The following is a 288,358-nucleotide window of genomic DNA, read 5'->3' as shown; positions in this document are numbered from 1 at the left end:
TAATCAATTAGTTAATTAATATTTGGGAAATTTTCTTATAATTTTGTCCATTATGGGGCATGTAAATTAAGAGCTAGAAGACACAGAGGCCGCTAGTGAATGGCAGTCCTGTATAATTGAATGTTCGCATAACATTTTCAATTTAGTTACGGCTCTAAAATATATATGTCTGTTCAAATGATATATATGTATATGTATATATGTATTTGTGGCTGCGAAGTTGCTAAAGCATGAGGAGAATTATCTATATATATATATATATATAATATACACACACACACATATAATACTTCTTTGGTGGCCAGAGCACATAAAGAATTCATGCCGCATGCAAAGATGGCTTACACTACTTGTCTTCTCTTTTCATTCATTCCTCTTTTTCTTCTAACCGTTTGGGCTACAAATTATACCATCTTTTCATTTCTATATTTAATTCAATTTCACCATTCTTTTTACAGAATTATATAATATTTAATTACTATTAAATCATATTCAAGCATGATCGATTAGGAGTAATAATCTCATAATATATATATATATATATATATATTTCATTTATGAAGTTTGAATCCTTGATCTTAATCACCTGGTCCTTTTTCTCAACCCGATTACCATTGGTGTATTTAATAATTATTGAATGCATTAAATGATTTTTCTAAAAACAATGCAGATCCCATAATTTTATATTTTCAAAAAATTTATATACACAAATCATGTTAAAAATAAAGATAACGTAAAATGTATTTTTTATATTTTTTATATTACGTATATTTTGTTTTCAAAATTTAGAAAATATCTCATAAAAATAAATAAATAAATAAATATACTTCTCTTAAATTTGGTTAAAATTCTGCACAATCCTTTCACTATATTATTTTATACTACCTCCGTTCTAAATTATAAGATATTTTTAGATAAAATTTCACATACCAATAAATCTCATTAAATACACTTAATAACATTATCTTTTTAAAATAAAAATATAAACTTCTAAAATTATCTATCATTTAATATATTAAAAAAAGGATAAAAATTAATTATAGAGAGAGAAATAAAAATATTGAAATTGATGCATTTAATAAAATTTTAATTTATTAAAAGTATCTTATATTTTAAAATGAATTTTTTTAAAAAAAATATTTTATAATTTGAGTTGGAGGAAGTATAATTTTACGAAGAAATAATAGAAAATGCAATTACCTGTTTCCCTACTCATGAGAATTTTGAGAAGGTGAAATGAGATGGTACGCTTTTTATTGCTGACACGAAGAATATCAAGTGGCGGAGGATCTCACGCTTCAAACTCAAGCAAATGATGGTCGACGAAGTGGAGCTTTCCGACCATGACGTGTCACGTGCGTCATGTGACACTTCTCTTCATTTAACCAATCGCTCTTGATGATTAGTTGATTCTCTTCTCTTCACACAAAAATAAATCATCTTCAATAAATTCTTATTAAAAATAACCATGTTATATGCCTAGAAAATTGTAATTCGATTCGGGCTATGGAAAGGGATCTCTTTTTGTCACACAAAAGTTAAAGTCCATGTTTGCCAAAATAATTAAGATATATGATATCTATACTATTATGTATTTTTGCTTTCTATTTATTTTCATTCATAATTAAAAGGGACATTTTTTTACTACATTATATGCATACCAAGGAAAAGTCTCTCGAGCTAATATGTTTTATATTTTTATATTTAAATGTGATAAATAACATATTTTTAAATAAGTCTTTTGAGGGGCGTGTGATAAAATAACAACAATAACAAAAGAGGGAAAAAAACAAAGGAAGAAGAGAAATCAAAATGAAAGAAAAGAAATCAAAATGAAAGAAAATAAAGGTCGGCTAAGCTTACTAAATAAATAAATAAACTAAAAATGAATTCAAGTTGACGTAAATGATAAGAATTTTTAACTTTTTAGGAATTTGAATCTCAAACTCTTTGTATGTAGTAACTTAGTTTGAAAGGGATCTATAATTTGTTTTCACTAGCTAGGAGAGATAATATTTATTGTCATGAGATATATTTTCGACCAGGTTGGCTGCTTATACTAAAAAAAAAAAAAATTGACAAGAAAAGGCATAATAAGAAATAGACAAAATGGAGTGGGGAAAGTGGGGTATGGAGGGGATGGACTCACTGAAGGGTTGGTGCTGGCTTTGATTTGTATATATACGTAGGTAATCCCATTCTTTACTCACCCCTCTTGTGTCTCCCATTTCCACTTCGCCGAGACTTTTCACAGACTCTCTCTCTCTCTCTCTCTCTCTCTCTCTACCATTTTCTTCCTTCAATCCGAGAAACTGAGCTCCAATATTTGATCTGAAAATGGGAAGGCAGCCCTGCTGTGACAAGGTTGGACTGAAGAAAGGCCCTTGGACTGCTGATGAAGACAAGAAGCTGATCAATTTCCTCCTCAACAATGGCCAATGTTGCTGGAGGACTGTCCCTAAGCTCGCAGGTCTCTCTCTCTCTCTCTCTCTCTCTCTCTGTGTGAAACATCTTCGTTTCTGGGTCGATGGTTTTTGTTCCTTCTTCATCACTCACCAACATGTTTGGTGGATTCCTCTGGTTTCTATTTCAGGGCTTTTGAGGTGTGGCAAAAGTTGCAGGCTGAGATGGACTAACTATCTCAGACCAGACCTGAAGAGAGGTCTTCTTTCTGATTATGAAGAAAAAATGGTGATTGATCTCCACGCCCAACTTGGCAACAGGTTCCTTATTCTTCTCTGCTTCTCTGTTTCTGTTCTGTTTTGTTCTGCATTATTGGCTCAAGTTTTGGAATTTTTTGTTGATGTTTCAGATGGTCTAAGATTGCGTCTCATCTTCCTGGAAGAACTGATAATGAGATCAAGAACCATTGGAACACGCACATCAAGAAGAAGCTCAAGAAAATGGGGATTGATCCTGTCACTCACAAGCCTCTCGTCTCTGACCAAGTCCAGAATCCGCCATCGCAGATTAATCAAATACAGATACAGCAGCAACGGCCTCTGGCAGCTAGCCTCAAGATTGATCGGAATCGAGAGCTAAAGAAGGCAGACACATCGTATGAGTCATCGTCGACCTTGACTGAATCGAAAGAGGAGGACAAGATTGAAACTCCACCATGTGACGACATCATGATGAACAGTTTCTGTACTGATGAGGTTCCATTAATCGAACCTGATGAGATTCTCATGCTCTCTGATCCCACCCCTTCATCTTCATCTTCTTCTTCTTCTTCCAATTCTTCTAACTTCCTCGGAAACCTGGACCTCTCAGAATTCGAGTGGGCTTGTAATTACATTGACTACAACAACAACATTGACATGAAAAGCAACGATAGTAGCAACAGTATGGAATTGTGGGATGATGATTTTATGAGCAGTTTGGATTTTCTTCTGAACGATAACGAGGATGTTGACAGAAAGATCACAGATTTTGATTCTGCTCTCAAACAATGTCCGAGCAGGGCCACGGATCAAGAATCTTGGGCATATGGGTTGTTTTGATTGGACTCTTCCTTTTACTCATAATATAGGCTTACTTGTATTGTTTTGTTTGCAAGTTGTTATGAAGAATAAAACGTCGTTACCATAAATCAACAAAAAATTAAAAAAATAAATAAGTTATCAGTCAGTGAGGAGAACTCTGGCTTGAGATTATCCATTTTATGGCAGAAAAATCATATTTGTAAATGATTATGAAAAGAGAATTTAAACTACTATGTAGTGGTTTTTTTTTTATCATGTGTGTACATGCATTCTTATAGTAAAAGTATATATTCCCTTCACAGAAATTGTCATCAAAATATTTATTTTTCTAAAGTTTATTTATATGAGTAAAAGTACAAGTTTATAAACTTCTTTTAAGAAAAAGTTTGGAATCAATTGATAATATTGCATTTGCATATCCTTGTAATGTGTAGAAATACCATGGTTTAACATTAGTAATACAATTTATGAAATAATAGATATCTATATATTTTTAAAAAAATTCTACGTAGCACGATTTTTTGTTCAAATTTTATGTGCCCGCAAGAGCCGCCTGGATATATGATTATTGGATAACATGACCTTATGAAGTTGTAAACGTCATTTGCTTAAAATAACTAGCTGTGTCTAGCTGTTTGGAACAACGCTAATCCAAATAACTCACAGGATTTAATTTGTTAAAATGATTAAAGTTGATTTATGCAATATAATTTTATTTATTTATTTAATTTGCTTATATGACTTTAAACAACTATGGCAGATTTTTTATGACTTTATTCGAATACAGATGAATTAGGAAGATATAAATGCTAATGTATTCATTGATTTTTGTCCGACAGATATGTTCGTCATACATATTTGTCATCAACTACTTGATCTGTTATTATTGTTTTGTTTGGAACAATAAATGAAATTTACTGAAGAGAGCTTGGTTCAACTTCAACTAGTCAAGAAAATTAACTTGAGTCCTAAAACATACGGTCCCACACAGCATAAATCCAGATTAGTCTGGAACATGTGGTAATACTTCTGGAGAATAAGATGATGGAATAAAAATAAATAAATAAAATTTATTAATGCAAATTAGTGTTAATCTAATTAATACAAATTATTGTACAACTTATTAGAGATTTTAAATGGAAATATAAATCCAATTTTTAATTTTAGTAAAGGAAACAAAAATACATGCATTTCTTGGTTCAAATAATCATATTTTTCAATTAAATTAACTTTCTAAACTGTTCATGTATAACTTGCCTGTTGTAAATTTTTTTTAAAGAGTTGAAATTTATTAGTTTTTAATGTTTAAGACATCAATATCTTTATTTTAGATTTTGATGTTTCATTTATAAAAAGTATTTTTAATACTTCAGCATGAACATATAAAGCACTAAAAGTACAAATTCTCATTATCTTACTCGAAATTTATCTTCCGATTTCTTTAAGAAGTTGAGCCCTGTAACTTGTAATTATTTTTTGAAACCAAAACAAATACAAATAGGTTTCTTCTTAAGAAATTTTAAGCTTCTCTCCCATATAAAGCCACGACATATTTGACTAAAAACAATCATGTTAAATAATTAGAATAGATAGAGATGTCTTAACAAATTTGAAAGAGAAATATAATTTAAGTGCCAAAAGCTAATTTTTTATTACGATAGTGATCCAAACACATGTTATTGGCTATTTATTAGTTTGTGAAGCAAGCATATGAAAATTATGCACACATAAGATTCCATGGATTAAATTGTTTGACTAATTTAAATATCAGCCATGACCTAAAAAATTATTTATAGATTCAATCTTCTTGGAAGGAATTAAAAACATAGTACTGCTTTTTTCTTTTTTATTATTCCCATTTCATTTTCCATATAATTAAATTATTCGCACTTGATTGGCCTAAAAATATGATTAATTTTGGCCCGTTAATTCCTGTAAACAAAAAAAAAATTGTTCCCTATCTTGATTTTTAATTTAAACATAAATTTTATATGTTTTTAAATATATATAGTTCAAAAAAAATTAATCATCTCAAAAAATAGTAAGTATAACTAATAAAATAATGTCACATTTTAGTATAAATTTATTTAATTTGTTTTTATAGAAAAATTTATTTATTTTTTATTGATTTTAAATATTTTTATAATTATAAAAATAATTATTAATTCTAAAATTTATAAAAAAAATTCTTAAAATTAAAATAAATTACATGAAATTTTTTAAAGATTTGTTTGAGCAAGACATAAGTCAGTGTTTTCCATAGAGTTCAAGATGAGTTATTACATTGTTTATCACTTATTATTCGTGAATATTGCAAAAATTGGATAAGTATATTGACTAAATAAATTTTTATTTTACTTTTAAATTTTAAAAATTATTTTCTTTTTTTAGTGAGAAGTGAATTTGATTTAAAAAATGTTGCACAAAATAAAGTGAAGGCTAAAATGCATATTTAGTCCTTTAATTTGATATAAAATTTTATTTTAATTTTTTAATTTTATAAAGTTTTTTTTTTCCTTTAACATTGATACCATTAGATTCATGACATAAAAAAACCTTTCATAAAATTTTTAAATATTAATAAAATATTATCAAATATTGATATATTAAATTTATTTTTTAAAAGAACAATAATTAATATAAAAAATAATTATTTAAAATTGATGATGTTAGGATTAAACAGCTGAAAAAATATATTATAAAAGTAAGGGATTAAATTGAATTTTTATATAAAATTAGAAGAATAAATTGAATTTTTATATAAAATGAGAAGATCAAAAAGTAAACTCTAACCTAAAGAGAAATTAAATCTTTCTTTTGACACAAATAAATTACACAAATTATTGCTCAATTACACATAATATTTTTCTGTCATCAAGAAATATTTGTTTATATTTTATATATAAAATATCTATTTGAATGACTAATTAAATGCGTAACTTGGAAATGACTTCAAAGATTGCTTCACCATTTAATTTAAGCCAAAACTTTAAGCTATGAGTAACCGCGACTTGCATGGTCAAACCGTACACTCAAGTTATCATATTAAAAATTAATAATAATTGATTAATAAATAATGATAAAGCCATTTTCACCATATATTAAATTAGAAAAAAAAAAACTAGCATATAGGAGTACAGGCTTAATGATTCGTAAGACAAGAGTTTTTAAATTTTCGGTTTTGCGCATTATCATTTAGGTAAATTTTATACTAGCTTAATTAATTAAAGGAAAAGATAACGTCATTTTAAATTAATTTTCCATGTTTCTACTTATTTTACTAGTTACATGTTGACATGGATGCATGATTGAGCCTAGCTTTTGTCTTCTACTCTCCTAAAATTGTTGCTGTTTACAATTTGTGCGAATTGTATATATTTTAACTAGACCATGTGACTGAGTTGTTTATATTGATTATGTAAATTTCAATAATTCATATCCCCATCACATAACCTAACCAAAAATTAAAAATTAGTAAACAAAGTTATGAAGTTAACGAACTCTTGTAGTCAATAACAAATACTCCCACAGTTCAGTATTACAGGACATTTTTTAAAATATCATATTTAAAATGAAAAAGATAATCATCAATCCCTATAATTTTATCGGATTTTTCTTTTAATCTGTGTAATTTTTTTAAATGTTTTAAGTCTCTATAGTTTTAGCAAAACTGAGTTATTTTTGCTCCTCAAGTCTCATAGTTTTAGTATTTTTAGTTCTTATAAAAACTGAAAATATTGAAAAAACTACAATAGCTAAAAGCAAAATCTGATAAAATTATAAAGACTAATAATTGTGTTCTCTCAATTTAAAAATATTAGATATTTTGGGTCTTTTTAATGTATAATTGATAAGATTTTTCTTAAAATATTCTTAATTGTAGTTGTAATTAATAAGATTTTTTAATTGAGATGTAATATTAAATAAAGGTAAATATGAAAAGAATTGCGAGAATGATAGAGATGTCCCCAATTAATTCAAGCTAGTTCTCAAGCAAACTTTAAATATTTATAGGTTTGACTCTTAATTTTATAATTTTATTATAATAAATTTACAATTTGTGTTTCAAAGTTTAATAGGAAAAATAAATTTGTTTATTGTTCAATCATATTAAAATTTAAAAAATAAGTTATAAATTCATTATAAGAAAACTGCAAAATTGAGAGATAAATTTATAAATTTCTGAAGTTTAACACTTAAAACTTAATTTAAATAATTAATCTTCTTGGGACTTATATATCTATCATTTTTCCAAAAAAAAATTATAATTTTAAACACTATTGACCAATTTATTGAGAGTGTGAATTGGTTAGAAGTGTCTTGTTAAATGTAAGGGTAACAACTAACAAGAAAGGCACTCAATTATTAATGCAAAAGCAAAACAGTACATTGCAAACGATAACATTTGCAGAAAATGAGATGATGATATATTTTTTGTAATTAACAAACAATGCAATGACCGCTTATTTTCACAATTAACTAATTGAGGAAATATTCTTACTGGCTTTTCCAACAAACCATATATAGTTTAAAAGATTAACAATACATAATGAAACAGTAAAATTATTAAATCGCTATGACGAGTATATTTAATAGAAGATGACCAGATGATAGGAACTTAAAAATGTATGGCATTTTCTTTTGAGGTTAAACCATTAGAGAATCTTTAAGATTTAAATATTATGTCATATCTCATTTGTTTTTCACTGTGAGATATTATTTCTGTGATGATGGTCATCATAATAATGAGAATAATAATAGATCATTATAATTGTGAATTTACTTAAGTCGAATTAAAAGAGATTCTGGCCAAAAAAAAAAATTTAAAAAGACGTGTCAAGATAAGATGCCATACATTGTTTCACTTTTTTTTTTTTTGTTTTGCCACAAAAGAAGACATTGGTCCACTTGATTTAAGTTTAAGAAAAACAGTTAAGATATTAATAATCTCGAAGATCCTTTTCAAAAAAATTATAAAAAAAATAATTAGAGAGTTCTTAGGTCCCAGCCATATTTCATATTACGAAGTTGCATGATTTTTTTTTGGGGGGCCTTGTCGAACAATTTTATTAAATTTTGTGATTTGTCATTGACGTCCACTTTAAGTTTATTTGCCAGACTTGAAAAACTTGTAGAGTTTATTAGAAAAATAAAAATAATATGGACCCTAATCTTATGTTTGACTTTTCAACATTTGTGACTTCGTTAAAGCTTAAATTACGACCGGCACTAAAATCAATTAGGCAAATCATTATCACTGATATCTCGGTACGGTTATACTTCCACAATTCAATATTATGATATGTATTTTTAATATAAGATATTTTATTGTTTTAAGGTGCAAAATAAGTTTTTTCAAAAAATACTTTTAATTGAGGGTGTAATTAATAAAAAAATTTAATCGAGACATTTTATTAAATAAAAATAAATATAAAAAGAATATATAATTTTAAAGATAATTAATTTATTTATTAAGAATATAATTCAGTTAAAATGCCTTATAATACTAAAAAAGAATTATATACAAACAATTTATGACACACAGATACAATAAGTAAATCGGATATAATACATATTCAATACATTGATACTTTCATTCTAAATATATATATATATATATATATAGGATACAACACATATAGAAAACATACACATGTGCGTGAGGATAAAATTATTTTGTTTTAACATATCATAGAAGATATTGAAATAAAATAAAAAAATCTATAAACTAATTTATAACTAAAAATTATAGAAATACTTAAAATTAAATAGTAAAAGATATTAGAAAATAAATAAAATTTTTATTTTTAAAAACATAAGAACTTATTTTCTAAGGAATTTTAATCTTCAAATTTTATAAAATCATAAAATGATATTAGAATTAATATAGCATTCTCGAATAAAATTTAATTTTCTTAAAAAAATCTTGAAGTATTAACTCATAATTTAAGAATATCGGATACATATCAAAAATTAAAAAATATTTTTAATTAAAACAATATTTTAATACTTTATGAATATATATAAAAAAGTATTAGCATGTAGATACGTACTGACGCAAATACATTAAGCAATTCGAAGTATGATTACTTCATATATAGCTAATGATCTTTCTTTAGCTTGTGGATAGATGTCGCTTCTGTTAATTTGTTGGAGGTGACGCCAAGCATTAAAGGATTAACAATCTTCTTTGATTTACAAATAAAGTTATTTTTCAAAGGGAGGTTCAAAATTCAAATTCAAAACACTCCGTTAAATATATAAATTAACAACCCCTAAAATAAAATTATGATCAGCATATTTTAAAAAGTAAATATGTATTTTTATATACTGAAAATATAATTATAATTAACTTTCCAATTTCTAGAGTATCAAAACCCATAAACTTAATTCTTATAAGTTGTTAATCTATAACAAATCAATTCCTATATATAATTTTGTTTTTCACTTGAAATAATAGTCATTATAATTTCATAGAAATGCTAAATTGTTCTGATTTAAATTTAAGAAATTAAATAGGTATTTAAGAGATAGTTTAGGGAATAAAATTTATATTTCAATTCCTTAAAAAATAATACTACGGCTTTCTTCCCATTATTGGATTTTAAATTAAAAAATAGATTTAATGTTGTATAAATCATGAAAGGGGTTTTCATAACTCATAATTAAGCCTTCTTGGCTTGATATATCAGATCAACTCATCTCAAGTTATAAGATAATCCATGGCTTTGTAAGTTTAAACAGGAGAGTAATTTCAACAAGGCATTAAGCCAAGGTGACACTTGAATTGATTCTAAGAATATACTAGGATATTACTACCTTTTATCTAAACTAATTCAAACTCTAACTGTGTAGAATTATTATTACTAACACTTGTCCCATGAGTATTTTAGAGATATTTTTAATAAATTTATTTAACACAGTTGCATATTTCAACATTTGGTTTTTAAATCTCAAGATAAATTGATTTAATTTCCTCAACCAATTAACTCAAGCACTTTAGTTACGCTTGACTTGATCCCAATCAACAATTTTATCTGAATTGAATAAATTTGGCATTGAAAACATTATTTCTAATTTTTTTTTGGCACATTGATGAGGTAATTAAAATTATTATAACCAAATTAGTTTAATTGTATTTTCTATTCTACTTTAAAAATATGGAAACCAATTGGGGAAAAAAATCAAAAGCTTGGATCTTAAGAGATTGGATCATTTCAATTGAACATTATGGTTTCTGTCAATTGAGAGATTTAAACCATTTAGATTAACTAACTTGGATGGTTTAAATAGTAATAATTTTTAACTAAAAAAATAAAAAATGTAATAAAAATAATATTTCAATTGTGAATTTAAACATTTATATAATGAAGTAAAAAATGGAAAATAAAATTCGAACAACGTAAATCCAAAACTTTTCGATTTTTCAACCATCGTGAAATCGAGAGGAATCAAATATTGTACAGATTATTATTCTCAGCGCTCTGAGAAATGTTAAAAATATTAATTCTACAGACTATGTTGACAACTAAGAACCCCCCCCCCCCAAAAAAAAATCCCCAAATTCATAACTTTGCGGATTATATAGTTGGAAACCAAATTGATAATTGATCGTCGATCACAGCTAGTTAGAACAAAAGCAATATACACAATCGATCACAACTGGCATGCAAAATATGGACCACAACAAAAAAAAACAATTCAAACACGCGTAAGAAAATATTAATATCAAAATAGTCCTCAGAATTCTTTTTTGGCTTAATATGGTGATAGTGAAATGAGTGCAAAATCATTCGAAGATCATGACTTAGTGCAACTCATTTACATTCTGTTTGAATTGTTCAAATGTTGAGACTCCCAGAAATTGCATGCGTTCACACCCTTTTGTCTCACTTGTTTTTTTTTTCTTTATGTCTTTTCAAATTAATTAATTGCTTCATCTGTATATATGGCCTTCCAAGATGCAACACTTTCAATTCTATTTTCTGATTTTCTCAATCATGTATTGTCATCTTTCATACCTCTCTTGTGGTCTCCCTGAACACTGTATATATTATACATTCCGTGTCTGCTCCACTACTTTCATTTTTAATTCTAATTTTATCTTCTTCTTTTTTTTTTTTTTGCAGATAATTACTCTCTCAAACATGGATGCAAATAAACTTAATGCCATATAGTGATTTTTAATAAAATAACAAACAAATTAACGGCAGCTGGGGTTATTTTCACAAATTTGAAAGTTTTGGAGGGTTTCTCATCTTTAAAGGTCAATTAAGGATATTATTGCAGATGGTTCAAGGAAATATGGTGTATAATTCTTATTACTAAAATAATTTCTTAATTATTTAACTTGAAGCTGAAAACTCACTACATTTAAACTCTCATCAATGCGTGATAACAAAGGATTTGATCAGCAGCTTTTTCTAACGATCAAATAGTTAAAATTTGCACATGTAAAATATTTAACATTACCAATGACTAAATTAAACTCAAGCATCATCTTGGAATATATATTGTTTTATTTCCACAAAGCCGATCAATCTCTCTCTCGATTGACTTTGCTGAGGATTAATATGTAGTTGAGGATCTTGCTCTCATAAGACAGGAATGCCACATGATTTTTCTTCGAAACATTTGGTAAGAGTTCATCATCAAAAGGCCACTCATTAAAATTCATTAAAGTTAACATTTACTCTCACTTTTTTTAAGCTCGCTCATGCTCGATGCAATTCAACCAAGAAGAACCACCTTCTCTTTCAAATTATCAAGAAAATCAAGAATCTTGCCATCAGAAATTGAAAAATCATCTTTAACCAAGTATTTAGATATACGAATAATAAATGTGTGAATTAGCTTGTTTGCCCTACCCAAACTGTTAGTGCTCATTAGGTTGGACACTAGGCAAGGGTCAAGCTCAGCTTGATCATATGCTATTTTTTTAATAATTTTTATTTAATGATATTATTTTTGGTTGAATGTCATCATAAACTATATTATTTTCATAATCTTTTTTTATGTTTGTTACTGTTTTAATTTTTTTAATGAAAAATATCAATTAAGGACTGCTAGAGAAAATTTATATCAGTCAAGAATCATTTATTGTCAAAACTCAAATAAATACTTATTAATTTAAGTTAGTCTTTTATTAATAAGTATCCATTTGGGTTTTAACAATAATTTATTTTAAATTACCAATTGTACATTTGGGCTTGTTTTTCATTCAAGTTTCAATAATAACTGTTCATTGACTTATATAAATTTTCTCTAGTGATCCTTGATTGTTATTTTCCTTTTTTAATCTCTTTCAAAATTTAAATTTTTTTAACTTAATATTATGTAAAAATAATTAGCAATGGTTGACTATATGTAATTTATAAAAATTAACGTTAAGTCTAATATTAATTTTATAAAGAATATATTTTAAATTATAATAATTATATTTTTTCAAACAAAAAAATTATATCTTTTTCAAAAAAATATTTGTAAAAAAAATTCAGGTTTACAAGTCCAAATTTGGCCCGAACACTTAGACATTAGGCTGCTCTGTGTAATATCCTCTTTCTTTAAACCTTGATTAACTCTAAATTTTAATTAATTAAGAGATTGGATTAAGATGAGTAACTTAATTCCAAGTTTACAAATAAATGGAAAATTTTGGAATTTTAGGTTTACACCACTAAAACCATTCCCAATGACCTTTGAAAGGAATAAATCAGAATTCACAAATTATGTAAAAGTATGGGATCATTTCAAACATTAGTGCATTTATTAAAGAATTAAAAAACAAAGTGATTTTACAAAAATTGAGGTGTTCAACGAGTCATAACGTGTTTTTCTTTGTGCCATGCATCGTGGCTTGTGGCACCAAATGTTGCGACACATTGCATGTATCATGACAGCAACTTTCGGCTATCAAATGACAGCTTCTGAGGCAACTTTTGATGCACCTTATTCCTCTATCCGACGTCCGATCAACACAAATTAGATATCTACAAAAAGTTCTTTTCAAGCTCTAATTAGTGGGTTTGGATTCAAAATTAAATTATTATACAATCAAAATTTGGACTTGCACTTTTTCAATCTTTTTCGCAAAACTAAGTGTTCAACTCATTAACCAAATGCCAAAAACCATTGACACCACTTCACATGCAATACACCTAAATTCACTTATGCAATGCACTACATCATATTAAACACTTACAATTCATAATTTCAATATTCAACCCCTTAATTCAAAAACATAAAAATGGGAGTTCAAGCAATTTTTCATCAAATAATTCATAATCATCATACAATATGCCTAACTCTCACTTGCATTAGTATTTTGACCCTATCACAGATATCACATTTCATAAACTCACTTCTTAGAGCCCAAAATACACTTATAACTCACAAAACACATAATGCAAGTAAGAACCAAAATGGATTATTTCTAGTTGACAAATTCAATTATCACTTACACATAAAGACTCAAAAATAAAGAGGCCTACTAAATAGAATTGCGGTCCTAAGCCTCTAGTTTCTTTTCTCTATCTGATCCTCTTAAGCTATTCTCTATAATATTGAAGATAATGGGGTAAGTACAATCACTTAGTAACTAAGGTCCAACTAACTCATACTAATGTATGTTAATTAATTTAAATGCAAGTGAAAATTGAATAAACTAGTTCAAATACGAACATACTCACAACTATAGTTTATTCTTTTCCTTTTTAATAGAATATTCACATATGATAATGATCAATATTAGATCATATAGCATATTTTCAAACTGTTAATCCATATTTCTCAATCATGAATAATATATGCTCAAAGTTTGCAATTCGAATTTAATGGCCTTTGTCAAAATACAAGGCTTTCACTGGTTTATTTCAAAATGATCACAATGTAGCAACCATGTGTCTTTTCTTACTAAATATATGATCATACCTCCCTTATATCCTCTTATTCTTCTGACATGAATCTATGAGTTATAGTATATTGGGATAGTCTATAATTTAGGACTTTTCTAGCCTAAACATTTGTAAGGAGATTACCCGGTTAAGGTATTACCCAACTTACTTGTGAAACACAATTTCTCCTATTTTCTCACACTATAAGATGTCATACTTTCTAAACTAGCTTCCTTATTGAACCAATGGATAGCTAGCTAGATTCAAGTTTCTCATTGAACTAATGAGACAGTCTCTCATTAAACAAGTAGGACAATATGAATATAATCAATTCAGGCAAACTATCAACTCATATAGGTGCCTTACTACATGGATTTAAATTTTTACTCCTCTACCTAGGCAAACTCTCGTCCTTTAAGATCATGCAATGCATAAATATGCACAATTCAAACGTGCATTTACTCAACAATCAAGCGTGCATCATTACATCATTATACTCAATCACATACATGATAATCACATATTAGACACAATCAAATTGTTGAACTCCATTACCAATCTCATTGAACTTTACATTTTCAAATAGTGATTGAACTTTAATGCATAATCATTGTACCCTATCACAATTAACATCATTGAACTCCAAATTAAAAAAATAATTAGACTTCATGTTTTTAAAATCATTGTACCTCACAAATCTACAATTATTGGACTCCAAAATTTCACAATCATTAAACTACATTAGCTAACCACCTTATAGTGGTTTTTTCAAACAATCATATGAAATTTGCATTTTAGTCAATCTCACCCAATTCAATTATCAAATATAAATCAATAAACTAATTAACAAACAAAAGCATAAGATAAAATTTCCTCAGTTGGGAGGTTAGAGGTTTCACCCTTCAAATACTCACGCCCAAAGCTTTTAAGAAGCTTAAATGGTGTCAAATATATTCACTCTACAAGTATTTATAATGCAAATCATCAATATCTACATTTAGGCTAATTTTTATTAATAATTCAACATTTCTTAATGCTCAAGATTCATTCTTGACTCATATAAAAATACCCATAAGATTTCTTAGCTTCCTTTATCCCTAGTTAACATTATTGAGCTCTTTAATGGTTATTAATGGAACCACATTACCCTAACAAAACGTATTTATAGGGAATTTTCATATAGTTAATGCCCCTTAACCACCAATCATTATAACTCCATAACTATCAAATTTCATTAGTTCAATCTAGTCCCATTAACTCTATTTAAGTTAATGGATTCGGTCCATAGCCTATGTGAACTTAAAATTACCATTATCAATTAAACCCTAATTTTTACCATTAAGAGAATGGAAGAAGGAAGAAGAGAAAAGGATTTAGGTATAAGAAGCTTACCTCTAATGTTTATAGGCTTTAAATTACTCCAAATGTTCAGACTCTTCAAGCTCTAGCAGAGCTCTCCAACTATTCTCTTGTATTTCTTTGTTCCTCCTCTCTTTTCTACTTAAGATAGTAGGAAAGTAACTATGTGCCATGGTGGATTCACAATACACCACTACTCATGGCATAAAGAGCATCTTTTTAGGTGTGTTACCACATATGCGCCACGGCTGGCACAGAACCTTCTCTTTCAAAATTTCTTTTTCTTTTCACTCTCGAGTAACTCAATTCTACTTCAGACTCGCGTTTAGGGTTGAAATTGAAACCAAACACACCCGTTAAGCTTCTCTGGCCACACATCTCGCTAATACACTTAATTAATCTAATTCAGTCTGGCCACACATCTCGTTAATATACTTAATTAATCTAATTCAGGCTTAATTAATTCAATTTAAAATTAAAGATGTTACAGTTTGAACTTCACATTGGGTTGGGCACTGGGCAAAGGTGACGCCCAACCCGACTCTGCCCATGTGCAATCTCACTTGTTCATTAGGAATCTAATGATGATTTAGACATTAAGATTTTTTTTTATAATCCACTCTCAAGATCTGAGTTCTGCGTTGACATTATTGGTTTCTCCTTGTACGGTTTTCTATAGCCTTGCGATCATGTGTATAATTGATTCAGTTCATAACACAGGTCATATTTCAAAAACGTAACCTTCACGTTTATATTTGCCAAGAAAAAAATCAAAAAGTTTACAAACTCATTAAATTCGACCAAACAATTATGGCTTTACTTTCCATTGATACCCTTATTTAATGCATTAAACTTTTTTTTTGGGGGCTGAAAGATACTTTCATTACTGTTGAATTAAACTTATTAATTGAAACCACGGGCAAAATAGGGAAAAGAAATACCATCAATATACTAAACATGACTTATATTTTGGATCAAGAATTTTTATTTTGAAAACATGACTTATATTATAGACTAGAGGGAGTGTGTGTACCAATTATCAACATACGTTGCTAATTATCACTGAAATGAAAATTATAGATGCTAATAATAATAATAATAATTCTCATAATTATTTTAACTATACATTATTTTTTAAAAATAGGATGGGAGGTAGTAGTTAGGATATATAGATATATATATATATATAGAATTTAAATTCTCTAAAATTGATATCTATAAATTTATACAAAGTTGCCTTTTAAAAAAAAGAAAGAGAACATTTTTATATTTTACAAAAAAATAAAATAATAAAAAATACAAAAAAAGAGAGAATAGAATTTCACATACATTCATAAATCTTAACTTTGGACAATTTAATTTTATACGTACATACTCTGTGTGAGAGAGAGAGAGAGAGAGAGAGAGAGAGAGAGAGAGAGAGAGACGGTGAAACACGTGGTGGTAGTGAGTGTCGAGTGTGACGAAAGAGTGATGGGCATCGTGCGAATCACTCTCAAATTTCTCAATCCCATCCCCTCCCCTCCCCTCGGAGGAAAAAAGGACGACTCGAATGTTTAAAGCCACAAGTTTACGATTTTGTTCAATCAAAATCCCCCCAAAGTCAATATCTCACTAATCTTCTCTCTCTCCTCCTATTTCCTTCTTCCCATTGCCTTTTATTTATTGTTCTTTTCTATTTTCTTAATTTCTCTATTCATCAAGCAACACACGTTTTAACCATCATAATCATAGTCATTCTCATGGATCTGATCCTTCATGTGATATTTTCTTTGACCTTTTACCAAATCTTCTTGTTTCCTTTATTAACTCCCCATATTTTTTTGGGGCCACATCAGCCATTCAAGGTCGGAATTAAAAATGTAGCAGAGATAAACAAAAAGTTACCCGGCTTTATGTATTTGTTGAAATTTTGGCTGATTTTTCTTTAATTAATTTTGAGGATTTGCATTCCTAAATAATTGTTAGATTTACAAAGCTATGTTATCTTTTACGCCATGAAATCTAAAGCAATTGACATGTTCATATAATTTATACTCTATCCGTTCAAAAATATAAAGAATTTTTAACCGAATCTTATCATTTAGTAAAGTTGTTATTTATTTTTAAATTAATCATATCTTTTTATATTCATACCTATTTAATAAAGTATTTTACCTTAAAATAAATATAAAGTGATTTATTCAATATAGGTACTTTAAAAAAAATGTGAAAAAAGACAATAATGGCATCTTAAAAAATTAAAAATACTTTATATTTTTTAACATCCAACCCTTAAAAAAATATTTTATATTTTTTAATAGAGAGAGTAGTAAATTTTACACATGCACAAGTTAATTCTACCTATTCGTTGTCGCTTTGATAAGCTGAACATTTAAGAATATATTTCATTTGTAAATAAGGTTAAGATTTATTTTTACTTCTGAATTTTTTTTCTAAGAAGTGATGGGCACTCTATACTGACAAATAGGGCAATTTTTCTCTTGAATCATTTTTTCGACAGGTAATCTCATTAGTCACCTGTTAACTTTTTTATTTTTGAAGTGATAGGTAAGACTCTAACTATATTCTTTTGTATTAATTTGTCAATAAATTCTTTTTGATCAAAAGTATTGGATACCCTGAAGTTTTTTTTAAAAGCATTGGACATCCTAATGTCTTATTAAAATAAAATTTAATAAATATTATTGAAATATTAAATATTTTAATATTTAATAATTTAAATATTATTATTTATAAATATTCATCTAAAATTTTTAAATTATTTTTTAAAAATGAACATCTCAAACTATGTTTTTAGAAATTTATCGATTATTTGTAATTTTTTTGTATATTGATTATATTTTTAATACTAATTGCATTTCTTAAAGTTTTTAGGTTTTTTTCTATAATTTTTTTAGTCAACTAATAATCTTCTTTCAAAATATTGCACTATTTAAATTTAATATTCTTTGCACACTATAGTGTTAGAGGTAAAATCAAAAATATGATAGACTAGAACCAACATGCCTACTTGGAAGGTATTGCCTGTCCCATCAATATGCTAAAAAAAGAGATACTTGACAAGAGAATAATGGAAAAATAAGGGAAAAAAATTTCCTCATTAATTTAGAAGTTTATTTTCTTCATTTTTAATATAAAGTTGCAAAATAATTCTATTTGTCATTGTACATAGGCTCTATGCACATGACATGTCAACAAAAAAAGAGGACAAAGTTAATGGTTAAATAATGAGAGGGGTTTGTTGCTCCTTGAAAAAAAAAATAATTCAGAAAAAAGATTGCCTCACTTATTAGTACAAGGTGGCTTGTGTTTTTTTTTTTTTTAAGAAAAGTTTAGGAATAAAAATCAACCTTACCTCTTTGTAAATATGCAGTCATTAATATAAGAAAGATACAAGGGCATTTAATTGTGCAATTTAGATTCATAACTTATAATTATTACACTTAACATATCCAATAATTTTTGAGAAATTCTTACAGGGACTGGTATTCATGATATGCCTAATAAAAATATGCAATGTTAGCACTTAGCACCAATAGAATTTTCCATAATTTTTCCTTCAAGTGTGAGTTCACGACTGAGGATAGTCACACAAGCTTTCATATACTGAAGACGCCACAAACACAAAATCTCTGTTGAAGTTGGACCAAGGTCAACTGTAAATATGAATCTCAAATGGTGTAACACATAAGTTTATGTCAAAATTAAGGTCAAACTGAATTTTTGGTTTCAAACAATTTGAAATTATATATGGGCTTCTGATGTTGTTTTTAATTTTATACAAGTCATGTTGTAACTAGGACTGACGGAAGACAGAAAAATATTCTTATGAAAAATGTAAAGAAAAACATTAACAGTACTGTATTTTTTTTAAATATATGTAAGGGCAAACTAAATGTGGTTACCAATTAAAGAGTTGAAAAGTTAGGGTTCACATTCAAAAACAGTGATTAACGTTACACAGTAATTTGTCGGAGCAAATTCATTGGTGCGCGATCGTCGGCATTAAGTCATGCGTTTGGTACGAGGTAAGAAACTCATTTGTCATTTCTTCAAAAGCAATTATAAGGTGATTCCCGTTCAGATGGTTTTGTCTAACCTATTCGAATACCCCTCGGACTATATATCCATAATTACAAGTCTGACCTTTTTATTGTCACTACTCTATGTTGAACTTTCCCCATATATATATGGATACCCAATGTCATTATTTCATATATAAATATGCACGGCACATATAATAATTTTAAAATTTTTCAACTATTGTAATTATAAATTTATAATCACCGTAAATATTATTTAGCTAATGACCAGAATCATTTTATATGTGCAATTAATACTTTCTTTCACAAGGTTATAGAAACAAGTGGAAGAAATTGTTAGAAATGGGTGACCACGATTTAGAGATGGGACAAAAAATAATGGAAGACACCATGTTTTAACTTAAATTTTAAAACCCAAAGTTGATGAATCTTTCAATTTTTTTAGGCAATCAATTTTATTATATATTTTGATCCTATTTATAAGTTACTTTCAGTATATTTCATCAAAACTAAGTCTGTCTTAAAATTTAATAAATCTCCACCTCTACCCTATAATAAGGACACAAAATATTTTTAATAATTTTTTATAACATTTAATAAGGGCAAAAAGATAAATATGAACAAAAAAAATGTAAAGTGCCTTATAAATAGGACAAAAATAAATTTTCTTTTTTTACCCTATAAATAAGATTAAATGAATATTCATTATTAAATCCACATTTATCTAATATACAAATGGGACTTTATTAGTTAGAAATGGGCAACGGTGGTTTAGAGATGGGAAAAAAAACAAATGGACAAAGAACAATGAAAGACATTACATTTTAAATCAAAACTTCAAGACTCCTAGTTTATGAATCTTTTAATTTTTTTTTTGTTATTCACATGTATCTTCCTATTAAAGACAATCAACTTTATTATTGTATACTCCCTTTATTTTTATATATAAGAGAAAAAAATCATTTCACGCGGTATAAGAAAATCAATTAACTACAATCATTATGTCTGAAAATAAAAAAATGAGACTAAAATATCCTGTGTTAATCAACATAAGTAAGCATTAATTGTTTCTTATTAATGTAAATTATGAGGGATAATTTAAACAATATATAATAAATGTTTATTGAGATGAGTGATTTTGCTTATAAAAAAATAAAAAATAATATTTTTTCTAACAAATAAAATTGGAGGGAGTACTTCCTCTGGTTTTATTTATAAAACATTTACAGTATATTTAACCAGAATGAAAAAAAATCTTAAACCTTTTTAACTCTACTTTAAAATTTAATAAGATTTCACCTCTACCCCTACTAAAGACAAAAAAAATTACTTTTAATAATTTTTTATAACATTTAATAAGAGCAAAAAAAGATAAATATAGAAAAAATATGAAATGCCGTGTAAATATGATCAAATTAATAAGTTTTCTCTCTCTGTCATGTGAATAAGGCTTGAGGAATACTAGTTATTAATTAAGCCTACATTTATCCAATGTACAAATGGAACTTTAAGTCCACCTCCTTCACTTAGACTACAATAATTACTTTAAAAAATTAAAAATTGAAAATTATGGAGACAAAAAAAAAATATATATATATATATAAATATAAAAATTATGAGCAATGCATATTATGTAAAGATTAGGAAAGAGATCAATGATAAGGAAGGGGGAAAAAAAAGACAAAGCTACAAAAGCATTTGAGAAGCCATGTGTCTGCTATCAGTACCACTACTAGTCATGAGTCATTTGACTTTTTATATAATAATGTATCATGTAAAGTTAATAAATTAATATATTAATCTTCATTTTCGGGGATGGCCCTAGCTAGATTTGCGCGTGCGCAGAAACACATATTAAAGTTGACGGGGTTGGGAAAGTTAAGCTAAAATTTTTTATTTTCTTTTACATTTAAGGCCTAAATAATGCAATATAACATAATGGTTCAGAAAAAGCCATTAATAACAGGTTCATTAATTGATGAACCAATCCTTTCCCTCTATATGTGTGTGGGTTTCCGTATAAACAAAGTTAAAATGAGTCAATCAGAAAAGGACCGCATTAAAAAAAAAAATGAAAGAATGACAAAGAGACCTTAAAAAGATTAATTAATTTAAATTAAATTTTAAGTGTTAAATTTTAAAAATTTGTAACTCAATTTCTCAATGTTATAATTGTGTTGTGATGAATTTGTAACTTATTTTTTAAATTTTAACATGATTAAAGAATAAAAAAATTATTTTTTCTATTAAAATTTAGAATACAAGTTGCAATTTCATCACAATAGAGTTGTAAAATTGAGAGATTGAATTGTAAATTTTTAAAATCTAATATTTAAAATTTAACTTAAATTAATTAATCCTTTTAGAATGTCTCTGTCATTCTCCCTAAAATATATGGGTGTAAAGATAACAGTTTAAAGTTGAAAATTCATTATTATCAAATGCTTGGCTCAAAAAGTTGTACTAGCTTAATGAGAATCTCGTTTCAAGCTCAAGTTTTGAGAATGCGCAACATTATTTATTAATGGTAGAATTTCCAATCAAAATGGTCTCATCCTAGCTTGATGATTTGAATTAGTTTAGATTTCATTAAGTCCTCTGAATTTCTTATGAGTTTTAGGATGCTAGATGCTTCACAAAATAAAAATAAAATTGAAAATGGATGAATCAAACTTTATTGGATTTGGTTTGGTAGGGTTTTTGACGGTGCAACTGATGATGATAAAGGAGGCAACAAAGGCACAGGGCAAGTCATCACTGCCAAAAAGGCACAAAAGAAAAGATTGAAATGAAAAATAATAATAATGTACTTGTCTCTAATATTGTGTGGTCTTCCACTGCTTACACACCACATTTCAACAAATAGAAAGCTAAAGAAGCCATGCGCATCTGGTAATTCAAATTGTTTCTTTCTCTCTTTCTTTATTTTCCCAAAAAGCAGAGATATGAGTTTTTTATGAGGGAAAAGTAATGTACCAAAAGAATATAATGAAGAAGTCGGTAGAGATAGCTCAAACATACTTGTCCAAATTAAAGCTTCTGAAACACAGAATGAGATGATGAAGAATCACAGGATAATATTAACTGGCCGGTCACTTCAATTAATTATATATTATCCATGCAACAGAAATTAAAGTTAAAAAGTTTTTTCGAAGAAAATAATTTAAATAATGATATATATTTAGATAAACCCAAACGCGCATGAATTCTATTGGAGGATTTAGTGGAACTTTGGGTCCCACGTGCCACTAAAAATGCCTTCCACTTAACTCACAAAAGGTATTCAAAGTGTTGCTCACCATCAACCTGGCATTTCATTATTATCTCAAAGACTCAATGCTCCAATTATGCTTCTGCTTAGCTTCTTCTGTTTTCTTCACTTCTTTCAGACTTCCAACTTAATATATATACATAACACTATACGTCATTTGTTTCTTATTTTTCTCCTTTCATGTTATTACAGTTGGCATTTTATACCAATCATATGTCTACGCTTGGCCAGTCAATTCGTAATGCTTTCATCATTCCCACAAAAGTTCAAGAAAACTCTACTCCATTGGATCAATGACTTAAGCAACATGCTAGCTTGACGCAATACAAAGGCGGAGGGACAGGCCAAGACTAGTAGAGAAGAACATCATTATTGAATTTAAGAGTTATTAAGACTCAAATCTTATAAAAATTCTTATACTCTATTATAGTTTTTTCATTCAACTTTATTTGATGTGAAGAGTTCAAATCCATTCACGGCCAAACCTAGGTTGCATGTGAATGCTGCCGCTGCTTATGAATACGTGGAGGAATACGGAATGGTTAAAGGAGGGTGATGATGATGTGGGGCCGATACTCCATACCTACACACACAAAAAGAGAGACACACTTTTTCTGTTGTGTATGGTAGTGTTTTTTATAATGGGTATCTCATGATTAATCTGTTACACGATAATACCACTGATATATCTTGATGTGTGTGGGTGTGTGTATTTAAAGGAATAACAACCTTATCTTGTGGAGCCACGTACTCTGGTTTCTCCAATGTTCATGTCTTCCTGAATGTTCCAAAGTGTGAGGTTCTCTGGGGTCCAATATCGATCTCAGAGAGCATTAGAGCATGAAAGAGAAACAGAAAGAGAGAGAGAGAGAGATTAGGGTTTGGGGATCGAGTAGCAACTAGTTGGCAGGAGTGATGAGGTGCAAGAGTATAAGAAATACAAGTGTGAATAAGCATTATATGTATTTAATCAATCACTGCCTGACTTTATTAATTAGGTGTGTAGGCATTGATAGATTTTTTTTTCATGAACATCCAATCCTGATCACTTATGCCAATCCATTCCCAACACATTCAAACTTAAAACTTCTAATTAGGAAGGAATAATTTTTGCTAATTGATCCAATCATTCATTATTGGTATTGATAGAGTCTTTGATATGGTGGAATGGGTATTATAGCATGCGAGCAAAAGGAAGAATCGAAGTGTCAACACATAAGAGAAGAGAGGTTTGAATTGAATGAGTTGGCAGAGAGAGTGAGTGCTTTTCCAATATTGTTTTTATTTATGTTAATTAGGAAAGAAATAAACTAAAAACTAAAAAGCACTTTTATTATTCCAGAACCTTCCACGTTTCTGATGATTCAGCGTCAACCACATCATTGCCTTAGGAAAGTGAACGACTGAATTCAAGCTTTATTCCCATTTGGTCAAATACCAATCAAATCTGGCTGACACCAATTTTGCTGGTGAATAATTTGGAAGTATTTCTTTTTGAGCAAATTTTGGAAGTATTTCTATTGGTATTTTTTAAGGTGTGAAATTGACTTTAATACATTTAATTTCAATATCTCACTCACCTAAATTTATTTATCGCAATTTTTTTGGGGGGCCATTATAGTGTGCTCTTGGGTTTAGAAGCTACAATTTGTATTGTCAGCATTACGAGTATTTTAAGAGTGTGGATCTACGGATGGTATGATATCCACTTCTTGTAGACATGCAGATTTTGCGTTTATCTATATTAGAGTATAATAAAGTGATAGAGTTACTATGGATTGGTTGAAAGAATCAAATTAACTTATCTTGAAATTATGCAACTGAATTAAATAAAAACATTAAAGACATCTTTAGGATACTCGTGAATAGAGCCAGAAAAATAAAAAAGGTGAATTGAGCTATATGAACTTAAGTTTATGAGTTCAGTTATTTTAAAATCGATCATTTTCTAAAATTTGACCTTATCTAAAGGGCTTATAGCTAGGCCCAAAAGCCTTTTTTAATATTATTTTTTGAATTTTTAAAAAATAAAAATTTCAATTATACTATGTCATATTTTTAAAATATAAATTATAATATTAAAAAAATAATAGAAATTCAAATTTTAAAGTATAATTTAAAAATATTTTATTTTTTTAAGGGTAAAACAAAAAGGGGCCTAAATAGGACACCCATGCTTGAGCTTGTTTTGCAACTGAGTTTTGAATCCCACTTTCCCTAAAAAATGTTATTTTTCAAGTATAGACTCTTATAAAAATGAACTCAAATAAGCAGCCCGTCAGGCCCAACCTTCATTCTCAACTTCACTCATGAGGTCATCATTAATAATAATAGTTCTATATAATGATTTGGATAATTTTAGGTCAACAGTGATAATGTTCTTAGAAAAAATCCAAATATTAATGCTAAAAAAACTTGCTAAGAATTTGTAAAAGAATTATTAGATGTGACAATACACCCAAGAAGGGGATGAATTGACTGTTTGAGAATTTTTTGATTCTTTCAAAACTTTTTTAATAAAACTATATGTAAGAAAAAATTTGAATAAATTCAAATTCTAAACTCTAACTGCAAAAATGTTAAAATAATTTTCACAAGCTCAATACGTGTAAAATTAATTTATAAGTGAAAGTTTAGGTAAGAGTATGTAGATATATCAAATTTAATTTTGCACACTAAAGCATAGTATTAACTAAGGTCGCTAAAAATATAAAGAGTTAAGGAAAGAGAGAGTACAAACTATAATTTATCCTAATTCAGCTCCACCACTTGAGCTTACGTCCAATTCCCAAGCAATCAATTGAGATTTCTCCACTATATCATGAGTTTAAGTAGGTGCTTGTCACCTCAGTATAACCACAAGTTGAGTTTGGCATTTGTGAGTCTTTATAGTAACTTACTTTATTAATAATCTTCTTTTTTCAAGAAAACAACCTTTCTTGATTACAAGAGAAATCTTCCCCTCACCTTTACAATGATTTTGAGTATCTAAATCACTCAATTAAAATCTCTTTAAGAGCAATGATGAGTACAATAAAGTTTTAATACTCAAATGATGAAAATATAGATGATATTGGCTCAAGAATAATGATTTTCATATAATGAGAGTAATATGAACATGAATTTTTTAAGTTGATGATTTTTGAATTTAATCACTTATTAAGATAAATTTTGAGTGTTATATTGATAATCCATGGAGTGAAAAAAGTGTTAAAAACATAATATAAATATTTATAGTCATTATACAGTGATTATAGCTATTGGTAACATTTTACATGAGGAATAAAACTCATTCAAGCATGATATGGACATTTCACAGGCATAGGTGATAAATATCACTTGAAACGTGATAAATCATGCTTGAAATGTCATATGGTATTGCACAGGTAACAAATCTCACTTGAAATGTCACATAATATTGCAAAGATGACAAATCATATATGGACAAAAAAGTGATTCACATTTGAATTGGACCATAGAAAGTATTTGGTGAAAAATAAGGCTTTAGAGGTCATTTCGCTCGTGGATAGAAAATGATTCAAGCTTGAATTGAACCATAGAAGCTATTCAGTGAAAAACAAGGCTTCTGAGAGGTGTTTCATGCATGGATGAGAAGTGATTCACACTTGAATTGCACATTGAAGCATTTTGAGAACATTTCACATGCGTGTCCCTCTTTCATTCACGCATGATTTGGAGGGTTCCGTTGCATAGAACTTTATAGGGCTATAACTCTCTTAATACAACTCCAAATCCAACGAATTATATATCGTTGGAAAGCTCTTAAAGTCTAGTTTTTAATAAAATAAGTTTTACCCTTAAATTCAATTTAAATTTTGAGATATAATCAAAAGAGTGAATGAAGGTCAACTCTAAATATAATGCAGAAACGATATCTCAACACTCAATTTCTAAAATTCATATCTTTCTCAATAGAACTTAATTTTGAATAAATAAATTATCATTAAAAAGTTGTTGCAGTCTATTTTTAAATAAAATATATTTTACATTAAAATAATCTGTGTAGTAAGAGATTTGACCAAAAATATAACCAAATGTCAAATTTTTTGCACAATTTACATTTCAAAACTTAAAATTCAAGTGTTTATGACTTTTTTTAACTTAACTCTATTTTGAGTTAATAGAACAACTTTAAAAACTTTATGGAGTTAATAAACAAAATATTTCAAACTTTGTGAGATATATATGATCAAAGATAAAAAAAATATAATTATAAAAAATTATATCTCACTCTTTCTCTTAAGAGGTAAAATGCATATTTTGATTTAAAATATATTGAGCTAATACTTTATATCTAAATCAGTGAGTTTAATATAAAGACTTATAGTCTAATAATATTATGCCTATCAAATCCAAGGCTTTCAAGATACAATCAAGTTTGTATGAATGTCTTCATTCTTCTTATTTTTAGATTATCCTTATCTTTATGTTCGCCCATTTTAAGTGTGGCATGCATGGTAATGATGCCTTTGATTTCTTCCTCTTCATGCTTGCTCTCATTTTTACTTTAGATAACCTTAAATGATATATCATGAACAAAATGATTAATCCAAGTATCAATATATATATAAGTATAGATATGAAGATTATAATACTATGCATGCGAAAAGCTTTATATCCAATATATAAGAGATAATACCTTCAATACTCCTGTATATAGAATTACTTTAAGATAAAGAAAAATATAATAGTGTAAAATAACTTTTATCCACTCAACTCGTTTTTTTCAAATCTCATGTATAATATGAAACAATATAAAGAAAAGCACTTTAAAGCAATTGTTATATAGTTATGGTTAACTATTATATATCTATGAAAACAATTAGGTATAAGTATATTGTTAACTTATTTATATTTATTATTATCAAAACTTAAATTAAATATAATGTCATAAGTCATTATGTCGAATGATAATATGATTGACTTTTTTTCACAAAATATATTAATTAATTACGTTTGATGCAAACCATCATAGTTAAATGGCCAAAAGACAAAAATACTTAGAAGAATTAAAATTAGAAATCATTACATCATACACCAATCATCAAGAACTACATGACACATACTAGTTGGTCTAGCGAAACCCGCAAAGCAGAACCTGGCCCATCTTGTAATCTATTTTAAGATGACAAGCCCATCTTACAATGTGCTCTTTTTTTGGGCTACAGTCCTGCATTGTATTCTCAATGACAACATGCTTTTTCAGATACATACACTTGGGAATAGCCTTATCTATGATAAAGAAAAAAGAATATGCTCCAAGGAGCCCAGAATTAAAGGCCTGTTAGGTCATGGCCTTTACATGCGAACACCTATATCCATGACGCGCCTACTATGATGCCCTTGGACACTATTCAGAACAGGCCCACATGTTTTTATTGCAAAAGCCCTATTACATGCCTTAATGGACTCGGTCCATCATGTCAATCTCAATGAGATGTCCTTTCTACTGAAACTGTCCCCCACGCCTCGCGTAATCCTTTTCAAATCTTCAATGAGATCAAAGAAAAGTCTGTCCTAAATCCTAAGGCTTGGGAATTGGGATGACAAATTACAATCCAGGACCTTGTTAAAAAACACTAATGTGAAGCAAGAACATTCCACTTGTGAAAAGTTGTTTTGACCCAAAAAAGTTGGGAAAAAAAAAAGTAAAAACTAGAGTTTGAATAGTAAATATTGGTAGTTTAAATGATGACAAGATTTTTATATTATATCACCTTTATCTTAAATAATAAGATATTTTTTAAAAAGGTTCAACATCACAAATATAACATATTTTGACAAAAATAAAATTTTATTAATGATATTTTTTTAATATTATCCTTTTCATATGTTCTCTCTTTTTAATATTCTTTTACCAGTATTAAAGTGTTAAATGAAAGATATTTTAAAAATTTTATATATTTGTCTTAAAAAGTAAGATTGTGAAGTACATTTAATGAGTTTTATTTAGATGTATAATTTTATCTAAAAATATTTTATAGTTTAAAATGAATGGAGAATTAACTGTTTAGATATGAATTTGGATTAACATTTGTAATGCAAATTTCTATAAACTATAATTGGCAAACTAAAGTTTGAGCATAGAAAAAATTATCCCTTCAAATCTTAATTCGAATTAGATCACTAACTCCGTGCTCTTCCAAACATGCCCTGAATAGGTTTTGATTATCATTTTATGGCTAGAAAACACACGTTTTCTCATTAAAAAATAAGACATTTTTTATTGAATTATTCTCTTAATGAATTTAGTTAATTATTTTTAAATTCACATAATTTTTTATATTTATTCAGATTTAATAAGATGTCTCATTTAAGGGTAAATAATTGAGTGGTTTACTTGTTAAGAATATTTTTAAAAAAAATTACTCCTTTCGTTCAAAAATGTGATGCATTTTTTAAAAAATTAAATATTAAAAATATAAAATATTTTTTATCTCTCGGGATATAATTATTACTTTTTTTTTTATAAAAGTGTCCCTATTGATAATAACTTTATATTTATTGTAGAGTATTTAACAGGGGTGAATATAAAAAAATAAAATTAATTTAAAAATAGATAATTATTTTATTAATGAGTGAGATTCGATTAAAAATGTTTTATATTTTTAAACATATTAATTAAATATTAAAAAATTATCATAATATCTTTTGCAATATATGACAGGGTAATTTTATTTTGAAACAGTATCATGGAACTCGTACCCGCAAACTGTTTCCTTGTCATAAACGCAGGAGGATCCCGCAGGAGGATCCTTGACTCAGGTCGATTAAAGGACGACAGAACATTGAAATATATATATATCTGTATTTATATCGGTTTGATTCGATTTATAAAATAAATAAAAAAATTTAATTTTATTTATAAAGTATTAATCAATTTTTAATATTTTTCTTTTAATTTTTACTCTTATTAAATATTTTAATTATTAATAATAAAATTTAAAAAAATTTATTAAAAATAAAGGTAAAAATTTATTAAATTTTAATATAAAGTTAATGAAATTTAATTTTTTTAATTTTAATGAAATATATTGAAAGTTATTTATAAATGAGATTAGAAAGAGAGTATATATGTACACATAAGTGATTGAATTTACACGACGTGGGACAGACACTCCATTAAACCGGCTAGTTATGGTTTAAGTTCCTAAATTGTAACGAAGGCCAATGATTTTGGCCAACAAAAAACAAAAAACCAAGGCCAATGATTAGATGGTTGAATCTTATAAAACAGGGAAAGGGTCCCATTACGGTTTAAGCTCACATTACATGTGATATACAGTTACTAAAATAACGGTAAAAAGTGCCATTGTTCCTTACTTCCTCAAATCCAATGGTGTGAGGAAATTAGTATTGTTGTTATCTTAGCAAAATAGAGTAAGAAAATGCCGCTATATATAATAATGTTTTCATCAGAAATTTTTGTAAGCATGTAGAATGGGCTTAAGATATGGCGCGTAAATTTGACCGTTGTTGTTACTACTTGGACCTTTTCGATGCCTTCAAGGATGCTGTTCCTTTTTTTTTTTTTTTTTTTGGGCTGGCCGTAAGGGATATGGGGTGTCCTTCAGGCAATGTTTATTTAGTGGTACAGAAGGAGGGACCCACCTTTTAAATTGTCGTGAAGAATGCCCTATTATGCAGCTCCATGTCACCACACAAAAACAAAACTGTCCTTCTAAAAAGAAACGAAATCGATACTTTAACGGCTAGGTGTGCCCTACTTCTGTGTTACACCAGCCTGTAAACAAATAGGAAAAAATCAAAATCCCCATTAAACCATTTTTAAGAACTGTGAGGAGAGAAGAAAAAAGGGCGTCCCTCAACTCCTTGATTTTCGCTTCTTCTACCTCCAGCCTTACTAGCCTGCTTGGTTACAGTGAAAGAAACCCCATCTACTATATCCGTTCTTGTTTGATTTTTCTGACCACCGTTCCTTCCACGTGTGATCCCATCTCTCTCTCTTATTTATTCTCTCAAAGCTTGAACCCACCTTTGCCTCGGTTCATTTCCTCATTTTTATTCTCTCTCTTTCTCTCAAACATTCCTTTATTTTCTCCAGATTTTTCTTGTGTTTTGTTTTTTAGGGAGGTTTGAATCTATGGCTTTGCATTTGCTTCTGCTGCTTCTTACAGTCCTTGCTGCTGCTGCCGATAACGGTTAGTGATCTTCCTTTTGCTTCTTTACTCTCTCTGTTGAGCTGAGATCCAGGGCTTTTCAGTGTACAAGTTTTGCATTCTGAATCTTCCTCTGTTTAATGCTAAGTTTTTCGCTAAATAACCACCATTTATCTGGTTTCCTTACTGTTAGAACCCTCATTGAGTTTAGGTTATGCTTACTGGGAGTGAATCTTTACACTCTCTCGAGCCTTCCATTTTCAATGTCCAAACCCTACCAAGAAACACTCTTAGTGTTCATAAACCTCAGTCCTGCTGTGCGTGTTTTTGCTGAGTCAGCAATCTGTTAGTGTTAGTGTGTTGGTATGTTTTCTGTGTTTCCATTATCGCCTTGAGCAATCTTAGAGCATCATTCATTAGCTGCTCCTTCTCAGACGCTATTAATTTTATCACTATTATTTAACTTGTGAATGTGAGCTAATATGGAGTAAGCAGATTGCTCAAGCATTTAGTAGTTAGACCTGCTTGAATATGGTCCCCTTTTAGGATTCAGGCTGATTAAATGCTAGAAGGACATTGCTCTTTGTCCTTTCATTCAGTCATTCAATGTATTTCAGGCCCACACCAGATTTTGTGTATCACTTTTATAGCAGCTTACTTTCAGTTGGGAGGCTGTTACTGAGAGAAAAAAAAAAAAAAGCTTCGTTTATTGCTTTCACAGTTTCAGTCTTCAAGAAAATAAGATTTTTTTTTTTTTGGGGAAAAAAATCCAGATTCATATTATAGAAGCGAGTACTCCAAAAGAACTGTGCTTTTGAATTTGAGCTCACGTTTTGGTTTATCAATGAGGACTTAAAAGGCTTGTGACTCATGCTTAATGGCTTTTCACTGTTGTTCCTTGCAGAGCCGTTTATTGGTGTGAACATTGGGACAGATCTCTCAGACATGCCACACCCAACACAAGTTGTAGCACTACTTAAAGCCCAGCAAATCCGACATGTTCGATTGTATGATGCTGATCAAGCTATGCTCATTGCACTTTCCAAGTCAGGCATTGAAGTTGTTGTATCTGTCCCTAATGAAGAGCTGCTGGCAATAGGTCAATCAAACTCCACAGCTGCTAACTGGGTTTCACGCAATGTCGTTGCGCATTACCCGGCCACCAACATCACAACCATTTGTGTTGGCTCTGAGGTTCTGACCACCCTCCCAAATGCAGCCAAAGTCCTTGTCAATGCCATTAAGTACATTCACTCAGCCCTCGTGGCAACAAACCTTGATCGACAAATCAAAGTCTCAACCCCTCTCCCTTCCACCATCATCCTCGATTCATTCCCTCCTTCCCAGGCCTTTTTCAATCGATCCATGAACTCTATTTTGGTCCCATTGCTTGATTTCTTGCAGTCCACGGACTCTTACCTTATGCTTAATGTGTATCCTTACTATGATTACATGAAGTCCAATGGTGTGATTCCATTAGAATACGCACTCTTCAAGCCTCTCCCTTCAAACAAAGAAGCTGTAGACTCCAATACTCTACTTCACTACTCCAATGTCTTTGATGCAGTGGTGGATGCAGCCTACTTTGCCATGTCCTTTTTGAACTACACTAACATTCCCGTGGTGGTAACAGAGTCAGGCTGGCCCTCAAAGGGTGATTCGAATGAGCCTGATGCTACAGTTGACAATGCTAATACTTATAACAGTAATTTGATCAAGCATGTGCTGAACAAAACAGGGACTCCAAAACATCCTGGGATTGCTGTTAGTACATACATCTATGAGCTGTACAATGAGGATACGAAGCCCGGGCCAGTGTCAGAGAAGAACTGGGGATTGTTTGATGCAAATGGGGAACCTATTTATATTTTGCACTTGACAGGATCAGGAGCAGTTTTGGCTAATGATACCACTAATCAAACTTTTTGTATTGCAAAAGAAGGTGCTGACCCTAAGATGGTGCAGGCTGCACTAGATTGGGCTTGTGGACCTGGGAAAGTGGATTGCTCTGACTTGCTTCAGGGACAACCTTGCTATGAACCAGACAACGTGATTGCTCATGCAACTTTTGCTTTTGACGCATACTATACTAAGATGGGGAAGTCTCCTGAGGCATGTGATTTCAATGGAGTGGCTACAGTCTCTACCACAGATCCAAGTAATATCTACCTTCCATGAGATTCTAAATGTTTATAGAATCCTTAACTATACAGAATTTTTGTAGACTAAAACTAATCATGAAAAGATATGTAACATGCGTTACATAGTTAATATATTCTACCTTGTGTTCATTGAATCAACACAAGAGTTTTCCCTAAGTATATTTTAAAATGTGTGCATCCTCCTAGGACCTCCAAATGATATTTTACTCTTTTATTGTTAATACTGCAAATGCCAATGAGTCCATTCTAATGTGTGCAGGTCATGGTTCGTGTATATTTCCAGGAAGGTAAGACAGATTTGAATCTTTTGCTTCATATCATAAGCTTTGTAGTGATCATTGAACTTCGCTTTGGCTGCATATTGCTTGTAAGTGATTGGTTTTTGTTAATATGTGCAGTCTTGGCAAGAATGGCACCTTCTCAAACATAACAGCACCATCAATGAATTCCACAAGTTCAGATTCTTCTGCCAGCAATTTCCGCACCTGTGAACTGAGAATCAGAAGCATTATAATGGTGATAGGATTTTTAGTATGGGGGCTGGTTTTGTAACTTTGGTTAGATGATCAAAACGTCTTTACTTCCTTCAAAATTTTGTGGTAGATGCTGCTACTTTTTCATTTGGTAGCGTTGTTGAAATCGGTCCCCATTTAGTTTTGTACAAAGATGGAAAAACAGCCTAAGGATTTGGATTGAATTAGGCATTATCAATTGAACTATGATATCATAGTTTTTCCAAGCTAGTGGTAAAGGTTTTAAGCAGCCACGCAGAGGTTAGAGATTCATTTCACCAGGAGTTTATTGTTTTTCAATGTAGAATCAAATGATTCCCCCTCCCCCCCAATCTCTTGACTCATCCCTGTTTGCTGAAAGTTAGAATTGAATCTCTCACCTTACAGAAACTCAAATGACTCATAATCAGAGAAGCAACTTTATATGCTGTCATGAAGTTAAACAATACAATTAACATCACTGTTTATGTTTGTGGGTTACAAAACTTGGGGGGCTGGCCCTGGTGCTGCTGAGGGAGCAGATGAAAAAAGGGATGAGAAAAACTTGTCAGCTAGCACAACATTTGCTGCATCTGAAGGATGAAATGCATCCCAAAACACATAATCTCTTCTGTTCCTGCATAACTTGGAGTTTGGCAAGCATAACCCTCCTATGCTTGTGTCCACATTGCAACAAGAAGTATTTGAAACCTTAAAACCTGTGTAACACACGACCAAGCAAGCACATACCTGTCATCATCATCATCATTGCTAGATGTGCTCTATTATATTGATCAAGAAGATATACGAATGCATTACCATATGCACTTGGGTTATTGATCAAATCCAGAACTAAAGGGTACGTGTCTGCAAATGCGAGTTTTGCACTAGGAAGGCGATGGTTGAGAGTGTGGATTAGATTCTGTACTCTGGAGTTGAACTCCATGACCCAATCATTGACTCGCTTCAAGCATTGTCCTCTTCTAGATTTCACCCTCTGAGAAGGAATGCACCCCAGAGGGCCAAGTCCATGGAACACTATTTTTCTTGCTCCGAGCTCATACAGTCTCTGACACGCTCATTTCAATTCCATCAGAAAACCAAATCTTTTAAGACAATAATTAAAGCTGATGTAAATGGCCATGATTCATACCGTTAGTTGTTGATCTAAAGTTGATATCAGAAGCTCAACGAACTCATCGTGGGTGTATTGTTGACCATCAGCGAGAAATGGCTGCAAGAAATTGTTCACGTAGTCATTGCTCCCTGCAAAAACACAACTGAAATAATACATGGTTTGTTCTACAAAATAATGGACGTGTTTACAAATCTATAGAAAGGAAAGGAAGGAAAAGCGAGATTTGAAGTTGAAGAAAGCGTACCGATCCCAATAAAGTACAAGGCTTCATTGCAAAGCTTGTTGGCGGCTTCTTGGCCAACTTTTGCCTTCATGATTTCTTTGCTTTTGTTGAAACAATTGATCTGGTCGTCAAAAGACAGCCTCTGAATCTGAAAGGTTTAAGAGAGAGAGAGAGATTATAGTTTATACTTAATAAGTTATGGCAGCAATAATCTGTGATTAGGGAAGATGATTGATTTGAGTTGGAGCGTACGAAATAAAGGCCAGTATCATTGAGGATGCCAGCTCCTCCAGAAGCAAAGTTAACGCCTTTAAGGAAAGCATCATCATTTGGAGACAATGACAAATAAGGTGGCGGTGATGAGATTCCCAGCTTTTCTGCTGCAAAATTTCATAAAAGTTTGTCATCATCAAAAGCCTCATGTTGAAATATCCCAATAAATGCAGGTGACAATTGATATTTCCATATATATTTTTTTAAAAAAAGAATGACAAATAAAATAGGAGCATAGTTAAAAAAATTACAAAAATTACTCAATGCTCTACATTTTAAGTCAAACATAATTTCAAATAAATGTTTTATATCGTAATTCAAAAGGAGTGTATAGAACTGTAGAAAGTGGCAGGTGGCACTATTGACAAGTCATGGGCTCGGTAAGTACAGGGTGAGTGTATAGTAAATACTAATAATACTTGTGTTGTAAAAAGATTAAAAACACAAGAAGGAGAGAGATTTGGAGAAATGTACAGATGATATCACCAATAGTTCTGCCATTAGTGAATCTCCCAGTAGGTTGGCCTCCAGAATAGTCAATGCCATACCAGGGATAGTTGGACCTCGCCAGAGAATACTGCATATAGTTATTGTTTCCCACCTCTGTCAGTGAATCCCCAAATACATACGTCACTATTTCTGCCATACCCTCTCTTGATGATGACAATATTATTAACGTCAACACACTCAAACTCACTCCTCCACTTTGCATATTCATCTTCATCTTCTTTTGTCCACAGCTTATTCTTCAAATACACCACAAACTCACCCATTTTATAGCAGTAGTCATGTATGCCAAGTCCTCCAAGTATGCTCTTTTTCTAAACCACAAGCATTCTTGAGGAGAAAGCAAAGTGATCTGACCAGGTTTTTGAGCCTGCCATGCTGGTTCTGAAAGTTTTCTTCATTGTGAGTTAAAGTTGCCTGAAGTTTACCTAAGGGGGAAGGCAAGGTGATCTGATCAAGGAAACTAATTACTAGCCCATTGATGATACTGATATGAAATTGCTCAATTTCAAGATTGTTCAACTACCATTTTGTCAACTTGAAATGGAAAATCGAAGTGCCTCAAAGGTAGGTTTGACCCTCCAGAAAGCAATATATTTTATTGATTTAGGCTGCTGCATATTGGGTTTTATTAGGATATACAGTAATTTTCTGCCGCATGTTGAAGACTCCCCCCCCCTTCAGGTGAAACACTTTTGTTTTGTGGAGGCTTTGAAGGTACAGAAAGAAAGCTTCATATTTGGCGAGAAAAAGATCTAAGAAGATTCTATACTATATTTTAATTATACTATGCATAAATAGCTTAATTAACTAGAAAGCATAAATTTTAATTATACTATGCACAAGCATGTCTAAGAACATTTGGTTCAATAGCATAAACCCCCCTCGATACAAGGGGTTGTGGGGATTTGGGCTAGGGGTGTGTGGAGGGGAGGTCGGGAGGCGGGGTTGGTTAGGTGTTATGTGCTGTGTGTTGTGTGGGGGTGCAATGTATGTATGTGAAACCCTCTTTCTTGCGGAGACGGGTTAGATAGGTTAGAAAAAAAATTAGAAAATATAAACAAGTAATACAGATCTAATAATATTATTGGCCCAGTTTGAGACTTAATTTAATTGTTTCTTCAACTGGGTATTCAATAAAATTAGTGAGAGATAGACATAATGATAAATTCACTTGCCACTTGCCAGTGCTCGATTCAGGCACGGATCTGTTGGGGAGGGGGGCATGCAGGGGTGCTTGCCCCCCTTTGAAAACTTTTTTGATAAATTTTCTTCCTTTTTATTTAAAAAAATAAAAAAAATTAATTTTGGCCCCCCAATACATTTGCTACATTCTGAATCCGTCCCAGGCTAGACTTTTTTCTTTTTCTTTTTCTTTGTTTTTTTGGCCAGAAGCCAGTGCTAGGCTTGAGCTTCAAGCATAAAGAATCAGACTAAATCCTATCATAAAATTGAATTAGGTTCTATACAATAAGCGGAGTTAAAGTTATCATGCATTCTCTTTTTATAATTTTCCAATTAGAAACCAATTAGCTAGAAAGAAACATGGGTCGGGCATATTGAATATTTGGTAAATATGTTTTTAAATATGGATAATTTGATTCTATACTTGAAAACTCCTTCATTTTGGTTGTTCGAGGAATTGTGTATCATGTGTTATTGAACGTCTTGTCATTATTCTTATAGAAACATTTTAAATTGTACAGACTTGACTTTCCAAAAAATAAAAATAAAAAAATAAGTCCCATGTAGTTTTACGAAAGATATGTGTGACGCTAGGCCATCAAGACAGTTGCTTTAGGCTTCAAAAAATATTTACTCATACTCTATATAACACATCAGTAGTTTTCCTGTTAAATATTAATGTTAATTATATACTTTTATTAAAAATTAAAAATTTGTTACCTGTTTATATCCTATATAACCGGTTAATTTTGTTTATTAAGCATTAGGCCATTTGAATAATTTATATATGATTTTGCAACAGTTAGAAAAGTAATATAAAAATAAATATATAATACTCCCTCTATTAAAAAATATAAGAAATTTTTTGAGGAGTTGAGTGTTTAAAAATATAAGACATTTTTAATTTTTTGAAATATAATGATTGACTTTTTTTAAAAAGTACCCCTATTAATGAATGATTTTATATTTATTATAGAGTATTTAATAGAGGTAAATATGAAACAATATGGGTAGTTTGAAAGTAGGTAACTGTAAAATTTATTTAAAAATATTTTATATTTTTCAACAACATGATTAATGTATTAGGCTTTTTAAAAAATTTTGCTTTAAGCTCCAAAACTCTTTCACATGGCACTAAGTTGGACCACTCTCGTCTGAACGCTAGGAAACAAGAAGTTTGTGAATAATGAATGAGATAAATGTGTATTTTGCCTCTAGATTATTCTTTTAAAGAGCACTCGACATCATAAACTATTAATCAAAGTAATTTTATTTTTAAAGTAATTATGAAGAATTATTTTTGCCCTTATCGTTAAATTCCCTAATGATCTAATGTTGGAATTTTCATTAACATTTTTTAATGATCAACGTTGAAAATTTGACAACAAGGGTAAAAATGTTTCTACTTAGTTAGTTTAAAAGCAACATTTCTTCAACCAATAATTTAAATTGCTTAATGTTTTTAAAAAAATATATGACAAAAATGCACCCTTACCTCATAATGAATTCCTTGACGAAGAAGAAAGTTGGAGAAAGAGAGGGAATTTTTCTTTCATGGAAACTTCAGAGTTCAGACTGAAGGACCTGGAAAAAGTATGTTCTTTTTATTTTTAATTTGACTTGTTCATCTGCAAAAAATTCATTCTCCTTCAACGTTCAAATGTGTCCATCGCGTGGGCATTGAAATATCACAAGTAATCGCGTGGCGTCTCCATTTACTTCATCGTGAACACCTTCAATTTCATATTTTGCTTCCTTTAAAATTAACGCTTTTTTAAGAAAGACTATCAACCAACAATATAAAAGAATTTAATATCTGATAACAGTTCAAAATCCTTTATCAATATATTCCATTTTAAAAAAGCAAAAAATTTGAATGAATTAAGTCTTAAAATTGATTAGAGCCAACACAATCTTACAACCTAGAGTAGTTATATACATGTATTTAACTATTTAACCAATAAAAATTAAGTTTAATAAAATGGACTAGTTTCTCATAATATGATAAATCAATATTTAAATCTCTACACTTTATTAAAAGATATGCTTACATTTAATATTCAATAATACTCCAAATATAATTATCTCCCACACGGAGATTTAAACCCTAAACTTTATAAGTAACCAAAAAAAAAAAACTATTTATAAATTACCTCTTAGTAAAGCCCACATATCCTTAATGAGATTTAAACATATTTTCTTGTGTCATATGAATTGTGGGCAATCTTTTTATCCATTGGACCAATTTTTTGGGGCTAGACTAAGCCTTCTCAATTCTCATGATAATCCTTCATTAATTAAAATAACAACCTAATTGATTCAACTAAAATTCTTCAAATATTTATTATTTTCCATATAATAGAGCGGACGACTAATCTAAAATTATTTTCAGAGAGAACAAAAAGAAGGAATACTAAAATAATAAAGAGGAGTCATCAATCAAGAAAAGTAATGGTGAATTAAGAAACCAGAAAAGAAGTAGGCTTCATGGAACATATTCTGGTAATAGATAAGGAAATGGTTTAAGTTCGTTTATATACACACACAAAATCAAATGAAACACACATACAAATCAACCTCAAGATCAAGTTTAGAATCTCTTTTTTAAATGATAGAGATGACGTTGTTCTTAGGATAGTTTTATTATTGACCTGGTCTAAATTTCAAGTGTGTTTGGTGTCATGGTTTTGGTTAAAATCACAATTCGGCCAAAATATTTAGGGTGGTTGGATTAAAACTAATGCAATGGCAAACAAGTTGTAAACCTGTTTGATATAAAATAGGAATAAAAATCGTTTTCTAGATGCCAAACACGGCCTAAATAGAGAAGACAATAAGTACAAACAAGTTAAAAATAAAAAAAAAATATTTTATTTTGATTAGCTGGGACAGAGATGGAATAATTGTTTTGATTAGGTGGCGTATCTGTGCTTTATTATAACATAGTGGATCCAGTCCGTCGACATCGCACTAGCTGTATGATTTAGACTTGTCATTCATGTGTATACCCTATTCCATTTAATACGTGCCAACACTATTTAAAAATATATTATATTATCCATGTGTTGGTAATAATGTTTATAAATTTAATATTTTATACTTATTCATAATTAGTTATAGTGTCTATTAGCCATTTACATCATTTATTCAGATTCTTTAATTATTTCATTTTCTCTGTAAAAATGAAATAAAATTATGTCCAAGATGTTCCGCCCAACTTAATTGATTCTAATCGTCTCTTAAAGTTTAAGTTATAATATAAGCATGTTTTACATAATATAAAATTTATAAAAAGTTGTAACTTGTTTTTATAATGCTGCAGCTCATACTTGAAACTTTGTATAAAGATATAACAAAATAAAACTCATAGGAAGCTGAATTATCTATTTCTAAAATATAAATATAAATCATAATTCTTTAACAAATTATAAAGAAAATATGTCGAGGTTCAGTTTGAATAAATAACCTTCACATAGATGATATTCTAAGGTCATGTTTGGTACATTAGAATTGGGTCCAAGAGAAATGGAATTGGAATTGGAATCATGTTTTCACTTATTTGGTATGCATGAATCCAATTCCTTATGGATTTCAATTCAACCAAAATACCTAGAATTTAATTCCATCTTCATCATGATGGAATTGCCACAATTCCATGGAATTGCCACAAGTGCCCCACATACACACTCCATCATGATGGTTGAGTTTTTTATTTTTTTTATAAGGGCATTTTGGTCTTTATCTATTTTAAATACATATATTTATTAATATTATATTCAGATTCCATCTTCATACCAAACATACATTTATAACTCAATTCTATTCTGATTCCAATTCCGATTCCAATTTCAATTTCGATTCCGATTCCATCAAAAACTCTTCCATCATACCAAACGAGGCCTAAATACATTTGCCGTCAAATGTGTCAACTGATGCCCTGAAAGAATTTTTAATATAATTAAATAATAAAAGAGATAGTATTATTTTATTCAATAAAGAGTGGATCAACTTGAATTCAATTCCCTTGTTATAAAAAAAAAACATTAATCATTTAGCCTGTGGTTTATTTAATTTTAACATTTGGTCCCTATATAAATATTTCTAAAATCTATCCGTACACTTTTCAAACTGTAAGAACTACTCCTTATTATTTTATTGTTTTTCTTAATAACACCATTAATTGTTTGCTAGGCAAGGGGGATTGCTTATAGGCAAACATGAGAGTATATATGCTCAAAAGATCGTTAGCAAGATACCCACTCCATCTCATTGTATAAATCATTTTAATAAAAATAAAATTTCATTTATATTTGCTCGAAAAATAAAAGGTGTTTTCTGAAAATTTTTATTTGTATTTTAAAAAATAGTAAAGTATATTTAATAAATTTTATTGAGATACATAATTTTATCAAAAATATCTTATAAACTTAGATGGAGAGAATAACAAAATAACCAGTAGAATAAGCAAACAAATTTAATTTATACATGAATCTTAAACAGTAACTCCATTCCCTTTTCTCCCAATTCTTACAGTTCTCTCTACTTCTTTAGTCACATCACATCGCCCCACATTATTCTTCTCTTGCACCTGCAGTTAGGTTTTTAAGGTTGACTATGAGAGAAATCTATGATTTTTGATTTAGGGACAATCAAGGAATTGTAGATCATTAATTTGATCAAGTGAGTTGAAGTGCCATTGACCCTTACCAATGAAAGAAAATGATGCATATGAAAACCAGGAGAGGTTGAAGCATGCATAACACTACTACATAAACCATGACATTCAATTAGTATTATGAAATCAAAAAAAATAGAGGCCAACATCGAAAATGAAATCCCAAATTAAAAACCTTGTTTGTGCTCCATGTCTCAACATTAAATGACAGACTTGAAAATTATGATTTGGCCAAAAAAATATTTTTACTATGTCGTTCTTTCTTCCCCTACTTGTAAATACAATACATTTGAGTTGTTCATGAAATATAAGCGCAAGGCAACTTGAACAGGTACATGTAATCTTGATAAGTTTAATAAACTGAGACCAAAATGGTTTGAGTTTATATTTGGGTCTATGCACAATTTTGCTCTCTTCTTGTCAATGGGACTCTATTGGCCTTCATACCTCTCAAGTCAACGGAGGAGGAGTTTTGTTTTTCTAAAAAAAAATAATTTAAGGAGAAAAATGCTATATTTATTAATACATGATATTCAATACTCTTCGAAAAAAAGCACACAAGTAAAAATATACTTTAACTTAAAAATAAATATTAGTGACTATTTCAAGTAATGACATTTTTTCTTCTCATATTGACTAGAATGAAATAAGCAATTACAACTTTAACTTTGCAAATTTACACAGGAAAGTTGTAATTATTTATTTCATTCTCATCATTACTAGAAGAAAAATGATCATTTTTTAAAGTAGCCACGAATATTTACAACATTTAAACTTCAATTAATAAAAAATTTGTACAAGAAAAGTTTTAATTGGTCGTTTCATTCTAATTATTGTCAAAAAAATAGTTATTATTTAAATTAAAATAGTCACTAATAATTTTTTATTTTAAACTTAGGGTATTTAAATTATTTCACCAAAAATTATTAAATTATTCCTGTTGTATGATTTTTGCTGAGTTTGCAAAAAAAAAAATTATATCATTTTTTGCTGTGCCTTTTATTTTTTTATTTTTAAAAAAGACACTATTTTAACAAAGCAAAACAATGCTTTTCGAAAAGGGCAGGGATTGATTTGTTATAAAAAATAAATAATAGAAACTGGGTCAAAAATTTTAAAAAGTTATAAAGATTAAATATTGGAAAAATAACACCTAAGGACCATATAAGATATCTAATTACTAAAAAAACTCATAAAATATATAAAATACTTCGGAGCCTCAAATAATGAACATTTACAAATTAATAAAGGTTATTTATAACTAGGCTAAATGACATAGATATGAGATTAAAAATATTTTATATTTTAAAAAAATTAATTTTTTAATCATTTAACTTTCAATTTACTTGTAACTTAATCCTTTAACTATGACTCACTTATAACTTAATTCCTCAATTTTTGAATCACTTATAATTTAGTCCTTTAACTTTTCTTAATTTTTTTTTCATATTAGCTTAGATTTCGCATTAATCAGCAAGAGAAGGATATTTTAAAATAATGTATGAGCATTTTTTTTATCCCTCTTATTTGATAAGAATTTTTTAAAAACAAATTAAAAAATAAAGATTAAATTATAGGTGAATCAAAAGTTGAATGACTGAGTCGTAGCGAGTTATAATTGAGAGATTGAGTGACAGTGAGTCATAATTGAAAAATTGAATTACAAGTGGGTTAAAAGTTCAGGAATTAAAAAACTAATTTTTCCTTATATTTTTTATAAAACTGTTTAATAATTAAATATCTTTTGTGAAATTTAGGTGTAAGTCTTCCTTAAATGTTCAATTTTGACTGAAAAATAAAAACAATGCCTTCAGCTTAAAGACAAGCATGTAAGTGAGCCATCGCATCGTGACATAAACAATCCATCTCTTTCTCCCTCTCTCTCGAGATTTCCATGTGAGCATCCCATATTCCCATGGGGTTAAAAGCATTGAGCTTAGCTGCCAGATAAACACTCTACCACCAGATACGCTGGCTCTGCCTGTCACGCGAATCTAGCTTCCGTTGCTATCGGAGAACTCAAATATTCCCATTTTCTTCGTCCCATCCTGCAAATCTCCATCGCCCACGATCTTAGATTTCGCCAACATGTCTGTAACTTGCGGGGTCGAGTGTGTCTTCATACTTGGCTTTAGTCGCTGGATGTGGAAGCGCTGCACCTATATTGGATCCTACGACAGCGCCACCTGGCCTTCTGCCACCGTCGATGAGTTCGAACCCGTCCCTCGCGCCTGCCGATTGATCCTCGCCATCTACGAGCCTAATCTTCGCAGTCCACATTACGAACCTGCCGGCGGGTTCCGTCTCAACCCCGATTGGATCGTCAAGCGCGTCTCCTACGAGCAGACGGGGGGCCACACGCCGCCTTATCTCATTTACACTGATCACGAACACCGCGAGATTGTGCTGGCCGTTCGGGGACTCAATCTCGCCGTGGAGAGTGATTACAAGATGCTTTTGGACAATCGCTTGGGTATGCAGAAGTTCGATGGTGGCTACGTCCATCACGGTCTGTTGAAATCTGCTTTTTGGCTGCTCAAACAGGAATCGGAGACTTTGAAGCAGTTGTGGATTGACAGTGGGTCCGATTATAAAATGGTATTTGCTGGGCATTCTTTAGGTTCTGGTGTGGTTTCCTTGTTGACAATAATGGTTGTCAATCATAGGGACCAATTTGGAGGGATTCCTAGGAACAAGATTCAATGTTACGCGATAGCACCTGCGAGGTGCATGTCACTGAATTTGGCAGTCAAATATGCGGATGTCATACATTCTATAGTGTTGCAGGTGATCAACTTTCTTGCTTTCTGACTTTTGACTGAACTAGGTGGTTTTTCTGGTTTTCTTTTTCGGTTGTCATTGAGAATTGATTAATTTGATTATCAGTATCCGTTGTCATTGACTTGTGGGTTTAAGATCATTCAAACGGTTTCAACTAAATTACATCCTATGCATGCACTGCACTTTTTATTTTGAACTAATTATGACGGTTTTTAATTATACACTTGTTTTTTTTTTTTTTGACCTACTAATTATACACTTGTTATTAAACTACAGTGATGGTGTTGGTTTACATTACCTTCTTTCCATTACGCAGGATGATTTCTTACCGAGAACCCCAACGCCATTGGAAGATATATTCAAATCAATCTTCTGGTTAGTGTTCTGCTCTCATGTCTTTGTGCTGTTCATTCAACTTGTTAATTAAGTGGATTAAATTACTATTATGGTCTCTTAAACCAGGGCTTGATGGTTTAAACAGCTTGCCCTGCTTATTATTCCTGGTTTGCTTGAGGGACACCTTCGTACCAGAGGGAAGAAAGCTTAGAGATCCCAGAAGACTTTATGCACCTGGACGAATGTACCATATCGTGGAAAGAAAATTTTGCAGGTATTGATTTTGTGACAGCTTCGAAAATAGTAAATTCCCGTATAATTATGAATGTAGTTACATTTTCAAATTGATGCAAACTTGCTAGTCTTTTTTTTTTTTTTTTCGGACCCCACCTCAAGTTTTTTTCTTTAGTTGCCTACGAAATCTATTTACTATGTCTGAAACATTTCTATTTTCAGAAAATTTATAAAAGCCATTTTTTCTAGGTTTTGCTTGGTAAGAAAGTTATTATCTATTTTGTCTTCAAAACCTCTTCCGAAATGATCCCAACACAACCACTTCCCACAAGCCTAGGTGCTTATTTGTCTCGCATGAGAGGTGTGGGGTTTGACTTTGATTGGAGTTGTAATGCCTATTTTGCATAATTGTAATGGAAAACACTTTCTTATATCTGAGTCTCAACTCAACTAGTTCCAATGTTCTAACTGGTGTTTTTTTTTTGGGGGGTCTCTTTAAAGTCTTGGTGGATTTTCACCAGTTAAAGCATTTTCTATGAATTGCATTAAGGAACCCAAACAAATTATAGTGTCTTAGGACGAAAAAAGAAATTCTTCCAATACAATTAGGATTTTAAATATGATGTACCATGTGCATGGCTAAATCTTGTCCTGGACTATGTCTACCAGTACTTCACTGTGTCACTATGAAGTTCCTCATTCCTTGGTGAACACAGATGTGGGAGGTTCCCTCCAGAAGTGAGGACTGCTATTCCAGTTGATGGGAGATTTGAGCATATTGTCTTGTCTTGTAATGCAACGTCAGACCACGGAATTATTTGGATTGAAAGAGAAGCAGAAAAGGCTTTAAATGTAAGAGGAATTAAGATTGAAAATCTATCCACCATTTACTATATGTTATGCTTTTCTCCCGAATCATTATTATAACAACAGAATATGCTGTATCTGGGAGGAAAATCACAATCCCCCCCCACCTTTCAACTGCCTTAATAATTGCTTGAAAGATTTCATACCGTAAGCAAGTTAGAGTTGGACAGTCAGATATGAAAATTTTTTCTTTTCCTTTCAATTAGAAAATCACTCACTATTTTTCACATGTTCATGCTAGAGGGAATCAAACATTAATGAAATTTGTTTCATGACATGCTGGTGATTTTTTGTGTCATACGATTAAAAGCTTTAACAAGTGGGTAGTTAGGTAGTTAGTTATGTTGACAGAATTTCTATCTTTCTTTTTGCTTCTTGGGTGTGAATTGTGATGTAAAATCTAAAACCAAGTGTTTAATTTTGATATTCAATTATGGAAGCCAGTCCCAAAGGTTGGGGCTGGGAGTGCTTCCCAGCCTTACATCCTTGCCATTGATTGTTTTTCCCGTTTCTTAACTCTAAACCTTAAATTCAAACTACTTTTAGGATGCCAATGCCCTAATGGTTCCCAATTAGGGATTTTTACCATCTTGGACTTCTTATAGAAAAATCTTCATATCTGAATCCGCTGATGGTTACTTCGTGACATGATAAGAAATTTATTTGTACATTTTCAGCCTGCCCTTGGTTTCCACATGAATGAAATAATAATCTATGGTGGTCATTTCTTGGGACATTTTTGAGGAAAAAATCCTTCAAACTTGGTTTTCTTGTATTTTCTGTTTTTATTTTTGGCTATCACTAAAACGTTATTATTGAACTTGATTTAGATCAGTTGATCCGCTGCTTACCCATTTTGGTCTTAAGTTAAAAGATAACTGTTTGTAACTAGTTTTGAAAAACTCGAACAGGATCTAAACCATAGTTTCTACAGAGAGGTGGAAGGATGAGGCGAAAAGGAGGTGGGGCTTCAACTTCTAATCCGCTAATTCTTGATTTCTTTCCAAGATCATAGTTATTTCTATGAGTCGAGTTTTCACCAAGTCTCCATTTGCTATTAGCGAGTTCCTCATCTCTTCTGCCCAAAGACTCAGATTTTCTGTTTTTATTTTGTAGAAAATGAAAGAAAGCATGCCAGAAACTGTGACGGCTCCTCCGACGGTACAGAAAATGCAGAGGTTGCAGACAATTGAGAAAGAGCACAAGGATGCTTTGGAAAGAGCTGTTAGCTTAAACGTACCTCATGCAGTGGAAGCTGCAGAGGATGAAGCCTCTGAGAGGAAGGAGGAAGGAGAGGGAGAGCCTTCCAACAATGATGAAAGCAAAAATGATGGCACAAGTGGCAAATCTGAGTCAAGTGCTGGAAGGCTGAATTGGGATGAAGTTGTTGAGAAACTTTTCAATAAAAGTGAGACAGGAGATCTGCGTTTCAAAAGGGATATAAGTACAACAGATTCAAGTGTCCCAAAATGACATTTTTTGTTGTATGAGGTCTTTAGGTTGAATATATTTTTAGTTCGTTATTATTATTCTTGTTATCATCATTGCCTCATTGTACATTTATTTATCATGTTAAAAAGTTAAGTGATACCGTTAGGAGGGATCTAAGGTGTCAAAATGTGTTGTTCCTGAAACTTTTTGAACTTGATGCTCGTGTATGAGCTATGTATTATTCCTTTTTTAAAGAAATGGAAAGCATTTGCATTTAGATTTTCGTTTGCCAGTGTGCATTTAGATCATTTTAAGCATCTCTATTGGTTCAATTCAGTAGTTCTCTTTCGTTACCAGACAGGATGAAGTTCGATGGCCGGTGTCTGACTCATGACACTTGTGTGTTAGGTGTTTAATTTTTATTTGCCAAAATAAAATTTTGATTGGTTAGTGAAAGTGGAACAAATGCTGCAATAGTAAGGATGAATCTAGATTTTGTGCTCTTTTCAGTGATTAGCACGTTGTGTTGAAATAAAGACATTAATTTTCCCTTTTATTTTTGTAGCCCCAATTATTTTTTTATGTGTAAAAATATATTTTTTTGGGGGAAAAAATGACAACTAAGATTTGCATTTACATTCTATTCTCATCAGATTAAAAAACATCATAGATTGAAAATAAAATAAAAGCCGAACTATTCACTTGTAGTTGACATTGATACACACAATATACTCATCTCAAGATAAGCAGTGAATTCAAATACGCCACCAGCGTAGGCCGTTAGTTCACTTGCCAGGTCGCGAATCACAACAGTTTAATTAATTTTAAATTATAGGATTAAGGAGCATTTTTATTTTTATTTTTTACTTATGAGCTATTTTTAAAAAAGTATTCAATATTTTAAACTATTTATTATAACAATTTTACTTACAAATAATTAAAATGTAGCATATTTTTTCCTATCGTTAGATGCCTAAATGTTGGCTACTAAAAATGCTAATTGAAACTTAAGTTTGATTAAAAATGACATTTATCATGTCAAGTAAATCTAAATTATATTTCAATTATTTTGTGAGTAAAATTGCTATTTAATGCAAATGATTTAAAACATTAGATACTAATTGAAAAATAATCTGAAGACAAAAATATATCTTAACATGAATTTACTTAACATAACATGTCGCGTTCAGTCAACATTTTTAGTGGTCTAACGTTAAACATTAAAGACAAACATGCTACATTTTAATTATTTTTAAAAGTAACATTATGACACACAATTTTTCAAGACACTAAATGCCTTTAAAGAATAATGGACAACACACCTTAACCTTAAATTATATGTCTACATCTTTTACCCAAAACGATTCAAAAAAGACTGAATTATTATAATGTCAAGAATATCGAAGTACCATGTAAATGGAATCACAAGTTCACAGCCCAGTTCGATTAGATCAGGATTAGCAGACGCCTAACGCGGCTTCCAAAATCAGATTATCTCGTGCGCGTGCGAGACAACCGTCCCATGATTCCGACCCCAAAAAACTGACTTGCGCATAAACTGATCCAGCTACCAAACAAATTTGCACCCGATAGATTGTAATTCACACAATCAATTCCATGAGTCTAAATCACCAATGGGGCAGCCTCGGAAGGATCTGGAGGTCAATCGAAATCACACCATTTGAAGAGCTTCAATAGCGACCCAATTGGTTTATAGATTAGAGTTAAAATTTACGCCAGCAATTGAGATACAAAGTCAAACAAAAACAGCACCCCAACTCTATCTAATATCTGACAGATTCATTTCGCCTCAAAAGGATTTCAATAGGACCAAAACAGAACGCAAACTAACACACTGGTGTAATGGGTAGCCAGAAAAAAACACTTTTGTACAGTGCTAATAGCAAGCCATGGCTAATATTTATAGTACTGCTGGCTTCAGAATTCATGAGATATGCATGGCCTCAGCATGATAAGTCTCCAGTTCTTTGTCAAGTTCCGCTGCAGATTTCTCAACTGCATCCTTCTTCCCGCGACCCCAGCCCCGACCCCTACCACGTCCACCACCTCGGCCACGCATGCCCATGCCACCAGTCCTTCCACCACCACGACGTCCCCATCTGTGCACAAATATTATTTAAAGAAAAATAAATTCCAAATCCCAAGTATTTGTAAAATAACAATTTATACGATGCTGAGATCCTGCTACATCATATAGACTACAGACAGACCATGAAAATTCTTGGGTAGCACCACAAACGGTGACCACACCACAAGTAACACCAGATCTGTGAACGTACAACATCTTAGCTACTTAGATACTGCCAAGAATTACGAGAACAATTTAGTGGACACCATCCACCTGGTCTAGATTAAATCAATAAACAATCTTACAACAGAAAAAATACAAAACAAATCAAGTTAGTTCAATTATTGAAGTTTGTTTGCTACATAAGAGTATAAAATCATCATGAAGCACGTAAGTGCACAACACTATACAAATTCCTGAAAACAAAGCAGCTCTACACCATTTGGACCTTGCTCAACTCAGGGTGGCAAGGCCATATAGCACAAAGACCCTTTAAATCATTTAATCAATTAGTAACCTTATATAACAAAAGGATGTAAACTGAGAGGTAGAAAGAGAAAATAATTACCCTGACAACACAAATCAATAGTTGAGATTAATGGAAAAAATTTAATAATAAATGACTTTATTGAGCTTTGAAGCTCAAATCATTCAACATTTTTTGGTAAATCAAAAGAAATCTAAGTGGGATCATTAAATTAAATTTATAAAAGGAAAATGATCAATTCTTTAATTAGCTTGAGATAAAAGATCAGATTCATTCATTTGTATGAAAGTATTATTCTCAATAGACATTTTAGTAATGCAAAACATGTATAACAGACATTCCACGTCTACTAACAAACACTTACCCTGGACCACGATTAAACATAGCAGGACCTCCAGTTCTACCTCCAGGTCGACCTCGACCTCCAGGCCTGCAAAACCTCTAACATCAATGAACGTTCTGAAACAAGTTCTATTTCTTATATAGAGAAGTTTAGAGATCAATGTCAGAGACACCATATAAAGTGGAAGGAGAAACATTTTTGGCATTTAGTTTGGACTATTTATTTTATTGCAAGAGAAATACATAAATAACAATGACATACGTCATGACAACTGTCCTCTTCCTCTGCCCATTTATCCCAGACACATTCACCCGAGCTGATATAGGCAATTCTGCATTGGCACCAACAACTTCAATCTTCATGGGCTTTCCATCCAAAAGAACATTATTGTATCGTTTAAGAGCTGCAAATGCATCACTCCTTCTAGTATAGACAACTTCAGCAGAACCCTGTAACCAATGAAAAAAATAAAATGACCAAATAATATTTGAATTTTTGAAAGTTAAGTCAAAATGACTAAAACATGCATATCAATACTTTCTCACATTTGCCTTACCGGTTTGAAACCTTGAAAGTTAAGTTAAAATGACTGAAACATGCATATCAATACTTTCAAAATTTTAGGATGCAAGTACAGGGATATTTATAATATATATTTCAACATTTTATGATATAGGTATAGATATTTTGATTTTTAAACTACAATTTCTAAAATAATATAAAGATGTTTATAGCAATCAACCAAAATATTAAGTGTTTTTTCAAATTTTTAAGTGATATAGTAAAAAATTATTGGAAAAAAATCATGTTACAAATGTTAGAATATGCAATACGCATGTAGAAGTATCCTACAAGTACTGTATGGGATATGTATCGGATACGGATATGTTTACTTTTTTGAAATATCCGTGCGTCATACGGTAAGTATAGGGAGCACTGCAATACAGAGAAAGTAATGCATAAAGTGGCAAATCTCGACCCAACATGAGATGAAGGGTCTCCCAGAGTATCAGGTAGGATGTATTAATTATATAAACAAGGAAATACTAGAGCTATTCAACTAAAATAGTACAAGAGACAGAAAGAAGAGAATCACTACAGGAAGCCAGTGCACCAACTTGGACCAAGATAAAGACTAACCAAGGAATATATATATATATATATATATATAATGCTAGTAATTTAAAGCCCAACACTTACACTAGGACGTCCATTTCTGTCGTAGTGAACTGCATAGCGCTTCAGGTCTCCAATCTCCGCAAAAAGTTCCTGAATTGCAAATCCAAGTTTCAACAGAACTTCAAGAGAGATTGGTTAGGAACATTGATTATGTTTGAAAGAATATAACATGAGCTGTACCCTTATATCCTCATTGGTTACTCCATGATCCAAGTTGGAAACATACAACTTTGTGCCTACTTCTACTCCTTGGATCCCTGCAGCTTTTAGGCTATCTTCAAATAAATCATGCTGCCATGGAAAACGCCTGGTTCTGCGCATAGACTGGCAAGAGCAAATAGAACACATCCCACAGTGGCAAACACATGTAAGAAGATATTCACCATTCTTCAAGACTAGTTAGGGATCAGGGAAATCTCCACAAAAAAATAAAAGCTGTTTATGAAGCAGATCTGACCAAAGCAAAACATTTAAGAAATTCCATACTCAAAAATCATTATTTTAGGCGAATGGTGGGAAACAGGAGTAAGAATTCAACCCACTGCACATAAACAGGTGCTATGCAACAAGTGAGAGCTCCAGGTCTGAGGTTACGTGAAGGAAGCTCCTTTGCAAAATACCATGAACTAGGGAAGTTAACTGAAATCTTGTGCCGTAGAACCAACTTAGCAAGAGGATCCATTAAATGCTGGTCCACACAGCCAATCATCAAACACTAAAAGCCACCTCATCTAAATCAAATGAATTAGCATGGTTTAGATCATTTAACCCATCTTATTGCTAGCTATATGATTTTTGTGCTCCTGGTAAGAGCTCCGTTTTGAAATATATCTAACGAAGTTCCTTCATGATACATGCCAGGAGCCACCAAATATCAGAGTTCTGTAGCAAAGCCCCAAAAACAAAAGCAAACAACTCTTAGGTGCATGTTAATTGCAACAGAATGGAACTATAACATAGGCATCGAGGACGCAAAATGACCAAGCAATAATTGAGCTTCTCCGTGGAACAAATATTAATGAATTGCTCTTGCTTTTCAGTTCCTACAGCGCTGAATAAGGTATCCTCTCATAATTGGGAATTTTATAGTATATCAGATTCTCAATCACACGCATAAGCATCCATTTATTTAGCTTGCCTTGGCAATGGCATAAGCAGATGGCCGAGAATTAATTCCAAGAGGAGCTCTACGAGCTGCACCAGGCATTCTTCCAACCCCAAGATTCTGACCTGCTCCACGGCCACGGGGGGCTCTGCCACGCCCTCTACCCCTCTCCCTGTTACTTCTGGTTTTTATCCTATCATCAAGTGACATATCCAAGGAAGTAGCCATTGCACTGGCTATGACAGAAGTATATTCTTCAGAAAATACTACTAATGAAGACCTGGCAAATATGCAGAAAGAAATCGATAGAGTTCAGTTGAATAGTTGTGACACAAGCAATTATAACAGATATCATGTAGTATTGCAGTTAACTTAGAATGAAAAGGCCTCTAACACCAATCCAACTGAAACATAGCACTCACCTTTCCTACCTGAAAGAAATATCTGTATTTTGCAATGCATTAAAGAACACCAATATTGAGGTTCTAGACTAATTTTAAATTAACCCACTACAAGTTGCTTTCTTTCACTATTCAACTTACATAGGTGTGGCAATTAAAATCCATGTCCACCACACTCACCCCTATTCTAAAGGATAAAACTGTGCCACAAAAGCCATAAGTCCAATCAATAATAGTCGATACGGCTTTTGAATAGTCGATACAAGCAAACTAGCACTAAGTATAATTTCAGTAATTAAGGAATTCCAAATTTAGCCTTTCCATATTGCCTCTAGGCGCTGGAATTCTAGTCTTCTAGACTCTAGTAGCCCCTTTCACCTCTGACCATCTAAATATAAAGATATTGAACAAGCAACAGAATGAGAGTTAGTGATTGTTTTTATCTTGAGTTAGAAAACTCAAAAACCTAGGTCATGAAGCCAAAACCCAGTTTTCCCCATGCTAGAAACCAAAAGAGACCTCACTTTTTCAACCTAGGTTATGCAAAAGCATGTTCATAGCTGCATTTTGATAAAGGAAAACATCAAGATGATAGTTAGGATGTTCATGCCATGATGATAGTTTGAACCCCATGATTTAAAATACACTTCTTGGCAGTCCAAAATAGCCTAATCCATACTTTGAAACAGTAAACAACCCTAAATAGTTCAAAACCCCAACCTATTGGACCCTGTATCCCCTTCCAACACTCGGTCACAAGTCCACAACCTGCCAAACTTCAAAAGGTAAATAGCGAATTTACTAATTCAGGAGTCCCCTCCAGACAAATTAGCAGCTCAAATTAGCAAAAACTTTCAACGACTGTCTTCTTCACAATGATTATGTTGCCTTGATCATCACAAGCTGCACAGTTCATCTGAAAAAATCCTCCTTGAACAAGCATAAAAAGAAGTGACCCCGATGACAGGAAGTACTAGATCAAGCAACACGGACCCTAAGTTCATTCTTCAAGTAGTCCACGATTGCAGCAGGGGTCCACTTATCCACTAAGTTGATCATGTAAGCCTAGTTTAATTAGGAATATGAAAGAAATCTATATATTCAAAACCCATTGTTAAACCCAAAAAAGAATCACTGAGATTTCACATCAGCACAGAGCATGAGAACGTAAAAAGACGACAGGAAAAGTACCTGGAGATTGCAAGAAAATTGCACACTGTATATGAAGGAAGCCGTGCGAGTCAACCAAGAATTGAAAAGAACAGATTTGTAGAGAGAGGGAACGAGGGAGGGTGAGGGAAATCAGGAGCAAAGCAATTAGAAAAAGAGGGAGCGACTGGGGGTTTCGTAGAAAGCAGAGACGAAAGATCTAACCATGCTTCTTTAGCTCAGAGGCGTTCTAGGGTTTCGGAGAAGAGGCTGTGTGTTTTCGTAGATGCCGTCACCTTGGCGCAATTTAAACGCTGAGAATGGCTTTTATGTCTTTTCGCTTTTCCTAAGTTGCCGTGTTGCGTGGCGTCGCGTGTTTTGGAAATTGGACGGCAGCCAGGTTTTTTTTTTTTTTTTTGAGCCAATGATAGTATTAGTAGCCCTCAATTTGCTAGACCTTCTCTACCTTCTCCGTTAAGAAATACAAGACAATTTTAGCTAAATTTTATTCTTAAAAAAAATAATTATTTAACTTTAAATTAATATTATTTTTTATATTTATTTTTATTTGATAGAATGTTTTATTTTAAAATAAATATAAATTAATTTATTTATTAGGATATTTTCAAAAGATCATATTGATTACTAAAAATATCTTATTTTAACATGTGACTTGTCAAAAAATTATATTTTTGAATGAAGGGAGAATGCTCCCTTCATTTTTATATATAAGAGAAAAAAATTGTATCACACAGTTTAAGAAAATTAATTTATCATAAGAATTATATCTGAAAATAAAAAAAATTAGATTAAAATGCCATATATTAATCAATATAAATATATATTAATTATTTCTTGTTAATGTAAATTTTGAAGGCCAATCTAATAAATATTTAATAAATGATTATTAAAATATGTAATCTTATTTATATAAAAAAATAAATAAAAAGTGATAGATTTTCTTATAAATAGAAATGGAGGAAGCATATGGCTATATGCTCATCAGAGGGAAAAGCTTCTATATAAATATTTTATAAGTGTATTATAATTAACTACATCTACATCTATATGCAATATAACTAAAAAATAAATATTCTTTCCGTTCAAAAATACAAAACATTTTTAACCGAATCTCATCCCTTAATAAAGGAATTATCTACTTTCAAACTAATATTATCTTTTCATATTTATCCTTATTAAACACCCTATAATAAATATAAAGTTACTATCAATAGAGACACTTTTGAAAAAAAAAAGACAATGATTACACCTCGAAAAACTAAAAATGCCTTACATTTTTAAACATTTAACTTCTCAAAAAATATCTTATATTTTTAAATGAAGAGAGTATATAAAGTATCACATTCAAATATAATGGTGTGTGATAGGTTAAAAAATGTATAATTTTGTATGAAATATCATATCATATCAATCAATCAAACATATACTTAAAAGAATATTGTATCATATTTTAATTTTTTTAGAATGCTTCCCAAACCATCAATAGTTACTTTGGCCAACCATCAAATGTATTAAATACATCAAATTTCAATGTTATTATGTTTTCTCACTTTCAATGTTACAATGTTATTATATTGAGTTCTTAATTTTTCAAACAGACTCAGATCCACGTTATTGGCCAATCAACTTTAGTATAATTTTAATTCTCTTCTACCATGGGTTCAATCAATTTTTTATATATCTACTGTAGGTTTAATTTACGTCTTCTGTTTTTTGAATAGGAGCATTAACTGCAATTGTCTACCCATCTCTATTTACATCCATGCCTGCTCTTTCTTCATTCCAGTTTTGTAGACCAGTCTAGGCTTATTTTCAAAAGAGCATTAACTCCATGGTCATTGGCTTCTCCATTTATGCTTGTTGTTCCTTCCCCATGCATCCTGGCCTCTCAATACTCTCTATCTTCAAAAAAGATAGGGAGTATCTTGAACATTGCTATGGCAGTTTAGATTCGGTGCAAAGCAAGAAAGGGAGCAGGGAGAGATCTTTATAATCTTCTTCGACCAACAGAACCCTAGCAAGCAACAAAATGAGTGAGCCTTTCGACCTATTAGAAGATCTTCATTTGATCTGGGCAGCATATAGTCGGGAGAGGGAAGGTAGAATAGAGAATGAGTAGCAAAGGAGTAAAGAAGAGATTCCGGGCTAGATTGTGTTTGAGTTCATCATTTCCATATTTCAATTTCAGATTACTCTTCATCCAACCATTAAAACCTGTGCTTTTCAATTTCTAACAGCGAAGCTCAAGTCAGAGATGATAGTGGGAGGTTCTTCCTCAATCCTTCTCAAGTTGACGATGGAAGAAAGAACACAAACAAAACATGATTCCAACTACTCTGATTATAAGGTTTGAAAATTCTTCACTCATTTTGTGTTTCTTACTGTGTTATGTTTTTTCAATTGTCATCCTCTTGTATATGTTTCCCAACAAATCAATAATTTAAAATTTAACCAAGGGTACCTCATACAAATGTGGATTTCTTAGATTTTGATTTGCGAAATCTACAATATGTGCAAGATCCACGTATAATGGTTCGTTTTGGCAAATATGATTCCCATTTGCTAAAACCTCTTTTACTATACGATTACAAGTTACAGTTACTTTTTTAAAAACTATACATCTAACTTTATTGAATTTATTAAATTGGTAGAAACCATAAGCTAGATTGTGATTCCCACTTGATAAATTCTGCTTATCGTTAAATTGGAGTAATTTAAACAAAAGTTGAAAATAAGGGCAAGAAGGCTGTTCGTCTAAACTCTTTTTTTTTTTTTTTACAATGGTTTGAGCTTTAAAAAATGATATTTTTGTAAAAAAAAAAGAAACTTTGGACCTTGATCCTGATAGACGGCCCATTCAGTTTTTTTTTAATGTTTTTCCCTTAAAAATAAAATATTTTAAAATTTTAAATTAGATTTTAACTTTAAAATATATGTTTATACTTTAAAATTAAAATTTATATTATTTATTTTAAATTTTTAAACATTATAATATGCATTTTAAAAAAATAAATGAATATTATAATTGAAAATTTTAATTTTTAAAAAAATAATAAATAATAAAAAGAAGCTTACAAGCCCAGCTTTAGCCCTTTATGTAAGGGCTGGGTTTTAAGAAATAAAATATTTTAGTAAAACCGAGCTTATAAGTTTGAGCTCTTAAAAGTTGAGTCTATACAAACTCAATTCACTTATTTTTCAACTCTAATTTAAGTTCAAGTTTAAATTTTATATTAGGGCGTTTTTTTAAAAAAAGGGGCATCATTGCCAATGTGTAGATTCATTCACGAAATACAATTGGTTTTCAACATTTATAACTTTTTTCCTTTATTTTCATATCCAAGTGAAAAGAAAATGATGCTGCGGTGGATTGATTCCAAAGTTAACCATAATTTTTCTATATGTTTGTCTTCTCTGCAACTCTTTGCTTATATGTGCATGGTTTTTGCTGCTCTACATTAAGAGGATCATGGATTCAATGGAGATATCAATTTGGAGAGTGATGATCAAAACTCCTGCCCCTATTGCACTAATAATCCACACCTTTCTTTCTATATGGTCCTCACTGTTTTCCATACATATCTCATCAGCACAAACCTGGTTTGGATGCCCCATTCAACTCACAATCATTTTCTTTGATATCCAACTAGATTGTATAATCAATTATATTCAACTCATGCTTCTATATGACTCTTTTTTATGCATTTCTTTTTCAATCATTTTCAACTTACTGTTTTCTTTACTTATACAATATTAAAGTAGTTACAACCGTGATTGATGAATTTTTGCCTTGGTTGATATGTTATTTGAAGGTTCAAGGGTCCTATATACCCTCTCCCCCTCATTACATAAATGGATTTATTCACTTATGACATACTAGATTGTATAATCAAGTTGTGTTATCAAAAGAGAAATGTGAGTTCAATTTAAAAAAAAAATGAAGAAGTGGGGTTAAAAGTGAATTTAATTAATTTTGTATTTGCATGAGTTGCTTTTATTAGATTGAATACATTTACATATAGTTTCCAGAAATTGAGTGAGGGCATTAAATTGTTTTAAAATCTTTTTGTTGTCTTATTATTTGTAACGAATTATTTTCCTATTTATAATCATTGCAATTTTTTAATCCAGGTTTGAAGCCACAACAAAATTCTTTCAATGGGACTCCATGCTCTGTTAAAGTTTTTATTTCGTTCCTTTTGTAGCTTCCATCGTTAAATGTGTTAATGAAATTTTGAGCAAATTTTAAGAGTTGTATTAATTAATGCCGCTTAGACTCCAAAGTTTTACTCAACGTTTCGAAGAGTTATATCTTACATGCTTCAATTTCCCATATGGAGTGCTAAATTGAAGTAATGCATTTAAGCATCATCTGTATCTCCCATTCCTTCTGCGCAGTGCTGTGTCGAGAGGTCGCTGTGCCTTCGTTGCCATATCCATTGAGCAAGTAAATCTCACATTTACTCCTTCACAAACTCTATCAACTAAGGCCCGTTTGGTAGCTTAGAATCATGAAGAAAGAAATGGAATTAGACATGAAATCTGTTAATATGTGTGTTTGGTATGTAATAATTATAATTTTTTAGAATTTGGATTCAAGAAAATTTGGCAGAATTTAATTCCATCACATGCATTATGGAATCCGATTCCATGGTTTCCTTTTTCCAGTTTGCCCCTTCTCCCTCCTCCAATATAATTTTTTTAATTTTAAAAAGGATACTTTAGTCTTCTCTTATTTTAAGTACTTATATTTTATTAAAATTATATCAGGATTCTATCATCATATCAAACACATTTTTAAATTCAATTCTATTCCTATTCCAATTCCGATTTCGATTTCAATTCTATTAAAAACTCTTCCATCATACCAAACATGACCTAAGGGTGCTCAGTTTGTACTCATCACAATTAGCTTGATTTCATCCTAATTACATTGAGACGGGTCTCATCCTGACATAAAAATAATCACAATTAGCTTGATGTCCAGTCTCATCCTGAATATTATATATATATATATATATTATTTTTACTTTAAAAATATGTATTAAATATATTAATTATATTAATATAATTTATATTTATATTAATTATATCAATTATAATTTTAATACGTGTAGTTCTTATTTAAAATTAAATTTTTTTATATTGATAATTTTAATGATATAAAGTAAACAGGGAGATATCTTTCTTTATAATATATTAATTATATTAATATAATTTATTATTATATCTATCTATTTAATAACTTTTATTTATATCATATTTCTTGCTTTATTTTTGAAAAAGTGATTAGCTTAGCATATCTCAACTAAAGTAGAAGAACAATAATTTGATGTTGTGCTTGGCTTGCCCATTGTTATTGCTTTTATAGCCTAGAGATCACTTATAATTATTATCATAATATGTTATGTATTTATAGTTATAATTGATGTAATTCAGTAATTGATTTTAAATTATTGTGATGTATATACATGTGTTGTTTTGATTTTAAACTTAATAATTTATATAATTTAAAATTTTAATGAATGCTATTATCTAATCTTTCTCTAGAATTGTTTGGTTTATCAAGACAATGAGACATCTCAATCTCATCCTAGTCTTGTCTCGATTTCTAATGGGATAGGGCAACTTTCAGGATGCAACAGCAGACGAGACAAAAATTTATCCCAATCTTTTTTTGAGACAGGACACAAGACAAGGGTGTCTCGGCCTCGTCCTATCCCGTCAACACCCCTGCTATGAACATTAAATATCATAGTTAATTTTAAGTGAGACACGTCAACCAAATATCATACAATTACCGCATTCTGTGTGTGATGCTGTAATTGCAGGTGAATCGAATCTATCTACAGTATTATGGGTGGAGAATGGGAGATTACTTGTGTGTGCTCAAGCAAACAAGTGAGAACACTGGTGTCAGTGGGTCATGCAGGAAATGGCAAGAGTGCAACTGGCAAGTACTATTCTTGGAACACAAGCCTTCAAGTCTCAGGTTAGCATTTGTGGTGTTACATCCTCTTGTCATATGCACACTTCTTTGCACTCTCATGACCTCACTGTCATGTGCAAATCGAGAAAAAGCTTTATGGGCGGCCACATGTAAAGGATATAAATCACAACATGAGAATGCTGAGGATATCAAGTATTGATGATCTGGTCCTTAATGAACATTTTGGAGCCAACCTTAGTAGATTGCATTGGGAATCCTCGTAAAGATGGTACAGCCTTTCAGTATTTTCTTATTTTCATACCATGTTTCATGTTTGGCTAAATTTTGATTAGAGATGCTGGGATTAACGTTTATTTATTAAGTAGTTACCTCAATTAAGTTTCTTTTTAACCACTCTAAAGGTTACAATATTTGTCAGGTAATTTACATGATAAAGTATTCAATGTTTTAATACTTGCAGTCTTGACAATATATGGATTAACGATCTAATACAGTAGCCGTTCTCCCTTACACTTGGCAACAAATTCGTATGGAGATGATACCCTGCAGTTGGAATGTTCAAAGAATGAATAGATATATTGACTTCTGCAATTTGTTCTCTTTCCCTTTCTATTCGTTAATTTTATTATGTCCTGGTAGTGCAAAAACATAATTGAGGGTCAGGAACCATTTTTTCCAGTTCTGTTAATATGATCGATTTTGCCAGGTGTTTGGAATGGATATTCCACATTATTGTTGCCATGGCACAGTGAGTAATTCTAAAAAAAATTCTGACAGGGTGTAGAAACTTTTGTTTTTGTGTCTTAGATAGAAAGCCATTTTTTTCTTATCTCTTTTCTCTTTTTTGCTTTGATGTTATCATGCCCCACCTATTCACAATTAATGAATATGAGTGGAATATTTGCTCACTTTAATTTTCATCATTTTAAACAATTTCTTAAAAATATTATAATAAATTCACATCAGGCATTTAATTAATTTTTTTTTATAAAAGTAAGAAAATGCTTCTCTTTTACATCAATAACTCCCAGAATATAACCCAAAACATGTCAATTATAACACAAAATTGAAAGTCATCAACTATATTATTTCGAAAACCTGTGATTTTTTCAACATCTTGGTTCTGTGAGGATTATGTAGTAAGTAGCAATTAATACATTAGAAGATGATGCCCTGAACTCTGAATGTTCAATGAGTGCGTAGCTATGTTGACTTAAATTCTGCAAAATGTTCTCTTAGCCTCTTTATTCATTAATGTTCCTTTATCCTTATAGTGCAAATAGATAATTGAAGATCACGGACCATTACTTCCGGTTGTGTTACTACAATGGATTTTGCCAGTAATTTGGTCTGTATAATGTACAATCCTCTATTATGTCAATCGCAATTATTTTTTCATCATCTTGGCTCTATGTTGTTATTCAAATATGTTTCACAGGATACTGCCCCCAGTCAGATCAAACCACATGTACATGTTCATTTAAATGTATACGAGTTACAAGACATCCTTTTTTTCCAATGTCTCTATTAGCAATCACTGGTTTGTTGAGTATTAAAAAATGAATCCAATTTTAGACTGTTGCTCCCGCCTTCTTTGACAATGATCAGTTCATGTCCACTCCAAGTGAGTCTTCCGGTTCCAAGAGCAGCCTGAAATTCACCAGGATCTGTGATGACCTTGAATTTTCTACGCGTGAGACATTTGCTGCTACTGAAATGAATAACAAGAAAAGGAGTTCTGTGATTGTCAATGAGTCTGGTACAGAGTCAACTGGTATAGGTAAAATGTGCACCATCTTTGAGCGCAACCAAGAATCCTAGAGTCATCAAGAAGAAGTAGAAAAAGATAGAATCGATAATGAACAAGTTTATGATCTCTGTTTTCATTTCTAAGCAGTCTTTCTCCATTCTACTTTGTATTATGCAGTGTGTTTCTGCATGACCTTTTGTACCGGACGTGAAGAGTATTTTTAGGCAGGGTGAAATGTGATTCTGCATTTTCTTTTGTATTAGGATTGAAATATTTTAAAGCTTACTTTTCATCTTCTCTAACTCACCACGTATCATTCTTTGTGGTGACTCTAAGCGTGTTTTCAACAAAATGCTTAATCAAACAAATTACAAATGAGAACAATCATCTCTTTCACAATTCACCTAATACATAAAGGAGTTCCATTACTGATATATTACTGATATACTTTATGGAAAAATAATGAGGTCTTCATTAACAATCTCAAATCATGACGAAATTTTGGATTGATTGAAACAGCAGAGAATTTTAAAAGATTTAAAATTTAAAATCTTAAAAATTGAATAGGTTAGATTTTAATGATCTTTTTTTAAAATAAATTATTTTAATTTAAGTTCTTAGTCTGCATATAAAAAATTCTTCTTGTTTTGCATATGATGAGGATAATTTGTAATAGATTGTTTAGATTCAAATTTTCGAATTTTTCAATACTTTTACGCACACAGCGTTTCAATGATTGGCAAATAAATCCATGGTGAGATTCCCATGTGGAGGCATCCTTCTAAAAATGTGTTTGGTTGAGAGTTTTTAGAGGGTGAGGGAAAATGCTTCCCTCTTCTCATTTGATTAAAAATTTGGAGGGGGGGAGCTAAAATTTAACCCTCCCCTCCCCTCATTTTGGTTCCCTTCAAAAATTCCCTTCAAATTGAAGTTTTTTGAAGGGGAGGTAAATATTTTGATTTATTTGCCTTTATTAGTTATCTTACATTCCATAAATGTCCATTGCTAAAAAAAAATAAAATAAACTCTTGTGCTCCACTATTGTTAAGACTTCCTTGCTCCATCTTGTCATGGATTTTTTCTCTTGTTACTTTCAAAGCTACATGAAATGCGCCTTTTCCAGCAAGTATTGTCCACAGTTCATCAAGGTTTTCATGTAGATGAGAGCTTTACTTTTGTTTTACTCTCAATTTGCATCTAAGCCCATGAGAAATTGCAATATATTACTTTAAGCCACGTTGTGAATGAGTATATATATTTTATTATTTTTAGTTAGACTCTCAGGTATCATTCAACATGAATATATATATTATACTTTGGGTATATTTTTATTTTCTAATTGGTGTTAAATTTATTTTTCATTGCGGTTGACATTGGATTTAACCTGAACTAACTCCTTGCAATTGGTAGAAGAATTATAATTTTTTTATGGTGTAAATTAATTTATATAAGATAGAAGGGGAAAAAAAAAGCTAATATATGTGGGTAAAAGAGTAAATTAGTCATTACCTCACCTCACCTACCCTCTCCTCTTGAACCAAACCAATAATTATTAAAAATCCCTCCCCTCTCTTCCCTTCAAACAAAATCAAATATAATAACATGAAAACCCTCCCCTCCATCACCTCCCTTCCTTTCAAACTAAACACAATTTAAAAGAAACTATTTGAGACCTTTAGATTTGTTTCGCCTTTGAACCAATGTGTGAAAATGATTAATTTAGTTGTGCTATGATCAATTTTTTAATTTTAAAATTTAAAATGTTACATGCAAATATCTCGGATTCAAATCCTGCATAACAGTAACGTATACTCAAACTATCTGAAAGTATGAACATCAACGTAGAACAACAACTCTCGACTTCATCCTTTATAAACTATGTCCAGATGACATCCCTTAATCATATCTTTGCAATTTCTGTGTGTAAATTTTTAATGAAATTTCTTCGTCCGAGTGTTCCCCCTCAATCTATTCAAATTCTCATTACTCACAATTACCCAATAAATCCGTAAGAAAAAAATAACAGAACCGTTTTTTGAATGCTGCAACTGTTTTAATTTATATTTAAAAGTATCATCTATCGATGGTAGGTTAAACCATCATCATTAAGTTTTTATATTAAAATTTTCAGTTTTGAGGAAACAATTATGCACCACAGGTAACTCCAAACACATTGATAATGATGCTAAAGGCACCTACGATCCACATTCTTCTTTGTTTTCATCTTGGAAAGGGCAACTTTTTTAGTAGTGGATCCGGATCCTCCCAGATTCCTCTCCCTTAACGTCCCTCAGCGGCAGCAGATCTCCAGCCTTCAATTCATATCTAATGGCTCATATCTTACCACATCATGCCATATTAAAATAATTTAATTTTAAAAACAATTTACACCTTATTCTAATACTTTATTTATTAATATTACTCTCTCATTAAATGATTGATTTAATTGAATATTTTTCATAAGAAAGAGATAGATATGAAACATTTCTTTCACATCAAAAAAATAAACTATGACTAGAAAATATATCATTCATTAACAGAATGTGTCCAATTTTTAAAAAAGTAATGTTTATTCTTTTTTTTTACACTTTGAAATTAAATATATATGTTAACAAATCTTCATTTTGTCGAACAAGAGAACATTATTATTTAAATTAGAATTCTGTAAATGTTCATTTAAATTACTTTTTGCAATTTTCTCATATCAGCCGTGCAACACAAGGAATCTAGGTAGGCTCTAGTTAAGGTTGGCTTCTTGTAATTCTAAAAGAAGAATATGATATTCCAAGGGATGAAAATATCCACCATCGACTGTTAAAATAATGAAGGACCATGCACCTTCAAGAGTTATTTTTGTTCAATTTGGTTCACTGGGCTGTGTCCATGTAACAAGTCCACTTGCTGATTAACTTCTTGGTTCAAGCACAAGAAGGGATACAAGCGTAGATGAATTACAGAAGTCTCAACAAAATGCTAAGTGGCAGAAAAGAAGCATAAGACGATATATTATTAGATCAACCTAACGTGAATGGCGTCTAGATATACAACCAACTTTTCGCCGGTAGAACTAAGAATAAGGAATTTCTCTAGTCTAATCACCACTGAGAAAGATAAAAACCATACAGCAGATGAACCTATGGTCTAAATAGATATGCAGAACCCATGCTTAGTTTGATCACAACTCTCAACTTCTCAAATGTCAAGCTAAGCCAGCCACTGGTATGAGCCCCACAGCAGTGGACAACCTGAAAGAGAGAAATATGACATAAAGGGTGATGAGGCCCACTCCTAGCCTTTTGTCAGGGTGCATGTCATTCCGAGGTAAAACAATCAGGGCCCAGATCAGTGCTGAGATAAGAAATCCCATAGTGTAAAATAAGCTTCGGTCTTCAGGAACCAAGTATGATTCAGGTTTCGCCGACCAGGCCCCCAGCAGCATTGAGATCCCCAAACCAACAAGTGTGTTGAACATAGGCCCTGCATAGCATCCAGATAAAGCAATCTGAACTCCATCTCCTCCATTTATTGCCAATGCAACATTTGACACTAAATCCCCCATTGAATTACCCCATGCTAATACAGTTAATCCCAGGATAGATGGATTAACTCCTAAAATTACACCAAATGACACCAATACAGCAACAAGCTCATTGGCTATTATGTAGAACCACACTATGCTCATGACAAATCCTCCAAGAACCCAGGCAATCAAAAACCTGTGCGGTGGATAATCAGGTAAAGTGTATTTATAGGCAAGAACACCAAGTGCGCATCCAAGAACACCACCAATGCTATAGGAAAGTGCAGCACTCAGAAAACCCACATTATCTTGAGTGTTCCACAAAATGGCCAGGAGCATTGGAGCCAGTGAAGCACTAGCCACAGCATATTTTTTTGACCAAACTTCCTCATGGACCAAGGGAATTGTTAGCCGTCTAGGAATTGTCAGTGGCATCTCCATCAGTAAAAATAGTTTTGCTACAGTGAAGGTCGGATTGTTGTTTTCCTCACTCCCATCACTCCATCCCCAAGGAGGCCTTTCATCATCCATCACATTAACTTTATTGGCCTGGTTTGAATAGATTGCCACATTTGAAGACCACATCCACTGTGGCAAGGAAGGAGGGAGATGGGGAGGATCATTGTCCGTGTCTATGTCAAGCAGAGAGCTGTATACAGAAGATTCTTCTTCAGATCCAAGGGAGAACATACCTCCACGGACAGGAAGCATTGGTGTGACAGAATCCAATTTTAAACTACGTGAATGTTTCCAAAATATCTCATTTGCAACAACAAAAAATGCATAAACAATGTAAATTGATACAAAAGCAATGGCTGCCCCAGCTCCCACCTTACCAACAACCAGAATCAGCAAAAGCGACAAAAGAGTGAATAGAAAGAAGCTGACATCCCTTATAAAGCATCTTCTATCAATTTGAATTCCTTTACTGGACACACAAAGAGAAACAGTTCCAACAACAACACAGGTAACAAACAAAGCACCACCTAGCACACTATTAAGTCCCACTTCCCCTGTATCTGTACCAACAAAGGAAGCAATACTAGCAAACACATCAGGTGCACCATTTCCAAGTGGAAGGAGCACAACCCCAGCAACAGTTGGAGGAAATTTCAAGAGCCTTGAGAGAAACTCGAGAGATGGACAGAAGAAGTCTGCAGCTGTGTTGCCCAATAGGTAGAACAACGCAGCTAGCCATATACCCAATACTAGGTAGCCCAGCCCTTGAAAATTTTGACATGTACAATATAAAAACCTTATGTGATCAAAAATTCCTCCTGAATTACAATGTGGATTCGCCTTTAAGTATTCACATGTGCTAGAAAAACCATCATGGTGGAATAATCCGCTACAAAGTTCAGCACTATTTACAGTCATATTATTCTGATGAGGCCCAACAGCTAACCTTGATGAGTTAAGGCCAATTTCAACCATTTGCCGATGAATCACCACTCTTGGAGGCATCTGATGGTGTACCAAATATGAAGATTGCCTAAGAATAGGGTTATGAATAACATCTTCCCGATTGTAAAAGAAGAAAAACAAAACCAAGGAACAAAGGAAATTGATCATCCCATGAAAGGTTCTCTGTCTTGCACCAAATAAGACATTTTGCATTTTCATGTCAAATTTTTTATCCTGAATACCTCAAACACTATGCTGCTGAGCTCCAGAATACTCAAATCCAAAAACGTAGAATTTGTCTAGGGCTTCAATTTCTGGAAAATGAAACCCCGGACTCAGAATTGATGATACTTGAAACACTGTCCAACGAACAAGTACTTTTTTTCCAAGAGCTTGCCCTGAATTACAGCGATGGAATCAAACATATTTGAATGTCACCAAGAACGTATTAAAAATTAAGAAAGAACCAAAAAAAAAAAAATCGTAGCATATGATTCACTAAAAGTGAAATTGATTAGACAGAATTAAGGTATCACTAGTATCTATATCTCTCTAGCTTTAAAGATAGTACTGTTAGAGAAAAAATTATATAAAATGAATAATTACTCTTAAAAATTTTACAGATGGTCTTGCAATCATATCTGAAATTTCCAATAAATGTTGAGCCTTTGTAAAATTGACATCACAATTTACCTTGAACGGTGTGGGTATGTAATACTAGCTTTCACAAGTTGCCAATGTTTGCATAAGAAAACAATGCACAATATGCATATCACATTCTTCATCATACACCCAGAATCAAAATTAACTGCGAATAAAAATGAAACGATTTACCGTAACACGTCATTAATAGAGAACCAGCTACTAAAAACAGTTCATATTAATTCATAACGAAAAATTATATCTTAATCGTACGGGTTAGACTCAATTCTACTCCAAAACCTAAGACAATGCATCCAAACCTATACTAAGGGAGCAGGGTGAAATCAGCGGGAAGAGAGCAGGATTGTTAAATTAGTTCATAAGGGCGGAAATCCTTGTAGTCGACACACCTGAGATGAAAAGACTGCGGAGAGAGCGAGATCGACGGACTCAACGCACACCACGAAACGAGAGGAGAGAACAGGGGTCGACGCACAACACGCCACGAAGCGGGAAAGAACCGGGTACAAGAAAATGAAGGAATGAGAGACCGGGCCGCCGACGAAAATGATGAACCATTAGAGCTCGACCTTCGAGCGATCGAGACTGTCGAATCAGCGGAGTAGCATCTGAGCATTTTACGAAGCTAGGGATTTCATTGTAAGGGGTGAGAATTGAGGACCACGCCGCCGATGCATGTTCAATGTTTTTTTTTTTTTTGGAGATGCTTTTTTTTTGGGGGAGGTGGGGGGAAGAATTTCATTCGAGGACCGATAAAGACGTGTTTACAACGAAGGACCAATTAATTCTTGAAACCTACACAAGCAAAAAAGATCGAAATGAAAATAACTTTATTTGTAAAATAACTTAACTACCCCTAAGTTTCTCTAATTTTCGAGACAAAGGCGATCCTCCAATTGATCAATTCAAGACATTCCTTCGTTTCTTTCGATTGTCATCGAACCTTTTTGGAAACAGACAAAGCTAGTATTTCATGGTAATCAACCATTACAATCATCAAGCCTTTATTGTGAATTCATTATGTGGACACATGTTCTTCCTGCCACTTTGTCTAACCCATTTATGTGATTTTCTTCCTTCTTCCCCTTATTACGTAAATGAACCTTTTTTATTTATATTGTCATCTTTGTGTGTTTGTAAACCCTTGCAGTGTACTGCAAACGCGTGGTACATTTTTAACGAATCATGAAAGTCATCCATGGCCAATGTTGACAAGTGGTCTAAGTCGATGATTTACTGGTTGAGAATACTATCATAGCAAAAATCATTTTGACTTATATAATTTACTTGTTCTTCTTACTAATTTAACAACCTAGATGCCTATCTGTTTACTTGTAAAATGCCAAATTGGATGACCAAGCATAGTAATCATAATAACAAGCAATTTTAGAAAATTAACATACGTATGAGCAAAATTAATATCTATTTACTTATTAAATTACTAATGTTAATTGTAAAACATCTAATATTATTTATAAATTTTTTTATGTTACTTGTTAAGTTCAAAATATTAATGATGTAAATCCACTTGTATCAGTAATGTGAAGTTGTTGCTGCCTTAGTGATTGTTGTTATTGATATAAATTTGTCCTTATTTGTCCTTATTTGTCCTTTAACTTATTAATTATGATATATTACTTGTCAAATTGTTATTCTTATAAATCTTTTTTGGGTGAATCATTGATATCAAGTTTTGATATAAAAATGCAAAATGGTCCCTAGACATGTGTAATTATTTTGGTGATATTGACCAGTGGGATACATTAAAAAAGTCTTATAGCACCTCTCAATTGTGTTAACATGGATTGGGATGGGCTCAGTGTGTGAGGGACGGGTGAAGGTATTGCACATTAATGGTATTAAAGTTGTACTGTCCAAAATAATTATATTTTACATTGTTAAAACCTTAATGTTATATTGTGGTATTTGAAAATCGTATTATGTGGTTGTAGTGACAGGTAAGTGTAGTTAGTGACAAGCTTAATAATAACTTTAGTGTTAATCTTTGAAGGATTGAGAAAATGGCATAGAAGAAAGAACGACAAAGGATTTATCGTACTAAGCTTGGAATGTAAATTAACAACAAAACTTCTTTGTACTAATTAAATGTATTTATGATTGTTTTGATGTTCATAATAACTATTTGACCAGTTTAGTTGAGCATTTATCAAGTATTGATATATTAAATTTTACATGTAATGAACCACATAAGTGTGGTTAGGAATTTAACAAATGATGCTATTTTTTTAACAAGTAACATAATGAATTTTATAAGTTAAATTAATAAATTAACAAGTTATACAACATATTGGACTTATCAATTAATGAAAAGAAATTAACAAGTAATGTAATATTTCCAACAAATTAAGATAATGGTTTAACAAGTTAAGTATTTAATTGTGGCTTGATAAATTCACAAGTAATGCAAGGAATTTAACAAGTTATGTCAAATAATGGTTCACATTCTTTCTTTTCATTTTTATTAAAGGCATTTTGATCATTTAATCAAGAAAATTTTTTCATTTTAGTTCTCCTATCCTACAGTGAAATTTCATATTTGATTGGGTCTGATTTGTAATAATATCCCATCGATGGTTTTATATTGAAGTTCTCCCTTTTTTTTTAATTAAAAGACAACATTATAGAAAAGATGTTTGGCCAGGTAACCCATATGATGTGATTTCCATTCGTGAGAAGAATGGGCATAAAGTAGCGAATAAACAGTAAAATATTTAATTAATAGAAATGACCAAATCTTGAAGGTGCATTCAAATATTCTAATCCAACTTCAATCTACAAGTAACTCATTCAAAAAAAAAAAAAACTACAAGTAATTGAACTTCAAAGATATTTCACCTTTTTGTTCTCATACCCAATTTTCATGCCAAATATTCCTCATGCCGTTAAAAAATTATTAATTTTTGCAACCTTTTTATCATTTTTTATAAAATTTGAGGCCGTTTTCTTTAACTTGTGATAAGTACATATTTTATAATTAAATATATTTAAATTTTAATTTTAATTTAATTATATTTATTAAAATTTTATATATATTTAATTAATATTTATATATTTTTTTCACATCATTTAATTATAAAATCAAAAATGTTTTGATACAAAATTTACTTATATCTTTCTTTTTTATATTTTATAAAAAAAATATTAAATAAAGGAAGAAAATATAAAGAAAAGAAAAGGAAAGAATATACATATATAGGGAAGGAACAGCTGTAACGCAAATACCGCGTGCACTTATCTAAATATTTAATTTTACACACACACACATATATGGTTATGGAAGATGTGCTGGATGTTATCAACTAAAAATGAAAAAAATATGCCTTCACTTTAAATATTTTAAAAATTTTCTGTAAGATATTTAGAGTTATAGAAACATTTTAAAAGTTAAAAGCGAGATCGTTTAAAAGTTTTACGTATTATAATTATTTCTTTCTTACTCCTTAATTTTCTCTGTGATTTTTTTTTACAATTAGAGATTTTAAAACGGTATTATTTAATTTTATTATATATTTTTAAATTACTCAATTAAGGTAGGATATAACTCAATTGAGAAGCAAGTTTTTTTTTTTATTTTACCTCTTTACATTTATATTTATGAATATTTCTTTCTAATTATATTCATTTCTCTTATTTTTTATATTGATTTAATGATTGATCATCATTTAATCAAATTTATGGTTACTCTTAATAGACTAGGAGGTGAAGAAAGAACATATATCTAGAAAAATAGACATACATAACAAGATTAAGGATAGTTCTAAAATTTGCAGCGACTTAAAAGATAGTTCACAGTTTAATTAGTTGTTTGGGTATCGTAAAAATGAATTCAATATTAATTAAAAAGAGATTAATAATTTTAAAGAATATTAGAATATTTTAAAAATAGTTGTCACTTTAAAAATAAGGTGAATCCTAAATCTCAACAAGTCAAGTGATTGTATTTTCATCATTATTATTTTCTTACTTTATTTTTATTATTTATGTTATAATCAAATAATTCATTTTATCTATCTTTCTCAAACTATTAATTATTTAAATTAGTAAAAATGTAACTTTTCTTTAAGTTTGACATCTGGAATATTATAAATAATTTACTACCTTGATCCCATACATTTGTAGGAGCAATCAATTTGTTGTTTAACTAATCGTTAAAATTAATTTTTATGAATGATATAGGCAATATATGGCACTAAAATTAAATTTAAGATTTTAAATGTTCCTAAATTTATAATTTAAGAGCTAATTTTTCATTTAATTCAAGAACTTGATGCACTTGACTTTCATTTTTTTAACAAAAAATGTATTATTTTATTTTAAAAAAATTCACATGCTTGGTTAATTTTCAAAATAAGATGGCAAATTTTTTGAAAAATTTGATTCGAACGTTAAAGATTCTCGAAAAGGACTAGAAATGAAAAGCTTTTGTAAATACTTGCAAACCTATGGAAGAAAGTTATAAGCATGAGTAAATCGTATAAGTTTTTGAAGAGAATGAAAGACTATTGCAAATTATTAAAGAGTATTGAAGACTCTCAAAGAGATTAAAGAATGAAAGACTTTTGCATATACTCATAAACTTATGGAAAAAAGTTGCAAATGCGTGTAACTTGTGGAAGATTTTGTAAGACAATAAAAAATTATTGTAAATCATTGAAGAGTGTTGTAGACTCTCGAAGAACGATCCAAGGGTGTCTTCATTTTTTTCCTCCCTTTCCCTCCACTTCCCCCATCCCCACCATTCAAATTTTTTTATTAAATAATTTTTTTAAATAATAAAATTAATGAATGATAAGGATGGGAGAAGTGAGGGGAAATGGAGAGAAAAGAAATGAAGAATCTCCACTTCCCTTGAAGAACACCAGAAATGGAATACTTTTGCAAATACTTGCAAACTTGTGAAAGAAAATTGCAAATACATGCAAATCATGGAAGAAAGTTATCAATAAGTGCAAATGGTATAAAATTTTTAAAGACAAAATAGAAAACTATCACTACCGTCAAAATATCACTGTAGTAATAAAGTGATTATTATTTGATTAAAAAAACCAAGTCATAAAAATTATGTGGGCCAAGGGCTGAAATGGAAAGATATCTTGGGTGGCCCACTTTTCCCCCCTCATCCCTTAGGGGTTGCACTTTTTTATTTCTGACTTGCATATTTTCAAATGGATTTTTTAATTTAACTTAAAAAGATTTTTATTAAAAATATTATTAAGTAATTTTGAACAGGTTATCTTGACTAAATTTTAAATTGCACAAGATGAAATACAACAAAATAAAATTACGTATCACTTACGTTTTTACTGTATGCATAAATTCTAAAATGAATAAGTTATTTTTATATTATTAATATAAATGAGTAATAAATTTTGAATTATAATACATTTTTGTTAATATTTTTAATATGCATGGAGTAATAATTTTTGGAATAAAATATGCTAATTAAGCTATATAATTTTATTTCACACTTTCAGAAACTATCACTTTTTTGTTTTGTAAAATTATCATTGAAAATATCAATTCACATATTGTCCTAAATATTATTAGTTTTGTAAAATTATAATATCAACATTTACTCAATATTTAACTTCTATTAGTTTTTATAGATTGTTTAATTCAAGGGAAATGAAGGGGATTTTAATAAATCTAATTCAAAAATATCGTGTTGAAATTTTTAAATTATTTTTACTTCTTTAATCCTACATCTTTCCTCTCTTAAAATTTTATATCATTTATAATTTTTTTAAAAAAGCAAATTCATTAAAAATTTTATTTTGTCCTATCCTTTTATTCACTTTAAATCAAATACAAGGTTAATCACGGGACCTTAAATCTAGTTTTATCTTAAAAACTTGTTATCATATTCTGAAAATTAATAAAGTGTATAAACGTTTTAGAATAAAATGGTGCATTTTTCATCAAAAACAAAGTCAGCGGCATCAAAATCTCGAGTTAATTATTTTTTCTTTAAAAACTTGCTATTCTATTCTAAAAGTTAATCAAACATGTAAATCTTCATAATGAAATGGTACGTTTTTTCCTGAAAAATGCCGCTCAACATTATCAAGTTATTTAAAGAGTATTTTTGTCCTTTCATTTTTAGAGATATTGACACAAAAAATTAGGGAAGAATAATATATAAACATTTGCCAAAAATACAAATATAAGATTGAGTACTAAAGTGATTCATTGGTGAAAGCACCACTCTAACGTCAATATATTTATGAATGGTTGCATTGAGTAAAAGGAGCCTCAAATCCTTTTGAAAACATGTTCGATGTTCAAACTTTTGCTGGAATCCGCATTAAAGTTTTTCTGATTTTTCACTTTATTTAAATCATTTTAATTTTTAATTAATCATCTTTCTTGGAGAATGAAACTGTCAATAAATTGAAACAGCAAGGAGTCAAATTTCAAAATTGTTTAGGGGTCAAATGCAAAGAATCAAAACTGAAGCCAGCTGCCTGGAATGGGGAATTTACAGTAATATCCCCATCTGAAGTAAATAAAATAAAAGGGAGGCTCACCCAACCCTCAACCACCATTAATACCACCAATGCACAGTTTTGTCCAATGTTAAATTGCCATTAAAGAAATTAAATCACAAACAATAACAGGAATTCCAAGTTAGAAAGAACACGAAGTGAATCGGAAACCAGAATGATCATTAAATCAAGTCATTGTCGTCTATGATAATTAGAAAACCCACAAGGCCTCAGGGAACTTCCACTAAACTACACTAACACTACACAAATTTTACACCACAATTACAGCAACACAAACTACCACACCCACTTCACCACAGCGAAAGATCACTACTCCTAATTCAGAAACCTATTGTCCAACGCTCACTTCAGTCAACGCGGGCTTCTCCTTTGGAGGCCGGCCTCTGGGCCTGCTTGTAACAGTGACATTTTCCGGTGAAGTTCGGGCCACTTTCTTGGGCCTTCCTCTGGGCCTGCCACTTCCGGTTGAAGTTTTGGGCTTGGGCGGAGCACTTGGGTCCTTAGGTGGGCGGCCTCTGGGCCTCGGTGGGGAAAGCACGGTACCCGGAGGCAGAGGAGCCTTGGGCTTGGGCGGCCTCCCGCGACCTCGCTTGGGCGGGGCATTCGGGTCGGGTTTCATGTAGTTGTTCTTTGCGAACACAAGCTCCCCACTCTCCTTCATCCTGTTGAGATGGTGAGACAGCAACGTCGAGTGGCTCGCCGGCAACTCGCCGTAGGTTGCCTCTATGTGCTTCGCGATCGCCGATTTGTTCGCACCGTTCGGTTCGTTGAGAGCCTCCAGCGCTTTCATTATCATCTACAACAACACATGAATACGAAACAAACAGAGGTAAAAATTTTTCCCTAAAAGTCTCGGATCTGTTTCTGTTCAATTAATTTTTCTCCGTCCAAAAAAAATACCCGGAGAGACTGTAAAAAGGAAGCGAAACTCAGATCAGAATGCCTGTAAGAACGAAGAAGGAAGGTTACCTCTGGGTAAGGAGGAAGCGAGGGAGGTTCAGTCGCCATTTTAGGTGAAGAGAACGAAGCTGGTAAAGCAGAGAAGCGCGAGAATTAGAAGTTAGAACCCAACGAAGCTGAAAAATTGAAACTTTTAAGGGAGAGTGAAAGAGAAACAGAGAGGGCGGTGAGAAAATTTTTCACAAAAGGAACTGTTTAAATTTAGTTGAGAGCAGCAACGATCGGAGGACGAATTTAAAGGAGAATAAATAATTTTTTAAAAAACCGTAAAGAGAAAGAGAGGTTAGAAAAAGAAAAGTAAGGGAGAAAGGAAAGCAGCTCCATCCTCTTTTTCGCACTCTTCATGCATCTTTTTGAGACCATAATCGACGGCTGGGAATCATGAAGGTGGCATTGATCTAACGGTGCAGGATTTCTTGTGAGGGAGGTCACCTGGATCGATGACGTGGCGGGATTTTGAAATTGGCATGTTATCTTCCATTTATTTATTTACGTTTATTTTATTTTATTTTTGGTAAAGCATACTCCATTTGTTTTGGATGAAGATTTAGGTGAAAAGTCCGGTTTTTATCCGCGGGGGACAGGAACTATTCATTTCTCAACCAATTACAAAAAGAAAACAGTGACTTGCCTACTTGTTTTGGGCATTTACAACCTAATAATCAACAGTGTTTTTTTTGCAATCTAATTGATTGTAGTTTTTCCAGAGTATAGTATAGTAGTTTTAATTTGCTCAAAAGAAAAAAGAGTAGTCTTAAAAGATTTTCTTCGCCTCAAAATATAAAATATTTTAAATTAATTATAATTTTATTAAATATATTAATTTTAATATTATCCTTTTTAATATATTAAATTATAAATATTTTTAAAATTTTATATTTTTATTTTAAAAAAATAAAGTTTTTAAATGTATTTAATAAGATTTATTGGTATATAAAATTTTATCAAAAATATTTTATAATTTAAGACGAAAGGAATATAATATTAAGATCAACATCAGTAAATGTTTGATAATAAATTTCAAGTTTATTATTTTTAAATACAAATTTTAAACATAAAAATTACAATTAAATTTGGTTTAATTTTTTAATTATAGCTTAAAGTATTAAAATTTAATCCGATCACAATTACACCTTCTTATAGTGCATTGTATGAGTTGTGAATATTAAATTGATTGCTTTAAAAAAATTACAACTTCTTGTATAAAAAGCGTTTAATTTAGTTACAATTTTTCATAAGACTTTGTAATAAGAAAATGATAGGTAATTTACATAGCGACTTGTTTTTTTATAAATTGCCGACCAGGAAAAAGATGGGGAGCTAAAGGGCAGTTCACTCTCCCAACATAATTTTATTAGTATAAACTGTGTGAGTATTAGCTTTCCCTTTGGATATCGTGGCTAAGAAATAAATCGTACCATAATTTTTCTTTATAATTCTAATGACTTGATCTACAATAATCATTATATATCAAGTTCAGAATAATATAATAATTATGAATTATAATTAACATGTGAATAGAGAGCAAACTGCTAGTATTTTTTTTTTTTTTGGTAAACGATTGCTAGTGTAATTTTGAATAGGAAATTTGATTTATATATATAGTAAAATATAATAAATTTCATTACTCACAGAACATTGAAATTAACAGTGTTGTGTGCCCACTATTGTTTCTTAATCCAATTGTTTTATGTCTCGGTTTTTCTTACAATATTTTTTGTTATGGTTGTATTTTTCTTATTTTGTTAAAAAAATTAAAGCATGTTTAATTGTGACCATTATCATTTAAAAATTATTTTGATACTAATTTTTAAATGATATCATATTGACACATTTTATATTTATATAGTTTTAAAACTATCTTTTAATTTTTGTTCTATGGGTAATAAATTCATAAATAAAATAAGATGTTTATATTTTTAATATGCATAAAAGTAAAAAAATTTGTTAAAAAATGCACATGCATGAGCATTTGACTCCCACAAAATATTCAAAGTAAGGCTTGCAACACCTCTCTTGCCAGATACACCCAAAATGCTGAACAATATTCAAGGAAATATGTATGTAAAAGACTCCAAATTGATAAATAGTGATGGATCAAGTCCTGCCAAAAGTAAAAAGAAGAAATTAGCAACTTGAAAGATTGACTTTGCAAAGGCTTTTGATAGAATATCTTAGTCTTTTATTGAAGTTGTCCTTGTTAAGGTGAATTTTCCATCAAGGCCAATTCAATTGAGTCTACAATATATCTCCGTGATGCATTATCAAATTCATTTTAATGGTAGAGCTACAGCTTTGATATATCCTTCGAATGGAATTAGGCAAGAGGATCCCTTCCCCTTATCTATACACTTTTATTGCAAATATTCTTTCTAGCCTGATCTTGCGTAAGAAACAATCAAGAGCTTTGAAGATATTAAAATATGCAATGATACATACTCAATTATGTAATCTCCTTGAAGTTAAATCACACTTAACTCCAAATTATAGTAATCCAAGACTTAACTCATAAGAATTACCAAACTATAGGATTTATAAATGAATTTCTCAAAATTTATTTTAAAGAATCCAATTTACCATTTTAAATCTCAAATATAATTTAAGAACTTCAAAATAGAGTTTTAAAAACAAAACGAAAATTTAAAAATCAATTGAGACTTAAATAATGAGTTTTAAAACTCAAAATAAATTTTTACAAAGAATTTGGCACGTGCAAGGTTATCTAATAAAAAAAATTTAAAATTTTTTAGTGTAATGGGTACTTAGAGAAATTGTATTTTTGATAGTAGATTAATAAATTTGAGTTGTCTAGTCGTAGACCAAACTCTCTTAAAACAATTGAGAGCATTGTTGTGCCGAGAATCTACAGGTGCTCTTTTTGCATAACTTAAGTGGTAGACATAACTGAAAATCTAAATTTTCTCATATGCTTATTTAAGTATTTTTGGTAAATTGAAAAGTATGAAAAGTATGTTTATATATGACAATGCTCTTTTTCAATTTTTATAAAATATATAAAGTGGGTATGAGTTAAATTGTTAAAAGTTATAGATAAATTGAATATATTATATAATATTGAAAGTTATGGGAATGATTTGAGAACTATGAAAATTGAGTTTGAGAAATATGAAAATGTTAATGAAATTGAGTATGATTGTTGAAAATATGATATTGTTGGCATGTGAAAATACATTATCATGCTTGCATATAATTGTAAACATGATTCCATGACTATGAAAATGAAAGGGGCAAGAGTTTCACCGTAGTCGAGAGGTTGTTGTGTTGTAAGTTCATATGGCTTAGGAAACACTTGAGTAGCCCTTAGTATTGCATAGTTGTATCACTTGCTTCAATGTGAGTTAGCTATAATTTTAGTTTAGCTGATAGGAGTGAGTATATGCTATTGGCAACGTATATATGACACCTTGCTAGAATTTAAGGAGAATTCATGGTCCAAGTTTGGGGAGTAATAATCTCTGGCTGAGTTACCCTTTAACATTAGAGAGTTTAAGCTAGTCTAATTATACAGATTGGTCCTATTATAAATTATAGCTCATTGACTCAATCAAGAGGAATAAGGAGGTGACAAGGGAGAAAAATTATTGATCATGCATGCCTAAATGTGTTGTTATGTTGAATAACCCACTTTACTTACTTTTAAATGCTTGTGCTTATATATGTTAAAAATTAGAATTTCTTGATTAATGAAATATTTATATCACCCTATAGTTTAACATTTTACAAGAAATGCTTCGAGTAATGACAAGGGAAAAGGGTTGGAGGCTAATTAGTCTTTTGTCAATTTTATGTCTCTTCTTACGTGTAAAAGATTTGTACTTAATGTTTTATATATATATATATATATATATATTGTGCCAACTGAGGGACACATCATGCATTATGATTGTAGTTGGGATTGCAACTGAATGTTGGTAATTGCTTAGCCATTTTATGAAATCAAGCTAAGAGGGGCTTGTGTTAAGGTTGGGTTTTTTTTTTTGGGAAAAATATGCTAAGATATCATTGAATATCAAGGGTCTAGCTAGTTTTGTTAATCCATGCATATGGGGCTTGTGGTATGATTAGAAAATATTGTGATTGATATTTATATATGAACTTGTTGAAGCTGTGTTTATAATTGAATTGTGAATTATATTGTTGTGTTGACTCTTAATGTGGTTATGCTCAATTGATTGATTTGGGAGATTCGATTGTGGATATTACTTATGTCATGGAAATGATCATTTTGTCCTTGTATTGTTATGAAGTCTTCACTAGTAAGATTTATCTCCTGCTTTTGTTTGTTTGCTAATTATGATCTTATATGTTTTGAATTCAATAGTTTTGAAAATTAATTTTATTGGAATATCATTTTCAAAGAGTGTTCACCAAACTTGTTTATTTTGCAACCATGGTTAAACATATTCTATCATAATAATAGTTAATAAAAGAATATTAATTTTAATTATCATGATAGTAAAGTTTAATTAGTGAGTTAATTATGTGCTTATCACATTTGCTATCAATTCTTGAAGCTCTCGTCACATTCTCAAAACTAGAAAATATGTGTTATTTTGTTTATGCTTGCCTTTAAAATTAGATATTGACAGAATTGTCAATTAAAAAGAGAAACCTTATTTTATCAAAATAAAAGAAAGAAAGAAACCTTATCCTAGAACGAGTTACTCAAATGTTTGAGTAGATTTTGAAATTAAACCCATGGCTCCATATTTTTAGTGTTTATTCATTCACTGCCACAAAATATTTAAACGAGAGTACCCACTTCAAAGTATTTGATTAAAAAGCGTTCAGAAAAATAGATATAAAACTATTTTGGAGTACTTTCCAAAATTTCTCAATCACTGTATGATACTAATTATTGCCGTTTACAATGATTGCTCAATTTGTTTATTGGCCATAATAAAAATCTAAAATCTTGCTCATCCACAACATAGAAATAGCATCATACATGTACACGAAGCCGATTTCCATTTGTAATCAACTTCTATCACATCGACATCGACATCGACATCGACATCGACATCGACGTGGATAAGTACTTAAACGAAATTCTACTTTTATTTTGTAACGTCATTAAAGCATTAAATTAACTTAAAAATTGCCGGCAAAGAGTAAATTTGACTTATAAGGGATACCTTTCTCATTGAAAATCACTTACCCAATTGCTAATAAGCCCAGTGAAGCCCAGATACATTGGAAAACAAGCTTATAGAAAGTTTGGAACCCCATCGAAGTCATCAACTATCATTAAAATATTTTTTTTTTCAAAAAACTATCATTAAAATAGCAAAACAATACAATTAGGAGTGGGTGGAGCATGAGTTTTAAGAAATAAATAATTATATTATTTTTAAATAATAAATAATTATACAAATTTTTAACACACATTATATGGCCTGTAACTTACAAGGTTGGATGGTAAATGTTTTATGGTGATCACAGTTTGTTGGGATTGAAGATATGATTTAGAAATTGTAGGCCAGTGTTATTGCTTCTATGATAACAGTTTTCTCCTCTTCTTTTTTATTTAACGTGGTATATATAAATCACCACAATTTTCTCTTCCCAAATTCTCACCTCTCTAATTTAACATGTGTTCTAAATTCTAATCTCCCCCAGGCTTGTGGACGCCTGACTGAGGCTCTCTCTCTTCTCAAATCTTTCAATTGCTTTTACGATTTTTTTTTTTAACTCACTCTATTTAGGCCCTGAATCAAGTGGGCCAACTCTTATGAGTTAGATTTGACTCACTTCATCCTTATTTAAAAAAGTCTAGGAAATGGGAAAGGTTCAAAGTTTCCAGCACCGCGCGCTCTAAAATAGAATAATATTGTACCCAAAAAAAAAAAATAATAATAAAAATAACAAGAGAACCCAACCCAGATACTTTAGCTGCAAGCCCAACCTCTTCCTTCCACCAGCATCCAAGTTTCCAACTATTTATGCTCTCTCTTTCTCGAAAGCGGTCTAAAGCACTGACTCCTTAGCCCTCATCTCTGACTTGTAAAATTTGATAACCATGCCATGGCCCTTCTTTTTTTTTTTTTTTGGTTGGAGGATTGCGCTGGATTATGAATTATGTTGGATAAATATATTTTTGCTACGATGTATTTTAATTTTTGTTTTATTACTTAATATATATAATTATTTTATGAGTTGAATTTTAAGTTGCATGAAATATTGATATATATTATTTAGGCTAAAAAATGTTGATTTTCTTAAAAAGAAAAATAAAGTTAAATGAATTGATTAGGTTGGTTCATTTAACCCAATAACTGACATGATTTGGGCCTCATATAAAAATGGGCCGAACACTACCAAACTCAATTTCCCCATAGTTCGAATGGGCCAACTCACATGACTGGGGTTGACTCAAATTCCTCTCCTCAGGCACACGAATAAACATATCTTTGACTAAAAAGGGGACAGTATCACGCCTAGCGCTGTAAAAAGTATGGGGACTCAGGAGAGGATTCCCATGAATAAAAAAGGTACCAGGAGAGAATAAGTATAAAGCAACACATGCCATATGGTCATAGAGACAAGAGCCAAGAGGTTTCATGCATGTGAAATGGGTAATGGGTTACCTCACTTTCAAACGCTAACGTTGGGACATGTACATAAAATTTGAAACACAGACAAGTTGAGACAATATTGAAGCATTCATGAATATGCCAAGCTATTGACAGGACATGAATCAGACATGGATCCCCCAAAGTTATTCTAGATATGCTACGGAAGATATAGACACAAATGGCATATCCTCCTTACATATTGAAAGTAAAGCTCCTATATATGTTTTTTTTTCTCTTTACTTAAAATCACTGAAAATTTCACGACGGGATGCTTATAAAAATTTCAAACCAAGTGGAGTGGGCCGCATATGGGCCTTGCAATAGGGATGCAAACAAGTTCATGGGCTCGTGGAACAGTCAACCCAGGCCTCTCTTCCGTGTCAACCACGGCAACTTTGTTGCCTTGAGGGCTCACGGGCTGAAAATCAAAGCACTGAATAAGAGCAGCCACAACAGCAGGCACCTCATGCATGGCAAGAGTCAGACCAGAACACATCCTCCTGCCAGTCCCAAATGGTAGATACTGAAAATGTTGTCCCCTCACATCCAAAACACCCTTGGAGGAATTCTCTTCCATGGGCTTTAAGAATCGTTCGGGCCGGAAGTCCATTGGGCTCTCCCACAGGCTTGGGTCCCTACCCATGGCCCAAACATTCACCATCAGCACCGTGTCCTCTGGAATCACGTAGTCCTCGATCTTGCTCTCCGATGTGCACCTTCTCACAACTAAAGGCACCGGTGGGTGTAGACGAAACGTTTCTTTAATAACCGCTTGGATGAAGGGAAGTTTTGGACCGTCAGATTCTTCTACTAGCCGTTGATTTCCAACCACGTCATCAATCTCCTGGCGAGCTTTCTTCAGCAAGTCGGGGTGGTTGATCAACTCCACTAATGCCCATTCTATCCCAACTGCCAGGGTATCTGTGGCCGCTGTGAATAAATCCTGAAACACCCCTTGCATTCATCATTTAATGTTGTTCTCGTTTCTAATTTAGAGGTTTATACATCAAACAAACACGTACATTAATCAAATTAGCTTCTTCTTTTTTAAATATAATTTGGCTCACATTTAACCTCACAATATATTAATTTGACTGTCGTCGGTCTTTGGCAAAAACTTCTTAACAATACAATGATTAATTCCTAGTTTGATGATGTGGATCGCACAATAACACTCTTCAACACTGATATGACAGAAAATAATATTTACGTCTATGTGTGTTTTTGTGTCTGGGGATACGCCTGTATTTATATTCCTTTTATATAATTTTCTTCATTCCAAACGAATAATCATTTTAAAAATTCATTAGAGACATCAAAGAATAATATTTAATTGGTTCCACTTGTATGTGATTTCAATATGCTTGATAAAATAAGATTTAAATTCTTTAACGTTGTAATTAGTGAATTTTTGTAATTTTTTTTTTGAAGAAAGAGTGAGAAGATATTTTGTATTTTATATTAAATCCGATAAAATATTAAAATTTGGAAAAGAAAGGAATGTATAACTAATTACCATGACCAAGCCCTTCATGTGAACCCTGTTAATTTTGACGTCGGAGGTTTCATCCGCTGCAATGTCGAGCAAAATGTCAAGAAAGTCCCTCTCGCCACCCTCATGTTTCCCGCCACCTTGTCCACGAGCTTTATTCCTGGCCTGTTCGCGCTTCGTGATGATCCTGTCCACTAAACTATCAAACCTCTGGTAAAGATCCTCGATTCTCTTCCCAAACCCTTGCACGTCCAGCTTCTTCATCACCCACACGAAATCAGCCACGTTGAACTCCCCAAACATCTTCGTCACCTCTCTGATCACGTCCCGCGCCTCCTCCGATTCTCCGATCATCATCTTCGATATCACCGTGTTCGTCATCTTCAGCAACTCCTCCGTCACATTCACCGCCTCGCCAGCCCGTGCCTTTACGCCTATAAGCGTTAGAAGTCTATCGTACTCCTGGACGCGGAGGCTCGAGAATCTTCCGGTGCCTCGAGAACCGAACAGCTCATTGAAGGTTAGCTTCTTGATGAACTTCCAGTAAGGTCCGTAGGGGGAGAAAGCAAGAGAGGTCTCGTAGGTGAGCCGTTTTATGGCGGTGGATTCAAGCCGAGAGCTGAAGGCCAGCTCATTGTCTTGAAGGAACAGCTTGGCGTAATGGGGATTGGAAACGACTACGCAAGGCACGGAGCCCAGGTAAAGAGAGAAAAAGGGGCCGTATCGGAGGGAGAGACGGTGGAGGGACTGGTGGACAAGGGGACCAAGGAGGTGCAAGTGGCCAATAACCGGCAGCCACGGCCAAGGACCTAAGGGAAGGCGGCCGCGGCCGCGCCGGAAGGAAAGAAGGAAGATGACAAAGGTTGAGAGGAAGAGAGTTAGAAGGAGCACTTGAAACTCCATGGTATAGACTATAGAGTTAGTGCTCTAGTATATTAATTTGATGGTGGATGGCGCTCAAAAAAGCTAAATGAGGAGGGTATATATAGAGCTTGTGGGATTTGAATATTGTCTACACTCTCGTAGCGTAATAATTGTTTGCATGTGCATTTAAAATTACTGACACGTAAATTTTAGTACCATGTCTCCTCTTCTTCTTCTCTAACCAATCCAAACTATGTGTCATTCAACCCCAGCCCCCAGGTGTATGGTGGAGGCGGCTACGACTGCGGCTGCGGCCCCCAACCCCTAGATCATTTTAATATGTACTCGTATATAAGAAGTTTTTTTTTCAAGACAAATAATATGAGAAGTTTTTTTTTTGAATAAAAGGTCACGGAAAAACCGTGCTATGTGATATGATGTGTCATATCACTGTATAAAAAATTTATACAATCAAGAGACGGAGTATTAAAAATATGAATTTTAGAGCTTTCGATAGGAGTTTGGTGAGCCAATCAATTCACTTTTTTATTTGTTTTTTTGAAAATGTGATCAAAAGTAACCATTCAGTTTTTCATAACAAGATCTCTGATTTTGTTAATGGTTACAGCAAGGGAATGATTTGTAGAGAATTCATTGCGTATTGGTGCGAGAGCTTCTGCAGAGTCAGAGTAGACGTTAACCTTATCAAATTTTTCCATCCAGCAAATATTAAGTCCTTCCAAGATGTCCAATATGAGAAGTTTTAACACCCTTGCCATCATGCTTTTATTATAGTAACTCCCTTTATGTTTTCTTACACATAGTTTAATATTAAGCTGTTAGCAAGTTACCTGATACTAGATAAAATAATAGATATTGCTAGTTCATTAAAAAATTATATTATCTTTATTAAAAAATATAAAGCATTTTAAATGAATCTCAACTCTCAATAAATTAATTATTTATTTTTAAACTAATATCATCTTTATATATTTAGTCTCATTTAATAAAGTGTTTCACTTAAAAATAAATATAAAATGATTTATTTATTAAGGGTATTTTTTTAAAAAAATACATTAAAACACTAAAGATACTCTACAATTTTTAACATCTAACCTCTGAAAAAAAGCTTTACATTTTTTAATAGAAAGTCACTCCCACATTTTTTCCTAATAGTGAGGGGTTTTAATTAAATAATGGATGAGCCGTCTTTCATGAAGCATGGAGATGAAGTAGATGGAAATTTTAAAATCTGCAGCCAATTACGAAGAAGAAGAAGAAGAGAAGGAAAGTATAGCATTTTAAAATGATTGCTCATGGCAGTCGTTTTCTATTTCTATTTTTTTTAATTTCTTACTGTTTTTTTAGTGTCACAATGTATGGCCATTTCGTGGAAGACTTGTAAAGCATGAAGAAGTGCATTGTGTTTATGCTGCCCTGATTGATTGGTCCCAGTTTTTATTACCATGAATTGTATGCGTTTGAAAGTTGCTATTATTAGACAATAAACAAATAAAAACAAAAACAAAATTTCTGGCTGCTCGCTGCTGCTTGTTATTTTCGATAAGTTTGAAAACACTCGAAGCAACCAACCAAGCGCCGGCCAGACTTGTATACCTGTTTATAAAATTAAAAAAAAAATTAGTTAAAGTTAGTTTAATTTAACTTTAATTGAACATTTTTTTTACAATTTTTAAAAAATTACCTTTGTTAACTTTCAATCTATCACACACATGCTGAGTTATGTTATGTATATATAGTAGGCTGAGTTCGTTAAAAAATCATAAGCTTGTCATGGTTGATGTCGATGGAGGGAGAAGACACCTTGCAATTGTTAGCAGATCTGATGGCGTTGCTGGAATTGGGAGGTGAAGTTTGTCATCGATGTGCAGTTGCTGAGGGGAGCCATTGACGCCAGTGATGGAGAAGGTGAAGAAGGAAAGAAGAAAAGATGAGGGTATTTGCTGTCAATATAAATTTAAAACAGGGACATTTGAGAATGAAAAATTCATTCCCAAGGGAATAGACCTATATATTACCATGGTCAGCCAGTGGAATGGTTATTTCCTCATTTGAGGTAGTGGGTCATTTCAATAAAATGAACACTCCCACCTATTAAACAAGGGAACGAGCTATTTTCACTCCCATTCCAATCCATTCCACCATATCCAACATTTATCAATGTTAGGTTTCGTCCTCTTGATAAGTTGGAGGACGGTGACATGCATTTTCTAAGCAGCTCATAAGCTCTTTTATAATTTTCACGTCTATAATTTGTTTGTCAAGTTTTAACTTTTCTTTGATTAAAGTTGACTTTTTAAAAACTATAGGTTCATGATTGTCAATTTTAAATTTTTTTTATGTAATGCTTCCTTTTCAATAATTTAAAACGGTGCAATGTTATCCTTATTTAACAAAGTTAATTTTGACAATTAGTTTGGCTAGAAAATCATAAAATGGTATAAAAAATTATAAAAAATGACTCATAAAATTATAAATAAGTATTTTATAAGAAAAAGTTTCTTAAGTTACAAAGTTACAAATAGAACAACTGACAAATGTTATTTTTTTCATATAAAAGACTAAAATAATCATTTTGGCCAGCTACTGGAGATTATAATGTCATTATTTTTGACAACAATACATGTAAGTAATTAAAAAATAACATTTTTACTTTAATAATATCTTACTAAAATATTAATAATTTTATGTTGAATAATTATGATATTATTATTTATAAATATTTCTCTAAAATTCATAAATTAACTTTTATAGATGAATGTGTTTCTCGCACTAGTTGAGTTATAAATTAAAATAGTATGATAAATTATAAATTATAGACCAGAATTTACAAATCTTCCTTCAAAAATGTATAAATGGTGTTAAAAAATACATTCATTCTTAAATCATGCTCCTTTTGGATCATAATATTTGTTACTGTTAACTAATTTATAATTTATAAAAAATATTAGTTTAAACCTTATTTTCCTAAAACCATTCATATTTTTTCATTTATACCTTTGAGTTTTTCTAATAACACATGCATAGTCTTTAAATATGAAGCATTTAAAACAAGGAATAAAAAAAACAAGGGTATAAATAAAAAAACATAAAATTTACTCAATATTCTATATTTTGAATCAAGTGGTGATTCTAAAAAATAACTTAGATTAAAGTATTAATATAATTTTTGGAGAATTTATAAATGTCAAAAGTTGACTTGTAAATTATGTGTGAAAATTTGTAAATAATAATATTTAAATTCCTATATATTAAAGTATTGATATTTCAATACAATATTATTAAAAAAATTAAATATAATATTTTTTTTAGTTACTTATTGATATTGTTGCCAACGATAATGATCCAATTATCACTCGATAACCAATTAAAGTAGCTAATTAAAAAATGATATTTGATCTTTTATAAATGGATAAAAAATAACATTAGTCTTTAAAATTTATTTGCAATTTATAGACTTAATATATAAATTAATTTTCTTGTAAGGTACTTATTTGTAACTCTTGTCATATTTTATAATTTTTGAGATTTTTTTTATTTTTAATCAACCAACTGTTAAAATTAAATTTTTTAGTTTTATGCAATTTTTAAATGTTAAAAAGAAATATTATACTAAAAAAAAGTTTAAGATCCAAACATTGTATGAAAATTTGAGGGACAGCATGTGACTAAAAAAATGCTTGATGTCTATTGATTTGGTTGATTCCCTTGTATTTAATAAAAAGATACTTTTTTAGCGTCTATGATAAGATACCTTTTAAAATGAGTCTTTTATCCTCAGCAAAGACCATAAAGTACAGGGGAGGTTAGAGTGTTTTGCTATTTTATTAAAATATTATATAATTTTATAATTAATTACATAATTTTTACAACTCAAATTTTATATAATTTTGTTATGTTTTCTCATAAATAATTTTTATAAAAATTTAGTAAGAACACAAGCATTGTAAAAACTTAATTTTTTTTGCCAAAATTATTAAATCAAATTTTATATAAAATTTAGTTTTTTTGGATAAAGTTAATCATCAATTAATAATTTTAACGTTCAATTATCAATATATATAATGGATCAAACTATAAAGATAACCTGATTAAAACAAAATATATTAACAAGTAAGACCTCCTTTGAAAATTTTAAAATAAATTATAAGGAATTATAAATTAATTCTTTTACACAAACATATTGTATAGCTTTTATCTCATAAGTGCAGGCATAAACCTTCACTTGTGCTCAGCCCTCGTTGCTGTCTTTTTTTCTTTTGCGGCCCTCAGTGCCATTCTCCCTTTGATTTTTATTTTATTAATATATATACAATTTTTTGTTTTTGCAAAAAAAATTAATAAATTGAATCAGTAGGTTGGTTTATTATATTTAACCCACTAACCCACATAGCTTGGGTTGGGTCCATAAAAATGGGCTGAATACAATTCAACTTTCATAACTCAAATGACCAACTCATATTCTCATGAGTTGGTCATATTTATAGACAAATAAAATTATACTTTTGACTTTGAAAAAAAAAAGTAAATATATCAGCTAGCACTGTCAAGTATCAGGACACATGAGAGGATTCTCACGGAAAAAAAAGTATTGGGAGAGGATAAGTATAAAGCAACACGTGCCATGGCCACAAGGTCATAGAGAGAAGAGGTTCCATAGATGTGTTGTGTGTGTGAAATTTGCCACCCATTCAAACATTAGCATTGAGAAACAAAATCTGAAACCACAGACAAGTTAATATATAATATAAAAGCATTTATATGCTGAGGTAATAACATTCAGACTTGAAAATTGCAACGTCAAACAAGTTGATTATATAAAAACAAGACGTTATATTACATTGATCTAGGAAGGTAAGATAGATTGCGAGATGAATCAAACATGGATTTCTTTATTTTACATAAGCTACGTACGGAAGATATAGACATGAATGGTTTATCCTCCTCTTGCGACACTTTTATATTAGAAGTCAAGCTCCTATATTTATTTTTATCTTTATTTCATCTAATTAAAGTCACTCTGAAAAAAATTCAAGGCGTGACACTTACTAATCATGGACCACGACAAGTTAGCTAGGCTATCCAAATTTCAAACGAAGTGGAGTGGGCCACATATGGGCCTTGCAATAGGCATGCACACCAGTTCATGGGCCCAACCAGTCATGTTTGTTTGCTGCATATTATTAATAAATTTTTATTTTAATAAATACATAATTAAAAATAAAAGATGTTGGGTCTGGCAGGGGCGGAACCAGACTTGAAATCTGAGGGGACCAAGTTTTTTAATTTAATAAATATTATTAATTTAAGTAATTTAAAACTAACTAATTAAATAATAATAATTTTTTAAATATTTAAACTTATATAGACAAATTTTTTTTATTAAAATCAGATTATTTTGTAAGCTTCCACTTTTACCTTATGAGTGATAACTATCTCTTGTCATTGATATTTTTACTTTTTTAAATTTAAAATCTAATTTTTCTGATTTGATTGAAAAAACTGCATTAAGTCTATAAATTTAGGTACCTATTTTTTTTTTTTATAACAAGAGTGGGTGTTGGTGTTTTTTTTTTTTTTTAATATATGGTTGGTGTTTTACTTCACATAGACATGGAGGGGTGGGAACTTGGCCCCCCTCATGCTACGTGTAGTTTCGTCCCTGGGGTCTGGATTCAGAGCATCGTGCCCCTTGTGTAAGCCAGACATGCTAGAGGAGCTGTATGCTAGAGTAAGTTGGTGACTAGCAATCCGTGAGTCCCCAATGTTTTTTTAACTACAATTGCCTTGGAGCACCTAAGCGATTTAGAACTTAAAGAACATGAATTTGCACAAAGAAATGGCAGTTCATTCCTTAGAAGTGAGTACAATCGGTGGTGAAACCAAGGCCCTGAATCAGCGGGTGTAAAGTAATTTAATAAAACATTAATATTTTTTTAAAAATAATAATAATTATGCTAGGATTAAAATTATAATAATATAAATAAATTTATTATCATTTTTCATTTTAAAAAACTATATTGAATAAGTTGATATGATCTTTTATTATAAACATGCTCTTTATATCTTATTTGAATTATTAAAATATTATATATCTAATAAGTTTTTAAACTTAAATATTTTTTATTTAGTTTAAAGGGGTAAAATATTAAAATAGGGGGCGCAAAAATGTAAATTTTACATACTCAATTTATAATTTTCTTCAAAGTGAGGGGATGCATTTGCACCGCCTCATTTCAGTGTGGCTCCGCCACTGAGTACAATAAAAGTGCTCCAATAATTAGAGGAAAAAACAAAATAATGGATCTAGACAAACTAGATTGAGATTAAAGGAGTTGCACGAGGGTGAATTTGGATTTGATGCAAGGTCAATTAAGTTGCTTGAGGAAGTTAAACTTGGTTATTATTCAAATAAAAACGAAAAATAAAACATACTAATTAAGATTAATTAAAATAAAAAACCAATCTTTTAGTAATATATTTGATATTGAGGGGCTTTGGGTTCCTAGTCAAAGGAGTTGAATGAGCTTACCTTTGGGTCTCAAATTTGAGTTATAAAATATACAGTCATATTAAATAAATATATTAAATATATCTCTAAAATGCCTGTGACATCTTTGTTAGTAACGATTCCACATAGTGAACATTCAGATTAGTTTGGGCAAGATGTGATAATACTTTTAAGTTTTTTGAATCTTGGACAATACAATTAGAAAATTTTAAAAATATATATTTGAAGATAGAGGAGTAAAAATGGGTTTTGATGATTTCAAAATGTGAACGAGGAAGGTTTCAAAATGTGAAGAAAAACGTAACACCAACAAACTTAAAAAACAAGAGAAGAGGAAGAAGCAGCAAAAATTGAAAAATGAAAAAAAGAATGGGAATTAGGGTTAGGTTTCATGCTTTTAGTACGCAGAGACTCACACGCATGCATCTCTCTAGGCAACTAATTAAGCCCGGGGGGGGTATTTTCCACGCTTACAATCTGTTTGTCAAATTGGTATTGTTTTTTTTATTTGGCAAATGCCAAAATGTTTGTGCAACTCAGAATCAGTGATATGAGCATCGTAAGAATGTTTTGATAGATTTTTTTGCTCGTGAAGTTTGAACACTTGATTCGACCTAATTATAAAATTTTCTTTCTTTCTTTCTTTTTTTTACTTATAAGTAACTGAGCTCATTTAATTGTGTAATTTGTCTCCTTAATTTTTGAATTCATAACAATCTCCCTCAAACATTAGGATAACAATCCGTTACTTTATGGTGATGAAGCCCACTGGTTTAGATATGTGGCTTTCATTTTTACCTAACATGTGAACAAACTAGTGGGCTTCACTGTAACACCTTCAAATTTATAAATTAATTTTTTATAAATTATTAAAACCATTATCATGGTAGAAAATTTTCTTACCATGATACATCCAAGACATAACATAAGTCTTAAAATATTCAAAAAGGTAATTAAAACCATGAGAGACAGACATAATCCTCATATCATGATATTCAAATCAGATCATAAATCAAGAGGGACAGACATAATTCTCTTGGTCATATAAATACTTTTAATAAAAAGAATTAGAGTTTATATGCTTCACAAAGAAGATATGTCCTAAGTTGGTACAAGATACATTGTATAATCTAAAATAAGAGGCAACGTAAAAATGGTGTCTCATACACCATAGTTACACCTCTGGTACTTTCTCGGCCGAACTCGCTCCTGTAAAAATATTAACCACGGAGAATGAGACTTAAAAGTTATAGTAACCAAAAATTAATATGTAATGATGCATGTGGATGTAACTAATCATGCGATTGCTAAGTAAGCACACAAAACATTTAACCGAACCATATTTTCAAACAAACCGAACAAGTATTTAATTTGCATGACTGCACCTTATATCCTCCTTTCGCCATGTTCGAACGCCAAATCACCCGGTCAAAGGTGAGTTAGACCAAGCGACACGCCACTCATTGGGTCCAATGAGGGCTTACCACATGGTAATAATTAACCGAACAGAAATTTTCATTAACACCATATATTAAAATACCCTGACATGTCATGCATCATTCAAATATCCAAACAGGAATATATCCGAACAATAATATTTCATCATGATAAACAAAAATAAATTTTTGACCCACTTGGCAATAATTTCAAACAAGTATATACACTATTTATTTTCAATAATTCATAATTTTTCCAACAATAAAACAAAACATAACCATTCACAAACACACCTATCACAAAACATTAATAATGTTACCTTGTGTCTTGAATAACAAGTTCTCTTTCACAACTCTTTTTTCACCACTATCTTTGTCAATATAATCTACATAATTATTTCACAATACTATATATTAATTTTAAATTAAAATAAATAACTCTAATTTAAAGAGTTAGAAAGTCTTAGATCTATATCCATATTAACACTAATTTAAGATTTATGCCTCATTTAACTTTTCAAATTCTTTTCTAAAATTCTCGTACCCTAATAAACTATTTTTTTATCCTCAAATCACTTCTAGTATCACAATTTCATCCTTCTATATTCTAAAAATTTGTCCAAAAATAAATTAAAAATTTCATAATTATTTTGAAGCCTCAAATCACCTTTCTATAACCTCAAAAATACCTATTTATACTTAAATAAATATTAAATAATCAGAGGTTCATCCCTACATCTCAGATTCCACATAAATTCAACCATATAGATCTAGATTTTAACTCAAAAATTCTTAAACATGAGTTTCAACCTCAAAAAAATATTCTATAATATTTATTATATCCCTAAGAGTTTTAACCTATATTTTTAATCCATCATATCATCAGATTAACTATCTATAGAAAAATTCTAATCAAAATACTTACTCTATCTTACAAAATAATCATATCACTAGAAAGCTAATATTATTTAGAAAATAATTATAAAATTAATTTTGTAATTAAATAAATTTTTAAATGCTAACCTAAACAGGAAAGTTAGAACATACCTGAAGAAAAAGAAAATAATCCTCCCTTGTGAGAAAACGCTGAGCAACATGAGAGGAAGAGAGAAAAATAATATAAAAATGAGATTGTGGGTCCCAAAATTATATAAAAAAAACTATAGGTCTGAATTTAATTATTCAAATCTCTGGACCATAAGTTGCAATTTCCTCTAAATTGTATCTTAGCCTCTTATGCTTCCTAATGCACACACCCCCTCTTTTTTATACATGAAGGCACCTCTTCTCTTCCCTCATTTAACCAATGTGGGACTTAAAAATAACAACCTTCCACCTCCCTTTTTTTTGTTCCTTCTACCTTCTCTTTTTTTTAACACACACATAAAAAAATTATTTATGTATTATATCTTAACTAAATATTGCTTATGTGATTTTAAATTTAAATTTTTAAATTTATAATTAAATACCTAACCATAATATTATTTCTAAATAACCTCAAATAATATAAATTCCTATTATTATCATTTTTTTCCTCAAAACCTAAATTTCACAATTTTTTATTATATAAAAATTAGGATGTTACATTCACCACCCTAAAGTAATGGATCAATGTTATCCTCTACTTAATGCGAGGAGGTTGTTACAAATTTAAAAATTAAAAAAATAAATTAAATTGTATAATAAATAAGTTTAAGATTTATGGTGTAACTCAACCTATAATTTAAAAGGTACAGTACTCTTTTACCCTTATAAGAATTAACTTTTTATACACATAAATACACAAGAAGTTGATTAAAATTTTGTCGAACAAGAACCTGATTAAAAATAAGCATAAATTAATTATAGAGAATAAATAGTTAATCATCCCAAAATAAAAATCTTGTATTAAATAAAAAAATGGAAAATAAAGGGTGCAACTTAACAAATTCTACAAATCTTTTTACCCCGTAAAAAAAAAAAAAAGGACGCAAACGTATCTAATTACGACCCAACCAAGATACTAACCCTGGAAATGAAACACGCCTACGTACCACATGCATCTTCATGCAGAAGATTTAAGATTATATATAATAAGGATATGAGGGACTTTATTCTATTTATTTTTATAAAATAATTTTAAAGATTTTATATTTCAATTTAAAATGCATTTTGTCAAATCTTAAGAGCAAGTTAATTAATATGCTTATCTTGAAAATGTACCTAAAAATTTTAAAAAATGCCTAATCTCTATTGAGTTGGTTGATTCGTTTGTATTTAATAACGGATATATTGAAAAGATTGAAATGAATACAGACAACGGGGGATGGTGAAGCTCGAGTCTTGACAAGTTGTATTTCAACAACCGAAATGACTGTTTTATATATATTTATGTTTACGGAGAAGTGAAGAAAAAAGAAGAAAGAAAATGGGAGAAATATTATTGGGGCACTTTTGGACTGCCACATCCAAGCCCTTTTTTTATTAATTATTAATTATTAATTATTTTTTGGTATTTTATTCCACGAGAGAGTTGACTGGGGCGTTTCCGTGCAAGTTCCGAAGAGGTTTGATTTGATGAAGGAGGCTGAACTTTCAGTGCCTATCACTCATCAATTTAGACTATTCAGAGCAAATCTGAATTAGCGATGCGTGGCAGTTCGATAGCCTCATATGCTGGACCAACCCCGAAGCATTCAGGCTCATGTTGAGCCGATCTTCTGGCTAGTCACCAAGCTGGGTTCAAGCAATATGGCTTGCCCGCCCCAAACATATTTTCAAAAAATAATTGTTTTAAAATGTCATATTTCTTCATATTCTTTCCGTTTTTATATATATTAAAAAAATAACTGTATCACACAACTTAAAAAAATTAATTAACTCTAATAATTGTGTCTGAAAATAAAAAATTAAACTAAAATACACTTGCATTTAATTAAAATAAAGCTACATTAATTGTTTTTATAAATAAAAATTACTCTCTTCGAATCACATTATAAGATATTTTCTAAAAATATTACCTGATCCAAAATATAAAGTGTTGAATAAATTTTATATTTATTTTTTTAATTATATTGCTACTTTATTTATTATTCTTTTTTGAAAAAGTCATGCATTAAAATTTTGTTTAATATGATCAAGACTCTTATATAGTTGGAAAAAAAGACTCTTATATAGAGTATTTAATGCGAGTATAAATAAAAAGATATTAATATTTTTTTAAAATTTAAGGTTTTAACTAACATTATTCATAAACCATGAATTAGTTAATTATAACTTACTCCCTCCGATCTAAATTATAAAACATTTTCTTCCAACTCATCTTGATTCAAAATATGAGACACTTAGTAGGTTTTAAATTGTTTTTTCTATTTTACCCTTACATTTATTAACTTGATTTGTTGTGTAACCTTATTAGTATTTATTACATTTTTTCTCACTGTTCATAATAACAAAAACTTTATTGGTCTGTAAGGAGGTTCACGTTTTCTCATGTTATAGTACTTCATTAAAAAAATACTCCCTCTGTTCTAAATTATAGGACACTTTTAAAGAAGATTCAGCGTCCCAAAATATAAAATATTTTAATAAAAATAAAATTTTTTTAATGATATTTTTTCAATGTTACCCTTTTCATATATTTTATCTTTTTAATATTCTTTTATTAGTAGAGTATTAAATGAAGGATACTTTTTAAAAGTTTATATTTTTTATCTTAAAAAAGTAAAGTTGTGCAATGTATTTAATAAATTTTATTAGTATATAAAATTTTATCCAAAAATATTTTATAATTTAGAATAGAAGGAGTATTATCTTTCTCATTTAATTTATTATTGACAGTTGGGGAAAATGGTAAAAAAAAAAACTTATTATATTTATAACTAAAAATAAGGATATAACTGAATTTTATTGGTATTTAAATTATAATTAAAAATGTCTTACATTTTGAAAGGAAAGAGAAACATACAAACCCACACACATACAACACATGTTATTATTAAGTTCCAACCCATGATCTCTTCTTAGCGAGGAAGGTGGTTGTCAATGGAACAACTAACTATTGAAATTCCTATAAAATATATTCTCTCCGTTAAAAAATGTAAAACATTTTTAATCGAATCTCACTCTCTAATAAAGTAGTTATTTACTTTTTCACTAACCCTATCTTTTTATATTTATCCCTATTAAATACCCTACAATAAATAAAAGTCATTATCAATAGGAGCACTTAAAAAAAGGCAATGATTACACCTCAAAAAATTTAAAAATGTTTTATATTTTTGAACATTTAATTTCTTAAAAAATATTGTAGATTTTTTAATGAAGGAAATATAATTATTTCATTATCAACTGTCAAGTGGCGGACGGCTATTAGTTTTTAGCAAATGATGCAAAATCCTTAGTTAACAGGGGCATATTCTTTTTTTGTAAGAAATATAACAGAAAGCATAACATGTAAATATATTATTTGTTTATCAAAAGAATTATATAATTAATAATTATATTTAATTTGACAGAATTTATTATTTTTGAAGATTTTATTTGTCATGTAAACATATACTTATTGATAATTTTCTCTAGAAATAATTTCATTTCACGTTCAAAAACATAAAATTTGCAATCTACAAATTCAAAAATCAAGTTTAACATGAACGAAAAAATCATTTAATGATTAATGATAATGAAGAGGAACATAAATTAAAAGACATTCAATGTTAATCAAGATGAGACAAAATTTGAAACCCACAGACAAGCTGAGAGTTGAGACAATACAAAAGCATTTATATATGCTAGGCTAGTGCATGAAATTTGAAATGAAAAACAAGTTGATTATATGGAAACAGGGCATTACGTTATTGATCATAGAAGTGAAGATAGATTATGGGGTGAACCAGATATGGATCTCCCAAAGTAATTTTTGACAAGCCATGAAAAATACATTCTCTTTTTTCCAGACTTGTATGTTAAAAATAAATGCTGTTATGCTTATTTTTCTTCTTAAAAAAAAGTTTATGTGGAAAACTTTAAATCTAGATAATTTAAACTTGCTTTGGACCACCCAGATCTCACCGTAACTGCCAGTGGTGGAGAAATTGAAAAATTAGGGATAGAATAGAATGCTCCAATTTGACAAGAATAAAAAAATAGAAAAAAAAATTCCAATTGATTTCCCAGTACATACAATTTTTAAAATTTACTCCTAACCTCATACTCCCATGTGTGCATACGATATATATTATTATTGGATAATTCAGGGACAACTCCAGAAATTGTTTTATGGGGGTTATAATTGAAATTTTATTTAAAAGTGGGGACCTAAAGGTGTTTTTAGCATTTTCTGTAAACAATGACTCAGCCAAGGAAATTTTGAAACGCGTGGAGACCACGGCCCTTACTGGCCTCCTCTGGATTCGAACCCAGAAGGTGATTGGCACAAACACAACTAACTATTGACATTCCTAGTACACATAATTATGTTTTTAATCAACTGTGGAGTGGTAGACAACTGTTAGTTTTAGCCAGTGATGTGAAACCCTGAGTTAGCAAGGCATATATTTTTTATAAAAAAATAATAAAAAGCATGACATGTAATTATATTTTTTTATCAAAATAATTAAGTAAATTTGATAACTATAATATTTTCATTAAAATTATCTTAATTTATTTTTTAAAAGATTTTATTTGTCAAGTAAACATGTACTTATTGATATTTTTCTTTAAAATTAACTTCATTTCACGTTCAAAATTCATAAAATTTGCAATATACAAATTCAAAAATCAAGTTTAACAAGAATAAAAAAAATCATTTAAATGATTAAAAATAATTAAGAAAAACATAAATTAAAAGACATAAAAGGTTAATCGAGAAGAGACAAAATTTGAAACGACAAACAAGTTGAGAGTTGAGAAAATATAAAAGCATTTATATATGCTAGGCTATTACATGAAATTTGAAATGGTTTGATTATATGAAAACAGGGCATTGCATTGTTGATCATGGAAGTGAAGATAGATTATGAGGTGCACCAGACACGGATCTCCCAGAGAAATTTTTGACAAGCCATGAAAGATATTATATAGAATGGTACATTCTCCTTTTGCCAGACTTATATGTTAACAATAAATGCTCTTACGTTAAAATTTCTCCTAAATTTGCCCAAAGTCACTCTGAAAGATTCAAGGTGTGACGCTTATTAAATATGGATCAAGACAAGAGGTTTTCGTCGACAACATTGAATAGAGCATTGAAATTTCAAACCAATTCCAGTGGGCCACATATGGGCCTTGCAATGGGGATGCAAACAAGTTCATGGGCTCGTGGAACAGTCAAGCCAGGCCTCTCTTCCGTATCAACCACAGAAACTTTGTTTCCCTGAGGGCCCAGAGGCTGAAAATCAAAGCACTGAACAAGAGCAGCCACAACAGCAGGCACCTCGTGCATGGCAAGAGTCAGACCAGAACACATCCTCCTGCCAGTCCCAAATGGGAGATACTGAAAATGTTGTCCCCTCACATCCAAAATGCCCTTGGAGGAGCTCTCTTCCATGGGCTTTAAGAATCGTTCGGGCCGGAAGCCCATTGGGCTCTCCCACAGGCTTGGGTCCCTACCCATGGCCCAAACATTCACCATCAGCACCGTGTCCTCAGGAATCACGTAGTCCTCGATCTTGCTCTCCGATGTGCACCTTCTCACAACTAAAGGCACCGGCGGGTGTAGGCGAAACGTTTCTTTGATAACGGCTTGGATGAAGGGGAGTTTTGGACCGTCGGATTCTTCTACTAGCCTTTGATTTCCAACCACGTCAGCAATCTCCTGGCGAGCTTTCTGCAGCAACTCGGGGTGGTTGATCAGCTCCACCAATGCCCATTCTATCCCAACTGCTAGGGTATCTGTAGCTGCTGTGAATAAATCCTGAAACATCCCTCGCATTTATCACACAATTTTATTCCCATTTTTAGAGCTTCATATATATTAAGCAAATACAGTAATCAAATCTTTGTTTTTATTTTATTATGATTTTTGGCTTCCATTTAATCTCAACATACTAATTATTTGCAAAACTTCTAAAGAATGCAATGCTGCCTAGTTTAATGGATGGCATAATACTCGTCAACACTGACTTGTCAAAGAAAATGATGTGTGCTGCATGTGTGAACACTATGCGCATATGTTTGTATGTATATTTCCCCACACACACGTATATAACTACTCCAAGTGACTTAAAAGATTAATTTAAATTTGTATCTTCATTTCAATCTAATTGTCACTTCAAAATATTGCTTTGGTTTCAAAATCTTTTTTGATTATAATGAAAAATGAATGATTTATTAACTTCTAATCTTAAAGTGGGAGGGAAACCTGAACATGTATAAAATTTTTTTTTTATAAAGGCCAGAAAATTGCACTAAAAAATACCTTTATAAGATGCATATTTCTATTTGTAGTTTTGTAAGTATTGATAATGATTTTATAATGAGAGACTTCAAATGTTAAAATTTAATTGGGTTGCATGTGATTTCGGTGCTTGATAGAATATTGAAATTTGGAAAACGAGGAGTGCATAACTAATTACCATGACCAAGCCCTTCATGTGAACCCTGTTGATTTTAACGTCGGAGGTTTCATCCTCTGCAATGTCGAGCAAAATGTCAAGAAAGTCCCTCTCGCCACCCTCATGTTTCCCGCCACCCTGTGGAGTAGTTTTCTTCCTGGCCTGTTCGCGCTTCGTGATGATCTTGTCCACTAAACCATCAAACCTCTGATACAGATCCTCAATTCTCTTCCCAAACCCTTGCACGTCCAGCTTCTTCATCACCCAAACGAAATCAGCCACGTTGAACTCCCCAAACATCTTCGTCACCTCTCTTATCACGTCCCTGGCCTCCTCCGATTCTCCGATCATCATCTTCGATATCACCGTATTCGTCATCTTCAGCAACTCCTCCGTCAGATTCACCGCCTGGCCACCACGGGCTTTACCGGCGATCAGCTTCAGAAACTTATCGTACTCCTGGGCGCGCAGGCTCATGAATCTTCCGGTGCCCCGAGAACCGAACAGTTCGTTGAAGGTTAGCTTCTTGATAAACTTCCAGTAAGGTCCGTAGGGGGAGAAGGCAAGAGAGGCCTCATAGGTGAGCCGTTTAATGGCGGTGGATTCAAGCCGAGAACTGAAGGCCAGCTCATTGTCTTGAAGGAACAGCTTGGCGTAATGGGGATTGGAAACGACGACGCAGGGCACGGAGCCAAGGTGAAGGGAGAAGAAGGGACCGTGTCGGAGGGAGAGGCGGTGGAGGGACTGGTGGACAAGGGGACCGAGGAGGTGCAAGTGGCCAATGACCGGCAGCTGCGGCCAAGGGGCTGAGGGGAGGCGGCCACGGCCTCGCCGAAAGGAAAGGAAGAAGATGACGAAAGTTGAAAGGAAGAGAGTTAGAAGAAGCACTTGAAACTCCATGGTAGGGTTAGTACTTAGTAGAAAAGTAGTACTCCTGCAATGAAATGAAGGCACTACGAGGATTGGAAATATATAGGCAAGGAGGGATTTGATTGGTTAAATATTATAATAAATGAATGCTCCCACAAATGCCGCCATGGAGGCATTTCATTGGCCAGTGACCCCTCTGCTCGGATAATTAATGGTGAAATTTGTAACAGAAATGCTGCGAGGGAGACTATTGTAATAACCACCCCACAAGATATTACTCCCTCCGATCTCATTTATAAGTTCAATTTTAAAAGGTGTATTTGGTTCCATTTATAAGTTATGGTGCGTCTTTTTAGGTAATATTTGAGAGATATTTTTAAAATTACCCTTCATGAGAAAGAAAAAGTAACAGGACATTACTTTTTAGATTTATTATATAGGGATATGTTTAAAATTTTACTTACTTTTATTCCTTGTACTTTTATTGTATTGGTATTGATGAGGTTAGTAGAAATAACTTATAAATAAAAACGTGAGGGGGTAATTGCTAATAAAAGTCATGATCAATAAATACCACTGCTGGGGCTTTGGCACGCGCGTGAAATGACCAATGTTACTTTAGTGGTAGGCTGTTGTTAACTGGGGGGATCTATAATGCTCTATCCACTCTTTAGCATCTCCTGTAATGCTCTAGCTTTGTAATTATTTTGTCTTGTTAATAATTAGATTCTATATATAAATTAAGAGCCATCATTTTGATATCTTATGATAATGAAATGATACAATAGTTTTGAATTTTTTAAATAAATTAAATTAAAACTCTCAACATCAATTTTTTCGACACTTACTTGGTACTCAAATATTGATAAAATAATAAACTACCCAAATTTATTGTTTTTTTAATTTCATAAAAATTGAAAATTGTACTATTTTATCACCATGAGATGTCAAAATATTTCTTAATTTATGTAAAATTTAATGATCAAAAAAATAAAAATATTAAAAAATTGGAGCATTACAGGTAGCAGCAATATACTAGCCATTAGAGGCCCAAAATCCATAAGGACTGGGGGAAAATAACTGGTACGGTGATTTTGTGGCAGACTTGTATAGCAATACTTAAGAAGAAGATTAGTGTTGTACGTATGCATGAGAACCAAGGTTTTAAAAATCAAACCAAATGGAAAGTTTTCAATTGGGAATTGATCACTGGTCTGATCCAGTTGATACTACAAAACCATTAAGTAATCGGACTGGTGAAAAATCGGTAAATTGGTCAATGAATTTTGAAAATCAGAAAAATTGAACGTTGAACAGTTCTAGACTTGGATAAAATAGAGGGCTAGACGGGAGAGAAGATGAAAATGAGAGGATAAAAGAGATTAAATAACAACAAATCATCACCTTAGACTTTTCAAGTCACAAAATCATCAAATCTGTTGTGAAACCATTTTATGGGAAGAAAATAAAATTGATACATTTCTTTTGAACCATAATGTAAGTCATTTTTTAAAAATTTTACGTAGTTCAAAATATAGGACATTACATAGGTATAATATTTTTTTTTAAATTTCACCCTTACTTTATTGACTAGTTAATAATAGTGTTTTAAACAAATCAAATGTTATATTTTTTACACATGAGAGTACAGTCAGAAAGATGTAAAATTTTTTTAAAAATTAAGATTTTAACTAATTTTTTATAAGCTTTAACTAATTTTTTTAAAAAATATAAATTAATTAATAACGATTTATATTATAGTTTAAATCACCTTACATATCAGATGGAGACTTGGTCACGAAGAAGAAGAATTCCAAGGGCCAAGAGAGCAGAAGAGACATGGGGTGGGCTAGGGTTTTTCACTTGGGCAGTGACATTCTTTCTCTCTCTCTCTCTCTCCACGTGCCCAATGAATTCATTTGAATATCATTAATATTCCATTAAGGAAGAGGAGGACGCCGAAAGCCAGGACAAGAGGAGAATGAAGAAAATTGGGAAATTAATATTATTAAATGCCCTTCAATACTTATAATATTTTCATTTATATCTATGAAACTAGGTAGAAATGGGTGAAATGAAATCTGAAAAATATTATTTTTTCAAACAAATTTAAAATTAAATTTAAAATATTTTCTTAATTTTGTTGGAAAATTAATTTTTAAATGCATATTATTTAAAATTTATTAATTTATCATTGACTGATTTGAGATGATCATCCGGTTTTTAAAATCTTAATTTCCTTAGGTGTTTGATAGAGAATGGACATTAAACAAAACAAAAGGCAAAATTTCTGACTGACCGCTGCTGCGTAATACATCGGCCAGGAGCTGAGAAAAGTCCAATTAGGCAACCATGCATCTGCCCAATCAAAATAGGACCGCGCAGCCTCTTGTGTAAAATATTAAATGCTATATTAAAGACCCATTTGATTTTTCTATCTTTTACATTCAAAAAAGACGTTTGAAGATTCAAGAATCAAAAAACTATTTTTAAAATTTATTTAAAAAACACATTAAAAAAGCTTTAAAAGTTCATTTTTCAAACTTAACTTTGAATAATTTTTTAAAAGTATTTTACATAATTTTGTTATCAAATAATTCTCACTCTTTTATTTTTATTTAATTATCATCATAATTTAAATAAATTTTAATTTTTTAAATTAACTTTTAAAAAAATTAATTAAATGCAATTTTTTTATAATAATTGATTTTTGTTAAGTTGATTTTTGTCAAATAAATTTTTAATTAACAAGCTTTTAATAAACTGAAAACTAAATATACTAAGTATTTATAGGGGCCGAGTCAAAATTTATTGATTAAATATATATATATATATATAATAAAATTTTCATAAATTTTTTAAAGCCAAGATCGCAACATTTATAACATATATATATATATATATATATATCAAATAGAATATACACCCACGCGATGTCCAGGAAGATTAAAAATTAAAAAGTATAAAGCTGAGGTGAAGTGTGAGTATAATTCAAAAGCTGCCTTATAATATATCCAAAAATAATAAAAATTAAATATTGAGTAAATATTTACTTTTTTTAAAAAAAAGCAATAGTATATAGAACAATTTGTGATTAATGATAGTTTATTTTAAAAAAAGTGTTTTGAAAGTGTAAAATAGAAGAATTTACAAGTAATTACAAATAAATAAATATAACGATGAAAAATAACTATATTTTTATTTAAAAATTACATATAAATTCTAAATAAAAAATTATTCATAAATAAATATCGCGAATTACTGAAAAAAACTACTAAGCTCTTTTGGGACTTGGTTAAAATTACTTTTTCTTGTAAAACGATCAAAACATGTTTTGTTTTGAATTTTGTTTCTTTTTTTTTTATGGTAAAATCTAGAATTTGTTTCTTTCGTGTGTAGAAGCAACTTGTCTTAATTTAGAATTTGCTACCCCGTACCTATTAAGAATATAAATAATTTTTCTTGTTTTATCACAAATTGCTTTAGAAAATGTTACACCGTGATGAATATTAACAAAGAGAGATCTACAGTGCAATATGATCATATTTAATTTACTTAATATTGTAGATTGTAGGTGTCAATGCCATCATTATGTATATGCTGATCATGCGCCTAAGAATGCTGATCATCAATATGATCATATTCAATTGATGGTGCAACGAATGACGGCTGCCAAACCAAGCCTTACTAAGGTTTTTGCTTTGTTTTTTTTTTTTTTTTTACCTGCGTTAAATTTTTTGGCTTTGCTCCGATCCCACACCAATGATACCATCAACAATTCGCCTATTTTTCCCCCCCAATCGTCCCGTAATTGAACTAAGTACAATTCAGTATTCAATTCGGATATGCCTTACACTCTCTGGTAGCTACTCCCTCTTTATATATTAGGTATTTTTTATAAGTTTATTTTATCGCTAAGTATAAAAAATGACAATAATATTTTTAAATAATTAGATAATTTTACCTTTATCTTAAAAAATAAAATAAAATATTAATTATATATTTTCTCTATCACCATCATGATATAAATTATGATATCATTAGGGCTAAAATTAAAAAATTATTGTGTTTTTATGTGAATTTGACTAAATAACAAACATTTATTGATACATAAGATTTGATTAAAAACACCTCATATATAGAGATGAAAGAAGTATTATTTATATAAGTTATTTTTAGCATTTTCACTAGAACAAAAAAAAAATATTAAATCTCATTAACTTTGTCTAAACATTAAACAAATTTCTAACTTTACCCCTATTAAATAAACTTACTGTAAAATGAAATAATGTAGCATTTAATAAGCTTCTCAACATTTTAATAGAGACAAAATGATAAAGATAAACATAATAATTATTGAAGTGCCTTATAAATAAAATCAAAATAAATACTCTCTCTCCTATAAATAGGATGAGAGGAGTACTCCTTTGTTTTATTTATAGAGAATACTTAATTTAAATTAATTGGTCAATTGGGACCTATCTATCAGTCTCCCAATGTTTGAGTCTAATTTTATTTTAGGCTAAAATATATAATTAGTTATTTAATTTTACAGAACATTTTATTTTAATTCCTTAACTTTTTAAGGTATCTTTTTAATCCTTTAACTTTAACACTCTTAGTTTTATCTCAACAAATATTTACATTGAACTTTTAATATTGACAAAACATTCTTAAATATTAACATATTAAGTTTGATGTTTTTAAATAACAATAATTGATATAAAAAATAATTATTTACAAGTAATAATGATAAAGTTAAAAGGACTAAAAGAATACTTTATAAAATTAAAGAACCAATTTAAAATGTTGTGTGAAGTTAGAGGAATTAAAATATAATTTAGTCTTTATTTTAAACTCAACTAGAACCATCTTAAAATTCTTTGTACTTTAAAAAGTATGATTAAAAAGTGAACAAATGTCAAAAATGGTTTTCAGAAAGCATTAAAAGAATAATGAGCACTAGAAATCTGCTCAAATTTTCAGAAACAATATCATGGTTAGTTCAAGTAAATAAAGGTGTAGCAGATAAGTACTAACTTTAGTTAACTAATAATATTTTGACACAAGTAAACTTTTTCAAACAACAACACCTGCAGGTGAATGCGACGACATAGTAAACGAATAAAATTTATACAAGTGTGGGGACATTTGCCAACGAATAACACTTTGTGTTAATTTCTACTTGATTATATTTCCCGGCGAACACACTGGTAGACCTCTACTACATTTTCAGAAAAGATTTTTCAGCGCTAAAATCACTCAATAATAAACAAATACAAACTATCTGTAAATTTTTAAGTGGTGTTTGAATTGATAGATTTAAATTTAAAATTTAAATTTAAAATATTGTATTTCAAATTCATGAATTTAAAATCTTTTGTTTGAATAGTTTAAAAATTTTAAATGAAGATGATAAATGGGTTTGGGTTTGAAACAAAAATGAAAAATTGAGAATGACGAATTTATCTCTATTTTTTTAATTATTGAGTGACAAAAATGAGAGATGAGAAAAAATAGAGTGATATAAATATCAATAATAAAAATGTAAAGTGAACACCATATTTGAGGGTACTGAAAATTTCAAATGACTTGCTGAGATGCAAGGAGAATTTAAAATTATAAAAGAATTGTAATAAGAAATAAATTTAAAATCAAATCTAAATTCATTAATTTTTGTACATCCAAATGAGAGATTTTGATCAAATTTAAATTTAAATTTAAATCTCCATTAATCCAAATGCATAATTATAGTTTTCACAAAACAAAAACAAAGTCTTTAGAAGAATTTCAAACAATTATTCTTGACCCAACGACATTTTAGAAAGAATTGAAAACATTTTTAACGCCCGTAAAGCTCTCATCATTTCAAACATTTTTGACACTTTCTCTTTTACCATATACGGATCTAAAAATCCTAGTCTAAGAACATAAAAAATAAACCTTCTTGAGCTCTTTTCCTTAGACTTGTTCCTCAATTCTTTCAGCAAAATCTATTTGCAAATGCAAAAACATCTTTCTCCTTTCTTCATATACTTCTTCAACACCTTTTCTCTTTAACTTGGATAAATCTACGTAAACAAGTTTAAATTCATATTCAAGTTAATAGTGAAAGTAAACATGATATATAATATAAATATAATGGTGATATGACATACGTAAGAGTCAATATTGAACGAAAACGTTTTCCACTATTTAGCATTGACAAAACTAAACATGCAGCATCATAACACCTAACACCATTCATATTATTAAATTCATCAATGATGGTTCTTCTCATCTCAATTCTTTCTCATCTGAGAATTATTTTATTCATATGTCAACAATTAGTTGTTCTAACACTAATGTCACCTTACTTGCATGGGAGATCTATTGGGTTTGAACTCAACATTAACATGCTTGTGTGTGTGGATGCATGTGTATATCTCTCCTTTTGTTAGGCTTGGGTTAGGGGTAAAATTTTTTGTGGAAAAAAAAAAGAGAATTATTTCATCCAGATGTCTTGTTAGCTTCTTCTTATACATGACATGACTGCATTTTTTTATTCTAACTTGCTCCATGATCCTGCTCAATGGTAACAAGATCAACATGATTTCACTAACAGATTATTCAATATTTATATTTTGTTTGGTATGGTAGAAATGAGAGACGTGGATATGAAAATGAAATTGGAATTGAGAAAATTGTTTGTTTAGTAAGATGGAATTTGAAAATTTTTGAATTCCAATTCCGCCAAAACTGATGGAATTGGGTTCCATAATAATAGCTCAGTTTTGTAATTCCACTAGCCATTTCATTTCATCTTCCCTGCTATACCCCTTCCTTCATCCTTGACCTCCATCATATCATTCCTCCATCCCTAAGACAAGCATTCCATCAATGGCAGCGAGCACCACTGTTAGTTACCAGAGATGCTGTGGAAGGAGGTGAAGGCTGCAGCAGAGATGTGTTGGAAGGTAAAGGCAGCGACCAAGTTTGGTTCAAACCATCCAAATTTGGAAACCATTCTTCCTAATCTGCAACCAACGACCTCCAACGATTTCTCCGCTGCACCTTGACGGCAATTTATCTCTTCTCCCTTCTTGAGTTTCTAGTTAAAATTCATGAAACCCACTTGTCAATCTATTAACGATTGAGTTTTACATTAGAAATTGCTTTGCATAAATTGTTTGAGAAATTCATGGAACCCCATATGTTCTTGATTTTGGAGCAAGCACTGTTGAGCCATTTGTTCTTCTGTTTTTCAATAGAAAAGACCATGAAGTTGCTGGGTGTAGTGATTTGAAATTAGGAAAATATTGAGTCACAGAATGAACAAGGTGTGGAGATTGAGAAGGAGAATATTGAGATGTTGGAAGTTTTGTTAATCATTTGGGTTCGAGCAAATTTTTTTTTTTCAAAATGAGGGCATTTTAGTCTTTTTTATATTTTAAATATTAATATTAAAAAAAATATCTCAATTTCATCAGCATACCAAACATGTTTTTAAATTTTATATCCATCTTTATATTCATTTTCATTTTCATCAAAATTATTTTCATCATACCAAACTGAGCATTAGAGTACATGTTTTCACTACATTTTTCAAGTCTCTGTGCCCTTTATATCTTACCCTATACTCCTCTAATTTTATTTGTAAAAGGTAAAAAAATGTTAATCTTATTTAATTATAATACTACATCTCTCTTATTTTTATGTTTATTTCTACCATTTTTTTCTATTATTAAATAATAGAGAATTTTATTTTAAAATATGCGTGTATTATTAATAAAAATAAAATTAAAAATTTATTAAATTTTTAAATAAAGATAATAAAATTTAATAATTTTTTTATTTTAAGTAATATTAGAAGTGAGGGGCGGAGAGTATATTGAATCTTGACTTTTAGGTTGATGGAAACTAATGGGAAGTAAGTTTGGAGAAGACCGGCGGCCGAAGAAAAATCAAAGATCGCTTGATTAGTGCGCGTGTCTTTGGAAAAGTCCAAATTGTATCTGAGGGAAAGATCAAAGATCTACTTTTGACTATGGGACAGGATACGAAACAACACCACTGGTACATATATATATATCCTTTCTTTTCAACATATTATTTTCTTCAAGATTTTACTTTGATTATTCCGCACAAATGACGGAGACTGGGGAGATAAGAGGAGCCATAATCCTCCCAACTTTTTCATTTTTTTAGTAAAACATAATGGTTTTAAATTACATCAGAGATAGTTCTCATTTCAATACTACATATAATCTTTTTATATATATATATATATATATTTTATAAATATATATATATTGTATCTGTTTTTATTTTTAAAAATATAATTGTTATATGATATATTTTATATTTGATGATAAAAATTATGAGAATTATTATTAATAAACTTTGTCAAACATTACAAAAAAATTCTAAAATATATTGAATATTGTATACTTAATATCTATTACTCCCTCTGTTTTAAAAATGTAAAACATTTTTAACCAAATATCACTCTTTGATAAAGTAGTTACCTACTTTTTATTTAATCATATCTTTTTATATTTACCTTTATTAAACAACTTACAATAAATATAAAGTCATTATCAACAGGAGTACTTTTGAAAAAAAATAATGATTACATCTCGAAAGATTAAAAATATCTTATATTTTTAAACACTCAACTTTTTAAAAAATGCCTTATATTTTTTAGCGGAGGGAGTATAAAATCACTTATTTAAAGTTAGAGATTATGGCTAAGACATGTTCTTATAATCAAATTTACTTCTTTTTTTTTTGTAATATCCAAGTTATTAAAATTTGTGATATAAATTTAGGCATCATTTCCATATGTTGATATATTAACTATTGTCATTGATTATCATGTTGAAGAGCTTCTTAGATTTAACACAACTTTAAATTTTAGGGATGCATTTAAATCATTTAATACTTGAAAGGAAGATAAAATTTTCATCAATTTAATGGTATTTTATATTGAGAGAAAAATTGTTAAAAAGTTTATCATAACTTGACACGATAATTGATGACTTTTATACTATAAAAAAGCAATGAGCAAACTTAAAAAATCAAAGTACATATTTGTTACTGTTATATATTTGTAAAATTAAATATAAATATATGTGCTGAGATATTTGTTATGTTAATGATATATATATATATATATATATAACTTTTCTTATATTATTATATATAATTTATCATTTTGGCCGCCTAATTGAAATTATTCCTAGCTCCGCACTTGATTCCACAATAGTTCGACCGTGAGATGTTTTGATCTTACTTTTTTTTTTTAATTGATACACACATGCAACTATTAAAACAGGAAGAAGGGAGGCTTATATAATACACCTTTTGCATATTTCTTTTCCTCTTCCACCCTCCCTCTCCCTCTATTATCTTATTTCTCTCTTTGCAAGACATATGATCATCATATGTCTATTAAATTGAAGGAATATGGAATAACAACATTACATCTAATTTCAGAAAAAAGACTAAACATATTAGGAGTTGATCTTGATATATAGCCTGTCAATCGGCTATACGTATAATTACTCATCAAAACAATGCTAAATGAAGAGTCACAGTCACATTATGCCTCAAAAAGTCTCCCAATATCGCAATAATGCATAAGATCACTATAATTGTTTTCTTGATTATAAAGAATTATAGTACAATGTATTTTATTATAAAAATTACGAACACTCTTGGAATTCGTTTAGTTTGACAAAGAGTGCACGTTTGAATGATTTTTCAAAATGATTCACAGAGATGTTTCATGTCTTTTGGACCACTGTAGAAAAATTTGCCTACGAAAGTGGAAGAAGGATATACCAAACCTTTTATTGTCTTCTATCACTTTAAAGTCATGGAATCAAGCTGTGTCAAGCTACCCTTAGAGACTTGTATTAGACTTCGAAACCAACTATTTTGGAATGTATCTGATGACAAAAAATATTATTTTAAGAGATGATAATAATTAAGCTATATAATTAATATTATTACTTTTAAAAATATATGCAAATCACCCTAAAATTTGGAAAAAAAATAATAAAGAAATACTGACGTATCAATAATCCATTTATTTTACTAAAAATACGCTCTTAAAATTTTATTTCATATTATTAATAGTTTAATGTAGAAAAAAACATTTCATAAGCTTCTTTGGTTCTTGTCAAAGTAATTGATCCTGCAATGATGACTGACTATGCCGTGTTTTAATTTGAGCCACTAGATTGACCAAAAAAGAAAAGAAAAACAAAAACAAACAAACAAATTAAGCCAGAAGGAAAATCGTGCCTAGTTGCTAGAAAAATCTTTTGCCCATAAAATATGAATCAATTTTTTTAAAATTTAAAAATGCAGCTAGTTCACATTGACATAAAATGACATATCATTAATAAATATAATAAACCAATGATAATGTAAAATGTAATAATAATGTTGGGCTATTTGCTTAATTTGATTCTATAACATAAACTATATTTACAAAAGTTTCAAAACAAAATAGTAAGACAGTGAAAGGATTAGGACTTGGGAAGAAAAAATAAAGACAATAAAAAGCACTTCCAAGTCTTCATACAAAACTGTATGAGCACTACCAAACATTTATTTTAAAGAGGAAAAAACATGTGAGTATTGTTTAAATTAAAATGTAAAAATTATTAATAATGGTATGTGTGAATGTAAATCACAATGCAAGGTATAACTAAGAGATTCTTAACTTGGTTCATCTGATTAAAAGAGTTAGATCAACTGATTTTAGAATTTTGTATTCAAGGCTTGGGATGTTGTCAAATTAAACAGCAGGATAAGATGGTAAAAAAGAAAGACTTTTGAAGGATTATGGGAAGAAAAATCAAATGAATGATGACTTGGTAGCCAATGTTTTTACGTGATGAGTAAATGAATTTTCATACAAAACTAGCTCTCATCCTGTGTGTCATAAAGCTGTCAATTAGAGCCAGAGCCTAAACAAACTAGTCCAAATAAGCTCAATTATATGTTAGAGTTTTCTTTTACGAGGCCCTGCTCTAGCCCTTTGGGCTAAAAAGCCGGCCCTTGGGGCCTTTGCCCCATTTTTTAAAAATTATTTTTTTAATTTAAAATTATAAAAAAATATATTTACAATCATAAAAAAATTATTATACATAAAATTAAGTTTGAAAAAATAAATTTAAATCAATTTACACCACAACAATAAAGAAAACTAATATAAACTTAAATCAATTTAGACTACAACAATAAAGAAAACTAAAATATTTAAGTCTAATATCAAATAGTAATATCAAAGTTAATATCAATAAAAATTAGACTTAATTAATATTATCAACTAAATCTTAATAAATAAATGAGGGATAGATAAATGCATTTAATATGTTCATTTCTTTGAGTTATATATTTAATATTTTATTTTTTATATTATAATTTTTTAAAAATAATAATAAAAGGACTTAAAAGAGATGATCCTTTTAAACTCAAATTATCATTTTTTTCCAAAATAACGGCCTGGCTCTAGTTATTTTCAAGCTTAAAAAAATTGGCACAACGGATTCGGTCCTAATTAACAGTTCTATGTGTGTCACACAGATGATATTGATTTCAAATGGATCTATTTGGCCTAAATTTTCTCAAGTAAATGAACATTTTGAAATGACTAATACAATAATATTATGGCACAAAGTGAACGGAACCAATTTTCGTGGTGAGAACTAATCATACCATTCAGGTCAAAATTGGATGGCTTAGATTTAATAAAATTTTATTTTTTATATGTTTAATATATTACTATTTTAATAGGTAGAGAATTTAAAATAAAGATAATCTCATAATTGTCACATTGCCAAAAAATAATTTTTACATAAAAATTATAATTTAAAATTTTAAGAAAAAATGATTAATAAACCTCTATGAAATAGTCAAATGACAAATGCAATAATTATACCTTATATAAGTGCTTTATTTATATTTGGGATGGAAGGAGTATATCTTTTTATTATATCTTGGTTAAATACTTTATATAAATATTTTAATAATAATTTTAAAAAGTAAATAAGAAAAAGATATAATTTAAAAAATAATTATAAAAATTATTTATATCCTGTATTTTTACCAAGCAAAACTTCTTTATTGTTTGGAGGGGAGGACGTATTTAATTTTTATTTCCGTGTTTATTGCGATTGCGACATGCATAGGTGTTTGAATAAGGAATGACGCTGGCAGATGTTCATCACTCAAAAAAGATGTGGAAGAATATTATAGGTAGAATGGAATGACATGATTAAAAGTTAGGTTCCATGTCATTTGCTGTAGAGAATATTTTAAAAGAGAGTAAAATATTTTGAATGCACTTTCAAGCCATCATTCTTAGCCCTCTCTCATTCTTCTATGCTCACTTACGTTAAAATTCAAAAACATATTTATATATAATTTAAATATATTAATTTTATAATAATTATTAAATAATAATTAAATAAATTTGTTGGTTGATAAAACTCCCATACAATATAACGTTTCCTTCCGTTTCATTTTGCATCATTCTCATTTTATTAATGACTATTCCTTTTCTTTTTTTTCTTATACTCTCAAATATTATTAAAACTTACTTCTAATTATTTTATTAAAATTAAGAATGGTAATTAAATTGATGATATTGTTTGAAAAAGAAAAAAATTTCCCTGTTCATTATGTGAAAAATTGAAAGTATTAGAAAAAGAAAAGATCAAACTCATAAGGCCGTACTGGATTAATCAATTTTTATATCACTTTAAAATTAAAGAGTAAAATATGCTAACATCTATTTTATTTTATTTTAATTGCAGAGACTTTTTTATATTTTTAAAACCTATATAAATTTCTCTTGAAATTAAAGTTTGCATATCACACTCCTTTTCTCTAAGTTTAAGATTCCACTTCTAATTAATTGACTGTTAAATAATATAGTTTGGACTAAATATACCCTTCTATGATAATATAGATATTATTTTAGAATCATTTAAGTTTCCAAACGATAATTTAATGCATATACTTAAAATTTTTTTATCTTATTTTAAAGTTTGTGTACTATTATCTTTTTTATGTTGTATTTTTAACATTTTAGTAATACTAGTTAATAGTTCTAAATTGTTTAACATGATTTTAATTAATATAATTATGCATTTTAACATTTTAAACGACATATTCACTGTATTAAAAAAAATAGATTGAAGTATATGAACACGAAGTTATGTAATTTTAACAATCTAGAAGAAAGATTATTGTATTTTTTTAATTCCATGGTTTGATATCTTGAAAGATTTAGGAGTATTACAACCTCTCGCTTAAACTAATTCTAACTCTTGTTGCATGGAGCTGTTATTATTCAAGATGTACCAGATAAATTAATTAAATATTTCATTTTTTTACTTGAAAAAAAAAATAGAGATCACTTTGGGCATCTACGAGGTGATTTTTTTTCCCTAAACGTTCTTAAATGCCATGAATCAATTTTACGAGTTCCTGAATCTCATTCTTTTGGCAAATAATACTGGGAGAATATCATTGAAAGATCCTAAAATAATTTAATTTAATATTTGACAAAGATTTCTAATAAATAAATAATCAATAATTAAAATTATTATTTTAACAAGCTAAGTAGCCAACCTATCCAAATTTTTGTCAAATATTAATTTTTTTTAGGAGTCTTTCATTGACATTCTTCTAAAAGTATTTATAGATTTGTTGAAGGATTAGAAAATTCGTACTAATTGATTGGCTCTTGCTGTACCAACAATGGCACGAAGAAGGAATATCTTGAATGTTTTTACAATAGGTTAAAACTTATGTACTTAGTCTTAGATACTTATATCTAATTAAATTAGAACAAGTGGATCTTAATATGTTAATAAAATTAATAACACAAATTTATTATGGAACAAATAATTTATAAAAGATCTACATATCTTAAGTTTTTTGGAAACACGCATATTAAGTATATAAAGCTCAATATATTAGTTTACCCCTTCACAGTAACATGTTTTCACAATCATTGAATAATGTTTTTTTCAAAATAAAATTGCAAAATCCATTAATGAAAAATACCAGTAGATACAAGAGATCGAAAAACAAAACTATGACACACACTCATTCATCATCTTCCACCCATAAGGTAGGAAATGGATGATGACTAAAGAGACAAATATTTTTTTTTCAATGGTATATATGGGAAATCCTAGCTACATCATTGAATGTTTTTATAATCATTTATATATCCAATAACATGTAGCATGCATTTTTGAGAGGAATAAATGATTCTCGATAATTTGCATTGTTTTAGCTAGTAGTGTGCAACCAACGAAGAAGAACAAGAAGGGGACAAGGAAAGTGTAGTATTTTAAAATGAGTGCTCATGCCAGGCGTTTTCTATTTCAATTTTATTTTAGTGTCACTGGGTTGCAGGAATAATTGGTATGGCCATTTCGTGGAAGACCTGTAAAGCCTCAAGAAGAGCATCGTTTTATGTTGCCCTGATTGTTCAGAGTTTTTTTTTTTAATGTTTGAATCTTTGCTATGAGATGCATCTACATTTAATGTCTGACCTTATCTCGAATAAAATTGTAATATCTCAAATCTTAATCCCTAGTTAATTAAGTTAGTGAGGAGTTATTAAGAAATTTTTTAAGCATAAATGAGTTTAAGAATGATTAGGGATGGCTAATATGCCTATAAAACTTATGTCGATTAAATGTGATATAGTTATTGGTTTAGGCTTTTGATACTTGATATAGAGGTTGGACACTTTGAAAATATTTTAGTTTGAAAATGAGGTTGTTTTGGTTTCAAATATCTAGCTCTGTGATATAGTATTATTTGGAAAACTGGTGCAATTAGCTCGTTGATTAAATAATCTTTCTATAGAAACCCATATCACCTTAATCAAATGTTGAATGAAAATTTGAGATGTGCTAAAAATTTGGTCATCAGATATGTCATGACAACAAATTGCTATCATAGGTTCTGTGTACTACATGGCAGTGAATGGCAATGTCATGGACAGCAAGCCGAAGCGATTAAGTGGCTTGATTGTGGCATAGGAACTTTGTGTCATCAAATGTGGTGCAAGGATGGTTTGCCGTAGTTGATGACCCCATTTTTTTTTTTGGAAAAAAGATGTGTTAAATTTTGAAAATGAATTTTGGTAACAATTTATATCCCATACTTTTGAATGCTTGCAATATTTGATATTTACTTATTTTCTTGCTTTGGAAAGTCAGTTGTTAAAAAACTTGGGATCCAAGATTTATAAATGGATTTATATTAAATAATTTATGAGTTTCAAATTATTTTATTACATATGGTAGAATCTTTTCAACTATAGTAGTGGTTATGTACATATTTAAATTAGTAAGTTAAATCTTATTAACAAATTTTTCCCTTTTTATTAATTATGGTTAGTTACTTTTATAACTACAATTAACATTTCTAGTCAAGATTAATTAAAATTAAAAATCTATCTTTTAGTAATATATTTGATACTGAGGGGTTCTTGGTTTATTTGGGGGAGAGATTTAGATTAGTTGGGACAGGAGGTAATAATACCTCCAAATTTTCCAGAATACCAGACATTAGAATTAGAAAAATTAAAAAGTAATATATTGGAAGACAGAGGAGAAAAAATGGGATTTGATGATTTCAAAATGTGAATGAATAAGGTTTTGGAGAAACTCTGATGATGGATGAATGTGAAGAAAAACACACTGACAAACTAAAAATAAGATAAGAGGAAGAAAGAAGCAAAAGCTGGAAGGAAAAAAAAAAACAGAGAATATTAGCATTGCCCTTGTGCAAAGATGATACGCACAAATGGAGAATGGTAATCAGGGTTAGGTTTGGTTTCATGCTCTTAGCACGTAGAAGGAGGCTCACATGCATGCATCTCTCTAGGTACGTAGCTAAGCTATTTTATTATTTTCACGTTTACAATCTGTTTGTCAAATTAGTGTTTATTTACTTGGCAAATGCCAAAATGTTTGCGCATCTCGAACCGCTGATGTGAGCATCATAAGAATGTTCTGATAGATTTTTTACTCATAAAGTTTGAACCTCGACTTGATTCAAGGAAAGATTGAGTCACCCCTGCTTAATCCAATGATATTGTTAGCTTATAAGAAAGGTGAAAGAGGAATTTACCTCATAAACTACAAGTCAGGATGCATGAGAGATCCCAAACTTATTCATTATGCAATTTATTTTTTTCAAATTTAAGGCAACTTTCTTTAGTAGAAGAAGATGTTTGTTATTTTAAGATGGTGGAGCCTGTTAGTTCATACATGTAGCACTTAGTTTTTACCTAACATGCGGACAAACCAGTGGGCCCACCACCATAAAATACTGAATGTTATCCTCTACTTAATGTCGTTCGGAGGAAGTTGTTAAGAATTTAGAAATACTCCTTTTAATCTACTTTATTAGTGACTTTTTAAAAGGATAAAGTAATTTACTTTATAATTCATTAAATTAATAGTAATGTTTTGCTTTAAATAAAATATTTAAACTATTCTTAAAAAGTAAGAAAGAGAGAGAGAAACAAAAAAAATAATATTATATAATTTATTTATTTTTTAAGGATTATATTTATAATTTTACTAAATTTTATTTTTGTGTACTTTTATGATATTGATATTAATGAGGTTGATAAAAATAATTTATAAATAAGACTGAAGAGAATAGTTAAAAAATAAATTATACAATAAATGTATTTAGGATCTCCGGTACCACTTAACCTATAATTTATGAGGTATATTGCCATTTTACCCTTGTAATAATTAACTTTTTATATACGCTTTAAAAACAAATTTAAACAAGAACTTGATTAAAAACAAGTATGAATTAATTATAGGGAATAAATAGTTAATCATCTCAAAATAAAAAGCTAGTATTAAATAAAAATTTGGAAAATAAAGGTTGCAACTTCAGAAATTCTACAAGTCTTTTTTTTTTCCTTGAAAAAAAAAATAACAAGGATGCAGACGTATACAATTACGATCCAACCATTATACCAACACTGGAAATGAAACGCGCCTACCGTCCACGTGTATCTTCATGCAGAAGATTTAAGATTGTACTACCGGTCTTCAAAAAATTAATCATTTAATTTTTATAATTTTAATTTAATTATAACTTAATATCTCAATTTTAACTCATTATAATTCAATCTCTAAAATTTTAACTCGATTATAAATCAGTCCTTAAATTTTATTTCTTACAATTTAATCCCTAAAGTTTCAATCTCTTAAATATTAGTCCCTATATTTTAAAAAATAAAATTATAAAGATTTAAAATATTTTAAAATTTTAATATTTATAAGTTTATAAATATTAAAAGGGCTAATAATTTAAAATATTAGTAATAAATGTTGAAATATTTTGAATTTTTATAATTTTATTTTTTAAAATGTAAGAATTAATATTTAAGAGGTTAAAATTGTAAGGATTAAATTGTAAAAAGTAAAATTTAAAAATTGAGTTACAACTAAGTCAAAACTATAAAGACTAAATGATTAATTTTTTTATAAGAAAAATAACAAAAAGCATAACATGTTATTATATTATTTTTTATGAAAATAATTAAACAAAATTAATAATTATAATAATTTCATTAAAATCATCTTAATTTATTTTTTAAAGATTTTAGTTGTCAAGTAAACATGTACTTATTGATGATTTTCTTTAAAATAATTTCATTTCACGTCCAAAATCCATAAAATTTTCAAGCTACAAATTCAAAAATCAAGTTTAACATGAACAAAAAAATCATTTTAATGATTAAAGTAAGAGGAACAAAAATTAAAAGACATTCAACGTTAATCAAGATGAGACAAAATTCGAAACGAAAGACAAGTTAAGAGTAGAGACAATATAAAAGCGTTTATATATGAAATTTGAAATGACAAGCAAACTGATTATATGAAAGCAGGGCATTACATTATTGATCATGGAAGTGAAATAGACTGTGAGGTGAACCAGACATGGACCAGAGTAATTTTTGACAAGCTATGAAAGATATATAGAGACATATATAGAATGGTATATCCTTCTTTTCCCCCAAACTTATATGTTAAAAATAAATGCTTTTATGTTAATATTTCTCCTTGATTTACCCAAAGTCACTTTGAAAAATTCAAGGCATGACGCTTATTAAATGGATCAAGACGAGGTTTTTGTCGATAACATTGAATACAGCATCGAAATTTCAAACCAATTGCAGCGGGCCACATATGGGCCATGGAAAGTTCATGGGCTCGAGGAATCAGCTACAACAGCTTTGTCTCTCGTCCGCATCAACCACATGAACGGTAGTTGCAGATGTTTTTTTTTTTAAAAAAAAAAATATTCGGCTAAATTGAGAATATGAGAGGATCAACAAATTTGATAGGATGCCACTGAGTAGCCCCTCCTTTTTTTTATGCAACTGTTTTATATATCATATTACCAAATTAGATTCGAATTTATGAAGAACAAACTTCATTTTTATTCAAGAAAAATTTAGTCTCTTTCGTTTAAAATTGAGATATTTAATATTTGGCTATCATATCTTGAATATGATTATTTATTTATATATAATTTATAAATAAAAATTGTGAAATTAGCTTGTATGAACCAAGCCGGGTTTGGCCTCTCGAGCCCTTTTCTCTGTATAGCCCTATATTGATAATTTATAATAGTTCGAAAACTTGTAATTTTTTTTTCAATATACAAAACTATTTAATTTACAAATGTAGTGTGGAAGTTGCTTAACAAAGTCAAATGCATGGAATCATGGCCACAAGAGAAAAGCCTAAAGTGATGACGGAATAAGGAACCATGGCATTGGAGGGAGAGATGAAGATGTGTGTGCGTATCTTTTTTTTTTTTTTTAAAAGATATATATGCAAATAGTTTGACTCATTTTTTGGCACGAAACAAATAATTTTATGTTAAATTCTATAACACACAAAATAATATTTTGGCAGAGATTTTTTTGAAGTGGGTCGGGTTTTTAGGGTTCCTTAGAGCCAAGATATATTTCAAACTCTAAAAATTTTATAAAACTATTTATACATTACTTATTAACAAAGCTCTCACATTATATCGATACTGAAAATTGAATAAATAACTTAAAATTATGCATCAAATTCTTAATAACCAGATCAATCTTGTATTGGTAAGGAGAATTATTTCACTGGCTTGGACAAATTACCACCTTTCCAACATCCTAACATTATTATCGTAATATTTAATTGAATCTCTCTATTGTATTCAATACCATTTGTTTTGTTTGCGATGTTGAAAGAAAGAGGGCTTGTTCCGAAGGTTGGAGCTGTACGACAGTACCTTATGTGAAAAGGTGAAATAATTTTAATGAAATTATTGGCTATATAATGTCATTTAAGCTGCACTATGTCTTTTATCAATCTAATATGACAACTTCTATTAATAAGTTAGCATATAAAAAATAATGAGAGGGAAGGTATTTTAGAAAAAAATAAAAGTGATGAGTGGTATTAATAGTTTAGGAAGCTATTTTGAGGTGCTAAAAAAATTAAATGTTCAGGAAGGTGTTTTCATCCTTTAATTTTGCTGCCTATAGCTATTCTCCTAGCAAAAGTAATCATATCCAAAATACTATTTAATACTAAATATAAATTTTTTTAATAAAATTTAAATTTAAATTTATTATATTGCAAGAGACTAGTTCCTTTCATTAAACTCAACTTCTGTCAGTTAACTTTTAATTTTTAGAATGGGCAATAAAATCATCATTAGGCGACGCCCAGTCCGCTGTTTTTGGCCGAACAAAAAATTAGCTGACACATGTTTTTTTGCTCGGCTTAATATATCATTGAGACCCGTTCTGATTTGGGCCTTTCTTTGTATTAGGCATTTAGCTTTGAGTTAAAATGGGCTAAACCAGCCATAGGGGAATTAAACCCACTACCTCATCCATAAGAAAATTGCTTCTATGACAATGCATCGAGTGGGTTTGAATTAAAAAAATAAAAAATTCTGTGTAATTTAAATAAAATAGGAGAGTAGTTAGAATATTCTATTAAAAACATACTTTAAAATAAATTTGTGGGAATAATTTCTAGAGTTGCCTACAAATTAGGGGAAATAATCAAAGTATTAAAACTGAACCCATTATTAAATTGGTCAAGATATTCACTTAAAGATTAATAATCAAAATTATAGTTTGACCTTGATTAAACTGATTATAAATATAAATAAATCATTTTATTAAACATTCATATTACTGTAAATAAATTTTAAATAATTCAATTTTATGGGGGTGTTGAATACAAATATTAAAGAGAAAATCACAATCAGAGATCACTAGTCACAATTAATTACTCTACATAATCAAATAATTTTTATATTACTCTGCTGCAAGTCTAGAAGACTTACATGTAATTAATTTTTTTTTGGTTGAAAAAAGGACCTTTTTTTTTTAGATAGAGACTTGTTCACTAAATTACAATAATTCCTCTCTGCCAAGTTAATATTTTAGAGTTGTTAATAAAAGAATTAATTGTTATTAAAATGAAAATGAGACTTAATTTTTTCTTGAATACAGACTCATTTATCATATTATAATACTTGTTCTTTTCCACCATTAAGTTAATTTTTTGGAATTGTTTATTAATGTTAAAATGAAAATATGACTTATTTTTTTCTCAAATAGAGACTTATTTATCAAATCATAATATTTATTTCTCTTCACCATCAAATTAATTTTTTGAAGTTATTAATGAGAGAATTAATTATTGTTAAAATAAAAATGAGGCTTTTTTCTTCAAACAGTAACTTGTTAAAACACACACACACACATGAGAGGTACTTTTGCCTTTTCATGATTAATTTTAATTACAATTAGATCATTTAATCTTGCAAGTAATATAGGAATTATTTAATCATGTACAACAATCAATTGTGTCTAGTATTCTTGATTGTAATTTTTTCAATATTAAAAGTATGGTGGCTAATTTTAAAATTAGAGCAATGAACAAGGACAAAGAAGTTTTTTTCTACCACATTTCATCACCCACTTGCCTTTTGTTAGAGTCAGGTCTAAAGACTCTGTTTGAATAATAATTTGAGCTTGAAAAATAGAGAATTTTTAAAATAACTAGGTTTTCAAACCCAACCATGATAAGCTTTGAGAAAAAAATACCAAGCCTTGGCGCCCTTCAAACCTTGTTTTATTTTACCCCCTTTTACCTTGGAATCTATTGTTTGGCAAAAAGAAAAAAAATCCTAAACATTTGACAATTTTAAATTCTTTGGCTCTTTTTATCTCTTGACTTAACTTCTCATTTTTCCCAACTATCTCGCCCCTCTCTCTCACGCTTCGCTCACCCTCTTACTCTCCCTATCTCTCAACTCGCCTCTCCCTCTCGTCCCTTGACTCAGCATCTTTTGACTTGGTGTCTCCCTCTCGGCATTCTCGCTTTGGCTTTTTGGTTGTTACTCTATGGTAATTCTTCTTTTGGTATAGACCTTTTTATGAGGTCATGGATGTTCGAGATTTTAAGTTGATGATTGCTTTTAAGATATTAATTTGATTTAAAATTTTAATCTCTCATCTTATTCTTCGAGGATTATATTGATATGTCTTCTACATTTTGTTTCAGGAATTTTGTTGTGAATTTTAATGACATAAACTAACATGTATTTAAATTTTTAAATCTTTTATTTATTTTCTAAATGATGTGTGACCTTGATTTAATTTATGTTTAATTTTAGAGTTAAATTATAATGTTAAATATTATAATTTTAAATTAAATTACTTTATAGAAAAATAAAATAATTATATTAATTTTTTTATTTTTTTTTTGAAATCAAGCTTAAAGCCAGGCCTCAAATTTTGTAAAAAGTTAAAAAAATGAGATGATTACAATTAGATCCTAAAAAAATTAATTATTATAAGATTCATTAATAACTAAAATAAAATAATTAATTTAATTATCAATAAATTTTATAATAATTAATTTTTATATATAAAATTTTAATATAATTCTCCTCAAAAAAAATTGAATTTCAAGGCCTGGGTTCTAAAAGCCAGGCTAGTCCGATTTTTTCATGTCTATCTTTGGCCAAAAGTAAAAAAAAAAAAAAAAAAAAAAAAAAATCGCCCCCTCGCAGAACGGAAGAGAAGCCCGATGCCCCTACCTCTTCTCTCTGTCTTGCTTCCCGATCCTGAATTTATGCTTCAGATGCTAAACGCACAATGACCTGAAAGGTTAGATTTCTATAATCATCATAGATAACTCTCTTGATTTCACACTTTTGGAACCCTGTGTTTGCGAGGAACCCTAAGTCCTGATCCATTAATATTTGGGTTTAGGACGATTCTGGCTGTCACAAACTTGTCTATAATCTGAGTTTAAAGTAGAAATATACCTCTCTCTTGTTCACCGCCTGCGAAGACACCGGCACTATCAACCCCTTTCTCTCAACTATGACATTCCCCCAACCGTAAATGGCTCTGTTTCCTTGCAAGTGGCGTCAATTTCAGATAATCTTTAATTCCATTAAATTTCTTGGTAGTCTTGCTAAGAGTTCCATCGTCTTTTTGTTGGGATTTAAGCGGAGGAAAAAAAAAACATAAACTTTATTTCTTTCTCCATCATGGTGAACTCCTACGTGCTTTGGTTTTAAAATTAACAGAATCATTTATATGATTCATATTGTTTGCTGATTGTCTCAAGCGGCGGGTTTACTGATTCAATGGGTTGTGTAACATCACCATTTAACGGACAATAATTAGGTTTAGGTTGGAGGAATTGTCTTTAATCCAGGGCATATGTGAGTTCTTGCAGTTATAAATTTATGCGCCAAACATTTTTAATAAATTCCCCCCCCCCCCAACTGAAGTCTGCTGTTTGTGCTGTGTGAAATATGTAGCTTCTTTGTTAGTCGAAGGAATTCTTTTTTGGCCATTGTTTTGTGATTTTCTACCTTGTGTAAAAGAATTAGCTTGATTCTCATGTCGTGTGTGAACTGTTCCTTCTCTCAAATTGAATTTACTGTGCAGAACAATTGCCGCGGCGCATACGACGTAAGATAGTTTTGCATTTTCTTGACGTTGAAAACTATTGGGTTACCTATGGACAACACATCTGAATCTTCATCAACTCGTCCATGGCTCTGGGTCATTGAAGCCCTAGCGAGTTGTGAGAAAATAGACAACTCTACTTTTCAAGGTATGCTGAAGTATAAGACAAACTAAAAAAAGCTGCTTCTTATTTTATGAGCGTTTTTTCTACAGAAAAATAATTCATGATGATTTTTTTTTTAATTTCATTTTCTCTCTTCCAGTTTTGATCGAAGTAGCCCCTGTAGTGCCCAGTGATGTTGGGAAAAACACAAGGGAATTGGTTGCCAGGAGATGTTTGGAGGGCTTGTTTGGTTCTGCTGGTGGCTTGAATTTTGATGCTTCCTCTAGCCTGGATTCAAGACTTGGGTTTGATGTTTCAAGTAGTTGTGAAGATGTCCTCCGTCAAATATTGCACGAGGTAATTTTATTCAATTGATGTTTGAAGTGTACCTACTTTTATTGTATGTCAGAAGCTGGACCTATTTGATTACGCATTTAATTTGCTAGTTCGTTGAAGAGTTTGATGTTGGGAACTATATTATTAAGTGAGATGCATATTCTTTTGATGATTTTAATCAGGTACCATTGTCAAGTGCGGAAATAGCTGGAGAAGTGAGTTTGAAACGGGATGTATACTCGTTTATGACGCACAAAAGAGATGGCTCTATTAAATTGGAATTGGAGCAGGTGATAAGAGTCACTATCTAGAGAAATGAAAATTATTTTTCCCCTCTCTGCTTCTACAATGATTTTTTTTTATTTACATTATTTAATTATCTTTCCCCCCAATTCCTGTTTTCTGAGTAGCTGAAAGAGTCAGTCATTGAAAGTACTCATCCATGTGCTGATCGCTTAAAAGAAAGTAGTGGGCTGACACTTCAGAATCAGGATTATTCAGTGCCTGCAAATGATGTCAAATGCAATGATGTTTCTGAAAGGGGTAATGAGAGTAACATGGAAGCAAAACAGAACTCATCATCAAAAGAACATTCACATAGTAAGAATTTTCCACCCTCTAAGAGAAATAGAGATCACTCAGTTGATGTGCATGATATCCAATATTTGCATGAGAAGCAAGTTGATGTAGAAGAATGTGATGGTTTCCTAAGAAGTGAAAAGAAAAATAAATGCTATCCACCTTCTAATATTGAGTTCAAGAATGATAAGAGTTGCCAAACCACATTTTTCCTTGAAACTAAGGATGATAATGAACATCATATTGTGCCCATTCCTGCAAGTATTGATGATCCAGAAAAAGTTAAAAATAAGAGGAGCAAGTCTCAATCTGAACAGGAAATAGATACTCAACAGAAGGAACCCAATCCTGCCTATCCAAATCGCACATGGCAGTTGGTTTTTCGTGATGAAGTTTCTGTTGATTCTTTTAATGGCCTTGGAGCAGAGCACCCTGAAATGACTGATTTTGCAGCCAAAAGACATGAATTATTTAGCTCTTGCTGCATATCTAGTCATGATTTCTCAGCAAATACCGAGTGGAGAGGCCAAAATCTTTGTATGAAGTGTAATGAAGGTGGTCAATTACTGGTTTGTAAAACAACTACTTGCCAATTAAAGGTTCATGAAAGCTGTTTGAGTAAGCTTGCTCAATTTGAGGGAAAGGCAGACTTTTTGTGCCCATTTTGTACGTATTCTTCTGCTGTTTCGGAATATCTTGAAGCAAAGAAGGAGGTTTTAGTGGCAAGGGAAGAACTATGTACCTTCCTTGGCAAGGGTACAGAGAATCAAGAAATGGATCTCCTTGAAGTTCTTAGAAAAGAAAATAACAATTCAATACAGGATAAGTGTGAAAATATTCTTGTCAAAGACAATGGAAACGACCAGATATTAGGAACAGGGAGAAAAGACAATCAAGAACATTTAAATGAAGTCAGTGATCTTCAGTTCGAAAGAAGCCAGCAACAAGCAGAGTCTCCCACACCAAGTGATAATATCCTCCCGTTTTGCGAGAAAGAGGGAATTGTAAACAATGGGATGGATACTGTTTTAAATGGAGAAGAAATGGGTAAAATGAGCACAGAAATTTCAAGTGTTGAAAAAGTGGAAGAAAGCCGAGAGGCAGCAGACCATGTAACTGTTGGTGATGGCTTATTTCATCATGTTCCCTCTGTTAAGCAAAACACTACAGGAGAAGAAAATCAGAAAGAAATGACTGAAGAATGCAGCACAGATCGATCAGAAGAGCCTGTTTGCGCACATTATAATGAAGAGAATGTTTCTGAAGATGGTAGTGAAAAGCATGTAAATTCTAGATACTCCATGAGATCCCGAAAGTATAAAACACAATGGTAAGTTTTAGTACTTATCTTCATCATATGATGATGGCTGCACTTCTTTTCAATTTTGATGCTGATTAATTCTGCTTATTTGGTCATGTCATATGCTTTACAAAGGTATATATTTTAATGGTAACAATTTCTAGAGTCCAGACTGGTTTTTATACTATTTTATTTTACTGTGAGACTAATTTTCAGGACGTTGATAGATGGAGTAGTTTATTCATTTTATAAGGATTAATAGTGGCAATTTTTTTGGGTTAAAAGTAACTCGTGATTGTGTAATATGATTTGCAGCAAGCCACAACTAATCCCTCTGTTAAGAAAACGAAAGAATGTTCCATGGACAGCTGAGGAGGAAGCCATACTAATGGTATCAATTCTTTGCTTTTCATTGCTTTATATATAAATAATGTCTCTAACCTTGGTAACCTAATTGCTTTTTATTTCTCTTTGAACAATATACTTCCAGAAATTTATGGTTTTGAACTTTGTACACTGTGTTGTGGAATTTGGATTTTCAAATGCGGTTCTTCCATTATGATAGAAAAAGAATAGAAATTAAAAAAGAAGATTGAAGGATAGAAAGATAATGGAATCCAGAATTTCATCAACTGTCAAGACTGAGTCCTCCTCATATTACATGTCTATTTAATGGGTTTTGTGCAGGAGGGAGTGCAGAAGTTTGGGATGAGTGATCAGCAACGAATCCCATGGAAGCAAATCTGGGAATTCGGTTCTCATGTGTTTCTAAGTGATCGTAGACCAGCAGATCTGAAAGATAAATGGAAGAATATATGCAAAGCAAAAAGAAAATTAAAATGAAAGAGCACACAGTATCTTGGCCATACTCCTATGATTGGTCATGTTTATATAATTATATGCTCTTCATATTTTCAGCCAACTGGGGGGCAAATAGTTAGGTTTGGTTGAATTTAGGTTGGATAAAAAAAAAAAAAAGTTCCGGTGAATATCTATGTAATTATGGATGACCCTTCTAAAAAGATGATGATTTTTAATTCCTTTATTAGTTGGGTAGTTGCAATCTTCCATTATGTTTTAGTTGTTTTATCGTTAATGTAAGGAGGGTTTTTTTTTTTTTTTTTTTTTAATGGCAAAAGTGGTGGTTATAGTTTGTATGTAACATCACTGGTATCTGTACTCTTATAAACGGATTAATTTACCAAATGTTGCCTGTTGAATGTTACTCCCAACTCGTGTTTTTCACGTTCTCTGTCTGGTTAATACCAGATATGTTTTTCACGTTCCAATTTATAATAATAAAAATAATCACCTATCAAAATATGTCATTCTCTCTACTTATTTTAAAAAATTCTAAGATATGCTTTTGGCATTCCGAACTCTGTTTATTTGAGATGCTCACTAATTTAAATACTATAATATTTTCAATTAAATTATGCTCTCCGAAAGCATATGTAAATGATTCTTGGATTTTTCCTTCGACTCTAATCAAAAGTTACCTTAAAAGAAGCTCTTATATTCCAACTGAAACGATTTCATTAACATTTATTTTGGGAAGTCAATTATTATACGGTCAAAACGATATCCTTTAACTTGAGATTATCTTTAGATGATAAGGGTAGGATTAGATGTGGATAAAAGTTAAAGATTTAGACTATCCTAAGTACGCCAAGGAAAAAAAAAAACCTCTAAATATTCTTTAAGACAATGCTAATAGAATGTTATCCAAACGGCCAAAGCTAGCTTGATTTATGCTGAAGGAAGAGGGATTCTTTCATTTCTTAGAAGAAGTATGAAGACTCGCAGTATGTGTGTTCTATGATAGTTTTGAATTTCCCACCAATGAGTATTTGCACTGCAATTTTAGGATTTAATCAATACTTGTAAATCCTTGCTTGACCAGAAATAAACGAAATAGTGAGTTGAATGATAGTTTTACCATTTTATGAGAATACATTTCAACCATTTCTTTGCATTTATATGAATCGAGCACAACAAAAGATGAAGTTATATTATGATTTGATGTTCTCTATGTATATTGCGCCTCAATGTCTGCTCTGATGGCCATTCAATTAAATCAACAATCTGTATAGTACACTTGCTAGGTAAAAATATTTGGGAGACTTAGAATTGGAGATCATTTTAAGAGAATTTACATTGTAGAACTTATCCCACCACTCTTGCATTGCCACTTTTGCTTTTTTTTTTTTTTTTAAAAAAAAAACTTAAGTGGATTACGATATATTCAAATGTACATAGAAATCAATAATAAATTTCAAAAGTTTTGATCATGTCCACGAAAATTTTAATTATGATTGTTTTCGTTGAACTTTGAAGATATAAAACAATTTTTAACTCAATCATTTTTCTCTACTTGTACTCCTTTTATTAAAAAAATATTAAGCATTTTTAACTGAATTACACTCCTAATAAAGTAGTTAATTGTCTTCAAACTAACACTATTTTTTCATATTTACTCTTATTTAATAGGGTGTTTCATTTTAAAATAAATATAAAGTGATTTATTTATTAGAAACATTTTGAAAAAAAAACGTTAATTATATCTTGAAACATACTTTATAGTTTTTAATATCTACATCTTTAAAAAAATGTCATGCATTTTTGAACGGAGGGAATATATTCTTCTTTCACTTCAATTTCATATAATATAAAATTTCTTCTCTCTTTTCGTACTCACATCACATTTCATCAATAGATAATGTAGTTTACACTATAAAACTCTTCCATATAATTATAACATGTAAAACAACATTTTACTAAAGACCTTTTTTTGGGTCTAGTGACACAAAAACCTCCCCTCAGGTCACAGGTTAAAATATGTACTTATGATGCGTGGGTGTGTGTATTTAGACATGTGTGTGTTTTGGAATTGACTACTTCAAAAAAAAAGAGAGAAAGAAAGAAAGAAAGTAAAAGAATATTTTAGACAATGAAAATTTGATTTCAAGATACAAAAAAATTTCTCTTTCCACAATAAGAGCCTGAAAATAGCAAACAGAGGACTCTTACTCACTAAGTCTTGTTTGGAACAAAGCAGAAATTAATACACACCTCGTGCCTTCCGATCTTTTGTTTGATTAATGCAACTTCTCTTCACCTCAGTGGATCGGCATCACCCAACTCATTTAACCTGAGTTCCACAGCCTTGAGATCACGAAGATGCTGCAATATATCCTGAAGAAGATTCACTCCTTTCTGATCTCCCTGTTCTGTGGATCCCATACAGCTCCTCAGAAACTCGGTGTCAGTTTCAAGAGCTTGTAGCTTCTCATAAACATGATCAACTTCTTCCTCAATGGACACTTTCATAGTTGTACTTTCAGTCGGACCTGCTGAGATCTCCTCTTGCCATCCACATGAATATGGTTCTTCTGTCTCATCATCATTGGCTGCATCTAAAAATGGAAGCAGCCTCTTTGCCAGAGAACCCATTGGCATTCTTGGAGAATGACATTGTTTATCATCTGAATAAACATCATTATTACAGAACAAGTCTTGCTGTGGACTGCTAAAAAAGCAGTTCTGGTTCAAGTCATCAAGAAGCTGCTCTTTATCACCCAAATTTATGAGCTTTTCCTCTAATGCTTTGAGCTGGTCTAGAATTGACAGTTTCTCTTCCTCAAATTCTGCTAATGAACTATCAAGAGCATTCATGTGCTTCAAGCAGTCCATTGTCATTTCCTCCAAGCTTGAAACTGTATCTATAGAAGTAGTTGTGTTAATGTTATCTTCTTCTTCCCTTGGTTCACAGTTCAGATCAATGGATTGCTCCTCAGCGTCTTCACCCAAAGAAGGAGAAGAAGAGGATTCCCTACTCCTATCACTTCCATTTTTCATTCTTCTCAAGACCCTTAATTTCTCTCTGGCTTCAAAATCCATTACCTTCTGTTTGTACTCTTCCAGCTCCTTCTCAAGCTCTTTCTTCTCTCTTTCTCTTTTCACCATGAGATCATTCAAGAGCTGTAAGGCTTCTTGATCATACTCTGATTGTTCTTCCATCATTCTCTGGTATTGCAATGCCTCCATCTGCACTGCTGCTTTTTCTTCTTGCAGCCTGGTGATCATAGCCATTGTCTGGTTTGCTGCAATTGCTGAGGCACCTCGCTCTTCTTCTAGCTCTTGGTATAGAGCACTTAGAGCCTTTCTCTCCGCCTTTAAAGCTGTTTTTAGCTGTTCGATTGTCGATAAAGAGTCGCTATTTTCTATCTCACTGCCATCCACAGAGTCTTCTGCTGCCCCAGATTCTGTTTTCTCATAAAGCAAAAGTTTCTTGTGCAGGTAATGCAGGCCATCCACAGAACTTGGAGTTTCAGGAAGCTTGTCTTCTTCTACTTCATCTTCCTCAGAGGATTTTGATGATTGATGATGGTTTGTTTCTTCATGATTTTCCCCAAGCAAACTTGGTTCAGCATGATCATTATCATTTGCGCCAGTTTCAACTAGACCTGCATATGTATGTTTCAATTACATATATCGGAAATAATCCCAGACTAAGATTTTATTTTTAAAGAATTAAGTGATAAGAAATCAGAGAAGATACCAAAAAGAAAATAGCAAGAGCAAGACATACAAAGGTTATTCTGAGAAATGAATTTATCAAAGGCATCAGGAACTTCGGCATCATCGTCGCTTGTTAAGGATTGGTCATCTTCTATGCATTCACAAGAACAGGAGGGTTGTTCAGAATGAGGCAGATTGGCTGTGTGAAAAGACACTTCTTGTCATCAATGACGTAAAAAAAATTAAATTACATTCTTCCAAGTGAATTATATGTCTCTAAACTGTTTTAACCAGTGAAATAGCCAACTAGAAAACAAAACCAGTAATGTACTTTCTTTGTACCTTGTGCATCATCTGCTTCTTCTAGGGTTGTTTCTATGTTGTTGTCACCACAAAAAGACTGAGACTGGCAAAGATGATTCTGAGCAATGAATTCATCAAAGGCATTTTGAACTTCAGCATCATCGTCACTTGAAGAGCATTGATCTTCTTGGGTGCATTCAAGTGCTGATTTTAATTAAACAAGTCAGAGAAATGAGAACAACAAAAGCAACAAGAAAGAACTAAGGTTTCATAGTTCCTATAGATCATGTACTTCTCTCTTACCTTGTTCATCATCTTGCTTTTCCACGGCTGATTCAACAGTATTATCGCCATCATTTTTTAACTCTTCATCTTCTTCCAAAACCATATGATTCTCCAAGCCAGCCATGCTTATTTCCTCTTCAATTGATGGCTCAGAGGCCAAAGTTTCGATCTTTCGCTCTTTCTTCACAGTAACCTCTTCTGATTTAGATGGTTCAAAATTTGCAGAGGTAAAAGAGTCTATTAACTCCACAGGTATTACACGCTGATCTTCATCATCTACATTGGTTTCCAAATGCATACTGATGCAATCTAACGATCTATCTTCCCAAACAGACTCAGAGAAACGACGGAGAAGATTGGTGTGAGATTCACTAATCGGATCCGTCTCTTTAATGATAAGAAGATCATCTTCTTTCTCATCTTTCTCTGCATCCTTTGAAACCGAACTGTTTGAACGATCCTCTGCAACTTCTCTGAGTATAAAACTCTCAACATCAAAAAGTATCCGATGATCGCACTCTCTATCTCCTTCTTCTTCCTCATCGTCTTCATCGTCGTCGTCGTCATCGGATGCTTCCACAATCAAAGTCTCTTTGCTTGTGTAAGTAGTTCTCAAGCTCTTATCGCAGCATGAGCATCTCTCTGATTTCTCACAGAACCACGAAACAAAAGCCATCCCTCTAATGGAGACCAAGCAATCCTCACACATGCTCTGTGTCTCCGCCATTTTCCCATGGATAGAGCAGAAACCCATCTTGGAAATCTCAGCCGCGTGAGTTTCACACACAACATCGCTCTGCAAAACCCTGCACTTCTTCTCTGGCTCTAGAACATGATCGAGCCTTGAACAAAGCAGACACGGAGGCTTGAGGCCAACCCATTTGGCAAACTTTGTGATGAGATAACTGAACAGAGAATTCAGAAGAAGAAGCAGTATCAACACCCATTCTAGAACTGCATAAACCAGAGTTACAACAACAGGGTTGGTGTTTCTGTGAAGTAAGGTCGCAAATCTGTTGGCAGCCATTGATGGGGTGTGAGAGATGGAGGAGGAGGAGGAGGAGGATTCAGAGAAACGTGCAAGGAATTTAGGTACTGTATTGTGTTGAGTAACGTGTGTTGTATCCTCACTAGTCTGCATAAAGGCTAAAGGGTATCATTGTTAAGAGGAGTGAGACTAATTGTGTGTGTTGAGGGCAGCGACAGCATCATAAGAGAGAGTGTTATTATATGAATACTTTTGGAGGGTATGTTGTAAAGTGAATTATGAGTTCCCATCTGTTTGTTGTGAGCGGATATGCATGCACTGGACAAATGAAAATGAGGTTTCTTTCTTTCTTTCTTTTGACCTGAAAAAAAAAAAGAGATTTCATATTTGCTGTGTTTGGGATTCTCACTGGTGGAGCTTTCTATAATTGTGGATTATTTTGACGTTCTTGTACACCATAGTTAAAGAATAATTAAAATTTACTCTCTCCAATTCTATTTATAAAATAAAAAAAAATTTATCTTAATTATAATCAATTTTTTATCTCACTTTTTCATGTTTACTCTCTGAAAAAGTTATTAAAGTGTGTATATTTAATGAAAGTATAGTTAAAAATTTTTTAAAATTTTTAAACAAAGTTAATAACTCTTAAATTTTTCTTAATTTCAATAAAATATATTAAAAATAACTTATAAATAAGATTGAAGTAATAAATAATCATGTTGTTCTTAAAGAATTTAAACGGATATATTTCTTTTATTGCACACACGTATTTAAAAGTAAATATCTTTAAAATATAATTGAATATTAAATATAAACATATCTCTTAATTAAAATTTAAATATTGTTTTATCATAGTGAGAAATTGATACTTTTTGCTGGTCAGATGTTAAAATAATCTTTTATTCTACTTTTTTTTAAAAGAAGTCAGTTCAAAATTCTTTGTTAAGATATTTATATTGAATATTAAATATAAATATTGAAGGTTATTAAATATAAATATCTTTGATAGATAGCTATAAATCATTATTTTAAGTACTAAATATTAAAAATAATAGTTTTTAAATAAATAAAAATAATAAAAATTCAAAAAGGTCAAGCACGAGTATTGCTTTTGGACCATGAAATTGGACTGGCCCACAGCACGCGGAAGATGGACCCACCACCATCCATAAAACCGTGTAAGTAGGCCTACCTGTACTTTTATTATTAGACAAACGCTCCTTGTACGCTTTTTAATTATTATTTTTTATTGATTATTACTACTGCCAAATAAAATAATTATAATCTTCTCAAGTGTGCGCTTATTTCCTCCTTAATTATAATCCCTGATCCTTTCACAATAATATCATTAGTTGAGCGACTTTTCTGTTAAAGTTTCACTTAAGGATTCTCATTCTCAATATATATATATATAGAGAGAGAGAGAGAGTAACTAAAACATAGTTTTTTTTTACCAATAACTAAAATATAGCTAAATAGAATATATTTTCAAAGAGATTTAAATCCTGACTAAAATATAATATATATTTTATTTTAAAATTATATTACATATACTTCCTCCAAGCTCTAGCGCTTTGTATAATTCACTTTCTAAAAAAAACAGTTAGGTAGAATTACATATAGGAGGTACTAGTTACTTGCAAATCATGTCCACTTATAGATACTGAAATTTAACATGTATATATAGAAATTTGATTTGCTGGAATTAATTTTTTTTATTTGAGACTTGATTGTCTCCCAGAAATTTATGGTGTAAAATGTAAGTCATTTTGCAAGAACGTGTAGAGCTTTAATTACTTTATTTTTTTTTAAAATGACATTTTATTTATTAGAAAGAGAATATATATTTTTAAATTTATAATATTTATTAGGAGTGAAGATAAAAACCAAAGCAATTTTTATAAAAGAATTTATTGACATAACTAAGTTTTCTTGATTTAAATGATATATTTAAAAGTGACCTATATTATCAAACGCATTTTAAAAATAGAAGAAAGCTTTATATAACAAGAGTAGATCTTTGTGTGTGTGTATTTATTTTTTATTTTTTGCACCAATGCCAGACAAGTTGCATGGTGTGGCTTCCTATCCTTTTTTTTTTTTATATTGATATTAATTCTATTTAAATATTAAAAATATTTTCATCATTTAAAAAAAGGTGAAGAGAAGGGGAGGGAAGGAAATGATGAAAGAAGGATACTTACAGTGGGGGGCATGATGGAGGGGATCAAATCAGGGGGACTGTGATAGTGACATGAAGGCTTTTTTTTATCAACAAAGTTTGAAAAAACCATGTAATGAGGTATCATGCCCTTCCTTCCCTCCCTTACCTTTTGCTTTTTTTTTTTTTTTGCCCTTTAGGTCTCTGCTTTCTGTATAGCTTTTAAAAAGTAAAAGCCCTCGTTACTCGATGTAAGTTGCAGACAATTAATTGCCTTAATCAAAGAAGCTAATCAAACCTCCTCACCTAACCCAAAAGGCTTAATTAATGAAATCAAACCAAGTTAATTAAGCCGAGGTTAAATAAGCAGGGACCAGAATGTGTTTTTTTTAACTAACCAATGACATAAAACAACTACCATGGCAATGACTGTCCCACATGCACCTAAAGCCACTTCAACATTTTCCTCTATCTCTGGACGTTGTTTGGACTTTGGATTTTATTATATGAGCACTGAGTATTCTTCCGGAAGAATCCGAGCTAACAACTTTACATCGATAAATTAAAAGGATATATTCATTTATACATTCGTAATAGGATGAAATACTGATCTACGTAGAGTTGATATACACTGTGATTACATCAAGACTATTAGTTTAATTACTAAAGGGTGTAAACCTTCACATCTCTTTCAAGATGTAATAGAGAATGTTCGTATTTTATTTCATAAGAATTTAAACACGCTCATTTATTATACTATTAAGTACTCTAATACTTATATTGATCACCTTGTTAAAATATCTCATAGATTAGATAATAATTTTTGTACCTTTAATTATTTTCAATTTTTATCACATGAGGTAGTGGATGATGAGAGTAGTTCAACGGATCATTTGTCCTTGATATAATAACATTTTAATTATGAATGCATCTCTTCAATTAAAAAAAAAAAAGTAATGGGATTGACTCTTCGTTTTTTTGAGTACTCTCAACTTTTGATAGGTAAGAAGCCTGCGAAATATATACTATAAAGAAGATTTAAGAGCACCTAAGCATAGTGGAAAACACACCCTTTTTTTGGGGACAAAAGTAGAAAACACACCTTAAAGTCAATTATTTTGATTAAAAAAAAACTCACTTAAATAGTTTATCAAATAGTTAATGACATTCAATTTATAATTAAACATTTTAGATTAGAATCCACCAAGAATTGGTAAAAGTACATAAGTATCTACTTCCATCAAAATCTGAAACCAAACACACATATTACCCCCCCCCCTACCTTTTTTGGGTGCATGACGGTCACACTTAACTAGATGCTAAATTCTTATGATAGTTAGACCAATCAGTGGTAAAGCTAAACAGTGGTGAACTTGCTAATAATCTATTTCATTGTCATATCACACACAAAGGTAAAGCATAGATACAGGAGAGTTTAAATTTAGTGCATCTAGCCCTAGTCTTCCAAACAAGAAAGAGATTTTAAAAAAATAAGACCTAATCTTATAACATACATGAGAGCATTATGACATGCAACAATCATTTCAAACGCCGAGACACTGATTCTCTTATTCAGGACAAGCCTCGAACACCATTTGCTGTAGATGCCCTCGTTTCTGTGCGCCGAAAGTTTATTACAAGCCATACACAACCAACATCAATTTTTTTTTAAAAAAAAAATAGTGATTCTTGAGCATAATTTTGCCAAAAGATTACTCAAATAATTTAGGCATCATGGGCCCAAAAAAAAAAATGATTTAGGCGTCAGTAGTGCAAAGGCAACGACACGAGTGCTTTCCCAGTCCAATGTTATGACTCCTATTATAAAGTACTATAACTATGGTTGAGATTTTAAAATGGAGTTATGGCTCTCCCCCCAAAGGTTGCCTCGGGTACGAGACTATATTCAGTTATTCACGTCATCCAAGAGCAAAAAGAAAACAAAAGGGAAAGGCAAAATGATGTTTCATTTTCATTTTGTTCACAGAATCATTTTGTCTAACATATTTAGATGATCTAACATTAAGGGAAATAAATTTACACTATCGCATGAATTTACCCTCCCCGAATTATGCAGATGTCGCCACTTGCCCCATAAATGAATATATGCTGACAGAGAAACAGTCTGCTCACTTTCTGCACACACAAGGAAAGCTTACCCTGCGTTCTATAATGCATATAACCATCAGATATAGCAAGTTCCTCACACCAGCAGCAATCACCTTCAGGAGATCAAGGTTTCAAGTATATCTCAGCAGGTATCTTCTTAGCTGTCAGATTCTCGGCTGCTTTGTTTTCCCTCTGCCGTAACCTTCCTCTATTTCCCATTGTTTATTCAATTTATAAATAGCTCTGGATGCTGCAGCAGCGATTGCGGGGCTGCTATCTTTTGCCAGCCGCTGGAAAGAAAGCCAGTCATAAATTACACCATATCGGGAGCAACTTCCTAACACTACAACTCCTGCAAAAATAAGTCTCTACATCATTTTACCTGTAATGCTCCCATGCCCGCATTTCCTAAAGCCCATGTGGATGGGGCTTTCGCCAATGCATTTGCTAATGCTTGTCTAGAAACACATGCATCCACAAGGGCACCCGACAATTGCACATACACAGAGTGAGCATTAAAAGGTAGGAAAACACATCAAAGCATGTCAAGTTGGTAAGTTGCAATCATGTTATAACCATATTTTTCTCCACTGTTGGTCTATGGAAGCTTTATATCATTAACTGTTTAAATATTGCACAACTTAGTAACTGGGGAGTTTTGCCAGTAGAAATAGCAGGTGTAATAACTGGAACAAAAGGATGAAAATATGTTTAAAAAAAGAGTGCATGTTACAAATGTGGTGCCAGCTACGCTTATGCTCATCATGGCATGGCATGCAGCAATATCACTACTAAAATTATTCTTCTAGTTACACTCTTGCCAGAGGCTTTTACAGCAAAATTGGATTGGTTTAAACAGAAAACATGATTCTTCACTTCTAACTTGACACATTAAGTAGATGATGCAAACATAATTCCTCAAACACTACTATTAGAGTAGCTTACCGTGTACTGACATCAGGAGATCTTGCACACTCTGCCAACAAGGATGCACTTTGCTTCCCATCCAATGCATCAAGGTCTATAAGGGCAGTAATCAGCAACTCAAGCTGTTTGTTGTAGAAAAGAGTAGGAAAATAAATTACATCAATACACAGACAATAACCAAGACAAAATGAAAAATTTATGGAATCAAACCTCTTCAGGATCAGTGTAATCAATTCCATCAGCTTCAGAAAGTGCTGATGTCATACTCCAGTAAGCTTCCTGTCCACTTCAAAATTTTATGTTACAGTTTTCCATAGTACATGATTCAAACTGGTTGATATAGGTCACAGAAAAAATAAAATAAATAAGGAAAAAAACCTGTATAACTGCAATTTTGTCAGTAGACACATCCATGGGAAAGAAATCAATGATTTCCGTGTTCTTCTGATATTTTATACAACCTCCCACATTATTTGCTGGTAGAGAACTTTTGTTTCTTTGTAGAGGACAGTATACCAACATGATCAGAGAATATATAAAAAGATGCATAAGCAATCATGTAAACTCACTTTACTTACAATTCATACATCCGGTTAACCATCTTGTCATGGATGTTTTTTGCAAACTGCATGTTCACATAATAAGTAAAGTTTCTTCCTTTGGAGCTTTAAAACAAAAATATATATACACGAGAATCTAATTTAAGATATGCGATGAATCCTTAATCTAAGAAGTACAATGCTTCATAAAGTTAAAAATATAAAGAAGACAGAAAGGCTTTATTTAATTGTAAATGCTTTTGCAGAAAACATTAGCTCACCTCCAAGGCCATCAGGGCATCTTCTATTGCACGTTGTTTAGCTCGGAAGTCAGCAAGATGCAAATCAGCCTGAAAGTTAGAGGTTTGTGTCAGAGGAGTCATATACTCTCTGGTTGTTGCCTTGCAAAACAAATAACAAGGTATGCCTTACATTCTTTAGGCAGAAAGGTCACAGACTCCAAGCCTATTACCCAAATTTAGATCTATATGAAATTATGGGGCAGGATTACTTACTATAAGAAACTGTGATAGCAAAAAATATTATTTGCTAATTAAGGCTGATGAAAGCAAAAATGCCACATTCAAATCCACTGTGATATGTGCTATGTGAAATGACGAGAGGGATGCTACAATTAGAAGAAACATTACACTACCGAAACAGGAGAGCAAGAATGTAGGTCAATTTATAGAACACTTTTGTTTGATCTTTCTTATTTCAAGAGACTACAAGATATCTGATAACTGAGAATACACATATACTGATGGGGAGATTGGCAACAATATAAAATATAAATATTGCGTTAAACAAATAATTTCAACGTCTCCTTTCTCAAATGATGGGGGGAAAGTCCATTTTGTGACAAAAACAGGCATACAAATACGCAGGTATGTCTGAGAATAACAGGTGTACCTTTAAGGCTCCATCACTCCAATGCTCATCAGCAGCACTTTTCAACCTGGCCTGAGCTTTGTCCTTCAAGATCTGCAGAGAATGTGTAAAAAGGAAAAAAGGAAAACAGCATGAACCCTACCACTATGGCATGCCTTTTTCTCTCCAACTGAAAATGTTGAAGATTCTAAGTGATACAGACAGTAGCAAGGTGATGAAGGAGCTTAGCCTTTTCCTTGACTTTATGGTCAATTATCTCAGTATCCTCTCTAGCCCGAGCTACACAGCCACACCCAAAAAAAAAGAAAAGAAAAAATAAAAAAGAGCTTCTTAAGTAGACAATAAACACATCAGGGGAAACAGAAGGGCATTACATTACCTGCAAAGAAAATAATTCACTACTATAATTAGACCTAAAAGGATTCCCCATAGTGGTGGAGTGAAGTGGGGGAAGAGGCTGTATGATGAATAATAGATTTTATATATTCTATCCTACCTTTTCCATGCATTTTGATGATGGTTTTGGGTTAATTTGGGTTTATTAAATATTATTTGAATTATTAACCAATTTTGAGAAATAATATATTTTTGGATTAATTATATGAATTTTAGACTTAAATTGTTAACATTTTTTTCCTATTTTTAAATATGGTTTAATTTTGTCAATCTTTAATTTGAATCATTATACATTATTTGAGTTTTTGGCCATTTTGTGAAAAATTATGATTTCTGAAAAAAATTAATTTTGAAATATTTATTGAGACATGAAATTTATTTTGAACATAGCATACGCTAATGGGTGCATTTGATCTTTTAGGACATAGAGATAAAATTAATGGAACTCAACGGTGAAGATTGAATCATGACAATTAAAATAGCATCCAAGGACTATGAATAAATGAAACGAGGAAAGAATTGTCAAGATTCATTAATGGGCATTTCTAAAAAAGAAAAATTAGAGAACTTTTACACTTTTCTTTTTTTTTATTAGCTCTTTTTGAATTCAATGGCTAAGATTTTTTCAAAACTCTCTACCTACTCTTTTAGCCATTGGATCATTTCCCCCAACATCCCTCTCTTTCTCTTTTACTCTCGGCCACCACCTTTTATCAGGAGCTCTCTCTCTCTTGGTTTTTATTTTCTTTCTGCGTCCAGCATCATCATCTCTAGCATCCTCCATCATTTCTTCCGCCAACCTGCAGTCCTTGCTCCTTTCTCCAACTTAATCCTACAATCCCCTTTTTCTATTTAACCCTCTCACATCTTCTCTTCCTTTCTTTTGCATTCACAGACCACCTCATTGTCAATGTTCAATCTTCTTTTCTCCATTCATTCACAGCCACCTTCATCCTTCCATTATTTTCATCCATGCCACCTCATCCTTCCAAACCCCACTCCCAAATCATTATCCATTTATGATACTTCATCTCCATTAGTCATCCTCTCATGGCCATAGATTATATGGTGAAAGGAGGAAGAAGAAAAATCATGGGAGCTTAAGCTAGCTTGAGAGACAACTTAAGATGAGCATGGAGAAAGTTAGAACCTAAGATTTGCATTTGAAGACCATTGGGGAGTGATTTTTCATTGATCTTTTTAATTCAAGAGCTTAAGATTATTTAGTTTTAAATGATTTTAAGTTGTAATGCTTGAGTACAATCTAGTTTTTAAGTTGTAAATATTTTGAATCTTAGATTGGATTGATTTTGTGTTTAATGAATTTCTGAAATTTATTTTTATGTACCCTTACTTTGCCAATTAAATTAATGATTGATTTCTCATTGTTGATTTAATTATCATTGTGATGTTTGTTACAAATTTGGGTTGTTCCTTTTACCTCTTGATTGTTCAATTGAGTTAGTAATTCGTTCAATTATTCAGTTAGATAATTTAAACATATTTACTAGATTTATTTTTGAACTAGTCATCATTGATTTTAATAGATTTAATTTGCCTAATTCATAGTTATGACATTTGGTTCGTTATGCATTCTTTAGTGAGTTAAGTGTTAGACTTTGTGCTTATAGTTCCCTTTGCTTTAATTAGATAATTAAATTTATTAATTCCACTATTCTATCATTTGCCTTTAATTTAACTAATTGAATTAGGTTAGGAAAGTTAACTTCATGTGAAGTCCTAAGTTGTCCCTTTTATCGAAATTGAATTAATTTTTTCTTAAGTTTTGGTTAATTAATTCTTTTTGTCATTTAGTTAATTTTTTTAATTTACATTTCATTTTTCTTGAATCAAAAACTCCCAATCATAATTTAGGACTCATGCATTGCATAATAGCATTTAGGTGACATAAGCATCCACATCCATTTAAGTAGTTTTGCTACATAAATTGCATTTCTCATTTGCATTTTAGTGTAGAAATCTAGCATTTAGTTTTAGATCTTTTTACATTAATATTTAAATAACTAGAAAACTTAAGATAACCCCTAAATTACTCCTTAGAAAGAATGACCTGGGGTTGGCCTATACCATATTAAGCCAATCTTAGTTTAATTGAGTGCCAACACAACTAAGGCAATCCATCATTGTGCTCCCAAGTGTTAACTACCTGCCCTCCAGAAAATGAAAAAGGTAACATGTCGGCATTACAAAAAATGCTTTCCAGTAGTGGAATTATCTAGTTTTATTTTAATTATGATATTCCCCCAATGACCCAAAAATAAATAAGCATACAACAAAATCATCTCATTGGGACTCTGTCAATGACATGCAAGGATCCATGGCAAGGTATGGGAACTTGAGTCCCACATTAGAAGTTTGGGATTCTGATAAGGGACTTGCAAAGAACTTAGGCTGCCCAATATTATAATCTAGCCTTTGAAACATGGCTCTCTTAGAGGTTTTTATCATTTTGGTATCATTGTGGTGAGTTTGGCAATTGTTTGGAGGCAATCTTTTGGGATATCTCTCTACAAAATATTTCTATTTAGACACACATTTCATTATATGCCCGTGCGTGCGTGTATGAACCCACATGAAGAAATCAAATCTTGGATGTCTATTTCAACTATAACTACACCAGACAAAAGGGCTATTCCTGTGAGATGAAATGCATGATTGGAAGCTTAAATAGAATAGCAAATATTAGAACAAGGTAAATGAACTACAACCGTCAAGTTTGAGAAATTCTGTCCCTAGAAAAGCAACATATTGGCGTGCATGGGCCTCCAAAGTCGTCATGCCACTGAGGAAACAAACGATTTCAGTTATATCCAGGTATCTAAATATGGAATCTCTTACTGTCATTTTAAAAATAAGATGCATTTAATGACTTTAAAATTTTAAATAAGAACATATCAAAATAATATGAAATGGGTAGACAACAAGGAAAGAACCAATATATAGATCAGCCAAGACACATTCCGTTGTGTAATTCCTAAGCCACAACATGGTTTACCAAGTACTCCCTCCATTCAAAAAAATAAAGCATTTTTCTTAGATAAAATGTCAAAAAATATAAGACATTTTGGATCTTTCAAGTTACAATTAACAAAATTTTTCCAAAACCCTTATTTAAGAGGTATAATTAATAAGATTTTCTAAATGAGATACCTTATTAAATAAGGGTAGATATGGAAAGAGTGTGTAATTTTAAAAACAATTAACTAACTTATTAGGGGTGTAATTTGGTTTAAAATGTCTTATAATATTGAACGGAGGGAGTAATTCCTCTTATTGTAGTTACAAAAGGATACTTTAATTAAAGGCTTCATTTCCAGTTCACACTTTAAGGTATTTCAATTAGAACTGGACTTTTATCGTATAGGTGGCAACAAAATCAATTGAAGTCAAGTAGGATAGTGGATCCAGGTCAAAAAAATGTAGGATGGGGGAAGCAAATTCCAAGTAAAACCACAGACCCACAAAGTTACTGGGAAAATACCATGAGAGCAAGGAAATGTCACTACGAGCTGTTTCATTCAAAAACTTTGCATCTTCATGAGCATACGTACAAGCTCCAGCCAAGCCCTGACCCGAATGAATGAGGTCGCTTTTGTTAGCTTTAGTGTGTGAACTGCATGCATGGACAGGACCTTTGATATGTCAGTTTGAATCCTATAGTTACATGAGAATTCAATCTATTAAACACCGTCATACGAAAGATGAGATCTGGGCTGGTTTGACAAGCAACAAACGTTAAGACAGAAGGCCATTAAGATGAAAAATGCCTAGGATACAAAATTGATTTGGCAGATGAATTGCATCTATTCTTCTTACCCAATAATGCCTGCAACATCATCGTAAGTTGTATCACATTCTTTCTCTTCAGTATTATTTGCTCTCGAAGATTTGCACAAGAAAAAAACTTTCTTCGAGATAAATCTAAATGGTTTTCCATATAAGCACTGAAGCCCCACACTCAATAGGGCTGATCTTTTTGCTAGAAGACCGTGTCTCATTCCACTTCTTGAAAGTTGTATTCTGTTTATCGTTGACAAGGAAAAATTCTGCTTCTCGTGATATCTACAGAGAGATGTCTGATGAGTCAGAACAGAATCCCTTGGAATCCTGTTTGCAGCAAGTGCCATCTGAAATCAAGATAAGAACGAGATAGGCTTAGCCTTCAATGCACTTTAACTATCTCAAGTCCTAAATCCTGTACAGGCTAAACAGCTAAAATGAGAAGAATAGCATACAATATACACGGCAGTAATGGTCGATTTCACTACCTCTGAGTACTATTTTAGTTAATTCGATTCATCAAGAGGCCATTTTGAGGAAACGGGACACAAATTCAGACTGTATAATGAGAAAGCAATTTGAGGAATACCCGAGAAAAACAAGAAAGAAAGCTATATTTCCTTCAACAGCGAGCTTTACAGCTCTAAATACACTATTCATTTAGTATAACACACAGTTGGATTGGACAGAAGACAACATTCTTGAGGTCGTTTACCATTTCTTAGATTAATTTACATAGAACTCACAAGACTAGCATATATATGCTCAAGCCTTAAAAAATAACACACTACGGTCTGACAACTTAACATATAAACTTACTCTACGCGTAACATTCCCAAAATTTAGTATCACTATCACACCAAGAATATATTAGATTAATCACAAAAATTCTAATTAAAGAACAGGGACTGTAAGTCAGCATTGAAACTTACGTAATACTAACTTATCACACCTATTCAACAACGAAAGCTCAAGAAATAATTTATCAAACCTTAAAAGGCAGTTGAATGAAATCCAATTTCCTGGAAAGGGAAAGACCAGGAAAGGTGTGAGAGGCAAGCGAGTGAGGATGGCTAGCTGAACGGCCAACAATGAACAAAGAGAGAGGACCTTGACACTGAGTTGGAGTCTTGGAGGAGGAGAAGGAGGAAGACAGTACCGTGATGTGAGGGTTTCGAGTGTGAATGAGTACTGTGTGAGGAGGAACGGCCGGTGGGCCTCCGAGCGGAGAGAAACGACGAGACCGGTTTCGAATGGACCTCCACGTCACTATTCCTTCAGATATGATTGCCTGCCTGGCTTTTTTGCTAAATTACACGTGTGATCGATTCCTGAATTAATTCTCACGCGTTTCGGACAATATTGCATACAGATATATAAATTAATAACTAAGTAAAATAATAAAATATATATTTTAAGACATGCTAAATGCTCCCACCAGTCCAAAATGTTAAATATTTTATATCAATTAATGTTGGTCTAAAATACAAGATGCTTTACAAATGTCGATAGTATTAAGTTCTTTCTTACCAATATCCTTATTAAGTTCTTTCTTACCAATATCCTTATTATTTACTGCATCTGTTTTTTAATAGAAGATAATTTCAACCTTCACAATTTAAAAAAATTAGTTACTACTAATAATTATATTTGAAATTAAAATTTTTGAATTAAATTACCCTTATTATTATTTTTATTTTTTTCTAATTTAATAATGCTATTTAATTCATTTATGAGAGACAATTTAAAAAAATATAATTAATGTTTCTTGAAAATTGCAATTTTGCTTATAATAAAAAATAACAAATTTTTTGCCCAAAAAAAATTTTAAAAATAAAATAATATAGGATAGTTTCTGTTATATTTAAAAATGGAGTATATTATAGAGAGAGATTGTATAATAAAAAATTAAAAGCAATTAAAATAAATTGATTTCAGTTATAAGGCAATCTTAAAAAATAGTCCTGTTTTTTTTTAACCATTTTAATGATGCAACCCAACTTACTTTTATATATCATCATCAATATATATCTACAAATCTTGTAGAATGAAGGTAATTGGACATAAATCTCTTCTCTTTTATTAGTCAACATATATTGGTATAATGTTAATTATCTTATCCCATTGGTCCATTAATTTTTGCATAATCAATTTAATTTTAGTCTAATATTAATGTTATCATTTCATTAACTGATGTGATCAAATATTTTTTCTAATTAGTTGACAGAATTTTTTTTTTATTTCTATTTATTTTAATTGATTTTTATCTTTTCACGGGATGGAAGCATTAAATTCTATTTTAAATTTTCCTTGAATCATCTATCTGGGAGCATTAACTATATTGTTTTTCATACTCTCAAGTCCCGTTAGAGAGTTTATGTTCCCAATACAGGAATATTTTCTCAGTCTCATATGTCCTAATCAATGATTGATCAGCCATTCCCCTAAATAAGTTTGTTGCCGACGATGGAGAGCTCGGTGGCCGAGGTGGAGGAGTTTCATGCCTCTTTTAGGGAGAGTTGTAGAGTTCATCCAATACTTCGTAAAGAATTCGAATCTCACAGCTTCAATCTGATTGGTTAAAAAATTTGACTCTCATTGGTTAATAAATTTTAAGCTAATGTTAACATGAAAATTTCTCTTGATTCATTAATGAGATTTAATTCATTTTCTTATTTTTCATGTATTTTCAGTCTACTTTTACGGAAGCATTAATTTAAGAGCAGTCTCATTTTTAAATTTTCCTTATCATTAGAATTAACTCTATTCAACTATCTTTCTTCATTCATTGTACTTTTTCATACCTTTTTAATTTTCCTGATTAATGAGATTTAATTTATTTTTTTTTCATATATGTTCCTAATTCATTGTACTCAATATCAATTAGCTCTCATCAACTATTATCCATAAATATTATCTGTAAAAAGGGAAAAAAGAAATAAAAAGAAGTTTAAATTTGATTTGGATCATCAATCTTTATCTCATGATTTTGGCCCTTCAAATTGTGTATGTTTCATCATACATTCAACGTTGATAAGATAACGTGACAACTCTTTATCTTTTCACATCAAAGAAGCGAGGTGGAAACAATTCGGTAGACAATACATATTTCATTCTTTGACCATACATACATATATATAAGAAAAAACATATCTATTTACTTCTTGGGGAGGAAGATAAGAGTGTGTTTTATTATGCATTTAGGCACAAATTCTTTTCTTCCTTCTGACCTTTTAATATTTATATTTATAATATCTATAAAGATTAAAAAATTTTAATAATTTAAAATATTAGCAATAAATTTTAAATTTAGCCAAAGATAAGATGTGTACGAATAAAATATTCAAGAAGAAAAATAATTGAATAGAGAAACTTTCAAAAATTTAGCCATCTTAGATGTATTGATATCAATTATATCGATAATATTTGTTTTAAATTCCTTAATCTCAACCCGTGCAATGCAAGAGAAACTATCTAGTTTTTCTTAATCCTTGTGAAAGTAGTTAAATTAAACGCGTCCTATGTTTTAGAGTATGAGGGAGTATTTTAAATTAGCCATATATTACCTATAGTTTTTATTATAAGATACTTTCAATCATTTTATGCATCTTAAAAAAAAGTTAAATGAGATATACTTTCATTTTTAGCCCTTACTTTAAATAATTATATAACTATATTAAATATCTTCATATTAATCAAGAAAGGGTAAAATTAAAAAAATAATTTAAATATTATAAGATATTCTACATTTTAGACAAAAATTATTTTTAGAAGTTATCACACAAATAGTGTAACTTCCTAATTTTCTAATCTTACAATTAGCTATTAAATAGGGGAAAATTAGTAATTAGTTAATGATTAGAGGTTTTGATTATTGTTTGATAATTTAACTCATTTGAATGTTAAATGAACAGATACGAGAGGAAGAACTGCGTCTTGGAATAAGGCATGTATACATAGTGAGAATTGTTTTTTGTGCCATGCGTCATGGCTGATGCTACCCATACTGTGGCGCATTACACATAAAATAATTTAATAAGTCATGAATTGACATGAGAGTTTAGAAGGGAAGGGAAGAGAACCACGAAAGAGAGAGAGGAGAGGAAGGCTTTGGCTATTAAGGCAAGCATTCCCAGAGCATTGGAAGGCACTTCCAACTAGTAACTTATCGGGTAAGCTTCATACGACCCTTATCTCCAATTCTACTATAATTTTTTTTGTGTGAGTTATAGAGAAATTAAATCGAGAGAATTTAAGGGGTTAGTTTTTTACCCTATAGTAATAAAAAAGTTATTGAGAGTTAAATTAGAGCTTTATAACTGATTTGAAGTTAAACGATAAAGCTTTAAACCTATAAGCTTGATTTAGCCCTAAACTAAGAAAAAATTGAGGTGAAAATCATGTTTAAGTGAAATGGGATTGTTTGAAGTGGTGTAAAGTAATAATTGAGTGGTAATGAGCTTAGATTGTCTGAGTGGAGAGAAATGGATGGCTAGTTATAACTTTAACTAACAATTAAATATTTATGGTTAGTTGAATTAATTGACTAATAGTGTCAATTATGTGTAGATTGGCATAATTAGCGAGTAAGTTACGAGAAGAAGCCTATTGAAAGCTATAGTGATAATTGAAAGTCTACAGGTAATCTTTCTAGTGACAGAAAGTTTGAGGTAACCAACTAATTTTTTCTGTTTAAACATTTATTGTAATTGTGTGTAAGTATGCTATCTAATATATGAAACTGTTTTAAAACTGAGCATATTTTGTGTTATTACATGGTTATTACATGAAAATAAACTTTGACCTAAACAAATAAGTAGAATCGTGAGATAGTGTTATATATATGTATATATGTGTATGGTGGTGATTGGAAACCTATGATTAGTTTGAAAAGCATGATTATAAGGGTGGGAGTTCACTTATGTGGAGTGTAGTGAAAGACCATATGGCATCATTCTCCTTAATGCCCAACGAGGTGCAGTATTAGAGAATTGTATCTCCTTAGTGCCCATTGAGGTGCAGTACTGGAGATTCAAACTCCTTAGTATCGATGTGATGCAATGTTGGAGTCAATGGCACCTCGTGTGTATTGGGAAAAACTATAGTTCAGAAGTGAAATAGAATATCTTTGGCCAGGTGATTCTACCACTGAAGGTGAGCTCAGAATCAATAAGAGTATACATTAATATAAGGCGAGCCTATAGTTTTAAGTTGATAGTGATCATGCTATATGTTAGAAAAGTGATAATTATGGTGAATATAGTTTAAAAGTGGTGAAATGTTATATATTGATAGGATTTGAAGTGAAACGCATATTATATGCTATATTTAATTGTATATTATGTTATACTTATGGTTGCATATGATAGTCAATAATAAAGAGTTATTTTGTTACTAAGATTATTGTCTTACCTCATGGTTACACTTTTACAAGACAGAGTAGTAATCAAGGCAAAGAGAAAGAGTCGAGACCAACATAGTAGTGCCATGGCTGTGTAATCTTTGAGTTTTGTGTAATGAACATTACTTTTGTATATGTTATGTATATAAGTTGTTATAAGGATTACATGCATGTCTAAGTTGTGATTTATAAGAAATTTGTATTGATTTTTGTCAATCTTAGCCTATATGCAAAAATGTGTGGTGAAATGATTAATTGGGGCTAAAATTTAGTTTTAAATAAGTTATAAATGTGTTAGTGGAGAAAATGAAGTGAGTTTATGGTGATAATATGGTGAAAATGGTTAAAGGAGTATTTTTGTGTGATGTTGTGAAATGTGAAAATGAACGGTTGGATGGTCAACTTGTGATATATGTGTGTATCTGCTATATAACTTGGCCAATCAAATGCATTAGGTCCTGTTAGACTTGATTCAAGGCTTATAATAGTTTAATGAGATAATAGAATCAATTTGAATGCTTGGGTGTGTAAAATTTTTTTTAAAAAAATAGCATTTTACACCCAAGTATTCAAATTTTGAGCAGATTGTTGGATCGTATCCAACCTTATTTCATTAGTTAGCTTATGTGATAAGTTTTGTGTGGGCTTTTGAATCACTCCAATTAGAAAATGTATGTGGAAATGGCACACGTCAAAAATTTGTCATTTGTGTTGTTAAATAACAGTAGCAGAAATGGGTCGTGTATCGCACATCACGTCGCGGTGCATGATACAAAAAAAGTCAAGGTATGTAGCTCTATGCCATATGTCATAGCGCATGTGTTGTATGCCACAGCGCACAGCCCTTAATCTAACCTTAACCCTCTATTTAAAAGCATGCAATGATTGATATGAATGCGTATGCTTTGTTTCCATTGCATATGGCTGTGATATGTTAATATTTTAATGATTTTACAAAATAAGTCTTGTATTCAAGCTTTTTAAATAAAATAATTGATTATAGTTTGGTATGTGTGTGGTGAATATATTAATCCTTTTTTATATTTAGTGAATATAGGAGAGGATTACAAATAGGACCCACGAGAGTATTTCAATATTTATAAGCTTAACATTTAACACAAAACCAAATGCCTGTACCATTTTGTAGCCAATAAGGAGAATCATTGTCTGAGATTATAATAACACTATTTCCAACCAAAGTAGTCATATTAACATCCTATAAAAATTTTCTAGTTATAAATTAATAAAATTTATCCAGTAATAAATGGTTAGCGTGGGTGATTATAAAACACTACAATTGAAGAATTATAAATAATTAATGAATAGGGGTATACAATTAATGTAAAGTAGAATTTCAATTTCCAGGTAATAAAATAAAAATTCTTTGGTCAAAAAGGTAATTAAATAAAAATTCGGCAACAGGATACTTTTCACTGTTCGGGGTGGTTGAGGAAAAAGACAAAGGGTTGGTGGCATAGATGAGGGGGCTGATGGCAAACGGACGAGGAGTGGGGACCATGGACTGGGATTAATCTTCAATCACGGCTCATGGGGGAAGGTTTTTTATTTTTATTTTTAACTTTTATTTTTTCGAGTGCCTCCGCCGGTTAATTTTCTTAAAATGATGCTATCATTCAGGTTAGAATAAATTTTGTGAATTATAATTATTTTAAATTTCAGAATTACTATTAAGTTGTGTATAATTTATAATGAAATTTTTTAAAATAGAAAAATTATAATAAGTTTTCACAAAATTTATTATTGTAAATAACCCTCAACTTTTTAAAACTCTAATAAGAAGATTTTAACAAATCGCATAAAATTTATTTACAATTTTAATTTTGAAAATAATAAAAGTCATATTTTTTATTTATATATTTTTAAGATATGGTTCTTAGAAGACATAGTTTTTAGAATAAATTGAATATTTTTATTTTTAATCAGTGTAATGCAAACATAAATAAGAAATAAAATATTTGGAATAGACAAATATTAAACATTTATAAATTTTTAAAAGGTAATGCATAATATTTTATTATTTTTTAAAAATAAAAATTTAACTTGAAAACTTCTAAAGTCTAAATAGAAATATTAAAATTTTATGATAAAATGATCTCATTATTTTTTTAGGGTTAATGAGCATTTTACGCCCTAAAGTATTACACAAAAACATTGTGAACCCTTAATTTTTAAAATATGTAAAATGGACCATAAATTTTTAAATCCAAAATATCCCCACCATTAATTTATAGATAACCACAATTAATTGTTGGCTTTTTAGGGTCTAGTCAATGCTGATACAATAGTCCCTTATTGATGTGTCATAAGTTAATGAGCATCACAAATTCTAAACTATTATGCGAGTAAAATCTTAGATCTTAAACTCTTAAAATGTAAAAATACTCCCCTGAACTTTGAAATTTAAAGCAAATTATCCTCATCATTTATGTGTAGAACATTGACGGTTATGTAGACCAAATTTGCCTCAATGTGGTTTGCTATTGTAAATACATTATTAGCCATGGCGAATGACTCAAAATTTTGTGAAATAATTTTTTGCCTCCTTTTTTTGTAATGTTTTTATAAACGATTGGTATCTCATGCTTCTATATACTCGATAACTCTAATTTAATTTTATTTTAAATAATATTTATTTATTTAATGGTAAAAACTTAGGATCTCATTTAAAAAGAAGTTTAAGTATCAGGTGATTTTAATTAATCAAAAATTTAGGTTTGAAATTAGAGATTTTACAGATGGGGGATGTGAAAGCTGACGATTTCATCAACAAATTCAAGCAACAACTGAGGCTGCAAAGACTAAATTCTCTCGAATATGTCGACTGATGGACTGAGTGAAGGCAGAGATGTGAGGGCACTATTAATATGTGAAGAGGATGAAACATCATTGAAAATGGTGGAAGGTAATTTGCTCTGTATTTCAAAATTCAAGGGAGTTTTTACACATTTTTAAAGTTTGAAAGTCTAGAATGCTATTCATACAATAGTTTAGGATCTATGATGCTCACTAATTGATAACACGACAGAGCCACTTGGTGATGAGGGTGGGCAAATGCAACCCCTCACTTTGAAAAAAATTACAAGTAGGGTGTGTAAATTTTACAACTTTACATCCCCTACACTTGAAATTTTGAACCTTTTGAACTAAATAAAAAATATTTATGCTCAAAAGTTTATTAGATGTGTAATATTTTAATGATCAAAATAAAATGCAAAGAAGATATACTTACGTAAGAGACCATATTAACATGTTCAATATAATTTTTTTTAAAAAAATGATAATCAATCTACTTATGTTATTATAATTTTATTCTTAATGTAATTATTATTTGTTTAAAAATTATTAATTTTTAAATTAAATTATCTTGCACCTTGACACTAGGTCTTAACTTTGTCATTGAATGACACATCAATAATGAATTGTCACATCAACATTGATTAGACCCTACAAAGTCAATAGTTAATGGTGGTTATAAGTTAATAGAGGTGGTAATTTGCTTTGTATTTAAAAATTTATGGTTCATTTTACATATTTTAAAAGTTTGGAATTGAGAATACTTTTTGCGTGATATTTTAAAGTACAAAATGCTCATTAACTTTTTTTTTATTCACCAAAAAATGAGCCTTGAAATGATCAATAAATGTGATCCAACAAATGAGCATATTCTTTTTGAAACAAACCAATATGCTACTCTTTCCATTTAAAATTATAAAATATTTTCTCCTAATGTTAAAAAATATAAGATATTTTGTGTCTTTATAAGTGCAATTGATGAGATTTTTTTTAAAAAATACCCTTCATCAAGGAGTATAATTAATAAGATTTTTTAGTTGAGACATCTTATTGAATAAAGATAAAATAGAAAAAATGTATAATTTTAAACACAACTACCTAATTCATTGGGATTGTAATTTGATTAAAAATATCTTATAATGTTAAATGGAAGGATTAATTAAATAAAATTAATTTAAATATATTATATATAGTAATAGGCATCATGTAAGGCCTAATGCTAAAAAGATCCGGCTTTTTTATATAAACAGGTGTTTAGATAAGCTTACTTGAGCCTGACTTTTTTTTGGTTTTGGGTAGATGAGCCTGAATTGTTTTGATAAAAAGCTATCACACACTTGCATGTTTCTTAGTAGTTGCCTACTTGTATTCAAACAGGAATTTATTTTTTATTTGTTTAAAAATAGACTTTGTTCTTGGGCATGGAGTTAACTACGTAATATCAAGTTAATAAAAAGACCCTAATGCTTCCATATAGACATGCCCCTTAAAAAATCGTAGAGAAGGAAAGATTCTGCGAATAATCAAACAATATAATCTGGCTTCCAAAACTGATGGCAACTGCAGAATCAAGAATATAGCAGCAACACTGCAAATTGGACAGATCCTAAATTACAATTAAGAACAGTATCAGCTCGTGAAGGGAACACCATATTGCTGAATGTGCCCTTCAACTACAGCCAAATTCAGCTATTTAAATCGCTGCAGATCATAATCATCATCTTAATATAATACTTGAAAAAGCTTAACATTGCTTATTATAGGTCGTAGATCATATAATGTAAGGAAAGAGATCCGATCTCTTCAAGGGCATTTGGGTCCTCCTTCCTTGGTCTTCCAGTTGTTGTAGCAAGGGCAGGATTGCTTGTTGCCGTACGTACCTGGAGGCACACACAGGCATTTAGCGCAGCACTTCTGGCAGAAGAACATGCATGGCTTCTTGTGCGAAGTTGCAGAGCACCGGTAAGTACACTTCGGCTTGCAATCTGCAATGCACGCAAGCTCGGTTAATGATCGATATGAGAAATTGACAATGCGAAACCCTAAATTCATCACAATTTTGGTTTCGTAATCCTCTGAATTCGTGAATAATGCCGTACAATACCTGAAGGACGAAGATTCGAGCGTCCATAAGCCTGTTCACAGATCGAAGTGAAACAGAAATTTAGTGCGAATGTGAGTAATGGAAGCAGCGAGAAGTGAATTTTGTCCAAATTGAGTGAAGTACGTACCTCAGCCACTTCGGAGAATGTGATCAAAAGAAGCAACGACAGGAGAATGAGGACGGATCTGGAGGTAGGGGCCGCCATTGTTGTGGGGAAAGTGGTGTGACTGTGAAGGAAGAGAGGGAATTGGTTTTGAGGGGAAAAGAAAAACAAGAGAGAATGAGAAGAGAAACTGACTTATGGGTCGCAGAGTGAAAAAGCGTGTGGGAGAAGCGCGAAGGAAAATGAAGGAATCGAATGGGCATTTATAGAAGGGAGGAGATACAGGAATACGTTTATTTGCAATCATAATCATAATAATAAATAAATTAAATTAATCGTACATAATAATAGTGGAGGAGCAACAAAAATAGAAATAAGTTTCATGTAGATTTTTATTTTGATTTTCATGTTATTTTAATATATAATAACATGATTTAATGTATACTCTCCTGGTCCTTAATATAAAATAAAATTAATTAACTTTGTATTTATTACATAATATACTTATATCTTTAAAATTACTTAAAAACTATATAGCTGTACAATTTTACCCTTCTTTGTAATTTAAAGTCAATTTATTTATAGAATGTTAAGTATAAACTATAATGAAATTTAAATAAAAACAAACTATGCAATATCATATATTTTATAAAAAGTAAATAGAGAAATACTTAGGTAGATTGAATGTACTACGTCATTTATAATTTATCTAATTAAAATGCATTAAATAATCTACATAGAATATTGTGTGGCATTTTTTAATTAATTTTATTCTTATAACAGAATGTAAATTTGATTTATATTTTCTCTCTCTCTATTAACATTAATATCAAAATTCATTTATATTTAACACCATTTAAATGTTATATTTTTATTAAATAGACTATAAATAACGTGATACACTCAATCTATCTAAAATTTTTTCCTAATAATAAGCCATTGAAAGGGAGAGAGTAGAAATGAAATAATCATGATATAGTGTTTAAAATTGGAGTCGGCTTCCGTCTGTTGAGGGAAGCCTCCTCTGCCCCCTTTGCTAAGAAAGGGGCAAATATGGGCTGTCTAAATTTAATTTGGATAGTCTAGATTTAATAGTTTAAATTTTTCTGTTTAAAATAAAAAATATATAAGAATGATAAAAAAATTTAATAAATATGTTTATCAATTTGATAGTCCAGATTTAATATGAATAATTCAAATTGAATATTAAAAATTTAGATTGACTTTTCATATATATCCCGGACAATGCAGATATATTCTGGACAGAGCAATAAATTTATTAAAAAATTAATAGTAAATTTGGATCATTTATATTAAATCTAAATTGTTAAATTAATAAGCATATTTATTAAATTTTATATAATTTTTATATATTTTTATTTTAAGGAAATAAAAATTTAAAATATTAGATATATTAAATCTAGATGGCTCAAATTTGCCCCTCTTTCAGCAGCAGTGTAGAAGGAAGTCAACTCCTTTAAAACTGAGGCAATAGCATGGATTAAATTGATAAATTATTAAATCAATATATTTAAAGAATTATTTTAGTCTAACTACAATTTATAAAATTAAGGATCATTTTTGTTTTTGAATTATATACAAAGGTGTTTTTAAACTTAACTATAAATCAATTTTATCATTCTATTTTAAAGATTTTATTTATCATCATTATACTATTTCCTAACCATTGGTGGGCCCCAATTATATTTTTAAAAATATTTTTTATTATAAAATATTTAAGTTAAGGGGTAAAAATGATACTTAACTTAATTAAAAAATTTAAAGATATTAAAACTTATTAATAGCTAACGTATGTCAAGTGTTTTTAATGTTAGGATGATAATAAAAAAATAATTTAAAATTAAAGGATAAAATTAGTTCATAATTAAATTTTAAAATATTTGTGATATTTCCTCCACAATTTAAAAATAAAAACGATCCTTAATCTTGTTTCATAATTTGATTACTAGTAACTCCGACAGAGGTGTGATGAGAAAAGAATTGCGAAGTCAGAGGCGTGGAAAAGGGGAAGGGACATGATTTGACGTGAGAATATGAGAAAATGCAAAGAAAGACGAGAGAAGGGATGAAACTGTTGCACGAGAGAATGTGAGCGCTAAAGGCGCCGTGTCTGTTGTTTCAGTTTGTGCTTTTGCTTTATTTCAACCTTCTCCATGTTAGCGGGGTCCTCACCGTCTTTTTCTTCCTCCACCTTTTTTTTTTTTTTAATTTCCACTCTCCTCCAATAAATGCTAACAGTGTGATTGTGATCTATTTCATATAAAAAATATTTTCTCATTTACCACTTGCTTATCAATAATTAACTTATTATAATGATTGCTCACTTTCCTTGTACGTTTACATTATGCAACTGATCCAGTTTTTTTTTTATATTAAAATGTATCAACTATTTAACATGGAATCTTAATCAATAATGCAAGATTTAGATCTTCTTTTTCATATAACAACTAGCTTTTAAGGTCATGTTCTAAATTTGTGCCTCCATTAATTCAAATAGGCGTAGTTCCCCTGCGATTTTTTTCCCATTTACAAAACTTTAAAAATAAGACATTGTTTAAGAAGAATAAGCACTGAATTACTTGAACCAATTATTATGATTAATTTTTATAAAAATAAATGATTGCCTCAAATTTTATGAGAAGTTAAACTATTTAAAAAGTATAAATATACTATCATGCGTTGATGCTAGTAAAAGGAATTAAGTATAATGTTAAGTCTGTATAAATACAGAAAATGTCTTTGAAAATTACTCCAATTAGACGTAACAATGTTACCTGGTCAATAGTTATATAAAAAAATTATAAATATATTTTTCATAAATATATAAGATCCACATCAGATAAATATAGAATTAGAATAGAAATTATGCAGTATGAGGCGGTGACTATAATTAAAGCGATAAAAGAGAAAGGGAAAAAGCGGAGGTAGAGAGGCGGGAATGAAAGTTTTCCAGATGGGGAATTAGTTGCTGAAAACGACGTCGCTGCAATGAATGCAAGGACATCATGATAATTTATTTATTTAATTTTGACCTGAAAGACATCATGATAATTAAAACCTTGTAAATTGCATCATCAATTCATCATCACGATCACGCGTTTTTGCGGCTATTTGTTTTTCACAGGAAACGGGCCACTGCAGTTTAGAGTTGCAGATCAAATACCAAAATATCTTCTGATCCTTTGCCTTTTATTTTATTTTTGGGTTTTCATGTTTGGAATTTGATATATGAATTTTTTTATTTGGCCAAAAAAAATATATGAATTTTTTAGATTGTTGCTTGTGACCTTGGATTCATATCTTTCGATCAAGATGTGAACTCGAGTTTCTATGTTTCGATTCCATTAGAATGAGGAATTCAGGCTTAACCAGATGGGTCTTCTCTAAAAAAAATAAATAAATTTTAGGGCCGAATTTGATAAAAAAAAGTTATTTTAAATAATATATATATATATATATATATTTGAGTCCCTGCACCTTACTTTAGTTTTACTATCAATCTCTGCTTTTTTTTTAGATCTTTATACTTTTATTTTTTAATGTTTTAAATCTCTATTACATCACTTATGAAAAGACTTAAAATATTGAAAACTAAAAATATAAAAACTTAGAACATAAAAAAAATGCAGGGACCTATAATAAAATTCGAGTAAAGTATAGAGATCAAAAATCATATTTTTTTCTTTAAATAATTTACAATTATTAGGGCCAGCTCAAGTAAACTAATTTTTTCTACCAAAAAAAAATATATTTTTAAAATTTATTTGTTTTTGTATTTCTTTTATGGTGGAGAGGAGATGTAAGAGAATCAATGAAATAAATTTGAATTTAGTTTGGTAGAAAGAGCAGGATAATACTTATTATTATTTAGGAAACTAAATAAAAAATAATTTGATATTTTATAAAAAATAATAATTAGACTTTTGGGCTAGCGTGAGAGTTTGAAGCATTGAATTTAGGGCTAGATTTATTGTATTGTGTCTTTTTATAATTAAAAGTATTCATGCTTATTTTCATCCCAATCGACCTAATTTTGTCTTGATCATGTCGAGGCAAGTTTATGTCAACCTAAAGAAAAATATGACAGAATTTTGTGAGACGGGCAGGATCACCATCAGAACATTTTATCCTAAGTATATTATTATATTTTTTGTTTTTATTAATATTTAATACTTTAATTTATTTACCTAGTCAGGGTATATATATTTTGTTTATTTATTTTGGTTTCTTTTTACATAACTATCTACCAACTTAAATTGTGTAATTCAATGATTCAATTGTTGTACTAGTAGCCTGAAGGTTATTTATAGTTGTTGGATACTTGACTTTGAGTTGATGTGGTTATAGTTGTGTTCTTTTACTTTAAATTATACTCCATTTGTTAAACGAATCTCATCTCCTAATAAAGTAATTACCTACTTTTAAACTAGCCATACCTTTTCATATTTACTCCTATTAAACACCTTACAATAAATATAAAATTACTCATCAATAGGGGCACTTTTAAAAAAAGGCACTGACTATGTCTCGAAAGACTAAAAATGCCTTACATTTTTAAATATTCAATTTTTCAAAAAATATTTTATATTTTTTAATATATATATATATATATATATTATGTTATGTTATGTTAGTTTTAAATTTAATTTTGTATGATAGATTAAATTTAATAACTAACATGATATGAGAGAATATCATGTTAATTTTATAATTTGAATTTATAAGATAAAATTAAATTAGATGTGATATCATGGATTAAATTTATGAGATAAATTTAATTATATTTTCGTGGGCCTTTTAAGTGAATCATGAAAACCCTTATTTATATACCATATATAGATAGGAACATCCTTTATGAAATATGAGATAGTTAGAAAACTTATTATGGCAAAAAACACTTTGAGAGCTACGAAACACCCTATAGAAAAAAAAAATAACGTTCAAAAGGGAACGGACGCTGAGAGCACTAGTACACTGTTCAAGTTAGAGAGCTGTTCGTGTGGATACTAGTAGAGGGAGTAGATCTATGTTGTCATCTCCTAAGATCTAAACTCTTGAAGAGAACATACACCAAGTTTAAAGAATTAAAAGGTAACTCTTCTATCTACCTTGACTTAAACGAGTTCATTCAGTCCATATCAAAATAAGAACTTTAAAATTTTAATCTTTCGCTATGCATCCCTATCTAATAATCTTGTGATGTCAATATGTTTTGAGAGTTAAATGATTAAATTATCTCTACCCAAATTTTCTCCCTCTATCTTCTCCTACTCCCATGTAATTTCTAGCATTGTTTTGGTTACAACTCTATGATTCTGATTACAATAGTAAGTGGTCATGATTCCGACATCAACGACGACAATGGAGAGTATGGTGAGGTCTTGGTTACTTTATTGTTACTTGATTCCTCTTTAGTTCTTCAATATGTTTCTCTTGATTTCTTTGTCACTCGATTGTCTTCCAACTCCAATTTCAAGTCTCAATTCGAGGCCTATAATTGGCTTCAAGCGTATATGGGTGAATCTAAATGTGGGATGTCGACACTAGTCAACCATTTTCTCAATACATGAAACACCAAAATAGAGCATGGTTCATGAACTTCTTTCAATTTGACCCTAAAATGTATGCTAGTGGAAGTGATTGGTTGCTCTATAAAATAATGGAACATTAGTGATGCTTATTAGAAACAAATCCAACATTCAACATCTTGTTACAATCTCCATAGAAGATGGAATTAGTTATATTGGGGCAAAATAATGAAGCCTCTTCTTAACGAAGAAGATGGATCATTTGAAAAACTAGAAAATTTTTTTGAAGAGGATCCCATTGAAAAAGTTTATCAAAATCATCCACTTTCACGCCATCTTGAAAATTGTATTAGAAATGTGGATGGATATGTATTGGAAATGTAAATATTCATGTCCAGCTTATTGTATTTTGTAGTGGTTCTGGTTTACACTCATATGGGAAAGTAGCCACTAGCCAAGAAGGCAAAATAGATTAGGATTCTAACCCTAGCTAAGAAGACAACTCAAGATTGATTTTGGCCCTTCTTGATGAGATCTCACTCGATCTGGGTTTTCTTGTTGTATTTCTCAAAGCTATATAGATGACGTTTTGTAAAAATTGTATAAATGACATTTTGTAAAGATGCTAGCATTAATTTCAAAGAAGTAAAAATAGACTATAAGTATTAGTTGGATGGATCTTTTTGTAAATGTTCATGTCCATAAAATTGTTTCTATTTATAAAGCATGCATGATTTGGTGAATACATATTTCAGGATATGGATATCCACTTTTTGTGATTCTTATTGTACAAAATGGCATGATATGATAAATGAATATTTGAATTCAAGAAAATGCAATTTAGCTTCCATATATACAAACATAAGATTGTATGTCTTAAAAATAATGTCTCGATACAAAATGTTTAAGTCAAATGCAATTTAACTTCAATTATATGTAATCCTTCTTTTGTTACATGCACACAATTTTCAAATAAATGCAGTTTATCTTTCACTTATATTCAACTATGAGATTGCATATCCTAAAAAATGCTTTCTTGGAGTGAAATGTTTACATTGAATGCAATTTAGTTCAGTCATATGCAATCCTTTTTCAACCGTAGGTATGCAATCTTCAAAGAAATGCAATTCAGCTTTTTATATATTTAAATATGATATTGCATATCTTGAAAATAATGTTTTGGTGTAAAATGTTTACATTGAGTGCAATTTAACTTCAATCATATGCTATATTTTTTTCATTATATGCATACAATCTTCAATGAAATGCAATTTAGCTTCAACCATATGCAATCTTTCTTCTACTATGTGCTTGCAACTTTAAGGAAATACAATTTAGTTTCCATATATTTGAATATTGTATTGCATACCATGAAGATAATGCCTTGATGTAAAATGTTTACATTACATATGGCTTTAATAGGACATATGTAAGGGATATTCAAATATACATATGATATATTTGAATATATGTAAAAAAAAACATTACATTTTGTTGAAGATGACTTGTATATCATGGAAGAAACATTACATATGACATATTGATACTGAAGGACCTTTGGTGACATACTAACACCGAAGGACTTTGTGTGACATATTAACACTGACATTATTGACAACAAAAGACCTTATGTGACATATTGATATGAAGGATCAATGTGACATATTAACAATGAAGGACCTTGCTCAACATTTATTTTTTGTCATTAAGGGCGTTTGAGTTATTTACCCTCCAACAATTATTGACAGCATAGGACCTCCCTTTAAAATATGTCCCAAGGCCTTATGGGCAATTAAATTTCTGGTCAAGCCATTTTTAACAATTTTTTCTTGAATATATATACCTGTGTTGTTTTGGTTTTAGACTTAACAAGTCATTACTGTAATAAATATTGTTATTTAAATCTTTCTTTCATGTTTTGTTTGTTTTATCAAGACAAAAATGAAGTCCCATATAATTTTCAAGAAAAAATGTGATATAGAGTTATCTCAATCTCACCCATGTTGTGAACACTCTTATTTATAATATTCAAGTTATCATTCCCATTTAGGACTCTACATTCCATCAATAATATTATTTTTCATGGAGAAAATGAAAGTGGAGCCAAAGCATCCTAATCAATTTGACAAGGCTCGTCCACGCGTGCACGCGTTTACACATTAAATTTGTGTTCTCTTTTTTGTATGCATGTACATGGAAACACATTTTTTTGGTCAAAATAGGCACATTCATGCAATTTTTTTTTTTAATCAAAGGAAAAGCATAACAGCAAAACAAAATAAAAATAAAAATGACAGGAAAATAAACACTCAGTACGAACATTCATTCAGTAAATATATGTTTTCACCGAAGGGGTAGGTAAGGAATAAACTAATTAACATTTTATTTTAGAGAATATTGTATCTCCAGCACATTAAATCTATACAAGTCACCTAAATAAAGGTCGGGGAAGGGTTAAGGCTCGTTTGATTACTTATTTTCAGAATAGTTTTTTTTTTAAAAAAAAACAGAGTTCAAAAATTTGATTTTTGTTTTCTATTTTAAAAAAGTTAAACATTATTTTTAAAAATTTAAAAACCAGAACATTTTTTTAATGTTTTGTTACTTTAAACTAGAACAAAGACAAAAAATATTATGTTTTCATTAATGATAATTATATTAATAAAATAAATTATTCTTTCACCCTTCATTTCACTACTATAAATATATTTTTCATAATAATGATTGAAACATATTATTTTTATTTTTTATTTCCAAAACTTATTCTTAAAAGTTAATCTATAAAATTATTTTAAAAACATAAAAACAGGAAATAGAATCAAATAAGCCCTAAATTTTTAACGCATAAACAAAGTTCGCATGTAGAGAAGTTTTTTGGCCAACCATATATAGAGAATTAATATATAGATGTCATTGCTTATCATAGAATCAATGTAGTTGCCTAAATTTCATTATATTATTCCATTAATAACAATGAACATTTATGTTAATTATTTATTATTGAATAACTTGAATTTATCATAAAATGTTAAAATAAATAACACCTTACGAATAGAAAACTGCATTCAAACATTAATGAATTATATTAAACCAAAATATATATTTCGAAGACTAAAATATTGCTCGAAGCAAAAAGCACTGCTCAAAAGTTCTGGCCGCACAAATAAACAGGATAGATAAAAGATTTAAATCTTTTAAAATTAAAAATACATCAACTTTTTTGTCTTAAAAAAGAGAAATAAATTTTTATATTTTATAAAAAATAATAAAATGAACGAAAATATTTAAAAATTTATATGAATTTACGAATAACAATCTCAAAGATTTAAACCTGATAAAAAAATATTAATCCACGCCATCAAATATCAACATGATAAAACAGAATGTGGGTTTTATGAAATCTGGAACGTATGATTGCATTCGGCCCAAATAAGATATGCATGATTGTGTCAATATTCATTTTTTCGAGTGGATGTGATTTTCCTTGTATGTATGTCTATTATAATATATATATATATATATATATTAGATTATACTATCTATTTAAAAAAAAAAGTGAACAATGCAATACGTTTTTAAAACTTCATATAATATATTATAAAACAGGTCTAACATATTATATAGAATTATCACTTTAGGCAATATGAATAGGAGTTTCGAATCCAATATCATATCACACCCTCTAAATTTCAATTTGAAAGTGTAATTTTTGAAATATAAAATGAGTTGGTTTAATTGATTGCGCTCCCAAGAGGGATTTATACTCGAAGGCTGGAAGCACCATCGAAACAATCTAATAACAGTAACAAAGTATAACAGGTAAAATAAAAGATGAAATCCAATGGGTAAAATAAATGCTTCAAAATTTTAAATTAAGCACCATCTTGTTTTCACCTTGATTTATGTTTCTCTATAGCCATTTGGCACTCCTTGAAAGTTGAAACTAGACAACAGAACACATCAATCCCTGTGTAAAACGCCCATAAGCTTCCATCACTGTGCTATTACTATTTACTCCTTTTTCTTTCACTCCTAATTCCCATTATGTTGAAAAGTAGAATAAATTAAATCTTCCTCATCCCACTTTATTATGGACCATGTGCTTAAAGTAAGTGATCCATGATGGATATAAGCAGACTAAATCATCAGTCAGTCACGGCAAACCTCTCTACTGGAGCAACTCCCTTAACATTTCCGAAAGTTTGTTATGATCCCAGGAATGCATGTTCTGGGACAAGATAACGGCACCGATGCCGAGTACAACAGACATGAACGCCAAGCTCTTCATGCATCCATAGCCATTGGACACTTGCCGCAGAATAGCCTTGCAGTGCTGGTCTGCGTTTTTCAGTAATGCGACGTAAGTGCCGTCATGGGCCTCGGCCAAGGCCTTCTCATTCTGTAACACAGGAACAATTAAACAAGGTAACCATGATAATGATGTATTTTCCACTACTCATGATATAAATGTTAGAATTCAAGATAAGAGGCACGCTGGAACAACTAATCACATCAGGCAAGTAGACATGGCCTTGAAATTTTTGACAGACTCTAAGTAGAACATAGCGCAAGGCCCTAGAATCTTAAAGCATAATTGCTTGTTCAATACACATTTTTTTGATACCCGCAACAACATAACTGCAAGACAAAAAGGAAGAATGAAAAGAGATTCCAAAAGGACCAATTAATTCAATTTATTTCCCAACTAACAAATTTTATAAATTTGCAACTTAATCTCTCAATTTTACAATTCTGTTGTGATGAATTTGCAACTTACATTCTAAATTTTAATAGGAAAAATAAATTTTTTTATTCTTCAACCATGAGATTTAACTAAGATTAATTAGTCATTATGAAACCTCTTTGTCATTCTCCCAAACAAAAAACATCTTTATACCAAGTTGGACAAAATGAGAACATAGGTCTGTGTTAGTGAGGCTTAATTTTCCAAAACCACACACATTCCCATTAACAAATGGGAAGACAAGGAAAAAGAAAATGGATCACCTTCTGTCTGAAACTTTTAACAGTTTCCCTCAAAAGATCAAGAGTAGGATGTTTCAGAGAGTGTTCCCTCCAGTCATCAGAAAGCTTTGTCAAAACAGCCACACTTGCCTCCAGGTTATCCATATAAAGTATGTCCTGTTTCCAGAGCAAAGCATTTGTAAGTACTAGATAGGCAAAGAGGTCCTATTGTATTTTTACTAGAAAAGGAGATGAGGAGTCCTAAATAGTGAAAAGAATTGGATGATACTGTTCCTTGAACTTACCCACTGTTTGTAACACTCAGGGTTCTGAGTCAAACACCATATAAAAATGTCACTTGCCTCCCTTGATAGGTCAGGATTGGCTGTACAAGATTCATGGATTTAGTTTTCCACAAAATACACAACACTGGCCCCATTAACTCAATATTTAACATGTGAGAAGAAAAGCAGGAAAAACATAAGGACAATCCATATCGACTCAACATCACCTTCTCCAGCAGCTTTGAATGCAAAGTTTGATATCTGTAGTGCCAGTTGCTTCATTGCTCTGCTTCCAGGAGATCCTACTAGGGCTACTTCTTTTAATGTTGGATAGACAGCTTCAAATCTCTCTGTAGCCTGAGCAAAAAGTACAACTAAGAAACCTAAACGTAACTTTGTAAAGACAGCTGAAGATAGCAAAGCATGTTACTATAAAATAGATGCTTCTCTCAGCTCTCTATCTACCTTGACCCGGGCTGAAGGGAGAGGGAAGGTGATTCTCAATAAAGCATCAAGACCAGAAGGGGACACGACACGCTCGCCCTTTCTGACAGCACCATTCAATAAGATAGTACGAGCTTTAGGAGGTGACAAGATTCTGCTTCATAAAAAGATGAAAAAAGGAATTCCATCAAACATGGGAGGGAACGGCAACAAATTATGTACTTATCATTGCAACCAATAAATCAGGAATAAAGGGGAAAACTACTATTTCTAACCTCTCCACCAATTGTAAAACCAAGTCTCTTGATTGAGGATTGCTTCCTGACTTGCCACTCAACATTGGCAAGAGAAGAGATACCCACAAGTATAACCCCGTAACCAAATCTCCTTGAGATGCCTAGACAAAAAGAATCACATTTAAAAATCCATATAATAAATTTGTTTATATGGGAACATAGTCAATCATGCAGAAAACAGTTACCTGAGCAGTGACCCAAACAGCAAGAGGGATTTCATCCTGTCCTTGAAATTTTTTAGTCTCCTTAATTGTGGGCAATAAGCTGATCATGACATCAGGTTTTTGCCTAAGAACCATTGCTAACACCACAAATATGGCAACCTTCACAGAAACAACACACCACATTTTCATTAAACGTATATCATATGCAAGACATCATCAAAACGTTTAAAAGTATTACCAGCTTGAGCCATATGTCAAGAAAAAGCTATGCAACAATGCTGATAAAATTAATCAATCCAAGCAAATAGGACAAAGAAGAAACCATACAAACCCTCCCACACAGATAAATGCCGACACATGCAAAATAGGCAGTGAATTTTTTTGCAGAACCGCAGGGATAATTATTAAAGAAAACATAAAACAAATAAAATCACAGGGATTAATTTGTTTGAATGAACATCTAATTATTCAGAACCTTGATCTCCCCTCATGTTTATGTGCAGATACGCTCAATTCACACCAATTATGCATTAGAAAAGTACATGTCAGGCCACTGCCATCCATGTTAAAAGTAATTATGACTAATATGCAGGTAACTAGCTATTAAGTAGAGACTCAAACTGCTCTACAGATTTAGTTCAACTCCAAGATATTAGGTAGGATGGTATGATTTAAGAAGCTACCTGAGACTTAGATGACGTTTGCTGAGCCACAGTTTTGGCTCCCTTAGCAGCTCCTTGATGATTGGCAAGGTCTGCAAGAATGCTGTCCAATGACCATAACACAAATGACCCAAGTGCTTCAGAAGAACGCTGGCTGATCCAATCAATTGATGTTTTGTATATGTCCTCAGATATGTGTAAAAGAGGGATCTATATGAAGGAACAAAACAACATAATAAGAAAAACCAATGATAACCAGAACTAAAAACACTCAACTCCAAGAATAAATTAAAAAATAATAATGATATCCACATTCCACAAAATCAGATAGACTACTAACAATGTTCACGTAACAAAAGAACAGATATCTCGCAAGATGCATGATTCAACATTGAATTACACAATCATCTTATAAAGATAAGTTCATATCAGAGATTAACAGGGAAAAGCTTTAAGCCATCCAATTAAAGTTCTCCCCAGAACACAAGTATTTATAAATGCAATACAACACCATACGTAATTGGCATCAAAAGAATATGAATTATCTAAGCTCTAACACACAGGCCGAAATTTCGCTTTGTAAAACAACGTTCAGACAAGCGGACAACTTTTGCCCTCAAAATCTAAACTAAATTGTGCTCCAAAAATAACCACAAGAAACTCACATCAACCATCTTTGCAACCGTGGACTCTTTGAACGTCCTTAACCATGGGAATTGAGCCCCACCGACTGACGAGAATGCACGCCCAAAGTAATCAGCGAATCGCATGAGCATAAGATCTTGCTGTGATTCATATGAAACCTGCGCACATATAATTCACATTCAACCAATAATAGCACAAACACAAAATCGAATCCAGTACAAGCAGATCGAACACGGCCCAAAAACATTGGACAAAAAATTGAACATCGATACTCACAGTAATATCAGCCAGGAATGTGGTGAGATCAGTAGCGTCGATTTTCGAAGCGGCCTCAGCCACTGTCACCTTGGGCATCTTCGGCTTCTTTTTCTTCTTGACTTTCTTTACCTCGACAACAGAGCCATTCTCAACTCCCATCCCCTGGACTTCGTCGCTGCTATCGTCGTTTTCGTCGGAATGCCGCCTCGATCTGCCCGTATCGGCATCCGCAGATGCAGATTCATAGGCCATCTGAGCCTCCAGAATCCGGCGGCGGCGCTCCTCAGAATGCTGCTCAATTCCACTGAAAACATTGGGTGAAGAATTAACATCCTCGACGCCGGGATCAACGGAATTCTTCTCCGACAAGGGCTTCGAAGACTTGCGGTTGCGCTTCTTGTTGATCACCGTTTGCCAGCCATGGGCGTCGTCGTTTTGCGTCGCTCTCGCTCTTCGCTCAACTTCCTCGTCCTCCTGGAGAATGGATTCGATTAGAGCTAAATTCTCATCCATATTTCCAGAGTCGATGAATCCTCCGTGTAAAGAAGAAAGGGTATTACAGGTCCTTCCCTCTACACGTCGAGGAAGATTTAGGTAGAGAATGATATAGAGAGAGAGATAGAGAGAGAGAGTGGGAGAGACAGAGAGAGAGAGAGAGTCGGATTAAGTAGGAACTAGGCAGGAAGAAGAAGCTGACACAGAAAGAGACTCCTTTGAGTAAAAGGACACGTGGGTGTATCTTTTTTCACGGAATCACCACAATGCCATTATCTAGTCCGGTTAATATGATTGTTGTTGTTTTGCGAATAAAAGTTCATTTTGGCCTTTTTATTTTGGAAGAATGACAAAACAACGCCCACCTAAACAGTGAAATGCTAATGAAATCTCATGAAATCAATTAAATTAAGATAAAGTTAGTGTTTGGATAGATAAATTTAGATTTAAGATTTCACATTTTAAATATACGTATTTAAATTTTTTTGTTTAGATAATTTAAAATAATAAGAGTTTATAAATAATTTTAAATTATAGAGGAATTAAGATAAAATATAGAGATCCTTAAATTTTTAAATGCCCAAATAAGAGATTTGACCCAAATTCAAATTCATATATATCCAAATAAAGCATTAAATGTTTGAATTGATGGATTTAAGTTTTAAATTGAAAATCTTATGTTCAAAATCTATGCCTTTTAAATTTTTTTATTTGAGTGTAAAAAAATTAAAAGAGAAACAAGCTAATATTCAAATCATAAATGAAAGATTGAAAGTAACAAACTTACCTTTATTTTTCAATAAATAAGAGATGAGAATGAAAAATAAGAGTGGCAAGAATAACAAAAGCACTAATAAATAAAAACGTGAAAAAAAAGAGTTTGAGTAGTTGAAATTTCATATAAATAAAGTCTAGAAGGAACTTAAAATTACAAAGAAAATATAATAAAATATGAATTCAAATTTAATGGTTGAGAGAATTGTATCCAAAGACTTATGAAAAAAGTTATTCACGGATAAGAATCAATAATAAGTTGTAACATCTCAAAAAATTAAGATTCAATTAAGTAAGGTAAAGTACTGTAATTGAATTAATTAATGAGATGTGTGACTAGAAAAGTTTAATAAGTATGTTTAGTTATGATTTCAGCCATGAATTTATATTCGAAGTGAAGTTAGACCACCCAAGCTTTAAAAAGAGAGAAAATATGAAGGGAGTGTTTCTGTGTCACATGTTGTGATGTGCAGTACAGATGATAGTACACAAAGAAGAGGCGTCTCTGCAAATTTCTGCTTAAACCAGTCACTATTTGTTCAAAAAATTAGAAAGGAACAGTATGAGAAAACAAAAGACCTAAGGCTTCTCTGCCAAGACTTAATTCTTTGAAGGTTTGAGAGCATTTTGAAGCTAAAAAATATTTAAGGTAAGGTTTATAAACTCATTTTCTCCCTTTCTTTTTCATTTTTCTTGAGGAGTTAAGTTAAGGTTTGAGTTGTAATACTGATTTTCAGCATATATGAGCTAAGGGTCTAAACTCATTGGTTAAAATATAATTATTGAGAGTTATTAGGGTTATTTTAACCTAGCATTAATGAGTTTACAAGTCGTTGGTTGGTAAGGCCCAATAACAGCCGAAAATGACATTTAATGGAGGAGTTTGGAGTTGTTTTGAAGCCATTAATAATGATTTAATGGCTCATTAATGATAATGTGGGCTATTGAAATTTTGTAAATTCAATGATATAATGAGAAATAGGAGATAGTACTTTATTTGAGTTTGAAATGTTGAGTAGAGTGTTGGAAATGGTCCAAATAAGAGTATTAATGGATATCTTTACGATTTGATTGTAGATTTATTATTTTGGCACCATTCAAATTTGGGAAGAAGCTTTAGAAGTTTGTGTTCGAGGGAAAAACCTTTTACCTTTCAAAAGTTTAAGGTAACTGAAGAAAGATTTAGTTCATATAATTGCTTGTTAATTAATTATTTATTGAACTAAAATGTTTGAAATTCATTATTACTATAAATTCATATTTGATGCAAAGTTTGGCAAGTCGTTGTGATATACATAAAAGTATGTAGAGTCAGGAATAAGAGTCGGGCCTGGAGAGCTACTCGTTTAAGCCCATTTTTATAAGAGTTCGGACTTAAAAATGACATTTTTTAAGAAAATCAGGCTTTCAAGCCCGGCCCTAATAGGCCCTGAAAAAACGGGCTCGAACTTTAGCGTCCTTTTTAGACCCTTTTTTTTCCTTAAAAAATAAAATATTTTTAATTTTTAAATTAAATTTAAACTTTAGAATATATGTTTATACTTTAAAATTAAAATTTATATTATTTATTTTTAATTTTTAAACATTATAATTTATATTTTTAAAAATATATGAAATATTATAATTAAAAATTTTAATTTTTAAAAATTTTAAAAAATAAAAAATAATAATAAAGGCTTACAAGCCTAGCCCTAAGTCTTTTATATAAGGCCTGGCTTTAAAAAAAGTGAAAGAAAAGTGAGTTTTGATAAGGGTGTCTAACTTTTGATTAAAAAAATTATTTGGTTGTGAAATTAGTGTCATTAGTTAAGCTAGTAGAAAGCTCTCTTTAGACACTTAAATTATCTCAATCGGATGTCGGATGAAGGAATAAGATGCATTGAAAGTTCATCCTAAAAGCTGTCATATGATAGCTCTGTGCTGTCAAATTTCATATAATGTGCTGTGGTGCATGACATAGAAATGGCACATTGCGGCACATCAACAGTATGTTGCAACACACGTGTTGTTTTAGGCAGAAAATGATTTTTTACCTTTTTGTAAATGCATCAATTTGTTTTAAATTTCATACTTTCACATATGTTTTAAACTTCAATTTGTAAATGTTAAAAATGCATGAGAGTGTTTTATATTATGAAAATGAGAATTCTCATTTACAATTTTTATTAAACCTGATAGTCCTTTTGAGGTTAGGCCTTAGATTACCTTGACTTATGGAGATTTACGGTGTTTAAGTAAGGAATTTTACATTATCATTTAAGAAAAAACAAGTCAATATTTCTATTTTAATAATAATTCATTTCTTGTTATTTCTTTTTTGTGAATAACTATTTTCATTTGCCCTTGCATGCAATTTTCTCTTGATGATTCAACCCAAACATATCCTAATTTTACTTTCTAAGAGACTTTTACGACAAAAAATTTCTGGCAAATGACAAAAATAACCTGTCATATGATAAGGAAAGAAACATCCTTCAATGAATTGCTTCTTCTACTCTAGATGAATCCAAGACAAAGAAGGCATCGCTAAAGGCAAATTTGAATTCAACAGTCAAGAACAGCAATGGAGAAGAAGGGCAATGGAGTGGCGATGGACAATAAATGGTTGGAAAAGAAAAGGGACAGCATAGTCAATAGAAATTTTAACAATATACATTTTAATTTAAAAGTTACATTTCCAATAATAATCCGAAGGTCCAAGAGAGTAATGCTCATTCCTGAAACAAGGGAATGCTTCATTCTCTGCAAATTTTTTAAATTGCCTCTTATAAACTCATATTTTTCATTCACAAAAAATAATTAATACAGCCATATTTTGATAAAATACATGAGTATTTTAATTTAATTTTTTATTTTTAAACATAATTATTAGAGTTAATTAATTTTTTTTAAATTATATGATACAATTATTTTTTTATATATATAAAAATGGAGAGAATAGTTGTTAATATCCAAAACGAATATTATTTGTGAGAGGCTACTTGTTATTTTGTTTTGGGTTATTGGTGGAGAATGAACTCTTAATTAATTCTATGGGGATTATTAATTTAAAACTCATAATTGTTAATGCTGAAAACGAAAGTTGTCGTTCATGAATCATGGAAGGCTATTAGTTATTGCATTCTTGGTTGCTCATGGAAAATTCACTAGCTGATTTTATGAAATTTCACTCGCATTACACTAATTTGGTGGGATTTATTTATCATTTTTCTTTAACTTCTACGTTAAAACTAGAGGATCCATAGATGATAACAAGTTGGAAATGGAATCTCAATCAAAACCCTTACTATTTGATTGGAATTAAAGTCATTATCACTTAGGATTTTATTTACATTACTACCACTTATTTTCTACAAATCACAATAAAAGTCGCTTTGTAAAGCTCTCTACTTAATTCAAAATATAAAGCATTAAATAAATTTTATGTTTTCTTTCATTCATACCCTTGGGTTTTTTTTTTTTTTACTTCCTGTCTTTAGATGTTTCATATTTAAAGATAATAGATGTGTTGCTATGAACTATTAAAAGGGTATAAATAAAAAGATGTAAATATTTTTTTAAAAAATAAGGTTTTAACTAATATTTTTGTAAACTATAAATTAATTAATAATGACATATATTGTGATCTGGAAGGAGTATATCATAGTCAAAAATTTTCTAATTTAATGATCCAATTCTAAAAAGAATCCCCCTGTTATTATCATATCTATTTATTAATTTATCTAGATTTTAGAATATTTAAAGAAATTAAATCTAATCATTTTCAAATAATCAATATTCAAAATACATACAACATTTTGTATAGCATGAGTGGCAAATCTCTACCTCTGAACAACAGCAGATGCCCTCAATATTTCTTCTTTTAAAAGCTTAATAATTAAAAGGTATTTTTATTCCAAAAGTATTTCATGAGAAGCATTGGATATTCTAAATTATTTATTGGAGTGATGTTTCTTCTCACGCATCAAAATAGTTGTAATGCTGCCCTAAACTAAATTTGGGTCAAAGTATATTTTTAATTTTTTAACTTTACATAAAGTTTCATTTTGATCTCTTAATTTTAAAAAAATATATTTTTAATTCTTTAACCCTAACATCATTAGTTTATCACAAAAAAAATTATATTAAACTTTTAAATATCCATAAAACATTCTCAAATGTTGACTTATTAAGTTTATTTTTAAAAAAATAATAATGATAGGCATAAAAAAATTATTTAAAACTAATAGTGTCAGGGTTAAAGAATTAAAAATATTATAAAATTAAAAGATTAAAATAAAATATTTTGTAAAATTAAGGGACCAAAATTTACTTTGGTCAACTAATAAATATTGATATTGACCATTAACTTTAGATTAACTTTAGGTTAATTAACATTTTTACTCCTAAAATACTCACAAAGTAATGATCAGCTAAAGTTCATTAACATGAGACAATCAATACACCTACCCTTTTCATCAAAACATGTGGTAGCATGTTTGAGTGTCATATATATTGCTTACTAAAAACCTATTTGGTTCAATTTTGCACTCTTTTAAAATGAAGTGTAATGCAATGTGACCAAAAGGCACTTGTCTAAGTGGTTAAGGACTTGGACAGCTTAACCTAAGAGTCTCGTGTTCGAGTCTCAGGTATACAGTAGCGCAGTTGAGCATGTAAAGCATGTCTTGTCAGTAGTACCTGTAAAAATTCCTTTAAAGAGGGCCTTGCCTAAGTAGGGATCTAGATTAGTTTGGAGTGGACTGGGAAGATAATAAACTTAGCATACCCAGATGCTTCAAGATATCGGATGCGAAAGTAAAAAAAAAAGTGTAATGCAATGTGATACAATGGAATATTAATTACCACAAGTATGTTTGGTGCACTTTAAATGGAAAAATATTTTTTAAATACATAAAAAAATTGACAAGGAAAAAGTATCCTTGACAATTGCAAAAATGCCTCCTAACATGGATAGAGCCAAGATTTTTAAGGAGGGAGGCCAAGATCTCAAAGCATATACTATAATTGAAGGAAAAAAATCTAACATAACATAAATATTTCAACATCTAGCTAGCTATATTCATATTTATTAATTTTAAAATATAAAACCAAAATAAATATGTACCTTCCTTTTTGAAGTTTTACTTGTTGATTCTTCATGGCATAAAAATCATCAATGATCATTTTTTAAGTTTTACTCGTCGATTTGGAAGGAGGTGGTTGGATAGGTTACTCCATAATTGACGTTGTAGGTTGCTTAATAATATTTTTAACACTAAAAATAGATGGTGTTCTTTGATCATTTATCTCCTTTCTCTTGAAAAATAAATTAACAGTTTTTTCTTAGACATCTTTCAATCCTAAAAAAATATAGGTTGTAAATTATATTATGTAAAATATCAAAATGAATAAAAAAAAACTACAAGATCATAACACAAGTTGCACAATATATTAAATATATATAAGGAATTGCAAATCATAACACAAATTGCACAATAAAATCACAATCATTGAAAAAGCAAAGTATATTAGAAATTGGAGTGGCTCACCTCAACTTTGTCCTTATATTTGCTTAATTAGGGGGCCTAAGGTCATGATATTGAAGCCAAGCCAACTTCTTTGATTCAACAAAAAAGAGAAAAAAAAAAAAGGAACAACACGCAAACAAAACAATATGAAACAAGGCAAATCACAAAAAGGCAAACCGCATACACATACCTCAAATCTAATTGGCTTGAATCTGTGAATGGGGCGGCAGCACTAAGTATTCAAAGGTCAAATGCAAATCACAAAAACAAAACATGTACTAAATCTGTTAAAAAATATAAAATATTTTTAATTAAATTTTATTTTTAATAAAGTAATTATTTATTTTTAAATTAATTTTATCTTTTTATATTTATCTCTATTAAATATTTTACAATAAATATAAAGTTATTATCAGTAGGAGTATTTTTGAAAAAAAAAAGTAATGATTACCTCTCGAAAGATTAAAAATACTTTACATTTTTTAACATTTAATTTTTTAAAAAATATTTTACATTTTTAAACAGAGTAAGTATCTATTACAATTATATACCCTCAACTAAAATTGAAAACTTTTCTATTTCTTAATAGTATATATTATATTATATTTATATATAACACATATTTTTAGATGCTAAAATTTTTTAACTTTATATATATTGTTTTATATTTATTAAAAGAAAAGTAAATATTATGTTTAATCTTAAATATATTATATACATAAAATATATTTTAGTAAGGTCGAACATATATAACTTTTATTTTTTATTAAAAAAATTTAAAAGTTAGGAGAAGTTAGGAAGGGCGTGGCCCCGTCCCCCGTCACCGCCCCTGTCCAGCATATTCCTTTTAGTGTTAACTGTTCATTACCTTTACTTTTTTTCGATAACCTTCTCTGTTTTATTTGTAAATGTCGATTTATAGTATATGTTCTGTTTGAATCATTTTTCCCATTTTGATTCTCTTATTGATATCTTTGAACCCTTCACCTCCTCCCTTCATTGAATCTAACCCATATATTTGAATCATCATACCAATTAATATACGCATGACTTTTATTATGCAGAATTTGATTTAATTAGCTCTTTTTTTTTGCCACAATTTGATTTAGTTACTTTAGATCTTATTTAAATATCATTTTTATATTTTAGTTTATATTAATATTTTTTATTTGAATAATTATATTACTATCTATTAGCATGTTTACTTTTTTTTTTAATTAACGATTAAGTGTTTCAATGATAGTACCACCTTTGTGGTTTGAAAGAGTTTTCAGGTTTGAAGCCAATATTAGCATGGCATGTTTTTGTGTGTGGAACCCTTTCTAAGCTAGGGATTTTTTTTTAAAAAAAAAGTGTTTACTTTTAAAATTAGCTTCAATATAGCAGCAATAATTGTTGAAAAAGCTTTCGTATTGTGAATATTATTAATAATCAACTGCAAAATTACACGAGCGATCAAAAGCTAAATGATTGTTTGGTTACTTTCTTAAAGGGAGACAATTTTTTGAAACATTGAAAATGGTATAAAAGTCATTAAATATTTCTCAAATGTGTATGAGAAGCAACAGGGAATAATCATAGTGTATTTTTCATATTTTTATATAGCAATATATTTTACGTTAATATTATACAGTATAAATATATGCCAAATTCAAGGAACTTAATTGGAACAAATATAGCGGTTATGGGCATCTAGATATTTCAAATAAATCCAAATTATGATGCAAATGATCTCTAATTAATTTTTTTCCTCTACCTTTCTTATTTCTTCAATTTTTGTGCATTTTACTGCTAATAGAATAGAAAAAACAAAAAAATAAATACATGGACTACATTCTAATTTTATAAATCTAATTTTGTTATTATCAATCATCGACATGAAGGTAAAAAAAATCATCAATACTGTGAACACCACATTCTATACAAGTTTTCATGTGTAAATTAAAAATAAATAAAAAGTATAATAAAATTAAATATAAAAAAATAAAAATAGGTTTTTATAATAAAATATAAAAGCTTAAAATTTATAAAACTTTCTTGAACTTTAAAGCAGTTATATATGACTTCTTTTAACTTTCAACATTTAAAATTAACTTTCATGATTTTTAATTTTGTTTTTCAAAACCACTTACTATTAACTAATTATTATTTTGTTAATATAGTTATTGTCAAGTCATGTTAATGAGCACACATGACATATGACATCAAAAATTTATTTTTTATTAGTTTTTAACATAATTTAAGAAGGTGTGAAATTATAATTTTTACTTTTAATATATATAACAATGTTTGTATTTTTTTGAATCGAGGGACATTGTTCTCATTTTTTTATAGGTAATAAAATTTAAAAAAAATTATAATTTTATTATTTCTTATCAATTAAAATATCATTTTATATTAAACGAATATCATGTAAAAGTTGCCATTAATAGGAGTCATGTAAATTTTGTCATTTACTTTGTTTATTTTTTTCATACTTTTATTTATTTGTCGCTATTATTTTTTCCTTTGAATAAATTTTTCAATACTTATTAAAATAAAAAAATATGTTACTAGTATGTTACAAATAGAATTTGTGTAGCTTTTGATGAAGATAGATTTTTTTTGCTATTGTGTTTTGTATCAATTTTGTTAAAAAATAACTTGTAAAATATCACAGTTATTAAATTATAAATTTTTATTTATACGATTCTTATCAATGATCGCTTTAGAAAATTTTTTTATTTGTTTTATATAAAATTTTGTTTTAATTAATAAAAGATAATAAAATTATAATTTTTTTTAAATTGTGTTACTCATGAACAATGAGAACAATGTCACTCAATTAAAAAAATAAGAGTATCATCATATGTGTTAAAAGTATATAACTATCTCAAAAATTAGGAGAGTTTTGTGCATTTTAGCTAATATAAAATAATAACTTCATAAATTCAAATTAAAATTACTCTTATTTTTTATAAATTCCAAATCTCCATAATTATGGTTCTATCAAAATTAAATGCCTTGATTTGTATCTTTTATGTAAATTAAAAAATTTGAAATAATAATGACGATAGTCAAATGAAAAATAAATAAGATTTTAATGTGATGGGATTACAATTTGATTCAGTCATTAATTAGAAAAAAACCCTAGTTGTATTTATAAAAAAATGGAGTGGGGCTAGAATAAAAAAATCTACTTACTCTATTAAAGAATAAAAAATATTTTTATTTGAATCTTACTCTCTAAAAATGTAGTTAAATGCTTTCAAATTAATATTATCTTTTTATATTTTTTCCTATTTAATAATGTGTTTCAATTTAATGTAAATATAAAGTGATTTATTTATTATGAACACTTTAAAAAAATATAATGATTATAAAATTATATTTTAAAATGCTAAATTTTTATATTTTTTAATATTTAACTTCAAAAAATATATTATATTTTTTAATTAAGGAAGTATTGAGCTAGGGCGGCCAGAATAAAAAGATGCATTGATTAAGCAAGGGAGAACGACAAAAATGAGCCAAAAGTAACCTATCAAACTAAATATCAAGAATGACAGCTAGATTATATCTTGTCTTGCTGGGTAATGTGAGATTAATAATTATGCACCTTATTGTTCATTATATGTGTGGTGACCTTTCAGTTTCTCCTAATGCCGTTAGTTTTATAATAAAAAAATTTTACGTTAAATTTTTAAATATTTACAAAATATTTTAAATATTAATATATTAAATTTATTTTTTAAATAATAATAATTGACACAAAAAATAATTATTTAAAACCAATAATATTAGGATTAGAGGACTGAAAATATACTTTATAAGATTAAAAGATCAAATTGAAATCTCATATAAAATTGAAAGATCAAAAGGATACTTTAATCAAGATTCTTTTATGATTATAGGATTTACCATAAATGATATCAAATCATGTGTGTATATAGTCTTCAATCAGAAGATAATAAATGATACTAAATCATTACAAATCATAATTGGTTATTTTTTAAAAGCAAAAAAATTAAAAAATTCTTAAAAAATATTTATTCAAAATAAATATATAAATAATTAAAATAGTAATACTAAACTTTAGCATAAAAAGGACTTTTTATTTACATAAAATAATGAACTAACAAAAATTTAACTAACAATGCCATTGAATTACGTGTACTTGAATCCTCTCTAAATAATATATAGGCTTTAGAGTTTTATCGTATGTCAAGTTCAACTTATAAATAAATACATTTTTTTCTTTTTGATTTTACTAACATTTTATTTTTATTTTATGAAGGGTCATTATAATAAATTTAAGGCATATTAATTTTTTATATTCAACATAAGATAACTATTTCCACGGATAGGTGTTGTGGGATGCCTAACGGATTCTTTATACATAATTGACTCTCAGACCCTATTTTAATTATTACAGATCGTGTGTTTTTTTTAAAACGTTTTTAAAATTATTTTTTTAAATTTTGATAGTAACTCCTATATTTATTGACTTTCTTTTATAAGGAAAATCACAATCGAGGTGACAAATAAATATAATTATAAAAAGAGTAAAAAAAAATATCATATGTGAATTCTATCCAAATACATGGGCTACGTTCTAAATTTACAAGCCTAATCTATTCATGTCTCTTTGTGAGGGTGTGTTTGGTTTTCCCTCCCCTCCCTTTAACTAGTTATGAAATTTTGCAAGAGAGCGGAGCTAAAATTTTCCCATCCCCATCCCTTATATTGGCCCTTCCAGATTGGTTTTTTTTTTTTAAAGGGGAGCCAAATTTCTTAACCAACTTACCGTCATTTATTTTCTCAGATTCCTTGAATCCCACCAGTAAAATAAACTCCCGATCTCCACATTTTTGCTTGCTATGGCCATTCGTATTGCAATTCTATCCATCCAGCCCGCAGTCCCTTGCGTGTAGATGAAGATAAAGGTCGCCCTATAAGGAAGAGGATGCTGCCGGCCCAATCAGAATCTGTGCAATGAAGAGGAAGTAATCGAGCTCGTTGCAACTCTAGCTTTGAGCTTCAATTTGTCTGTCATTGAAGTGAATGAAGGATGAGGAGGTCTATACTTTGCTGGTCTAGAAGTGGAAGTCATTCAATGGAGGTTAGGCAACTGGAAATCGGTGGAGGCATGAAGGAAGGTGAAAGCTTGAAGTCATTCTATGGTCTATTACTTTCGGAATTTTTAATCAACTTTTATGGTTCACTCAAAGAAATCAATTTTCATATAATTTTTTGTGAAACTTTATTTATTTATTATTCATTTAATCAAATGACTATCCACAATAAAATTGCTTTTTTGGTGTAAATTAATTTATATTAGATGGAAGTAAAAAAAATAAAAGATAATATATACGAGTATAATAGTAAATTAATTATTACTTTTTCTCTTTTCTCTTTTAAACTAAATTATTAAAAGCTCATCTCCTCTCCTCCCTACTCACAAAACTTAATAAGGTAACCAAAAAACCCTCCCAATCAAAGCACAGCCTGAAAAGTGGCACATATATTTATATACAATAACTTTTTATAAAGAAAAGTAAGTAAAGTTCAAACTAAATTTGTTTAAAACAGTTGTTGTTAGAACTTGTGTTTGTCTTCAGGGTAGCATTTAGATTGGAATCATTTATTTACCATTAGTAGTTGGACACAGTGGAGAGGATGTGATTAGCTAGTATTTGAAGGCAAAGGGACTTATGCTGACTCTCTTTTGGCTCAAGTGAATTAGAGCTAGTAATTTAGACTAAGTTGATAGGTTAACTTGAATTCATCCAAAAATTTAATGCTAAACTTAAAAAAATATTAATCTTTTAATATTCTTCATTATTTGGGATGGATTGAATAGGCTCAAGAAAATTCAGACCAAGTTTGATTGAGTTCAAACTTGGCCTAAATACTAGAATAAAAAAATTAAAAATATATAAATATAATAAATATTAATTAATTCTTTAAGTTTTATATCATTTTATACTAAAATATTATATACTTGAGTACATTATTATATTTATTTTTTAAAAAAATTTATATCTTTATTATTTTTAATATATAAAATATCTTAAAATAATATTTAAAATATATTTTAATGTTTTAAGATTTAATTTTTTTAAAAAAATTTTTGAGTCCTACACATCATTTATATATTCAAAAAAATATATCTTATATTTTTTATAAAATAAGAAAAGTAATTTTAAAATAAAAATAATTTTAAAAATAAAATTCGGACACATACAAATTCTCTTCTCTACTACTAAATAAACATAATAAATAACAAAATATTTTTAAATAATTATTTGGTTATCCTCCACCAAGACTTAGTTAAAAATTGAGAATAAATTAGAGTAACGAATCCTTATATATAAGGGTTAAACAATATTAAAAAGTTAAAGGAAAAATAATTAAAAAAATAATATTTTTCTCAAAATTAAATAATTTTGTTTTATATAATTCAATGATGACTATTTTTTTCATATTTTTAAAAATAAAAAGTATAATTTATTCAAAAATTATTAAAAATTTTGAACTAATCGAGATAATAATTTTAAGTTAGTAGTTTAACTGTATTTGAATTGAGATTAACTTAATCATAATTAATTAAAATATATAAAATATTTATATATGACTATGATAAGAGCAATATTTAAATAATTAAGACATTAATTTACAAGTAAAGAAAATATTTATAAATAAATTATACATAATAAATAAAATAATAATAGAGTCACTTAAGTACAAAGTTGATAGTTTATTATTTTTAAGTTAAAACAATATTTTATAGTTAACAAAATTATTTAAAAATTAAAATTGCTTCAAAAAATAAAAAATATTTTTAAAAAGTTTTGAATATTCAGACTGGTCCTAATAAACTTGAAACCTAAAAATATTAGGGCCGAACTTAATTATATAAATTTTTTGAAAGAGATGGAATAGTTTAAACTTGATTCTCATAAACTCAATTTGCTCAAATTATTGGCTCTAAGGTGAACTCAGTTTGGTGTGAAAGTAAGTAAGCTTGGTCTAGCCAATGTTAATATTTGGCTAAATGATTAATTATAGGATGCAAATTGTTAATTTGCATAATATTTTATTATTTATATTTTTTAATTTAATATTTACATACAAGCAATAAACTGCAGGATAAAAATTACTAGAGAATTCACAAGCACCAATAAACTTTACAGGGAGAACCGAAGAATGATACAAAAAATTTTAAAAAAATTAATTAATTTATTTTTAAATTTCAAGTGCAAAAATTCCTAAATTTAAAATTTTAAGTTTTAATTTTATAATTTTATTATAATAAATTTATCACTTTTAAATTTTAATAAAAAATAAAGTTATTTATTATTCAATCATATTAAAATTTTAAAAATAAATTATAAATTTATTATAATAAAATTATAAAATTTAAAAATGAACTTACGCATTTTTAAAGTTTAACAGTTGAAATTCAATTTAATAAATTTTTTGAGTTTTTTTTATCATTCTTCCAATTTTACGAGCACAAATTTTTCAGGCACCAGTTTCTCATGCAGCTCTGGAAGATGTATACAACGGTGGGATCAGTCGGTACTCAAATCAGCCAGCCCATGGCTACTTCCCAGCCAATGCAAAGCAAACATTTGTGGCATACAAAATTTCTATGCAGATTTTTACTACTCGGTAGGTTCAATTGTGATGAAGCAGAAATTTCTCCAGCACCAATCTCAAACGCCTGACGAACCCATCAAATTCCAACGCCTGCTGTTCCTCCCACCGCTTTCCGAAATCCACCACATCCCCTCCTTTTCCAGAAATCGACACCGCCAGAGAAAGCGTTCTGTGTAGAACAACACTCATCCTCGCTTCTTTTACACACTGATCAAACACCTCCACTACAGTTTTCGCAACCACCTCACCAAGATTCGAGCCACTAATTGGATCGTCCTCGACCTTGATCAAGCCCGGATTGACAACGAATGGGGAAATTGAAGAGGAATCCGGGCCCAGAGCTTCTTGGAGAGATCGTAGAGCGCCCGATCGTGCGGCGACAGCATCGACAGGTTGAGTCCAAGAGCGAGACGAAGCGAGAGCACGCGGAACTTCTTCCGGAGGCGATGGAGCTTCTCGGAGAGCTGTGACTTGGTGTAGGGCTGAGACATGGTGCTGGAGAAGCGGTCGTAGAAGATATGCAGGTCTCTCGGGAAGACGAGCCCGCGGGAAGCGGAGTTGTGGAGGCCCTGGAGGAACCGAATTTCGTCGGGAATCGTCCAGATTCGGGGGAATTTGTGAGGGGACAGGAGTGGAGGCACATCAGCGGCGGAGGAGGAGAGGGAGGGAGGGTGGTGGTGGGAGAGGGTTTTGCATTTTATGGGAAGCTTTGATTGGAGGGAAGGAGGGGTTCGGACATGGGGGAGTCCATGGTTATAGCTCTCGTGGAGAAAGGTGTGGTCAAGGCGGTCAGGTTCAGTCCATGGTTCAGACGTTCGGTTGGGGTCAGGCGAACTACAGGGGATAAAGGATGGAGTTCTTCTATTTTTGCTTCTTCTCGTTAAATGACAATGAAAGAAATTATTTATTTTTTGTTATCATTATTTCTCCGTTTTTTTATTGTAGAATTGATTTATCTTTGACTATATTCGAAACATAATGGAAAATGTTTGTTGATTGAGGTGAAACATTAAATATAAACAACAATCTTAATAAGAATTGAATTTTGATTCGTAAAAATAATATGATAGATCCAACTTGCTGGTTTGTTTTCTTGAATGATAAGTAGCCTAAACATAATTTACATGTCTTTAATTAATTATGTGAATGTGTTTTGGTTTTAAATTTCTTTCTTGATCATATGCTTTTTAATTTTTAAATTGAAGCAATCATATATAATTCCTAAAAAAGTCAACCAACTTAACTAAAAATTTTTGTTGTTGTTGTGGTGAATCTAAATCTTGTGAGATCAAATAAATATTATTAAAAGTTTCCAAAATACTAAATTAAATATTGTATTTCAACTTACTTGCTTCCGGTTTTAGACAAATACTCGACATACTTATTCTGTCTTTCCCCCTCTTTTGATACAAGAACATACTTGTTCTTTAAAATAGTAAACCTTTCAAAAAATTGTGCAAAAATATTACGGTCGCATATAAAATTATGCCAACTCAATATACATAAGTAAAATACAGATACGTATATACGCAGACAACGTTGCAAACAAAGCATGGGACGTAAAGTACAAAACACGTAGGAAACATCCACAACACCTGAATATCAAGTTTTCTAAAATGCTAAAATGATGATATCCGTAAATAGTATAGAAATTCAGTTCAATCCATATAGTAAAATTAATAAACATTAAATCAGTATTTTAAACGAGTTGACAAGATATTTTGTTTATGATTAATTTAATAATATTTTAACTATTAACTTTTGAATTAATAACTTAATTAATTTAATGACTGATTCAGTTTTCAGTATTTTCTTTTAAAAAGGTTCTTAAAATATTCACAAAATATAATTATTTCTTTATTCACTTGTTGGTTACTTAAAACTAGACCGGTTTTGTGCACTATGCCCAGTTTAGGTTTTATTTTTATTGAAATTTATATTTTTTAACATTTTATTTTAATAATAATAGAATGGAAACCAAAAATAATTTTTAAAAACTATTTTTAAAATAATAATATTTATTTGCTGGCCAAGATCAAGGTATACTTTCAAATTTATAAAAATATTTATAGATTATTCACTAACAAGACTGTCACATTATTAATGAAATTTGAATCTACGATTTTGTAAATAAAGTTTTTTTGTTACATTTATCTAATTTTAATCAAAAGTTAAGTTAAATAAACTAGATTTCACACCCCAAAAAAAATGGAACGCACCGTTTAGCTAATATAAGCCAAATCTGGCCCGTTGAATGAGATTCTCTAATCATAACCGTTGTCTTCAATCTCACAAAATCAATTACTCATCCGCTTCTCGATGCACGGCGAACGGAACCCTTCAAGAAACGACGATCAGAGGCGTCGGTGCAAGTGAGGCGGGGTTTCGGCAGCGGCGCGGGAAGGCAGCATGTGAGGATGAGGCTTAGATCGTGGGTTTGAACTTGACGTTGAAGACTTGCTTCTTCAATCTTAATTAATTCCAGATGTTGACTTCCTGGTTCAATCTCTCGTTCTGAATTGAAATTTGAACTGATCTTTCCTTCCGAATTGAAATATGAATTGATTTGTTTGATTTGATATCATCTAACTGATTCTTTGATTTCTCGTGTTTTTTGCTTCATCGTTTTATTCCATCTAATGGCTTCTTCGATTTTCCATTTTCCCATTTCTCTTTTCTGCATTTTTTTTTATGTCATCTAATTGCTTCATCATTGATCTGAAATTGATATATGAAACTGTTTGTTTGTAATGCTCACTAATTAGTTTGCTTACTCTTTAGAAAATGTTTTGGCGAAGTTTAGCTCTTGAAATCTTTTGAACACTTCAAGAATGGCTTTTAGTAGCCTCAATTGAATAACCAAAGGGGAGATCTGTCTATCTGTTGTCTTAGCTTCCTTCGTTTTTTGTTTCTCTTTTCGTCATTCTTATTCATCTTTTCTGCTGTTCTTTGCTTTAAACTTTCTGTTATGGATTCACGTCGTTTCCAAAGGTGGCGCTCTTCTTGGTACAAGCTTCACTATGTGAATGGTATTATTTGGGACAGTAGAAAATTCTATCCATCAAAGTTGCATACATATATTAATAAGTTTTGGAAGCTTCAAGGAACGATTTCTGTGATTCAGTTTCTACAAAATAAATTTACTCTTTGCTTTGAAAAGACTGAAGATCTCCTTCGCATGCTTCATAATGGTCCTTGGCTCCTTAACGCTGGATTAATTGTTTTGCAAGAATGGCAGCCTTTCACTGCTCTTCAGTCAGTTTCTTTCCAAACAGTAGATCTTTGGTTATACGTCTATGGTTTACCTGTTGATCTTTATACATTAGATATGGGTCGACTGTTTGGCAATCTTTTTGGTGTTCTCTTGGAGTTTGATCGAGAGAGTCCATGGAATGCTTATGGGCTTCAATTAAAAGCTCGCTTGTTGCTGTCATCTAAGCTTAAATTTCATGGTGTTTTAACTTTTGCATCAGGTGCTTGCTTTGATTTTTTCGCTCAAGTTGAACGTTTAGACAGAATTTGCTTTCACTGCTTACGCATTGGTCATGTGGAGCGCTCTTGTTCTGAAGTTCTGTCTAATCACTATCTTGAGCTTGTTTGTTCTTGGTTTATACACGGGTTTTCTGATTTTAGTATCATGGTGCGCTATGACTGGGAGTTGAATTATTATTATCAAGAAGATCCGCTTTGCAAAAGATTCAACTTTCTCTGTGCCCAGATTCTTTTTGTTCTAACATTCCTTCATCAGATGTTCCAAGAAGCAGTTTCTCTGGCTGGAGAATTAATATCAGTGGGGACGATTTTTTTTGAAAACCTTTCTTCTATGACAGATGTCCATTTGCATGAATCTTTTGAGGTGTCATCTTCTAATTGTACCAGCTGTCTTGAGTGAAAATACTCCTCCATCTCTATGCTTAGTGGCATGACTTGTCAAGTGATGAAATGTGAAAATCACAGAGAATTAGTCCTCCAGATGTCTTCTTGCATGATGCTTTAGGCCGTGAGAAGAAAATGCTTCAAAGTTGGTTTATTCAATTCTCCGAGATCTTATTCTAGTTTGGACTCAAAGCTTCATCATTGGATCTCAAGCCCTCTGGTTTCGTTTTTTATACCCAATGTCCTCATAACGCAGGCACAATTGTCACCTGGGCTTATCTATTTGTTTTGTTCAAGCCACGTGCACTTTTGCTTAAATCAGGCTTTTCCCCCATCATGTCATGCAAGTTCTAGGCAACAGTGATGATGGTGGCGACTCTCTTCCTCATTCCTCTTCATCAGTGCCAATAATCAGCAATTCTGATAATTTTCTTCAAGCTTCAGATTCTTGTGGCTCTCTCTTTCATGAAACTCTGACCTCAGATGATGACTCAAACAGCCGCAAGAGTCCATGAATATTAGAGTGGTTTCTGAGTTTCTTAGCAGCCGCTCAGAAACCCTTGCAGTGCTGCTGAAATGAGTTTGTTTTGGTCGAACAGGGTATCTCTTCATCAAGTTCAAGTGCAGCTTCCTGGACACTATCTTCTCTTTTCCTTCGTTTCTTTGCTAGCGAAGAAAACTCATTTCCTTCTGGAACACTCTTTTTGCTTCATACTCCTTCAACTCCTCAGTGAGTTCGAATGAATGGAGGTTGAGAAGCAATCTTCCAACTCAACGCAATGGTGTCTGGTTCTTGCGTGAAGACTTGAGCAGAGCTATCATGTTCTTTGTCTTTTCTTTACTGTCTGTTATGTTCATTGTGTTTGTTTTTTCCCTTTCTGTTAGTTTTTTTGTCTTTCTTTTTTGTTGTTCAGATTTGTTTTGTATTTCATCTTGTATTTCTGTTTTAAGTTTGTGCTTGTATTTGGGCCCATGGAATTTTTAATTCCTTGGGCCTTTTATACATATTAATCGTTTACTTTTACTTTTAATAAAATTGACTTCTGTTCCAAAAAAAAAAAATCAATGAACTGAAATTACACCTTTAAATGCTGTTAAACTTAGTGAATTGATTCCACACAACGTCATTTTTTCTCTGGATGCAGAGAGGTAGCACCATTTGCGGTAGACTGGTAGTAGAGATTCAGATTCCCTCAACAACAGTGATATTGGCCGGGAATTAATTTCCTCCTCCTTGTGGCATTACTCTTGCTCAACAGAAAACAGCCGGCAAGGCTTGACCAGGACTTATGGATCACCAAGATATTTGATTACTCTCTACCCCTTTTCTCTACACTGCTGCTTCTATATCTCTTCGGTCCTCCTCAAAGCGAATTGCATCAAATCCTAGCATCATTAAATACTCAATATTGTATGCCTTGTCGACTTTTCATGCCCAGTTTCTCCTTTATGTGCTTCACATGGCATGTGGCCGAATTTGTTGATATGATATTGCAGAAAATGACTTTGGCAAGTAGTAACTGCCATGGATTATGGAGATATCAGGCTTTTACTAGCAATTTTGATTCTTATTTTCTTGGAAGCTAAAATAATGCATGAAAACCAAGGAAAAAGGGAAGCTTCTCTTCTGTTTCGGGTTGTAGAAGCATGCCTCTGGTGCACCAAATTTCTGCATCTTTGGGATCCAAACCCTTCAAACTCTTTGGAATTCGTTTTTCCTGTCCTCAATCGCATTTCCAATTGGCCCAGCTGATTCATGTGGAAGCAGCGTCGAATGATGACGTTACTGCAATTTGTAATTCGTTTAGAAGAGGCTGGAGTTGGGATATCATTAGCAGAAAGTTTGATTCTTTTGAATTGAATGATGCAGTTGTGGAGAGAGTGCTGGTTGAGTTGAAGAAACCAAACGATGCCGCAAGTGCTTTGGGTTTTTTCCACTGGTCAACAAAGAAGAAAAACATTGAGCATGGGATTCGACCTTACTGTATAGCAATCCATATTCTGGTTAGAGCCAGGTTGGTCATGGATGCTCGAGCACTACTTGAATCACTTCTGAAGAAAAATAAGGACAGCTCTGTGAGATTTTTGATTGTGGATTCACTGCTTGATAGCTATAAGGTTTGTGCTTCTGATCCTTTGGTATTTGATTTGCTAATACAGGCTTATGCAAAATTGAGAATGTTTCTCATAGCTTTTGACATATGCCTTTATGTAGAAAAACATGGGTTCTCTGTCAGTCTCATAAGTTTCAATACTTTACTTCATGTTGTTCAGAAATCTGATAATTCTAGTCTGGTTTGGGATATTTATGAGCATATGATTCAAAAAAGAACTTACCCAAATGAAGTAACATTGCGTATCATGATTAATGCTTTATGCAAGGAAGGAAAGTTGCAGAAAATTGTAAGAACATTGGATCAAATAATGGGGAAGAGAAGCTATCCTTCAGTGATTGTCAACTCTACCTTAATTTTCAGGGTTTTAGAAGAGGGAAGAATTGAAGAAAGCATGGTAATGTTGAAGAGAATGTTGCAAAAGAATATGATTGCTGATTCAGTTGCTTACTCTTTAACTGTATATGCCAAAGTTAAAAGAGGAAATCTGGATTCAGCATGGGAGGTATATGAAGAGATGGTTACAAGAGGTTTTCAACCAAATAGTTTTCTTTACACATCATTTATAGGCGCGTACTGTGAAGAGGGCAAAATTGAAGAAGCAGAAATTTTAATCCAAGAAATGGAAAAAATGGGCTTGAGGCCATACCGTGAGACTTTTGATCATCTTATCATGGGATGTGCTGAAACAGGATGGTTGGAGAAGTGCTTGAGAAACTATGAGCAAATGTTGAGAATTGGGCTTATTCCCAGTTGTTTGGCATTCAATAAGATGGTAGAAAAGCTCTGTGAAAGTGGGGATGTGATGCAGGCCAATGCCATGTTGACAATCTTGTTAGATAAAGGGTTCGTACCCAATGATTTAACCTACTCTCATTTGATAGAGGGTTATGCCAAAAAGGATGAGATTCAGGAAGCTCTCAAGCTGTATTATGAAATGGAGTACAAGTCTTTGTCTCCTGGATCATCTGTTTTCACATCATTGGTACTGAGCTTCTGTCGTAACGGAAATTTGGAAGATGCGGAGAAGTATCTCAGGGTTATGAAAAGTCGCTCGCTAACCCCCAATGCAACTACATATCAGACATTAATTTCTAGCTACCTGCAGAATGGTGATAGGGCAAGAGCTCTTCACTTTCAAAATGAAATGGCTTCTTTAGGATTGTAAGCCTAGATACTGTGCTTGTGCAAAATAGAAGTGCAGGTGGCTTTTCAGAATCAATTGCATCTTGCTGTTTCAGACTGATTTTCCTGGAAATAGCAAATGACTTTTCCCGGTGATAGGTCAGACTCATTTATGTTATAGGGCCATGTAATTCCATACCTGATGGTAAGTAATTCCATGGAATTCCAATGGACAAGAATTGTATTAATTTGAATGGATGATTTATAGGAGTTTAGGGCTTAGTAAGCAATTCATCAAACCATCCTCTTGTATGTTAGAGGCCAAATCTGCCAAATCTCTGCTTTTGTATCTTGAATCTAAATATGTTAAAACTATCAGATGCCTCTTCAGAAAAAAACCCACAAGCATGTTCCATCTCTGAAACCTTGAGTAACTATTCCCCACATTTTTTGACAAACTGTTGCGTTGTTAATGTTGTATACGATGGATGACTTCAGTGTAGGAAGGAGGTTCAAAAAATAATTGTGTGTGTGTTATATATTTATTAAAAAATATTGACAAGATTTAAGAAACAATTATAAATTTTCGCTTGAGCACTATAACCCTCTAATTCAAGCAATATTTGAGAGGGTTGGGTGAAGCATTCGGGTTATTTTCCCTTTGATAATCTAAATTTGTGTCTAGCAACTTGCCAAACATACCAATTTTCTTGTTTCTTATCAACTCAAAAGTGAGATGCTTATGTTTAAGGAAGAAATCATGTTATGCCAACTTTGGCTTTGGATTTTGAGAGGATTTACCACATTTTTTTAAGAAATATTGAATTTTCAAATCTTCAGATTATCATTTAAGCTTAATTCAATATTTTAATTCTTTAATGTCATTCTTCGTTTTAAAATAATGGCTACTGAAACTTATAAGTCGAAGTTGTTGAAGTTTTTTCCCTTGAATAAAAGAAAATATTGTCTTCGCTATATGTTCTCTAAGTTTTCTTTATCAAAAATATATGTTACAATAAATTATTTTTCAAATAAACATTAAAATTGTTGAGAGTCTATGTGGGGCAAGGGCAACATCCGACACACCATAAAATGAAAATGAAATGAAATGGTCATGTTTTATTGTTTTTCAGTGGTCATGATAAAATTTTAATTTGGAGAATTTCACCAGGGCCCTCAAAATGAACTTATTTATTGTTAGGGCCCAATACTTTTTAAAAATACACTGTTGGCTTAAAGTCCTTCAATATAATAAAACTTTAGGTGTCAATTACCAAAATGCCTGTCTTTCTTTCCTTTTAATAAGAAAAAAGTGTTCTTGTCACCGGCCGCTGGAGCCACCACCTCACTGACTGTCGGAGCTGTGTATGGGCCTTTTTTTTTTTTTAATTGTATTGACAACTTTTTTTAATATATAAATAAGTCATATTTAAATATTTGTAAGTTTTTATTCGGATATTAATAAAAAATGCCTATAATTAACAAAAACCCATAAAAATACTTGAAAAATAAATTTAAAATATATACTTATTTATTTAACATAATATTAATAACTTGTCAACATTTAAGGAAATAAGTTATAAAAAAATAGAATAAGTTGAAATATAACAAGTCATATTCAAATATTTATAAGCAATTATTTAAATATAAATAAAAAAATATCTAGAATATGCAATAACAAATAAAAACTCTTGAAAGTTAAAATTATAATATATATATGTGTGTGTGTGTGTGTGTTTTGCACTATATATGTTAAAGTGTTTGTTGGTATAATATAATATAATATATATATATATATATATATTGTTTTGTATTATATATATTAAAGTGTTTGTTAGTTCAAAAGTTTCCTTCATTTTGAGGAATTAAGTGTATCTACCCTTAATCCCTTGGCACATTTGACCATTGTCTGAACCTTGTGTCAACACTGAAGCTTCGATGGTCGGCAACAACAATCCGGCCATTGGCAATGACAGGGACTTTTTTTTTTAACAAAAAAAGAAAGTTGGGATATTTTGGTAATTAAAACCTGAAATTTTATTACATTAAAGGACCTTAGACCTGCAATGTATTTTCAAAATGTATTGAATCCTAACAACAAAATGATTCATTTTGAAGGTCCTTGTTGAAATTCTCCTTTTTAATTATCTAAATTGATTTGAACATTTTAAATTTATAATATTTTTAAATAATAAATTATTTTTATGGAATAATAGTTAAACAATTATTTCTACATCTATTACACCCCTTCCATCCCAAATTATAAAATACTTTTTTTAAAATGTTGACATTTCAAAATATAAGATATTTTAAAAAAAATTAAAATTTTATTAAATATACTTATTTTAATATTATTATCTCTCTCTAAGTTTGTCTTTGTTATTTTTTAATATATTAAATAAAGGATATTTTTAAAAATTTATATTTTTATTTTTTAAAAAATTAAGTTATTAAATATATTTAATAAAATTTATTGATATATAAAATTTGTTAAAAAATATTTTATGATTTGAGGCAAGAAAGTAATAAAAGTTATTAAAAATATAAAAAATAAAATAACATTAAACTAAATGTTGAAATGAAGCCGCTGAATACTCTTGAGATGGCACCCACGTGCAATCACGTGCAGCCCTGAACCTGAAGTCGCTCTATCTGACGGCATGAAAACAGAGAACCACAGCGCCGTGAAATGAAAGGTTTTCTTTTCTTCAGAGAGAAAAGCCGAAGTCAATGGCTCCTGCAATCATACCCACCTGCTTCAGGTCGTCTTCTCTTCACAACCTCCTTAACGGTTTCAAAACAAGCAAAATTCCCATCACATCCCGATTCATCCACCGTCAGGGCAAATTATTTTCGACAAACATGAAGGTCACCGACCATGTCTGTAACTTTCAGTTCAAGGAGTACATGGCCGCCAAGGCCAAAAGGGTGAACAAAGCACTTGATGAGGCAGTGCCTCTGCATCATCCAACAAAACTCACTGAGGCTATGAGGTACTCTCTTCTTTCAGAAGGAAAGCGAGTTTGTCCTGTTTTATGTATTGCTTCTTGTGAGCTTGTGGGAGGAGAAGAGTCCTCAGCAATGCCTGTGGCCTGTGCTATTGAAATGATCAAGACTGTTTCACTCATTCAAGATGATCTTCCCTGTATGGATGACGACGAAACCCGGAGAGGCATGCCGGCGAACCACAAGGTCTTCGGCGAAGACACGGCAATCCTCTGCGGCGACTCTCTGATCTGTCTTGCTTTCCAACACATAGCAGATAAAACCACAAACGTTTCACCCAGGAGAATGTTACAAGCTATCTCTGAGCTTGGTTCAGCATCAGGATCAAAAGGGCTCTCTGGAGGGCAATTTCTTGACCTGAACAGCGAAGGGAAAATGGTTACTTTGAGTGAATTGGAGTATATCCATACCCACAAGACAGCAAAGTTAGTTGAAGCTTCGGCTGTGTGTGGGGCAATAATGGGAGGAGGAAGTGAGAATGAAGTAGAGAGATTGAGGAAGTATGGAAGATTTATAGGGTTGATGTATCAAGTAGTGGATGACATATTGGGAGTGACCAAATCTTCTGAAGAATTAGGAAAAACTGCAGGGAAGGATCTGTTATGTGATAAGGCTACGTATCCAAAACTGATTGGTGTGGATGGGGCTAAGAAGTTTGCGAGCGAGTTATTGGATAAGGCTTTAGTTGAACTTTCCTACTTTGATGCTGAAAAGGCTGCTCCTTTGTATCACTTAGCTAACTATTTTGCCAATAGACAAAAGTAGCATTTTTCATTCTGGTTGAGGTATAATTAGTGTGGATTTTGCATAGTCCATCATGGTTTGTGCCTCTGTTAAATGTACGGAGGCATGTCTGTGGTTCCAATCCTCGGATTAGGCAACACAAATATAGTGTGTGTTTAATTTTTAATTTATAAAAAATTTATTTAATAGTTATTATAATAAAATTTGCATTTAAATATATTTTTTTAAAATTAATTTAATAAATTAAAATTTATTTAAATTATGATAATAAATTGTACTTTTAAATGTACAATTATCAAAAAAAAACATTGATTAATAATTGTTGTAATTTTTATTATACAAATATAATATATTTATAAAAAATATAATAAATATTTTAGATAACATAAATTTTGTTCTATAATACTAAAAATTAATCTCTAATTATTTGAAATTTTTAATTTGTAATTTTTAAAAATGTGATAAAAATTTATAATTTTTATTATAAATTAATACTAAAAATTAATAAAATTAATTATTTAATTCATAATGCTAAAAATTTAATATCTAATTATTATTATTTAAATAATAGTTATTTTAATAAATGAATTTTTTAAATAAAAAATAAGAGATTAAATTTAGTACAGCATTGTGAAATAACATTACAATTTTTAAATTCACTTTTCAAAAACTATATTATTTTACACCTATCAAATCCACTTTCAATAATATTTTCAAAGCATTTTAAGATGTACTTTCATCTCCTTATTTTTTTAAACATCCCACATCCTAACCTAAATGTGGAAAAGCACTCCCAAAAGTTAAAAGTGAATTTCCTAAACACACCTGCAGAACTAGTTGGAGCTGATTGAAGTGAAATATCAAATTTTCTGAAAAATTGACAATTCCCACCAACAAAGTGCATCAGCTTTTCTTACACTTTAATGACTACGTAAATGTTATTTCTCAAGCGGTTCTCCTGCTGCTCCTGGTCCTGGAAAATCAAGACCCCCTGGGCATCACCTCATTTTCTAGCCTAGAATTGTTAAAATTGTACATATATCTTAATAACAGCCCATTGTGATTCTCAAAATTATAGTACAAAACGAAATGGACACTGAGCTACGTGTGGAATCTTAGTGTGCGTGGTTCAGTAGAATCAGGTAAAGACCAGAGACCCTCATGAAGATGATAGACCAGCATCAGCAGTTCAACCCTCAACTTTTGGACGCCAACCTTCAATGACATCCTGCGGTTGTGCACGTGTTTTGATGAATGAGTCCCTCGAGAAAATAACCTGGCATGTTCAGAATTGTTAAAGTAGGCCAAGGTAACAAAACCCAGCATAAGAATTCAATTTCTGAACTTCCGATTAAAATTAACAGCTGGAAATTAGTAAATACTAGGCCCAGAGGTAGTATCAATCAATTTGAGCCAAAAAAAAAAAAAATCACAAGTATGATACTCAAATGTGGACTACAGCGTGTATCAAATTAATGCAAAAAGATGTTGGAGCATCTTGAATGGAGGTGTTGTTAGAGCAGCAAAGAAATTCCAATTTCAGTTCATTGTCCTTGTTAAAAAGCCTTCTCAACCACTAGCCAAGTGTTCTTATGGACATGTATGTCACAGAATAATCAGAGGTCCTGGCGTTTATCAAACCATCAGAAAAAATATAGATATTGAAATAGTCAGTCATGCCATTCAAGGTTTGAAACTGGAGTTTTGCAGTACAAGAGAATTATATGAATAATGATTCAGTCTACCTTGTATGAATAATGATTCATTCTACCCGACAGTGAAATCAAGGAGGTGCCAGTACGGTATTATATCTTCCAAGAGAAAATACCGAAGGTCATTCACGGAACAGACAAAACGATCATAGACACGGGTCAAGAACTTGCTTAAAAGCTATGAAGCATGGTAAGGTGGTAGGCTCATTCTGAACATACCTTCATATAAGACTTCACAGAGGGAAGTGAATCAGGAACTGTCCATTTCTTATAATGCCCCAAAGCTATCTCCATATGGTATAGCTTTGGTCCAAGGGATAAGTCTGCGGCAGATATGTCTTTCCCATTGATGAAAGGGCCCTTTAAAAGGGAAAGAAAACATTAATCAATTAGTCTATTAAACAAAAATGAAGAAATGTACCTGCATGTTGATTGTTAAATAAATAAATAAAATATCATAGGGGGAAGCAATTAAACATCAGCACAGCACTGAATTTGAGTGGCTGTTCATTTTTTTATTTTTTATTTTTTTCTAAACAACCTCACTAGAGGTATATTAGAGTAGGGATTCTGTGCTTCATCATTCCACTTAAATCTGATCAAGGTCAAAGCACAAATTTGAGTTCAAAAAACAAGACCTGAATTACAGGTATAAGGATCTTTTAGAATTCTTCATCATATAGTTCTTGTAGAGTTTGAGGAGAGAATGACACGAGGAATAAAAGTGTTCCATTTCATTTTACAACTGCTTCCTGTCCTCTCTTCTCCATTTTCAAACTTTACAATGAAGAGCTCTAGACAATCCAGACTCTTAAAGTGCAAGTAACAATATCACTGCAAACCAATTTTCCAAACCATTACGTCTCCTTTGCGCCATACAACAGTCAACAGGTTTATCTCTAAACCAAAAAAAAAACATAGATTGCAAGCATTAAGAGAGAGAGAGAGAGAGAGAGAGAGAGATGATAGCAGGAAGAAGTCATACATTTTCCTTGAGGTAATCATTCAAAGAGTTCAGCTCATTTAATAAGGCCAGCTCTGTTCCATCATTTGGATGTTTGCTCTTGAGAAACCCAATGAATGCAGAAAAGATCTTTGAGCCACTACAGACAAAATTTAAGATAACTTATCTAAGCATGTAATTCAAGTTAACCTTACATAGCAAGTTACAAGATTGAAAAACAAACTTAGAAACTATGCCAAGTGTGCATGCTACAGATACATAATCCAGGTCATGTAACCAACTTCAAATCTGAAAAATGCATCTCTAGGCAACATAAATTAGATGCATTAAAATAAATGACATACCCATTTTTCTATTGACATCATAATTCAATCTCCAAAAAGTAAATGACCTTACGCAGAAATTAAAATGGAAGTTCAAGCAGGGAACAAAACGGGATGATAAAGTATGCCTAAGTAATATACCAAACAAAGAAAGCTAACACCTTAAACATTAAAATTAAAAAACAGAAACAGAGAGAGTAAAGTGACAAGACCTGATCGTCCCATTACTACACTCATAAAAAGAGAATGCATGAAATGAATTAAATTTATCAAAAAGAAACTTGTACTCCCAGAGGTTCATCTGTTTCTCAATTTCAAATCTAGTGGACAACAAAATCCAGAATGAAAATGTCTTCAATATTCAAAATCCCCTATAACTACATATAGACATAATGCCCAGCTCAGCACTGGTATCAGGCAAATACAATAGGTGACAATAAGGAAATGAATGACACAAGATCACTGTCACATGAAGGAAAATATCTGCATTGATTCCTGTAAGATTGCTTAACCCGTAATTGTCCAAGAATTCAAACCCATTTCCCATTATGCACAAGTGTTACATTGCATTGAAGCAATGTACTTTTATTTTAACAATTAGGAAATCTAGAAGAATGATGCCTATACCACCAAATTGATCAAACATACACTGATGCCTTTTCATGTGGGGTTCCCAATGGTGGGCTAGGAAACTTCTCTTCCAATGCTTGTGTGATAACATCTGAATCAGCAACCCACTTCTCATCGAGTTTTACCACAGGAACTCTACCCTCTGGGTTAATTTTTAAGAACCTATACCAGTACAAGGAACATAAAGCAACTATTAAAATGGTACCAACCCAGTAAGCCACTCTGTGCTCGGTAAGTGATTCAGATTCTTGAAAACAGCTAATATAAAGCCCTGTATGATTGGAACACGTAACAAAAAGATATGGAACAGAAGATCACCATTCAGGCTTGTGTTTCAGATCCACCAACTTCATGTCATAAGTTAGATGTTTTTCCTCCAATGTCAGCAGAACTCTTTGGCAAAAGGGGCCTGAAAAGGTGATTCTAAGGACAGCCAATCAGTGATCACAGTTAACTAACTCTTTGTATAAATCACAAAGAGAACACACACACAGATATTTCTTAAAGCAGAGCATGTGTAAACAATTAACTCTACATAATTAGGGGATACAGGCAGCTGTATTATCTCATCCATCCTCTGACTGATGGTTATGTTCTGCAATAGAAATCTAACTCTCATGTAATCATAGATCCAAGCAGGGTTCAAAAGTCCTATATGGAACACTAGCGCATACCTTATTGAATAAATCTATTTAGATGCATAACATAGTAATTTATTTTATTCTGAAAAAATGTTTGTATGTTTATATACTTTCTTTTGGTCTTCCAGCATCTGAACTTGTGCCTAGGTGGTTTAATGTCAAGCAATGAACCACAGAGGAAGCTAGCTGGTTGTATGTTTATATACCAATTAAAGTATTTAAAAGAAAAATGACCAAGAAAATCACAAGGTCCTGAGGAAAAACATGACGATGTCGAACGCCGGATTTCACACCCAACACGATGAATTTCTAATTCTGGATTTTCTTTTACTAGATAAGTCCCATCATTCTAAAGAACAGACACACTAAACCACAATTGCAAAACCATCCATTTTAATTTTTCTCCTCGTATGGCGCGAATTCATTACACGAACTGTGCAAATTTACAGCAAAAGCTTAATTTCAATTTGCGTCCCCAATCCCCCAAAAGAACCAATTTGAATCCCTCCAAAACAAAAAAAGATGAATGCAATACATCTAAGAAACCCAAACAGAAGATTAACGACAGGAGCAGTAACAGGTGAAAAGAGAGGTAAATTCATTACAGTCGCCAAGCTTGGTGGGAGTGGTAATAGAAGCTTTGACGCAAATCTCAAGAGGGCTGGACGAGGGAGCAGAAGACATAGATACCCTAAGGGCCTTCCGGAGCGTTCCACGGCCACGGATGGCGCAATGGTTGAAACAGGGGGTAGAAAGGGAAGGGTGGGGGCCGAGGCGGAGGCCTTTTTTGATAGTGGAGGAGAGAGCACATGCCGTGGGTTGAATTCTGGCGGTGGACATTTGGGAGATTGCGTTGAAGAATGAGAAGAAGGGGCTTCGGCAGGAGAGGGATGAAGATGAGGTTGAGATGCTTGAGTGATGAACTGATGATGATGTGTTGGCATAGGAACCAGAGAGAAACAAGAAGGTTGCTCCTATCAAAAGCACCCTAAAATCAGTAATCAGTAATCAGTAATCAGTAATCAGTAATCACTTTCCACTGTTGTTGTTGGATTCAGATTATGCGACAGCGTTTGCGTGTCACGTCCTCATTGTAAAACGTGGCCATGGGTTCCTCATTTATTACCTGCGAAATACGTTCACCGCCCTTCCCACTTGATAAAATTAAAATTACAAACATATCGCCAACATTTTCAAAACATACACTTTAAGAACTACTTTTATATCTAGAATTTATTTATATGATTAATTTTAAATATAATTAATTACATTATGTAAAATAATTAATTTATAGAATTGATTTTAAGTAGAATTAAAAATTTGGTAAATTTATAATTTTGTGAAAATATATTCAAACACTTTAACTATTTGGATATTTTCTGAAAACCATAATTTTAAAATATAAGGAGTTTTTAATAATAACATGCATTCCAATAAAATCCCATAGTTCCAATTTATAATGACTAAGGAAAAAGTCTTAAATTAATAGATAGAAGAGTCTAATATAGTAATCAACAAAGATTGATTTAATTTATAAGAATTTAACTCATAACTCATAAGATTTTGAGACCAAATTACATTACCGATGTAAAAACCTGATTGATAGGTAATATATAAGTATCTCTTAAGTATTTTTTGAGTCTGAAGGAATGCTTTGGCCCTAAAAAGGCCTTAAGATTTAACTCACCTAAAATTTTATTGATAAAAAAAGAATCTAAATTAATAAATACAATGGATAAATGGAAAAAAAATTTTACAAAATTTATATCCTTAAATTTTGGACCAAATTGAGTAATTGATTTTAGCATGTAATAAAGGTGGTTAGATATATTTTCACAACACCACAATTTTAACATTTAAAATTAATTAATTTTGTCAAACAACCGTGCCATCAGTCCCATTGTTAACATCATTAACAATATTATGTTAAAAATTTTAAAACACTACTTTCATTCTAAATTATAAAATATTTATTAGAAAAATTTTATTTCCTAAAGTATAATACATTTTAATAAAAATAACATTTTATTAATAATATTTTTTAATGTTACTTTTTACCTATCTTCTAAAGGTGTTTTATAATTTAAGAAGGATAAAATATTTAATTATGGGATAATGAAAATTTGTCTCAAACTCTCAGTTTTCAACTTAAACCCTCAAATTTAATTTTTATCCATTCAGTCCTTTAAATTTGTATTAATTATTAATTTGATCTTTATTATTTAAATAAGAGATAATGCAATTAAAATATGCTAATATGAATAACAAATGCTTACGAGCTGAGCTACGACAGCGATGTAAATCAATAAAAAAAAAGTATAATTATTTAAGTAAAAAAATAGACTAAAAAATTAAATTTAAAATAAAAAAATACAGCATATAGGATTGTATTAATAAAAATTGTGGGCATATTTAAATAATTAATTAATTAACTACTCTATCCCCCAATTTAAGAAACTTTAATTCATTAATTATGAGCATAATTAAATAAATAATTTAAATATATTTTATTAAAAATATTAAATTTAAAGAAAAAATAAACATAAATTGTATTGAGTATATTTTATTATGTTTTTTTACATGTGTGTTTGAAATATTATTTTAGCAAACTTATTTATCTATTTATTGAATACTAAACAAATATGTCTGCATTGTTAAAAAAATTGAGATACGAATAAAAAAAAGTGAAAAAAAAACAATATGCACGTTAATTTTTTTGGATAACTTGAATAATTTTTAGATATAATTTATGTTTAAAGAGTGATACTTTGGTTTAACGTAGATGACTTAGCAGTAAGCTAACAGTTTGATTTGTGGAGGGAAATAAAATTAATCACTATGGTAGTAAATATAGATAACCCATCCCTCATTTGTAAGTAATCCATGCACTCTCATTATCTCATATTCCCAAACTCTACTTTTTTTTTTGTGTCCCAGATAGCTAAAATTTTGTCCAGACTAATTCAAATTTGACCTATGCCGCACACCTGATTATGGTGGGTGAGTATTTTAGTGAAGGTTTTCTACATATATAAGATTCGAACCCGAAATCTTACTTAAACAAAACCAAACCACTTATCACTCAAACTAACCCTGTCATTAACTCTACATTACTTAGCTGCAATCAACTTATCCTTTTTTTTTTTGGTCCAATTTTTTTAAACTTATTTTTCTATTCAGCCCAACATCTTTCTTTTTTCTGGTACAAAGTAGGGCCTTAGTCTGCTAACAAAAGTAAATTAAACAACGAGGGATTGAAATCTAAAGCCCAGAAACAGGTGACCCCTTTGTGCATGGGATTTGAATTCCGTTCACTCTTAAATTGATCATTTTTAAAACTTCATTTTTATTTGAGTTCAGAGTTGAGCCTAAAAGTCAAACTTTTAAAAGTTAACTTGCCATTATAATATTAAATATTTATGTTCTAAAGTGCATGCTAAAATGTTCAAAAATTTAAATTAAGTAATATAAATTTTAATTTTAAAGTACAAACACATATTTTAAAATTTAAATTTAATCTCAAGATATAAAATACCTCAATTTTCAGGGTTAAAATAAATATGAATTTAAACAGGTAACTTGAACTTATTTTTTAAGGAGAGAATGATAGTTAAATCCCAAATGAATTAATCAATGAGAGTTAAATTTCTGATAAAATTTTTTACAGAATAAATTATAAATATCAATTTAAAAAATCACAAACAAAATTTTTTATTACGTTTGATATTTAAATACTTATTTACAATTAAAATTCTTAAATTTATAATAATATGAATTGATATTTTCAACTTATTTTTAAAAAAATTATTAAAAACTTCATTATTATTAATTTAATATTTTAAAACTAAACTGTCATTATTAAAAATATCCCAATTTTCAAAGTTCTAGCCTGAAAATACAAAAGGAGTTGAACAAGTAGCCCGGCGGGTCCAGCCCGTATTCCCAAAATGAAGCATTCTTTCCGTTTAATTTGAAGCAATTGATGTAAAAGTAAGACATTTGCTAACTTAAAGTGGGCTAGTAAACAGTTGGGCCCAATATTAGTTTCTTTTTATTAAAAATTTAAAAATTTACGATAAGCTTATCATTAATATATAATGATATATCATTAACGAATATAATAAATCGACCATACTGTAAAATATAATAAAAATTAAGGTATTTATTTGATACGGTACTATAACATAGGGTATATTCACAAAAGCTCTTAATTCTTTTTTATGCATATTTTTTGACATAATAGAAATTGATCCCTTTTCTAACATATTTGTGTTGGGCTTGAGCATCAGCTAACACGAAGTTTTCCCCAAAATTTGCCTCAAAAGTAATTTGCTTCCTTCATAAGGTATTGTGGAGGGGTTTTTTATTTGACACTCATTTTCAATAAACTTTAACATGTTGTCATGTTCCACATGCATATGTTAGAGAAGGAAATTTAAAAAATAATAAAGAGAGTTAAGTGAGTGTTAATCAATATCAATATAAATATATTAATACAGTTTATCGATATGATCATGGATCTATTTTTTATTTTTTATAAAATTCAAATGATTTTTTTTCAAAAAAAATTAAATCTGTTATTATAGCACAAGTTTTTACAATGAGAATTGTTATTTTTCTACATTAATAATAAATAAAATGAGAACTGAATGGATATATCCGAAACTGGGGTCCAGTTAATTTTGCCATTGATAAGTCTGATTAACTTTGGGAATCTCAAATTCTATTTATGGACAAAAGATCAATCCAAGGTTGATTAAATTGCAAGATCAAATTCTATATATATATATATATATATATTCCAGACGGTACAATTCACGCCAATATAAAAAGTTGATTAAAGATGCCAAAAATAGCAAGAAAGCATCCAGAAAAATCCGATAATAGGTATCAAAATTCTCGCAAGGTATCTCATATATACCACAAAAATCAGCATCTTAATAGCGTGGTGTCATATTTATGTGACATATTATTCTTACAAACGACTCATTTTTTTCAACCTTCATCTTATAATGGACCCACAAACATCTCTTAGCCTTAACTGTCCACAATGGCAATTTGGGATAAGATCTTAAATGGATATTGGGAAGCATGATTAAAAAATTGCGCGCGCGCACATGTAATGCATATTATATTTTCAAGTTCGACCGAAGTGAACCCTTGTATTGATATAGTGTTTAAAATGAGCTGCAATAATATTCACAGCTTATGAACTCTACCACTGACTCCTTTTACGTTTTATGCTTATATGAATAATATTTTTAACTAGCAAAATAAATTAAGGTTAAAGGGCAAATTTACTTTTAAATTATAAATCAAAAAGTGTTTGAGACTTTAAACTTATTTTTTATATAGTGTTTCTTTTTGATATTTGAAAACGATATAATATGATCCACACTGTTAACAAAAGTTTACTATAACTATTAGTTGATTAGAAAAAGACATAAAAAAATTAATAGAAAAAACCAAAAAAGTTATGAATAAGTATCTTATAAAAAAATTAATATCTATTAAATTTTTTAAATTACAAATAAATATTAAGAGACAAATTCTATTTCTTTTTCCCGTAAAAGACCAAAATACTATTTTGTAAATTGATTAAAGTGTTTGGTCAAAATTAAATTTTAAAAAGAAATGGCATTGGTCTCTAGCTAAGTATTTATTTGTAATTTAAAAAATTTAATTGGTATAAATTATAAAAATATTATACTAAAAATGAGTTTAATAATTTTAGATATTTTTAAACTTATAATTGAAGAGTGAAATTAAATTTAATATCCTGTAGATTAAAGCAATCCACAGAGATGCATATATATTAGTATATGTTTAATGTTTTAGTTTAAAAGTAATGAAACCTGAAGAAATCTTAGGTTCCAGATTGGAACGTTTTACAATCATTGCATGAAAATAATATTATATTGGTCTGTGTGTGTGAATGTGTGTGTCCCTCATGCATGGAACGCTGTGTGTGTGTCTCTGTGTGTGTGTCCCTCATGCATGGAACGCGCTTGATTATTGGAATAATGCTAGCGAAAAGTTGATCATAGCTGTGCACTTCACGTGTTTCATGTGGAGATAACAAGTCAATATTATTAACTCAGCAACATTGTCAATTCCATTCGATTTTCTTTTGCTAAATGAATAATAATAATAATAATAATAATAATAATAATAATCTATAGTAATGAAAGTCGTTACCTTATTAACTCAAGCTGATGACTAGGATTACCAATTTGTGATCACCAAAATTTTCAATTTTACAAGATAGCTTTTGGATTGATAAAATTAAATATAAATTTTACATTTAAAGTCTCACATTTTAAATTCACATATTTAAAATTTTTTATTTAAATAATTTTATAAGTTTTGAAGGTACAAAAAAGGTGAGCTAAGAAGTAGAAATGAAAAATTATGACTTAAATTTATCTTTATTTTTTAATCGGTAAGAGATGGGAGTAGAGTTGAGAGTAATAGAAGCCTTGACAGTGAAAATGTGAAGAAAATAAAAGAATTAAAATAACTAAAATTTTAAATAATTAAAATATAAAGAGAATTTAAAATTATAAAGAAATTACAGTAAAACATTAATTTAGATTTGGATAAAATTTAAATAGATAGATTTTTATGTAAATGGGAAATTTGATTCAAATAGAAGTGAAAAATAATGAGTGACAAGCTTACTTTTATTTTTCTATCCGCGAGAGTTGAGAAGAGAGACAAAAGTAATAGAGGCTTGATAGTGAAAATGTGAAGAAAATAAGATAATTAAAGCGATTGAAATTTCAAATTAAATAACTAAAATATATAAGAAAATTTGAAACTATAAAAAATTATAGAAAACATGAATTTGGATTTTGGATAAAATTCAAATTTATAGATTTTCATGTATCAAAATAAAAAAATTGGTTCAAATTCAAATTTTCTTACATCCAAATACAACCATTGTTTATTCCATTGATTCTGGCAACCAAAAAAAAAAAAAAAAAATCTTTCCATTGATTAAAGGACAATGGTATATTGTGGTGGTTTGATGTTTGAAGGGACAATGGGAATTTGATACCCATAACAATAAGTGCATGAAAATGAAAGGACGTGGGGGTAAAGGGATCACATCAAAGGTAAATAAGCTTTTTTTGAGACATTTCTTAAGGGGTACATCAATAGGACTACGGACCCAACTCTGTCTAAAATCACATGCATGGCCTTTAGCAAAATTCAAATTCTTGCTTCTTCTTTATCTCAACCATCCAACTCAAAGTGTCTCCGTGTATATCCGTGTGTTCCCACAAAATAAAACTTTCTAAGATTTATATTATTCATGATTTATAAACAATATAACTTACTAGTGATAAAATTAAACTTGATGAATGTTAAAGAAATGAGATTACAAAGCATATATAATATTAGTACAACATTTGCATAAATTTTAAGGGATAGAAAAATGTATAACATTTGCATAATGATATGGAAGAGTTGAAAATTTGAGTCATTGCTCTCCTTACTTAATCCCTCTCTGTTATGGAATGTGACTTTTTATACAATCCCTTCAATTTTATATATAAGTCGCAACGACGGATCTAGAACTGTATGTAAGCCAAAATGAAAGCTAGGAGAACAATGGGGGTCCTACAATGAATGTTAATTTTTTTTTTTACAAGAAAAAAATAAATACTTTTAGAGAAGAAAATTGGAGGGTGGGGAGAGGACCCCTTTGCCCTCAGGGAAACCCGTCACTGACAAATCACTTTTTTTTTGGAAAAAAAAAAGTGCTAGTTATTTTTATAAGTCATTTTAAATAGAACATTGAATCACTAATTACTTTAATTTGTTTCAATTTTACCCTTTTACAATTTTTTGAGTAAAGTATTTATGAGAGAGAAAACATTTTTAAAAATAATGCACTTTAATAAAGGTAAGGAGAAAATTTTCTTTCTTTTTTAAGAAAATATCAATAATAGGATGGAATGGGAGTATCATTTTTATAATATTATATATCCTATTTTGATATTGATTAAATTTGAACAAAAATCTGATTGATTTTATTTTACAAATAAAGGTATGTTGGGTTTAAGAAGAATTAGCAAATAATAAGAGAAAACTTTCTTGCTATTTAAACATCAATCAGAGTGGGTCTTTAGCTTTAGTGCAAGTGTAAAGTTGCCTCAACAATTGTGGCTAAGAAAAGGAGCATATTATATATGGTAAGGGCCTCATAATGATGAATAAATGCAAGTTATGGAAGTAGAAATAGAAAACAACAAGAAGAACAATAATGAGTACTAACAAAAGTTAACCTAATTAATACGGATTTGACTCATAATTTATAAGGTTGTAGGTTCAAAAATTCCACATATGAAAAAAAAATTCATTGGTGAGTGATTTATAAATATATTTATAAGTGTTATTTAAATTTAAAAGCACATGTAAATTTAAATGAATTTTTGGGGACACAAGTCAGCTAAATTTTAGTGATAATTGTACGAGAAGAATAAAAAAAAGAGGTACTTCCTGATGAGAAGAATGAATCATTAAAAGAGGAAAGTAGGCATGTGGGAGAGTGATATGGTGCACATGGGGGAGGGATATTGTTCTACTTTTGTTGGTCCCAACCCAACCCTCAGACATACCTACTCTGTGTTTCCAACATTTGCTTCTTCTTTCACCAGCCAATTGTGTCCTGCTTTTGCTTCCGTGACCTTTTTTTTTTTTTTGTGAAATTAACCCATTAAGTTTCTGTCATTTTAATTTCAATTAAATTCTTTTAATTACTAAATCAAATTCAAGTGAAAATTAAAATAAATGAAATTTAGGATTTATCTGATTTTTGTTCTCATTTTTTTGTTTTTAAAAATTGTTTTGTAAAACATTTTTTGGAATTATTTTTTAAAACAAAGCAAAATGAAAATCTTTTTAGTTATGTTAATTTAAAAATAAATTTATAATTAAAAAATAGGCTAATAATGATAGTTACAGGCATTTAATAGCTAATGGTAGCTTATAATAGAAATTAGTTTAGTTAACTATATTTTTCAATAATAAAATCTAGTGTGTTTTGAAAATAAGAAAAATAAAATAAAAATAAATTTAAAATGTTTCCAAAATGAGAAAGGGTTTGAAAAATAATTAAATTCAAAACATTTATTCAAATAATTTTTTATTTTTAAAAATAGAAACCAAACATGCCTTTATATTCATAAAATACTCCCTTTCACCCTATTGATAAGTTTCTGCCGATCCACACGAATTAGAAAAGGGAGTTATATTTCCTTGTGAGACTTGATATAGCCAAATAAAACTTGTAAAAGGTGTCTTACTTTATTGAGGGTTGGAGGAAATAGCTATTATTGCTTTATTTTAATTTTTAATTACATTACTATAAAAATCTGGGTATAAGATAAAAAAAAATTACAATTAAAAAAATACATCATATATAGTGAAAAACCAAGCACCAATTATTTAAAGTTTAAATTTTTTAATTTCTTTTACCAATTAGAATATGAAAAATTATATAATGAGTATTTGAAAAACCTATCATTTAAAATTTTCATAATAAATGACAAGTTTTTGAAATCTCTGTCATTTATTTGGAAATAAATGATGGGCATTCAAATATTTGTAATTTATTTCATTTTAAAATACTATTTTGGCTTCATTTTTCATCTTCAATAGGGACAAACTTAAGAAGGGCAAGCATTCCAATAATCCTTTGAAAAAAATAAAAATTTTTACTTATAAAAAAAATTAAAATAGATTTTAGCCCACTTATCTCATGTTTGATTTTGAATTTGGCCCCCCTATTCACTAGCTTATAGATTCGTTACTAGTTCTCAGTCTCTCTAGTTTGATCAGTCTTTCACAATGTTAGTCTTTTAGTTTAAAAATCACATAAGAGCCATGATTTGTCATTGACATAACTATTTTTATTGGCGTATATTCAACTTTGTTAATCCCTTTATCTTCCGGTGATTCAGACTTCTAGGCAAAGATTTCCTCTCCCCTGGCCACCTTGGTCTTCATCTCTTATACTCTAATTAAGCCAAGTGTGCATATATATTTATATTTTAATTTCCACGTATCTTTTTTTTTAATTAAACCTAATCGATTTATTTTCATATAAGTATTTTTTTTTCAATGTCAGTATAGATATTAATAAAGTTAAGTACAGGACAACAAAATTAACTGTATCATTGTCAAGTCATAATCCTCATTAATATTTTTAAAACTAGTGTTACAAAGACAATCAAAGTATAGAAATCAATTGTTATATTTTTTTCTTTAGCTAATGGCACTTTTCACTTGGATAATTTAAAATGCCGCTGTAGCTAATAAATAACTTTAACAAATAAGAGCTTGTTTGAATGCACATTTGGGAGGACAGAAAATCAAGTGTGTTGAGCAAACGAGAATTTGAGCCCATTATTTTACTCCGTTTGTGATATTTAATTTGCTCCAATTTATTCTACACCTTTATTCTTTAACAATATAAATATACATATGTATATGTATATGTATATAAGAATTCTTTATATATCTACATATATATGGTTACAGTTTGCATAAAGGTCCTCCATTACACTTGTAAAAACATTATATGAAGAAGTTATGGTTGATGCAAAGGCTGTGCAAGAAGCTCAAAAACCCAAAACACTTAATCCTACCCAATAGTTTTTGGCCCTGCCTGTGCCAAAATAAGCTGCTCGAAAAAAAAATGGACATGGTTGAGCTGAGCTTGACCTCAGGTTGGGCAAGGTTAGGGCTGAGGTATCGAACCAGTCAACCTTACCCAACTCGAGGGTATAAGCTATTTTTTTTAAAAAAATAAAGCAATATCGTTTTGTTGTTGGAAGTTGGAAGTGACAAATTGAATCAAACCCTAGCTCCTCCTCACTCCCCGCTTGCTCAGTCTTTGACTCTTCCTTAATTCTCTTAATTGTCTCTCTTCTCTCCTTGCAAGCAACGAGCACTCCCAATCTCCACAGCCGCATCACCACTTTATTTGCCACCCGAAACTTGGTAGCATCATTCCTCCCTCCATCAATCACTTACCTCACAGTTAGACTCAATAGCTTTACACTCTCCTCCCTCACAGTTGACTATCCCCTTGTCTCACTTTGTTGGTCATCAGCACTCGGTAGCCTTATTCCTTCCTTTATCGACTTCATCCATTATGATCGAGAGCTTTGCCTGTTTAGAGAGCTTGATAGTTATCTGTCTTGTGGTCTCAATGAGTGGCTTGTGCAGATCCAAGCCATGGATTCTGATTATGAGGGTTTTTGGATTTCTTTACTATTGTTGATTGTAAATTAGTGGCTACCCATGTGAAAAAGGTATCAACTTTCTCTCTTTGAAATTTGAAGAAGATGAAATTATTATAGCTTGTAAGTTGCAAGAGTTTGATACCAAATTTGGGTGTGAATGGCAGTGCATGGTGGGTTGAGTTTTAGGTGTTTCTTCACTTATTCTTAAGGAACTTTCATTAAATAGAAAACGGAACCTTTATTTTGGATAATGGCTAATGGATTTATTTATGTCTCATTTAGGCCTTGCGGATGATGGAATATTTAGGTGGCTTTTATTCCATATTAAATTGCCTTTGTTCATATTTATTTTCATATTATTGAACTTAATTGAATTTGCTATTGAAAATGTCTTTTTTAAGGGCTAATTTGAGCCCAAAATGTTTTACTTCACATTGATTTTTAGAAGTTGTTTGATCAGCTATATTGTTGCAGGAAATATATTTTTAGGGGCCCAATATTTGTTTAGGTCTAACAAACAAAGTAAAAAGAGAGAGAGATATATATAAACAAGATTGGACATTCATCCTGACTTGCTCGATCTATGCCCAACCCTGCCCACCTGACCCTTACATTAATAGTTATCTTTTAGATAGGGTCAAGCTTCGAGCAATGATTTTTTACTCCAAGAGAATTAGGGCAAGGCAACGAGTTAGGGGTCTATCTGACTCGACCCTACATATACAGCCTAGTTGGTACAAACCATTTATTCACCAACTATAATGTCTACCCTTATGCCTTTTTTTTTTTTTAAGGGAAATGCATCAAAACAACAATCTTGTATCATTTTTTATCTAACTCACGTCATGGGGTAATCAATAATCGAATTCAAATTAATAATTTATGCTTTCTAATTTGTGTACAAGTTGATATAAAAGATCAACATGCTCAGTCCACTGCGTGAATCATAAGTCAAAATTTTGGGCCCTAAAAAATTGAATAAAAGACTTGAACGAAAAATCTATCATCTCTGCAAACAAATTTTTAAAATATAGTTATATGCAGGACTTGTTGCAGTCCTTATAGTATCAACGAAAACATTAACAATAATTGTTGTGTTAAATAAATTACATTAAATAATATACTGTATATTATCATGAGACACCGTAATTGCACGTTAGATAACATGGAGTTGCACGTAGTTTATTTGGTTTAACACTGGCAAGCCATTGGTCTAGAGACTAGGGCATCCGTGAAGAACGTTTCCGATATCCCAACCTATTTTTTTAATAATATTATTAATCTAAAAAATCATCAACCTCCCCATAGCAAGATCCCCCCTTTTTTTTCAAGTAGCAACTTGATATTATTAATTTTAGTTCATTATTAATAATCAGTTTTACGGAGTCATTATCCTTCTCTTTTTAAAATAATACGTCACTCCCAATCCGGCCATTACTCTACTCCATTTTTTTTATGGTGACATAGCTAGTCTTCACATACACATTAAATTATTAATATATATAATAAAGTTTGGCTAAATTGCATAACATTGCCCTAAACTTTAGGATAGTTGCAAATGACCTCCTTACCTTTAAAGTTTAAATATTTAAAATTAACCTCCTAACTTATAATTTTATTTTTTTCAAAGTCTCCCACTATTGATTGATTTTGTTATGTTATTAATAGAGTTTGTCATCATATCAGATTAATTTAATACATATGACATATGATATGAAAAAATATTTTTTATTATTTTTTAACACAGTTTAAGGAAGGGCAAAACTGAAATCTTTACTTAGCACACATGGCTATGCTCCCATTTTATTAGTTGAGTGACATTATTCTCATTGTTTATTATTAACACAATTTAAGAAAAAATATACAAATTTATTATTTTTTATCAATTAAAACAGCCTTTTTATATTTAAACAAATGAAAAAAAAATATGTAAAAGCTGTTGTTGATAAGAATTATATAAATGAAAAATTATCCTTTTTTTAAATTTTTAAGGACAAGCGTATCATCTAAAGAGGCACGGGATCAAGCCCCGAATCTACTACCACAAAGGCACAACTTGTGGTACTATTTTTAGATATTTTCTTTTCATCTATTTAAACATAAAAGGCTATTTTAATAGATAAATAATAATAAAATTATAGTTTTTTTCCTTAAATTGTGTTAACAATGAACAATAAGAATAATGTTACTCAACTTAAAAAATGAGAGCATCGTCACATGTATTAAAAGTAAAAATAATAGTTTTGCCTATCTTAAATTGTGTTAAAAAATAATAAAAAAAATATTTTTTCATGTCATGTGCCATGTACATGTATTGCATTAATGTAGCACGACAAACTCCATTGATAACAAGATAGAGTTATTTAATAGTGCCAAATTTTAAAAATAAAATTAAATGTTAGAAGGTTAATTTAATTGTTTAAAGATAAGGGGGTCATCTGCAATTGCCTTAAGGTTTAAGAGAGTTTTATACAATTTAACCATAAAATTTATAACAAATTGTATAATATATATATATATAAAAATAATAAAATTTTTAGTTTTTCAAGTCTGTCTTAGCTATCAATTTGATTCTTCAAATTAAATTTTTATTGATTTGCTTTCTTATTTTTTTAAATTATCATATATATATATATATAAATCCTTTAAGTTTTAAAATACTAACTGTCAAAATAATATAAAATATAAAATGGGGCTGCACAAAGAACAGACAGGACAAGCCAAGACTTCAACTTAACTTAAAGTCTGATTTCTTTCATAGAAAAGATTTAGTTAGGCAACTCATAATCTAGTCCCATCCAAGCTTAACACAAAGTTGAATCCATAAGGTTGGGAGTGTAGTCTCAATAGTCCAATACATCTCTTTGTTTTTCCCTTTTTTTCCTCCATAAGATGTAACAATTCATTTCAAAACTTGATAAACTTAATTAAAATAATAAAAATATAATTCTTATAATCATATAAAATTTATTACAAGACATTATATTAAAAGTTAATCATTTCAACTGTTATATAGTCGTGCTTCATGCGGCATGAAGATGAAGTGAAGAGTGAAGAGAAGAGAGGTAGGGAATTAGAGAATGAAGTGAGATGGTACATTTAACAATCAAGTCTTAGGTTTTACATTCAACTATATTAAAAAATAAAAATAATTATAATTATATTTAAATAATTTTATAGGATCGGACTAGATTAAATGATTTAAAAGCTCGATCCCTTGTTTAATCTAGTCAACTCATTAATGAAGGTTGGTCTTGTAAATTCTTTTAATCCTTTAGGTCAATTTTTTTCACAAAATTTGATCGGACTAGGTTTGCTTGGGTTGGATTAGGCCATCGAACTTTTGCATAGCTCTAGTATAAATATATCAATGACTTTACATGTTTATGTAGTTAAATAAAAACAAATTAATTAACTCTCAAATTAATTTAATTTTAATCAATATAATCATCGACAATGTGTTTAATTCTGTTTTTAAAATTTCATAGTCCATTTTTTTATTTAAATAATTATATTTTTTTATTAACCTATGTGATTCTCAACTATATTTTATTATCCATCTAAGCAAATTTTAACTATGTAATGAGCTTCTTTTTAAATAACAAAAATTAAATTGATAATTTAAATAAATTTAAAAAATTAAATTAATAAAATAAAATTTAAGAGACTAACTGTTAAACTGAGACAACCTTAAGAAATTAAAAGTTGCAGGTAAAAAAGTACACACAGCTCATTCCTTAGCTTGCATCTAGTATGCCAAAAAAATGTGTCTAGTTATTACTGTTTAGCAATTGCGCGGGCTTTTGTTTTCCTGATATAACCTGACACATCATTGATTTGGGATCAGATTCCCTGAATTTACATAAAAATAAGCAGTGTTACTATTTAGATGTAAAATCATGTATATATATATAGTTTTTGATATATGATTCATAATATTGACGAGACATTTACATTTGATCTCCAAAGAGTGCATGTGCAAGAACCAGAAAAAAGGAAAAGGAAAGCATTGGATTCCTCAAGCTTCATGTCATGCATCAATAAAGTGTAACGGGACTCCCTCCAAAATTTGCAGCTCATCGTTTCCAGATAACCACTCTCTCATCTAAAAACTCTAATAAACCCTCTTATTATTATTTTTTAACAATGAATAATACAACTCATTGTTCACTCTCCGTACAATTGATGAAATTCAACTTGTAGTTATTCACCAAGAAAATCCTCAACTCATAAAACAAGAGCGTGGATACGAACGAAGGCCATCAAATTAAATTAGGAATTGAAATTAAATCTATATGATTGAATGGTGCTTAGTTCAATTGATTGATGAAATTGAATTAATTTATCTTGAAACTTTAAATTTAAGTAATGCAATATATAATCGTGTTAAATAAATATATCAATATTACTCACTGAGGTGCCAATGAGGCCATCATTAATAATAATGATCTCACACAGCAAAAAATTGAATTAATTTAAGCAAGCGATAATAATATCTTGAGTTTTCTAAAATACTGGGTAATGATATAAAATTTTTTTAGTCTATATATATATATAAAAACTTTAATAAATTGTAATGAATGATACGATTCATCTCTCAGATTCTATATAGGGATTTAAATCCTCTTAGAGGCATCTTCCTTCGGCATCTCAATTTCAGCCCTTCAATAAATATTCAATGTCCTATACTTTATCACATCACCTCGTGTAAAAATAATTTTATTTTGAAAAATAACTTTTCCAACTTATTATAAAAAAATTTCTCTTTGGATTTTTATAAATAAATTTTCATTAAATAGATCATATTATAATTTGAATATGTCATATTGTAAGTATTTGCTTGCAGTCTGATTTACTCTGTAAATTTTTAAATAAGTTCTTATTAAATAGATTAGGGTAGAGTCTTAATAAGCCGGACTATTAATTTAACAAATTTTTAAAAATAAAAAATTAATGTAATAAAAAAATTATTTTTTAAAATAAAATTATTTTTATATAAGATGATGTGATAAAATATAAAAAATTAAATATTTATTAAGGTTGAGATTGAAATGCCAAGGGACGCTGAGGAGAGCGTCTCCGAGAAGATCCGGATCAGACTATCAGTGACAGGTTTAGGGCTCCGCATCTCACAAAAGTTTTGCCGAAGTTACTTGATTTTCACTTGTAAAAAAATGCTAAAATTATTTCTTAACCCCACTATTATATGAGTTTATATTTTGACCCCACACAATTGTTTTTGGATCCGTCACTTTTTCTGGATCCTACTGTGAAGCCACTACAACAACGAAAAAGCCCGTACGTAGGAATGCTTATCTTAGAGCACTTGGGTGAAAATTAAAAATGTTCTAAAATATATAGAAGAGAAGTATACAAAGCGCACTTAATGTGATAGATACATTTGTCCTACCATAGCACCTTTTAGGTCACATGTAAAGCTATATCATCGCTTATATATGGGGCTAAGCGCTCCGGTATGGCGAATGATTTTCCTTCCAGCAGGTAAGTTTATTTAAAAAAGAAAAAAAAAAAAAGACGACTCTGCAAGAGCACTTTTGAAACAAAAAGAAAGCTCATACACAAAGTCCTCTTATAATTTCTGTTAGCAGAGCATTTTTGTAGCTCTTAAAATCCTATGTTTAATTATTTTAAAAATAAATTTACTATAACAAATAGTTTAAAACATTAAGTATTTTTTTAAAGGATAGTTTAAAAACAAGATATACTTTATTTACTTTGATCCAACTGACACGACAGGTGATAGTTTTAGTCAAATTTAAATCCTAATCAGCATATTTAATAGTTAACATTGATATATTTAATATCAGGAAAAATCTGTTAAATTTTAATTACTTTAAAAATAAAATGGTTACAACAAATAATTTATGATGTTTCTTGAAGAATAATTTAAAATAAAAATATATCTAAACCTAATATAATTAATTACCAACACTTATTTACTTTGAAAATCTTACCCCTCACGGTAATATCGTAGGGGTTAAGCCTGAAAAGTGAACACTAAAACAAAGTGTGCGTAGGCCAACATGAAGGCCTAAATTGAGGAATGAAAATTGAAGTGCTTTTAATAATGATCATACATGTCAAGTCTGGAGAAGCTGATGATGAATTGGAAAAGAGCTTTTATAGTGTGGAAAGGTACGGACATGAACAGTGTGTGTGGACGAGCCACCCAGAAATGGGGGTCCCTCCGCCAATCAGAATTGACGCATCCAGAGGTAGATCCAAAGTGTGTTACCATAAAGTTGTTTGTTCAGTTTTAGTTTATAATAATTTATTTAGGGTAAACATTAATTTACTAATGAGGGTGTGGTCCTGGGTGTAGTGGCCTCAATATAGCTCTTAGATTCTCTCTGAGAGTAATGCATGGCCCTCCACTCTCTATATGTGTCTTTGTGGTCTTGGCTGAGTGAAATGAAATCACTTTATATTTCTTGCATTGTTTGTTCCAATATTTTCCTTTCGGTTTAGAACCACTTTATTAGTGAGTCCATTTAATTTAGAACTAATTTAAGTAGTTAGGGTATAAAGTGAGTGATTAGTAGGACATAGATGGAGATTTAAGATTCAAATCCTCTTAGTGTGTAGAAAAATAAAACCTTAGCGATAATAATAAATTTAAAAAGTCACCAGTGATAAATTTGGATTTAATTAACTATATGGATAAAACTAATCAAAATGAAAAATTTTAATTGCATTTATATTCGGCAAAGGCTGAAATCTGACCTAATAATTTCTTTTTTTATTCCATTCACTTTCCATCTAGGTTAATCCAAATCATTGTTTGTAAGACTATTATTACTAAAAGCCATAGGTGGCGCTATGTGTAATTCAAGACGATAAACACACTCCTTGAATTTGAAGAAAATTACCAAAAGAAGTTATATATTTTGTTATTTTGTGTTTATTAATTCAAATATTTTGTACCCTTTAATTTAATTTTAAAAATGTTTGAGTTAAAAAAATTAAATATATTCAGTTGAAACTCAAAAAAAAAAATGTTGTACCTTTTGGCCCGAGATCTTAACATCGCCACTACTAAAGGCAGCTTCACAAGTACCCAAAAATGTGTCTGGTATATTTATTTAATGTGACTGTACATTTCAAGATTTAAACTTAAAATTTTAAAATAAGCTAAATTAATTCTCTCAAAGCTCGAGACTCTAAGAATTTAATGAGCCAAATGTGCATAATTTTTTAAAGAAATTAGTCTGTATAGTTTTAATGCAACCAAAACCCAATCAATAAATTTTGACTTAATGCAAATTAATCTTTATGGTTTTAATTATTTTAAATATTGGTTCCTACGTTAAAACAATTATAAGGACAAAAGCATTTTTCAAACTTGTGAATTAATATTTATTTTTTTTTGTCAAAAATATTTTAAATTATTAAAACTATAAGACTTATGACTCAGTTGTGATGAGTAAAAATTTAGAGATTGAATTTTAAATGAAACAAAATTATAAAAATGAGTTATACCAAGTTAAAATTTAGATATTGAATTATAATCAAATTAAAATTATAAGGATTAAATGATTAAATTTTAAAAAATTTAAAAATGAAGATTACAGATCATGGTCAATTCAAATATACTCTAATTTAAATTAGCAATTCTCAAATCTAGTTTATTAATACTAGACGTCGAATTTCAATATGGCCCCCGATTTCTTGCCGTAGAAAGTTTCCATGTCCATTCGCCACTCATATACGTGCGCCTTCAAGTTCAATTAAACTAACCATAAAATTTTATTATATTTTTATTCAGTTTGAAAGTGATCTAATGCGCTGCGTCAATGTGCATTCAATAATTAGTCTTTAATTAATCACCTCAATTATGTAACAAGTCTTCATTGTATTAATAATTCAACTCTTAATCTCGCTTTAATCAATGTGTGGATCTTGTATCCTTTGCTGCCGGCGCCAACATCACTATCAACCAAAGAATATGTTTATCAGTTGATTAATTAATTAATCCCTAAGTCATGAAGCATTATTTGGGTATGATGTATACTCCTCTCTTTAAATTAATTATATGAAATTTTAAACTAACTTTCACTTTAAGAAAACAATTAATATCATTAAAAGTTAAAAAGTATATATATTATTTCCATACATACACTTATTTAATAAAATAACTTAAGCACAAATAAACATGAAATTTTATTAATTTCAACATTCATTAATAGTATTTTGGCAAAATCCCATTAATCACTTCTAAAAAAACACTAACATGTATTATATTTTCAAACTTTATATCTCTCCAAAAATACCTTGTAATCTCGAATGGAGAGAGTACATACATAAAGCACTATAGAAGTTATACATGCAATTGTTGATTTATTATAAAATTACAAATGGTTTTAATTTATCAATTGTGGATTTAGCGTAAAGGTAAGATATATAGTATTAATAATTAGGCTATTAGCCAACACGGGATCTCAAAGATGCTAGGAATTAGTTGCTTCTTTAATTGGTTCCCCAAACAAAAAGATTGACCGGATCTTAAATATATATTCAAATTAAAGGAATAATTAATATATAGCTTCAAAAACGTCTTTTGATTATGGAATTTTTCTATCCTTTTTCCTTTTCCAATTGCACGATATTAAATCACGAATATTTTAAAAACTAGTACTTGCGCCTTGTACAATTCCTCAACTCTCTTTCAATGGTACGATATTATTAAATTATATTTAAGCATTGTCATATTTAATATAAAATTTCAAAGTATTTTTTTTTTTAATTTACTAGTTTTCAACTCTCAGCCGTATTTAAAGATAATCAAATCAATTGTTAGTATATCTGTTAGTTATTTTATTCATTATTATTTAGCCAAGAAATTGGTAGTGTTTTTAATACGACGGCATGTTTGCGCGGATTACAAAGTAGTGTGGTGTTTTTAATATGTTATTTAGAATGATAAAATAAAAACCAAACATACTAAATTGTGTGTGTGTCTTCCAAAACCTTTTTAAAGTTAAGTTTATTATATCTAAATTGAAGTTGGGATTTGGATATTACTCAAATGCGTGTAATTAATTAGGAAAGGAAAATATAATTTTACTCAATTTTAAATTAAATTCTTGTAGTTTATTTTATTTTAATTGAGCTCTTATATTTTTATCAATTGAATTTTATAATTCGTGAAAGTTAAAATCCTTAAATTTTTTTCTTCAAAAAATTAAAATTAAGAAATTTTATATTTTTATTGAATGATTACATAACTTTAAAATTAATTACATAATTTTTAGAATTCAAAATTTATAAAATTATAGGTTGTCTTCTAAAATTTTCTTGTATGTTAAATTAAATTTTCTGCAAACTCCAAGAGTATTTTTATCTTGTGAAATTTAATAACTTATTATTAATTTTAATCTTCAGATGTTAACACATATAATAAATCAAACTATAAGAGTTTGACTAACATAAAATAAACTATAAAGACTTGATTTAAAATTGATAAATTACTATAAGAACTTATAGATTAAATTAGAAAAAGAAGAGATGATTAGTGATGATTTTTTCCCTATAAGAGATAATTATTGATGATGCCATACAGGTAAACGATGCTCATTGAACGAATTAATTAATTATATAGTGATAATTAGACCACGGTGACCGCCCCATATAAACCTAGTATTATAATATTATTGATTTTCTAAAATTTACGATATTTATGTCATTTTGTTATATGCTATTGTAATTACTATTTACTTGTATTATAATGCAAATAATGCAAGTGGCACATACACTAATAATCAAGTAGCAAGTTGGAACTCATCAGACACGGGTCTGATTTAATTTTACACCACGAACAGGCCAATTGATTTAAGATCAAGTCAAATCATCAATATAATATATAACACCTGATATATTTATATTTTTCAGTTTTTTTTTAAATCAATATGTTCTGCATATAATTTATCTGACTTTTTTTAATAATTTTTTACTTATTCTTTTTATATTTTTGTAACTCATTATATTTCAGTAAATAAAAATGTTTAGAAAAATATTACAATGTAAAAAGTAAATTATTATCTATCTCAATCATCCTATCAAGTTAGCGTTTGACCATGTAATTTTCACATTAAAATGAATAACAAATAGTCCGGGTTCTGTGTAGCAAAATATTTATAGCGCTTAGCTTATAGGTTTAGCTAGGTAGGGAAGGGTTAATGGGCAAATTAAAAAGTTAAAGCCACCATATTTGATCTTTTTTTCCTAAATATTTTTAAGCTTTTTGGTCAGTGTGGGATTACTTGATTAATCAATGTCACTTGAATTTACTTACAGTGACTTAAATTAATTACAGTAACATAATTTTTTTTTTGATAAAATCATAATTTGGTTTTTGTGTAAGGAGGAAAATAACAAGAAGTGAGTGGAATCCCATTTGCTCCAAATTACTCTCATGTCAGCTTTCATAGGCAATTAATTGCAATTAACAAAAGACACTTTTGGAAAATTCTATACATGCTTTTTCATTATTGTCTCTTTGACAAGAACTAGCTAGCTAGCCCATCAGCTTAATTAATTAGGCTTTTGAGATATTAAAATTGTAATTGCTTTATTTAAATTGTAATTGGCGTAGGCTCTATGTAGCAGCCAGAAACTAGAATATTAGATTGCAGCATCACAATAAACAATTAATAAATTGATGCAGGCTTGAAAGAGTGAAATGAGAAACTTTGTTTGACGTAGACCACTTGTGTTTTATAGATAAGATCAGATAGTGAAAGAAAATAATTTGAGAGTAATTAATTGTAAGCCAGCCGATACTGTTAATTAGACAAATAAATTAATCAGATTATTTAATTACTTATGTATGAAATGATATTATAGATGTAATTTTCAAAGTTCAATTCTAACAAATAAATATCTCAGCTGATAAAGAAGTTCTATCATTTTTCAAATGATCTGAAGTGTGAAACTCAATAAGTTATTTTTGAAGCAGAAAAATATTAAGAGAAAAGTCTATCAAAAAAAAAAATTATCTATGCTCAGTCGTGGGTAATTTTTTCTCTCTCATTCTAAAGATGTTTGTCAACTTTGTACTTTTAAATATCCAATTTAGTTGGAACCAACGAAAAAAATTAGTTGTTTGAAAAAAAAATACAAATATAAATTCATAAAAATATATTACCTTCCAACTTCTTTATTTAAAAACAAATAATTATGTAATAATTGTTTCACACGAATCAAAAAATACAGTATAAATATTTATATATATATATATATGTTTGAGATTTATTTTTTTAAATGCCCTTATTGATATTGTTTGAAATATATTAGACATGTATTTAATATAACTTAATTATGCTAACTTAATGAGAGTAAAAAATTAGTAATAAATTTAAGACATGATAGGTATTTATTCATTGTGTTTAATTTTTAAAAAAGACTCTCATTTATTTCTTATAAAAAATTTCGGAGAGGGTAAAAATATACAAGATCCACCTTGCCTATACATAAAATGTTTTCATATTAATTGGTTTGTTTGGAATTTAGAAAATAATAATAAAGCAGGGCCACTTTTTTTGGAAGTTAATAGTGAAGGATAATCTCTAAGATAATAAATAAGGACGTGACTTGTAACCAAAAGAATATTTGTTATCCACTCGGAAGGTGTTGCCGATTCGGATTTGCAAAACCCAATATGATTATGTTTCCAATTTTTAATCTCTAACCAAATTGAACACAAACCTCCTTTTTTCAACACAATTATTATCCATAGGTAAAAACAATAGTTGATTTGCAAGAAAGAGATGCCTCACTTGCTAATTAATTCAATTTCACAGTAATTTTCTTGGGCTCCGTCCTTATCAGTAAATTATCATTGCATGATAGTCGCAAGTCAAAATTCTCCGCTGAAAGCAACTGAAATGCTGTGTATTGTTTTTTTTTTAACTTGGGAGTTATTTTTTATGTTGAAAGAAAGTGATGTTCATCGAATAGATAAATGAAAGGCACTCATTAAAGAAACTCAAGATATCAAAGTTGAGGCCAGCCCCCGCGGCAAGCTTCCTCTATGCTGTGCACTATGGTGATGGCATCATCCACCGCAGTGTGTATTGTACAGAAATGATAACATCGATGTTGTTAGCCTACAGTATCAGGGGCGAACATTTGGCATGCTTTGAATCCCTGTCCAACATCCTTTTGAGTAATTCATGTGTTAATAAAAGTATTATTCAGTAAACTAGTTACAAACACTAGCCTAGTTTTAAAATTATATCACATTAAAAATTTAGATATTTGAAACTAAAATCACTTCTTTCTCACACTCAAATTCTTTCAAGGTGTCCAAAATCCAAATCAAGTGTTAAAAGTCTAATAACCCCTTAGACCAAAACCCTAGGACTATGGACGACTTGTATTGTAACATCATAAAAAATTAAACCTTGATTAGCAGATTAAATGAGATTAATTAAATAAATTAATACGGTACGTGCTTATAGAGAGTTAATAGATGTTTTGGATTGTTGTTTCAGCCTTATGATTAAATTCAAAATGAAGTCAGAACACTTAGCCATCAAAATGGGAGAAAAATAAAGAAAAATAATTCTGTTACACATACCACGGCATATACATCGTATGCCGCGGCCATGTTATTTTCAGAGGTTTTAATTGTCAAATGATATTCCATGCTTCTGTATACCTTTTGAACTCTAAATGATGCCTATCTGGTCTTAATGTTTGAAATATATGTTATATTTTGGATCCTAAAGATTGGAGATATTATATTATTAATGACATCTTCCAACATTTTTCTAATATACTAGCATCTGTTGATTAGTTTTAATCATTTATACCATAGCAGGTTCTTTTCTACCAAAGTAAGGTACATGTATATTTTTTATTAACTTATCTTCACAAGCTTAATTCTTTTAACCATAATAAACCTTTAATTTAGTTTTTCTTTTTCTATTATGATTAAACCTTTAATTCTAATATACTAGCAATGGTTTGAAAGAAGCTATTTGTGGAGTGGTAGGATATTTTATCATCAGCAATGGAGGCTTTTGAACGAACTTCCTTGAGATTGTGAACAAGGAGTTGCTAGAAGAACGCAAGATTCGAATGAAGGAGTTGCATAATCATGTTTGCCCAACACATATTCTGTCTCCTTTGAATAGAGTTGAAGGGCAAAATAATCCTTCATTTTTTAAAAATTTTATGTAAGAATTTTTTGTTATTGAAACTTATAATGTTAAGATTAAAGAAGTAAGAATAACATTTTATAAAATTAAAAAAAAATCAAAATAAAATTTTGTGTGGAGATAAAAAACTAAATGTGCATTTTTAACCAAACATGGCCGTTACAAGCAGGACGTCCCTTTCTGTAATTTAATTTAACGTTCTGTTCAGTTAACTCAACGCAATCAAGGCGTGCTCCGTCTAACGTCGTTCACATGGGTTGCACGTGTGAGACTTCTCGGACTGATGTTGACGTCACGTCTAAATCCCGTCCTCTTTGAGATGCCCCTCACTCACTTCCCTTCTTGCTTGTGTGTAGGACCCTCGTGCGGTTCAGCTGCCATCTCCTCCATCTTCGCGCACCAGGCGCGTGCAACCACTCGCCGCAGCACGCCCAACTTGTTCTGCCAAGTGAAGCTGTGCCCACTTTCGCGCTGGCTCCGCCCCCGACCTGCGAGTGTGACGCGTGGCCACCACAGTTGTGCCCCTCTCCTGACCTGTCCCTCGTGCATCGCAAAATGTTATTCTCCCCTCGAACCAACGTGGGCCCACCTAACAAAAGCAATTATGATTTTACATTTTTTGACACGTTTTCCCGTTTTCCTTCTCTTGTGTATGTTTGCAAGGCTAAGGGGATATATTCCTTCGTTAAAAAAATAAAAATAAAATATTTTTAATCAAATTTTATCTCTTAATAAAATATTTATTTATTTTTAAATTAATCTTATTTTTTATATTTATTTTTATTAAATATCTTACAATAATTATAAAATTATTATTAATAAAATATTTTAAAAGAAGATAATAATTATATTTTAAAAAATTAAAAATATTTTATATTTTTAAATATCAAACTTTTTAAAAAATATTTTATATTTTTAAAGAGAGAAAGTATGAATTATATGATTTTGAAATAATATTAATTTCAGTAATTTCATTCTTTAAACTTTTCTGCAGTATATTAAATTTTATGAACAAAATACCAATTTAAATTTGCGGGAGTTTTAAAAGCTCTCGTTACATCAACCAAGTAGTCGGAATTCAACCATTGTTTTCAAGGTATCTTAGCTAGGAGAATTGAAGAAGTTTATCTTTTAATTTTAGTTTATTGGAGGGTTGGCCTAAAAAAAATAGTTTATTAGAGATGATCTTCATTATCACTGAGTCACAGAAAAAAATATGAACATAATGAATCCTTAATTTACATATCTTTTGAAAATATAAAAACAAGCCATGTTTTAATAGTCCATCCGTTTTAATTTATAAATTTTTTTAAACAAAATCACTCAAATCCAAAAATCTCATTGAAAAAAGATTACAATTTTAATTTTTAAATAAAAACATATATTTATAAAAATAACTTTCATTTAATATTCCATTTGAGAAAAAGTATTAAAAAAATATAATAAAAAAGATAATAGTAAAAAATTATTAATAAAATTTTATTTTTTAAAGTGTCTCATATTTTAGGATGTTAATTTTTTAAAAAATATTAAGTATTTTATAATTTAAGAAAAATATATTATATAATAATATACTGATGAAGAGATTCTAACTTTTGTGTGTGTAACACTCTTCAATAAGCAATTCTTTTTGTTTGAATAACAAGGATTCTTATTTTTTAAGTAATTAGGAATTTGATTTCTGTTATTTCACATAAAACAAGCATATTTTAAAAAAGAGTCGTCTTTCAATAAAAAAATAAATGCATGTAATAAAAGGTGTCACATATATTTCAATTTGCTACTTCCTTCATTTTAAATTATAAAATATTTAAAAAATCATACATATTAATAAATTTTATTAAACAAACTTTACAACTTTATTTTTTAAAATAAAAATATAAATTTTTAAAAAATACCTTACATTTAATACTCCATTTATGAAGAAAATATAATGTGGAGGTAATATTAAAAAAATATAATTAATGAAATGTTATTTTTGTTAAAAAAATTCATATTTTGAGATATTAAATTTTTTTAAAAATATTTTATAATTTAAGATAAAGGTAATAAAATATTGTGACTTGAATACAATTTTTTTTCCTTATGCATCTCATGACAACGGCAAATCAAATTCACCAATTAAGAAGTGAGGGAACACCAGGAGAATTACGTTTTCAAAGTCAAATACACATGGACTCAATCAAATATCTGCCAAATATTTTTGAAAAATGGAAAAGGTTTGTCAATAATTTCTCCTTAAGATTCAAGTCTTCCATAGTTTTAATTTCAGCGGCTTTTCTTTTCGTTTTTAATTTCAGTGAAAAAAAGAGAGAGAAAACGCTCTAAAGCAAGGCGCGAGAGCGACCGCAAATGTGATGTGATGGTACATTAGGCGGAGCACAAATTCACTGGCCACAGCTTATGGCAGAATGGTTTTTTAATATTGAGCTAAAGTACAATTTTATATTTAAATTATTATTAAAGAAGTAATGTTATCTTTAAATTATTTATTGTGATGATTATAATTTTTTTCTATTAATCATAATTTATTAAATAAATTCATGATAATTAAAGAATTAATTTAAAATGGTGATTGCTAAGTTTTAATTTAAAATTAAGAGATTCTAAATTTTCTTAATCAGAATGAGTTTAAATCAATCATAATCTTTTATATTAGAGTAAAAACAAGTTACAAAAGCATAAAATATCTCAGAAGAATAAAAACAAGTGAAAAACAACTCATTTACTGTAGGACAAGGTAATGTGTCGCAACTTGTGCACGTTTTGCTATGACGTGTTGCTCTTTATGCTATGCATCATGGCTCAAGCGCCCACCTGCCGCAACATGTTGCATGTAAATGACAACATCACAACAGAATTGAGGAACTTCCAACATGTCCCGATTGTCCATCCAACGTCCGAATGACGTGATTTAGGTGTCTACAAAAACTTTTTTCAATAACTAGCTAATAGCACAGGTTTCATTTTTAAAATAAGTCACACCAAGAAGGTAGATACCCAAACATATTTTTATCACTTTTTACAACTTTCACAAGTGTCCAAAACCCATATCAAATACTAAAAGTTATTTTTAATACCCAAACCATATTCATTAGACCTAAAACTATCAATACAATACGTCACATGCACTTAAATATTCATATAACAAAAAATCATTCCTCAACCCCATATACCAAAAACATCAAAGGGAGGTAATTTTTTCATTTCATTACATCAAAAATCAATTATGATATGTTTAGAACATTATTTCTACACTTGCATTTGTATTTTAGCCCTATTCACACACACACACACACACACACACACACACACACACATCTCCAAATACAAATCAAATATCTGTAACAACAAAATAATGCAAGTGTAATAATATACAACCTAAAATTGACAACAATATTCTATTACATATTACACTAAATAAATGTAAATTAGAGACACACAATAGAAATGAACTAATTTCTAGCCTATTAAGCATTCTCCCTCTCTACGTTAAAATTAGAGCCTGTAAAGTGTTAAATAAAAGGGGTGAGTCTTGACACTCAATAATTAAGATAATACTTACCTTATGCAGTTATATGTAAATTGTAAATCAACATTTGCATATAAAACCAAGTTCTTAAATTATATTTAACCACATATCAAAACTTATCATTACACCTTTAACCCGTTTTCATCTCATATACATTAGGTACATGGTCATAATACATTTAGATATGTGACTATGTTAGCCACACGACTTACCACATCACAATTATGTGACATGTCATAAGTTTACATAGGCAATGATCAACCAACATTATACCCTTCTTATTTTATTCGACTAAAATCATAGCTATAACACTGAATAGGGCTCCATCTGTGTGATTAGACTATCCAATCTCACCAATTGTGAGATGTGACCTAACTAAAAATTAAATTACTCACTCTCGGACATGGCTTCCTCCACTCTTAAATCTCTGGGGTGTCTTATACTTTAAGCTATTCTCCTCGTTGAACTAGTAGTGATAGCTAGGTTTTAGTCCTTTGACAAACTATGGAATAGTCTCCCGACAAATTGTGGGACAAGGTTATACTCTTGTGCACCGGAGGGCAGCCTAAATATCATATGAATTTTTCTCTACTCCTAATCTTAGGCGAGTTCCTGTCTACTAGTCATGCCATGAAAAATGCTCACTCATTTTCACATTTTTATTTATTCATTATCATAATAATCACGTTGTGTTCACAACCGTGTATTACCCAAGTGAGCATTAAGTTTCATTTCCCCTTATATCACACAAACACATTATTTTCAATCTCAGTTACTCATCTTTATCAAATCTATTGTCAATTACTCATTCAAAACACATTATAAACACGCAATTCATCTTGAATATCACTTTTACAACTTAAAACTCATTTTGCAATCACTTAAACATATTTAATGCACATCAAAGTGATTAGAGTGATTAGATAAATATAAGGTTTCATTGCATGGTGCGCTCATTCACAAGTCATAATTCTCAACTCACTTTCCATCTTTAGCTCACCCAATGCCCGCATTGCTTACATTTGTGCTTAGGACATTAGCAACTTTCTTTCACTAATAAGTGATACATTGGTGCTAACAGCATTTCTAAAATCCTCACAAAGGTAACTAGTTGAAAGTGTCGCAGTTCATCAGGTTTGCTAATTACATTCATCAGAAAAGCCAATATGATTAACTTCTTGTGTAAGATTGATAATAGCATTAAAAGATGGCAAAATAAATCCAAATAAAAGAGGACACGAACTCATTAGAAAAATTGAGTAGATCATGCTTATAACAGAAGAAAGGGCTTGGATAGGGGGAGTTTTAAGTTTAGAGTTAGAAAAATACAAGCATGCTTAACTAACCCACTAGACAAAGCATCCTCCCACACAGGTGGTAATTGCAAGCTATATGATCCTGTTTGAAAATATATTCTTTTAATCAAGTAGAAGTGAGTGATCATAAAGACATTGTATATCAAATTGGGCAACTAATGGAAATCATTCACGTAGCATATCCCTCCAATTGGGTAAGCAGAGAAATAGTGATACTTATTTTTGCCACCGATGTGTTTTAGTTAGGCCACCATTTGCTCCATTGTCAGAACTCTCCAGAACCTCAAAACTCGCTCGATTATGACATTTTGTGAAAATATGAGGCTGTTTTCTTAGAACTCGTCGCTCGCAAATTGCTCATAACTCACACCGTCATTGATGGTCCCTTAGAAACATCTCTCACCGTCTTTTCCCGTTTAACACGTGTGAAGAAACCAAGTAGAACGTGGTCTTCAATTTCAAATTCTTTTGTTATGATAAAAGCATTTTAGTACAACCAAAATTTGTAAAATGAATAAATAATTCAGTGTGGTCTTTGAATAAAATTTAGTCCCTGAATTGAGACTAATTTGTTTTTTATCTTAATCTTCTTAACCAATTTTTTTTATATATTATATATAAATATAAATTTACTCTTATGGAATCTATCACTCTTCACTCGGCCACATAGGACCAGGCGATGAAATGACGGCGCATGGAGTTTGGCATGCACCAGCTGTATACTATCATCGGCGTCTCTTGCAGCCCTTCAGCTTTGCGGTGCCCCCATGGCTCCTTTATTTAATTATTTTTGTGTGGTGTTATTGCTGGGCCCACCTCTATTTTTAGTACAAGCATATAATCACTACCACCAACTCAGTTATTACAAAGAAAATAACAAGGTCTCCAAATCAGATCTTTCATGGTATCGGATAAAGCAGGCTTAAGCGTGAAGAATAATCGAAATATGGCTGAATTTGTGGTTGGATTGATTGTGCTTATTTTAATACGTTTTTTATTTTATATGTTAAATATAATATCAGGGGTAATATTTTTTTTTACAAATATTAGAAGCTTTAAAGTTTACGATATTTTATTTTTGTATTTGATTGATTTATTTTAAAATTTTAGCATATAATGACTATAAATAGAGATTATATTTTTTATTTAATTTAACTCTAGACTGTCATAAATGATCAGAGTGTGATGAACTTGATAGAGTGTTATTATTCAAATCCATATAAGATAATAAAGAAAGAAAAAATCTCTTAATTCTGATCTCTATAAAATGTTATAGCACAAACTTTAATATTCAAATTAAAATTTAGATTATTTTAATTTAAAATTTTTTAGGGCATAGTCCTGATTTGAAATAACTCTCTTATGTACTCCCTCATTTAAAAATATAAGGAGTTGGGATGTTTAAAATATAATGGAAAAATTAATCTTTTAATCCTTCAACTTTTAACTCACTTGTAACTCAGTCCCTCAACTATGACTCGCTGTGACTCAGTCCTTCAACTATAACTCGCTGCAACTCAGTCCCTCAACTTTCGATTTACCTATAACGCGGTCCTTATTTTTTAATTTTTTTTAAATTTTTTTATCAAACAAGAGGGGTAAACAAATGCTCATATATTATTTTAAAATACTCTCTTCTTATTCATTAACGTGAGATAAAAGTTAACATGAAAAAAAAATTAACAAAAGTTAAGGGACTAATTTGTAAGTGATTCAAAAGTTGAGGGATTAAGTCATAGCGAGTGATAGTTGAGGGATTGAGTTACAAATGACTTAAAAGTTGGAGGATTAAAAGATTAATTTTTTCAAATATAATTATTGCTTTTTTTAAAAAAAATCCCTATTGATGAATGATTATATTTATTATAGGGTGTCTAATAAGGATAAATATAAAAATTTAGGGTTAGTTAAAAAATAATTAACTACTTTATTGAGAGTGAGATTCGATTAAAAATGCCTTATATTTTTTAATAGGGGAGTATATTTTATGTATGTCAAATTCAACACTTTATGTTTAAACCACCATATATTATTTTACTTTTAATTTTGAAGCTTGGCCAATTGAAATAAGGACAAATTGAGATATAAATATATTTAAGATTAAAAAATATAATAAAAAACCTTTAATAAAAATAAATATTTTATTTCTAAAAAATAAAAATAAATTTTGAAGTGTTCACGCTGAAATTAGAAGACCCAGAGACACCACATAATATGCCAACCACGACCATCGTCCATCCGGACTCGAAAATACAATAATGGAAAGACTGATACTAATATGGTAATTTCCAAAACAAAAAAATCTGCCCTGCAGCAAAAGCTTTACACGAAATAAATAAAAATATTATATATATTTATTATGGCCTCCATTGTCCCTTTATCTATGCCACTCTGAGCCTACCTGGTTTGCCCTTTGGAACTACCCCGCCCCCCAAAAAAACCAACAATACACAAAAGCATCCAATCCTTCTCTCTGTTGTTTCACTGCAGGAATCGCAAAGCAGAACCCCGTTTCACTGCCATGAACGAATTCTAGATCTGATCTGTTGCTTTGTTCTGTTCTCTTGTTGGATTTGGAGAGGAAAACGATGAAGAGAGATTATCCAGATACCAGTGGTGTTGGTGGTTGTGGTTTGAAAACTGAATGCTCATCAATGTCTAGTGGGAAGATGAAGATGTGGGAGGAAGAACTTGATGCTTCCAGCGGGATGGACGAGTTGCTGGCGGCTTTGGGCTACAAGGTTCGGTCGTCGGACATGGCGGATGTGGCCCAGAAGCTCGAACAGCTTGAGATGGTTATGGCCACTTCTCAGGAAGATGGGATTTCTCATCTTGCTTCTGACACCGTCCACTATGACCCCACCGATCTCCATGGTTGGGTTCAAAGCATGCTCACCGAGCTCCACGGTTCGCCTAATTGTCTCGATCCGTCGGCGCTGTTGGCGAACCACCAAGTTGACGACCCTATTCTGGCTCCGGCCGGATCCTCCGTCATATCTACCGGAAATTTCTCCAATTCGCAGCAGCGGATTGAGAATCTGTCGCACGTCTACCACGATGATTCCGAGTACGACCTCCGAGCAATTCCAGGCAAGGCGGCGTACCCACAAGGCAAAACGACAAATGGTGAAAATAACAAGCGATTGAAAACTTCACCTTCAACCGAATCCTCTCCGTTAACGTCGCCGGCGAGTGTCTCAGAGCAAGCGCGTCCGGTGGTTCTCGTTGACTCCCAGGAAAACGGGGTGCGTCTGGTGCACGCGCTGATGGCATGTGCGGAGGCGGTTCAGCAGAACAATTTGAAGCTTGCGGATGCACTTGTGGAGCACGTGGGCAGGCTAGCGGTGTCCCAAGCCGGGGCAATGGGGAAGGTGGCTACATACTTCGCCGAAGCTTTGGCTCTCCGAATTTATGGTGTCTCGCAACCACCAGTCGATTCCTCCTTCTCCGATATGCAATATTTGCATTTCTATGAGTCCTGCCCCTACCTGAAATTCGCCCATTTCACGGCTAACCAGGCCATTCTTGAAGCGTTCGCCACCGCTGACAGAGTTCACGTCATCGATTTTGGGCTCAAGCAGGGGATGCAATGGCCGGCATTAATGCAAGCCCTCGCATTACGACCTGGCGGTCCTCCGGCGTTCCGCCTCACCGGAATCGGACCTCCTCAGCCCGACAACACCGATGCTCTTCAACAAGTAGGATTGAAACTAGCTCAAATGGCGAAAACAATCAGAGTCCAGTTCGAATTCCGCGGGTTCGTCTGCAACAGCTTGGTGGATCTCGAACCGTCTCTCATCGAGATCCGACCCGGAGAAGCAGTCGCGGTGAACTCCGTTTTCGAGCTCCACGAACTCCTGGCCCGACGCGGCGCCATCGACAAGGTCTTGAGCACAATCAAGGCCGTCAATCCGAAGATCGTGACTGTGGTGGAGCAAGAAGCAAACCACAACGAGCCGGTTTTCCTGGCCCGTTTCACAGAAGCACTACACTACTACTCAACCATGTTCGACTCACTGGAGGGCTCATCATCGTCGTCGGGGTTAACGGCAGCGGCAAGTCAGGAAGTGCTGATGTCGGAGCTGTATCTAGGCAGACAGATATGCAACGTGGTGGCGTGCGAAGGGTCAGAGCGCATAGAGAGGCACGAGACACTGAGTCAGTGGAGGACTCGGATGGGACCGGCCGGGTTCGAACCGGTTCACCTGGGTTCGAACGCGTTCAAGCAAGCCAGCACGTTACTGGCACTGTTCGCCGGAGGAGACGGGTACAGGGTGGAAGAGAACAATGGGTGCCTTCTGCTAGGGTGGCACACTCGGCCCCTCATAGCAACGTCGGCTTGGAAAATTCCGGCGGGCGAGGTTTAGCGAGTTGAGTCAGTGGGTCCGAGTTAGAAGACAGACGAGATGACCAACACTGTCTCTGTACATCAATGATTAACCTGAGTTATTGAGTCAGTGAGTCCGAGTGAGCGAGCTACAAATAAGAGAAAACTGGCCAAGCTGTAATTGTACCTTTTTTTCCCTACCCCCCTCTCCCTTTTCTCGGGTATTAGCATCTTTAATTAAAAATAGATTATTTGTTATATTTTAATTATCTTAATTAATATAAAGGATTAAATAACAATCCTTTTGCTAAATTTCTGCATGTCCAATTACCATGTGGTCACGAGTCATTTTTGGTGGTGTTGCGTCAAATGAATATCTAATCAGGCAATACGGAACAATTAATTCCTTCAGGCGCACGGACGATGAATATTTGTATCTAGTATTAGTTGCATGAAGCTGCTAATTAATTAACATTGGGAAAACTAACAGGGTCGGTGACATATTCTGGAATAATTAAAATGCAATGCAAGTATTTTGTTACTCGATGTAAACATGATACTTTTTATTCCACTTTGCTTGGAAAATTCAGAGAACAGAGAGATTTGGGCTATGTTTTGTGTAGTGTTGCAGGGGATAGCTAGCCCCCCTGGGAAGTGTTCATTTGCCTGCAACTCTGTCTCCTTTGTGGTGGATCGAAGGAAATAAATGTGTGTGTGTGTGTGTGTGTGTGTGTGTTTATATTTAACACGTCTCCGACATATTCTTTCGAAACACAGTATTAATAATGAAAGGGACAAGTTTGTGCTATAATGTAAGGCCATCATTCCCTGAGAGAGAAAGAAAAAAAGCATCTGCGTGTGGTGCTTCATCAGGTTCAGAACCAGTCACAGCCATACTGTGCTGTACTGCTAAAATTAAGCAAAGAAGGTAGATCCATGGCTGGCCTGACACAACCATAACACTTGTTTGGATCGCTCTTTAACGCCATTTCATCACCATTCAATGGCTTTACTTAAAAACACACAGATCTTGTCTTTTTAGTTTTTAATACACTCACATACATGGCTCCAGAAGCATCATTACAAGCAATAATACCACCTTTCGCCCACCAAAGAACTGGTTAGATCAGCGTTTGATCCTGCTCGAAACTTATCCTCCGTTTATCTGCTACATATCAGTTATTATGCAACACATTGACCCTTCAGAATCAAGCTATATATATATATACCTATATATCATGATTATCATGGTGGTGTTTGGTTTCAGGGTGAGTTTTCTTGTTAGGTGAAGTGCTTGATAGTGTTGGACCCAGCGAACCTAGACGCGTGCGTGACTGTGTGTTTGTTGAGACTTGAAAGGGAAAAAGACGAGCCGTGCCTGCACTATTTCTCTCTTTTTTCTTTGCCGTTTTGTATATATAGATATAGATACGTTATGCATGTAGCTAGTGCTCGTGGATCTGTGATTAATTCCTTTTTTTTTCTCTTCTTTGTTCATGACTTTGTGATCGATGAGAAATATTGAATGTTAGCCACGTCGTTTATTTAGCCACTTGCCCATTTTGTTCAGTGTTCGAAGTGCATCGTTAATTTTATGGTATACGTATTTCCTGTTTATGGGTATGCAATGACTAAAGTGATGAGATATATAGTGCAAGTAGGGCGTGATGATATCAATAATTGAACCTTAACATTCGAAGTGGTTGACAAGATAAGTATAGTTGGCCCCACATCGAAGCAATTATATTGCTTAATTTGTTTATGATAAATATAATTCACTCTGACTAAATTAAAAAAAAAAGAGAGAAAGAGCATATATGCTTGATTAATGTTAAAAACTTAAAACTATGATTTCTCAAATGTAAAACGAAACACACATTAAGCATGAGAATTGAATAGATCATAATTATAATTTGACAAAATATATAGATCGATTTAATGATTAATGATAGTCTCGACTTTTTTGATGTGCAAGTGAAAAGGATTAATTGTATGAAAAAATTACCTTCCATTAAATCTGGTAATGCTCGAATTTAATTGATATGATCCGCAATTTAAAAATTAATTACTAGATAATTATATAGAAGAAGAAGGCTTTTTTTTTGTTAAGTTTTTATATCGGAAATAGTGTTGAAAATATCACACAATGATGATGAAATGAAAGAAATATTCTTACCAACAAAATTTAATATAACTATAAAATTTGTAAGTGACTGGATTGTTGACAACTTATAAACCATGTGGTTCATAACAAACTCCATGCGATGTATATATAAGTTACTTTAGTTGATAATAAATAATTGAATAATAAAATAGTCAAAGCAAAGTTTTTAATTTAATTTCTATTAACAATGGTTGAAGTGAGTATACAAAGAACTCAATATCTTCTAAATAAGGTCAATAATCCATATATATTATATAGGAGAGTTACATCTGATCTCTCTTTTCATGCTCATATCATATTTTAGTTCAAGTTAATTACACTGCATATCATATAGTTATTGCCAGTGACCCATGTGCCAGAATAGCACGCGAACACTCCTCTTGTAACAAGGAGGATATACATGTTCAAAACTAAAATGGGATGTGGGGAGAATGTGTGCGTTTCTTTTCATTCGAAAATGAGTGTGAATATAGGTAACAGAGTATAGGTAATTATAATTGTTCCCGATAAAAAATATATCATTTAGTTGTGAATTAAAAAAAGAAGAAAAAAAAGAAAAGCTTATATATAATATCTAATACTATATAATTATATTTGTTTTCATAGAAGACTTGTGATTAATGTGATTATAAGTGATAGCCTAAAGAGGGTAATAGGGTAAAGTAAGAATAATAATTATGAAGGTGAAAGAGAAGGAATCATGAATGGGGAGTGATGCAATATATGTGACAGGTGTAATTTATAAAGTGGTGGGTTGCTAGTCATTATATATGAATATTGCTAGGAATTGTAATGCCATGCAAGGCCCTTAATTAGACACAGGCACAGACAATGCATTGTGTTAAGTCAACACGATGCTGGTGGTGTTGATAATCAAGCATTATATTACACCAACAAAGAAATGATGATCAATAGGCATCCTCAACACCAAAAAGTGACAACCCACTCCCTTCCAACACAACCCAAAATATGTAACGATCTTTCTTCCAATAAATTCTTGTTTGAATAATTCTGTATACACACTTCATCATATTCAAAAACAAAAACAAAAGAAAAAAGAAAAAAGATTTGCCGCTCAATTATTTTGATTTGGGATATATCAGCAATCACACCATTTGACATATTGATTGTGCCTAGCGAAGTTGCTCTAAAGTCTAGATTACATATCATCAAGGGTGTTCATAAGTCCAGTTAATTAAGCTTAATTAGTTCAACTTTCGCGTATTGCTTTATGTAATGAACAATAGAGCCACGCAGATGACACTTTATTTAGTGTCTATTCGGCTCGATGTACCATGTTGAATAGAGCCTAGCTATATAATTAGTTGAATACTACATCAGAGAAAACAATGAAAATCTTTTTGATAAGATTGCAATGGAGGGTAAAAACTATATTAAATTGAAATAAAATAAACCCTAATGTTTTAAATCATTATCATTGAAATCGGGGGAGAGAGAGAACATATTTCATGGTATTGGGGGCATGAAACTGACAAGGGCTTGACCCTGCATTGAGAAATGACTCCATCATCAAGCACTGAGGATTGAACAGCTTTGCTTTATTTCTTCCATGAAGAAAACATGAAGGGCCCTCTATGAGTCTACCCTTCAATAAAAGATTCTTTTCATCACCCCCACCACTTTTCAAGTGCTCTTCACCACTTTTCATTCAACCACCTCCTTTTCTTCATTTGAGGCCCTTCCCTACCTACTTGTGTGATCTTCTTCCTTTATTTATTCTTTTTTTATCAATTAATTAAATTACATATACTTTTTCTTGTTATTTTAATGTATATGCAATGACTTTCCTCCCAAATGATCACAACTGTTATCAAGTAATCATATTTTTGACCTGCATGCAGTATTTCCAATTGCAACGCTTTCTAAATATAATTCCTTTACAACTTTAAAAGTAACAATTTCTTTTTCCACAATGGTTGAAGTTTGGTTATTAAATTATTCTGATATTAGGTGATGGTTTTTTAGTGCGTTGAATATTTTCTTTTTTTTTCTTCCTTGACCATAAAAGTAGTTTAGATGAATCTAGTTTCAAGAACTCATTAGAGCTTAGACATGCTTTCAAGTTCAAAACATTTTTATAGAAGTACTTGTCGATCATCTATCAATAAGGCTCTCATATTGATAAAGATCTTTAACCTCAATCTTATGAGTTATCTGTCAAATATTTATTATATATAAATAAAAAAATTATACTATCAAAAATGATTTGCATTGTTTATAGTTTATAAATAGTGTGGCTTTTATAAATTTTGTCATCTATATCGATATATTCGTAGATCGTAAATTAAATTAAACTAATTATGAATATGGGATAAATAACGCTTACTCACTCAATTTAAAAATATAAGCTATTTTTAACCAAATCTCACCCTTCAATAAAGTAGTTATATATTTTTAAATTAATCCTATCTTTTCATATTTACCCCTATTAAACACTTTATAATAAATATAAAGTCACTATCAATAGAGGTACTTTTAGAAAAAAATATAATAATTATACCTCGAAAGACTAAAAATATCTTATATTTTTTAACACCCAACTCCTAAAAAATATTTTATATTTTTAAACAGAAAGAGTATATATATTTATTATGTGTTGTGTGTGTTCTCCACTACATAGTGCAAATATGTAAGAGAATATTGTTATAAATGGAAAAGCATGTGAATTTATGGATACTGCATGTTCACAAAATCGAACTGAAATAATTTTTATTTAAATATATAATGTGTTGATAAAAGAATGATGTTTAGAAATGAAAAAGAAAGGTGGGTTTGGGGTTTGATGAGTGTCCATTGTGGCATTGTCAATCTCAGGACTGATCCACTGGTTGATAAGAGATAGGCGGCATCCAATCGGAGCTTTCTCTAACCTCAGAAACCACATTAGAAAATCATCAAATTAGAAGTAACATCAATTATTAGTTAACCTTCCTTTTCTTTTAATTTCCTGATTGATTTGCAATACAGCTGAGCTGATCCGTCGGTTTGAATTCTCATAATAATGAGTTAATTGGTATTCTTTCATTCCGCGTGTTAGTGTCTCATTATCAATCCCTTTTATACGTACGCACAGATAAATATATACACACGCACCCACCTTATCTATTCAACAAATAACAATAAAAATTAATTATCTCTTAAACTCAAAAGTTGACCTTCCCATAACTTTTCTTTTCTCCTATTAACCTTTCACCCCTTTTGATATTAATTTGGATTTGGGCGGTTATTATTTACTCGCTTAGCTTTTTCATTACTAAAATAAAAATTTTCAATTATTTTTCTTTGCGTCCTTTTAAAGGTTTCTTTAGTACATTGAACTTTTCACTAAAAAAATCTTAAAAAATAAAACTCATTGTGACGTGTCTAATTTTTTTTTTTGGTATGGTACATTGAACTTTTCACTAAAAAATTTTAAAGGAAAGGTACTTTTTTTTTTAAGGAAATTTAAAATATATTCCGTGATTGAACATCTCAAATACATACAAATTATGAAATGGAAGTACTGTTAGGTCTGAATATCTCAATTCATATAAACTAGTAAAATAATGTATACGTACCTGAAGAATTCATGAGTACTAAAGAGATCTCGGTTACCTCGAGTATATGCAGGTACACAACCCACAAGTCCCCAAAGCCTTCAGAGAGTTCAGAGATAATATTTGTGTAGAAGAAAAAATGAGTCGTGTGTTTGTGGTTACCTAGAAAAATTATGAAATGGAAGTACAGCATATCAATTACCTAGAAAAAGGTTATTTAATTTAAAAAAATTGTGGAAACTCGTTTACAATCCTTTGATTTTTTTTTCGACAAAAAAAAAAAGGAATCCTCCGATTTTTGAACCATGCTTATCCTAGAATTGTTCTTTTGACTAAAATCACTATCCCTCAGTCTAAAGAACAATCACTTATGAGTAAGGACCACCACAACTGGCTTTGCTTCTAATTTTACATTTGCTTCAGATTCAGCCCCTCTTGTATTGTCCTTTTCTGAGTTTTCTCGTTTCCTCTCTGATATTTTTATTTTAAATTATTCATATTTAATTTGTTAAAATTTTATCTGAAAAAAATTAAAATTATCATTAAGAAGAAGAATAAAAGGAGAAAGAGAAAAATTATAAGCCAATTTGATTCTTTTTTATTTTTTACAATTTTTTCACAAAACTATTTTTTAGAACGTGATTTAACAATTGAAAAAAAAAATGAATTGTTTGCTTTGAAAGCACTTCCAAGAATAAAACAAAAGAATAATTTGGAAATATTAATTTAAAATCCAGTTTTAAAAGACAAGAATAGTTGTTGCATTTACTTGCGTTGTGTAATTAATGTTGATGCAAAATTTTCCATATAATATTAATGAATAATTATAACATGTTTTTCAATATAATAAAAACAATATATTTTATAAAAAAATAACACAAACTTTTTATACTTAGATCCAAAACTGACTTGGTTTTAAAGAAAGTGTTGTTACTTGTTAATAACATTCAAAATTTCATATAAAAAAGAAAAAATTGTTATAGTGAAGCCACATCCAATTCGTAATTTTGTTAGTTGTTCTCGAAAAAATGTCCATTATAATTTGAGTTTCGATCTAAGCATTCAAAGAGATTTAAACAGAAAAAAAAAGAGTTGAGAAAATGAACGTATAAAAAGATAAAGAAAACTGATAAATAAATAAAATATTTGATTATAAAAAATAACTATAATATTATTTCTTTTTTTAGATGCATGACAATTATAAATACACAACTATGGTACTTGAATTTTTTTAAAATAAATTCAATAAAAATAAGATGCATAAGAGGAAAAATTTATATAAAAAATATATTGATGTTTAATGATGGATTTGTAATTTTATTAGCAGGCCCATGAATAATCCAGGAGATTTTGGACGAAGAAAAAGAATGATCCAGGAGAGAAAATGACTGATTTTGTTTTTGCTACAGAAACAAGTGATGGATTTGTACAGTTAAACTTTTCGAAGTATAGACTATTTTTTTTTATAAAAACAATACAATTTGTTTTGGTATAAACCATCCAGTATTTTGGGGTATTCTGAATTCGTTGCTCACCTCAAACTAATCCAGACCTCCCCTGCGAGAAGACCTTACAATGATAGCGAGGTTTTGATAGGATGATCCCTTTGAGGTTGTGTTAATTATCGTGTCTGTCACTCTTTAGGATTCAAACCTTTATTCTAAGAAACGTCGATAGTAGCTCTTGTTAACTCTGTCGGGTGCCCATCTATAAAAAACAATGCAATTTTCGTATGAAAAGATTCGGACTTAAACATTTTGATTGGGCCTTTATGGCTAAGCATAAATATGGGCCTACCATCAGACATTTGCAAAAATTATTAATCTTTTGTTTACGTGGTTTAAATTGTCGCGGCCCCCGTCTCATTATTATTCTTCATAGAAGGAGTAATTATTCATCAATAAATCAGTTATATTAAATTTTAAGGAAATCAATAATCCCTTCATTTTCAAATATAAGGAAAAATAATAAATTCATATAGTTTAATAAAGTTCGCTAAGTATAATAACTATGCATAAAATTTAAAAAATTAGACTAAATTATCCATCTAATTAATGAAACAAATTTGTCTAATAAAAAATAAAAATAATCTTTATGAGAGACAATGTGGAAAAAATATGATAAACATTTTTTGAAATTTGCAGTCTTGCTTATAAATAAAAAACCAAAAAACACATAGTATGTCCTCTTATATATACTTCCCCTATTTTGAAACATAAGAGAAACTATCATATATATCTCTCTTTGCTTTGACTTATAAACAAAACTATAAGTTTCAATAAGTGTTTATCACTTTTTTTTTTTCAAATTGTCCCCCTAAAGTTGATAATTTGGTCCAAAATTTTTAACTTTAAATATAATTATTATACTTAACTAACTTTATTAAACTGTGTGTATTGATTATTTTTTCCTATATTTAAAACAAAGCGAGTACATCTTTTGGTGATAAATGAGCCAATTATTCAAGACTAAGGAAGTCATTAAATAATCTAAGTTATTGTACTCCCTCTATTTACAAATACAAGAGAAAAATAACCAAATCACACAATCTAAGAAAGTTAGTTAAGTATATATAATGATTATTTATAAAATTACAATTTTTTATTAAAATATCCATATAACTAATGAAAAAAATTTGTCTCATTAAAAAAGATAATTATGAGTCTTATTATTGATGATTCATTAATCATATAGACATATGAGATCAAGCAAATGAAAAAGAATTATAATTTGAAAAATTTTATTAAGAAAATGGTTTGAAGCAAACTACTCCCATCTTTATTGTAAAAAACAAAACTTTTAACTGCTTTACTAAAACCAATGAAAAGTGATTAAGTTATTGATTTTGTTTGAAAATGTAATGTATTTATATTTTATCCATACTTAAATAAAAAAAATTCAAATGTGTATTATATTTTTAGAGTAAGGGTGCATTTTTTCTCCTGAAATATTCTCTAAGAAATTTTGACCTTAAAGTAATTAATATGGAGCATTTTTGCTATTGCCATTAAATTCCTAATGTTGACCGTTTGAAAATACTAAATGAGACTACAACATTAACTGTTAGGAAGTTTAATGATAAAGGCAAAAATATTTTATTTTAATTACTTTAAGTATAAAATTGCTTGACTAATAGTTTAAAATATTAGGTATTCATCGAAGAATACTTTCGAAATAAAAATGTACTTTTATCCTAAATTTTCACCTGCAATTTTTTATGTTATTGTGAAAACATAGTTAATTCCTTCAAAGAGAGATTATTTAAAAAAAAAACTTAACTATTATCCCATGGAGCAATTTATAATAAGACCATCCATATCTTTCAGGGGCCATAATTGGAGGGAGTATTAAGGGCAGTCATGAATACTTCCTGCGAAACTCCATTCTTGTCCATGGCAAGGAACGAAGCAATGGACTAAACCTTCACATCATCCCTAAAAAGGGAGAATGGAGTCCCATGATGAGTTTTAATGATCTCATAACTTAGTTCAGATGATGCAGTGCATGATGATGCTCACAATATTTTGAAGAATGCAATTTCTCTAAGAATTTTGAAGAGAAAATTGTTTTCAATTCTCACTCGAACAATTTAAATACATAAAATTATAAAGTCTAAATAATACAAAATCTTAATGAATTTTTAGGTGTGCTGATAGCACCACCCTGATTTTTAAATATTTAAAATTAAGACTCTATAATTTATTATTTCCACTACTGATTTCCTTACCGTTAAAATTAACAACTTAAGCCATCTCATTTTTTAAAAAAAAAAGAACATAAAACTTTAACACATGACACTCAGTATTGACATGAAATTGTAAGTATTTTAATAAGATTTAAAAAAATGCACAAAGCCATTTTGTCATTTATGAATTAGGAGTTTTAAGGGAATCAATTAGTGGCCTTAAGCAATTTTTAAATGTCGATAAGATACTTAAAATAATAGAAATTCCATGTCTATGCCAAGTTCTATCCGTTAGAGTGATGTTATGGCATGTTACTTAATTCAAAAAGAGTGGGATGGTATAAACATTAGGTTTGACTAATTTTAATAGCAAGGGGTCGCTAGTTAAAATGTAAAACTCTAGGGTCTTAGTTTTAAACATTTAAAAGTGGAGGTGATGATATGCAACTCACTCAAAGTTTATGAATTTTGTATATTTTATCCAATCTCAATATTGCCCTAAAATCCTTGTCCTTTATTTAAGTTTTCAATTATGGATGAAAAATTATTAATGATTAATGCTTAGTTGTTAATTGAACAACTTTGCTAACAACTATTCAGTAGCAATTGACAGTTTTAATATTGGCAACTTTGATCGGATATAATTCTTCAAAGTAATTTTGTGATTTCGTGAATTTTTTATTTTATTTCTTGCATGGGACTGGGAGTAATTTTTTCACTTATAAATGGCAAGGTCTCGACTTATTCTGTCATAAAGTTTTTGAAAGTATTTTTTTATCAGAAATCGTTTCTTCCCAACTAATTCTTACTATTTTTCCATTAACTGATGCCGGAAGCAATATTTTGAATTTTAATAATTAGTATCAACGTTGGAATCCAAGGCAGCACAAGTCTATCAAGTATCAACTATTTACTCGTAGAAAAATATTATTACAAATCCAAACTTTTAAGAAAATTAAAAATGACATATTGTAAGAAAATTAATAATAGCAAAACAATAATGACATTTTATAGCCTCTCTCTCTATATATATACATGAGCCAAACGTTTTTTTTTTTTTACAGTTATAAATGTTTGTCAAAAAATTGATATATTACAAAATGAAAAAAAGTCTGTGAGTGTGAGTCTTCTGTTCTGGTGACAGGCCCATGGATAGAAACAATGTCTAATACTCCAACGTGCGGGGGCCAAGGTGCATATAGAATGACAATTTAAGCATTTTTAATATAAAATTTTTGTAGATATAATCTATAATATAAGACCAAACCAAATAAATAATTAAATATTTATTATATTTTATATAATAATTAATTTATTATATTTATCAATGATATAATGTTATATATTAATTATAAATCCTTTATAAATTTTTAAGTACCTTTGTACATGTTAAATTATGTACATTTAAAATATTTTTTTTAAAAGAAAAAATAGATTTTTAAATCTTTACGGTCTTATTCAATTTGAATTAAGTACTTACAATTTATTTTATTTTAATTAAAATTTTATAGTTTAACCAATTAAATTTTTTAATCGCTAAAAGTGAAAATTCCTTATATTTTTTTTAAAAAATAAAATTAAGAACTTTTATATTTTTATTAAATAATTATATGACTTTAAAGGTAATTAAATAATTTTTATAACTCAAAATTTATAAAATTAGGTTGTCTTTTAAATATTTTTATACATGTAGAATTTTCATAAAAAAATTGTAATAAAAATATAAACAATGAATTAAATCATTTTTTTATTTGTTTAAAAGTATTAAATTAAATTTTCTGCAAATTTCAAGAACATTTTTATTTTATAAAATTTAATAATTCATTGTTAATTTTAACCTTCAAGAGTCAATATATATAATAGATAAAATAATAAAGATTTGATTAAAATAAAATAAACTATAAAAAATTAATTTAAAATTGAGTAAAACTATAAGAATGCAAGTATATTTTTTCTTTTAAATGAAAAGATGAACATGCATAATATAAATATTATCTAAATGAATGGTGAATATTGAGCAATACCCAAATATTCTAATAATTAAAATAATAAAATATATTTTTAGTTAAATATAATAAAAGAGAATCTGTATGTGAGAGAGGGGTGTGAATGTATCAGTGTATATATAAATAGAACAAAGAGAACCAGTCAACCTAGCCCATGAAAGGCTCGAACTTTAAACGGCTAAACTTAAACAACCTTGTTTATACCAAAAGAACAAAAAAAAAAAGCTCGCACAAAGCTTGACCTTTGACTTTGTAGATTTAAGGTCGCCCAGCAGGTTATATGTTCTTTTATATTTTTCAATATTTTTTGTCATTTCAAATAAATAGGCAAAATAAAAATAAAATAAATGTTATAAAATTCTTGATTTAAATTATAAATAGAAACTTTTGCAGATATAGCTCATATTATAGAAACAAACTAAACAAATAACTCAACATTTATTATATTTTATATTATGACTGGTTTATTATATTTGTCAATGATATACCGTTGTATATCAATGATAAATTTCTTTTACATTTTTAAATTTTTGATGATAAACTCTGTATATATCACTAATAAACCTGTTGTATAACAATATAACTAGCCACACTCTTAAATTTTTAAAAAATTGATCTATATTTTTAAGGTGCAAAATTATTTTTAACCAGTGAGCCAATTTATCCTTATAAATATTAGCAACTAAAGTATTAAATCATTGTTCAAAGTTAAACAAACCAAATGATTTTTCTATACACCTCAACAAGATAATAACATCCAAACATTAGCATTATGATCATGTAAAAGAACTCTTATTTCAAGTAATCAAATATTAAAACTTATAATTTTAGAAAAAAATCAATTAAGAATTGTTAGAAAAAATTTATATCAATTAAAAATTACTTGTTAAAATTTTAATGAATCTTGTTGATTTGGGTTAGTTTTTTATCAATAAATATCTATTCAAATTTTAACAACTTATTTTAAATTAACAACGATTCATTTAGCTTTTTTTAATTTGGATTGTGATAATAATTAATTCTTAATTGATATAAATTTTCTTTAATGATCCTTCATTGTTATTTTTCTATAAATTTCTTATTCAAATCATACAATCTCAAACAGCATAAGTATAAAAAAAATCCCTTGTCAAAAATATAATTTACAAATATTAACACATGCATGACATAAATCAAATCATTATCTAAAGTCCAACTTAAATAAAACAATTTTAAAGTTCAAACAAGGAAATTATTTTTTAAAATTAAACCAATTAAAACATCATGCATGGTTCAATTCTAGAGAAAATAAAATAACATCTAAATATTTCAAGCATTATTGATAAAGTCAAACATACTAACAATATTAATATAAATAATAATATTTAAAAAATAGAGGATAAAACATAACTATTAATTTTTATAGTTTTATCTCATTTTATTATGTCGATGCCTATACTTTTAAATATGTCCATAGAGACGATTACGTGACATTAATTAAAATATTAAATTATATGATGTGTAACTAATAATATTAATGGGAATGTTAATATGTTTAAAATACAATGAGTTGGTAATTTAAATTAGCAGGAGGTAAAAAAAAGGACAATTATTTTTTGACAAATAGTAAAAGGACTTGGAACATATTAGAAATGATTAATAAGAACATAGAACATTAGAAAAAAGTATAAAAATCAATAACAAAATATAATAAAATTAAAAAAATCAGTAGTTATGTTTTTTTAAAAAATAAATAAATAAAAAGGCTTAAATAGAATGACTTTCAAACCTATTTTTAAGTTTTAAATTTCAAGCTTGACCCTAGTTATTACTAGACTTAAATGGCTCAACTTGTTTCCTTGGCGCTGCATATAAGGATGACATACCCCATCACCCCATTTTAAGTTGGATTAGTCAGAATCCAATATAAATAGGGCAGGTTAGTTACAGGGACCAAAATGTCCAAACAGTTTTGCACAAGTTCCAAATACAGAAAGAAAACTTATTGAGAGGTCATGGTCCTAACGTGAAAATACATTTTTACGGAAAATAACAATACCCTTCCTTCTCTCTTTTTTTAAATTACATTAAAATCTCATATAAAAAAATTAATTACTATAAGATCTATTAACAATTGAATTAAACTATATTGACAATTAATTTTATTATCAATACAATTTAGTTCAATTGTTATTGAATGTTATAGTAATTAATTTATGTATATGAGACTTAATTATAATTCTCTATTTTTTTCACCGATATGTTAAAATCATCCATGAATATTCAATAAGTACTTTGTAGATGAGTGCACAAAAAGGAAAGATGTCTTGATATTTTTGCTGAAAAAATTATTGTCGCTCACACATCATGATCCCCCATATGCACCTTACAAGCTTTATTTCCAAATTTAAGAGTTAAGCCTAGATATCTAAGCTTTTGGTCATATGGCCAATTTTCTCTTATCCTCCTTTGAATCACAATATAAATTATCTTTTAAAATTTTTACCTAATTCAAAATATAAAAAATTAAATAATTTTTATATTTATTTTTTCAATTAAGCTCTTACCTCGTTATTACTCTTTTTTAAAAAAATTATACATTGAAATTTTAATTACTATTATCAAAGTTCTTATATAAAGTATTCAATAAAGATATAAATCAAAAGATGTGAATATTTTTAAAAATTTAAAATTTCATCTAACATTATTTCTAAAATGTGAATAAATTAATTACAATTTATGTTGTAGTTGGCAAAGAGTAAGTATCAAATGCTCAACTTTAGGCCCAAAAAAAAAAATTGCTCAACTCTTTTCTTTTCCTTTTTTTAAAGTTTTGGGGGAATCGTGTTATCCAATAGGAGTGGGCGATCTAGATCTAGCATGGGCTGGCTCCGTCCCTGCCCGGAGAATGCACCATTATTATTTAACTCTGAACTTTGGAATCCCATGCTAGTATCACTCTCATAAACTCATTAATTAATAGTGTGTGTGTTTATAGTATATTCATCACACTGGCTCTGTTTCATTAATTTAATTGAACTGCCCCACAACCACGATAAAGGATTCTGCATGGGATCCTAAACCTTCTCTCTTTTTTTTATTTATTTATAATCAAAATCTTCACAGATTGAAATTCCCAAATCCTTGTATAGTTGTATTTAACCCCTAGGACCACCCTGTGGGCCATTGAGCATGAAGGCGGCAACATTGTTCTAGCTGTACCCTTGCCTCATTTGGAGCAGAAAACTACGTTTTTGGCTGTTTTATAATTTTTTTAAATCTTTCCGCATTATATTCTATCAACTAATTAAATTAGTTTAAATGATAGGTGTTTTTGCCACTTTATAATCAAGTGATAGGGAGTTCGAATTCTAGCCCTTATATATTTGTAGTATTTTAGTTGGGAAGGGCTTGCACATTGTCTCTAGTGCCTTTGAGCAAATAATATTTGTTGTCAACAGGATGCACTCCTTGTAGTTACAAAAACCATATCGTACTCTAATTTACTCTTTCCAACCACACACAGGATGCACTCCTTGTAGTTACAAAAACCATATCGTACTCTAATTTACTCTTTCCAACCACACACACACATATTAATAAAAATTTATTATTTACTTGAAAGCATATAAAACCACACCAATTTCTAGATTTGCCCCTAATGATGTCACAATTAATACCATGATGATAGATAAAGCATATAATTAATATTTCCTCATCTTTTTCAAACAAGAGCAAAATTAATTGATTATTTAAAAATATCATGATAAACTTTATATTTAGAAATAAAATAAACTTATAAAAAAAATCTATATAAATGGATGAAGGGAATAGATCACAAGGATTTTGAAGATCTCTCAACAAATATCTAGTGTAACTGTACACGTTTTCTTGTTTAAAATTGGATGGATTCAAGAATTAAAAAAAAAAAAAAATTGCTCCCTTCTATAAATAGGAATAATTCTTTAGTCACTTCACAATCCCCCACCAAACTAGTTAAATTCCCCAACCACGCAGGCCTCTTGTCTCTCCACTTCACATAACCTCTTGCACTCACTTCAACATTTCATCACTTCATACCACCTATCATTTCCTCCGTCGCCAAACCACCTCTGAAAGCCATAAAGATGCACTCTCTGTTGCCGGAGATGATCAAAGTTTTCAAGTCATTGGAAAGTTGGGCTTCGCAAAGGGTTCTTCCACTATTGAAGCCGGTGGAGCAAAGTTGGCAACTGCAAAACTTGTTGCCAGATTCATTATTACCGTTGGATGAGTTCCACGATCAAGTCAAGGTGCTCCACGATCGAACGGTTGAGCTTTTAGATGCGGGTGATATGATAACAGAGGATGCTCTTCCAGCGTACCAAACCACGATAAACAATTTGGATGGAGTGAGGGGTGAGACCGGGTCAAGCCGAAGCCCATGGGCTGCATGGACCTAATATTGGAATGCTGAGGAAAATAGACACGGTGACTTGCTTGGGACTTGTCTTTATCCATCTGGCAGAGTTGATATGTTGATGATTGAGAATACTATTCAACACCTGATTGGGGATGGCATTGAGACTTAGTTTAAACAATTTTTTTTTTCAAATTTCTTATTCTAGCGTGGCTGACTAAAAGCAAGGAAAAATATAAAAATAGAATGTTCCACGAGTGTTTTTTTTTTCTTTAAAAAAAGAGAATTATAGTATGGCTACCTGATTTAAAAAATTATAGTATGTTCCTAATTCCTTCCTTGGAAGACATGAAGTAATAATATCCAACAACCTTTTTGAAGTACTAATTCGCGTTTGATAATGTATCAAATAGTGTTTAAAGTGATCAAGTCCATCATAAATTAAAGGATTAAAATAGGCTTTTTTATGTATAATATTGAAAAATTGGGTCAATCTAGTGGATTGGATTAATACACTATTGAGTCAATGTTTTATCAATTTAATAAAATATTTAGTGCATAGTTGGCATGACCATGATTGGATTATGATATTGAATATTAGCTCTTGAATAAGTGTTTTAACTAATTCAATAATCAATTAATTTAATTTTTACTACCTTGCTCGTGAAGTGCAGATGCTTGAACTTGACACTTGTAGCTTTTGTGTTTGTGTGTGTATGTGTGAGAGAGAGAGAGAGGGATCATTTGCTTAATTATCTTACAACTATTTTTCTATTATAAATGTATTACACAAATTTAATAAATTTTAAAAAATAACGGCATGACATCTCACATATAAATTTTAAAAATTCAATACTTGTTAATGCAATTTAATTTCCATTCTAAACCACAAACATTTCTTTTTTTAAGTAATCAATTAAACACAACTCACACAATCACACGTCAAAACAGGGTTCAAATTTTAAATCTTGTACTTGTAGAAAAGTGGCATTGTTGTTGGGACTATTTGTCATTGGCTAAAAAAAAAAAAACCACAAACATTTAATTGTGCTTAAAAACAAGAATATTTCTTACACTGATATTGTTTTAATTGATTGTTGTGATTGCAAGATCCAAGACTTGAGAACAATCCATATTTAGGTTTTGTCTACACAACATTTCAAGAGAGAGCTAGTGTAATTTTCCATGGGATTAGCATTAGGCAAACGAGTTACGAGCCAATCTACAAGCTAGCATATGCAGGTTGGTATTTTTGTGGGTTAGGTTAGGTTAACCCATCAAATAAAATGGGTTTAAAAACCCAACCCAACCCTTTTTCTAACAGGCTAGCTAGCAAAAAATTATGAAAATTTTTTAATAATTTAAAATTTATATAATATTTATTTATTTATTTATTTCATATTTTAAAGAAAATTAACAATTAAATAACTTATAAATAAATAAAATAAATATAGAATTCAACCAAGTAAATTCATTTTATTATATTTTTACTATTAATCATCTTTTCTTTTAGGTGTGCTATCTTTTTCATTGAGAAAGAAAATTTGAATATAAATTCATATTATTTTTCTCAACGAATTCATATTTATGATTTCAATTAATAAATTCATGAGATTAATAAATAATATATATTTAAAATATTTTTATAAAAACTAATAAATTATTAATTTACAAACCATAACAAAAATTTTATTTGTAAATTGTAAGAAGTATTTAAACTATATTTTAAATATAAAGAACATATTTAAGAGTTATAAATTATATATTTAAGAAATATTATCATTATTGTAAATTTATAAAAAAAATAATGTGATTAAAAATAAAAAATTATTTTTAAAAAAATACTCTAGCCTACTAATTTTGCGGGTTCAACTAGCCCAGCTCATTTAAAAAAAAATCAATTTATTTGATCTAACTCATTAAATTTTATGAGTTAAATAGGCTAACATGCAATCTTAATTCATTTTCTCAACTTTACATGTGATTACAGCTCATTTGACTAGAGAAGGCGGTGATCTGGTGCCTGCACGAATATGCGCCACAATTGCTGCAGCCGCAAAACGACATGAGAATGCTGACTCAAGGACCGTGGAGAAACTTCTAGAAGTGGACCCCAATGGAGCCACTCTGGGCATTGGAGATATGATGTGCAAGAAAATCACCATGCCTGCTCATCTCATGTATGACGGGCAAGACCCTCACTTATTCCACCATTTCTCGCTTGTGGCCCAGCTACTTGGAGTGTTCTCAGCCAATGACTATGCTGACATCTTGGAGTTCTTGATCGGACGATGGAGATTAGACAAGTTGGAGGGTCTAATCAGCGAAGCGAAGCGTGAGCAGGATTGTGTGTGGACTAACGCCTAGGATTAGGAAGATCCAAGAAACGACTCGCAACGTAGAGCCACTTCATGCCAAGTTTAGTTGGATATTCAACAAGGCTGTGTCTGTATGAAAACAATGGTTAATACTTAATACATTTGCTAATCCAAATGCTGTGTGTTAGGAGTTTAAGATTAATATCGTTTTTAAAACTTGGTTCGCTTTATCGGGAGTAAGTAACAAGGCAAAGTTAAACTCTTTCGAGAAGCAGGGAAATTCATCTTATGATTTATTAAAAGGATGAACTTTTCGAAAAGTTAAGTCTCATTTTTTCTTTCATAACTGGGAAAGTAATTTATTGAATACAATCCAAGTAAGTGCTACTTTAAATAGTATTCATGACATGTTTCCAAATTTATCCTAAAAAAGTTATAAAATAAAATTCGATAAAAATAATACTTATGTCTTTAGCATAAAAAATACTATTATTATTTTTGAAAAAAATATTTAAACTTTATAGAAATTGTAAAAACGAAACAAGCAATTAATTATAATTTTGTTAGCAAGTATATTTCCTGTGATGTTAACTTTTCGAAAAGTTTAGTAATTTGAACAAAATTCAAGAGACTATGCTGTTTAGTATCAATGTTGATAACTTCTCTATTTCTTGATAAATAAAAAGTAAATATATTGACGCTAAAAAGATGAGGTTTGAATATTATCTGAACGCAGAAACTAATTACTAGTGCCAAAAAATAGTCTAGAATTATGATCGATAAACTCATCTTTTCTTAATAAGTAAGCTTTTGCTTTGAACTAAGCAGACATGTCCCAAATAAATTAAGTAAGCTGGGTGCAAGAGCTCTTGCATTTTGTGTAGGAATCTTTTGAGGTTTCCTTTTCTTTTAAATTATAAATTACACATGTAAAGGCTTGTTTGTTTTCTATTTTTAAAAATAATTTTTTATTTTTAAAAACTGAAAAATTTAACCATTTATTTGGATAAATTTTTTTATTAGTTGTTTTCAAAAATATTTTTATTTTTTAAAAAAACAAAAAAATTAGAAACAACTTTCAGTTGTTTTTATTTTATTTTTCTTATTTTTAAAGTATACTGCATTTGATTATTAAAAATTATAGTTATTTTGACCAATTTTTATTCTTAATCATTACTATTAAATGCTTATAACCATCACTATTAGTTTATTTTTTAATTTTAAATATTTTTTAATTGACATAACCAAATGAATTTTCATTTTATTTTGCTTTCAAACAATTTAAAAAACTATAATATAAAATACTTTTTAAAATTAAAAAGTGAGAATAAAAATCAAACAGGCTCTAAATATTTTTAGATTTTTTATTACAGATTATAAATTTCTTTTGAAATTCAAAGAAAAAATAACACAAACACCACACAATCTCCCTCTCTCTCACACACCCAACCTTCTCCACGTTTGGTTAAAAATCTTCTCTTTTTACTCACTAATCTTGACAAAAAATTATAGGGAGAATGGTGTTGCTAGCCTTATAATAGCAAAAAATTTTAGTTTAGACCTAATACATTATGATATTGCACTGCAATTTCAAGGGCCTTTGTTGTAATTTTTCTTGGGGGCAAAAGTATAATTTTGTCCTTATGTAATTTGAAAACTCAAATAATATACACCATAATGTTTATAGATGCACAACATGATATTTATGCGTGTCCAATTGATCTGTAAGTTAGAATACACATCATACGGATCATGTATAATATAATGTCTATGGATGTACAACACAATGTTCATGAATTCTTAACACAATATCCATATATGTCCAGTTAATCTATATGTTAATTAAAATAAAGTTATGTAGAGCATGTATAATATACTATCCATCGATGCACAATATGATGTTTATGGATGCATAACACAATATTTATAAATTCTCAATACAATATCCATGTGTGTCCATGCATAAACATGTAGTTGAAAATGCATAAATATTGTGTTATGCATTTATGAATATTGTTTTGTATATTGTGTGTGTTACTTATACATTTTATTAAACCGACTGATTAATTACACACACATGGATATTGTATTGTGCATCGATGAACATTGTATTTTGCATGATTTGAGTTTTCAAATCACATAAGAGCAAAATTGTACTTTCACTCCTAAAAAAATTGCAACAAAGGTTCTTGAGCCTGCAGTGCAATAACAGAATATATTGGGCTTGCAATGTAATTTTTTCCTTTTTTGAGGCTTGGAGTGCGACTCCCCTAAATTTATATCTATAGAGTAGTCTATAATAATATTTAAAACTTTAGAGGCATATAATTGGCAAAATAGCAGGGCTCTTATGGAATAATTTATAATATGAAAGATTTAAAGCATTCTAAAATTAAATGAAGGGCCAACCAAGAAATCTTGGATAAATTTATCCTCTAACTCCTTTCTAAAGTTGACTATTGTTGATCACGTTGACATTGTTGTAACCCTAGCGACGATGATTAGGTTATTTGTAACAATGCTTTGGTGGCAGTGACCAATGATATTTAAAAAAAAAACAGGTGCATTTGGTTAATTAACTCAAAGAACTGAATTACATTTATGTTATGTTTGGATGCATATAGATTTGAATATAGATTTGAGTCAAATCTATTGTTTGAGTAATTAAAAATAGGGAGAATGACAGATAGGTCCTAAAAGGATTAATTAATTCAAGTTGGGTCTTAAGTGTCAAATTTCAGAAATTTACAACTCAATTTCTCAATTTTGCATTTCTTAATTTCTTCTATTAAAATTTGAATTACAAGTTGTAAATTTTGTCACAGTATAATTGCAAAATTGAGATATAGACTTGCAAATTTTTGAAGTTTGGCATTAAGAACCTAACTTGAATTAATTAATCCTTTTGTGACTTCTTTGTCATTCTTCCTTGAAAATATGCGAATTTAGATTTTGCCATAATCTAAATCCAAATCCTGTATCAATCTCTCTGTAATTTAAAATTCTTTCTAAACTTTTATTATTTTAAATTTTAATGAAAGCTTCTCTCTTCCATTACATTTGTTTGTTGACTTTACTACCTTCTTGACTTTAACACCTCTACCATTAGCCGACATCCATCGGGACAACAAGCAATGACTAGGACTAGATTGTTGGCAACAATTGAGACTAGATCATTAACGTCTACTAAGACCTGACGGCTAACGTTGACAAGGATTGGATTGTTAGCGCATACTATGGTTAGACTGCCGACTTTGACTTGGATTGCACGGACAACACCAATCGAACCAGACTGTCGATGTTGAATGGGATCAGATTGCTATCTAGATTGTCGACACCAACTGAGATCATAGCTCCGACCTAAACGGGAATGTTGGCTTTGGCTAGGATCAAACAGCCATAGGGGATTAGGATCGGATGGCCTGCTTTGACCAAGACCAAATGGCCAGTTGTGACAGAGAATAGACCACTGGCTTCGATTAGGATTGGATGGTTGATGCTGATTAGGTCTGGATGGCTAGCTTTGACCAAGATAGGATGACTGGCACTGGATGCTAGGGGGTTGGGATTGAACTACCAGCATTGATAGGGATTGAATAGCTTGTGCCAATCTAGATTAGACCGTTGGTGTAACATCCCAAAAATTAACCTAAGGTTAATTAAGTTAATTTAGAGCAAATGAGTAATTTTGGAGGAATATTTAGATATAAATAATTTTAGTTAGAAGATTATTATTGAATTTAATTTAGATTAAAATCCTAAGTTATGATTTTATAGTAAATAGAAATAGTAATGATAATATTATAAAAAGAAAAAAGAAAGAAAGAAGAAGGAAAAGGAGCATAAAAAATGAAATAAAATAAAATAAATACTTAGGTGTTAGAGTATGAGTGAAAATTGTGTTAATAATATTATTGACACATTGGAATATGATCAATTGTAGATTAATTTTCTTTTGACACCATTCAAGCTTTGGAAGGCTTTGGAAGTGTTGTAACTTGAGGGGGTAACCTTTAACCTCTCAAAGGTTGAGGTAACTGGAAAAAATTTATTTTATGCAGTTGTATATTAATTAATTAATTATGTTGGTGAAACAAAAGAATATATATATATATTATATATATATCTAAATTTTAAAATGGTTGTTTGTAATATATGTGGCTTGGTTGAAACTCTATGATTTGTGACCAAGTTAATTGTGACTTGGTGTGAGTAAGCAGATTGATGGTTGATGATGATGTGTACATCCTTGATTATAAATTGTGAATTATGCACAGTGATGAATTTTTGTGTATGAGCATGTTAAGTTTTATATGATGCAAATGTGGTTTCATATGATAATATAAAAATTGATGCAATAGACATGATTGAAATATGATGATTCTTAATGTTTGTTAAGTAAGAGAGTTGATGAGCATATGGGATAATTGTAAATTATATATATGAGCTTTTGAAATGCATTTTCTCATGAGTATGATCATATGATGGGAGTTTGCCTTACTGAAGGAGTTAGCGGTTATGCAAAATCCACATAGTACTTGGCTATTAACCAATAATCCTAAGGGTTATAGCTACTACTTACCTTGTAAGGTACTATAGCATTGTTCCTATTAAGGAACTTGACCCTACTGGCCTACCTAGAGTTTTGGGTAGAGTTAGATTTGGGTATGACACCCCATAGTGTGTGATTTGAGGAAAATCATGTTCATAAGTGAGTAAGGTAATCCTGACCCGATAGCCCCTCATGATATGATTAAGGCCTTGGATAGTCTCATCACATGGATGATCCCTTTTGGTTGTTGACCCACGGATTTCATGTCAGAGGAAATAAGGGGGGATATAAGGGATAGATTGATCATGCATATTATTATTATCATGCCATTTGAGTGGTTGATGGCTATGTTGAGAATATGATTATAATTGTAAAAATGAGAACATGTAGTAATTATGCAAATAATGTATATGTTGCCATTTGTGTAAATTTTGTACTTGACTTTATTCTTGAAATTATTCACATGAGTTGAATGTTAATGTGATTAACATGTTATTAATGTGATTGTTTGTATGGTTACCTTAATAAATTTATTGGCCACTTACATTTATGAATAATTATCATACATTTGTATAACTTAGATGTACCTTGGTTACTGAGTTGTTGTATTCACCCCTCTTTTTTAACATATTACAGGAGTTAGCTCATCTCAGAAGAACAGAGGAAAGGAGTAATAGGCCAAGTAATAGTAATCACTTCTGTAGGCCTTTTTCTTTTTATTTTGATATGTGTATTTAGTTTATGATATTGCCAACTAAGATAATATATTCTTGATTCACTTGCATTATAGGTTTTGTGTTGGGAAAATGTATTTTAAGTCCTGGGGAATGTGGTTTGATGCTTGTACTATATTAACGGGTTAAAATATTTGTGCAAGTGGAAATAGTTATTATCTACTTAATTTGAGAACTTGAATGTTGTTATGGTCTCCCCTTATGTTTTTGATGTTCAAGGGTGAGCAGTTCATATTAATTATATGTGAATGAAAAGAAAAATTCATGCATATGATGGGCTATTGATGAATAGATGATATATAAGGTATGATGATTAGGTAATAGTCATTGTGATAAATGTGATTGAGACCTCAGCCCCCCTCTGCCAATTATGGAAGGGTTTGAGTAGTCAAGTGTTATGTTGTAAATATGTGTATATGTATTTTGGAGTAAGGCATAGAGAGAAAATAAAGGGGGAAGCTCTTCTCCCATGTCGATGTGTTTTCTTTATCGTGCTTTCGTATATGTCTAATTGAATGATATGAGTTCTTAAAATATTTTAAAGACTTGGGTTCCCTTTATATTGAATCGTTTGTGAAAATACATGTTAAGAATTTATTTAGGTTAATCTTTTATAGGATAATTCGTTTAGAGTAGTCCTTGATTTACTATAGTCAGTTTGATGATTAAGTCTTAATTTAGGACACCCTTTACAGTTGGCGATGATTAGAATTGAACTACCATAATGACTAGGATTAGATCATCGACTTCGACTAGGATCGAGGTAGACTGGGACTGGATGACTAACACCTATTATGATTGGACAGCTAGCTTTGACCAGGATGGGACCTTTGGTGACATTGATTGGGACCGCCCTCTTCTTCCTCTAAATGCCAGTTCGTCATTGTCGGCGTCATTCAATGCTAGTCTAGTTTCATCTAACTTATGTTGATTTGCCACCACCACCATCTAGAACCGGTTTGTGAACATCGTCTTTAATTCGTCCGTCTTTTATTGTCCAACGCCATATGTCGTTGTTAATAGAAAATGTTTTGGTGTCGTCATCTAAGTTCAATTCATAGCCCTTGGACTGGCGTTATTGTCCCTTGCTAATCCTTAGGCATTATTTGGGATCGAATTACTAATGTTGACACGGATTGGACTATCGCTATCGATCGAGATTGGACAATTGATGTCATTCAGGTTTGGATAGCAAGAGTTGATTGAGACTAGGTTGCCACCCTTGATTGGGATTGGACCGCTAACTTTGATTAGGATTACATTGCTAATATCGTTTAAGTTGCCTTTAAATTCAAATATAGAATTTAAAATTTAGAATTTTATTTAAGACCAAAACAAAGTATTTTAATATTATAATTTAAAATTTTTTATATCATTCAAATAAAGAAGTTAATGGCAAATTCAAATATAAGATTTTAAATATATGATTTCAAATCCACTCATCCAATCAGAACCTTAAGGATTTTGGGTCTTTCTGGAAATTTTAAAATAATTTGGATCATTCAGGCTATAAATTATCTTCCAGGGCCCTGAATGTTATTCTCCCTATATAATTTCTTTCTTTTCTTTTTTAAAAAGTTAAGGACTCGATCGATCGTGAATTTGAGCATAGACAATGCCCACTCGAGTCTAGACCTCTTCTCAAAGCACTTCTCCGTCGCCACTCTCACTCCCAGTTCGCTGTTGATTGCTGATATTAAAGCCCTCAAGTGTCCCCGTCGACGGTCAGCTGGAGTATTGTACTCTAACTAGATCTCGACGGAAGTTACCGATCGGAGACGGAGCCTTTCACCCACTTTCAGCCTTCTCGTTTGCACTGGTATGTGCATTTTTCTGTATTGTTTTAGTCTTTCAATATTATTAGATCTAAATGGTCTCTTCTGCAAGTTCCCTCTCTGTTTTAACTATGTTTCTGTTTTTAGATTGATTGATTACATGCAACGCAAAATTTTGGGCTCGCTTGCTTATTCATTATTTCGCTAACCCAAATTAGAAGGCTGTGTTGGTATCCTCTGATTGCAGACTTTAAGGATGGTGCTAAACGAACCAATTTTTTTTGGAAATTTGATACACTTTTAGATATATGTATATCTGGCTTTTAATACCAAATAGGCAAATACTTTGTGACATTTGCCCCCGAGAATGGTGGGTTCGGTCATGCTTGCACTAGGCTTTAGACATGTCTGCAACCACTTCAGGCTTAGTTTTCTTAATTGTAGTGCTTTAGATTTATTGTTATTATTTTTTTGGGTGGGGATCGGGTATCATTGTATTGTGTGGCCCATGAGCAGTGCATGATACCAAATGTTTCAGATTTGGATTCTATACAAATATGGATCTTTTAAAGCTTCTAAAGATGAATAAAATAGAGAGAAAAAGAGTGGGTGACACTGAAAAGAGAGGGGTTGGACCATGCGCACTATTTTTTGTGTCAAACGCATTCTTATTTTAGATGTATTTTACAAGCGTCATATTTTAGACGATTGACAGTCCAATATTTTTGGCTATTTGAGTATTTCCTGTGTATCATAGATTTTAAACATTGGGTAATTCTGGATTCAGATGTTAGAAATGTTGTTGGGCATCTGACTTAGGTAGAGTTGATATCCACCCATTGCCTTTCCCACACCTAACCTGCATGATTTGTTTGAGAGTGAACCCCTATGAATGAGTTTTAATTGCTGTTCTTCCGCAACAGAACCATGGGAATTGAGGAAAGATGGTGTGTGGTAACTGGAGGACGGGGCTTTGCTGCTCGGCATTTGGTTGAAATGCTACTCCAATACAATACTTACTCTGTTCGGATCAGTGATTTGGGAGCTAACATTGAACTTGAGCCAGCTGAAGAATCAGGAATTCTTGGTGAAGCTTTACGCTCGGGTCGTGCCCAGTACATGACTTTAGATCTTCGTAACAAGGCCCAAGTACTTAAAGGTACCTCTTTTTCTCCTTTGGTTATGGTTGCTTAACTTCTATTGCAACTAAAAAGTAAAAATGTGAAGGAGGATATTTGGGTTCTGCGTAACTGCTATTTTGTCACTGCAGTATGTGAAGGAGCTGAGGTTGTGTTCCATATGGCTGCTCCAAACTCTTCCATTAACAATTTTCTGCTTCATCATTCAGTCAATGTTGAAGGTAAATGGCTGTTCTTCTACCTATCTCCTTCACAGGACCAAGTTGTTTGGTATTAGGCTTTGAATGTGATGGGAAATTTGCTTCTGAAGGGACAAAAAATGTCATCAATGCTTGTGTTGAGCTCAAAGTGAAGCGACTTATCTATACGAGCTCTCCTAGTGTGGTTTTTGATGGTGTTCATGGAATTCTTAATGGAGATGAATCACTGCCTTATCCCGCTAAGGTACTTGCTTCAGCGAGTTTGCATAAAATCACTGCTAATATCAGTTTCTTCTTTTCAAGGTTCACACTGATCTGAACTTGGGATGTGTGCATTTGTTGATGTTTATCGTTCAATCAAACAATTGGAAGTCATTTGTTTTTTATGGGTAATATTAGTCCAATAACATGGCTTTAAATTGTATTCAACTGATTTCAGCATAACGATCATTACTCTGCAACTAAAGCAGAAGGGGAGGCATTGGTCATTAAGTCTAATGGGACTGAGGGGCTTCTAACATGCTGCATACGCCCCAGCAGCATTTTTGGGCCTGGAGATAAACTGTTTGTGCCTTCATTAGTTGAAGCTGCTAGGGCAGGGAAATCAAAGGTGAGTGTGGTTTCATCTCCTATTGATTTAAAGCTGTATGCGGCTCTCTTTGTTCACCAAAAAACAAAAAGTTCTGTATGCATTTTAATAATTAATTTGAAGGCATATTTCCACATAAAAGTTACTCAGCAACCAAAATATTGTGTGTAGAAGGCTTAAATGTTTTCATTGTTGGATTTTAAAGCAGAAACTAGATATTATCTCGAAGATGTCTTTTCAAGCTCCCCATTCCACATCCTTTACTGGGGGGTTTAGCAAAATGACAACTGTGAGCCTTTGACGTGACTGTTGTTAGGTGTGTCTACTGATGTTCTGATGCATTGGATCACATCACCTGGAGTCATGGCAAATCTCTGGCATTTTTTATTGCTGAAGCAAATGATTGAATCATTAGACATTTTAACCTGCGGTTGGAACTATCTAGGTGTGTCAGAATGCATCATATCCATAAATTAAATAAAATAAGAATGATGTTTTGATGTGTTGGATCACAGTGATTCATACATCAAATTGTGTTTTGGTTACAATAATGTTGTGCAGAGTACCGGTAATTCTCCGGTACTTCATGCTGCTTGAGCAAATGATTGCACCGTTAGAGTCCTTATTAGGCTTAAGAGATTGAGCTTGTATAATACATTATAAGTGTATCATTAGTTTGGTGCAAGTATTGTACTGTATATTTTTGTCCGTTAAAACATGATGGATAACTTAATTAGGCCTTAATGGTGGCTGGGTGGGATTAGGCCTTTTTATTTTTTGACATATAAGCTGCTCTCAATGGAGGGTTGAGCCATGAATGAAGAACCATCAATTGTGGAGGTAGTGGCATAGAGACTGTGCCAGTAATTTTGGTCATGGGATTGAAATTGGGAGATAGGTTGAACTCGAAAAGCATGCTTTTGAGCCTGGTAGATTGGTCAGAAGGGCTGTAATGGATATTCTGAAGAAGAGTTGAGACACAACATTCTGGGTATTAAAGGTTGCAGTCATGGATGACTCACCTAGGTTGGGACAAAGCTGGTGATGCTCACTTTTTATCATTGTCACTTTTCCTCTTGATTTTGAGTTGTTGACTTAGTTTCAGATTCAAATGGTGCTTTGAGATTAAGAGTGACTTTCTTCCTATGATCAGTGGATGCGCTCAGAAACTCAGGTTGAAGATGAGGATGGTGTAGTCATTATGAATGATGAAGAATTGAGCATTGGAGATTGGGGTTCTTTTGCTTCTTTGCTTAGTTTTTTTCAGCTCCTACTAGTGTTGCCACCTTGTAATAATTTGAACCATACAAAAATTTTAAAATAATTACTAAATCATAGAAGTATGATCCTCATAAGGAAACATTTAAAAGAAAAGGACAAATTTATTGCTTGTTGGTGCAGGCAAACCATAACAACAGCATCGGCTCAAACAAATATGATCCATAAGATATGTCTTTATGTTTGTTTTGACCTTTTCACCATATTTTCCTTTTATTTTCTAATGTAATGTACAATAGAGATTGAGTGTTGCCAAAGAGGGACTTTATTTATCCGATTTAGTGTTATACAGTGTGTGATTAAATAAATGATAGTACATAGTATTATTTTATGCAATATAATATCTCATGTATGTTACGTTACACAAAATTTTGTAAAATCAGGCCTTATCTCATCATATCTTATCCTGTTTGGCCTTATTCAAAAATAATGATTTTTAATTGGATCAAACTGTTAGAAAGTATCCATAAATTTGTTGAAATTTGATTGTAAGACCAATGAAAACTAAATTGCTTCATTGCATGTGGAGAGATGTGGAGGCATGCACAAGTGTGGCGCTGAAAAGAATGCATTTATAATTACTTATTAGTAGAATCTTTCTTCAGCAAAGCCTATTTTTCATATGTTGATATATATTTCTCTCTTGACCAGTTCATTATTGGTGATGGCAATAACCTTTATGATTTCACTTACGTTGAAAATGTGGCACATGCCCATATATGTGCCGATCGAGCTCTAGCTTCGGAAGGGACAGTTGCAGGAAAAGTCTCAGGGCAGGTGATTATGTTTTATTGTTTAAGTGTGTAAAGGAAGATTCTTAAGACAGACAGTTCAATTAAAAGTAGATCACTGGCTAACTCAACAAGTGCTCTTTGCATTTCTCCTGCCAAAGGGAAAATAATTAACCAGTCTATTTTGCAAGTTAGATATTTTCCCCTGCCAATTAACAAATGGATCTCCATTGTGCAGGCCTATTTCATCACAAATATGGAACCTATAAAGTTTTGGGAGTTTATGTCACTTGTTCTGGAAGATCTTGGATATGAAAGGTAGTTTCCTATTGTACTGGATCACAAATTAAAATTTGACGACTATTTACTCTTGCTCAAAGTTGTACTTCCTTTTATTCATTTGGTATACCAATCAAATAATATAAATTTAAGAGGCACTTTTATATCCCACATTAGGCTGTGGGTGCTATGTAATCATAACGAGAGATCAAGGAGCTCTTATATTATTTTTATGATTTTTTTTTTGGCCAATACGATATTGGCTTCTTGTTTGTATTATACAACAACAACAACAACAACAAGCCTTTATCCCACTAGGTGGAACCTTCGTGACGCCGCGCGCCGGCCCGCCGGGAACGATGCAGGCGCGACGGTCCTTGTTTGTATTATACAATAATCAAGAAATTCCTATGTCTTACAATGGTTTTTAACAGTTAGTTAACAAGAAATCTGTTTATAGATTTTATTTAAAAAAGTCATATTGTGGTACATCTATGCCTTTTCTTTCTTCTCTGAATTGATAAAGTTTGCAGGCCGAGAATAAAGATCCCTGTCTTTGTTATTATGCCAATTGCGCATATGGTGGAGTGGGCTTATAGGCTGCTAGGTCCATATGGGATGAAGGTTCCACAGTTGACACCTTCAAGAGTAAGACTTTTGTCTTGCAGCAGAACTTTTAATTGCTCAAAAGCAAAGGATAGCATTGGCTACACACCCATCATAACACTTCAGGTTTGAAAACATTTCACTATAGGAATTTGATACATGACTATCTTTCTATGCAGAAATACACTGATGCTTCGCTCATATGCTTAACTGTCTGTTGTTGCACAAATTTATGAGGAGCTTCAGTGGAGTTGCTACGGCTCTGGTCATCTACATTCCTTATATTATTCTTGCTTCAAAAAGGATGGAAAATTACATAATTTAGAGTCCATAAATCTATTGGCAATGTTGAGTTGAAACTAACTTGCATACTATGAACTCTGCCATATGATGTGGTTTTTGAAATGGTCTGTATGTAGTGCACTAATCCAATCAGTGATTGTATATCCTTATTTGTTCATGGGAATTTAACGAGTGATAACGTGAGATTTCTCTGCAGGAGGGTCTACAAAGGACTATTAAATCGTATCCACACTTGAGAGCTGAAAATCAGCTTAATACTAAAAGAGAAGGGCCTTCCAAAGCTTCCATATATCTTGGAAGTGGAAGAGGTATGAATAATTCTGTTAACTTGTCCATCCTTTAGGAATCTGTATACAGCAGCATGTCTGTACGAAGGTATAGTAGCATTTGAACAGAACCTCTAAGAAACCTGGAGCAACAACTGAGTTCTTTGGTCTAATCCTGTAGGTTTGCTTTTGAACTTCACTGCACTAGCCTTTTACACTTGCTCTTACAACTTAGTGCTACATTCTGTGTGTGTGTTATAAATTCCTAGATTAATGAGATATCCTTGATGTATTTTAAGTGTCAAATTTGACGATTGATCATGATTAATGAAGGCTAGTGAAACACAATTATGGATGTAGTTTTATAGGTTAGGCAGCACTCTGCATTTGATTTTGTAAATTTGCATTTCCTTTTTTTTTTCCTTGGTGAAAACTAAGTCAAAGGTCTTTCATTTGTCTAGAGACAAGTTCTCCTTTCTAAAGAAGATTATGTTATTTGTTCAGACATGCATTGTTATGTCCTCACAGTATGTTTACAATCTAAATTAGCTGGCTGTATCAATTCTTGTTTACTTCATGTACACAATGGTGTAACTTCTTGGTGTTGTGAGTTAGTCTGTGGTGTGCATTTATTCTTCTATAGATTTTAGTCAATGTGCAAATTTACTGTCACTGGCTTTTTGCAGTTGCTGACACGTTGCTCTGGAAGGATAAGAAGCAAACTGTCACTGCATTATTAGTTTTGTTTGCCGTATACTACAACTTCATTGCATCCGGGTCTACTGTTGTTACTGCTCTTTCAAAGCTTCTATTGTTCACATCAGTCTTTTTATTTGTCCACAGCATTCTACCTGAAAAAATGTAAGTTTTTTGTGTTTTTGAACATGCTAAGATGTCCACATCAATATACATGTCCGCTAACGCCATAGTATTTAGCCTTTAGCGTCTTGTTTTCTTTTAATTTCTCGGATTTGAATGATGTTATCCCTCCCCCAACCCCCACCCTTGGTGAAGTTTACGCTCTACTTTTGAATGAAGCCTTTCTTTTGTCCCATAAAGAAACTTCATTATACAATGACTTAAATGATGGCATAACTCAAGGTGCTGTAATTACCTGTAGGTTGGGATATACAATTGAGAAAGTACCCGCATCTTGGTTTCACTTATCAGAAGATAAGTCACATCAAGTTGTTTTCTCCCTTGCTTCTTCATGGAATTTCGCTGTCAATGTTTTGAAATCTCTTGCAGAAGGGAATAATTGGGTGCTGTTTCTCAAGGTATGTGATTATGCATGCTAAATTGCATTTCTTTCATATTGCTTTCTATCAAATACCTTGCTACATATTCCATGATGTAAATTTTAACTTCTACTTAGGCCTTGACAATTTCATAGAACATCCTTGAAAGATTTTGAAATAGTTATTAAAATATTGTTTATTGTTGACTGCTTTTCTCATCGAGCAAAGCCTGTATACTTTTCAGCTGAAATTAACATGGATGTACAATTTGTCGTGTTATTCAAGCTATTTAACTTGCATACGCTGACTGCTTAGTACATTCTCCCTTAAATCTGATATGCTAACACTGTCTTTGCTTTGGTGATCAATAGGTTACTGTATCTCTCATCATTCTTAGCTTCCTTGGAGCCTTATCATTTCAGAATACATATGTTATAGGTATGTTGTCTGTATTGCTGTACTGTAGTTCGTTCCCATAGAAAAGTCCATCCCAAATCTGATCTGGCATGCTTGTCTCCATGCAATTGAATTGAGGGAAAATTATGAATAAGTCCCAATTTAGGGACTCCTGCAAATTTGAAAAAATACTCTCAAGTCTCTTGAGACTTGGTTGTATATAAAATGACATAAATGCCCTTAGACCCACCCTTTTTGACTTGAACTTTGACCGGCATTGGCTGGCTGCTGGCGCCACTGGCTGCAATTGTTGACTGGTCAACTACTGGTATAAATAATTATTTTTTATAAATTTTATTAATATTTAGTATTTATATTTACAAGTCAACATCTTATATTTATAATTGAAGCTAAGCATTTTTTTTTGTCATAGTTAACTTGTAAATTTCGAAGTTTGGCTTGTAAATTTTAGAGGAGGATTTGTAAATATGAGAAGTTGGCTTGTAATTTAATATGTAAAATTTCAATAACATATACAAAAACTGCTCAGATTCACTTGTAAATCTAAGAGCTTGTATAATTATTAAAGTATCAATGTTTTAAGAGGTTGACATGTAAATCTGAGACATTTACTTGTTAATTGATCAAGTTTGAGTTATAAATATTTAAGTATCAATATTTTAAGAGGTTGACTTGTAAATTTGAAATATTTGCTTGCAAATCGATGAAGTGAGTTGTAAATATTGAAGTATCAATGTTTGGAGAGGCTAACTTATAAATTTAAGATGTTGACTTGTGAAATTGAGAAGTTTACTTGTAAATCAATGAAGTTTCAATTGTAAACTCATGAAATTTCACTTGTAAATATTAAAGTATCAATATTTTAGGAGGTTGAAGTTTACTTGTAAACAGATGAAGTTTCATTTGTAAATCCTTGAAATTTCACTTGTCAACTGCTGGCTGCTGCTTGCTGCCAGTGAATGTTCTTCAGCCTTTGACTGGTCAATGTCAGTCAAAGGAGGCAGGTCAAGGGGTATTGGTGTTATTTCACAAGCAAAATTAATTACAATTTACAGTACCCAATTTGCTGGACTTATTTGTAAATAAGTCCCTTATTTGGGACTTATATGTAATTTTCCAATCCTACCACATAAATCGTGACAGGTACCCAATATTAAATGGAATTTGGATTCTCTGAAGTGTAAAGCCTGTAAAGTGTTTTTCGAGCAAAGAGAGTAATAAAATGAGAGGGATTGTGCTGGGGACCTCTTTTTTCTATTTTCTAACACCATCTCTCTCTCAATTCTCACTTTAGGGAATCCCAATTCTATCAAGTCAAATGATACATGCATTTGGTTAATTTTGCATCATGCTTGAAACATTAGGTAAAACTTTGAACAGTTTCAGGAAGCTCATTTCGCAAGTCTATTCGGTGCCTTGACGCCAGATACGAGTAATAGAGCCATGGCATTTCTCTTCTGGGATTGCTTATAAATTTTATAAACCTCTTTCCGAAAATTGCTATTGTGAATATTAAAATTGTTGAAGTGGGATTTATTTGTTTGTGGTGGTAAACTTGAGACTGTGAATTCTTTACTCATGTTAATGCCAGTGCTTGCTGTGACAATATGAGCTTGTTTTTCTAGGCTGTTATAAGCTTCCATTTACCTATTTGCTTTTCATCAGTTCGGTGCTTGAATGGAAACGTGATATACTGAACTAGTTATTCTCATGGGTACAGGAATTGCCTTTGCATTTATAGCTTTCTACGTATATGAGAAGAAGGAACAAGAAATTGATGCCCTATTTCTGAAAACACAACATTTCGGATGCAAGTTAAAATCTGACTTCAGTGGGAGGTTTCTTTCTTCAAAGAAGATTGATTGATAGCTGGTAGCATGTGTTTTTTGTTCTTTGGGGTTTGGCTAACATGGGAAGTTGCGTCTTCATTTGCTAGTTCTGTGGATTTTTGTTTTGATTGTTCGACAAATCTAACATGGATTGCAAGCCTGCATTGTTCGAAGTTCGCAAGCTTCTTAAATGAGTTGTACTGATTAGCTATGGGGAATGAATTAAAGAAACTTAAGTCCTTCCTTAAAAAAAAAAAAAAAAATTACCGAAAGTTCTGCAGCACAACCAGGTGATCGTTCAGAATACTTCACTTCAGATAATATCTGCATCAATATCTCTCAGTCAGGGAGAAATCTGTATGTTATTCCTTCTTTTCTTTTTTCTTTTTTAAAACTATTACTTCATTTTTGTTTGGCAGAAAAGTAATTATTTTGAGTAAAATTTTGTGATCTAATAAATCTTGATGGTTAAGATTCATTTTAAAAAAAGAAGTGAATTTAACTGATTTAAATTTTGCAGATCAATTTTTTGGGGCCAAATTTTGTAAATGAATTGAATAATTATTTCTCAATTTGTTTATTAATATTACTTTTTGGGTTTGTCGCTAACGTTTTGCGAGTGGCCTGGCCTTTGTGAGGTAACATTTTAATCCTTGCCGAGGGTGTTCCCTCCGCGGCTCAAAGTGCTAGTACAGATTTTTGCTGTTAGCTAATGGTTCTCTTTTTTATTTATGAATCACGTAAATATTTTTTTAATATATAGATATCATTTTATTGGAAAGAATATCCTGTTTGACTTTAAATGTGAACATTTCTTTAAGTAGAAAATTTAATTTTTGTTTGTTCATGTTGTAAGAAACTTGTTTTTTTCTGTTAGATTTGGTTGAAGCACATAAACCTTTGATTGTTAAATGTTTTAATTTCATAATGTTAAAGGAAAAAATAATATAGTTTTAAATTGATCATTAAAAATGGAAAGAAAAGCAATTGAGGATCGAAGGTAAAACATTAGAAAAATTAATAGATCAAAACCAAATGAAATTAAGAGATGAGAGTAAAACTCTAAATAATATGAAAAGGCAATAATGAAATTGAGAATGGAGTTGAGATATCAAACTAGAACTCATTAAATTTAAAGGATGAAAATTACATTTTAAATAAAACAAAGAATCTAAACGTGCATTTTTCCAAAATATCTAACATCAACTAAGGTAAAAAAAATTTTAATTAAAATTTCTTTTTAATATAAAAATAAAAGCTAATATATTACACATGATAATAATTTTACTTTCATTTCAAGGATAAGGCATATTTTCTAAAAGTCTTATATTTTAATTGGAGGGTGAAAAACATGTCAAGAATGTGATTATGTGAGTATAAATATTTGAAGTTTTGTTTAATATTACCATATTTATTTTTTGGCATTATGCATTTACGATTTAACTAGACAAACGTAGGTTGAGTATGAGGAACACATTTTTTGGCAAAAAAAAAAGAGGAGTTTTTTTTTAAGTTAATTTTTTTAATATCAAAACAAAGAAATTACACACGCTAATAGCGAAGCAAAAAAAAAAAAAACTAAAAAAAAAACCTAAAGTTAGGAACTAACACGCAATTAACTAAAACAAAAAACAAAAAAAACCAAGAAAACAAAACAAACAGTAACAGATCAGCAAACTAATAAAAGATTTATCCGAATTTAACATTCATTTTTGTGTCTGGCAGCATTTATTACAGTCCAAATTAAAACTGCGGATAGGGGGATATCCAAGAGGAAACCTGACCCCGCTTCGTCTAGCTTGCTCTCAATTGCAAAACCTAACTCTGCGCCGCGCTAACCTGAGACTGAGACTCTTGTCGCCACAACTAGGCTCGCCTTTGAAACTAACTAGTTTTTCAGTATTTATGTCTGGGAACGTAACTGGTCACTGCCAACGAAAGAGAATCTCGTAGTTTCGAAGCCATTATTTTCGTCTTTGGGTCTGGTCATGGCGGACGTAATGGTAATGAATGAGATTGAGGCAACAGCATTACGGCTTGGAGTCGATCTCTCCACTCTTGACTTGGATTCCGTTCGCCTTCCACCGGGCGATGATTTTGGCGTCGTCAGGTATTTCCACCCTAGTTCTTACATGTTTCTGGTTCGCTACTGAGATAAATTGGTAATGCGAAGAAAAATTGAATCTTACGTTGGCAATTAGTTGGCATTTGTATTTATTAAGTGATGATTATGTAAGTTTATAGCTTTCTTTTTTATTTAGGAAACTCATAATGCCTGTATTCGTACTGGAAAAATATGTACTGTGTAAGGTGGGAAAATAGATTTTTTTTGGCGGGAAGAAGTACATTTTACCCATGATTTATGTGTGATTGAAGCAGTTCTCCTATGAACTTCTGGATATTAGTAAACACTTAATGAAATAGGATTTGGTGTTGGTGTTTACGGGTGTTTGTTACATTTAAGTTATGGGAGTGCTTTCTTAACTCATGTATCAATGTAGAAGGTGTGGTTCACGGGGTGAAATTTTCTTACGCTGGTTATTTCTACTTTAAGTTGGAACTTTCTTTCAATCTTGGGAGTTTAGAAATAAGAGAATTGGCGACTGTAAACTACCTCGATGAAGGGCATTATTCCTCTGTTTCACCCCCAATTCAGTGTTTAAGTTGCTTATATTCTGGTCGAAAAAAAGTTGCTTATATTAGCATTCTCTTCTCGTCCAAACAAATAAATGCAATTAAAAATCTATGGCCTTTATTTAAGGAATGAAATAACTTAAAGCCAACCTTTCTCCATAATGTCTCATTCTATCTTGGTTTATGTATATTTGGTGCTTACAATTGTCAGATTTTTGATTTATCAGTTGGCTTGATGATCTGATTATGTTTTGTTTTTCATAACATAGTGATGATGAAGATATCTACCAGGAGGAAAATCTGGAGTTGGATTCTGGATTTAGCAACATTATAGTTGTGGATAACCTTCCAGTTGTGCCCCGGGAGAAGTTTGAGAAGCTGGAAGGTGTAATACGTAAAATTTTTAGTCAGATTGGTGTGATTAAAGAGGATGGCCTGTTTATGCCTGTTGATCCTGGTTCTGAAATAAGTTTAGGTTATTGCTTCATTGAGTATAATACTCCTCAGGTATGAATGTCAAAACCTGAAAGAAAAAATTTTTTATGTGAAAACTTTGCTATTAGTAATTTAGTGTCAGTTTTCTCCTTGTAGTTGTTCATTGCATTGGATTTTTTAACACTTTCATTTTTTTGTCTTTAAATCTGACACTCGTTTTAGGAAGCTGAGCTTGCAAAAGAAAAGACACATGGATACAAGTTGGATCGTGCACATGTTTTTTCGGTGAACATGTTTGATGACTTTAACCGGTATATGAAAGTACCAGATCAGTGGGCTCCCCCCGAAACAAACCCATATGCTGCAGGAGTAATATTTTATATCAATTCTGTTTCTTTTGGATATTTGCTTTGTTTTTTAATTGTTCTTTAAGTCTAAATTTTTATGAAAAACTGCAGAACTGTGAATTGAACTTTTGTTGCGAACTTTGATGGCACTCTTAAGTTCTCTCGCATGTCAACCTAGGGAGTCAGGTGTTTTAGTTTTACTAATGTAAACTATTCTATTTTCTTGACTTGGCTGCTGACCCTTCAATGCAGCCTTATATCTGTTATTGTATGTTACCACGATGTCTGGCAACGGAAAAAAAAAGTATATTGCTACGATGACCATGTGTATTTGTTAAACCAGGAATTCTGATCATTTGATTGATGATATTATATGATTGTCCAACGATTTTGTTGGTTTACATCTCAGGGTGTTTGTAACTTAATAGGGTTTTTTAAAAAAATTTTGGTTATCGCCTTTTTCACTTGATTGTTTGTGTCTAGTTTTCTTTTACAATTGTATTTAACTTAAGCCATTTCAATATTATCATATATGATATACCATGCATCCTTTTGCAAATATGAACGCATGTGTTACTTGTTGGAAACTGTGTGGTGTGACCACATATGTGTATAGTTTTTCTTTTAATTTATGATTTAGTGCCTTTATCTGTGACTTCTAGGTGCCACATTTGATGGCTTTTTATTCTATCATTTTGAGCCTGTAAAATGTGCAGCTTTTCAATATTTTTGTGATTCATTTTAGTATTGTACTTTTGACAGGAAAATCTTCAGCATTGGCTTACTGATGCAAAAGCCCGAGACCAGTTTGTGATTCGTGCTGGCTCTGATACTGAGGTTTTATGGAATGATGCAAGGCATTTGAAGCCTGATCCTGTTTACAAGCGTACAGTGAGTGCACATCCTTTTTTCTGATATGAGTATTAATGCCTTCTCATCATTTATTCTTCACTGCCCCTTTGTGTCACTGCTGACCACTGCATGCTTATATCTGATGCAATGACAGTTTTGGACTGAGAGTTTTGTGCAATGGTCCCCACTTGGTACATATTTGGCAACAGTTCACAGGCAGGGGGCAGCTGTTTGGGGAGGTGCCACAAACTTCAATCGTCTTATGCGATATGCTCATCCACAGGTTTTGTTTTGTGTTAGAGTTAGGATTATGTTTCTCGTTTTCTCCTGACTTGTAAATTATATAGTACGTATATTAATAACTGCAGGTAAAACTCATTGATTTTTCACCTGGTGAGAAGTATTTGGTAACTTACAGTAGCCATGAACCAAGCAATCCTCGTGATGCAAATGTGAGTTCAATCTTGTTTATTCATTGTTTTATATTTGTAATGTGAGTTTCTTCTTTACACCGTTTCTGACATCAATTTTATTTATAGAGGGTTGTGATAAATATCTTTGATGTGAGACTTGGTAAAGTGATGAGGGATTTCAAAGGAAGTGCAGACGATTTTGCAGTTGGAGGTACTGGGGGTGTTGCTGGGGTGTCATGGCCTGTTTTCAGGTACCATTTCCCCCCTTTCTAGCTTAAATCCTAATATATTAGAATCTCCAATGTGCCTAACACATTGATATTATCTTTGCAGATGGGGTGGTGGTAGAGATGACAAGTACTTTGCCAGAATGGGGAAAAATGTGATCTCTGTATATGAGACAGAGACCTTTTCTCTTATTGACAAGAAGTCCTTAAAGGTTGAAAATGTAATGGATTTCATCTGGTCTCCAACAGATCCTATTCTTGCACTTTTTGTTCCTGAGATGGGTGGTGGGAACCAGCCTGCTAGGGTAAGTGCTATTATGTGGAACTACCTGCATTCTGGTTGTTTGGTTTGCTATTTTAGATTAATGTTCATGGTCTTATCTCAAGTGTTGTAAATTGATATTTTGCATTGGTGGATGAGTAGGTTAGTCTTGTTCAAATCCCCGGTAAAGAGGAACTCAGGCAGAAGAACCTTTTCAGTGTCAGTGATTGCAAGATGTACTGGCAAAGCAATGGGGACTATCTTGCTGTTAAGGTAGATCGGTACACAAAGACCAAAAAAAGCACTTACACAGGCTTTGAGCTTTTCCGTATAAAAGAACGTGATATACCCATTGAAGTTCTGGAGCTTGAGAATAAAAATGACAAGATTATTGCTTTTGCTTGGGAGCCCAAAGGTCATAGGTTTGCAGTTATTCATGGTGATAACCCTAAGCCTGATATTAGCTTTTACACCATGCGGACTGCTCAGAACACTGGCCGGGTTTCAAAACTTGTTACTTTGAAAGGCAAGCAGGCAAATGCTCTTTTTTGGTCACCTGCAGGCCGCTACATTGTGCTTGCAGGTTTGAAAGGATTCAATGGACAATTGGAATTTTATAATGTTGATGAGCTTGAAACTATGGCAACTGCTGAGCATTTTATGGCAACAGATATTGAATGGGATCCAACTGGAAGGTAAATTTTGAATCTAAATTTTGATATTACTAATAAAGTCATAAGTTTGTTTTGGTCCTTGCTAAAATCACTCTACACTTGCTTATTTAGTTACTATGGCTGTTCAATATCAAATTGTTGCTATTCTGAAATTACTTATTTCATTCTGCAGGTATGTTGCAACTTCTGTGACTTCGGTCCATGAAATGGAAAATGGTTTCAATATATGGTCTTTCAATGGCAAACTTCTCTATCGCATCTTGAAGGATCACTTCTATCAGGTGTGTCATCACTCCTTGCTTGAAGCTTTTGTTAGTTTAAGTGTTACAGTGGTCAGTGGTCGGGTCTTTAGCAAGGTTAAGGATTGCAATATAAACTCTACTCCTGTCCCTAAAAAAAAAAAAATGTTGAAGTCTCGTTTTGGTCTTTCACATGTGAGGTAGTCTTTAATTTGGTTCCTCATAATATGATTATCTTATCAATCTGATCTCTTATGGATAAAGTATCTCTCAATTTGGTCCCTCAGAATCTTCTCTTTAGTTTAGTCCTTTTCAAATGGTTAGTTTTCAATTTGGTGATTGGTCCCTTATAAAAATAATCTTTTAATCCGTGTTAAGTAGTTAAAAATGGCTTACATTAATTGCAGAATAATCATCCATAATGTTTTGTTATCAATTTATTACAATTTAAATTATGACATTTAACATGTTTTTTGATTGATAGGTTATAAATTTGTCTATATTTTAATTCATTTTTCATTGTCTTTACAATAAATTGATGGACATCATTGATAATGATTTTGTTTGTGAAAGACTAAATTAACAATTACTCTGGTAAATGGCTAATCTGATTGGTTGATCTAGAAACCAAACTGATGGATGCTTTATTTGCGAGGGACTGGATTGATTAGTTAGTTTTGAGTAAGTTGAAATAAATACCTCATCTTTGAAGGATTAAATGGGGTATAAGTCATTTAAAATCTTGTCATACAGGCCTTCCATATCCAAGATTTGGTGTTGAGAGCAAGTATCCTGATAATTCTGTATTGATTTGTAGTTCTGTACTTGGTCTTTGACGCAAATATTGAGCAATCACTATTTTTCCAACAGTTCTTATGGCGACCAAGGCCACCATCTTTCTTGAGTCCAGAGAAAGAGGAAGAGATTGGAAAGAACTTGAAGAAGTATAGCAAGAAGTACGAGGCTGAAGACCAAGACGTGTCACTGCTACTGAGCGAGCAGGAACGCGAGAAGCGCAGGCTTTTGAAAGAAGAGTGGGACAAGTGGGTGAATCAATGGAGGCAGCTTCATGAAGAGGACAAGTCAGGGAGGCAAAAACTTAGGGATGGTGAAGCCAGTGATGAAGAAGAGGAATACGAGGCTAAGGACATTGAAGTTGAGGAAGTGGTGGATGTGTCAGAGGAGGTCCTTCCTTTTGAGTATGAACACGAGTGAAGTGTTTTTTTGGCTTGGCTTGGCTTGGCAGAGTGAAGCAGTTTCTTTTTTCCAAACCCAATTTTGTAGGGTCATTTTGTGGCAGCAATATTTTTTGCCCTTCATTATTTAACATGAGTGGCAATTTTGTTGTCGCCTTTGATGTAACTGGAAGGTTTATCTAATTGGCTACTTCATAATTCAGCAAAATCATTTACTGTAACTGTGGCCAACATTTGAAACCCGCATTTTGCACATTTTTTTCACATTTTCAGGCAGAAAGGAGGACAATCATATGGGGTATTGACCTGATTGGGTCTCTTTCGATGGGGTATCCATCTGGTTGGGTCTCTTTCGATGGGGTATCCATCTGATTGGGTCTCTCTCTCTCTATGGGGTATCCATCTGATTGGGCCTTGCTAGCTATCTTGAAAAACCGAAGGTCTCTTTTGGTTGTTAGAAAACTGAGAATGGAATGAATTAAAAAAATTAAAATAAATATAAATTATTTTTTTTATAATAAGTATGATGATATTTAATATTATATATCACATGTGAGAATTATCATATTTTTTAAAAATTTTATGAATTATGACTCACTTTTATAAATTAAATTTTTTTTTTCTTATGAATATAATTCATTTATTTTTCTTTACATTTTGATCATTTTAACTTTATTTTTAATTTTTCAATCTATTTCATTACCTTCTCTTTATTTATTATTATTACTTGCCTAGATTAATTCAAAGCCTGGGCTCGCACGTTGATAAAGCGATTATGGTCCAAAAGATTTGTGATGAAAAATAGTAAGTGAAACTGTGGTGGTAATTTCATGCTCGCAGTGGCACAAGCTTTTAAGTCGAATCAAAGCAGTGATGAAACATGTTTTGCGGGAGCTCGGCTATCCTCCTGCCATCCTCTCCCATGGACTCTTTTTTTTCTTTTCTTTAATAAAAAATAAAGTTTATAGGTAATAAAATAGTAAATTAGGCTCTTATAATTGTGCTGCTTCCAATTTTTTAAAGAGAAAATTACAGATAAATTCTTTTGAAATAGAAAAATAATTTGATCATGTGAAATGTGATAATCATAGTAAGGTTTTAATGATTTTTTTAGATTAAATTTTTGAGTGAAACTACTTTAATACCCCTTTGCAATTTATAAAATTGTGATTTATCGTTGTTGGTAGAATTAAACTTGTGAATGTGTATAGCAAACTTGAGGACTTTACTAATTGAAGAAAATTGTTCGTAGAAAGGTGTAATTTCCTAAATTGTTTTAGTTGTTAGTGGAACTAAACTTGCAAATATTTATAATAAACTTATAAATTATATAAAATTAGTTGCAAAACAGTATTAAAGTAATTTCACACAAAAATTTAATTTAAAAAAAATCTCTTAGAACCTTATTGTAATTATCATATTTTGTTTAACCAAATTGTTATTTTTATATTTTAGAGGAATTTATTTGTTATTCTCCATTTTTTTTAAAGAACAATCTATTATGAAGGGAAATTGAATTTGCAATCCGCAAGAGTTAATTGAAGACTTGCTTTATTTTTAAATGCAAGATTTCAATTTTCTTTATTTTCTTATTTATTATTTTTTTCTTAAACTATTTCTGCATAATATCACTGATCAATAGGAGGTAATTTTCAAAAATAATTTATTAAAAAAAAGTCAGCACACTTTTCTAAAAGTAATAATTTATTTAATTTATTTAATCTATGTGAATTAGTTAATTAGCTCATATAATCAGGAGTAAAGGGAGTACAAAACAAGAGTTTGAATCTTTGATTTTTACAAACATTTCACCCAACCGCAACCAGTGAGGTAATCTTTATATAAGAAATGCTATTCTGTTTACGTGCAAATGGTTGTTAGTGTATTTTTTTTTTTTTAATAGCTGATAGCCAGTTTTCTTATAAATATTTTTTAATTATTTAAACATGAAGTTAAAGATGCTGAGGATATGCCAATGAACACATAACTCAACTGATAAAGAGTTGTATTAACTTGACCAATTGTTTTGAGTTTTAGTCTTGGTATTTAGCTGTGCTGAATCATCAAGAGATCTTTGCCTTCAATGTGATCTTACCTTACTCGACCCATTTATTAGGGGGAAAAAAAAGATGCTGAGGATATATTATATTATTATCATTAAATAGGAGTATTTAATACAAGTGCTCTTGTGTGTACATAAGTGGATTCTACAAACATGGCAATTTGGCGACAGACACACATAAATTAAAACCAAAAGCAATATACAAATAAAGACGTACGGCAAATTATAAATAATATACCATCAACCATAAAATATTGATATCCTAAATAAACAATTTACTAAGGCGCAAGTTCGGATTGGACGATAAAACATGATTTCCATTTGGAATTCCAGCGACGATTTTGATTTTGGGTGTCATCTTTGATTGGACTTGTTCCTTTGACGTCCATGTTGGCCTCCTTCTTCCATAATACGAAGTTTCTTGCTCCACAACATCCAATGGCTTCCTTCGGACTCAGAGCTGCAAAACCACTTTCACCATCCATAATCCTTATGATTTCACAAGCATCATACATACATACATACATATATATATATTCTTTCCGATCTAATTTATAAATCATGTCTAACATGTTTCAACATTAAAAAAAAAATTTAAAAGTCATTAACTTTGTGTAAAAAATTATTAACTTTATACACACATAATTTAATAACTTACTCCTCGTTCTTAATTCTCTTTTGGGCCGCAATACATGTCATTAGTAACTAATTCATGTTTTACAAAAAATGTTAGTTGAAATGTTATTTTTCCAAAAGTATCACATCTTTACATTTATACCCTTGAGTTTTCCTAATAACACATGGATAATTTTTAAATATGAAGCATTTAAAGATAAGGGAACAAAAAAAAGAAGAGAGAACGACATTTACGGCGTGTTTGATTCAAGGAGAGAGGGGAAGGGAGGGTTTTAATACCACATTGTTTGGTTTTGTTGGAGGGGAGGAATTTTTAATGGTCCTTTGTTTGGTTTTGGAGGGAAGAGGAGTAATAACTAATTTATTATTATATCCTTATACATTAGTCTAAAATTTTTTAGTTTTTCCTTGTAGAAAATAATTTTATACCTCAATTTAAATTGCATGTTTTCTTAAAAATTCACTCTCATCCTATCATATTCCCAATATGTGAATAAAAAGATTAAACAAATAATTGTAATGATAACAAGTTTTTATAAAATAAATAAGTTCCTTAAATATATAATAAAATATGACGAGTTGTAATTTTTTTTTAAATCCAATGAAGTTAGTCAAGGTTTGAGAGTGAGGCACAATCTGATATAAATGAGAATTTTTTTTTTAACTATGGGTATATTTAGAATATTAAAAAATAGATAAAGGCAAAATAGTCAAAAAAAATTAACCTCCTTCCAAAAAACCCCAAAATGAGGGGAGGGGAGGAGTTATTTTAGCTCCCCTCTCCTCCAAAATTTCTTAACCAAACTCTCCTCCCCTCCCCTCCCCTCTAAAATTCCCCAACCAAACACACCCTTAAGGCTCTCTCAAGGGAGTTTATCACAATAATGGCTCATTAGTTTTACATTGGATATTGTCTTGTGAAAGCGGGTATATGTTGTTAAAATTGAACCTTAACTTGATAAATTTTTAAGAAAACTCTAACAAAAAAAAATACAAGTTATAAAGTTTAGCTTTTAACAATAACATATACATGTTTTCACAAGAAAATATTTGATGCAAAATTGATGGGCCTTTATTGTGATAAATTTTCTTGAGAAAGCCTTAGATATTATTCTCCCAAAAAAGAAAGCAAGGGTATAAATGGTAAAAAAATATAAAATTTATCTAATGCCTTATGCTTTTGAACCAAAGGGTTCTCATAGAAAGTGACTTATATTGTGGCATGAAGGAAGTATAAGGTAAGCTTAACCAATTTCACGTTTATTAAAAAATACTCTCTCTGTTAAAAAATATAAGATATTTTTAATTGAATCTCACCCATCAATAAAGTAGTCATCTACTTTCAAACTTATCATAATTTTTTATATTTATCCATATTAAATACCCTACAATAAATATAAAGTCATTATCAATAGAGGTACTTTTGAAAAAAGATTATTGATTATACCTCGAAAGATTAAAAATGCCTTACATTCTTGAACATCCAAATCCTCAAAAAATGCTTTATATTTTTTAACGGAGGGAGTAGTTGTTATATTTTTAAAATTATTAAAAAAATTCTCTATAATTAATAATTACATTAAATTGTTATTTAGGAATTCAAATCATAATAAAAAAACAAGGGTACAACTGAAAAAAAAAATTAATTACTCTAAGTTTATCATATATTAAAGATAAAAAAAGTTTCAAAATTTGCTTTATAATTATATTAAGAATTGTATGGAGCACTTTCTCTTACCCACGTTTAACCGAGGGTGAAAAAACTTGTTATAAAAAATCAATAACATACTTTATGATAAATTTTTTTATCCCGTCTTATATTGTTCATATAATTTTAGTTTAGTTATAACTCAATCACCAAACTTCAACTCAGTTATAATCCAATATATAAATTTTGGCTCAATACAACTTAGTATTTATAATTTTAACCATTTAAAATATTAATCCTCATAACTTTAAAAAAAATTATAAACATTAAATTAATATTTTTAAAATGTGGGGACTAATATTTTAAATTACTAAAATTTTTAATTTCTATAACTATTTTAAAGAACCAATATTATAATTTTATTAGAGGCCAATATTTTAAAATACTAAAATGTAAAAAGTATAAGAATGGGTTGTATCAAGTTAAAGTTCAAAAACCAAACTAAAATTAAATTAAAATTATAAAAACTAAATTATAATGAATTAAAATTTAAAAACTAGTTATAACTAAACCAACCAAATCATTAATTTTCCGGATAAATAAGACAGCGAGGGAATATTAACAATAATCAATATCTGTGTCATATGCAGTTATAAAAGCCGTACAGAAGAAAAAAAGCGCAACTTGTTTTAAGACTCCGAACAGGTGTACGGGTCTACTCTAACTTCAACAGCTTCTACATATATATTGGATCCATGGTGGATCATGTTGATAAATTCTGAGATAAAAATATCTGACAAAAGAAAACAAGCAAAATCAAACCCCACAGAAAAATAAAAAAAATAAGAAGAGAGTAATATAATACCGTGAAGTTGTGGAGGACAGTAGAGGAGAAAATTGCTGGGATCACATCCGAGAAGAGGAAGCCTTCCAAGACGAGCATAAGCTTTGAGAGTGATGAGAATAACGTCGGAAACGACATCGTTTTCGTTCACTAGAAATCTCAGAGGTCCTGTTCTTCCCGCAACACTCACTGTGATCAGCAACCTCGTTAGCTTTCTAGTCTTTCTTTCTTCATCATCCTCTTTCTTCTTCTTCGTCGTCTTCTGCTGATCTGGTCTGTTCTTGGCCACCATTTTTTGTGCCATGGATCGAGGCCGAGGCATGTGGGATGGACTCAGAGAGAGGAAGCAGCGTGGAAAAGAGATATAATATGAGCATATAAATACAGAGAGATTATTGCATGGGAATGGAATGGTCATGTAAGATCATTAATTAATACTGTGACGACATGCATGGGGTGGATTTTGATTGATTGCTTTTCCTCAAGTGAAACCGTACCATACGAGCACTTTACCCCAATAACATATTTCTAACTAAATTATATTATTGACAAAAACATGTCACAAACTCTCTCTCTCTCTCTCTCTCTCACATCAAACACCTAGTATTAGTGAGATAAGATTTTTTATTGTATATGCCAAATGTAGTAGCTAAGAAGATTCAATATGTGCTAAGAATAATTTGGTTCAATGCCACATGCATTCAACTTTTAAAAACGGTGTTGTAGGTTCTATCTCCTATAGCTTCAAAATATGGGGTGAGATTAGGTTAGATAGGTGGGGGTGTGTGTGAGCCAATTAGGGCTATTGTGTGTTGAGTGAAAAATAAAGTCATTAAAAGTAATTTCATGTAAAATTTTATTTGATTAAAATAATGTAATATGACATATTTTTATTAGATAAAGCATGGATAACATGATATATCATATTCATGCAAGAATTTATTGTTATGTGATCATAGTCCTTTTTGAATTAATAGTTGGAAAGCATGTATATAGGACAAACATCATGTCACTACATTGTCATGGATTCCTCAAATAAGGTGATTAGTTATTAAACAATGATGGTATATAATTGGTTTATTTATTCAATAAAAATCATACTTTTAATCTTTTTTATTTTATTACACTTGAATTTATGTATTCCTCAAACAAGATTAAATATTAAATAACGCTGACATATAAATGGGTTATTTCTTCAATAAAAACCATAAATCTTCATAATTTCGTTAAATTTAAATTTAGTCTTCATAACTACAAATTATAATTCAAAAATGTTACTTTGGCGATAAACTAGAAGTCCTGTGCCAAATATTGTAAAGACTGAGACTCAAACTTGTAACCAATTTCTTAATAAACAAATACTATTCCTACTATCGACAACCTAAGTTGGTTAATTCAAAAATATTTTGTTAGTGTTAATTATTCATACTTAGATCACCACACATGATACAGAATTAAATTTTTTTTATAAAATATGAAAAAAAAGAATATTGGATTGGATTTTATTTTTTAAATCATAAAAACGTGATTATAGATTTTTATACTGTAAAGAATAAATTCCAAATTTAATATAATTATATAGTTTAATTAAAAGTATGGTTTTCATTAAAAATAAATTAAATATATATTATTAGCATCATCTAATACTTGTTTATCGAATCAATGATCTAGAGCATATTCTCAAGTGAATCCATATGAAATATGATGGACTGCGCACTTCTAGTAAGTTGCTTGTTTTGTAGTAAGGCACTAATCTCTTTAACACTAAAAAGGCCATTAAAGTGCTAAAGATGGTGGAAAAGTGGAAGCGGGACATGACAGTTTCCAAATCAAATCGTATATTTATCTAAACATCTATATCTACATATAATTAATATAAAAATGTATTATCAAAATTAATCACATTATATTTATAAGCAATAAATAATTGTCTCATTTTAAATTTTGCGATTTTAATGCATGCATCAGCGGACAATGCATTTAATTATGAGAGATTCACATACATGTTGCTCTATGTGTTCATATATATTAAAATGATTTGGTGATCATTGAGAGATCAGATAAGTGGTATATGTACTTTTGGATATGTTATTAAACCTTCAGGTGATGATCAATTTAGTTTTATAATTAAGTTGCATGAACTCATATTGGCTATTGCTCATAAGTTTTATAATTAAAGGAGAAGTTTGTGGGAGATAAAATATCTTATTGATTGGTTAAACAATAACTTTAAATGATAGGCTACAATATATAAAACTTTACTGAATTTTGAGTCAGTAGTGTAGAACCCATTTACTTTTAAAAGTTAAAATTGACTTTCCTAACTTTTTCTTGTTTTTACCACAAACTCCCTTACTGTTATTTTTTAATTATCTTACTAACAGGATTTGTCATGTCATATTAAAAAAACCCATATAATAGTTTATCTGGTGTTCAATGTAAATTAATGATAGTGCTTTATAGAAATTTTATCCTTATTTTTTTTATTATTATTAGCTTACATCAGGTACCATATAATCTGTTATATATATATATATATATATATTTTAATATGACATGTCAACTTCTATTATTAAGATAATGAAAAAAATAATAGTAGAGAAGTTTGTAGTGAAAAATAAAAGATTAGGAAATTAATTTTAAACTTTTAAAAGTGAAAAGAGTTTTGTACAACTGTTAACGTTAAGGGATTTTGTATATTTAATCTAAATAATATATAATAGTTTTAATTTTACTATAGGAAAATTACACTCTTAATATTTACAGTTCGATTAAAATTGTAAATAGTTTATATATATATATATATATAGTTCAAAAGTTTATAACCAAGTCATCATGAATTAAAAATATTTTTCGGTGGCATCATAAATATCGCTGGCCAACACTAAAGATTGACATTTTCCCCCCAGAATAAAGAGGACAAATGACAGATTAACTAAAAGTATTTTAAGGTAAAATAATTATGTATTGTCATGGTACTTTAAAATTTAAATATATTTAATATCCCTAAAAAACACTAAAATATAGATAATTAAATGAGATTAAATTGAAAATATAATGATAGAAACTAAATTATAGTTTATTAACTCATGAAGACCAAATTAAAAATAAATTTAATTTACAAGAACTAAAAGTACGATTTTCCATCAATTTTAAATACTAAGATAACGGTTCTATTTGAATTAACACTAAATGAATATATAGTGAATATTTAAAAATAGGGGAAATTAATATTTTCATCACATACTGTTACCCTCTAGAAACTATGAAATCTCTAATTTTCCATAATCAATTTCTGTTTATTATTAGGAGAAATTTCTTCTCATCGATGGCAAAGTCATCAAGATTTAATTATAAGAAGGGTTGAGATTGAAAAGCTTATATGGTTGGTAATTGCATAAATTTTGGGAGATATAACGTACAATACCTATGCATTAATACTAAGAGAAAGTTTAAATCCTAAGGCCACGGTTCATGCCACTCCTCCCCCAGTCAACATCTGACCTGGCTTTCCGGAAACAACAATACATTATTTTCATTCCATCTTCTTTGGGATTTTTTTTTAATCTCCTGAGGTGGAATGTTGTGTGTTGTTTATTGATGATTCACATATTTATAAACTTTGATCTCTCTTATTTTGATTTTTTAGTACCTGTTTTGATATATTTTAGAATAATTGGGTCATATTTGTGATTACAGGGCAAATGAATATTTTTTAATTTTTTTTGGCATTTATTACAATTTTTTTCAAATTTTATTGTATATTTTTAGTTCCCTCCAATATATTTTCTATTGATTTATAATAATTTTCGTTATCATTAATGGGTTTCAAGATATATATTATTAAATAAAAATAGGCTTAACAATCTCAACTCATTGTTGTTTGTAGAAACAAAGTTGTTTTTAGTTTTATTTTGAGATGCTTCAAAGTACATAAAAAAATGCGTTTTTTCAGAAGAGGAAACCTTTGTTGGCCAGCATAAGAATTAAGAGTGGTTTGAATGACATTGACCTCCCGGCACTTTCATAGGTATTCAATGTGAATGAGAACCTCGTTGTCACTGTATATCTTTAATTTCAAACCTTAAAATATTGAGTTTATGAATTTTTTTTCACTTACATGCCTCTTTTTTAACCCAACTTCATTTGATGCAAAACTTTTTCACATACTGAGTCAACTCAGCTCAACTCACACCTTGACTTTCTAATATTTTTTCAGCAAATTTAACCCCAAAAAAAGAATTTCTATCAACTCATTATAATTTTTGTTTTAATTAAAGCATTGCATTCTCTTCATATTCATATATTGGATGTGACTATAAGATGGTATACTATTTTTTAAAACATTAAATTAAAAGGCTTTGAATTGATAGACTTCAGTCTACACAAAAATAAAATGTTGTTGGTGGCCATATCAATAAGGGATCAGAGCTAAGCAAAAAGAGCACAAATAGGTAAATACACAAACTATTAAACAGAAATAAACATACACTAATCCATAAATAAATCTACAATAATTTCAAGATCAAGAGTTTAGCTACACATTGAGAGTTCAGCAAAGGAAATCAACACAACAAACCGAATAAATAATAGCCCAAGTGCAAAGGAAGCAAATTAAAGGGTCTCAACAAAAACAAAAAAGAATTCATAAAATCTCCATCTCAAGGCAAGCCTAGATCCCCATGCTCCAAAATCTCCCTTAAGCAACCCTAAGAATTTTCAAAGTGTCAAAATGACGACTGATTTTGAAGGTAGCTCCATATGTCCTCAAAATCCTAAATTTTCCTTTGGTTAAGTAAAATTACACGTCTTGCTGGTTGTTAATGGCAAAAGTCACAACCTTAAATCTCTCTAGAATTGCGCCACTTTAGAACCAAAGTCACAAATTTAAGTGATTCTATCCACCTTCTTATTTTTGCCAAAACTATCTTCTTCATATATTTCTCTTGATCTTTCTTCTTTCTAAGCAGAGCTTTCAAAGCTTCCCCGAATGTTTGGAATAATAACTTAATTCCTTAACCAACTTGATGACCCTACAACAAGATAACAAAAATTAAACCTAAAATACTCAAAACCAAAAACTAAATATGTGCAAAGTAAGTAATGGTGCGCAATCTAAAACAAGAATGCACATTTTTTTTTAACTCTTGAATATTTAAAATATATACAAGTATGCCAATTAATTGTATAAAAAAATTCTAAAAAAATGTGTTCAAAATGACGTAAAATCCTAGATGTTAACAATATTGTATTCCAGTCAAAAAAATTGTATCAATCCAAATATGAGATACTCCCTCCTTGCTTTTTAGAAGTCTATTTTATCGTTAAATATAAAGAGTCTTATAATATTTTTGAGTAATTAAACAATTTTGACCTTATCTTGAAAAATAGAAGAGATATTAATTGTGTACTTTAACCACCACCACCCATAATATTAATTAATTAACATTGTTAGGGGCAAAATTGAAAAATTATTGTGATTTAATGTGATTTTCATTAAATAACAAATTTTTATTGTTATCTAAGATTTAATTAAAAACACTTTATATTTAGAGACGGAGGGAGTTCATGCTCAATTTCTAATTATGATTTGAAAATAGAGTAAGGTATTGGTGAGGAAGCAGGCCAAACAAATATTGGCATTGAAAGAAAAACTAATTAAATGATAAAAATGAACTATATATGAATGAATAAATAAATACAAGCCAAGAAAACTACTTTTTGTTTTTTAACAAACTTTCTCAAGCTAACAATTTCGATATTTCCAATAAAAATACTTTTGATTTAAGGTATTAATGGATTCCAACTAAGTTTCTTCAAAATTAATTAATATGAGAAATGTAGATATACAAAACAAATTTAAGTACATACTCTTGGGTTGAATTTTTTTTATTTATGATCAAAGGAAAAAATGAGTTATCTATTGAGTCTCTCAATTTCTATCAATCATAAATAGTGGTACTTATTTTTTAAATTCAATGTATTGCACTGCACGATGAAATACATATCTAATCTATCAGAGATCTCAAAACGGTTCTTGCAGTGGATGTGCAACTTTTGATTTTGCGATAAAACATAGACTTCAACTTGGAGTTCCAGTGACAAGTTTGCTTGTTATTAGTCTCATCTTGGATTTGAAGTGCTGTTTTTTCTTTCACAGAAACATCTGAAACATCCTTCTTCCACAATATAAAGTCTCTCACCCCACAACTTCCTATTGTTTCTGTGGGACTCCGAACTGAAAAAAACATTATAACTATTTATGCTTAAATTAAAATTAAATCCCAAAAAGAGTACAATGCAATATGATACATTAAGTACTATATATAATTTTTAAAATGTTAAAAATAAGTACATGAGGCTAAAAACACTTTCAATTTAAAATAAAATAAATTTAGTTATAAATATATTTAAAGCGCACACAAGCATAAAGTTTTATTGGTGTCTTTATTATTATGACTAAGACAATTTATTTTATTGACTCTAATACTCTCACACACACAGGTGTTTCCAAAAAAAAAAAAAAAAGGTCATCAAGTTTATCTTAATTATCAACTTCATCTCTCAAATTTAATTTTTATGAATGTAACCTCTTACGTTTTCTTAAATTATTTGAGAAAAATTAGCAACATGCATGAATATTACATTGTATGATTATATATAATAGGCTTATTATCATATTCATGGCTGCAATGGCGAGTTCGGAAGTGGGACATGGGTGTCTTGGCAACTACATTAAAACATAGATTATAAAACTTAAAAAATAAGAAGAAGTAATAATAATAATACCATCGAAAGTGACATTTGAAGAATAAAGAAGGAAATGGTTGGCGTCAGAACCCAAAAGGGGAAGCCTTCCTAAGCGAGCATAAGACTTAAGAGTAGCGTGAATAACATCAGAAACGACATCATCTTCATTCACCACTAACCTCAAAGGTCCTGCACTTCCCACAATGTTGATTGTGATCAACATTCTTCTTCTATTATCAACCTTCTTCATCTTCTGCTTCGCTCTGTTCATTCTTTTTTGGTTTCTTGGGATATATCAAGTCAACTTTGATTTGAAACATACGAAACTGAAGATCAGAATGAAAGGAAGATCAAGACCTGGGCACCAACGTACCAATCCCTTTTATGGGACGCAAATAAGGGAGATGATGACGCCAGCCCAAACACAAATCCTCCAAGAAAATCATCAAACAGATCGATAACCTGAGCATATGAAATATGAAGATGCTGTTGGTTTCATATCATAATTCATGTATATATATCTAGAGAGAGAGAGAGAGAGAGAGAGAGAGAGGAGGTGATTGCATGAAAAAAGAATTAACATGATCTCCCATGTCTAGTTAGAGTTGTCTTACACATAATAAGTAGGATACGGATCACATGCTGTGAGAATGGTGCAGTGGCAGGAAAGTGGGCTAATTTTGTCTTATGGCCAAAAAGAGAGAGGTGTATAAAAAGAATTTTCACATGTAAAGCATTCAGTCACATTATTTTTGCTTTGATTTATAAATTTTTTTTAATATATTTGCTCGTTGATTTGGACAATCCATATTTGAATGGTCAAAATTTAGTATTAAAATTTTAACAATTTCTTAAATTAATTATCTAAATTTACTTTGAATGATTTAAATTTAAAATTTTTAAAAAATATTGTTCTTGAAAAGTGTCAGTTAGGATATTATCATCATTTTTAATATTATATTTATCAAAATAAAAATTATAAAAAATTAATATTCAATTTAAAATTGTTCAAATCACATTTAGATAGTCAATTTATAAAAAGTTAAAAAAATTAATATTAAATTTTACAATTCAAATTAAATCTATACTATTCAGATTAGTAATTTATAAATTTATATAATTTTTATGAATTATAAAATTTCTTTTAATAACTAAATTATAAATTTTTTTAATGAACTTGATTGTGTGCTTTGCAAATGAGAAGACTTTTTTTATACATCTCTCTATTCTTAGCCATTTGATAAAAATGCATGATAAGGATTACTCTACTTCCCAATTACTATATCATTATAAGTATGCATGAGATTTTGCATGTGTTTAAGAAAATAAGCGTCACCTAAACCTACTTTTTTGGTACGTGATCGTAGGGGCTAAAGAGGGTGAAGAAAATGGATATCATAAATTGTCACCAAATAAAGCAGAATACAAAGGTCAATTATTTTTAAAGAGTTAGGCATACATCACATCCCTGTTTTCTCATTTTTGTCTCAAATTTAATTAGGACGTAGAAGTGGACCCGACATATGATTAGGGGCGAATACGGCGGAATTTCTCTGATCACTGTTAAGTATTAATTGCTTTCACATGACTAAAAATAATATTTCCATGGAGATGATGCCTGATCGTTGCTTCAATTCGTAAAAATTAATACCACTTATATTCTATAAAGTTATAGATATTTTCAAATTAATGAAAAAAGATGGAAATTATAGTGAGAATATATAGCAAAGAAAGAATAAAGAATGACAATTAAGCTTTCAATGAAGTTTTCTTTAAAAAAATTGCAAATATTGATTTAGATAGCTACAAACAAGAATTGTAATTATAGACAAAGAATTATATTTAAAATTTAAATTTCTTAATTGTAATTGGAACATCTAGGGCTGTATATAGCTAAGGTCAGGTCGAGAATTACCCATGCATGGTGTCTGGCTCGATGTTCGAATGTTCAAGTCAGATTTGGCATGATTGACTAGAAAATATTTTTACAAGTATTTTTTTAAATTATATAATTTTTTTAAAAAAGATTATTATTATTATCATCATTTGAAGTATATTCTTCATAAAAATAATGTTAAAATTAAAAGTAATTTTTTAAATGTTCAACTAACAACAACTATCAATTATTTTTATATAATAATAAGTTAAAAATAAATTTTAAATTTTGAAAGAAAATTTTGGCCAAAAATTTTGAAAGAGATTTTAAAAATTGTAATGATAAAAAATATTTAAAAGATCATAAAAATAATATAATTTATGATAACTTTTAACAAATAATAATATTATAAGATAAATATTATTCAAAAAATATAAAAAAAATTAGCACATACTCAGGCCAAGCCGTGCAGGGTTTGGCCCCTTCTCGATGCCTAGCTCAAAACTTTGCCTAATGTGCTTGAATGCTTTGAGTAGGGCCAGGTTAATAAGGTATTTAGAGTGTACAATCTTAAGAATTCTTAAATTTAAAATTGTTTGAATTTGATTTACAATTGATCTTTTAAAAAATTTTAATTAAGAATTTAACTATTATTAACTTTTTTTAATTTTAGGATTTTAATGTCATTCTTGCAGGAAAGAATGATGATTGAAATGTGTAAATATGTAATCTAACTAATATATATTGGGCCCGAAACTGAAGTGGGCCTAGGTCCAAAAAGGGAAAGAAGGAAAACATGTCAAACAACGGGTTTTGATGGGATGAAAAGATTTGTAACAATTAGTAAAAGAAAAATATATTATTATCAAAAAAATAAAAAGAAGAATAAGAATATATTATTGATGAGAAAAGGGTTTTTAAATAAAATAATAATATGCTGGTAAATAATAATAATAAAACTGTAAGAAGAAAATAATAAAGGTAGAGCTATCTCTAATTAAGCTCAACAATGCAATGCTGAAATATTACTTAATTAGATAACTTCATAAGTTCTATGATTTATCACATATTTTATATATTAAAATACTTAATTTTTGACATCAAATTGTGCATATTAAGATTTTAAATCTCAATTTTAAGTTGTCTTTTTTCTATTGACTCTATGAACCCTAATAATGTTATTTGATGATTGTTTTAATACTTTCATACTCTAATTGAGATCTTGGACTTAAATTCTATTTTCTTTTCTTTTTAATTTTTTTTAAAATTTATTTAGTTTTGTATCTTTTATTTTCAAATTTTTAAAAAAACAAATTTAGAACTAAAAAGTAAAGATTAAAGCAAACTTCATTGAAAAATTCAAGAGCGAGAGAGGGTTTATTTAACATTTTAATTTCAGATTTAAGGGGTTGTGAAGTGGCGCCTATATTCAGAATTTATTAAAGGAATTAAATAAAGAATTAGCAAGAGAACAATGAAGCAATGGTATCATCTTAAGTCAATGAAGAAGCATTATATGCGTGAATGCAATAAGATCCAAGAGGAAGTATTAGATTACATCATCATGAGGCTTGAGTGAAGCATAACATGCGTGACTTAGAGTTCACGTGGCAGCTGGAGAGGAGCTCAATTGAAGTCACATTGTCCCTGCCTATTCACATTTCCCTTGCCATTTAATTATTACAAATCGCTTTTCTCCAGAAATAAATGATTTAATTACAAATTATATTTAACACCACAAGGCTGTGTGTTTCTTCCCCATCCAATCCGAACATGTTGCACCTGAATTTTGATTTTTATAGCAACTTTCTTGGGGTATTTTATCTCCATTCATCCTAGAATTTTACTTTACGTGCTACATCTGTGACAGTGCATTCTTTTATTTCTCTTAAGTTTAGGCCTAAAATGATACGTTTATATGATACTATGAACCACAGCATGTTAAGAATGACGATATCCCCTGCTACTGTGGTACTGCCTGATGGAGTGATTGCCTCAGTTTCTATAGAGACACATTTAGAGATCATTGATAACCTTCAAGAGATATATCGAGATATCTATTTCCTTTAAGCATCGTTTTCCTGCCAATTACATGCAATGAATTTACAGGTCAAATAAACCTTTTGTGCCATCATTATTGTTCAACATTTCCCTTGCCATTCTTCAGCTCACATTCGGTGCCAATATTAATGAATTTTCAGAATTATTTTGATCATTTTAATTTGTTCTAGCTGGAAATTAGTCATTTCATATCTGGATTTGTTTTGGTATTATCACCTTTCACATTGTTTTTATCACCTTCACATTTTTCATATATACTTAATCCTTCATTTTTTATTTCAGTTTTATTCTTCACCTTTACTTTCGGATTTTTCTCTCTCCTTCATTCATTTTCGTCAAGCACTGTTCATCCATTTTTCATATTTCATTTCTTTATCTTCCATCATCAACACTTCGTCCAAATCATCATTCTTTCTCTATTCATATTTTTGTCCACTTTCTTCTCCATTCTAGCCTGCATTTTCATCCATCTCTTATTCATATTTTCAGATTGCATCTTCTTCATCTTCATTTATCCATGGAAGCTTCTCAAGCTCAAAAACTCAACCAAGTGATGGAGAGGAGCATGAGTGCTTGATTTTTCATTGAGCTTCAAGGAAAATGAACTTGTGATTTGAGATTTTCATATTTGTTTCTCTCACTTGTATTTTCAATTTTACAATTTCTTCTACTCTTCTTATGGATTCGAATTTTAGTGGCCATTATGTTAGTGATTTTTTATTCCATTTCCTTATTAGATTGAAATTGAGATTTATGATTGTGTTTCAGTTATGAAATTTATGAATTCATTAAAATTTTTTTGAATGTGTTCATATGTTCTTGGTGTTCTTGTTCAAATTTTCTTTATGTCTCAAGCTAGATCCATATAGGTTTATGTGAATTTGGTTTGAGAGGTTTTTCTTGAATGTGTTCATATGTTCTTGGCGTTCTTGTTCAAAATTTCTTTATGTCTCAAGCTAGATCCATATAGGTTTATGTGAATTTGGTTTGAGAGGTTTTTCAATTTGGTCTGAATTTAGTAGCTATAAACAAAGTTGAATCACATTATTAATTTATATTCACTTGGCTTAAATTCTTTAGTGATCATTAGATTCAATGATTTCCAACACCTTGAAATTTTTATAGTATTCTTCATTAAACTAATTGTTATTACATGTGTAATTGCAAATATGAAATTCAAGAATTATCACAAAGGAATTTTAACTTGAGCTCATCATCTCATTCATTCATTTCATCACATTGAAATCAGAAATTATAAACATCTAATTCTTGCATTTTAGACTTAGTTGAACCATTCTCTCATTCTTTTAATTTGTTGCCAATTAGCTTAGGAATTTGTATGCATTGCTCTCTTGGGAGATGACCTAAAATGCTCCTAACTACATTCTAGTTTTCATTAATAGCTTTAAGCGACTAAGGGTTTTCATCATTCTAACAAAGAAAAAGATAAATTTATAGGAAAATAATACTCTCTCTATCCCAAATTATAAGACACTTTTACGAAAAATTCAGTGTTCCAAAATATAAGACACTTTGATAAAAATAAGATTTCATTAATGATACTTTTCCAATACTACACTTCCCATATATTATTTCTCTTTAATATTTTTTCATAAATGGAGTATT

The 288,358-nt window shown here is 30.5% G+C and overlaps 21 protein-coding genes and 1 pseudogene across 31 annotated transcripts; 10 read left to right on the top strand and 12 right to left on the bottom strand.

Annotated features, from left to right (window-relative positions):
- The first annotated feature begins 2,227 nt into the window (after window positions 1–2,227).
- On the top strand, window positions 2,228–3,736 carry LOC129303778 (transcription factor MYB20-like). Its single transcript, XM_054943295.1, has 3 exons — window positions 2,228–2,470; window positions 2,594–2,723; window positions 2,813–3,736. The coding sequence occupies exons 1-3, from the start codon at window positions 2,338–2,340 to the stop codon at window positions 3,501–3,503; spliced, it is 954 nt and encodes a 317-aa protein (XP_054799270.1). The 5' UTR covers window positions 2,228–2,337; the 3' UTR covers window positions 3,504–3,736.
- A 27,128-nt stretch (window positions 3,737–30,864) lies between these two features.
- Window positions 30,865–34,115, top strand: LOC129303927 (glucan endo-1,3-beta-glucosidase 2-like). Its single transcript, XM_054943516.1, has 4 exons — window positions 30,865–31,236; window positions 32,099–33,352; window positions 33,616–33,643; window positions 33,755–34,115. Exons 1-4 carry the CDS (start codon window positions 31,179–31,181, stop codon window positions 33,906–33,908), a joined length of 1,494 nt encoding a protein of 497 aa, XP_054799491.1. The 5' UTR covers window positions 30,865–31,178; the 3' UTR covers window positions 33,909–34,115.
- A 149-nt stretch (window positions 34,116–34,264) lies between these two features.
- On the bottom strand, window positions 34,265–36,240 carry LOC129303928 (GDSL esterase/lipase At5g37690). Of its 2 annotated transcripts, none has more exons than XM_054943518.1 (6): window positions 35,968–36,240; window positions 35,461–35,588; window positions 35,230–35,356; window positions 35,001–35,113; window positions 34,667–34,916; window positions 34,265–34,566 (listed from the first exon to the last, which is right to left on the bottom strand). In XM_054943518.1, the coding sequence occupies exons 1-6, from the start codon at window positions 36,203–36,205 to the stop codon at window positions 34,346–34,348; spliced, it is 1,077 nt and encodes a 358-aa protein (XP_054799493.1). In that variant the 5' UTR covers window positions 36,206–36,240; the 3' UTR covers window positions 34,265–34,345. The 2 variants fall into 2 exon arrangements, with proteins under 2 accessions (XP_054799493.1, XP_054799492.1); XM_054943517.1 differs by having other exon boundaries at window positions 35,956–36,239.
- Window positions 36,241–43,698: 7,458 nt separating this feature from the next.
- Window positions 43,699–47,780, top strand: LOC129304050 (uncharacterized). 2 transcript variants are annotated; one of them, XM_054943676.1, is made up of 6 exons: window positions 43,699–44,635; window positions 44,946–45,004; window positions 45,111–45,239; window positions 45,916–46,051; window positions 46,978–47,028; window positions 47,183–47,323. In XM_054943676.1, exons 1-5 carry the CDS (start codon window positions 43,937–43,939, stop codon window positions 47,014–47,016), a joined length of 1,062 nt encoding a protein of 353 aa, XP_054799651.1. In that variant the 5' UTR covers window positions 43,699–43,936; the 3' UTR covers window positions 47,017–47,028; window positions 47,183–47,323. The 2 variants fall into 2 exon arrangements, with proteins under 2 accessions (XP_054799651.1, XP_054799650.1); XM_054943675.1 differs by lacking the exon at window positions 46,978–47,028 and having other exon boundaries at window positions 43,704–44,635; window positions 47,183–47,780.
- Window positions 47,781–49,177: 1,397 nt separating this feature from the next.
- On the bottom strand, window positions 49,178–54,545 carry LOC129302903 (THO complex subunit 4D). The gene is made up of 7 exons (XM_054941806.1): window positions 54,293–54,545; window positions 52,734–52,980; window positions 51,776–51,919; window positions 51,617–51,685; window positions 50,678–50,865; window positions 50,438–50,503; window positions 49,178–49,617 (listed from the first exon to the last, which is right to left on the bottom strand). Exons 2-7 carry the CDS (start codon window positions 52,926–52,928, stop codon window positions 49,443–49,445), a joined length of 837 nt encoding a protein of 278 aa, XP_054797781.1. The 5' UTR covers window positions 52,929–52,980; window positions 54,293–54,545; the 3' UTR covers window positions 49,178–49,442.
- A 10,404-nt stretch (window positions 54,546–64,949) lies between these two features.
- LOC129303514 (cation/calcium exchanger 4-like) lies at window positions 64,950–68,289 on the bottom strand. Of its 2 annotated transcripts, XM_054942888.1 has the most exons (3): window positions 67,948–68,289; window positions 67,589–67,703; window positions 64,950–67,293 (listed from the first exon to the last, which is right to left on the bottom strand). In XM_054942888.1, the coding sequence occupies exon 3, from the start codon at window positions 67,112–67,114 to the stop codon at window positions 65,171–65,173; it is 1,944 nt and encodes a 647-aa protein (XP_054798863.1). In that variant the 5' UTR covers window positions 67,115–67,293; window positions 67,589–67,703; window positions 67,948–68,289; the 3' UTR covers window positions 64,950–65,170. The 2 variants fall into 2 exon arrangements, with proteins under 2 accessions (XP_054798863.1, XP_054798862.1); XM_054942887.1 differs by lacking the exon at window positions 67,589–67,703.
- A 5,934-nt stretch (window positions 68,290–74,223) lies between these two features.
- Window positions 74,224–75,305, bottom strand: LOC129303734 (HMG-Y-related protein A). 2 transcript variants are annotated; one of them, XM_054943236.1, is made up of 2 exons: window positions 74,986–75,305; window positions 74,224–74,881 (listed from the first exon to the last, which is right to left on the bottom strand). In XM_054943236.1, exons 1-2 carry the CDS (start codon window positions 75,091–75,093, stop codon window positions 74,414–74,416), a joined length of 576 nt encoding a protein of 191 aa, XP_054799211.1. In that variant the 5' UTR covers window positions 75,094–75,305; the 3' UTR covers window positions 74,224–74,413. The 2 variants fall into 2 exon arrangements, with proteins under 2 accessions (XP_054799211.1, XP_054799212.1); XM_054943237.1 differs by having other exon boundaries at window positions 75,055–75,294.
- A 6,297-nt stretch (window positions 75,306–81,602) lies between these two features.
- LOC129302085 (licodione synthase-like) lies at window positions 81,603–84,094 on the bottom strand. The gene is made up of 2 exons (XM_054940765.1): window positions 83,158–84,094; window positions 81,603–82,584 (listed from the first exon to the last, which is right to left on the bottom strand). The coding sequence occupies exons 1-2, from the start codon at window positions 84,034–84,036 to the stop codon at window positions 81,925–81,927; spliced, it is 1,539 nt and encodes a 512-aa protein (XP_054796740.1). The 5' UTR covers window positions 84,037–84,094; the 3' UTR covers window positions 81,603–81,924.
- A 13,770-nt stretch (window positions 84,095–97,864) lies between these two features.
- On the bottom strand, window positions 97,865–100,420 carry LOC129303529 (licodione synthase-like). Its single transcript, XM_054942904.1, has 2 exons — window positions 99,519–100,420; window positions 97,865–98,857 (listed from the first exon to the last, which is right to left on the bottom strand). The coding sequence occupies exons 1-2, from the start codon at window positions 100,395–100,397 to the stop codon at window positions 98,198–98,200; spliced, it is 1,539 nt and encodes a 512-aa protein (XP_054798879.1). The 5' UTR covers window positions 100,398–100,420; the 3' UTR covers window positions 97,865–98,197.
- A 22,055-nt stretch (window positions 100,421–122,475) lies between these two features.
- LOC129303924 (uncharacterized) lies at window positions 122,476–126,968 on the top strand. 3 transcript variants are annotated; one of them, XM_054943510.1, is made up of 7 exons: window positions 122,476–122,613; window positions 123,409–123,577; window positions 123,693–123,889; window positions 124,051–124,158; window positions 124,279–125,777; window positions 126,063–126,138; window positions 126,435–126,968. In XM_054943510.1, exons 2-7 carry the CDS (start codon window positions 123,481–123,483, stop codon window positions 126,588–126,590), a joined length of 2,133 nt encoding a protein of 710 aa, XP_054799485.1. In that variant the 5' UTR covers window positions 122,476–122,613; window positions 123,409–123,480; the 3' UTR covers window positions 126,591–126,968. The 3 variants fall into 3 exon arrangements, with proteins under 3 accessions (XP_054799485.1, XP_054799487.1, XP_054799486.1); XM_054943512.1 differs by lacking the exon at window positions 122,476–122,613 and adding an exon at window positions 122,620–122,849; XM_054943511.1 differs by lacking the exon at window positions 122,476–122,613 and having other exon boundaries at window positions 122,924–123,577.
- A 1,701-nt stretch (window positions 126,969–128,669) lies between these two features.
- On the bottom strand, window positions 128,670–132,033 carry LOC129301105 (myosin-binding protein 2-like). Its single transcript, XM_054939679.1, has 4 exons — window positions 130,875–132,033; window positions 130,611–130,775; window positions 130,339–130,467; window positions 128,670–130,213 (listed from the first exon to the last, which is right to left on the bottom strand). Exons 1-4 carry the CDS (start codon window positions 131,995–131,997, stop codon window positions 128,862–128,864), a joined length of 2,769 nt encoding a protein of 922 aa, XP_054795654.1. The 5' UTR covers window positions 131,998–132,033; the 3' UTR covers window positions 128,670–128,861.
- Window positions 132,034–135,955: 3,922 nt separating this feature from the next.
- On the bottom strand, window positions 135,956–148,088 carry LOC129302562 (senescence-associated protein AAF, chlorolplastic-like). Its single transcript, XM_054941496.1, has 14 exons — window positions 148,084–148,088; window positions 143,663–143,966; window positions 142,708–143,018; window positions 142,373–142,504; window positions 141,600–141,673; window positions 138,677–138,753; window positions 138,496–138,567; window positions 137,865–137,933; window positions 137,623–137,669; window positions 137,423–137,540; window positions 137,255–137,323; window positions 137,063–137,166; window positions 136,500–136,575; window positions 135,956–136,407 (listed from the first exon to the last, which is right to left on the bottom strand). Exons 1-14 carry the CDS (start codon window positions 148,086–148,088, stop codon window positions 136,282–136,284), a joined length of 1,584 nt encoding a protein of 527 aa, XP_054797471.1. The 3' UTR covers window positions 135,956–136,281.
- A 4,318-nt stretch (window positions 148,089–152,406) lies between these two features.
- LOC129303906 (protein RSI-1) lies at window positions 152,407–153,321 on the bottom strand. Its single transcript, XM_054943492.1, has 3 exons — window positions 153,118–153,321; window positions 152,991–153,021; window positions 152,407–152,871 (listed from the first exon to the last, which is right to left on the bottom strand). The coding sequence occupies exons 1-3, from the start codon at window positions 153,193–153,195 to the stop codon at window positions 152,690–152,692; spliced, it is 291 nt and encodes a 96-aa protein (XP_054799467.1). The 5' UTR covers window positions 153,196–153,321; the 3' UTR covers window positions 152,407–152,689.
- A 9,167-nt stretch (window positions 153,322–162,488) lies between these two features.
- Window positions 162,489–167,023, bottom strand: LOC129301747 (uncharacterized). Its single transcript, XM_054940340.1, has 10 exons — window positions 166,379–167,023; window positions 166,123–166,260; window positions 165,479–165,667; window positions 164,817–164,954; window positions 164,611–164,732; window positions 164,357–164,489; window positions 164,119–164,248; window positions 163,913–163,992; window positions 163,650–163,784; window positions 162,489–163,041 (listed from the first exon to the last, which is right to left on the bottom strand). Exons 1-10 carry the CDS (start codon window positions 166,871–166,873, stop codon window positions 162,811–162,813), a joined length of 1,791 nt encoding a protein of 596 aa, XP_054796315.1. The 5' UTR covers window positions 166,874–167,023; the 3' UTR covers window positions 162,489–162,810.
- A 16,047-nt stretch (window positions 167,024–183,070) lies between these two features.
- LOC129302491 (pentatricopeptide repeat-containing protein At1g66345, mitochondrial) lies at window positions 183,071–188,322 on the top strand. Of its 3 annotated transcripts, none has more exons than XM_054941428.1 (3): window positions 183,071–183,214; window positions 185,805–186,777; window positions 187,042–188,322. In XM_054941428.1, exons 2-3 carry the CDS (start codon window positions 186,307–186,309, stop codon window positions 187,939–187,941), a joined length of 1,371 nt encoding a protein of 456 aa, XP_054797403.1. In that variant the 5' UTR covers window positions 183,071–183,214; window positions 185,805–186,306; the 3' UTR covers window positions 187,942–188,322. The 3 variants fall into 3 exon arrangements, with proteins under 3 accessions (XP_054797403.1, XP_054797402.1, XP_054797401.1); XM_054941427.1 differs by having other exon boundaries at window positions 183,091–183,282; XM_054941426.1 differs by lacking the exon at window positions 183,071–183,214 and having other exon boundaries at window positions 183,751–186,777.
- Window positions 188,323–190,567: 2,245 nt separating this feature from the next.
- Window positions 190,568–191,682, top strand: LOC129303566 (geranylgeranyl pyrophosphate synthase 7, chloroplastic-like). Its single transcript, XM_054942957.1, has one exon. It carries the CDS (start codon window positions 190,629–190,631, stop codon window positions 191,667–191,669), a length of 1,041 nt encoding a protein of 346 aa, XP_054798932.1. The 5' UTR covers window positions 190,568–190,628; the 3' UTR covers window positions 191,670–191,682.
- Window positions 191,683–192,495: 813 nt separating this feature from the next.
- Window positions 192,496–196,897, bottom strand: LOC129297926 (glutathione S-transferase DHAR3, chloroplastic-like). The gene is made up of 6 exons (XM_054936274.1): window positions 196,524–196,897; window positions 195,596–195,686; window positions 195,296–195,439; window positions 194,346–194,463; window positions 193,580–193,720; window positions 192,496–192,924 (listed from the first exon to the last, which is right to left on the bottom strand). Exons 1-6 carry the CDS (start codon window positions 196,756–196,758, stop codon window positions 192,838–192,840), a joined length of 816 nt encoding a protein of 271 aa, XP_054792249.1. The 5' UTR covers window positions 196,759–196,897; the 3' UTR covers window positions 192,496–192,837.
- Window positions 196,898–227,581: 30,684 nt separating this feature from the next.
- Window positions 227,582–229,844, top strand: LOC129303886 (DELLA protein GAI-like). The gene has a single exon (XM_054943454.1). It carries the CDS (start codon window positions 227,794–227,796, stop codon window positions 229,570–229,572), a length of 1,779 nt encoding a protein of 592 aa, XP_054799429.1. The 5' UTR covers window positions 227,582–227,793; the 3' UTR covers window positions 229,573–229,844.
- A 15,206-nt stretch (window positions 229,845–245,050) lies between these two features.
- Window positions 245,051–247,777, top strand: LOC129302561 (stearoyl-[acyl-carrier-protein] 9-desaturase 6, chloroplastic-like; annotated as a pseudogene).
- A 6,741-nt stretch (window positions 247,778–254,518) lies between these two features.
- LOC129302399 (3beta-hydroxysteroid-dehydrogenase/decarboxylase-like) lies at window positions 254,519–263,767 on the top strand. Of its 2 annotated transcripts, none has more exons than XM_054941253.1 (13): window positions 254,519–254,745; window positions 255,625–255,860; window positions 255,972–256,061; window positions 256,151–256,284; window positions 256,480–256,650; window positions 258,559–258,684; window positions 258,877–258,956; window positions 259,451–259,649; window positions 260,023–260,134; window positions 260,779–260,953; window positions 261,213–261,369; window positions 261,702–261,768; window positions 263,128–263,355. In XM_054941253.1, exons 2-13 carry the CDS (start codon window positions 255,629–255,631, stop codon window positions 263,181–263,183), a joined length of 1,599 nt encoding a protein of 532 aa, XP_054797228.1. In that variant the 5' UTR covers window positions 254,519–254,745; window positions 255,625–255,628; the 3' UTR covers window positions 263,184–263,355. The 2 variants fall into 2 exon arrangements, with proteins under 2 accessions (XP_054797228.1, XP_054797227.1); XM_054941252.1 differs by lacking the exon at window positions 263,128–263,355 and adding an exon at window positions 263,468–263,767 and having other exon boundaries at window positions 254,520–254,745.
- Window positions 263,768–265,326: 1,559 nt separating this feature from the next.
- Window positions 265,327–271,076, top strand: LOC129302398 (eukaryotic translation initiation factor 3 subunit B-like). Its single transcript, XM_054941251.1, has 11 exons — window positions 265,327–265,686; window positions 266,480–266,717; window positions 266,868–267,014; window positions 267,755–267,883; window positions 267,999–268,127; window positions 268,213–268,296; window positions 268,384–268,508; window positions 268,591–268,789; window positions 268,909–269,441; window positions 269,593–269,701; window positions 270,530–271,076. Exons 1-11 carry the CDS (start codon window positions 265,565–265,567, stop codon window positions 270,872–270,874), a joined length of 2,160 nt encoding a protein of 719 aa, XP_054797226.1. The 5' UTR covers window positions 265,327–265,564; the 3' UTR covers window positions 270,875–271,076.
- A 1,918-nt stretch (window positions 271,077–272,994) lies between these two features.
- LOC129301667 (uncharacterized) lies at window positions 272,995–276,368 on the bottom strand. Of its 2 annotated transcripts, none has more exons than XM_054940257.1 (2): window positions 276,067–276,368; window positions 272,995–273,377 (listed from the first exon to the last, which is right to left on the bottom strand). In XM_054940257.1, exons 1-2 carry the CDS (start codon window positions 276,365–276,367, stop codon window positions 273,196–273,198), a joined length of 483 nt encoding a protein of 160 aa, XP_054796232.1. In that variant the 5' UTR covers window position 276,368; the 3' UTR covers window positions 272,995–273,195. The 2 variants fall into 2 exon arrangements, with proteins under 2 accessions (XP_054796232.1, XP_054796233.1); XM_054940258.1 differs by lacking the exon at window positions 272,995–273,377 and adding an exon at window positions 275,870–275,994.
- Window positions 276,369–288,358: the final 11,990 nt, after the last annotated feature.

This window comes from Prosopis cineraria, unplaced genomic scaffold, assembly GCF_029017545.1.
Source record: "Prosopis cineraria cultivar Desert tree isolate PC_DT_omini unplaced genomic scaffold, ASM2901754v1 PC2, whole genome shotgun sequence".
NCBI lineage: Eukaryota > Viridiplantae > Streptophyta > Magnoliopsida > Fabales > Fabaceae > Prosopis > Prosopis cineraria.
The sequence above is the reverse complement of the archived record's forward strand: the minus strand, read 5'-3'. Positions and strand labels throughout refer to the sequence as shown.

Excerpts from the sequence above, each read along its gene's own strand:
- LOC129302491 (XM_054941428.1), top strand. The coding sequence starts at position 186,307 with ATGCCTCTGGTGCACCAAATTTCTGCATCTTTGGGATCCAAACCCTTC. Across the intron at positions 186,778-187,041 it reads CACTGCTTGATAGCTATAAG|GAAGGAAAGTTGCAGAAAAT; the intron begins GTTTGTGCTTCT and ends GCTTTATGCAAG.
- LOC129303734 (XM_054943236.1), bottom strand. The coding sequence starts at position 75,093 with ATGGCGACTGAACCTCCCTCGCTTCCTCCTTACCCAGAGGTAACCTTC. Across the intron at positions 74,882-74,985 it reads CCTTTTTACAGTCTCTCCGG|ATGATAATGAAAGCGCTGGA; the intron begins GTATTTTTTTTG and ends GTGTTGTTGTAG.
- LOC129301667 (XM_054940257.1), bottom strand. The coding sequence starts at position 276,367 with ATGCCTCGGCCTCGATCCATGGCACAAAAAATGGTGGCCAAGAACAGA. Across the intron at positions 273,378-276,066 it reads CTGTCCTCCACAACTTCACG|CTCTGAGTCCGAAGGAAGCC; the intron begins GTATTATATTAC and ends GTGGTTTTGCAG.
- LOC129301747 (XM_054940340.1), bottom strand. The coding sequence starts at position 166,873 with ATGGATGAGAATTTAGCTCTAATCGAATCCATTCTCCAGGAGGACGAG. Across the intron at positions 164,955-165,478 it reads AAACGTCATCTAAGTCTCAG|GTTGCCATATTTGTGGTGTT; the intron begins GTAGCTTCTTAA and ends GTTTCTGTGAAG. Across the intron at positions 164,490-164,610 it reads GTTTTACAATTGGTGGAGAG|AATCTTGTCACCTCCTAAAG; the intron begins GTTAGAAATAGT and ends TTTATGAAGCAG.
- LOC129302085 (XM_054940765.1), bottom strand. The coding sequence starts at position 84,036 with ATGGAGTTTCAAGTGCTCCTTCTAACTCTCTTCCTCTCAACCTTTGTC. Across the intron at positions 82,585-83,157 it reads ACATGAAGGGCTTGGTCATG|GATTTATTCACAGCGGCCAC; the intron begins GTAATTAGTTAT and ends GGGGTGTTTCAG.
- LOC129302562 (XM_054941496.1), bottom strand. Across the intron at positions 138,754-141,599 it reads AGAATTTCTCAAACTTGACG|CTCGGGCTAGAGAGGATACT; the intron begins GTTGTAGTTCAT and ends GTGGCTGTGTAG. Across the intron at positions 137,167-137,254 it reads ATTACACTGATCCTGAAGAG|CTTGAGTTGCTGATTACTGC; the intron begins GTTTGATTCCAT and ends TACAACAAACAG.
- LOC129303924 (XM_054943510.1), top strand. The coding sequence starts at position 123,481 with ATGGACAACACATCTGAATCTTCATCAACTCGTCCATGGCTCTGGGTC. Across the intron at positions 123,890-124,050 it reads TCCGTCAAATATTGCACGAG|GTACCATTGTCAAGTGCGGA; the intron begins GTAATTTTATTC and ends GATTTTAATCAG. Across the intron at positions 126,139-126,434 it reads AGGAGGAAGCCATACTAATG|GAGGGAGTGCAGAAGTTTGG; the intron begins GTATCAATTCTT and ends GGTTTTGTGCAG.
- LOC129304050 (XM_054943675.1), top strand. The coding sequence starts at position 43,937 with ATGTCTGTAACTTGCGGGGTCGAGTGTGTCTTCATACTTGGCTTTAGT. Across the intron at positions 44,636-44,945 it reads TACATTCTATAGTGTTGCAG|GATGATTTCTTACCGAGAAC; the intron begins GTGATCAACTTT and ends TCCATTACGCAG. Across the intron at positions 46,052-47,182 it reads AAGCAGAAAAGGCTTTAAAT|AAAATGAAAGAAAGCATGCC; the intron begins GTAAGAGGAATT and ends TTTATTTTGTAG.
- LOC129302903 (XM_054941806.1), bottom strand. The coding sequence starts at position 52,928 with ATGGCTACTTCCTTGGATATGTCACTTGATGATAGGATAAAAACCAGA. Across the intron at positions 50,866-51,616 it reads ACAGAAATGGACGTCCTAGT|GGTTCTGCTGAAGTTGTCTA; the intron begins GTAAGTGTTGGG and ends CATTGGTTACAG. Across the intron at positions 49,618-50,437 it reads ATGTTTAATCGTGGTCCAGG|ATGGGGACGTCGTGGTGGTG; the intron begins GTAAGTGTTTGT and ends ATTTGTGCACAG.
- LOC129303529 (XM_054942904.1), bottom strand. The coding sequence starts at position 100,397 with ATGGAGTTTCAAGTGCTTCTTCTAACTCTCTTCCTTTCAACTTTCGTC. Across the intron at positions 98,858-99,518 it reads ACATGAAGGGCTTGGTCATG|GATTTATTCACAGCAGCTAC; the intron begins GTAATTAGTTAT and ends GGGATGTTTCAG.
- LOC129303886 (XM_054943454.1), top strand. The coding sequence starts at position 227,794 with ATGAAGAGAGATTATCCAGATACCAGTGGTGTTGGTGGTTGTGGTTTG.
- LOC129303778 (XM_054943295.1), top strand. The coding sequence starts at position 2,338 with ATGGGAAGGCAGCCCTGCTGTGACAAGGTTGGACTGAAGAAAGGCCCT. Across the intron at positions 2,471-2,593 it reads GACTGTCCCTAAGCTCGCAG|GGCTTTTGAGGTGTGGCAAA; the intron begins GTCTCTCTCTCT and ends TTTCTATTTCAG. Across the intron at positions 2,724-2,812 it reads CACGCCCAACTTGGCAACAG|ATGGTCTAAGATTGCGTCTC; the intron begins GTTCCTTATTCT and ends TTGATGTTTCAG.
- LOC129301105 (XM_054939679.1), bottom strand. The coding sequence starts at position 131,997 with ATGCAGACTAGTGAGGATACAACACACGTTACTCAACACAATACAGTA. Across the intron at positions 130,776-130,874 it reads AAAGCAAGATGATGAACAAG|CACTTGAATGCACCCAAGAA; the intron begins GTAAGAGAGAAG and ends AATTAAAATCAG. Across the intron at positions 130,468-130,610 it reads AGAAGCAGATGATGCACAAG|CCAATCTGCCTCATTCTGAA; the intron begins GTACAAAGAAAG and ends CTTTTCACACAG.
- LOC129303928 (XM_054943517.1), bottom strand. The coding sequence starts at position 36,205 with ATGAAGATGAATATGCAAAGTGGAGGAGTGAGTTTGAGTGTGTTGACG. Across the intron at positions 35,357-35,460 it reads ATGATACTGGCCTTTATTTC|ATTCAGAGGCTGTCTTTTGA; the intron begins GTACGCTCCAAC and ends TAAACCTTTCAG. Across the intron at positions 34,917-35,000 it reads CTTTAGATCAACAACTAACG|AGACTGTATGAGCTCGGAGC; the intron begins GTATGAATCATG and ends TGAGCGTGTCAG.
- LOC129302399 (XM_054941252.1), top strand. The coding sequence starts at position 255,629 with ATGGGAATTGAGGAAAGATGGTGTGTGGTAACTGGAGGACGGGGCTTT. Across the intron at positions 256,062-256,150 it reads TCATTCAGTCAATGTTGAAG|GGACAAAAAATGTCATCAAT; the intron begins GTAAATGGCTGT and ends TTGCTTCTGAAG. Across the intron at positions 258,957-259,450 it reads GAAGATCTTGGATATGAAAG|GCCGAGAATAAAGATCCCTG; the intron begins GTAGTTTCCTAT and ends TAAAGTTTGCAG.
- LOC129302398 (XM_054941251.1), top strand. The coding sequence starts at position 265,565 with ATGGCGGACGTAATGGTAATGAATGAGATTGAGGCAACAGCATTACGG. Across the intron at positions 265,687-266,479 it reads GATGATTTTGGCGTCGTCAG|TGATGATGAAGATATCTACC; the intron begins GTATTTCCACCC and ends TTCATAACATAG. Across the intron at positions 266,718-266,867 it reads TTGAGTATAATACTCCTCAG|GAAGCTGAGCTTGCAAAAGA; the intron begins GTATGAATGTCA and ends CACTCGTTTTAG.
- LOC129303566 (XM_054942957.1), top strand. The coding sequence starts at position 190,629 with ATGGCTCCTGCAATCATACCCACCTGCTTCAGGTCGTCTTCTCTTCAC.
- LOC129303514 (XM_054942888.1), bottom strand. The coding sequence starts at position 67,114 with ATGAAAATGCAAAATGTCTTATTTGGTGCAAGACAGAGAACCTTTCAT.
- LOC129297926 (XM_054936274.1), bottom strand. The coding sequence starts at position 196,758 with ATGTCCACCGCCAGAATTCAACCCACGGCATGTGCTCTCTCCTCCACT. Across the intron at positions 193,721-194,345 it reads ATGATTACCTCAAGGAAAAT|GGCCCTTTCATCAATGGGAA; the intron begins GTATGACTTCTT and ends TCCCTTTTAAAG. Across the intron at positions 192,925-193,579 it reads CTGTGAAGTCTTATATGAAG|GTTATTTTCTCGAGGGACTC; the intron begins GTATGTTCAGAA and ends TGAACATGCCAG.
- LOC129303906 (XM_054943492.1), bottom strand. The coding sequence starts at position 153,195 with ATGGCGGCCCCTACCTCCAGATCCGTCCTCATTCTCCTGTCGTTGCTT. Across the intron at positions 153,022-153,117 it reads CATTCTCCGAAGTGGCTGAG|GCTTATGGACGCTCGAATCT; the intron begins GTACGTACTTCA and ends ATCTGTGAACAG. Across the intron at positions 152,872-152,990 it reads CTCGAATCTTCGTCCTTCAG|ATTGCAAGCCGAAGTGTACT; the intron begins GTATTGTACGGC and ends CGTGCATTGCAG.
- LOC129303927 (XM_054943516.1), top strand. The coding sequence starts at position 31,179 with ATGGCTTTGCATTTGCTTCTGCTGCTTCTTACAGTCCTTGCTGCTGCT. Across the intron at positions 33,353-33,615 it reads AGTCTCTACCACAGATCCAA|GTCATGGTTCGTGTATATTT; the intron begins GTAATATCTACC and ends TAATGTGTGCAG. Across the intron at positions 33,644-33,754 it reads TCGTGTATATTTCCAGGAAG|TCTTGGCAAGAATGGCACCT; the intron begins GTAAGACAGATT and ends TAATATGTGCAG.